The sequence below is a fragment of the Arvicanthis niloticus genome, chromosome 1 (genome assembly GCF_011762505.2).
Source record: "Arvicanthis niloticus isolate mArvNil1 chromosome 1, mArvNil1.pat.X, whole genome shotgun sequence".
Taxonomy (NCBI): Eukaryota; Metazoa; Chordata; class Mammalia; order Rodentia; family Muridae; genus Arvicanthis; species Arvicanthis niloticus.
In genome coordinates this window covers 115,740,964-115,999,937 of record NC_047658.1, presented here as the reverse complement: position 1 = coordinate 115,999,937, position 258,974 = coordinate 115,740,964, and the positions used below count along the sequence as shown (strand labels likewise).

The following is a 258,974-nucleotide window of genomic DNA, read 5'->3' as shown; positions in this document are numbered from 1 at the left end:
GATTTTCCATTGGTATAGCCTAAAAATCCTTTCCAATTGATTTGCAGAAAATAAATATTGAAGAAAATATACAAGTGTGTTATACATACATGCACACAAGAGCACATTGTTAATTATATACGTATAGTGATAACACTTTCAGTATTCTTTTTGTTCTGAACTTCTTTTTCTAAGGAATGTATTTTAAGTTATAAATGCCTGCTTACTATCTCAGAAGCAATTACCTCCTGACACGGAAGACTAGCAGAGTTCTAATTTCCATTTTCATAACAGAGAAGGCTTCAACAGCAGTTCTATTATAAAGGGCTTAATAATTATTAGTATAATTTTAGGTATTCTTATAGAATCATCATTAAGAACTTAAAAAAATCATCTGTTTGTCTTTATAGCATCACTACAAGACAGCACATCACTGATTTGCAGAAAATCTGCCAAATAGGGTGGGTTAATGCCAGGGGATTATATATTAATTTAACCTAATGACAGGAAAGGCAAATTAATAGCAGAAACTAAATCCTGAAAATGTTGCCCTTTTACCTAGCCTGCAGAGTACCTCAATCTACAGTCCATGGTGAAACAATCTCAGGAAGATCACTTGTTGTGTTTTATAAAAAAATAAGAAGGCAGGGATATGTATGGTAGGGGCCCAGTATGGTGTGGGAGAAGAGGGTGAAGTAGAGGAGTAGAATAGAGGCCAGCCATAAACATGTGGACAGAGAGGAGGGAGGAAAATGGAGAGAGAGTGGAAAGGGGGGGAAGGAACAAGAGCAAGAGAAGAGAAGAGAGTAAGGAGGGGGCAAGCAGCCACTTTTATAGTGAGTCAGGCACATCTGGCTGTGGGGTGGAGCCTAGATGAGATGACAACATCACCTGTTAGCCTTCATCCTTTCCTAGATGGTCCTGACAGGCTCCCGTACCATTGACTTCAATTCCATGGCTACTTTCGTCCACGGTTTGAGTGCCTGAGTGAGGCAGCACATGATGAGAAAGAGAAAGGCGTGCTGAAGAGAAGCTGACCATTTCATGGCAGCTAAAAAGACAGGCATGGGGAAATAGACAAAGAGACAGAGATACAGAGATGCAGAGAAATAAAGAATGACAAAGAAAGACAGAGAGAGAGAGAAGCAGAGAGAGATACATGGCAAAGGAAGGGGGTACAAGACAAGGAAAAGAAAAGAGGAAGAGAAGTAAGATAAATTCACAAATAAAACACCCTGAAAATCATGCCTGTGAGTCTCCTGCCTCCATGAAGGAGCCCCCTGTAAGTTATAAGTTCTTGTGAAATAATACTAACCTTTTCAACTGATGAGACTGTGGGAGACATTCTAGAGCTAAGCAAAAGCAGGAGGGTAGACGAGGTTACAACACAGCTTCTCTCAGAGTTCATGGGGGAAATAACTGGTGGAATAGAATAACTGATTACACCAGATTTGTGAAATGCCTTAAAAACTAGTTTAATTTTATATAAAGATTAAAAATAATACTGTAGACCCCTACTAAGTGCTGCACTGAAAAATGTATAATAATGTAAAAGCTAAAAGTGAGAAGCATGGATTTTACTGATGGTTTCAGAGGATTCCAGGTATGGCTGAAACATAGGGTTTCCATTGCTGTGAACAGACATCATGATTAAAGCAACTCATATAAAGGACATTTAATTGGGACTGGCTTACAGGTTCAGAGGCTTAGTCTATTATCAACAAGGCTGGAACATGGCAGCATCCAGGCAGATAGGGGGCTGGAGGAGCCAGAAGTTCTACATCTTGATCCAAAGGCAGACTACAGAAAACTGACTCCCACATGGCTGGGAGGAGGGTCTCAAAGTCCACTCCCACAGTGACACACCTACTCAAACAAGGCCACACCTCCTAATAATGCTGCTTCCTGGGCCAAGCACATACAAACCACCACAGGCTGCTTTGTCTATTGCCTTATCCTGTGGTGGAGCAGAACACCACGATGGACAGCCTGTGCTGTGGATAAGTTGCTGGTGTCATGATGGCAATAAAACAAAAAAGAGGAAGAGACCAGGTTACCAGGAATTTCTCAACCTCGATTTCACAACTGCCCAATTTCCATCACCTCCCAGTAGTGCCACCTGCTGGGGACTCCAAAGTATAACAATCTGCTCCTTTAGCCAATCTTACATGAACTAATCACCATGGCCCCTAAATTTTCCCCCATTTCTCTAAAGCTCAATTCTAAAGACCTCTCTGAAATACAGTGAAAAACTCTAGATGAATTCCTCTGTGCAACTAATAAAATAAAGTCAATGTAATAATTTTCCTGCAAGTGACATAATTTCATTTTTTCACAGCTGTTAAAATATCCATTGTGTATTTACACACCACATTTTCTTTTTTTCTAGGTTTATTTGATTTATGTGTGAGTGTTTTTCCTGCATGTATTTATGTGCACTTCATGTGTGTCTGGTGTCTTTGGAGGTCAGAAGAGGGCATCAGAGCCTCTGTAACTGGAGTTAATGGATGGTTGTAAACCACCATGTGGGTGCTGGAAACCAAGCCTAGATCCCTGGAGAATCAACAAGTGCTCAAACACTGATCCACCTCTTCAGTGCCACATGTGCTTTATACATTCAGCTGTCAACTGGTACCTAGGTTGGTCGTATTTGGGGATTGTGCATATGGTCACCATATGGGATATATAAGTTTTTTTCTCTGGGATGCTGACATAGATTCCTTCAGGTGTATACCCAATAGTTAGATCCTATAGTAGCTAAAGGTTCTTTTTTGGTTTGTTTTTGAAGAATCTCTATACTAATATCCATACTGGCTGTACAAGCTTACAATCAAACCACCAGATTATAATGGCTCCACATTACTGCCAGTGCTAACATTTGTTTTCTTCATGAGAGACTGCAGAACTGTAAGACAGTGAAGAGAGTCTAAACAACTTGAGAGGAGTGGATATCATTTGTTTTCTTTATGATAGACTGCAGAACTATAATACAGTGACGAGAATCTAAATCACTTGAAAAGGGTAGATTAACAAGATAGTAAGCTCTTCAACAAACTCTGAAACTCTTAAACTTTATTAAATTCTTTTTTTGAATCAGACATTGTAGCACACGCCTTTAATCTCAGTGCTTGAGAGGGAGGTGGATCTCTGTGAGTTTCAGGCCAGCCTAGCCTACATAGAGTTCCTGGACAGATTACACAGTGAAACTTTGTCTCAAAACAACCAAAGAAAAATTAAAAATTATTGTCAAAAGAATTTTTAATCTCCATAAACAATGGTTTTCCCAGCAAAGTCTCTGAAGGCAAGAAATTGCTTCTGTAAGAAGATATGTTAATTACAGAACTATTCACCACTTACGTATGTGGTGATAGTTTATGTGTTTAGATGAGGTGTTTATTGCATCATTAAACAAGCAGGCTTTTCAAAATCCACTTGAAATTTAAAAGTAGAATTATTTTAGGGCACAGAAGAAAGACACAAGCATGAATGAAATCTAAAATTGGACACTGATGTATAGCATTTCATCAGCTTAGGCTGCCTTGGGGAAAGCATTGCTTTTTATTCAATACTAAATACGCCCACAACCTCATCGTGTACTTTAGCTTTTCCAGAAAGTGGTAGTAACCCAATCCTGATACTATTCTGGGGTCAAGTCTAGACATCTATCCAGACACAGGTACACAGAACACAAAGTAGGCAGGACCAGGATTAGCACTGCAGAGGTTGGTATGGACCCTGCAAAAGGATGATGTGCAGATCTGTGAAGTGTTCCATATTAGAAAATGAAAGTCCTCACAGCATTTTACAGAAAGAATGAGTACTGAAACACCTCAGAGAGAAGAACCAAGTCATATATGAAAGGAAGCCATTCAGAATAAGGGCTAATTTATCAATGGAAAATTTGAAAGCCAAAGGAGCTTTTAACAATGTATTTCAAGTTCTGAAAGACCACAACAGCCTACCCAGACTACTATAACCAGCAAAATGTCTTTTTTTTATTGGATATTATATTTACATTTCAGATTTTATCCCCTTACTCCCATTCCCCCACCACCCAGGAACCTCCTATCCCATCCCCCCTCCTCATGCTTCTATGAGGATGTGCCCCCACCTACCTCCCCACTCCCACCTCCTCACCCTTGAATTCCTCCCCACTTGGTGTTCAACTTTCATGGGACCAAGGATCTCCTCTCCCACCTATGCCCGACAAGGCCATCCTCCCCTACATGTACAAATGGAGTCATGGATCCCTCCCTATGTGTTCCCAGGCTGGTGGTTTAGACCCTGGGGAGCTCTGGTTGGTTGGTATTGTTGCTCTCCTCATGGGGCCACAAACCCTTTCTGCTCTTTCAGTCTTCTCTCTATCTTCTCCATTGGGAAACCCTTGATCAGATCAGTGGTTAGCTGTGAGCGTCGGTCTCTGAATGTGTCAGCCTTTGGCAGACCTCTAAGGAGACAGCTATATCAGGCTTTTGTCAGCATGCACTTCCTGCCATCCACATCAGTGTCTACCTAATGTCTTTTTAAAGTTTAAGGAGAAAGAAAATTGTTTTCATGATAAAAAACAGGCTAAAGGAATATGTGACCACCAAGGTAGACCTTTAGGTGATACTAAAACAATACTTTGTTCTGAAAAGAATGAACGGCATACTGCCTCATCTAATTTTATGTAAACTTGATATAAATTTGAAGCATTTGGAAATAAAAAACCTCAATGGAGAAAATGTCCCCACTAGACTGGCCTATGAACAAGCCAGTAAGCAGTACTCCTCCATGAACACTGCTTCAAGTTCCTGCCTCCAGGTTTCTGCATTGAGTTTCTGCCAACTCTATTTGATAAGGATTGTGATGTGGAAATATAAGTGAAATGAATCCTTTACTCACCATGGTGGCATTCAGAGGGTGGCACTATTAGGAGGCATGGCCTTGTTGGAGTAGGTGTGGCCTTATTGGAAAAAGTGTGTCGCTGTAGGTGCAGGCTTTGAAGTCTCCTACATTCAACTTCCAATAGTGTGGAATTATAGTCTCCTCCTTGCTGACTGCCTACAGAAGAGAATCTTCTCCTGGATGCCTTCAGATTAAGATGTAGAACTCACAAGTCCTGTTCCAGCACCATGTCCACCTAGATGCTGCCATGTTCCCCACACACACACCCATCCCCATGACAATAATGGACTAAACCTCTGAAACTGTAAACCAGCCTCAATTAAATACTGTCCTTTATAAGAGTTGCCTTTATCATGGTGTCTCTTCACAGCAATGGAAACCCTAACTAAGATACTCTCCAATATGCTTTTGGTCATAACATGTTATCAAAGCAATAGAAAGATAACTAAAATGGAAATTGGCACCAGGTTGTGGGGTATCACTGTGACAGACCTGACCATCTGTTTTGAGGGAAGTTATGGTAATATTTGAACCTTTGGCTGGGAAAGTCATTGAGAGTTTAATGAATAATTATAAGAATTTAGATGATAATGCTGAGATCCATGCAGACAATGGAGGTCTTACTTGTGAAGTTTGAGAGGGAAGTTTTGAAAATGCCTTAAAGACTCTATCTAACTGGGCCAATGATATTTTGGATTAAGAACCACTCTTAATGAAACCTCTGTTTTGCTGGAACAATCAATGCTGGTCAATGGAGCTAAAGAATTAGTTGTAATTAAAAAGGCAGGATCATTGAGAGGAAATCCTAGGAAATGTTTCCTCAGAGTCAGCACACAGAAGCTGTAGTCCAGAAGGGACCAAAGATCTACTTTGTGCTGCCACCTGAACTTGGGAATATATAAGAGTTTCCTGAGGGTTACTGGCTTTGAAGGTATAGAGGGGTCATGTAGAGCATCTAAGGCTTGGCACCATGAGAGTTAGGAGAGAACATTAGTGAATGTGTACCCTCAGTTGAAGCAGAAGTCCTAAGAATAAAGAGGTCATAAAGAGAACTTGAAGCATGACCCACATGACAGTGTCTGAGACCCTGAAGAAAACCCAGTAGAGGCAATGGGTGAAGGTATAGCCCAGTTGCAGTAGAGACCACAACATTTTAAAGATAGAAGAACCATTAAAAGACTGTCAAGAACAGCAGCAGCTGTAAAGTGAAGCAGGTCTAAGCCTCCTCATGTGTTGTGAACAGCAGAGCTGGAGAAATGGAGCACTTTGGAGCCCAGAGGATCACAAAACAGTAACTGAGCTTTCTACACTGTTAAAGTTTGGCTTTACTTTGTTAATGACTAACTGCGCCCCTGACTATTAATTCCTTCATGGAATAAGGAAGTATTTAACTTAGTTTGATTTTACAATTTTTCTACACATGTAAGAGGGATATCTCATGGGGCCATGTATACTGCACTCAAAACTCACCTGCTCTTTCTTTATTACCACAGACCTAGTTCTCAGGGTTGCCCCTAGTGCTTCAATGGAATGCCAGGGGCAGCTTGTCCTACCACCATTCCTCTTGTCGATTCCGCACACCATCTCTCCCTGATATCTCATTCTGCCATCCTCCAACACCAGCAAGCATTTTTTACTGCTTCAGTGAACATACCAGGCAAACAGGCCAGTTAAACAGAAAACACTCAGCCATTGTACTCTCTGAAAATACAGAGAGAAAAGAGAAATCAAGGAAAACTCCACCCAGCCAATACAAACCCAGAAATCAGTACCTAGATCTATAATCACCCCCAAATCCAAATGCATGGATGCCAGCATACCCAAATCCAAATGCATGGATGCCAGCATAAGAACACAATCAATAACAGTTGAGGCAATATGTCACTACCAGAAACCAACTATCCTACCACAGCAGGGCCTGAATAGACTAACATAGCTGAAGCACAAGAAAAATATCTTAAAGCCAACTATCTGAAGATGAAGGTTTTTTTCCTTAAAGAGAAAATGAATACATTGCTTACTGAAATCCAGGAAAACACAAACAAACAAACAATTGAAGGAAATGCATAAATCCCTCAAAGAGATCAAGGAAAACATAAATAATTGGAGGAAATCAGTAAACCCCTTAAAGAAAGCCAAGAAAAAACAAACAATTGAAAAAAATGGTTGAAGAACTGAAAAATGGAAACCAAAGAAATAAAGAGAACACAAACTGAGGGAATCCTGGGAATGAAATATTTAGGAATAAAAACAAGAACTACAGAGAGGAGCTTCCCCAACAGAATACAAGAAATGGAATACAGAATCTCAAACACTGAAGATACACTGAAGAAATTAATACATTGGTCAAAGAAAATGTTAAATCTTAAAAATTCCTCACACAAAACATCCAAGAAATCTAGGATACTATCAAAAGCCCAAATCTATAACTAATAAAAAGAGAGGAAGGAGAAGAAACCCAGCTCAAAGGCCAAAAAATATTTTCAATAAAATCATAGAAGGAAATGTTTCTAACCTAAAGAAGATGCCTGAAATTACTTCTTTGTTCTAGCTTAATGTCAGATTCCTACCTAAAGCCCATTTCCTTGTCCTTGGCCAATGTTAGATTGTGCCAAGCAGCCACAAAATCTCTCCAAATCTCCCCCTTTTTTATTTCATAAACAAGACTGAGCCTGCCTTAGGTCGTTCTGACAAGAATGCCTTTCTTACCCATCATGGAATATGCATTATCAAAAGCAATGCACTTATGTCTTAGGTTGGTAAGGCTCTGTGCAGAATCTTACCTGTCCTTGGCTTGCCAGCCTGTTAAATTAATAACTCTGTCTGGGGAGAGGGGGAGCCACTTTCAGTTTCAAGCCATGTACTTTGGCTGCCAACATGTTGATGTTGTTAAAGACAAGCTTTAACATGATGGGCAGGAATAAGAGTATTCCCAGGACAAAAAGGGCTAGCATGATCAAGCTATATATGCCATTCTTGAAGCATGACCAAAATGGAAATACTGACTCCAGGCCATGGATAATTTTGTCAGCAGTATCTGCAGCATCAAAGCCCAGAAGAGCAGCATTCTTTAAATTCATAATCTCACTATGCAAAGTTAAAACATTCAGAGAGATCTTTAAACTTTTTCCTAATTATAATGAATACCATTGTAAATTTTAGAAGTAACACAAATCTATTGGTATTTGGCATGATACTCGAGATGGCTCCTTACTCATAAACTCTGAACCTCCTTCCAATAATTTGATTAAGATAAAGAGCATTAATCCATTGTTCCAAACACCTATATAAATATGTAGTATTTATATATGTGAATATCCTCTTGTATACTCAACACATTAGTAACTTTTTTTGCTAGATGATTAACAAAAGTAGTTGTTTTAACTTCTTGTGTCAAAGCAATTGCAAAAGCAGTGATTCTAGCAATTAATGTAATTAAAGCTGTTAAGCCAGGAATAATCAAGCCCACTACCCTCTTGCTTTTGCTTAAAGCCTGACTCACTTCTTCCAGTACTTGCAAGCTTTTTTCAGAACACCAAGCTCCTGTAATACTAAGGGCAATAAAACAAAAACTGGTTGATAGATCCCTGTAACAGACATGCTAGGTTTCAACACATTAACACAATTAGAAAGTGTACAATCAATATAACTTACATTAAATACTGAAAAAGAAACAAAAGTAATTTTAACATAACAATTAAAAGAGCCTTAACACATGCACTAACACTTGTTTGAAATCCAGATCCTGTTCCATCTTTATCTCCTGCTAACATAACATCATAGGGAACTGCAGCTAACTTCCAAGTATGTCTCTGAAAATGTTACTCCCAATATTGGGTTGATTTCTAGACCAGTATATGACTGAGTTTGAATAACTGGTCACATTTAAGAAAAATATCAGTCATTATAACTTCTCTTTTGGATTCTCTGTCCCACAAGGTCTAAACTTGAGGCAAGGCAGCTTGTTCCATCTGGGATATAGGCAAGCATAGGTGGGTCAGGAACATATGTCCAATACAGCTTCCCAGTCGCCATTGTCAGGGCACTCAGCAAGCTCACAGGTCAGCATCATTCTTTGTCCTAGCATCAGCATGTCTCACCAATCACTCTAGCAGCCACTAGCTCCTTCAGTATCCTGCATAAAAAACACAAACATGCCCTCTTCCCCATATTAAATACCTGATCGGGATCCTGCCATAGGCCAGTAAGTGGATCCTTACTAGAACAAAAATGTAATTTCAGGCAGGAATCTAAATCTTAGTCTAGAACAAAGAAGTAGGCTTCAGGCATGAAAATGACTTTGGGCTAGGACAGGGAAGTAGTCTCAGATATTTTGGTCATCGTGATAAGCCCTTAGAAACAGTGATCATGAGAGTGATCACAGAGCTTTGTTTATTGCCTTGCTTGTTCTTTGACTATTTGTTTATTGTCTTGCTTGTTCCTTGACTATTTGCATCTATTGTAGTGCTAGTTCCTTAACCTAGAACTGACCTAAATACTTGCATGTAATTAAAATGGTATAAAAGCTAATTGGGAAAAAAAGAAAAAAGAAAATAAAAGAAGGAGATGCATAAAAAGGCACAAGAATCATAAAGACCACCAAATAGATTGGACACGAGAAGAAAATTCCTTTACCACATAATCAAAACACTTAATAAACAGAAGAAAGAATCTAAAAGCTTCAAGGGCAAAGGGCCAAGTAACAGAAAAAGGCAGATCTGTTAGAATTACACTTGACTTATCAATAAAGACACCAAAAGCCAGAAGGAACACAGATGCCAACCCAGAGTACCATGCCTAGAAAAACTTTCAATTATCATAGATGGAGAAAATAAGATATTACAACTCAAATCTAAAATGTACACATCTATAAATGCATTCCTACACAAAGAGCTAGAAGAAAAAAATCCAGTCAAAGATGATTAACTACACCCTTGAAAACATGGAAAATAAATAATTTCACATCAGCAAAACCAAAAAAAAAAAAAAGAAGTGTACATTACATACATACACACACCCACATCATCACCACCACCACCACTAGCACCAACAAAAGCAAAATAATAAGAATTAACAACTATTGTTCATTTATATCTCTCACTATTGATGGCCCTCAAGTCTGTTAGCACCTGCTAACAGAATGGGTACAAAAACAGTTCCCATTCTTTTGCTGCATATAAGAAACACACTTCAACTCAAAAACAGATATTACCTCAGAGTAAAGAGTTGGAAAAAGATTTTTCAAGCAAATGAACCCAAGAAGCAAGCTGGTGTAGCCATTCTAATTCCCAACAAAATAGACTTTCAACCAAAATTAATCAAAAGAGATGGGGTGTGACACTTCATACTCATCAAAAGAAAAATCTACCAAGATGCCATCTTAATTCCTAATATCTATGCCCCAAAGACAAGGTCACCCATATTTTTAAAGCTTAAATCACACATAGAATCCCATACAATAATAGTGGGAAACTTAAATACTCCAATCTCACCAATAGACAAGTCATTCAAACAAAAACTAAACAGAGAAATATACTGGAGCTAACAGACATTATAACTCAGATGGATTTATCAAATATCTATAGAACATCTTATGCAAACACAAAGCAATATGCCTTCTTCTCAGCACCTCACAGAACTTTCCCCAAAATTGAACACATACTTGGTCACAAAGCAAATCTCAAGGGATACAAGAAAATTGACATAATTCCCTGTATTTTATCAGACTACCAAGGATTAAAACTGGATTTCAACAACAGAAATCGAAAGCCTACAGACTCATGGAAACTGAATGATGCTCTACTGGATGACCGCTGGGTCAAGAGAAATAAAAAAATTTAAAACTTCCTAGAATTCAATGAAAATCAATGTACAACCAACATACCCAAACTTATGGGACATAATAAAAAGTGGTACTAAAATGAAAATTCATAGCACTAAGTACCTTCACAAAAAGATTAGAGAGATCTTATACTAGCAATTTAATAGCACAACTGAAAACTCTAGAAAAAAAAGAAGGAAACACAGCCAAGAGGAGTAGACAGCAGAAAATAATCAAAGTCAAGGCTGAAATCAATAGAATAGAAACAAAGAGAACAATACAAAGAATTAATAAAACAAAGAATTGGTTCTTAAAGAAAATCAACAAGAGAGACAAACACATATCCAACTAACTAAAAGGCAGAGATAAAATATCAAAATTAACAAAATCAGAAAGGAAAGGGGGACATAAAACAGATATTGAGGAAATCCAAAGAATCATTAGGTCATACTTCAAAAACATGTGCTCTACAAAACTGGAAAACCTAAAAGAAATGGAAAATATTCTTGATAGATATTCTCCTTGCCAAAGTTAAATTAAGATCAAATAAATCATTTAAATATAACCCCTAAGGAAATATAAACAGTCATTAAAATTCTCCCAACTAAAAAGCCCAAGGTCAGACAGTTTTACCAAGAATCCTACCAGACTTTCTAAATGCCAATATTTCTCAAGTTATTCCACAAAATAGAAACAGAAGGAACATTGCCAAGTTTATTTTATAAACCCTGATACCCAAACCACACAAAGATTCAACAAAGAAGGATAATTGCAAAAAGACTCAATAAAATACTCACAAACTGAATTCAAGAACACACCATAAAGATCATCTACCATGATCATGTATTCTTTATCCCAGATATGCAGGGATCCATCATATAAACAAGCTGAAAGGGAAAAAACTACATGATTATCTCATTAGATGCAAAAAAAAAAAAAAATTCTTTGACAAAATCCAATACCCCTTCATAATAAAAGTCTTGAAGAGATCAGGAATACAAGAGACAAGGGGCATACCTAAACATAACAAGGGCAATTAACAGCAAGCCAATCGCCAACATCAAATTAAATGAAGAGAAACTAAAATCCAAAGAAGAACATATGTATCCAATACAGTACGTGAAGTTTGAGCTAGAGCAAAAGACAACTAAAGGAGGTCAAGGGGATACAAATTGAAAAGGAAGAAAGCAAAGTGCTACTATTTGCCAATAGTATGATAGTCTACATAAGCAACACCAGAAATTCTACTAGGGAATTCCTATAGCTAATAAACACTTTCAGCAAAGTGACTGGATGTAAAATTAACTCAAAAAAAATCAAAGGATAAACAGGCTGAGAAAGAAATCAGGAAAATAACACTCTTCCCAACAGCCACAAATAACATAAAATATCTTCATGTAACTCTAACCAAGCAAGTGAAAGACTTGTATGACAAGAACTTCAAGTGTTTAAACCAAAAAATGAAGAAGATATCAGAAAATAGAAAGATCTCCCATGCTCATAGATTACCAAAAGCAATCTACAGATTCAACACAATCCCCACAAAATCTCCAATATAATTCTTTATAGATCTTGAAAGAACAATACTCAACTTCACATAAAAAAAAAACAAAACAAAAAAAAAAAAAAACAAAGATAGTTAAAACAATCCTGTCCTTTAATAAAAGTTATTGATTTCAAGTTCTACTACAGAGCTATATAGTAATAAAAACTGCATGGCATTGGCATAAAAATAGACAAGTTGATTAATGGAATTGAATTAAATACCTAAACATAAATCCACACACCTACGGACACTTATTTTTTTATAAAGAAGCCAGAAATACAGGATGGGAAAGAGAAAGCATCTTCAACCAATGGTTGAACTAGCTGGATGTCAGCATGTAGAAGACTGTAAATAGATCCATATCTATCACCCTACACAAAACTCAAATCCAAGTGGATCAAAGATTTCAACATAAAACCAGGTATACTGAACCTGAAAGAAGAGAAGATAGGAAATAGCCTTGAATGCATTGGCACAGGAGACAACTCCATTAACAGAACACTAATAGCACAGACACTAAGATCAACAACTGATAAATGGGACCTCATCAATCTAAAAGCTTCTGTAAGGCAAAAGACAACATCAATGTGACAAAATGGTAGCCTTCAGAATGGGAAAAGATTTCCACCAACTCTATATCTGGCAGAGGGCTAATTTCCAAAATATATAAAGTACTCAAAAAACTAGACATCAACCAAATAATTCAATTTTAAAATTGGGTATAGATCCAAACAGAATTCTCAACAGAGGAATCTCTAATGGCCAAGAAGCACTTGAAGCAATGTTCAACATCTAGTCATCAGGGAAATGCAAATCAAAAAGACTCTGAGATTCCACCTCACACCTGTCGTCATAATGTCTAAAATCAAAACACTAGTGAGCCCCCGTGCTGACAGTGAAGAGGAACACTCTTTAATTGCTGGTGGGAGTGCAAACTTGCTCAACTAGTATGAAGATCAATATGACAGTTTCTCAGAAAATTGGGATTTGATCTACCTCAAGACCCAGCTATCTGATCCTGGGCATATACTCAAAGGAAGCTTCACCCTACACAAAGACACTTGCTCAACTCTGCTCACAGCAGCTTTATTCCTAAAAATAATCTAGATATCCCTCAACTGAACAATAGATAAAGAAAATTTGGTACATTTACACAATAGAATATTATTCAGCTGTTTAAAAACAGTTATATTATGAAATTTGCAAGCAAATTGGTGGAACTAGAAAAAAATCATCCTGAGTGAATTAATCCAGACACAGAAAGACATACATAGTATGTAAAGTAAAGAATAATTATGCTATAATTCACAGACCCCGAGAGGCTAAGTCACAAGTAAGGTTCAAGCAGGGGAATGCATGGATCTCTCTGAGAAGAAGAAATAGAACAGTTATTGCATGTGGACTGGGGGTAGATGGGTACAGGTACAAATGTGATTAGGTGGGGAGAGGATAGAAGGTAGGAGTCCTGGGACAGACTGGGACTTAGGGGAACATTTCAGGAGTAAGATAGAAACCTGGTGCAGATGGGAAACTCCCAGAAATCTATTAAGATGGCCCTAACTAAGACTCCTAGTAATGGGGGATACAGAACTGGCCAGAACTGTCCATCTCCTATAATCAGACAAGTCTTCCAGTGGAGAGTTTAGGATACCTACCCAGGCACAAAACCTTCAACCTACAATCTCTTGCCTCCAGCTGACATAAAGATGACATAGCAATTGTGGGAGTGGCCAACCAATAACTGGTCCAGCTTGAGACGCATGCCATAAGATAGACTCTACCCCTGACACTGCCTAGAGGACCAGAAACCAAAAGTGGGATGGCCCAGAGACTTAGGATAGAACCAAATAGGACTGGCAAAAAAAGTCAATAAAATTATGCCTAATGATATTCTATTATACTCATAGATTAGTGCCTAGCCTAATTGTTATCAGAGAGGCTTCACCCAGCAACTGATGGAAACAGATGCAGAGACCCACAGCCAACATTAGGCAGAACTCAGGGAACCCTGCTGAAGACAGGAAGAATTATAAGAGCCAACAGGGTCAAGGACACCAAAAAGAAAAAAAGCACACAGAGAATCAACAAACCCTGACTCATACGGGCTCACTGAGACTGGACTGACAATCAGGGAGCCTGCATGGGCCCAACCTAGGCCCTCTGTACATATGTCATAGTTGTGTAGCTTGGTGTTTCTGTGGGACTCCTAGCAGAGGGAGCAGGTGCTGTTCTGAGACCTTGGCCGGCTTTGGGAGCCCTTGTCCTCCTACTGGGTTGCCTCATATAACTCTAATAGTAGGGGTGGTGCCTAGTCTTACTATAGTTTGATATGCTGTGTTTGGTTGATACCCATGGGAGGCCTACTCTTTTCTATTTTTTTTTCCCATGAGACTCACTGAGACTCACTCAGGGAGACCGGGGCGGGATTCGAACTCGGAAACCCCTGGCACGTCTGCCACCAGAGGGCGGGCACTAAAGCCATGTGCCACCGCACGCTTACTTACTCTTTTCTAAAGAGTAGCGATGGAAGAGTGGATACGGGGAAGGGGCAGAGGGGAGTTGGTAGGGGGATGCTGGGAGGAGAGCTGGAAAACATGCTGTCTGGATGTTTAAAAAATTTTTAAGAGAAAAGATGCAGCTTCAGTGGGGAGACACACCCACAGACCTGCCCTCTACTACATGGCAAGGGTAGGCGGTTGACACACGGAGCTCCTCCAGATGTCACTCATGCACAGGAAGAAGCAAGACACGCAGAGACCCTCCTACCTCCATAACACACACACAAGCAGGCTATAAACACCTAGAGGCCTGGTGCTTGCCACTTGCTGACACTCCATGCCATGCAGCACTAAGAGAAAGAGGTTGCCCAGAGGCCTGCCAGCCATATGACCCTCTGCAATAGAACCCACTACAATGTACAAGTTATGTGGTAGACAGATGGGAGAGAAAAGAAGTGGACTGGTTTGGCCATTAAGAAGACAGATGGAACTGGAGACTCAAAGGTGGAAAAGAACAACCTGTGGTGAATAACCAGTCCAGCCGAGGCCATGGTGAAGTAACAGCCTGTGATGTCACTGAGGGCCCTGTTGGGGTTCATGGCTATTATGCAGTGACAGGGATCAGTACTGCTGTCTGAGGCTCATATAACCACTAGAGACCATGAGGACATCCCTGGTCTGGGCAGCAGCCAGGGACCACATAGATGTGCATGGCTGTGCAGAACTGGCTCTGGTGCTCTAGAGAGGTGGCCCCACCTCTTACCTGTGGCAGCATTCAGGAGAGCAGACCCTGCTTCTCCACCAGGCAGCATTGTGGAGCTGCCTTGATGGGAGGGACTCAGGTGGGCCAGCCCTGAGGGCATGAGCATTGGAGAGCTTGACCCCACCACTTGACTGCCATGAGTTTGACCTGGCACAGGGGTGATGGCCTCCACCCCCTCACCCTTGCCACCTGAGGTAGTCGGGGCAGCAGACCCTGGTGTCAAAAGAGTGGGAAAGTTATCACTACCCCTCACTGGCTATAGCTGTTGGAAGAACAGCTGAACCTCTCCTGGGCAATACAGTGGAGCTGGTCCTGATGATGAGGCAGCCCCAAGGGTGTGAGAGCAGGAGAGCTGGCCCAGCCCCTTGTAGGCTGCAGCACTTGAACCCCATGCCTCACCTGGACAACAACAGTGGAGCTGGCGCTGGAGATGCGGGTGCAGGTGAGCCAGCACTGGGGGAATGAGAGCAGGAGAGCTGACACTGTCCCCTGCTGATGGTGGCATTAGGTGCCCTAGCTGGAGCAGCGCTGGAGAACTTGCCCTGATAGTTCAGATAAGGGAGATCTAGCAGGATGACCAGTTCAACTACCATCCGGGGCCCAGATCCACAGTTTTGAGTTGGCCCACCCTAAAATCTGCATCATCTGTGAACCTCTGGGGTGCATGAAAGAGCTGGTCCTATAGGTGCAAAGCTGCAGGGTCTCCATGATACAGGGCAACTACAGGATTACCAGGAGGTGTCCCAGTGAGAATCCAATAATGATGGTACCACAGAAGCCAGAGACCTTGAACCAGACTAATGGGCTCGTTGCAATCAACATTTGCAAGTGAAGACGTGTGGACAGAGGGTATACTGTGGGACACACTATGACACACCAGTTTCCATGATGAGATGTTTTCTATGGGTTTGTTTGTTTCTGTGTTTTTTATTTGGGGGCAGGGAAGGTTGTAAGGGCAGAGAGCAGATACAAGACAGGGGTGCATAATGTGAAACTCAGAGAATCAACAGAAAAGCTTTTTTAAATCATTTAATATTCTATCTATGTCCAGAGGGATCACTCTACGATGTTGCTGGAAATAAAGTTGCAGGTTCTGGTTGGCCATCTGTTTAGTCTTCAGAATGGTGCTTGCTTGGCTACTTCGCATTTGTTGGCCTTACTTCTCTCCCATCCTTCCATACTTCCTATCCTGTTAGGCAAACCTGCAGGTCTCCCGCTTCCCTTTGTTCCCTTCCTTACGCATACCTGTCTTTCTTTCTTCCCCTTTCCCCCTCAGTGGGGATTAAATCAGTCTCTCTATGCAACCCAGGCAGGACTGGAATTCTCCTTCCTCAGCCTACCAAGTGCTATGTCTAATTCTGTTCTTTCTCTATTCCTCTTTTTTCTCTTCCTTTTAAATCTTTTTCTCTTCTTTGCAATTTTTTTAAAGTCTAGAGACTTTAAATTCACACTGGGTTTTAAGGTAGAAGTAAAAATAAAAATCAGTCTACTAATTTGGCGATCAATACACTGTGTATTCTCTCTGTTGCAGTTTGCATAGAAATATTCCCTATAGATTCATCCCTTTGATTGTGACAGCTGGTGGCCAACTTCCTGCCATGTTTAACCATAAGCCAGAATAAGTCCTTCTGGTATTTTCTTATCTTGGGCTTGGCCACACAATGAAAAAAATAAAGCTAATATACTCAAAAAAGAAAGACTTTTTTAAATAAAGAGCATAATTTAAAATGACACGCAGAGTGTTAAGACAATATTTTTTTAAACTACATTTAAAAAATGCCATTAACAAGTAAAAGATTTGGGGTATTAAGTAGTGTTGTATGTTAATTTTTACATAGAGTAAGATAATTTTTTAATATTTACTGACACATGTGATGTCATTTCCATCTCCAAATACACACACACACTTGCGTACACAAGTGTGCACACACACAGAAGCACACACACACACACAGCCAGCCTCTTGATTTCTGCCCTGCTGTCATTCATCCTGGTTTGCCTCAAGTAGACCAGATTTGTGCCTGTGACCTGGGCTTAATTATACCAGTTTCCTCCCTTACTTCTGAAAGTGCTTGCCTTCAGATTATACGGATTACCCTGACAAGGCTTTCCCCCTACACCCACACCCACCCCCCACCCCTGCAACACATTTAGGAGTGAGGGCTTGCACTTCCTCACCCAGGGTCAACAGGCCATGAAAAGGAAATTATCCAAGTGAAAAAAGACAATGTTTGACTCTGGGCTCAAAAAAAAAAAAAATTCAGGTATTACAAAAATGTCTCATTTATCTAGTCATCCATGCTAATGAAGAAAGTTTGGGGTAACAAAGAACATTGGTAATAGAAGTACCTGGTCATCCAAAACAGACCCACCCTCTCTGCCATTAAGGACATGAAGATGCTCATTTATACAGTGAATTTGAAACCAAAACGTGTACGTGAACACACACACGCATGCAAATGCACAAGCATGTGCAAGCACATGCATCCCTGCCCAAGTGGGCAAGAAGAGGGCATTGATTGGATTCCCTTGGAGTTAAAGGCAGTACTAGTGAGTCACCCAACAGAGTTGCTAGGGACCGTAGTGTGATCCTCTGAAAAGGCAGCAAGCACTCTTAACCACTGAGCTAGCTCTGGGCCCTTGATGCCTCTTTTAAAGACTTACTAGGACTCATGCTTTATTTTATCATCATTTGCAGTCTTATTCAAGGAATAAATCAAAACCTAAGTAGAATCAAATCACTGTTCTTTGTAAATTTTATACAATATTTTGCTGTTATCATGTCTGTGAGATTCAATAAAAGAAACTATTCACTGTCTACTGCTGATTCAAGTTCATGTCATGACTATTACTGAAAATGGTGTCATGTACAGAATTAAAATATGACCCATACATGACAATATACTTAGGTATTACTTCTGTAAACTGATTAACTGGGGAACTAGACACTATTCCCAGCAGGAATTCTGCTCGTTTGAAGCATTTGGCTTACATAGTCTCTGCACATGGTCATGCCTGAGCCAACTTCTACAGCCTAGAGAACTACTAAAGGTGACAGCTGATTACATGGTTTTCAAAGTCTCCAGATCCTAGGGGGACGTTGTAGCAAATGTACCTGTGTGAGGTGGCAGACCACACAGTTACAGACATGAGAAGATGAGCTGGCTATCCTGGGGTAGACATGGACAAAGACCAAGAAAAGTAGTATGCCAAAGCTGGCTCTTCTTATCACCACTCAACACCAGTGTTAAGGAAGAGAAAATTCTCTGAAATAGGTACATTTGCTTGAAATTTGAAATGACTGAATTTGCCTGCCTTACATCAGGCAGAATTGAGACTCTGAATGAAAATGAAATTATGGGTTTTCCTTTTTTCTAAGTTATCTTTTCCACATCCCAGTCATTTTTTATAAATGAATTTTTAATAAATGAATTCCCCAAAACTAACACCACCTAGAGAATGGTAGGCATATGTTGGGCCTTGGACGAGGTAACTCCATTTAACCTGTTACCTTCAGTCACGTAGGACAGGTAGAGGGTGTGACTAACAAGTCTTCACCTCCAGAGATTTAAATATTAATGAATTATCAAAAGGCCAGGGGCATAGCTAATTAAGTTATTCCCTCCCCTTTCTCCCTTCCTTATAAGATTGGTCTCCCCTGGCTTTTGGGGGGTGGGGGAAGCACGTACTACTTGCATCTATTCGCCATGCCATGAACAATAAAAGCTTTGGAAAACCGGACTCCACGTGTCCATGGTCTCTCCACCTGATTCCCAGCTTTTGGAACCCTGGAACCTTGCCGATGCAGCTGCCGGCCCACCCACCGACAGCTGCGTGAATGTGGGATCCTCCTCTGGCGGCGTGGGAAGCCCACCCGGGACCCTGATGCCGGACCGCCTTGGGACCCTGCCGCCGGACTCCCTCCCCCTGCCCGCAAGATTCTTCCCCACAGGCATAGTGGGCTGTGTTGTATGCTCCCCACCCCTCACACCTACAACACTGAAAAGTTAATTCTTCCATCTACTAAAGTCAGATGATCAAGAGTTCTCAACTGAGTCTTCTCTGGGAGAGTGACTTCGTCTTCTTTAGTATTCTACACCAACAAACTAAACATGAAGGGTATGAGGGACTGGTCCTCTGTTGGGAGCCGCAGTGCCAAGATGGCACGGACATCCTGTCCTCCCACTTGTAAACAACTGACTGCGCAGGTGCAAAAGGCAAAAGGCGTGCCAAAGTCACTGCCCATCCCAGGGCGTAATATGGGGTGATGAGTGAACAGCCAATCAGAAGTGAACACGCCACTCTAGGGTATATATAGCAGTGCCATTCCCGGGCTTGGGGTCTTTTCCGCTTTTGCTGTTACAAGAAGTAAAGCCTCATCTGTAGTGATACCCGATTACTGCCTCCGTGTCCTTATTCGCGGGCGAAGGGGACACAGAAGAGGTGCGCGCAACAACTGGAGCCGAAACCCTGGAATTTCAAGGCACCGCGGAAGAGCCCCCAAGTTTTGGGGCGGGTTAAAAAACTACAGGATACGAGGTACACCTTTGGAAGGTATGCTTGGGGTAGAAACCTTCGTTGCGGGTGGATATTCACCCATTGCCACCGCAGCAATAGCTAGCTTCTTGATTGTGTTGCTTTCAGCTATTAGGGCAAGTCAAGAGGTTTCAAGACAGGTCAGCTCCAGGCTATCAGAACCAGAGTATGTTAGTGTTAGCCGGCATCAGGCCAAGGAGCCTGGAGGTCAGGCCAAGGAGCCTGGAGGTCAGGCCAAAGAGCCTGGAGAGATAGAGTACTCAAAAGGAACAAGGGCTACTGCAGAGTCCATTAAGCTTGAGGACCCTCCACCGGATGGTGGAGAGAGAACGGAGGTCAAAAGGACCCCCCTGTACTTCATTAAGGAGCCTGACTCCATAGAACTGGGCAGCTCCGAGGAGGAGAGCATAGAGGAGGAAGTAGCAGCTTGTGCAAAGGATAGCCATTCTGAGATAAGACTAAGAAAGATCTTAAGTCACTCAGCCCAGCCCCACCGACCTCAGCCAGGTGCCAGAGGCTCGCTCGGGCTCGAGGGTCCCCTGCCGTGCTTCTCGCCTTGGGCTGTGGGAACAGAGTCCCTGCGATGGGGCCTGGGTCAGACCGGTTGCAGAGGCGTCTGCGCTCTGCTACGTGTGGTGGCTTGCAGCCAGGCAGAGCAAGGGAGCGTGCCACGAAAGGCAGACAGAGGAGGGAGGCAGTCTGCCCTGGGAAGCTGCCTTCCAGCGGCGGGCACACAGGGAGTGTCCCGAGAGCTCAGAGCAAGCAATGCCAGTGATGGAACAGATGATCTTTGAGGATGTCATGGCTGGGTGCCGTGCAGCCATTGTCCCTCATAAGAACAAGAGGCTACAAGATTGGCTAAGTGCCTGCTGTGGCCCAGGGAGGGAGGCTGTTTTTGCTTATTCCACAGGTGAAAACAATTCAATTTGGGTCCCTACGAGGCTGGTGCAGATTGTGAAGAATGAAGCTAGGTTGCAAGATTACGGTTCTGAGTTGGTGATAAGTATACCACTGTGGGCCATAGTCAGATCTTAAACTGTTCTCTTGCCAGTATATTCAAATGCTGAAGTACTGCCTAGTTCAAAGCTATTGAGAGTTACTTGGTTGCCCTGGCCTCAGGCGGATCTGCCAAAAGCCTGGGTTATAAATGCTACAAGTTTTCCATTAGATTTTACACTTTGTTTTGTGGCAGCAAACTTTATAACATAAAGGTAATTCACTTGGTGTTGATTTGAGAGAAAATAATTGCTTACATCGTTAATGATTGGTTTTTTGATTTGCCTATGTTTATAGAGAAAAGATACAACATGTGTCTTTTAAGGTTTACAGTTTAAATTTAAGGTTCAAAGCTAAAGCCAAAATGCACAATTCAGGCTTAGCCAAGCCTCAGAGAACAGGCCTGAGGGAGGTTACATTTACATTTGAATTAGGACTGAGCTGCAGAAGCTCAGGTGTTAAAAGCTCCTTTTGTTCTGGGTCTTTAGACCAGGCCCTAGAAATGTGCTTAAGGGAATTTGTCTTTTGTTCTCATTGTTTCTTGTGAGAAGAGGGGTAAACCTAAGACCCAAAGATTTTACAACAGTCTGTGGGCTAAAGATTATGATTGTGCTGCAGAAATTAAAATTATGCCTGCTTCCCTCCATGAGTATAGCTGTGCCTGCTGATAGAATATGGTTCAGGTTGTTTTAATTCCTCTGTATTTGGAATTGTTGAGGATGAGATGCTTTGGATTCCTCTAATATATATGTAACAATTATTGGAGAATAAGGTTGGCTTTTATCCGATATATTCATTAGACTAAAGAAGATTGGTTATTAAATTAATCCAAAATAAAGTTCAAATTTAAGATTTATACAGCCTAACTTGTCTATTCCAGCTGCCATTTTAATAAATGCTTATAGAATTTTATAGATATAAAAGATGTTTTTTACCATCCCTTTACATTTCTGGTAAAGGAGAAAGGTTTACAGATAGTAAATTTATTCATAATTTTTAAGAGCCCATGAAGTGATATTTGTTAAAAAATAATTGCTTCAGAAAATGGTTAATTGTTTTACATTTTATATATATACAAATATTGTTGTTGCTTTAATACAAAAAATTAAGAGGTTAAATCTTTTAGTAGGTATTATTCATTGTGTGATACTTTATTAGTGGATTTCTCTAAAGAAAATTTTTCTGCAAGCCATTGCTTCAATATAACGAGCCTTAAAAAAAAAATTTTTAGAGTACTTGTTACTCCAAAAAAGGATTCAAAGACAGTGTCTTTCAATATTTGAGACCTCAATTATATTCTAATCAGTTGGAGCTAGAGAAATGGCTCAGCCATTAAAGGTTAGATTTTTAAAAAATAAAGGCTGAACTCCCAGCAACCACATGGTAGCTCACAACCATTTGTGGTGGGGATCTAACGCCATCTTCTGGTTTGTGAGTGTACATGCAAAAAAAAAAATGGTTTACTTTTAATCTTGATTTGTTCTTAGTGATTTTTAAAGGTTGTTAAGAGATATTATTTGGCTAAAACCTCATTTTAAGCTTAACATAGGAGGATTTAAAACCTCTGTTTAATATTTTCAAAGGGATGCAAGTCCTAAATTAAATCATATGTGTATTTTCTTGAGTTTGTCTTGCTTCAACACAATTAAATTATGTGTTGTAGCCAGTGTTTTAAATGTTAAAAAGGGGTATATCTGCCTTTCTCTTGTTAAATATGTTTCATAAAGTGCAGAATGTTTCGGCTACAAGATTTAATATCTCTAGCCATTTAAATAACCGGTGTTGGTGTGTGTAGACCCTTCATTTTTCTTTATGTTATCCAACTTTCAGAATAATTCTGATATCTTGGATTGTAAAAATTTTACATGCTTTTTAGCACAATGCTGGAATGGATCACTAGACCTAGCCTTGGTTGTGCATGTGCCTACCTTTGTGCCCATCCCAGTACATCATTATGGAGACTTAAAAGAGACTTTGGTCAATCAGAGAGTTGATTTGCTCCAAGCCCATGTGGAGCAGCTCACAGATGTGGTTCAAATAAGCTGCCTGTCAGCAACCCCACATCCGGGTATTACACCTTTGAGATTTGTGAATGATACATTTATTCAAAGCCATAATCTTTCTGCTTATTTAAAAGAGAATTGGACTGGGAAGTTGGACCAGATGCAGTAACAATTGCAGATCTGGATCTTGAGCCTTGATGGAGTGCAGATGGACCCTGTTTCCCCTGGCGATTTTACCTCTTGAATTTCTTCTGCCTTTTCCTTCTTTCTTTCTTTCTTTCTTAAATGGGTGGGAATAGGCCTGCTTGGTGCAGCCCTATGTTGTGGATTAGTGTTCATGATGGTTGGTCTGTAAGCTCAGAGCCCAACAAAAACGTGACAAGGTCGCTATCGCCCAAGCACTAGTAGTCTTGGAGCAAGCATCTCCCCCTGAAATTTGGCTATCTAGGCCAAGAAAGTAGCTGATGACTGAGACCCTCAGTCGATGCACCCCAAGGGTTCAGCCCATTGCACTGGGTCGATGAGAGGTCTAAGTCCAGCCAGCCCTTGCCTGAATAACTGGTACCTGAATATTTAGAGGTGTTTGCGAGTGGGTACTCGACAGGGAATGTTCCACGAGTGTGGATAGATTTCCCGAAAGTATGCCTGATTGCACAAAGGTTTGATGCCAAGAAACCTCCCCTGGTGGCGCCCCAGGGTAGAGGCTCCCTTTCCCCGACAAAAGGCATCGAGATGGGTATGGGAAGTAAACCCATTACAATATCTCATTTTGCACAGGGGATCAGGCCTCTGCTTTCCCTCACTGAGTTGGTGCCACGCTTGATAGGCAATAGGCTGTTCCATCTTAAATATATAGATAGGGGGAGATGTTGGGAGCCACAGTGCCAAGATGGCACGGACATCCTGTCCTCCCACTTGTAAACAACTGACTGCGCAGGTGCAAAAGGCAAAAGGCGTGCCAAAGTCACTGCCCATCCCAGGGCGTAATATGGGGTGATGAGTGAACAGCCAATCAGAAGTGAACACGCCACTCTAGGGTATATATAGCAGTGCCATTCCCGGGCTTGGGGTCTTTTCCGCTTTTGCTGTTACAAGAAGTAAAGCCTCATCTGTAGTGATACCCGATTACTGCCTCCGTGTCCTTATTCGCGGGCGAAGGGGACACAGAAGAGGTGCGTGCAACAGTCCTCTTACCACTTCCTGGCAACACTCAGTTCAAGAGCTCCCAATGGGGTAGCTCATGCCTTTTCTGTGACTGCTTTTACCATTCAGTGTCTCCCTCTGCCAATCCTGCTTCCTCCCCTAACCCCCAGTAAACTTTCTGCCACAAACTTTAGTTTCAGTGTCTATTTCTCAAGGATCCCAGCCTACAATGGTAGGTGCTCCATGCTGCTAGGATGGAGCAGAACTACAGAGCCCATAAACCCAGCATACACACTTCTTATGGAATAACCAGAGCGGTGACATCTGTTTCTGAGTACTACCCATGGGTCTCATTAACCATGACACTTCCCTGGTGCTAATCTGGACAGAGTAACAGCTTGGCACATCACAGCCTATTTTCAGCCCACCAGATAAGTGTAAGGCCAAGATCTCAACTCAAGGTGCTGGGGCCATGCTCTCACCACACACCTAGGCCCCTCCTGCTCTACAACAACCACTAACATAGCATGTCACTTTTAAAGATGATGCCATGATGCCCTAATTCCAGATACACTGTCACACAGGATTTGGCAGTCATGTAAGCCAGTAAATTCCTCATATTGATTAATCTAGTTTGTTGAGTCTTCTGGGCAACTCAGAGTCCTAACACAAGTCCACTTGTGATTTCTTCCCATATCTAAAGATTGACAGGTCAATAATGCCATGTATGTTTTTTTACCACATAATTCTCATTTTTAACACATGAGTATACATGTGTGTGTTCCATATAAGGGAGGGTTGTGCACACATGTGTATGCATGTGTATATGAGGACCACAGGACAACCTCAGATGTTATCTTCAGAGATCATCAACCTCCCTTGAAGCAGGGTCTCTCATTGACTGAGAGCTTACTAATATGTCTAGACGAGCTGGCCAGTGAGCTTCAGGGATACCCCTGTTGCCACTCCCCAGCACTGGGATTACACACACACTAACACCACACTCAGAATTTTTTACCTAGGTTCCTGGGGTTAAACTCAAGTCCTCATACTCACAAGGCAAGTACTTTGTAGACTGAGCAATCCTCCAGCTCGTGTTTCTATGCACTTCTTAATAGCATGCATCTGCTGGGCTCCCATTATGTGGTGTCTGGGTATACAGTCTTCATGTACAAGCCTTAATGAGCTTTCTCAGCCCACATCTCCTAAACCCAGCCCTGTAAATAGTAGTTCTGTATGCCTCAGATAACTGCTCCATCAATTAATTACCTATAAACACTTGCTAACTTACCTTTTTCTTATTTCCGTGAAGTGCCAGGGCTCTGGGGCAGGAGGAGGGCGGTTTCTCAGCTGCCTTGGACACTAACCCATAGAAGTGTAGAGTAGAACCTGAGTGTTGATATTTGAGAGAGGCATAGAGACACTGCTTCTTGTATTCCCCTGAACTGAAATTATACCAGGTCCTGGGCATACTACAGTGAGGCCAAACTGGGTTCCCTGAAATACCAAAGCTGTCCTCATAGTATGTTGACTCTGCCATAGCTAAGGGGTTAGTGTTCTCTCTACTGCATCACTCCTGAGGCTGACCATCCCTCCCAGTGCCCCCTGGCTCCTCGCTGCACTGAAATCTCATTTTCATAAAGAATATGCACCTTGTTACTCTGGCTCTTGTGAACTGATACTGAGTGGACATCACTTCTCAGTGTCTGGGATGAAATACCCAGCAGAATCCACTTATAAGAAGGAAATTTGGGAGATCGTTATTTCAGAGGACTCAGTTGTTGGTTGCTTAACTCCATTATTTTAGGGCCTGTGGGGAGGCAGAACATCAAAATGGGAACACCTAGCAGGGGTACCTGCTCACCTCACAGCAGCCAGAAAACAAAAGGACAGAGAGGTACCAGGTCCCAACATCTCTTTCATTTCTAGACTTCTTTAATGAGGTACCACCATCTCCAGCCAGAGACTGGGAACCATGGACCTTTAGAGGAGGCATTTCCCCAAACCACAGCAACATCTACACCTTACAGAGACCACAAAGACCATCCCAAATGGGGCGTGAATATGTTTAGAGCGTATATCCTACTGTTTCTTACTACTCACCTAATAGTCAGTATCAGATATTAAGATCATGTGAGTTGACTCTGCCCCTGAAACTGAGTGTCACAGATAGCACAGCCATTTGCCAGTACCAAATTTCCTCCCAACTGATGCATCTTTGATCTTTAATACCTTTGTCTATTTATCTCTGGGTTTATTATAAATCAGACCTTTGCTTTAACTTCCTTATTTCATCAAGTAGAGACATAACTACAACCAGTTTTCCCAGGGAAAGCATTGGACAAAGCTGGTGGAGTGGGCCAGTATGTCTAAGGGGGCCACTATGTCTATGTAGAAATAATAGAGGTGAACACACAACCATGGGACACGGGGAGAACATGCTGCAGTACCTGGATCAGCAGGAACACTTGGCTAATGTCACTCTCATTGTTGCTTTCTTCCCGTCGACTGTTGGAAGATACTGTCATCAAAGGCTTCTGGCCTGGAAGATGCCTGTAGCTACTTCATGAATCAGTGGCTAGCTCCTCTTTTCCCTTGAGCAACTCAACAATACTGTGCCTGCTACTAAAGAAAAGCATAGCAGCCATTGCTCAAGGCCAGGGTCTCTCATCTTTGAGACAGAGTTTCTCTGACCTTTTGCTGATGGATTTAGAAAAAGACAGGGTAGCTGGTTTTCATCAAGGCAAAAGACAAGAAACCTCTGACTTTTCTTCCAAAGGTTTCTCTTATGAAACAGAACTGGAAATAGCAAAAATTAACCACCTATAACACACTTCCCACATCATTATAAATTCAGATGCTTTAATTTTGAAGTTGAACTTTAGCCATCATTCCAAAAGTAAATAGAAAATGAATCATTTGTAAAGCATGGTGACACACATCTGTAACCCCAGTAATATGAAGATTGAGAAAGGACGGTTGAGACTTGTTGGAGGCCAGCCTGCCTGTAGAACAAGCACCTGCTTTAAAAACATGAATTAGGGGCTGAAGAGTTTGGTTTCAGGTGGTAAAATACCTACTAGACAAGCATGAGTTTGAATCCCCTAGCACCTATGTAAAAATGCCAGGCAGGGTCACACACAGCTATGACTTTAGTGCATGGAACAGAGACAAGTGGATCCCAGGAGGTAGCTGACCAGCAAGTCTAGCCAGTCAGTCAAGGACCAGGTTCAGTGAGAGACCTTGCCTTAAAGATAACATGGAAAATGACTGAGGAAAACACTCAGAGTTGACTCCTGGCCTCCACATGCGTATTCACATAATGAGGGTGTATTCACACTCATACATAGACATTACACACAAACACATACATACACAAAAAAATTTAACAGGAATTCATCTTTTCATATTTCTTCTAAAAAGCTGAATCATTGATAAAATAAAACTATTTTTGAAGCATAATACAAAACCTACCATAAACAAACAAACAAAACCATCTAGGCAGTTTGTTCGTGTTGAGGATCTTTCCCAGCTAGAAGCCTTTAAAGAGACCCCCTAGAACAGAACCTTCAGTGGCTTTCATTCCCCTAGAGTCCAAATGATGGAAGCTTGTTCTGCTAACATAACGAAGTGTTTTCATGGTAATGGTATGAGGGCTGAGACAGTCTCTGGCCACTAAGATGCCCTGAGTTCAGTCCTGGCTCCCCTGACTCTTGTCCATGGGTGGACAAGATTCCAGAATCATCTTTCCCTTAAAAAGAAAAAAAAATGCTTTCTTTTTGGCCACTTCACTCTCAAAAAAAAAAAAAAAAAAAAAAAAAAATTCCAGTGCAAAGTCTTGGGGCAGGGGCATGTTAAAAGCACCCACCTCCACTGCCAAGACTAATGCCCTATGTTTAATCCCTAGAAACCACATGGCAGAAGGAGAGTCGACTCCCACAAGAAATTCTCTGACTTCCACATGTACTATGGCACATATAAGTCCACACACATACACATATATACAGAGGACACCAAGAGACCACTTCTAGACTAGCATGGAACCTCTGTGCTCTTCCTGCTTCCTAGAAGCTGTTTGTTCTAGAACTCTCTCCTGTGAGCATAGCAGCCATTATCGGCGTAATCAAAATAGCCTTGGCTACACCTCCAGGCAACCTTAAGATCCAGCTTGTTGATGTAAGGGGAAGAAGGTCATCAGACCTCACCAGAGATCTCAACTGCTCCCTCCTGCAAGTACAGCTCAAGCACATACACCCTGACAGCTATATATAATTTGGTCCCAGCTGCATGCAATATGGTATGACCTTTCAAGAGGCACTGGAAAATATGAAGTGTGAAAAGTGAACTGCAGGAGGGGCTCCATCTCTGCAGTTGTGGGGAAGCAGTCACCTATGCTGAGGTGAGATGTTCTGGTGATACCGCTGCTTCATGGTGACCCATGCTCCTGTAAGTGGCCTCTCGTCCATGCTCTGTAAGGAAGCCCTATAAAGAAATCCCAGTAGGACTGTGGTAGCACTTTACTTTGATCTCTCACTGTGTCCCTCTCTAGGTGGTTTGTACATCTCCCTAGGAACATTTTATGTAAACAGCATTTCTCCTACCTGCCCCCTCCACCCGGTGCCTATAACTTTCTTGGTGTCTATAAACTATGGATCCTGACTCCTCCCTTTATTCTCCAAGCACAGTGATAACAAAGCTTTACAATATCAAAGAGTGGTTATGAGAGAAATAAACTGACAGGAGGAGACAGCTTGTCTGTTGCGGTAAATCTCTTGCCCATAGGGAGTCCATAGAATAATGACACAAGTCAATAAGTATCAAATGAATGCTGCATGCCTAGATTGGGCAGATTTACCATTAAACTACACTATTTCCCCAGCTATGAGAGCTCTTAACAACTTGCGGTTTCCTAGGTCAAGGCCTTCTTCATCTTCTCTCTCTCTCTCTCTCTCTCTCTCTCTCTCTCTCTCTCTCTCTCTCTCTCTCTCTCGACCAACTGCCAACTCCCTCGCTTCTCCCTCTCCTCCTCTTCTCCTCTTTTCCTGCCTCTGGCTCCTCCCACTCCTCTTCTACTGCCCAATCACTGGCTGTAGCCTTTATTTAACAAATTTGATTGGACAGAAGGTTTACAAGATTCACTCCTCCTTCGCTGCCCCTCCCAGGAGTGGAGTTACCATGACAACAAGAGGCTAGGGCTATCCACCACACTTGTCTCTATTCCTGGTTTCACAAAGGGTCCTCTCTGACCCTTTCTTCTACAGTCTTCTCCTCTAGCAATTGGCACACCTGAGACTAAATAAAGGGCTGAGTGAGTGATGGTGTTTGCTGTGCCAGCATGAGGACCTGGGTTCAAATCCCCAGCACCCATGTAAAAAGTTGGGTATGGCCTTACACACATGTAATTCCATCCTTGGATGTCAGGAGTGGAGACAGGAGACTTGCTGAGGCTAGCTGACTGCCAACCTAGCTCCAAGTCCAGCAAAAGATTCTTAAGGCAAAGTGATAAAGTAGGACACTCAAAGTCCTGCTCTGGCCTCAGTGTTCACAGAGGTAGACACACACACACACTTCCCTACCCTCCTGCTGTCAACAGAGGACACATGCCCACTCAGAGTGGTGACATGACAGGACTCATTCAAAGCAGACATTTCAGTTTCTAGTCTGTGATGCAGAAACTGCTACAAGTTTTTTGTTTTGTAAGGGGGGCCTTGAAAGTCTTACCTCCTCATCTTGAAGGTGTGAGGTATGGATTCCAGAGCTCATGGCCTCACAGACAGCTTGGAAATAGAAGGGACCACTGTCCAGAAAGTGGTCTATGGCCCATATGTCTTCATCCTCCTAACTGACTCAGAATGTCAATGGCCTGGCAGCTGGGCCTCCTAAACCACTGCTTATAGGCTGACAAATATGCAAGTAGCCAGCACATAGAATGTAACACGCTCTCAAAAATGTTTTTTCCAGTGGATAAGAGAGCACAATTGCTGATATACTTTACCCATGGAGTTCATACCAGAAAGCCAGAGCAGTGAGCAAGAGGTGAGTGAATTCACTGTTAAGAGTCACTAAAGTACTGTGAGAGAACCGTTTGCTAATCAAAGAAATCCCTCTTGGCTTGTTAGACATCAAATGGCCCAAGAGTTTTGAATCATTAAGGAGTCCACTAAAACATGACAGTGTTCAGATAAAGCTAAAGTAAGTGTGCTCGTAGAAGCCTTGTGTTTAGACTCTGCCTCAAAGGAAGCCTCAACACAGACAATACTTTGAGTTAAGGGACTAAAAGAATTAACTGGGAGCCCAGCTGATCTTCCAGATGTAAGGGAGGCAGGGAAAGGGAACGAGGTGTGCTGGCTTCATGGCAGTTGTGATGAGCAGAAATGCAGGTTTGCCTGACTGCAAGCATCCAGGATGGCTATGCACAGAACACACTGGATGTTAGGGAAGGACATAGGACATTCTAACAAAGAAATACACCAGGCCTGGGCATCCAAGAAGCTAAATGGGGCATCAAGTTTGGGTTGCTGAGAAAGGGTTGTAGGACAAAAACCAAGGTGGTCCATTGTGTCTGCTTCCTCCCAACAGGAAGAAAGCCCCTGAGCAGGCAGCCTAAAAGAGCTCCAAAACACCTCAAGGGTTGCATCGTGCTCATGCATGCCTTCCACTTCCTCCATATTTTCCAGCATTTCCAGAGCTGTGGGAGAAACCATCTCTATTTTGGGTGACTTCAGGTCTCCACGGAGTAAAATCCATGGGAATAATTTAAAATCTTCCATCAAAATCATTCCTTTTATTCACACAGTTGACTTTTATGGTTTAAATATCCATCTGAAATCAGTCAGAATGGAAATTTCAAACTTTTCTGGCAATTTTAAAGTATAAGTTATTTTTTAATAGTCTCGTCGGTTATGTTTTAAATCAAACAAAATGTTTTGGGTTGGGTTGGTTTTTGTGGTTTTTAGTGTTTTGGGGGGAGGGGCAGGGTTTCTCTGTGTATGTAGCCTTGGCTTTCCTGGAACTTGTTGCTCTATAGTTCAGGCTGGCCTCAAACTCAGAGATCTGCCTGCCTCTGCCTCCCAAGGGCTGGGATTGGGGGTGCATACCACCACTACCCAGCCTAAATCCAAAAATGTTAAACAGTCAAGAATGAAGTTGATACAAGTGATGGTCAGGGTCAATTGTCAACTTAAAATCTAGAATCACCTAGGAAACGGGTCTCTGAACATGGCTGGATGTTCTTAGCTAGATTCACTGAGGTGGGAAAACCCGCCCCAATGGCTTCATTCTGGCTTCATTCTGACAGCACTATTTCATGGTCAGGCCCTGGGCTAAATGAAGAAAGGGGAACTGAGCAGCAAGTGTGCACTCATCCACTGCTCCTTTCTTTTGGCTGCAGACATAATGTGCGGTTCAGTTCCTGCCACATGGCTCCCTCACCCTGATGGACCATAACCCTGAACCGAATTAATTAAATAAATCCTTTCTCCTTTGAGTTGGTTTCATCTGAGTATTTTTTCATAGCAACAAGAGCAGACCCTAAAACAGAAATCGGTTGGTTCCAAGAAGTGGGGTCACTGCTATGATGACCCTCCCCATGTGGCTCTTCCTCCTTTGGGACTGTTCTGTGCCTGGGATGTGGAAGAGTTTGGAACCTGGGGTTAGAAAGTGGAGCTTAGTGTGCAATTCTGGTGGGATCATAGAAAAGAATGCTGAGAGGAGTGTTCTGGTCCTGGGGTTTCAGAGGGAAACAAGGACTGAGCTGGGGACCATTTGTGTGTTATTTGGAACATGACCATGTCCTGAGAATCTGAGTGAAGCTGAATCGAAAGATTACGGAGAGGTTTGTCTGGCAGAGGGCATGTAGGGAATGTGTCCGGGAGCACGTCCAGGATGACGCCGAGTCCAACTGTGACTGTTAAAGAGATAATGTATAATATAAAATTGTTCAACTTCTTTAATTTTTTTTTTTTTTTTTTTTTTTTTTTTTTTTTTTTTTTTGTCTAAACAGGGTTTTTCTGTGTTGCCCTGGCTGTCCTGGAACTCACTTTGTAGACAAAGCTGGCCTCAGATTCAGAGCTCTGCCTGCCTCTGCCTCCTGAGTGCTGAAATTAAAGGTGTGTGCCACTGCTGCCACCACCACCTAATTTTTTTTCATCTTTAAGCATGTATATGTACGTGTGTCGGCGTGTGGGTATGTGTACATGAGTGCTATGCCCACAGAGGCCAGAGAATAACATTAGAGTTACAGGCTGTTGTGAGTCACAAACATGGGTCCTGGGAATCAAACTTATGTCCTCTAAAGAGTAGCAAGTACATGTAACCACTGAGCCACCTCTCCAGCCACCAGATCAAGGTATAGCTGTCCCTAAATGGTGAGCAGCAGCTTTCCTTGATATCCTCTTCACCCCTCCTCCCCCTGAGCACACAGTGGGTCTGAAAAGGCAGGACTGAGATAAATGAAAGAAGGTAGAGATAGCTGAGAACAATAGGAGGAGTTCCTGGGGAGAGTTCTTCACTCCTGGAAATGTTCTGAGGAGCTTTCCAGAATGTTTCTGATGGTTTCCCAGCTCTACAAAGTAAAGCTGGCCTAAGAGACAAGCAAAGGATTAAGATTAAATAAATACCTGAAATGGTTCCCACAGTGCCTGACACATACAAGATTCATAGCGGGTATCAGGTCCTCCCATGCTGATCCATGTGTAAGGATCCATGTCCGCTAGAGTGCACGGATGCTAAAGAAAGTAACAAAACACATTTGGGTTTTCCAGAAACTCACAATCTTTTTTAACAGGGCCACTGAGGGAGAAAGGCGAGGAGGAAGAAAGGCGGTCTTTGCTCCGCAGCTGCCAGTAGCTCTTTCTCCGCTCGGAATTCGCAGCACCTTCAAGCAGTTATGGATTTGGGTCTTATGCTATCTACTACTGCTGAGAGGACAGCTCCTGCAGCCTTCGCTCCCTCCACCAGGGCGTGCTCCACCTGCAAAGCACAGTGGTTCATGATATAGTGGGTACCGACCGCAGGCTGGCACTCTTCCTTGCTTCTACCCCTCTCTTCCCTTTCAGGATCCACCCTGACTGGAGTATGTTCCTAAGGAAGCAGCCCACCTGTACTATATCCTACATCTCTAAAGCCTCAGCAACAGGGCATCTGAAGACAGGCATCCAAAGCAGGACAGTCTCCCTTTCCCCAACCATGAAGCCTCTGGCCTTTTTCTTTCCCGGAAGCCATTCAGCATAGGGTCTGCCTCCCAACTACTATATACGAGGCAAAGGATCCCTCCGTGGGATAGGCTGCAGCCATTTAACTAAAAGGGATTCTGAGAGCCAAGGAGTGGAACTCACTCGGGCACAACTGCACATAAATCAATATTCACACTTAGCTCATGTCTTGGAACGCATCAGCAAGTGCTCATGGAGATTGGGAGATCTTTCATACTGGAGCCCACCAAGCTTCTAACACAAACCCTCGTAAGAACAGAGTGCAGGCAAGCAGACAGTACAAAGTAGAGAGGAAGAGGATGTGGAAAACAAGGTGGATAAAGGGACTGAGGGGGCAGGGCTTGCTGCTGAGAGGTGAATAATAGGGAAACTGAGGCCCACTCTGCAGATAAGGTAAAAATCACAGGAGAGCAGAAAATGTAAAAATACAAAACCCCCTTTAAAAGCTGGTGTGTGTGTGTGTGTGTGTGTGTGTGTGTGTGTGTGTGTTTTATTGGATATTTTATTTATTTACATTTCAAATGTTATCCCCTTTCCCAGCTTCCCCTCCAGAAATCTCCTATCCCATCCTTACTCCCCTGCTTGCATGAGGGTGCCCCCCCACTCACCCACCCATTCCTGCCTCCCCACCCTGGCATTCCCCTACAATGGGGCATCGAGCCTTCCCAGGACCAAGGGCCTCTCTTCCCATTGATGCTACATATTTGGCTGGAGCCGTGGGTCCATCCATGTGTACTCTTTGGATGGTGGTTTAGTCTCTGGGAGCTCTGAGGGGTCTGGTTGGTTGATATTATTGTTCTTCCTATGAGGTTACAAACCCCTTCAGTTTCTTCAATCCTTTCTCTAACTCCTTCACTGGGGACCCCATACTCAGTCCAGTGGTTGGCTGTAAGCATCTGCCTCTGTATTTGTATTCTGGCAGAGCCTCTCAGGAGATAGCTGTATCAGGCTCCTGTCAGCATGCAATTCTTGGTATTCACAATAGTGTCTGCCTTTGGTGACTGTATATGGGATGGATCCCCAGGTAGGACAGTCTCTGGATGGTCTTTCCTTCATTCTCTGCTCCACACTTTGCATTTGTATTTGCTCCTGTGAGTATTTTGTCCTCCCTTCTAAGAAGGACTGAAGCATTCACACTTTGGTCTTCCTTCTTCTTGAGCTTCATGTGGTCTGTGAATTGTATCTTGGGTATTCCGAGCTTTTGGGCTAATACCCACTTATCAGTGAGTGCATACCATGTGTATTCTTTTGTGATTGAGTTACCTCACTCAGGATGGTATCTTCTAGTTCCATCCATTTGCCTAAGAATTTGTTGAATTCATTGTTTTTAATAGCTGAGTGTAAATGTACCACATTTTCAGTATCCATTCCTCTGTTGAAGGACATCTGGATTGTTTTCAGCTCTGGCTATTATAAATAAGGCTGCTATAAACATAATGAAGCATGTGTCTTTGTTATAGGTTGGAGCATCTTTTGGATATATGCCCAAGAATCGTGGATATTAGACCTTTATTGGATGTAGGGTTAGTAAAGATATTTACCCAAACTGTTGGTTGCCATTTTGTCCTATTGACAGTGTACTTTGCCATACAGAAGATTTGCAATTTTATGAGGTCCCATTTGTTGAATGTTAATCTTAGAGCATAAGCTAAGTGTTCTGTTTCAATGATCTGTCCATTGATAGGAGTGGGGTGTTGAATTCTCCCACTATTGTTGTGTGAGGTGCAATGTGTGCTTTGAGCTTTAGTAAAGTTTCTTTTATGAATGTGGGTCCCCTTACATTTGAAGCATAGATGTTCAGAATTGAGAGTTCATCTTGGTAGATTTTTCCTTTAATGAGTATGAAGTGTCCTTCCTTGTTTTTTTTTTTTTGTTTTTTGGTTTTTGGTTTTTTTTTTTTTTTTGATAACTTTTGGTTGAAAGTCTATTTGATTCAATATTAGAATGGCTTCTCCAGCTTGTTTCTTTGGACCATTTGCTTGGAAAATTGTTTTCTAGACCTTTACTCTGAGGTAGTGTCTGTCTTTGTCACTGAGGTTCGTTTCCTGTATGCAGCAAAATGCTGAGTCCTGTTTACATATCCAGTCTGTTAGTCTATGTCTTTATTGGGGAATTGAGTCCATTGATGTTAAGAGATATTAAGGAAAAGTGATTGTTGCTTCCTGTTATTTTAGTTGTTAGAGGTAGAATTATGTTTGTGTGGCTATCTTCTTTTGGGTTTGTTGAAAGAAGATAACTTTCTTGCTTTTTCTAGAGTGTAGTTTCCCTACTTCTGTTGGAGTTTTCCATCTATTATCTTTTGTAGGGCTGAATTTGTGGAAAGATATTGTGTAATTTGGTTTTGTCATGGAATATCTTGGTTTCTCCATCTATGGTAATTGAGAGTTTTGCTGGGTATAGTAGCCTGGGCTGACATTAGTGTTCTCTTAGGGTCTGTATGATATCTTCCCAGGATCTTTTAGAGTCTCTGGTGAGAAGTCTGGTGTAATTCTTATAGGTCTGCCTTTATATGTTACTTGACCTTTTTCCCTTACTGCTTTTAACATTGTTTCTTTGTTTTGTGAATTTGATATTTTGACTATCATGTGATGGGAGGAATTTCTTTTCTGGTCCAGTCTATTTGGAGTTCTGTGGCCTTCCTGTATATCCATGGGCATCTCTTTCTTTAGGTTAGGAAATTTTCTTCTATAATTTTGTTGAAGATATTTACTGGCCCTTTAAGTTGGGAATATTTACTCTCTTCTATACCTATTATCCTTAGGTGTTGTAGTAATTATTTAATAAAGGCTGCTGGTAGACAAGCTGACTATCTAAGCTGCAGCTTCTCTGCCTAGCTCAGCCACGTGGCCAGAGGCCACATGTACACTACAGCTAAAAAATGGCCAGCTAGAAACACCAGCCCTGCCACCCATGAGATGCCAGTGTGGGAGATGGCTCTGCCAATCTTCCACGCTGTCTCTGCAAGGTTGGGCACTGCCCAGACTATCCCGCCAACCATATGGGCTCAGTACAGATGAGGCTCTAATGCTTAGATTATCCAAAGGCTTATATATTTAGTAATGATCAGTAACAAGATAGATACTCTTACAATCAGAGGTGTAACCCAATACCCAACCAAGATATACCAACTACCTTTGACTGGTGGAGACACGTGAACATCCACCTCCATGTTCTCCTCTCTCCTCCTCTGTCTCTCCCCTAGCTCCTCCTCTTCCTTCTCCTCTTCCTCTCTTTACTCCTCCCACCTTAGCTCCTCCTACACTTAGGTTTGGTATTCCCATTGTGTCCTGGATTTCCTGGATGTTTTGGGTTAAGAGCTTTTTGCATTTTGTATTTTTTTTTTTTTTTGAATGTTGTGTCAATGTTTTCTATGGAATTTTCTGCACCTGAGATTCCTATGTCTTGTATTCTGTTGGTGATGCTTGCATCTATGACTCCTGATCTCTTTTCTAGGTTTTCTATCTCCGGGGCTGTCTGTCTCCCTTTGAGATTTCTTTATTGTTTTATTTCCATTTTTAGATCCTGGATGGTTTTGTTCAGTTCCTTCACCTGTTTAGTTGTGTTTTCTTATAATTCTTTAAGGGATTTTTGTGTTTCCTCTTTAAGGGCTTCTACTTGTTTACCTGTGTTCTCCTGTATTTCTTTAAGGGAGTTATTTATGTCCTTCTTAAAGTCCTATATCATCATCATGAGATATGATTTTATATCCGAATCTTGCTTTTCCAGTGTGTTGGGGTATCCCAGACTTGCAGTGGTGGGAGAACTGGGTTCTGATGTTACCAAGTAACCTTGGTTTCTGTTGCTTAGGATCTTGTGCTTGCCTCTTGCCATCTGATTATCTCTGGTGTTAGTCTTGCTGTCTCTGACTGGAGCTTGTCCCTCCTGTAGGCCTGTGAGCCTGTGATCTTAGGTGTGTCAGCACTCTTGGGGAAACCAGCTCTCTCTTGAGCAGGATTTGGGTATGGAGGGCTGTGGGACACCCTTAGCTCCAGGGCACAGTTGGAGAATGAAAGGATCCCATCCCCAGCTGCTCCACTGTTCCTGTGCCCTGTGCACTCCTGGTGGGTCCCTCTTCAGACAGTTATTGGAGCAAAAGTGGTGATCTCACTTCTAGGCTTAGGAGTAAGAGCACTTATGGGAGACCAGCACTCTCCTAGTAAGATTCGGGTGTGGCTATTACATATATTTACATTATATATGTATATATATATATGTATATATAGAATGTAAATATATGTAATATATGTAACATATGTATATGTGTAATATATATACATATATAATGTAAATATATGTAATATATGTAACATATGTATATATGTAATATATATACATATATATAATGTAAATATATGTAATATATGTAACATATGTATATATGTAATATATATACATATATAATGTAAATATATGTAATATATGTAACATATGTATATATGTAATATATATATACATATATATAATGTAAATATATGTAATATATGTAACATACGTATATATGTTATATATATATATATATATGTGTGTGTGTGTGTGTAATAGCCACACCCGAATCTATGGCAAATGGTACATCTATGCTCAACACATAGTGCACAGCCACCAGTTGTCCCAACAGAGGATTGGTGGACAGGAATGCCAGCTCAGTGACCCAATTAATAATGGCTTAAAGAAAGACTGAAAACCTAGATACTGCTACATAAACTTTCTATAGTCTCCAAATTTAGCAGAGTCAGAAACTAATTTACATTTTAAATAATATATAGCACCAATTGTAGAGAATAATCTCTTGTTTACTGTTTGGATACAGCACCTGTCAATAAAATGCTGATTGACCTATAATCTTAGGCAGGAAATAGAAGGTGGGACCATTGGTAGGGAGATTGAATTCTGGGACAGAGCCAGGATGGGAGGATTCATCTGGGAACATGGAGGAGGTCAGAAGCATGGGAGGTGAACAGAGGCAACCAGCCATGTGGCAGAAGGTAAATTAGAATAAATGAGATATTAAGTTGTGATCTAACCAGGGAACAGCCAAAGCTTATGCCCTAGGTATCTGTAAATACAATTGAGGCTCAGAGTTGTTATACTGGGAGCCTGGGGCCTGGGACAAAAAGCTCTTTACACCCATGATGGCCCACCAGTTACAGCTTTCTCAGCTCTGACAACCAAGTGTCTACCCTGATCTATAACCATTTTGTAAAGCGAGGAGGCACTTCAAAAGAAAGCAACTGAAGGAGGCCATCCCTGGTTGTAAGCTAAGATGCCAGTGGGTGATATTCCTGATGGTGTAATGTTTCTTAACATGATTAGCATAGCACAACAAACAGAATCATGAACTGGTGTCTGCCAAGCTTTGTCTAGCCATCTTTGATAAGCTTGGCAGACAGTGAGGAGCCACTGAGGGCACTCGGGGACATACCTGCTGGCTCCTGGGCACACCATATCGGAGGTCATTGACAAAGTGCTCACAGTTCCCCTCAATCAGGCTGTACTGAACTATCTTGTTTATCATGTTTTTTGTGCGCTGGATGATCTTGTCCACAGGCAGAGGCAGGTATGTCCCATCCAGCTTGTTGTTGATCTTCCAGGAGCAACCGTGCAGCACATCCTCCAGCCGGCTGTACTTCACCACAGCTCGGTTGCTAAAGATGGAAGTGATGCTGCCCACCTCAAATTCACCTGGGGAATAAGAACAAATGTTGGAAATGCTCAAGGAATAAAAGGGCAGGATATGCTGGCTCTGCCTACAATCTCTGAAAAGCCACTTTCTGAGAGAGTCTTGATCACACATCAATTTAGAGTATGTTAGAGGAGAGGGTGTTGTGTTAAATGTGCCATGGAGAACCATGAGATACTTTTCTTGGGAGTGGAAATAGGGAATGCACGTGTGGGTGTACATGTATGCGTGGAGGCCAGAAGTCAATGTCAAAATAATATTCCTTAATCACTTTCTCCATTGTATTTATTGAGACCTGATCTCTCACTGAGTCAACAGGTCACCTATTTATTGGCTAGACGGGCTGGCCAGTGAGCTCTGGGGATCACTTATCTCTGGCATACACAGATTTTTTTTTTTACATGAGTGCAGGGGATCTGAATTCAGAACCTCATGTTTGTGCAAGAAGCACATTACCAACTACAGCACCACTGTGCCCACTCTACCCTGTGCCAAGATATCTTTTGCCCTGAGTTACATGCTCTGTTCACCTCCAGAAGAATCTCTTATTAGTAACTGGCCCTGGACTAGACCACATTGACCTGATCCTGTCTTAGAAGCTGAGTCTTGTTTTTTAAGCAGATGTCGCTAATCTCCAATGTCTGTGGGTCATCCCCTTGTAAGGCTCGGTCTTGTACATAAAAATGGTTTCATAACATGCCTCCCTCTCGGCCACTGCCAGGGAACTAGTATTGGAACTCTGATGCTAACTTCTATCACCATCCACTCAAGAAACCCTTGCTGTTTGTGACTAATCATATATGGGGGTTTTTCATTAAGGCTTGCCACCAAGGAGGGGTTCTGCAGCTTCAGGAGAAAGAAACATTTGAAAGCTGCCATATTGTCTCACACTCAGTGTTTAGAAGACATAGAAGCTCCAAGAGGGTTGGGAACCTGTCTGAGGACACATGGGTGGTCACTAAAAACCAGCTATGAGGGATGATTTCCAATATTCTCATCAAAAGGAAATGATAAGGCTGGGGGAAGCTCAGTGGATAGAGCATTTGCCCAATAAGCATAAAGATAAAAGTTCTCAGTGCTCAGAAAGCAGAGGCAGGTGGATCCTGGAGTTCAAGGCCAGTTTGATCTATAGAGCGAGTTCTAGAGTTCCAGGACAGCCTGAGCTACTCAGAGAAAACCTATCTAAAAACAAAACCAAAAAAAGTCAGGCAAGAAAGGTAGCCACTCATAATTCCAATACTTGGGAGACAGAGATGGGGACCCAAGGACTAGATTTTGACAAGCTAGATTAGACAGAATTGGTGAGCTGTAAGGTTCAAAGAGAGTGATCAAGAAAGATGTCAACTTCAAGCCTCCACACCTGTGAGTGCATGAAAACATGCATACACACCAAGACCATTGCATGTACTTACACATGCAAAGAAAAAAATTAGAGGACATGGATGTACTAATAATTTGTATGTGGTCATTACATACCGCAAAGCTGTCACACTGTATCCCACAAATATCTAACATTATATCAATTAAGGACAGAACTTTTTATTATTTCTTTTTCATCAGGAGCCAACTAGATGGTTGCACACAGTGCATGTTTCTAAGCTGCTCAAGAGCAAAAAAAAAAAAAAAAAAAAAAAGTCTCTTATTCTATTCCTATGTGTTCCAAGAAAATCTACTGTTTTTACAAAATCTAATTAGCTGCACTAGCAGCCCAACTTTGCAGTAGCCACAGGAAGAGTGTGATTATGGATCATGAATGTGCCCATCATGAATGGGCACAGAGATGGCACAGTTGAAATTTAGAGACAAGATGATAAGGAGGGGATCACCGCTAACCATCTCTTTAATTATACAGGTGAGGTTTGTAGAGACAACTTTGGAGTTTTGGTTTCTTTTAAAAAAAAAAAAAACAGAAATATTATAAGAATATGTTTTCATGTGAGATATGAGACCTCTCTAGATTGTCCACAGCCGCTGACTATGACTTGCCTTGTTCTCTAGCAGGGCCATGATTTTGCCAGCTGCAGATAGTTTCTGTGAGTATGTGATGTTCGGAATTCTGGGGACTTTTAAGAGGGCATGTAAATGCTGGGCCCCTGAGTGTAGGGGGTGGTTCTGATGTTTTGATCAAGAATCTCCATGTGAACACTTAAGGTCCTGTTCCCCAATTGGTACTTGATCGATCGATAAAGATGCTAATGGCCAATGATCTGGGCAGAATAGGTGGGACTTCCAGTTTTTCCCACAGGCAGGATAGCAGACACAGGAGAGGAGAAAAAGGTTTGCTATGCTTCAGAGAGAGAAGGAGCCACCAGACATATGAGATCTAGAGTGGAGTGGCCATTGGCCGCTTCCCTAACTGGGCCTGAGGTAGCAGGCAGGATATTATAAACATAATTAAGCTGAAGGTAGATTTAGGGTGTTGAGCTAGAACTAAAGGTAACTGAGCAATTGGGCTGAGGGAAAAGTTAGAGGTGTTGAGCTGGAAGTGAAGAGAAGGACAGGCTAGCCAAGAGAAGCTTAGAAGAGCCTGGCCATTCAGCTAAAGCATATCAAAAATGAACTAGTGAGTGTGTGTGTGTGTGTGTGTGTGTGTGTGTGTGTGTGTGTGTCTGTGTGTGTCTGTGTGTGTCTGTGTGTTTCATTCTCAGATCTGAGGGAACCTGAGAAGGGCTATTGGTTCCCTGCTCATGGTTCTACATGAGCTTAAAGCAGGGTAGCAAAAACTACATGATACACCCAAGAGGCAGAGTGGGTTGTTGGTTAGTTGTTGTTAGTTGTTGTTGGTTGTTTTGGGGAGTGGTTTGTTAACTAGTTGTGCACAAAGAAGAAACAACAAGAAGAAGAAATTGAATATCCTGACAGCAAAGATCAAACTTGCCTGAAGGAACTCGATGCCCCTTATCAGCAGGAAATAGTCTAACAACAATGTCACCCCTTTCTGATTCCTGACTTATTCAAGGATCTCTTTCCATCCCTCTCTTCTCTATTCTTTTTTCTCTCTTATCTAATGTTAGAGGACTGAAAGGATAGAAAAATGGTGGAGAGGGGTGGAAGAAAGAAGAACCCACAAAGTAGCAAAAAATAGCTATAAGTGCCCAGACATGGGGTTAGGCAAAATGAAAAAATTGATTTAAAATACCATAGAGGAAATGGCAGGGGATGAAGGAGTGGATATTTGTTTTCAAGAGGCTAGAAAAAATTTATTGTAGCTGCTACTGCTGGAATATCCCCTGGTTTCCTCCCAGTTGGGGTTTTCTGGTTTTTCTTTTTCTTCTTCCTATATTCTGTTTCAAAAAAGGTACAGAGAATGGCTGTGCAATTGGAAGAATCACAGGTGGAAATGTAGGGGTCTGAGAAGCAAAATATATATATATATATATATATATGGTTGAAATGGGAAAACAAAAGAGTTCACTCTGCTCTCTCATTTCCAAAAAGGTTACAGAGTTGACTGTGCCACTGGAGAAATTCGAGTGAAAGTGGAAGCACTGGGGAAGCAGAAGTGTCTGAAGAGGGAAAACAAGACTGAGTAAGAGAACAGGAGTTCCCCACAGGAGGGTAGAGGGAAATAAAACTGTAACTGAGGGCGGTCAGGTCAGAAAAAAGGCTGAAACAGTGGGATGATGTTTCAAAACAAAGAGTTAATATCAAACCAACCATGCTGCCAGAGTGGGAGGAGGGGTGGCCCTGGGTTACTGAGTCACTATCTGCTTTCCCAGTGATCATACAGCACATGCCTGCTAACAGTGTGGAACAGGTTATGATGAAATAGGATGGCATCCTACAGAAATAACAGATCTAGAGCATTTTAAAGAGGCCTTTTATATGATTTTATATGGGATGCACCCACCTTATATGAAACAAACTCTAGATAACTGGGCTACTCAAAATAGAATTATTCCTCAAGATTTGAAAGGATTGTTGACAGCTGTACTACAGGCCTGTCCACAGTGATTAACATGTTGGAGGGAAGAAACTGAATATTGAACAGCGAAATAGAGCGAGGGGAATGAACTTAGTCAAAGACCAGTTAGTTGCTAGGCAAAGCGTGGTACTCTGATATACAAGAACAGATTCGATCTGATGATGCTACTGTAGAACAATGTCCCTTAGTGGCTTTAAAAGCTCAGGACAAAGTTGAGGAGGCTGGGCAAAGGTCTACCTCATTTACAAAGATTATGCAAGGCTCCTGAGAAACCATCATTTTTACATCATTTTTACAAAGATTAGTCTTAGCTGTAAACAAAACTGTATCAAATCCTGATGAGAGACAGATATTGATAGAGACCTCAGAGTATAAACATATTAATACTGAATATAAAATGTTATTAGACCATTAAAGGCACAAGCAGTGCCAATGGGTGAGTGGATAAGGGATACAACCAGGATCAGTTCTAACATGTACCATGTAATCTCATAGGTCAAGCTATAGCTACAGATCTCTGATATCAAAATGTCTGGCGCTTCAATTACAGGAAACATGGTCATTTGCAAGGAGATTGTGACAAAGCCACCAAAAATCTCAGATCTCAAAATATTTCTTCTTTTCATTGTGGGAAATATGGCCATTGCAACAAAATTGTGAACAAGGCATCTCTAGGGGCAATGTTTTTTCTAAATATAAACCAGAAAGAAGGCCTGGGCTTCCAACTGTATGCAGACAATGTGGAAAAGGTTGTTGTTGGACCAATGAATGTAGGTCCAAAAAAGATATCCAAGGCAATTTCTTGCCACTAGGAAATGAAATGGGGGCCTAGCTCGAGGCCTCTTGTGGGCCAAGGACTAACATGCAGACCAAAAAAATCTCCACTCAGCATTGAAGATTTAATGCTGCTGTAGACTTGGCTATAGGTAAACATTATCCCCAAAAACTCAATGTTATAAAATAACTACTGGAGTTTGTACCCTTTTCCCTTCCAGGGAAGTAAAAATGATCTTAGGAAGAAGTAGTTTGACTTTCCAAGAATTTATTGTATATCCAAGAATTATAGATGAGAATTTCAAATAAGAAATTAAAATTATGGCCTAAATAAAAAAGAGAGATGCAGTTTAATACAGGTGATAGGATTGCTCATTTGCTACTGTTCCCCTACATCAAAGGCAAGACCACTCCAGTAGCATGAACAGAAGGGTTTAGGAGTACTGAAAAACATGTGTTCTGGAAAACAGTAGTTAGTGATCAGAGGCCAAAATTAAAATTGCAAGCAAATGGTATTGAAATAGGAGGTTTGGTTGATACGGGAGTGATGTGACTATCATTTCACAAAGATCTTGGAATTCAGAATAGCCACATCAAAAGGTTTATGCCCAGTTTCTAGGACTTGGAAAGTTATCTCAGATAAAACAAAGTGTATGGTGGGTTAAATGTGTGGGATCAGAAGGTCAGATGGCAAAGTTAAGACCTTATGTGGCTGACATCATAAATTTATAGGAAAGGGATCTTATACAATAGTAGGGTACTCAGGTTAATATTCCTGCAATCCTGAACATAGCCCATGATGAAAGAAGGAGTAAAATGGTAGATACTCCTAGGGAAGGTGTTGATATATGTCACCAAAAACAACTCCAGACTGGGACAGCTGTCCAAATACAAGACTGCCTTTGACCCAGATCTTGAGGCTGAGACACAGGTTTTTGATCTGGATCTTGAGGTAGGATGACACACACTTTGATCCAGATCAACACAGACCTTTAATCCAGGACTTGATGTATAGTGGCCATGCTTATAAAGATCTGTAATGAAAAGGAATTAAAGAAAAGCTTAGGTCCAGGCATAGTGGTACATGCTTTTAATCCCAAGACTCAGAGGCATGCATATCTCTTGAGTTCAAAGTCAGTCTGCAGAGCAAGTTCCAAGACAAGACAGAGGCATGCATATCTCTTGAGTTTAAAGTCAGTCTGCAGAGCAAGTTCCAAGATAACCAAGCTTAGACAGTGAATTAAATCAATGAAAACAGAAAGCTGGTTAAGATGTAATGGAACAAGGGGACCAGGTTCCAGCCCCAGCAAGAAGCAGAACTTGGCAGCTCTGGCTTTAGAGTCCAGAATAGAAAGGATTACAGGATAATTGATGATGCTGGTTAGCTGGCACTAATCTTGGAACTCTAAGCCAGCCTCAATTAAATGTTTGCTGTATAAAAAAATTAAAAAGAAGAAAGGAGAAAAACAAAAATAAAAGAAGAATGCCACCTAAAGATTAGCTTCTGACTACAAACAGCTCAGGGAGTCAAATTGCTGAGTTCATAGGAGACTGACTTGAGACAAACATTTGCAGATCAACTAAGGATCAGCAAGGTAACCTTTGCCATCAGGAAATATTCGGGGGAGGGGGAGGCTCCTGAAGGCCTGGATATCAAATCCAATCCAATCATTCCCTGTCAGAGAAACTCAACCATAGAGCAATAAAAGATTTAATGTCTGTTGTCAAAAACAACAGTGCTGTAGTTGTAATCGAAGAAAGAACAGCTTCAGTAGATAAAATAAAAAATTCAGGAGAGACCAAAAACAAATATTTTGTCAAACTGCTATAAATAGTCACATTTATACAAATAAATGACATTGAAATTGAATGTTAATAGACACAGGAGCAGATGTAACAGGCAGTGGCAGCTTGATCCACTTGCAAACAGTCATGGATACACTAGCAGTTCAGATGCAGAGAGTTTCTCCAAGTGTATGATGTTGGCAATTCTGGGGACCCTTGAAAGGGTATATAAAAGCTGGAGCCCCAAGAGGGGCTATTGCTGCTGTTGTTATTGTGGTTGTTCTGGTTTGTTGCAGTTTTGTAGGGTGGGCCTGAGATTAAATACCTTTTTGCTGGAAGGGGTGTTTGGAAAAGGAAGCTTATCGGCTATGCTCTCCAGGCCTCATTAGCATGGAGATCTCTGTCTTGAGCCTATGTGACCACAGGTCACATCTTTTTCCTATTATCTTGGTCTGAGATGCTAGGGATGCCTCATCTATATGTGGAAGGCTTGGGGCGTTGCCCTTATGTGACTGATGGCCACAAATCTATGGAAGGCTGTGGCTAGTGACAGGGACCTGGTACCTGGGAGCAGGCAAAGCTCCTACATCCCTTCAGGGTCTCCGGGGCTTCAAAGCTCTCACGGTCCACTGCCCCACAGTTTGTCAATTGGTCATGCACAAAAGATGAGAAGTAATTGGATGGTGGAGATCAAACTTGCCCCAAGTAACTCGATACCCTAATCAGCAGGAAATAGCCTAACAACACCTCCTTTCCCCTCTAGCCTTCTTTCTCTCCTACCTAGTGTTGGGGTTTGGAAGGGTGAAATAGGGATGGAGAAGGGTGTAACAAAAGGAATCTTTAAAGTAGCCAAAAGTCCAGCTACAAGTCCATTACAGCCTGGAATGTCTTTACCTTCTTTACTACCTAAGGGATAGCCTATAAGAGTAATTAGTTTAAAAATAAGCAAAGTTATTTTTTAAAATTTATATTATTAAAAAGTAGTACAAAGATGTTTGATGGTTGATAATACTGGGTAGAGGAGTGGACCTATTGTGATGGCTTTCTGAATTCTGGGACGGGAAGGTCTGGAGTCTTATAGAGATGAACTGGGGAAATAGATAGTTCAGCTGTGGGGTTCTCAGCTCTGGTGTGCTCAGGAGGATGAAACTGTAGCTCAGGACAGAGTGATTGAAATGTGGATTCCTAACTTTGAAGAGCAGAGGTGGTGAGTCACCAAGCCAGAAAGCAACGAAGAAGTAAAGGTGACAAAGAGGTGGAGGCAGCAGCCTTTGACCTCTTTCAGCTAGGGAAGTGGGTGGGAACATGCGGGACTTTATGGACCTGTTACTGTCCCTCTGTTCCTTCAGCCTTTAACCAACCCTTGTCACTTGAAAGAATGTGACCTTTGAAGTCAGACTGCGGCCTTGGCCATGCCTTATAGCCCTTCAGAGTTCTGACTTCATTTGGTAAATGCTGGTAGCTGATAGAAGATCAGTACAGTGTGTGGTGTACCATGGGAATTTCTCAAGACTTGCTATTCACCACTCACCCTCTCCAACCAACTAGACCAGATTCAACAATTCTGTGAGCCTGAGGCTGTGCATGCAATGGCACGTGCTTGACTAAGGCTAGAATACTGACAACTTGAAACGGAACGCCAGTGAGGCAACCACTGACACACTGCCACGGCACACAGCATCGCTGCAAGAGAACAGGCAGGAGACATGGAAGAACCACATAGCCAGAGGAAAGAATGTGAATTTGAAGCAATGCTAAATTTTCTCCAACACATTTCAGGACAGTGACAAGAAAATTATGAGCCAACTCAAGAAGTAGGAATGAACTCATGTCTCCTGTCTGTTATTCCAGCAGGAAGCTGAGGCAGGAGGAGGATTGCTGTGAATCAAGCTATGCAATGAGGCCTAGTTACAATGAGGCCTTGTCAAAAACAAAGCACCAGGAGCAAATAGCACCTTTGAAGGCTGCTCAGTGCTGATCCAGAAGTCACTCTGTAAAATATCCTTCAGACTCCCCCATTTCTCATTCTGAAGGTATGGGATACCCCAATATTTCTGTGTGGACAGAAATAGACTCTTGAAATTGCATTGAACCCCAGACCTTTCAAAACACCCATAGCCGTGGGACAGCAGAGAGGAGAGGAGACTCCATTGCTTTTTCATCCAGTTGTCATGTTACCTCAATAAGTTTCTTCCCAACAAAAAAAAAGTAATACAAAATATACTAGTATTAACTGTATATACTAGTATTAACTGTATTACATATTCTATTATCACATATATATAAATATATAATATATATTATATACACATATGTGTATATGTGTGTATATATGATATACATATATGCATATATAATATGTACTATTCTATATTATAGTTTAATATATTATATAATATATAATGGTGTACAGTACATATATTATATGTAACATATAATATATGTAGTATTAATAATATTATATATTAATATATGTGATATATATTAATGCATAGTAATATATTTATATTATTATTAACATGTACATTGTATTGTATATTATATTTTATATATTACATATACAAAATTATATTTTTGTATCTTATGTGTTTCTTGTTATATTATATTGATTATATTATTTATATTTATTAATATTTATGTACATATTTGTAAAATATGTACATAAAAATATAAAATATACAAAAAAGTATCATTAAAATTAATTTAAAATAACCCCATACACGTCAGTTCCAAAATCAGAGATATATACGATCGTTACAGTATTAGATTTTCCTTAATCTCTTAATATAACTACTCTTAATATTCAGAAAGAGTTGCTTTGCATATAGAAACTGCTGAATTTATTCCTGATAATTCAAAATTAGCCTTGTTATTCATGCAACTGTAACAAGCAACCTGAAATAGAAACTATCCATGATATATTCCATCTCATTCAGGCTTTCAAGGTCCATCAGCACAAGGAAATAAAGAAATTTATTTTATGGTCATAATTTATTATGACCAAGTATTAATAGGAAATGTGTTAGAATCCTCAAATTTTCATAAAAAGCATCATTTTATAGTAAAAGTTTAAAAAAATATTTCTATCACCTGGCAAGTCAAGGAAATTATAAGAAAATGTCCTACTTGTTCTTTGTATATAACCAAACTCCATTACCAGCCAGAAGTAACCATAGGGGTACCAAAAGAAATGAAATCTGGCAGATGGATGTTTTGTTTTGCAAAATTTGGAAAACTAAAGTTTTTATACCATACAATCGATACATATTCAGAGTTTCAATGGGCAATTGCTTTGAGCTCTGAGAAAACTGATTCTGTAATTTCACATTTATTGTAAGTAGTGGCTATTATGCAGATACCTGTACAAATTAAGACTGGCATTGTCTCTGCATATGTCTCCAGTAAGATAAAGCAGTTCTTTGCATATTATAATATACAGCAAAATTATGGGTACACAACAAAATTCTACAGGACAAAAGTTGATCTAATTTCACATTTAAAGAAATGCTTATTAAACAAAAAGGAGGAATAAAGACCCCAGGAACAGACTAACTAGTACTCTGTTAACTTTAAATTTTCTGAGCATTAATGAGAGCAGAGCAACAGCAGCCAAGAGACACTGGGTTATTAAAAACAACCAAAAGAAACAAAAACAAAAAACCTGTGGAATTAAATCAAGCTATATACTATACGGATGTATTAACATCAGAATGGAAACCTGCAAAAGGTTTGAATTGGGGAACATGAATTTGTTTATATCTTTATAGGAAATGAAAAGCTGTGCCTACCATCAAGACCTACAAAGAGCAGAATACAGCAGAAGAGGTGTCCTGCAAACCTTGGACACTGGCCTGAAAGTGCTTACTTCATTGAAAACGTCTGTGTTTATAATTTTCCACTACAACCAGCATAGTTAAAAGCTTAAAACAGAAGGGAGGAAATGTAGTGACAATTTTGGAGTTTGGGTTTCTTTTAAAAAACACAGAACTATTATAAGAATTTGTTTTCATTTTAATTCCACAGCAGCTGGCTATGATTTGCCTCGTGCTCTAGCTGGGGTATGATTTTGCCAGCTGCAGACAGCTTCTGGGATTGTGTGATGTTTGGAATTCTGGGAACTTTTTAGAGGGTATATAAATTCTAGGGCCCCGAGAGGAGTGGTGGATTGTTGGTGGGTTGTTGGTGGGTTGTTGGTGGGTTGTTGGTGGGTTGTTGGTGGGTTGTTGGCGGGTTGTTGGCGGGTTGTTGGTTGTTGATGATCATTATTAATTGTTGTTGGTTGTTAAGTAGCCATTCCCAAAGAAGATATTAGATATCAATATTAGATATTAGAAGAAGAAATTAGATATCCTGACGGTGAAGATAAAACTTGCCCCCAAGGAACTCCACGTCCCTAATCAGCAGGAAAGTAGTCTAATGATAAGTCTCCCCACTTTTTATTACATGCATGTAATCAAAAATGGTATAAAAGCATAAAGGAAGAGGGGGTATAGGATGAGGGTTCTAGGGAGGGGAAATGGAGAAAGGGGATGACATCTGTACTATAAATAAATAAAATATCCAATAAAAAAAGTCTCCCCACTTTTGATCTCTGACTTTATTCAAGGATATCTTTCCTCTCTCCTTTCTTCTCTCTTATCTAGTGTTAGGGGGTTGAAATGGTAGAAAGGGGGTGAGAACGTTGAAAGAAGAACCCACAAAGTAGCAAAAGATAACTACAGGGGCAATTCTGAACACAGGATGCATGAAAGAGGCTGAGCTAAATGGATGAATAGCTAGATAGACAGACAGAGAGACAGACAGATGACAGACAGAGGATATATATACTTTGGTCATATATCCTTCTCCTCCCTCAGATCCTCCCAGATCCTCCTATCACCATTTTGATTAGGCTCCTAAATGGAAAATTGGAGACAGGAAGTATATAGGGCTGAGAAGAAAAGAGAGGGTAAAGAATCCCTTCTCTGCAGGAAGGTCTTAGCAAGGTCGGAGATGGAGCCCAAGAGAAAGCCTGCAGGAATCAAAGCTGCAAATCAAAGACCTTGGCAGTACCTTTCTGTGATTCCATTTTGAGCCAGCAAGAACTGCCCAGGACACAAACTTCAAAAGGCACCAGATCACCTCTCCCCCATCTCCCCACCCTACTCTTGGGTCCAGTCTCCTGAGATGGCCACTAGGAGCAATGACTCTAGACCACATTCAGTTTTAAATTGTTTCACAACCCTCTATGAGCTCCCTCTACTTTCACCATCTGGTCCCTCAGCAAATCTCCACTTCACTTTAATAAGTTCCAAGTCCAGCTGAGACTATAGGGAATGAAATAAAGACCAGGAAAACACTTAGGGCAATTGTTCTTAAACTCTGGGTCATGACCCCTTCGGGGGTTCAAATGACCTTTTCACAGGGGTTACCTAAGATCATCACAACAGTAGCAAAATTATGAAGTAGCAACAAAAATAATTTTGTAGTCGAGGTCACTACAACCTGAGGAACTGTATGAAAGGATTGCAGCATTAGGCAGGTTGAGAACCACTGACTTAGGATAAGGCAGCCTAGAGCACACTGGGATATCTGGAAAACAACGGCTTTCAGTTTGGGCAGGAAGGTGACAAATATCATAAAGAAGTGGGGAGTATAATGTGGGAACAGCATGAACCAGGTGGAGTGAGCAATGGTCCTGGGTGTCTTCGGGTGATGAAGGATCTGAATGGTTGGCATCAGACACAGAGGTTGAAAGGGATTTTAGGAACACTCTAAACTCCTGTCATTCCTAAAGTGCTGGACACCTGGTACTTTCTAACAAACAAATAAAGGTCCAGGAATGTCTTCTTGCTAAAGAATGGTGGCTGAGGATAGCAATGGTTGACCATCCTTCTGTTTACTCTGCTAATTTCTAGTCACTATTTCAGTAGCGTATCCATCCACTCTTACTTGGGGGAGCCAGGTGGACGACGCAGTCATCTTCCACATAGATGGCCCAGTGTTCATAGCCAATTCGAAAAATCTCAATCAGGTCTCCAGGTCTGGGTTTTGGATTGCCCTGTGATGGGAAGAAAAAAAAAGACAGATAAACTGCACATGTCTAAGATATGTAGAACCCCTCTCTGTGGCCCATCACTTGACAAAAAGAAATCCCACCTGAGCCGTCTTCACCAGAATACCACAGGATGTCCCCCACCCTATCACAATATTGGGGTGTCAGTGCTAGTGATCAGTGTGCTGACTCTCAGCTCTGAATGTGTCAACACATTCTCTGTACTCAAAAGCCCTACCATTCACCCAGCAGTAAGAGATGCACCAGAATCCCTGGGAACCTCTGAAATGTATGTGCCAGCCTTGCACACATCACCCAGTGCACCTGAGATGTTTGGCCTTCTCAAGGTTCTCTTTAGCAATCTCTCAGTACATATTCCTGGCTGGCTAGTTGGGCTGTTGCCCAGCCCAGTCAGCACTGCAACCTTGGGCCTTGCTTCTGTGCCACTGAAATGATCGTTGCCTTCAGAAACATCCCTGGGAATAGAACCATGCTCCAAATAATGCCCTCTGATGTCAACAGACCCTCTAGACCCTCTATGTATGTCAACCATACACCTGGGGCACTTTGAAGCGCAACAGATGTCCACAGTTCTTTCAGGGAGCCTGCAATCCAGAGTCCATCTTGTTGAACTTAAATATTTCTCAGTGTAGGAGCTAGAGAGATGGCTCAGCAGTTAAGAGCACTTACTGCTCTTTTAAAGGACCCAGGTTCTGTTCAGAGAATCAGGTTCATCAGGTTCTGTTCACAGAACCAGGTTCTGTTCACAGCATCCACATAGTAGCCCACAAGTGTCTATAACTCCAGTATACTTTTCTGGCATCCCTGGGTCTAAAGCACTTACAAGGGCACCAGGCACACACATGAAACAGACATAAATGCAGACAAACAATCATATACATAAATAAAAATAAAATTTTTAAAAAATACTTTGTTCACAGGGTTAGAGAGATGGGTCAGAGGTTAAAAGCACTTGGCTCTTACAGTAGACCCAGGTTCAATTCCCAGAATCCACACAGAGACTTGTAACTATCCATAACTTCAGCTCCAGAGTGTCCAATGCCCTTTTCTGACCTCCTTGAGTACAGGCACATGCATGGCACACATACAAGTGAGCAGACAAAACAACCATACTCATAAAAATAAAATAAATCATTTCTCAATTAAAAAGAAATACTCCACAGTGTTTTGCATGTTTCCAGTCAGATTTTCAGACCCTGTAATGCGCTATCCAGGCAGTCCCTCCGAGCTTTATCTTGATTTTGTCGGGAGAGAATATTTTAAGACCTACATATCTGTTCTGCAAACGCTGCTCACTGGAGAAATGCCTTTTTCTAGGCACAAGGCATACAGTCTATACCACAATGCTCCACTGAAGAAACCAGAGCTGAGGGATACGAAGAGCTTTACAAGGTTCCTTACTAACAAGTCCCAGACAGAACCAGTTAATTCCCAACAAAACCAGCTCTCCTTTTCTGCCTGAAGAAGAAATGCAGTGGCAAGTAACTGGCCACTAGAGGGCAGCCAAAACCAGGCTTCACATCCAGAAAGCAGAGTCCTATTGTAAAATTAAAAATGGATTTCAATGACTCCATTAAATCCCTTCCCTCAGAGCTAAGAAAACCCTATGAAGGAGGGGGAGGAAAGAGTGTAAGAGCCAGCAGGAGAACAACTGAGCAAAGGCCATTCGAACTCACAGAGACGACAGCAGCAAGCACAGGAACAACACAGGTCTGCACCACACCCTCTGCATATATACTGTGGTTTCCAGTTCAGTGTGTTCCTGGAACTATCGAGTGTGTGAAAGAGTAGTCTCTGATTCTTGTGCCTTCTTCTGGGCTCTGTTGGCTTGTCTAGTGCAAAGTTAGATTTGACAGGGTAGGGGTTTTGTTTTATCTTATTATATTTTAATTTGTTATGTTTTGTTGTTATCTATTAGAAGCTTGTTCCTTTATAATGAAATACAAAAACAGAGTGGATCCAGATGGGAGGAGACAGAAGGGGAGAAGGAACTGGAAGGTGAGGTGAGGGAAACCATAATCAGGATATATTGTAAGAAAAAAAATTGATAAAAGAAAAAAACTTTTTAAAAGAAAATGTTTAAAAATATCGATTTCATGATCCATGACACACACCCCCAGTACAATTACAGAGATGTTGGTTACCTCCAAATTATGTGTGCCTTTACCTCACCCTTAGGATTACATGCCATACAGGTCATCGTGGCTCATAGGCATCAAGCTGGAGAGAACTGTTGGTGGTTTACTTCATTTAAAAGCTTGCACAGTGCCCTGTGGTACCATGAAAAGTAATCCTTTTCAGGGAGGAGGCTTTCAGACCAGATCTTGAATGAAAAACTACAAAGGTGACTTTCCTAACCCAGCTAATAACTAATCACATTTTAATACAATTACACCCACAGACAAGTGTTCTCATTCATCGTCAAGGAGATGTGGCTCTTCAACAGGAGACCATTACAGAAGCTGTCACTGATCAGAGTGTAGCACTGTAGAGATGCATCTACAGCAGACAGAACTACATCAGATACATCTACAGTACAAGTCCTGCACCTAGTGCTCAGACTCATAATCTCACCAACATAGCTGCTGAAACATAACCTGAACAAGGAGGCCCCATAGGCAAATTAATGTGCAAAAAGAAAAGCCCAGGAGACTTCAACCCAGGCAAAGAACTACATGTAAGTAAGGAATGCTGAGACAGGAGGAAATAGTCTTCCCCAAGGAAAAGTACCATAATTCCTTATCCAATCCCAAATAGTCAGCCTTGAAAACATATGCCTACAAGTAACATTACACAGACTAGGCAGGTTTTATTTATATGTTTAGGAATGACTATATATGCATCTATATAACAACACTAAAGAAAATGAGGCCATGAATTTGAATGAGAGCAGGAGGGGGCATATGGGAGGTCTTAGAGGGAGGAAAGAGAAGGGGAAGTGATGTAATCTCTTATAATCTCAAAAACTAAAAAAAAAAAATTATACACACACACACACACACAAGGATTTGATTTTCCTGGGCTGTGGGACCAGAGAGACAGGCAGATATAGCCCTTCCCTAAAGCACAAGATGAAATATTATATGAGGGAAGTGAGAGCTGAGGGCTGTGAGAACAGCATATAAGACATGGTCCAGAGTGTGGGGAAGCCCAGAGTGCTGGAAAGACTCTGGGCCAAGAGCAGAGGGGTCACTTTGAAAAAAGAGTGAGTGGTAAATTAATAAGATTTTCTTTATGAGCTGTGCGTGACGGCACAGGCCTTTAATCACAGCACTCAGGAGACAGAACTCTGAGTTCAAGGCCATCCTGGTCTACAAAGCAAGTCCAGAATAACCAGGACTTTTAGACAGAGAAACCCAGTCTCAGAAATCGAGAAAGAGAGGAGAGAGAGAGAGAGAGAGAGAGAGAGAGAGAGAGAGAGAGAGAGAGAGAAGAGAGAAGAGAGGGGAGAGAGAAAGGAAAGAGAGGGGAGAGAAAGAAAAAGGAGGGAGAGAGACAGGAAAGAGAGAGGGGAGAGGAGAGGAGGAGAGAGAGATTCTCTTTGTGACTCAACATTGTCAGGATTATTTTCAGCCAAATGCCTTTACATTGATAAATGGAGAAGGGATTGGACAGCAGTGTTTCCTTTACACTTGTGTGTTTATGTGTACCCGCTTGACTGTATGTGTACCATGTGCGTGCAGTGCCTGCAACGGCCAAAGGGGGAGCTGAAACAGGCAGTTCTCGTGGAACTGGAACAGGCAGTTATGAGACACCTAGTGTGAATTCTAGGAACTGAACCTGGATCCTCTGTGAGAGTAACAAGTGCTCTTAACCACTGAGCCATCTTTCCAGCCCCAACAACAATATTTTTAAATATCTATAAGGACGTCTACATTTCTGATATTTTTATGTTTGTCTTTTAAAAATCAACACAAGTTCAAAACTTTCAATACTGATGCAGGTGAAGATTTGAATTGCTTTTAATTCTATATAGGTTGTTGATTTGTAGATTTTCTGTTTTTCCCTTTGCACACACATAAGAGAATTTATTGGATGTAATGTACTTGAGTGGACATATATAAACCAAGCTGAGGTCATTTCTGTTGTTCTATACATGTGACATACAGAAGCATTTTGGCCTACTTTCATTGATACTGCAGCCTAAAAGCCATTAATAATCTAAGTCTTGACATTGGACAGGAAGGGGAAAGAAAAGGAGGAGGAAGATAAGGAAGAGGTAGGAGATCGTGGGGAGATAGAAGGCTGTTGGGGAGGGAAGGGAAGAGTAGAGAGCAATAAAAGCAGGGAGGAAAGAGGCCACCATTGTCGTCAGGGGATGAAGAATGAGTACATGTATGCAGACAGACACAGAAAGTCTATGTATTGACCTCTGCTATTTCTGGCCCTGACCAGTGTGGGGAGGCTGATGACAGTGGTAGGTTTTACTGAGTCTGTCTGTAGGGCTTCACCAAGTAAGCTACTATGTCACCTCTGAACCAACCACGAACTCTATGTCGCTGAACCCAAGCACAGCCCTGAGGACCTGAGAGCCCTGCCCTGTGATACCCCCCTCCCTCCAGACTGTTGAGCCACTAATGTCAAGAGATGTTCTCTCTAGGAACCTTCTTCCCTACCGGCAAAAACATCATTATTTCTGGGACAGCCTAGCTGTTTCATTCCCACTGGTGGCACAACAAACACAGTGGCCACAAGCAATAAGGATCCTGGTTGACCTGTCCTGGAACAGATGCCTGGATGGCACCAGAACAGTGTACACTGACCAAGTCTACACCAGAAGATGAGCTAACATAATCCCACTTCAAGTACCAAGGATGCTGAACAAGCTGTGTGGCCCAGGAAATGGAGTCAAGAAGGAGAAGAAAACACCTGAGAACTTTAAGGCATTGTCTTGAATTGTTGGAGAGATAGCTTAATGGCTAAGAGCATTCCCCAGTCTCCCAGTGGACCCAGGTCCAGTTCCCAGCATTCACATGGCAGCTCACATGGTAACTCCAGTTCAGGGTATCCAATGCCTTCTTCTGGCCTCCACGGGCACTACATGCATGTGGTGCACATATACATGCAGATAAAACCCCTATGCTCATTAAACAAATAGCTTTCTTGAGTTTGGGGGAGTTTTGAGTTTTAATTTGCAACTTTTTCACTAGACAGTTTAGTAGAGTGGAAAGTAAAGTCTACTAAAGTGCAGTTATTCACACTAAGTTCGAGGGTCCTCTCCTTAAGCTCTCTCATTCCCCACATTTTTGTGAACAGCAGGAACTTATATCTACCCTCCCAAGTGGCCTCCACTCCAGCCAACACTCCAGTGTTCAATTTCTGAGTACTTTACCCTGACTCTTTGTCTGATTCCATCCCACTCTAAAATACACTGTTATTTCAAACCCCTTCAGGCATCTGCTGCTTATTTCCTTGGCATAGGCTGACAACTCAGCTCTGGGATTTCTCCCAGAAACAAGTGGGCATAGAGCAAGGAAGTGGGAAGAAAGTTTTGTTCTCGCCTTGGGCAGGTGGCAGGTGGCAAGAACGAGGGTATGGTAAGAGTGTCACTTTCAACTCTAGGACGACAAACCCAAGCTGCTAGGTCCATTAATAAAGCACATTAACTCTTTAGCTGGTATGTGACCAGACATCAGAGTAGTCATGGGGAGCTGGGAGGGAGAGATCATTACTTAGGAATGTGAGAAGAAGCTTCCAAAAGAGAAACAGAGATGGGGGAGGGAGGGGAGGTGCATCTGTGCTAAAGATTCTACAAGGCAGATGAGGAAATTTCATGGTTACAGGGAGTTAAAATGCAAACCAGAGCCAAATTATCTTGGGATGTTTTTAGTCCCTTTGGAAACCCAGCCCGTGTCTGACCTAAAGTCCTTGTAGCTATCAAAACCTTACAGTGTACTCTTCACAGAACTAGCTTCTACCCATCCAAATGCTGAGACTGTTGTCAGACAGCCTCTGAAGCCTCTCCTATTCCAAAGCCTGATGCTGCCTCTCCCCCATGTGGTGAAGTTCTCTCTCTCTCCTCCTAATAAAGGTTTTGAGGAGGGGCAGGATGACCTCATGTCATTTTTCTCTTTTCTTTTCAGTTCTAGCAATTTTAAAATGTGTCTAACTTAAAGGCGTGCTAAATGTGCCTCAGGAATTTAAGTGTGTGCTGAATGTGCTTCAGGAAAAGCTACTTGAAAACCAAAGAACCAATATCTCATGTCGGTGCAGAGATTTATTAGACACAGATAGAGTGGAATACAATGCAGTGAGCAATGACCAAGAAACTAACACACTTATCCTATCAGCTCCTGGGAGACGCACCTCGGCTGCTTGACTTTTCTGTGTGCCCTCGATCTCTGAATTTGATGTTGGAATCAGCTCTGTCCGCTTCTTGCTGAGTGTGAGCTCCAAATTAATTTCAGGCTTCTCTCTATAAAATGATTTTGTAATCACATTGTAAACATCACTCATTCCACGGCTATTGTTAAGTCTGTGTGACCGATCAGATCTGTGCTTGTAAGACACTTTTCAGTTTTGTCATTGAAAGAGACATCACTCTCACACATGCAAACTTGATGCCATGAAGACATTCGACTTCACCCAGTACAACTGCTTCCCCCTGGTTTGCTCCAGTTGCTTAAAACTGAGTGTAGCACAAGGTGTGTACATTTTGCACTGCAACTTATTCCCAAATAAATGCTATTATTCATTCTCCCTCCCCCCTCTGGTCAGAGCTTTCTGATTATTTTCTAATCTGCACATTATTCTTTTCAAATCTCTACCAGTGATACTCACATGCTGATTTTAAAAGGAGAGAAGACAGTGCATAATAGACTATAATAAAACACAAAAAGGCTCAAACCTCTTCTCCTTGCCCCAACCTCATGTCCAGGCACAAGCCTCCTAAATTTTTCATTGGTTTGTACTCCTACAAACCTCATTCAACTTTCATGAGTCTAGAGAGTGGTCTTGTGGGTAAAACCAAGCTATGCCAACGGCCATCCGGTCTGCAGCCTACTTCAACCTTACCCAGCTGGTGCTACTCACTGGTTTATTGTTGGAAGATTAAAACAGAAACCACCTGGAGGAGGCAGGTTAGGGGCATGGGGACGGTGTTCTGCAGAACTAGCATCTAAGTCATCTTCAAAAAGGCTTCTGGCACCCAAAGCTCCAGTCCTCATAGTAAGACTCTTACCCCTGCCGCAAGCTTCGGGCCTGTTCTACTCCGAGGTCTTGCATGAGTTGCTTCGGCAAGAACTGGACCAACAGCGCTTGAGAACTCGCTGAGTCTAATTCAGGAGGGAAGGGGTGTGATTTAATACACAACTGCCTTCTATGAGGGAAGGAATGAGCTCCGTGAAAGACCAACTAGAGCCAAAAGTGGACCACATGTTCTGATTTAGAATAAAATCTAAAGCCAGGTGTGGTGGTGAGTGCCTCTAATACCACCACTCTGAAGGCAGAGAGGCAGATGCATGTCTGTGAGTTCCAAGCCAACCTGATCTACATATTAGAGCTTTGGGCCAGCCAGGGCTACATAGCAAAATCCTGCCTCAAATAAATAAATAAATAAACAAACGTGTGTGTGTGTGTGTGTGTGTGTGTGTGTGTGTGTGTGTGTGTGTTTTAAATAAGAATTAGAACTGTGTCGGTTCCTGCTTTGCCCTCCATAAAATTTGTATGAGGGCTGTCTAGATGCAAGCAACTGCCAAGCCATTCCTGGAAGGGGCCAATCACTAGGAACCACCCCAAAAGACTTATAGGGAGAGACCCCACTCCTGGGGCAGACCTGAGTGGGGTACAGTTGACTGTCCAGTTGTAGATTCGGTGTCACTTGACTCGGTACTTGTGGTCCTCGAGATCTGCTTGGGGCGTGGCCATGGGACCCTAGAAAGGCGGATCCCGTACTCCCCGCTGGCTGTTGGGCTCAGGCCCATCCCGCTGTGGCCAGCGGGGACAATGCGCCTACAGAGAGGCGCGGACCCGGGTCCGCGGAGCCCCGGGATCATAGGCGCTGGGGCCAGCGGGGCTAGGACTGGAAGTGAGCAAGGTGGGGCGCCGCCTCAAAGGAGCGCGCGTCAAACGGCGGCGAGAGCGCGTGGGTCGGGTCGCGTGGAATGAGGGCGCGCGGGGAAGCGGGTAAGGTGTGGGCCGCTGCTCCTGTGCCGTAAGCATATGCGTGGACACTGTCGCGAAGGAAGGCGCCCCAGCAACTCGGCGGAAAGGCAGGCGCTTCACGCAGGAGTTAGGGCATTCATGAGTCACGCTAACAAAAACGTGGTCTCAAAGTCTCAAAGGCACCACCTGAGGCCGCTGGAGACATCCAGAGTTACTAACCAGACACACTGAGGGCTTTGAGACCGGACTATAAAGGTTGGGGAACACACTTGAGTTTCTCCACACAGTCTGCGCTAGCATGAGATACAAAAGCTAAATATGGGAGCTGGAGCGATGGATGGTGAGGGTTAGGAGCACCTGTTGCTCTTGCAGAGAACCCCGTTAGGCTTCCAGCGCTCACCTGGCAACTCAAAGGCCAATAACCCCAGTTCCAGAGAATCTGACTCCCTCTTCTGGCGTGCACTAGCATTAGGCATGCACATGGTTCACAGACATATGTGCACAACACATGTACACATCAAATAAATCTTTTTAAAATTAAAGTTAAATAAATATATAATGTCTATACAAAGGTGGACCCTCAGAACACACCCAGTACTCAAGCTCCACCTACATCCCCTGCTTTCCCTCCCTCTTCGCTCTCTACCTTGCGGTCCAAGTCTAAGGTGTCCTTTGTCTTTTGCTGAATTCCTGGGCTCGAACGATCCTCTTTTTCAGCCTCAGGACTACAAACATAAAGTGAGTGACTCTACCCACCCAGACTTGTCCTCTACACAGTCATGTGATATTTTCATACATGTGTTTGATGTGCTTTGGTCAAATTAATTATTCAAGTCTCCTTCCCTCACTATCACCTCAATTTCTCTCTACATCTTTCACAATCCCCCTCAGACATTCATGACCTTACTATTATTATTCCTAAAGTCCACGCACGAGAACATGCATGTTACTTGTCTTTCTGAGTCTGGCTTAATCTGATCCCCCATTTCGTTTCTGCAAACTCATTCTTTGTGGTTGAATAAAATATTTTCCTTATCCACTGATTTCGTCTTGCCTCTTAACTATTTTTTTCCAAACCCCTTTTGCATACCTAATACCTTGTTTTGTTTTCATGCTTGAAACTTTATTTCTAAAATGATGTCTGGCCTGGATATCTGTGTTCTTTCAAAATTCATAAAGTGAAATCCTAACCCTAAGTAGATAAACTAGGTGAAAGGCTTTGACCTCAAGGGCAAACGCCTCATGAATGGCACCTGTGTCTTTCTAAAGAAGTTCCCTACAGAGCTAGAACCCCACCACCACCGTAGGTATCTAGGCATCGCCATCTATGACCCTGAAAACAGCTCTCATCAGACACTGAATCTGCTGGCACAGGTCCTGAACATCCCAGCCTGGAGAACTTTGAGACATTTTTGTTGTCTACACGGTTCTTTGTTATAGCATGCTATAATGGCTTGAATGAATGCTCCATTGGGGTCAGATATGTGAACACTTAGCCCCTGGTTCATGGCTCTGCTTAGGGAGTGTTGGGCCTTGGATGAGGTAACTCCACCGAGGCTGGGGCCCAAAACGAAAATTTCTCACCGAGAGAGCTCTGCGCCTGCCGTGCTAAAATCAAGCTGATTTCACTCCCTGCCCAAGTGCAAGCCCGCTGAGTCCGCTTGGCACAGCGTGAGCGCCCTGCTTAGCCTCTGCTCCTCTGCAGTAGACCCAGTCTCCCTGAGACACCCACCCCTGACAAAGGACGGTGCAGACCAATGACAGAGATCCACACTCGTGCACCCACGCACGGGCCTATATTGTTTCCCACAGGTGGTGGACAACGTGCGCAGATCCAGCTCCACAAGCGCCCCCCCCCCCGTGTCTGCAAAAACCGTAACATCTCTCTGTCCACCCTACCCCCTCTTTCTCTCTCTCTGATTCTTAGCTATAGCCTAACCCCTGCCTAATACAAAAAGACTAGGTCTCTCTCCCCATGTGTTCTCCAGCTCAAGGGCAAGATGGCGGCGGCTTCTTAGCCCCCCACTCTTCCCATCCCCCCAGCTCCACAGAGGGGGCTCCTTCACAGCTAATAGCTGTCCTTCAAGCCACAACACCTGCTGTAACCCTCTTTCTAAGACTCTTTCCCTTGGCTGAGAGACTCCTTCTCGAGGCTGAGACCATCCTCTTTCTCTCTCAAGATCGCCAGCTCCAAACTCTAGTCCCTAGCACCCTGCCAGGTAGCGTCTTTCCCTGCTCCCCAGTCATATGCCACAGGCTACAGCTATTTGGTTTAGCCTGCTTGCCTAAAGCAACAGGGTGAGACCCTGCTTGCTACCCAGCCCTGTGTTCCTTAGCCAGCTATGCTTCCCCTCACCCTCAGTCATTTGCAGCTGACTAAAGCTACTTAGCTCAGCCAGCTTGCCTGAAGCAGCGGATCTAAAATCCTGCCTGCACCCCTTGCCCCCGTGCTGCCTGCCAATTTCTCTCAAAGCTTCCTGGCTCCAATCAAACTTCCATGTGTCTTTCCCATAGACACAGACTCTCACTCTTTCTGACTCTTAACTCTCCTATCAAACCCCAATGCTTCTTGCTTGCCTTAAACTTTTCTTCAAAGTTGGCCTTCCCTCTTCTTTTCTACATTTAAAATTTACCAGTTAAGAAAAAGAAAAGGGGGAATACAGAACCTCTGCCAGAGCACCCAGAAGCCACATGGCAGAGCAAGGCCCCTCCCCACACTGCTTCTAAGCCCGCCATTACTGCTCCTTCTCCCCAACAGGAGGACCTGCAACAACAAACATTCCTGTTTTTCAACCAAAATTTTTAAACATTTCTTTTTCTCCCTAACAGGAACACCTAAAACAACGCTTGTGCTTTTTAACCAAAATTTTGTTATTTTTTGTTTTAATGCTTCCTTTTCTCTCTAATACTCATGATATATGTCCAACATTATTTTTTCAACCTTTATAATTTCTTCAAGGTTCAAAAGCCATTTAATTTACTTCCACAGGTTAAGTCAACATGCTGATCACCATTTCTTGAGTCTTAATTAACAACTAATTTTTTTTACAGACAAACTGTTGTTGCCAATCCCAGATACAAAATTAACATTGTTTTTCCCCCTCAGCCATCCAAGATACCTTCCAAGACTAAAATTTCCTCAAACACCTTTGCCTTTCCAGGATCTTAATGACAGACCATAATGTGCTTGTTCCCAAACAATTTAATGCTCAATACCCAGCCTTTACAGACATCTCCCTGCCAGAGATACTGCTTCCCTGCTGTGATTATCCTACAGGTATACCCACAGATCCAACAGAGTCCACACCATCTTCTGGAACCTGCCTGAGATGCCAAGCTGCTTTCTCCCAGCCACCTCATCTGACTGCAGACTCCAGAGACACACTGAAATCCAGAGACAGTGCTACCTCCTGGAACCTGCCAAGCTGCCTTCTTCCAGCCACCTCATCTGACTGAAGACCCCAGAGCATATGAGATCCAGAGACCCACACCAGATTCCAGAGATACACGCCAGAACCCAGAGACACTCACTACAGAAGACAGATCCAGACCTTCCAGCTGCAGATGAACTCTTCCAGCTGCAGATGAACTCTTTTGCCAAAGTCACATAGCTAAAGTTACATGTTAGTGAGGAAAACATAATGTCTATTTCGATTAATCAGATGTCATTACCCTCAAGCTGTACAGCCTGTGTTTAATTGTTTCAATGATCCCCTGCCTTCCAAACCCTACCCTCAATTCCCATTACCCTTGACTTGATTATGCTACTACACCCTCTGGCCTACGTAGTGTTTTCTTTTGACTACCTCATCCAAAATTTTCACTAAAAAAGAGTGAGATTTGGGCCATAAAGAGATGGTTTGGTCTCCCAGGTAGAGCGCTGGGTTTGAGATAGCCGGGGACCCAACAAGACATTGCCTGTCAGGGACGACAATTATCTCCCCATGCTCCCGGATTCCAGACTACTCCACACGGTCCACATCTCTCATTAACCTGCACCTTACAGACTACAGGTGATGCAGAGTCGCCCCTCTTTTTATGAAAGAAAAGAGAGTGGGATGTTGGGCCTTGGATGAGGTAACTCCATTTAACCTGCGCCCATCAATCACATAGGACACAGGTAGAGGTCTCCACCTCCAGAGATTTAAATATTAATGAGTTATCTAAAGGCCAGGGGTGTAGCTAATTAAGTTATTCCCTCCCCTTTCCCCCCTCTATAAAAGTCGGGCTCCCCTGGCTTTTGGCGGGGAGCGCTCATCATCTACACCCACTCACCATGCCATGAACACTAAAAGCTTTGGAAAACCGGACTCCATGTGTCGCCTGGTCTGGATGCCAGAGTCCCAGCCTTTGAAACCTCGAACCGCAGCCGCAGCCGCCACTGCCAGCCCGCGGTGGCTAAGTGAATGTGGGACCCCTCCACTGGTGGTGTGGGAAGCTGTCCCGGGACCCTGATGTCAGACCACCGTGGGACCCCACCGCCAGACCTCCCTCCCCCTCCCCCCGTGAGGTTTTTTTTTTTTTTTTTTTCCCCACAAGGGAGTGTGATAGCTGGTCTTGTTTGCCAACTTGACTGTATCGGAAATCACCTAAAACCCAAGTGGCTGGCTCACCTGTGAGGGATTTACTTTTATTTGAGGTTCCACCCTAACTCTGGAACAGACATTCTGGTAACACACACACACACACACACACACACACACTACAAAACATAGAAAAAGGAAACTTCTGCTTTTGGCCTACTTACCCTTACTCTCACTGGCAAGTTCATCTATTCTGCAGCTGCAGCATCCCTTTGATAATATTAGAACCTGATTCTTCAAGATTCCAACATAGACTAAAGACCAGCAGCTCTTCAGGGCTCCTTCCAGACTCCAGCACCAGATCAGGACTGCAGAAGTATTTACTCTGGAGGATTAACCAACTACTAGAGTCTTGGCCTTTCCTTCATGAGACAGCCATTATAAATACCCATGGTATTTATCCATTCATTCAATCAGTTCTGTTCCTTTAGAGAACCCTGACTAATATAGGGAGATTTAGGATGTGTGGCCTTGCTGATGGTGGTGAGCTTTGAGGGAAAAAAGCATTGTGCAACTTCCAGTGAGTGTTCTGCTTTGTGGGCAGGTTGGGGTACAAGCTCTCAGTTTCCAGCTCCTGCCTCCACACTTGCTGCTGGCTTCTATACTGTCTCAGCATCGTGAACTCTTATCTGTCTAGAACATAAGGCCAAATAAGACGTGACTTCTATAAGTTGACATGGCATTGGTTTTTGTCACAGCAACAGAAAAAAAGCAACTAATACACTTAGCAAATGCACTGAGACAAATGCCACTATCATTTTCTTCCAGCATTTTCTATGACATGCTCATATGTAGGAAGCAAGGAGGTCCTTGTGCCATCAGATAAATACTAGGTGACCTTTGATATTAGACACACATTAGGATTGTTCCTTCAAAGGAAGAGATTTATAACCTGTTATCCACCGTGGTTAATAGCACGGCGACATTTGCAATGGATGCTGGGACCACATCAGATCCTCCCCCAGACCCTTACCCAATGAGGTTGTTTTTCTCAATCAAGCTACAGAATGCATCAAGGTATCACATGTACCTTACAAAGACTTTCGATGTGGTCATATCCAATTTTAATTAGCTTATTTTGTATTTTATTGTGCATGCAGGATTGAGTTCATTATCGCCAGGAAAGTTTTGCCAAAACTTTAAATTTGCCTTTTATTTAAATTTGCCTAAAATAAACTACTCAGAGTCAGACTCGTAAAGTTTGACCAACACCAGGTACTTAGTAGTGTTGAACCAAACTGCCTTGTTGCTTCCTAAGGATCATTACTCTGCTGGCTGTGGTGGTTACAAAGACTCATATACACCCTAATATTACTGTAGAGACTGTAAACTGTGTTTTCATTCCATAATTTATTGATCCAGTGATAAAGACACTGGGTGGATAGGTTTGATTGTATGCTTTTCTTCCCTTGATTAAAGCAATGGGAAAGGAATCTGAATTGTGTCTTGATATGATCATACATGAGAGCCCATGAGACTTAATACCAAGGGGTATATATAATGTTCAGCTTTAATATAAAAACTAGGACCTTTGTTAACCGACAATATCAATTTCATTTCTACCGACAATATGTTAGAGATCTTATTGATTTATGTTTTCATGGGTGGTTAATACTTTCACAGTTTATGTTTCTAGATAAAGGGCTATAAAATATTTTGTTAAGGTATTTTACTAAGGGGCTGGAGAGGTGGCTCAGCTATTAAGAGTACCTCCTGCTCTTAGAAGGGACCCAGATCTGATTCCCAGCACCCACACTGGGCATCTCACAAGTGCCAATATAGCAGTTCCAGGGACTCTGGTGATCTCCTCTGTCCTTTGTAGGCATCTGCACTCACGCAGCATACACAGTATACACTACACATAAGTAAAAATAATAAGTAAATGGATACCACAAGAACAGCGGGATGGAATGTAGATGGTAATACTCTTGCTCATTCATGAAAAACACAAGACATGGATGGCCTTGTTCGTCCCTGGAAAGGGAAAGAATGTCCTTATATGATGAGAGAAATTACTATTCATATTGAGAAAAGTGAACCTGGACTACCCAATTCCCACACACATAAAAACAATTCCAGCTAAGCTAAATGGTGGTTGTTTTGTCCATTTGTCCATTTGTCCTGACTAGTTTTTCTCCTAATGTTCACACCCACTAATTATTCCATCGAGGTTCCAGATGTTGTGAATGACTCCCAGGTGAAGAAGGGTCCCTTCTTGTTCTGGGGAATGGATTCTTGGGTGGTTTGAGACCCTCCCAGCAGAGACAACTGTATGAGGACAAGGCTGGCTGCCAACCCAGAACAGAGGCTCCAGGACAAGCCAAACCAGACAACACTTTGATCTTAAACTTCCAGAACAGAGACAAAATGGAGTTCTGTTGTTTACACCCCAAACCTAGTCTGTTGTGGCAACCCCAGTAAATGAGTAGTACATCCTCCTCCCTCCTGATTCCCAGCAGGACTGAGTGTGGAGTGGGGGAAGGGCACCACTGGCCTTGGGGACCCAGACCTGTCTACACTATATCCTGGCTCAACTGGTCTCTCCACCTGCCCTAGCTCCTCCCCACTGTGGGTAACATTTCTCCTGAACACACCCAGGACTGGATTTCCCATAGAAACATCTTCAGCTCCCCTGCTCCACCTACCCAGCAGCAGCTGAACAAACTCCTTGGCTTGACACCCAACCTGCTTTCAGTTATGACCCAAGTCAGGCTTCCTCCAATATTTATGCTCACTGGAATTGCCTGCAAGGCCATTTCCTGGACTTCACTGCCAAAGAGCTTTCTTCAGTAAGCCCCGGGGTGGAGACCCCACAATTCACCTTTCTGGCAAACTTCTAGGTGGGGAGATCAGGTGAGGTAGTCCTGCCACATCCCTCAGCCAGGCCCCTCACGTGCTCTCTCATCTCAGGAACGACTGTACCAACACCCTGTGTAGTTGACATTCCTGGTCCTGCCCAGGAATTCCCTGCTGCCAAGACTGATCCATCCCATGGGTAGATCAGGAAATCTCCCAACTTAGACAAAAGTTGAGAAGTTATGCCATTTTGACAGGGGAACTTTGTACTGGAGTCTGAGCCAGGCCTAGAGGCCTCTTGTAAAACACAGCAATATGAGCCCAGACTCAAACGCAAGGCCCTTCCGTGGTCACCCTTTTGACACACAGGTGAACAAAAGAAGGCTCAGGGAGACGTGACTTATGGAAGGACACAGCACATAAGAGCAGAGGCTGCGTTCCCTAGCCCGTGCTGCTCTGTCTGAGCCCAAGGGAACCCTCCTCTCCCTGACCTTTACTCACGCCACTTTCTTGTGACCCCAGCTGGTCCCTGGCATTTACAGCTAATGCTGAAATGGTCTCAAGAGACTGTACAACTTCGGGGGGTGGGGGGGGATGGGGAATGAGGGGAAAGAGACCAGGGAATGAAGGCAGGAGGAGCCAGGAACTGGGGGCGGGGCCTCTCCGGGAACCTGCACACGTGTACCAGCAGCAGCAGCAGCAGCAGCCCCTTCCCTTCCTACTATCTGAAGGCCCAGGTGAGCCCCAAGAAACAAAAGCCCTCGCTGAAACGAGCCGGCCCCAGGCTTCCCTTTGAAATGGCCAAGTGCTTCAGACACAGATGGGCTGGTTAGCAGGTCTGTGAGTGAGTGCCAGCTGCCCGCCCCTGGACGCCGGAGTTTCTGCTAGCAGGCCCAGTCCAGCATACTGCTGCTGTGCACCAGCAGAGCGGGAATTGATGTGGGTCTTAGAGGCGGGCCAGTGCCCTTCCCAGGTCGGCTTCCAGAAGCATTAGGACTCCATAGGGAACAAGTAAGACTAACAGCTTGGACAGCTGTTGCAGAGGCTGAAGACCCTAGCTGGGAAAGGCGAGTCAATTCAGAAGGGAATCCCGGTGCTGGAATCCGGATCAGAGGCCGAGTTGGAGTTGCCCCTCCCCCATGTCAATTGACGAACACCTGGACCCAATTCCTGACAGCTTCATCCTGCAGCCGCCGGTCTTCCACCCGGTGAGTAAGCTTAACAATAAATAAATAAATAAATAAATAAATAAATAAATAAAAGACTAATCCGATAAATTCCATCTTGCAAGTCGGGCTTCCAGGGTCCATGCCTATTCAATTCGCCTCTTCTGGATGGGTGGCCAGAAGAATGGAGGTAGATTGCTGTGAGGAACACTGATGACTAAGGGCCCTTCTCCAAACCTGAGGGAAGGCTGGGAAACCCTCCCAGTCAGGGATCGTGTGGATTCCTCTCTCCCTCCCCCTGTCCAGTGCCCAGGAGACTTTCTGAAGCCCAGCCCTGCTCTACAGAAGGCCAAACTCCCAGCAGGCACTACCACTAATGAGCACTAATTATTACTTTCCCCTGCTTGGTCCTCTCCTCCTTAGAGGCCTCCATCAGCTCAGTTAATTAACACATTCTGCCAAGAGCCTGGAAACTGGAAGCCATAGGGCTGCCTGCCAAGCTGCCATGCCGTGTAGAGATCCTGGCCTCTGGCACCTCCCAGGTGCCTGAGTAATGGGACTGAAGCACCTGAAACCTCCTGGGTCACCACAGCCTGTTGCCTCACAAGCTAAGAACCACCACCTGGAGTGCTCCTTGGAGTGGTCTGGGCTCTCTGATTGCCACTGGGAGTTGACAAGCAACATGTAAAGGCTGACCCTATGACACTGCCCCAGTTTCACCTGCCGCTTGTCTACATGCCTTCTGTGGAGCTCCCACTGTGCCCAGTCTGCTGAAGGAAAAGATAAAGCTTCAGTTATCTTACAACAGTAGTCTTAACGGAAAAACAGCCAGCCAGCTCGTTTATACACAGGGCCAAGGGCCAAGCCAGCATTGTGAGCTAAGGCTCTGAGAACTCAGAAGAGGGAAAGCAAAGGTGTCAGGATGGAGGAACTGGAAAAAGTGGAAGGGAGCAGACAGAGCAAAAGTAGAGTTGAAAGTGTGAGCACAGTGTGAGCATACTTTAGGAAGGCCAGCCAACCTCTGTGTGAGGAAAGATGGACCCTAAGAGATGGTCCTGGGCCCCTAGTCACTGTTAGGTATCTCTGAAGAGAGTCCACATCAGGGTCAGCTTCTCCATTCTTTTTCCTCTTAGCTCCTAAAGTCCTAAACCAGTCCTCAGCAGCTTCTTCCCCAGGTGGCATCCTGTGGGGCAACAAACCTCAGTGGGGGACACAGCAACCTGTTGTGCCCCAGCTCGTTGGTGCTCTGACAGGTCAGTGGAACTGGATTGCGATTCCTGGGCCATATGGCTTTGGCATGTCTGCCCAATAAAGGAGAGCTTTGGAAAGAACTGTGCTGCCTCGGCTCATTGGAGTAACAACTTGATGGGATGTAGGATTGCCATGGAAACAAGTCTCTGGGCAAGTCTGTGAAGTATTATCTAGATCCCACTAATCAAGGTAATGAGAGTCACCCTAAACGTGGAGTGGCCCCACTCCATGAGCTGAATCCTGGTCTGAATAAAAGGCAGGCATTGGGCTCAGCACCAGGTCTCATTGCAACCTGCTTCCTGACTAGCTACGATGTGATGTGACCAGTTGCCTCAAGCTCCTGCTGCCATGCCTTCTGCATGGTGGACTGGACCCTGGAACCGTGAGGCAGAACAAACAAACCCTCCCTTCCTTCAGTTACCTTTGTCAAGTATCTTGTTACAGGAAAAAAAAAAAAAAAAAAAAAAAAAAAAAAAAAAAAAAACCTCATCCAGGAATACTGGAGAGAAAACTGGTTCTACCCTACAAGGACATTTTCTCTTGAGGGTGCATTAGTTACTTTTTCTTATTGCTGCAGAAAAAAAAAATTGCTTAGCAAAAACAACTTAAGAAACATTTTGGCTCACAGCCATAGAAAATATGTCCACCATGGCAGGAAAGATGGTAAGAGGTGACCACTCTCACAGCTCCACAGTCAAGAATCAAGGGCCTGCCAGAGGTGATGGCACACACTTTTAATCACAGCCCAGAGGCAGACAGAGGCAGTCAGGTCTCTGAGTTCGAGGCCAGTCTGGTCTACAGAGTGAGTTCCAGGATAGCCTTGGCTACAACGAGACACCCTGTCTCTTTAATGGGGTGAGGAGGGGACATGAATGCTTTCATGTCATCTTTTTTATTCAGTCTGGGATCCAGCCTATAAAAAGGTACTGCCTGCCCCTATTTAGGATGGGTGTTCAGCTTCAAGTAACCTTCTCTAGAAAATCCTTCATAGATGTTCCCCAAAATGTGTTTCCATGATATTTATAAATTTCATCAAGCCAACAGTCAAGATCAACTTGTGGGGGGGGGGGGGCTGTTTTGCTGGTCTTTCCTCTCTACCCACACTCAGCCCTGCCCATAAGTCCCTGACCCCACATCCAATTGGCATACCCGACTTCTCTTCCTTGTTCAGGTGATTCCTTATGGCACAACAATCTTTGGTGGCCTGTATGCAGGCAAGATGGTCATGCTGCAGGGTGTGGTCCCTCTACATGCACAGAGGTAAGTGGGGACTGTCTAGGACTCTCAGTAGAGCCCAAATTTAGGGGCATCAATCTGGAGTTCCTCTCTACCCTCAGGATTTCCGTGGGCACTCAAAACCTCACAACACCCCTACCAGGTTTCAGGTGGACTTCCAGTGTGGGTGCTGCCTGCATCCCCGGCCAGATATTGCCTTCCACTTCAACCCTCGCTTCTACACTGTCAAGCCCCACGTCATCTGCAACACCCTCCAAGGTGGACTCTGGCAAAAAGAGGTCCGGTGGCCAGGTGTCGCCCTGCAGAGAGGGGCTGGCTTCCTCGTTCTCTTTCTCTTCGATAATGAAGAGGTGAAGGTGAGTGGAAAGGTAGTCAGGCAGTCTGGAGCTGGCACCCTACTCGACGCCTCCTTGTCCAATTTTCCACGGCACTGTGGTAAACGGCCCTGTGGAGAGGGGGTAGGGCTGCTCTGGGCCTGTGTAGCAATCAGAAAATGCAGAATTCCATTGATCTAGTAGGGAGAGGGATCCCATGCGTGGTCAGGGCAAGCACTTAGAAGTCCCATGCTTGGTAGCAGGCGCTATGCTAAACCCTATTTGTGAATATGCTCATTAAATCTTCCACACAAGGCCTGAGGTGGATATTGTCACAATTCCCTTAAAGCCAGGGCAGCAGGAGACAGGGAGCGAGAACTTAATGTCCAGGCCTTGACCTCCGATATGATCCTAACAGGAAGATAATGAGACCTGCAGATGGCTCTGCAGGACAAGGCAACTGGTGGAAAGAAGCCCTAATGGACAAAAATTATCCCCAACTTCCTAAGCCTTGATTTCCTTGCTATAGATAGGAGGGGAAGGATGCTGGTGATGGTGGTGGTGATGATGATGGTGATGATGATGGTGATGATGATGGTGATGGTGGTGATGGTGATGGTGATGATGGTGGTGGTGATGATGGGGATGATGGGGGTGGGGATGATGGGGATGATGATGATGGGGATGATGGGGATGATGGTGATGGGGATGATGGTGATGGTGGTGATGATGATGATGGGGATGATGGTGGTGGTGCTGCTGATGATGGTGATGATGATAGGGATGATGATTATAGTGATAATGGTGTCGGCGGTGGTGTCAGTGGTAGTGGCAATGACAATGGCAACAAATCAGACTGGCTAAGAAGAGCTTTGTCATAGGTAAAGTGGACATGGACAGTGCTCTGGTCCCAGGGTCAGCTCTGCCACCTATCAGCTCCACAACATTGGGAAGATTACATAAGTTTATCTGTACAATGCACCTGCCTTACAAAGTTTGGGAAAAAAATAAGTAAGATCCTGGGAGGCATGCGTGCTGGTGCCTGGGATGATTGTGCACACAGGGTATAGCGCACTGCTCTTCAGCTGTGGTGTTTGCTTCCAGGTGAGTGTAAATGGACAGCACTTTCTTCACTACCGCTACCGGCTCCCACTGTCACGGGTGGATACGCTGGCTATATCCGGTGACATCTTGGTAAAGGCTGTTGGATTCCTGAACATCAATGTAAGTTCCCTTTGAGCCAAGACCAGGTCAACAGTGGCCCTGACAGCCCCTGGTCTGCACAGGTATGGGGCTCACTCACTCACCCTAGATTGAGAGATGTAGGAAGGTCCTATACGCCTGGAATAGCCAAGAGAAAGAAATGCAAAAACATGTCAGAAATGAGTGGGATGAGGAAAAGAAGTCGACCTCAGTAAGGAAGCCAGGAGCCATGGACAGGAGTCTTTCCTGGTGGCAGAGTCTGCTTGGCACTGAGGGGCAAAGGACTTGGCACATCAACGCCTATGCAAGCTGCAGTTTATAGATAAATTGTATCAACCTAATTAACTTATTCAAAATACAGCTAAGTATGTGGCTCAGTGGTAGTGCGTTGCCCTGGCAAACACAAGCTCCCCAGTACTGCAAATACAGTCCTGGATTGACTCAGTAAACCTGAGCTGGGGTCAAGAGTGGGATTGTTCAACATGGCAGCTTTAAAAGGTTGTATGGGAAGCAGTCACGGGCTTGCAGCAGTCCCAAAGCTGGCAGCTCCCTTTCTTTTTTTCTTTTTTCTTTATCTTTATGTTACATGTATGAGTGGTTTTGCCTGTGTGTGTATATATGTACACCATGTGCGTGTCTGGTGCCCATGGAAGCCAGAGGAAGGCATCCAGTTCACTGAAACCGTGGGTGCTAAGAACCAAACCTAGGTCCTTTAGAGGAGCAACCACTGAAACATTTCTCCAGCTCTTTTTTTTTTCTTTCTTTCTTAACAGCCATTTGTGGAGGGTAGCCAAGAGTATCCAGTTGGATATGTGAGTTTCTTTCTTTGATTTTTTAAAATTACATTTATTGTTTATTTATTTATTTATTTATTTTATGTGTGTAAATGCATAGTGTGTCTGTGTGTGCACAGTGGGGGAAGCGTGCATGTGTGGAGGTCAGAGAACAATCTGCAGGAGTTTCCTTCAACTGTGTGAGTCTAGGGTTGGAACTCAGTCATCAAGTTTGATGGCTCCTTAGCCCAGATATCTGAATCTCTTAGGAGCAAGGCTGGACAACCACACATAGAATCCAGCTGGCCCTTTCTCCTCCCTGCACATGATTGCACAAGGCTCAGCTGACCCCCTCCCTCACTGCTGCAGTTGCCAGGAATATGCCTTGGCTCCCTTAAGCCGCATGAGGAGCCTGGATTTGCCTCTCTCCTCCTACCTCCAAGGCATGCTTGGGAAGACGGGTGGAGGTGACTGACTGCCTGGAAGGACCCATGACTCCCCTTGGGAGATCACTTCTGCTGAGCTTTGGGTCCTCAGATCAACCCTGCAGGATGGCTATGGTTGATGCCACAGGACAAAATGGGAAGATGAGACCCACGCCCTTGCTGGAGGTGTAGGATGACAGCTCCACTGTCCTTCCAGCTCCTCCCTACTACCCTGAGATAAGGGATATCTCAGGACTCAAAGGATCTCCCACTGGGAGCTCAAATCACTCACTGTTGGGAGAGGCACAAGCTCCTTGTGTTCCCCAGTTGCTGGCAAAGTAGGAAGACCTTTCCTTTGCCCAGGCAAACACCAACAGCCTCCCCTGCCTCTTTCTCTCCTTCAGCCCTTCCTGCTGTATAGCCCCAGGCTGGTAAGTGACCCTCGATCCAGGTCTCTCCTGAAGGTGAAGTTCTATCTCACTTCTGTTTCCCTTCCTTTGTGGAAAACTGCAGCAGTGTGGGGAAGAAGCAGCTCCTGGGTGAACTCCAGTTTCACCTCACCCTCTTCACTGCCACTCCATGACTGGCCCAGTAACAAGCATCGGGCTAGGGAAACCATGCAGCCCCAGATCTCCAACTGCTCATAGGTGGCAGGATGACAAACCACTGTGTACCTGCTACATACAGTTCAGAGCACACCTGTGAAACAAGGCCTAAGGAACCGTGAACAGCCTGGAGGGGCCTGAAGACACTCTCGGCAGGCCTACAGCCGGTGCTTAATACACGGGCAGAGCTGAGTCTCCTGGCTGCAAGCCTACAGAGAACTCACCTACCCTGGTGTCCCTGGGTCCCTGGGGATATCCTGCTCGTGAGGGACCCTGACACCCTGATAGTCACCATCTCAGTCCTTTCCCATTTCTGTCAGGAGGTACCCTGCTCACGAGCTCTTCCTCGGGGTCTCTGGCCTGGGCAAGTCATTGTAGTTCGAGGACTGGTCTTGAAAGAGCCAAAAGAGTAAGTATTTAATTAGAAGGGGCAACCCACCATTTATCCCCCCTCTTACAGCAGAGCAAAGAGAAGTAGTTGGCCCAGGTTGCAGAGGTTATGAATAGGGTTGGGGTCGGGCACAGCAGCCCCTGTTGCAGAGCTGCTTTCCTGTCAGGTAAATTAGTTTCACATCACAAGTCCCAGAAAAGAGCTTTTGCAGCTGAGACCCAAGAAGGTGATCATGGCCTCCTACCTGTCACAATGCCAGGCTCAGTAAACAGCCAAGCTACCTAGAAAGGAGATGTTTGGGCGTGAGCATCTGGCTTCTCCTCTAGTGGTCACTCAGAACAAGACCTGCAGCTTAAATCTGCTTACACTAGATGCTCCAGTGTTCCCTAATGTCACATTCACCAGGTAACTGAAAAGACGTGGATGCTGTGTTCTGCAACAATACCGTCTAAGCAGAGCGTCGTCTTCATGTTCATTTACTGCACACTTCACCTGTTCTTTCGTTTCATTCTAGCAGCCCCATGAGATGAGAACAGCACTCATCCTCCCTAATTTACAGTCGAGGAAGCACACAGAGATTCTGTGACTTGCCCCAGGCCATGGGACTAGAAAGCGACAGAGCACAAGCCCCTGCAGCCTGACCCTCACCACTAGCTCTTTGCAAAAGCCACAGTCTGACACATAACAATAAATGTTAACTGCTGCTATGGTCACAGCCATTCCCATTTCCAGGGGAATAAACTGAGGCTTAGGGTAGGCAATTATTCCACCTGCATAGTCTTGTAGTCAGGGATTCAAGTATGGTAGTCATGTGCTGTCTAGACCTCTATACTGTTAGATAAGCCTAAGTGTTCTGCCCAGAGCCTGCCAAACTTAACTCTTAGAAGTTAGCCAGTCTTCCAGTGGCTCTCCTGCCTTGACCCTTCCCCTTCAGAGATACAATGGCCTGAAGGTGACAGAGGCTGATCCACCTCTCTGCCTGCTTCCTGTAGTTTCACCCTGAGCCTGAGGGATGGGGCCACCCATGTTCCTGTGACACTCAGGGCTTCCTTCACAGACAGAACACTGGCCTGGGTCTCCTCCTGGGGACGAAAGAAGCTGATCTCAGCCCCCTTCCTCTTCCACCCCCAGCGATTCTTCGAGGTAGGTCTGAGCCGAGTAGTCACAACTCTCCTTGAGCCCATTTCCTTGATGATCTGGGAGACTATGGGCTGGATCCTGGGAACAGTGAGCAGGAATACTCCGGGGCTAGGAAGTCAGACCCAGCTCTGCAGAGATAATGTTCCAATATTGGCCTTCAGTCCTCTCTGCTCACACCAGAGATCGTGTGCCCAGAGACGCAGGCATAATGAATGTGGGGGAGGCATTGTCTTTATATGCTCCCCTAAGTTTCTAAAGGCCAGGAGTGATGTACACCATTACTGCGTACACCTATAATCTAGCCCTTGGAAAACAGAGGCAGAAGGATCAGGAGTTCAAGGCTAGTCTCAGCTATATAGGAAGCTTGAGGCCAGCCTGAGCTACATGAGACCCAGTCTTAAACTCTCTTCATGGCTCTAGTATGTAGCTATGGTTGAGAATATTTCCAAGTGGAAAACAGTGTCGCAGATGGTGACCTTTAACTCCTAGACCCATCTGTTTTTGATAATCGTGTCCCCTCAGGGAAGGAGGGACCCTACAGTAGTACACCAGGAAAGGTCTGTCTGGAAGCCAATCAAGCTATTCTTACCAGGTGCTGCTTCTGTGCCAAGAGGGAAGGCTGAAGCTGGCACTCAATGGGCAGGGGCTGGGGACCACCAGCCTGGACCAGAAATCCCTGGAGCAGCTTCGGGAGCTCAGGATCAGTGGAAGTGTCCATCTCTACTGTGTCCACTGCTAAGAAAGGCTCCAAGGACACCCCAGCCAGAGAAGAGAAAAGGCGGCTGCAACCAGGGCCCCACAGTTATAGCCCCACTCTGCTGTTCTCACAGGAGAAATTACCCTGGCATCACTGTGTCAGGCCTAGTTCACATCTGCGTCACAAGCCTGAATCTAAAAGGACACACACACACACACTTATTGCATTTTAATCTATCAATTCTGAAAATAAGGGCCAAGGTTAATTTCTCTCTTCACCCGTCTTCCACATGCAAATTCTATCTTGGTCTTCATTCCAAATATTCCATGGGGACCTGGGCTGAAACTCTATCCAGGCCCAGCCACTGAGAAGGCAAATAGAGTGTGAACAAGATGAGCCCCAAATCTGTGATCAACACACACCATCTGCACTCACCTTTTTATCTACACTCCTTTTATCTACAGTCACTCACTAGTTTGTGAAGCCTTTGCCCAAAGTGAGCAAATATCACAGCTGCTCTCATGGCTTTGGCCAAAAGGAACCAGCCACATCCCAGAAAAACACACTGATGATGGGGCGACATTTTGGTCACCCAACCATGTAAACACCAATAATCTCTCATAAGATTATAATATAGTCTGAGTGGGCCAGAGATTATTCAGTCTATGTTTCTATAATACACCCTGCAATGTCCACACAATGGCAAAATAGCCAAATAATGCATTTCTCAGAACTTGTCCTTGTCATGAAGTGATACATGACTATCCAGCAGAGCTGGTAGACCAGGAAAAAACTGAATCTGTAGAGTGTTTGACTGGGACTATTCCTGGAAATAAAGTCTGGGCTCTCCTTTGAATGGTCTGAAGACTCTGTCTCTTGGGAATGCCTCTGTAACCCCATCTACCTGCCCAGTGCTGTGGCAGGTCATGGGTGGACAATGCTGATGAAGGATATGCTGTGTTATACTCTAAGCAGAGAGCCATTTCCTTCCCTTGTCCATTTGCCAAGATTGATTATGCACCTTTCATGAAGGGAAAAATCCTCAAATATCCAAGAGGAAAGCTTTTACTGCAAATATATGTCTTTATTGTAATCCAGGGAAACTAGAAGTCAGAAAAAAAAGATGGCTGAGAGGCAACCCCTAGACACCAAGACCCAGGATTCTAGGAAGAATCTGGATCAAAGAAGAGATGTCAGGTTGGTGGGTTGAGGTTACTTATTTAACCTTCCAATGAAATAAACTATATTGGGAGAACTCTAATAATCTTAAAACTTTTGGAGTAAAATTTACTTGGTGTTGATGAATCTTAATAAAAATTGTACATTTTATCCACTGATATTATGTATTTTGTATTATGTTCACAAATTAAATTGGCTTGTCATTTTACTTATATGCTAGTGGCTTTTCTGTTGTTGTGATAACTACTGTGACCGGGGCAGCTTTGAGAAGGCAAGGCTTATCTAGGCTATAGTTCCAGAGGTGAGCCTCATGCAAGGGGATAGAAAGCAAGACAAGAGCTCACATCTTCAGCTGTGCAAGGGGAAGCAGGGAGAGCAAAGTCAAGTGGCAGGAGCCTTTACATTCTCAAAGCTGTTCCCCAGTGACACACTTCCTCCAACAAGGTCACATCTCCTAAGCCTCCCCAAACAGCACCACCCACAGGGGACCAAGTACTCAAACATCTGAACTATGGGTGACAGTCTCGTTCAAGCCACCAAATCATGCACAAGTTAGACTTTTCATGGCTTTCACAATTTACCATAATTTTGTTTGTTTGTTTGTTTGTTTGTTTTTTAAGACATGGTTTTTCTGTGTAGCCTGTCTGTTTCTGTAGTATCCTGTTTCCTGGTTTTCTGGAACTCACTCTGTAGAGAGGCTGGCCTCAAACTCACGGAGATCTGCCTGGCCCTACTTCCGAAGTGCTGGGATTAAAGGTGTGCACCACAGTGCCCAGCATCGCTGTGACAAGGTAAACACTTTAAGGAGAGAAGAATTTGTGTGCTCACAGTTTTAGAGCTTCACAAACATCATGGTAGCGAGCACGTGGAACAGCTGTTCACATCATGACAGCCAGGAAGCTTGGGTACAGGGTACCCACACAAGTGCGCTCTCTCTCTCTCTCTCTCTCTCTCTCTCTCTCTCTCTCTCTCTTTCTCTCCTGTTTTTTTTGGGTTTTTTTCCTTCTGTAGCTTTCAGTCGATCAGATGGTAGTGCCTACATTCAGGTCAGGTCCTCCCCATTTAGTAAATCTTCATAGACACATAGGGAAGCATGCTTTAGTCATCTTCCAGATATATCCTGACAAAGCATGGAGGAAGCAGAAAGTGAAATGCTCAAAAGTTGGCACAAAAGCACAGCAGCTGAAAGATACTACTTTGCCTTCCAGATGGAGGCATTAAATCATCTGAAATGTTCCATGATTCCATCTACAGTACACGTACACAGACAGCTCCTTCTATAAATGCCTTCGGGCATACCTAACTCCAGAGTTTATCTTTAGAAGGCATTCACAGAAAACTGCATTTTCTGTGGAAAAGTTTGTTTTTGCTGCTGGACTGGTCTTTTCAGAGTCAGGCTCCCCCTGTGTCTGGTACAGCAGAGGTACTTGGGACTTGCACGTGGTAATGAGCTATGAGTTACTCAGACTCAGCTAAGGGAGGAACCCTGCTAACCCTGCTAGCTAGAGTTCTACACCTGCTCAGCTCTGAAATCCTGTTTGTCCCCTATTCAGGAGGCAGAGTCAGATGAATCTCTGTTGAATCTCTGTGTGTTTGAAGCCAGCCTGGTCTACATAGTCAGTTTCCAGAACAATAATGGTGAGAGAGAGAGAGAGAGAGAGAGAGAGAGAGAGAGAGAGAGAGAGAGAGAGACTATAATCTAGGGTTGAAGAGGTGGCTCGGTGGTCAAGAGGCTTCTGCTCTTGCAGAGGATTCTAGCTCAGTCCCCAGCATCCACATCAGGCAGCTCACAGCCACCTACAAATCCAGCCCCAGAGGATCTAATGCCTCTGGCCTCCATGAACAAATGCACAAATATGCACATAACCATGACAGATGCACACACATATACATAATATAAAAATAATTCTTTAGGAAATAAAATGCAGTGCAACTTTAGCAATCTGGACTCTGAAATTCCTCTTCTATCAATGTACAAGTCCTTATTCCAAGGAAAAACAGGCTGGGGGGTGCAGCTCAACACCCCAACAGCTGTACTAGGGCTGGAGATAAAAATCTGGATTCACCTTATGACAGACTTTGTAATCTATCTAAAAAAAAAAAAAAAACAAAACAAAAAAAAAAAAACACCTTGTTATTGATTCTTTGTGAACTTCACATCATGCACCACAATCCCACTCATCTCCCCGTCACTTCATATCCACCCTCCACCCTTGTAACCCTCCAAAGAAGAAAACAAAAATATAAAAAATAAGGCATCTTGCTATAAAAGCTGCAGTGTGCCACAGTCACACAATAGACCCTTCTGTCCACACATCTATATTTGCAAATGTTTATTGCAATGAGTCATTGGTCTGCTTTGAAGCCTCTGGCTTCTGTTACACTATCAATACTGGATCCTTACATGGACTCCTCTCAGATAACCTGTTGTTGCCCTGTGACATGGATATCCTGCAGCTTTGGATCTGCAGAACAAGCCCTTTCATCCCCTCCAGCAGTTCATAGGTGGGGTAGATGTTGGGGTGAGCCAACTCAGAGCCTTAGATCTGGCTGAGTAGAAGCTAAGTTAGTCAGCCACCCACTCTTCTGCACCCACACCACCAGGGCAAGCTTACCAGCGCTGTCCCAGCAAGCTCACCCAATCCAATGATGCAGCTGACAAGGGGCTGGTCTCCCACTCTCAGGCCCTAGGAGCCAGCTCACCCTTGCCCATGCTACCAGGGAGAGCCCACTGTGCTGCCCAGGTAAATGCAAGACCCACTCTCCTTAGTGCTGCAGCCAAGGGCAAGGAGTGGGGCCAGCTCTCCTGCTCTCATGACCTTAGGACCAGCTAGCTCTCCTGCCTGCATCAGGTGATGCAGGTGAGTGAGGGGAAGGCATCTCTCCCACACCCACACCACCTCATGTCAAATGTAAATTCTCTTTTGATAATGCTTCTGTAATCCCGAAGACATGCCCAGAGCTGTGCCAGTCACTAAATGAAAGACACTGATAAAGGATTCACTAAGCTTCAACACAAGGCAATGTGAGGAACCTGCAGTCTCAGGCAAAGAGACACAATTTCATGTCCTAACTGTGTGATGTTTCAAAGCATAGAAAAGTCTGATAATGTTTTTGTAGGCCTAGTACTGATTGCTAAATGGTGAGTTTCTTTCTTAAAAATTGCAAAGGGTGAGATGGAGAGATGTCTCAACAGTTAAAATCATGCAACACTTTCCCAGAGGACGTAGATTCACTTCCCAGCACCCACATCTGGCAGCTCACAACCATCTATTACTCCAATTCCAGAGACTCTGATGACCTCTAACCTCAGCAGACACCCACACACAAGCAGTGCATATAAAGTCTGTCACACACAAACATATAAATAATAAGTTAGTCCTTTTTTTAATTGCAAAGGAGCTTCAATGAGATGATATCTAAAAAACCAGTGAGTACCAAAATCAAAACACTCACGTGGTGTGCAACAGTGAGCAACTGGTGTGTTTTACCACTGTTGCTTGTGATGGTGGAAATCGTTTATATGACAACAAAAGAGGAAATATGTAGAGAGATTTTGATTTGTGTAATTGAGCAGCTAAAAAAAATAAGTAATTTTATAAATCTGTACGCACAGAACGTTTTTCACCCTCTCTGTCTACTTTGTTCTTTAGACAGCCCCAGCTGGCCTCTTTCCTTGGGACTTGTCAGACCCTATGTACCCCTGCTGCCTGATGCACAATGTGCAGCAATTTAGATGGCCCCCTGAGAACTTCCCAGGTGCCTGCAGAGGAAGATTACACACACACACACACACACACACACACACACAGGGGTTGGGGCGGGGGGGTGAGAGAGGCAGACAGCTGCCATTATGCTAACAGAGGTGGAGACTAGAAAGCAAATCTTCATCTCTGGTCACAGACATTTTTCTAACTAGCAACACTGAATTCTAGAGATGAATTTTCCTAGGAAACATTAAGGTCTTGATAATCTGCATTGGAGCTTAGAAATGACCTCTCCTTGTAAAATGAAGACTACCCACGGGGATTAGCTAAAATATTAGAAAACCTTCCACCCCTGAGGGAGCAGATTGTATGGGAGTGGGGGGGGCTGTTTCTTTACTGATGTACTTGAATGAGACTCCTATTTGAGAGGCTCAAGGGGGACACTGAGATGGACTGTTGGGAATCCAAAGTTTATTTGAAGAATTATTCATGCCATGGACAGCCTATCAGATTTGCAGACAGAGTCCTGAGAAGGGTGCCTGCCAGAGCCTGTAAGACTGGGGAAAAGGGCAGGCTGCTGGCTACCCACAGCCGGAGCAGCAGTCTGGTCTGGATTCTAACAGAGACCAGCCTCTGGGTTGGATTTCATGTTGCATGGTACTATCATGTGAACAATAGGATCCTGCCTTGAGCAAACTTTTTGTAAAGCATCTGAAATTACTGAAGATTATGTCTTCATTCTGCATCCAGAACATAGTGCCACATTCTTGTGCCCCAGTGGCGATCACTTATTTATGGGGTCTCTGCGTGTGTCTGAAGTCACTCTGAAATGGACTTCCACCACTACCTACAGGCAGCTCAGCTGGACTCACTCAAAAGTGCCAACAACTGTTATTATGACCAAGCAGAAACTCAAGCGCTCTGACTGTGATCACCCAGATGGCAGAGGTCGAATTCAATTCTGTAATCCCAGGGCCAGGCTGTCTTCCCACTACCAACCCTGAGCAGATCTGAGAGGCAGGAGATAGTCTGGCCATGTGAAAGGCAGGTTTGGTTTTGTCTCCTCACTCATCATACCTTCTGGGGACATGAGCATTTGAGGCTTAAAAAAAAAAAAGCCAGGCCTTGCATATGCTTGTCCTGGGTTTGCTCCCGCAGCCACAAAAACAAATAAAATTTTAAAAACTTGGATTGTAACATTTTATTTTATAAATTGCAGTGTTATGTTGATATGGTGGTTAGTCTTGATTTGATGGATGGAATATAGCATCACCATGGAAACAAATGCTCTGGGCATGTGCATGAGGGATTATCTAGATTAGGTTAACTGAAGTGAGAAAAACAACCCTAAATGTAGCAGGCACCATTCCTATACAAGGTCCCAGACTGAATTAGAATGAGAAAATGAGCTAAAGCAGGGAGACCTCTCACTCTAGCATCTCACTATGGACAGAATAGGACCAGTCTCCTCCTGCTCCTGTTCAGCAACTTTTGTCCCAATACCAAGACAAATAACTAACAAAGTTAGAAATCCAACTCTTAGAAATTGTCCTCTCACCTCCACAGGAGCCCCAAGGTGTTACCACAAACACACACACACACACACACACACACACACACACACACACACACACATAAATAAATGTAAAAATAAATAATTAAATGGATATAGAAAGTAGTCTTGTGCATCTGATTGAAAACAAGCTTTATTGAGTCAGGGATGTCGCACTATTGGTAGAATGCTTGCATAGTATGCTTGAAGCCCTGTGTCCAGCCCCTAGACCCCCCAAAACAAAGCATAATGGCATGCACCTATAATACCAGTGTTTGAGAGGTAGAGGTAGGAGGCTCAGAAAAGGTCACCTTCAGCTACATAATGAATTAGAGGCCAACCTGGACTACATGAAAGTCTATCCAAAACAAAAAACCTTTGACCCACATAGGAGCTATTCCAAAAAGAAACTCAATTCCACCCCCTTTAAAATGCTGTGTACAGGGAATAGATGGCTCGGGGATTAGAAGCACTTACTGCTCTTGCAGTTCTTGTTCCCTAGAACCCATGTGTGCTGGGAGAGATGTCACAACCACCTGTGACTACAGTTCTCAGGCTTCTGACAATCTCTGGGTATGTAGCCGTGACACACAAGTGCAAGTCAAAGGACAACTTTTGGGAGTCCATGTTCTCCTCCCATCGTGTAGGCTCCAGTTGTGCATCAAAAATTTTCCTAGGGAGATGCTATATACATATCTACTCATCCCAGATAGGAAGCCCACAACAGACCAAAATACAGATACCACTGAAGCCCAACTTGGTAAACCAATTACAGGAATATGGGGGAAAGGTGAGAAGCAGAAATGACCTAGTGACAGCTGTATCACCAAGGCCCACCCCAGTATGGATGATAGTTCACAAAAGCTGGAAGCCTGGAGCTCACTCCACAGCCTGCAAGCAGCTCACCAGGTTGGAGAGTGTCCTTTCCAAGTGACTCAGTTTGTCTAAACCTCTTCCAGGCAGCTCAGCTGATTTCTGCTTCTTCCAGGCAGCTGATCTGATCTCAGAGTCTTCTTTTTAGCTTTGCTTGACAGAATCCTCTTTGAACCTTAGCTTGTTTGAGAGTGACTCTCAGCAGTTTTACTGCTTACTTTGGGAAGGAGGGGTCTAGTGAATCTGATCAGTTTCAGGGACTTCCTGAAGCTATTTTAAATAGTTAACCTCCCTGCTTAAAAAGCTCCCCTGCAGGATGGAGTGTTCCAGTTTCAAAGGAGACTGTTATGCAACAATCCCAGGGACTGAATTCAAGTCAGCGGGCTTGGTAGCAGGTGCCTTTAACTTTTAAACGATGTCACCAATACAAGACAGATAGGATAACCTAGCATTCTATAAGAGTATTCAGCTCTGAGCTGAGACACTGTCAAATACTGCTAGGAATGTTGTTGTTAATTATAAGCTGCTATTGTAAGCACCATTCATGTGTATTTTTCTTTCAGATAAGCTGACTTTTGTCAGACATATTTTACCCTTTAGTTGGCAAATGTCAGATACTTCCCTGTATCAGCAACTTTGGGTGGCATGTTGTCAACCAAGCAACACCTCTCTGGGTGACTAATCACCACAATATGGCAGCCCAGAAATATGGTGTCTTGAAGAAACTATACTCCCCTGGAGGTACAGCTGCCACTGCAGAAGGCCTTGCTCCAAGGATCTCCCAGAAATCTTGTGATTGGTCCTTATGCAGGGCCAGTGATTGGGACTAGGTACCATTAAGTGATAGGTGGGAATTTTGAAGCATCCACAAATGTGCCTTGCCCCTTTTCTGGCTACAAAAATAGTTTGTTTTTCTGTCTTTTCAGGGTAGTTGGAAAGCCTTTTTTCCTTCAGTAATAAGTCTCCCAAGTAGGCTTTTTGTCTACTTGTGGTCTTTAACACAGGAAATGAAAGCTGAGCTGGCAACAAAAACAAGCAGAACACTGGGGCTTTCCAGTGACACCAACAGCCAACACAGTGTAGAGGCAGCTGAAGAACTCTGTGAGTCACCAGACACCAGGAGGCTGATCTTAGGGCCCTGATGCCTAAAGTTCTGAGATCTGACGGGGGGGGGGGGGGGGGGGGGGGGGGGGGGGGGGGGGGCGGTGCCAGGAGAGAAGAATTTGAAGAGTTCCAGTGAAGATAAAAACTTCAAAATGCCAGAGACAGCTGGTCAGGGTGGTGCACACCTTTAATCCCAACATTTGAGAGGCAGAGGAGGGCAGATCTCTGTGAGTTCAAAGCCAGCCAGGGCTATATAGTGAGACTCTGTCTCAAAAAAAAAAAAGAAAAAAAAAAAAAAAAAAAAAAAAGAAAAAAAAAAGGCAGCTGCAGATGGTAGAAGTGTTGAAAGGGCAAGAGACAACAGAGACGCTGAAGCTATTGTGACAGATGAGTGATTCTGATGAGTCATTTGTGGAAGCTGAGCCTTTGGGATTTTTTTCTAATTGCTAGAAAGCTCAGTGGAGTCATCATAGATAAACAAGCCGTAAGTCCTGACACTCAGAAGCTGTAACACTAGCTGCTGACTGTGGCCCACTGAGCCCACAGCAGTGACTGTCTAGCAGTGACCCTCTACCAAGAACAGCAAGTCCCTGCTCTGGAAGCTTGCAATCATAAGCGTCTGATTCTCAGAGATTAGAACTGTCTACCTCTGGGCTTGGAAACTCAGCCTGTGAGCCTCTGAATCTCAGGGTCCCAACATTAAGAGTTGGATCTTGCCTCTCTGTGATTTCTATCAGGAAAGAACAAGGAACCACCCCCACCTCACCTCACCCCTGCCGGCCATTTGTAACACCAAGACACCAGGTGTCTTATTCAGTGTTCTATTCCTGTGAAGACACCGTGTCTATGGCAACTCTTATAAAGGAAAACATTTAACTGGGGCTGGCTTACAGTTCGAAAGTTTAGTCCATTGTTCTCATGCTGGAAGCATGGCAGCATGCAGGCAGACATGGTGCTGGAGAGGTAGCTGAGAGTTCTACATCTTGATCCGTAGGCAGCAGGGAGAGAACAACACTGGGCTTGGTTGAGCTTTTGAACCTTCAAAGCCCACCTCCAGTGACACACTTCCCCCAACAAGGCCACGCCTCCCAATCCCTCTCAAGTAGTGCCACTCCCTGATAACCAAGCACTAAAATATAAGAGCCTAGCCAAGTGGTGGTGGCGAAGGCCTTTAATCCTAGCACTCAGGGAGTAGAAGCAGGCAGATCTCTGTGAGTTCAAAGCCAGCCTGGTCTACAGAGCAAGTTCCAGGACAGCCAGGGCTATACAAAGAAATCGTCTGAACCCATGAGGGCCATTCTTATTCAAACCACTACACCAGTGTATCATCAATTTTGTTATAAATGTGCCTACATACGTAGTTAGAATGTGTGTCTCACAGTTATGCTGCATGTCTATTGGAACTGCTTCTTGACAACTTTTTTGTTTTTTACATCTTTATGATGCATTATCAGGTCTTAGAAGATACACAGTATTTTTTTTTTTTTTTTTTTTTTTAGTTTTTATACGTGTGTGGGTGCTTTGCCTGCATGTATATGCAGTGCTCATGGAGGATAGAAAAGAGTGTCGGATCCTCTGGTCCTGAAGTTACAGATGGTTGTGAGCAGCCATGTGTGTCTGGGAACCAAACTCAGGCTCCCTGGGAAAGCAACCAGTGCTCTTAACCACTTAGCCATCTCTCCAGCCTCAAAAATATGATTTTTGTAAGAAGGAACCAAAATGAGGCCATTTTAAATAAAACTTTCATTTTGAATAGGGGTCAAATAAAGTTTAAGTTCCCAAAACCTCCCTGGGTAACTGTCAATCAGTTTGGCAGAGAAAGATGTACATAGATAACTAGCATCCTAGTAGACACATTCAGACATGAATGTTAAATAAGTTGCCCTGCCATAGTTGAATAACCCAACCAATGGGAACAGGATACATGTACCATAAAGACATCTTTTAAGGAAATACCCTGTCCCTAAATCCTGATTGGAGGGAAAATGTGACTGTAACTTGGCACAGATGTTTGTGGTTTTCAAGCTTTAACGCTCTGTAACTTTCTGACTTGAGGTCGCAGGTCAGCTTCCAAGTCTGTTCTGTGGCCCTGATCAATCAGTAGCAGCTTGATTACAATAAATCTTTGTCATTTGCATTGACCTAGTGTTTGAGTTGTGATGGATCTAAGCAGATCCCATATCATTTTGATCTCCCACTACAATGGTAAATTGTCAATTTAGTGACCAAGAATTCATAGTCTACTTTGAGACTATTAAATGCAAATGAACTTAGGATTAGTATATACTTAATTGAGTTGAAACTTTAATCAGGACTATTTTATTCTCTCTGTGCAGCAATCATTTTGTACAATCATGTAGTACACACAATCTCTGTGTAGTAAATCATTTTTGCCTTAAAGTCTGTTTTTTAATTCTTTATTGTGTTTACTTATGTATTGCATGCAGACATATGGTCCATAAGTGAAGGAGACAACTTTTGGGAGTTGGCTTGCTCCTTCCACCATGTACATCCCATGGATCAAACGTGGGTCAACAGAATTGGCAGCAAGCCCCTCTCCTTTCTGAGCCCTCTCTATGGCCCTGGATTGCTTTTCCTCATTTGACAGTGAAGTTTTTGTTTAGTTCCCTTGTGCTTGTTTTTTCTTGTTCTTTTCCTTGTCCAACCCATTATTAATTTAGGTAATAAATTATTATTATCTAAATATTATGAATGTTGTGTGTCCCCTTCACCTTATGCCACACTGGGGGGTGGGAGCATCAAGATACCTGCCGTTTGAACTTGGGTCTGGGTCCCTTGGGTGTGGGGAGCTTGAGCACTGACATGAAACCCTAAGGAACCTGTGCCAAAGAAAACTATTCTCTCAGTGCTGGAACTCAGAAAGCACAAGTGAATTCTGTGAAAGATATGTATAAGTCAGAAGAAAGCTGTCACAGAGCAAGATGTCAAACCTGACCAGGGCTCCAATGAATGAGATGTATGCCATGGAGAGCCAGCCAGTAAGCAGCACCTTTCATGGCTTCTGCTTCGGTTCCTGCCTGAGTTCCTCTTTCAGCTTCTCTCAATGGACTGTGACCAGGGATGTTTCCTTCCCCAAGTTGTTTCAGGTCTTTATCATAACAATAGAAACCTAACTAGAACAGACCTGAAATGCAGAAGGAAATCAGAAGGCTTTAGGAAGACCACCCAAGTGTATCCTGAATTTCTCTGTGGAAAGGGATTATACCAGGGATTGAACCTAAAACCTCATGTACTCCAGGAAAACACTCTATCACTGAGCTAAAGGCCCAACCCTAGAGGATTTGTCTTTCACAATCCACTGACTATCCATAAACGCCAGCTCCTGAATCTCAAAGTGCCATGTTGGATCAAGTTCTAGGCCAAGATCCCTGGCTATCTGAGGTCTCCATTTCTGTATAGCCAGGCTGTATCCTTTGGCATACCACAGTATCTGACACACAACAATGCACTTCACTTGAGATAACAGTGCAGAACTCTGTTTTCTGCAATACAAAGGGTAACATAGCAAAGAAAAAGACCAACCAGAAAAAGGTGTTACTCAAAACAGAGCCCCAAGCTTCCCTCCAGAGACTCCACACCAGGTAGCTACTGCAGCATCATCCTCCATGAAAATTCCCTTCTTGTGGTTTATTGTATGTTGCGAAAATAAACCTAATTATAAAGCAGTAGAATCTATAAATCAAACTCCAAACCCGCTAGCAAAAGAAGGGCCCTAAAGCTGGATAGTCATTCAGCTCATTGCTTCTGTTTCTTGTTTCTTGAGAGCATGACTCCAACGAGGCCCAAGGCCGCCAAGCCCACTCCAGCAAAGCCTACCGCCTTGACGGCATCTCTGACCTGCAACAGAGAAGGGGTTGAGTCAGGTTCTGTGTCAAAGTGTGGGAACAGGCTGTTCATTGAACAGGGTCACTCTGCTCATGGCACCTCACATGCCCTTTTCGCTTCCAGTGGCCAAACTGGAGAGCCAACAAATACTGGCAGGGTCAATGGGAAGGAGAGGGCTGGGTGAGAAAAGGAATGGACAGAACCAGCTGGCCTGGAATTGACATGGACTCAAAATGGTAACCTGGATGCAGCCCCGGACTATTTAAAGCCTACAAATCTTTGTAAGGCATCTATGGAAAGAACAGAGGGATGACAGCAGGATGGTCAAGATGGCCAGCCAATGGGCAAGTGAAAAGTCAGGAAGGAATTGCAATTGAGAACTCAAAAAAATAAATAAATAACCTCTGACCTCCACAGAAGCAAGGGCCTCACTTTACACCATGTTTCCAGTGTCTGGCCTGCCAGGCTTGGAGGTGTTCCCTTTAAAGAGCTGGGTTTTACTGTTATTTTTCTGTTTGTTTGTTTTTCTCTTTTGGAGTCAAGATCTTGCTATGTAGCACCTTGAACTCAAGGCCTCCTACCTTGACCTCCTGAGTGCCAGGGTTAAAGTCATGACACCACACCCAGCTCTTTCTCTGTATGGACTCTGGTGTCCACCAAGAGACCGACAGAGCCAAAGCATAGTTGCCCCTATTCCACTGCTCTCTTTATTTTTATTTTTAAAGAAAAGGTTGTGTGTATCCCAGACTGGCCTCAAACTTGAGCTCACTCTGTAGCCAAGTGTCTTAGTTACAGCTTCTACTGCTGTGATAAAACACTGTGACCAAAAGCAACTTGTAGAGGAAAGGGTTTGTTTTATCTTACACTTCCAGGTAATGCTCCATCACTGAGGGACGACAAGGCAGGAACCTATGCAGAGGCCGTGGAGGAACATTGCTCACAGGCTTGCTTCTCATGGCTTGCTCTGCCTGCTTCCTTAACACCTGGGACCGCCAGCCCAGGAGTATTAATGCCTATCGTGAAACGGGCCCTCCTGTACCAATTATCAATCAAGAAACCACACCAGAGGCTTGCTCACGGACCGATCTGACGGGGACATTTTCTCAGTAAAGGTTCTCTCATTCCAAAATTATTCTAATTTCTGTCAAGTTGATATAAAACTAATCAGCACAATAAAGATGGCCTTAAACTCCTGGTCCTCCTGCTTCCACCCGCCATGCGTTGGGGTTACAGGTGAGGTGTGAGCCATTGAACCTCTCTTCATTCATTCATTCATTCATTCATTCATTCATGTATTATTTATTTTACCTCCCAACCACCATTTCCCCTCCCTCATCTCCTCCTACTTCTTCTCTCCACCCTCCTGTGCTCAACACACTCCTCTTCCCTTTCTCTTCAGAAAAGAGGAGGCCACCCATGAATATCAATCAGCCCTACCATAGCAAGTTGCAGTAAGACTCGGCTCATCCTCTCCTATTGAGACTAGATTAGGCAGCTCCTGCTCCCACTGTTAGGAGCCCCATATGAAGACCAAGCAACTCAACTGTAACATACGCGTAGATGGCCTTGGTCAGGCACATGCAGGTTCCCTGGTTGCGGTTCAGTCTCTGTGAGCTCCTATGGACCCAGGTTAGTTAATTCTGTGGGTTTTCTTGTGGTGTCCTTGACCCCTCTGGCTCCCATAATCCTTCTTCCCCTCTTCCACAAGATTCCCTGAGGTCTAATTTGGCTGTGAGTCTCTGCACCTGTTTCCATCAGTCTATTCTTAAATAAATCCCACTAGTAACGGTAGGTGATGTAATGCAGATGTGAGACAATCTGACTTGTGCTCCTATGGAGTACAGAAAACGAAACATTGCAAAAGAGGGGGTGCAGGAAAAAAGCTAAACATTTGTCAAATTCCACTCCCTCCTAAAACCCAACTGAAATAAAAGACAGCATTTGTTTGGGCTGAGAGATAGTTATGGGTGAACAATGACCTACCATGGGGAAGACGCTGAGTTCACTACCCAGCACCACAGAGATTTCTCTTTTTAATTAGAGGTCTTACTTTTTTTTGTTGTGAGCCTAGTTCTTATGGCTGAGCCATCTCTCCAGACCTTGGGACATTTGTTTTAAACATAATTCAGTGAGGACAAAGAAGCTGAGAAGTAACTCTAGTTAGAGAAAGAAAGCTCTCCCAGCAGAGGCGTGAATGTTCTCTGAACAGAATAAAACAGACGCTCTCAGGATCTCCACGTCTAGACATGCATGTTGTATCATGTTGTATCATAACCATAACAGGGCACTGAGCGACTATGAGCATCCTAAGTGTGAGCCTCCAAGACCCCTCTGCTGTTCCCAGAATGTCACCCTCCACTCAAGCCTGGAAGACTTTTCTGGAGAATCTGATCATGTCAAGTAGAAACAACAGAAGATATGGGTACTGGTGACTCTCAAACAGCCCATTGGGTTCATCTCACAATGACACTCAACATTAATAAACCCCTTTCCCTTACCCCATTCATTGGCTCCTTACCTAATGTCTATCTTCTGTATCTCCTGTCTTCCCTCATTGTTAACACAGTTCGGATGGATGTTTGAATGGTACTATCAGACAGAGAGGTCTGACTGTGGGCTGGCCTCAAGTCATGGTGTTATGGGGTTACCTTGCTAAGTATCTAGAGCTGGGGAGGTGGAACAGTGAGTAAGTGCTTGCCTTATAAACACAAAAACCTGAGTTCAATCCCCCAAAATCCCATAAAAAGCCAAGAATGGAGGCATGCATCTGTAATCCAAGTGCTGGGAGATGAGAAAACCGGTTTCCTGGGGCTGCTGGTCAGTCTGCTCAGCCTAGTGGACAAATTCCAAGCCAGCAAGAGATCCTGTCTTTGTTTGATTGTTTGTTCATTTAAAAAATAGGGACAGTGCCTACAGAATGACACTAGAAGTTGACCTTTTGCCTCTACATACACCCAGACACACAGGAATACACACACAGACACACACACACTCATACAGAAACCCCATTTCTATCCAGTGTTTGCTGAGTCAGGAGGGGAAAAAAATCGGGTAATAGAGGAGGAACAACATGACCCTTATTCTTTTCTGAAAGCCATGATGTAAGAACAAATGCTGATACCACTGGTTCAGACAAAAGACGCTTTGTCAGGGCACACAACAATAACCCCACTGTTTGTGGTCACACTTTGTACACAAAGAGAGTGATTAGGATTGAATATAGTATCTAGTTACTCCTGGTGGTGCTAAGAAAATGGTACAGTCAGATCATACATACATATATACATATATACATATATACATACATACATACATACATACATACATACAACTTTTTAATATGTACTTAAGAACGTGTTATGATAGCTTGGTGACAGGTTATATAAGTTCTGCCTGCTGGTTAGAATTCCCTACTCTTATCAGGGAAAAATAACACTTGTTCAAAACTGCCTGAAGGGGAAAGGCATCAGAGTAGACCAACATCATGCTGCAGGTTCTATTTCTGTTTGCTAAAAGAATGCTTTCACCGACAAAAGTTATTGTTATTCACATAGTCTGTGGGTCTTGTTTTGTTGTTGTGGTTGTTGTTGTTGATGATATTGTTGTTTTACTGTTCTCTCCCAAATGTTTGAACCTGATTTTTTCCAAAAATCACTTTGTTCCAGTCATTTCTATCCCTATAAACTCACCTAACTAAGTTCCCTTTAGTGATTAAGGAGCTCTGAGGCCACTAACAGAGGGCCACATAAGCAGGAATTATAATGCTGTTTATTGTTGCATTGTGCTATGTGTAGATAACATGTCACACATAAAAAACCTTTTTAAAGGCAACATTTCTCTTTTTTTTTTTTTTTTTTTGTGGGTTTTCGAGACAGGGTTTCTCTGTGTAGCCCTGGCTGTCCTGGAACTCACTCTGTAGACCAGGCTGGCCTCAAACTCAGAAATCTGCCTGCCTCTGCCTCCCAAGTGCTGGGATTAAAGGCCTGCGCCACCACTGCCGGCAAAGGCAACATTTCTTAATGAGCTGTTATTATGATTGATTTCAGGCTAAGAAATGCCTAAGGCACTCTCGAGGCACACCTCTGGGTGTGGCTAAGGCACTCTCGAGGCACACCTCTGGGTGTGGCTAAGGCACTCTCGAGGCACTCACACCTCTGGGTGTGGCTGGAGGCTTGTCAAGGGAGAGTTGACAGGGGAGATTAAAAGTGAACAGCACCATTGCATTTTCTATCGTTCGTTCGTTTGTTTGTTCAAGACAAGGTTTCTCTGTGTAGCCCTGGCTATCCTGGAACTCTCTGTAGACCAGCTTAAACTATCTCCAGGGTGCTGGAACTAAAAGTGTGCCACCAGCGTTAATGCAGTCACACAGGAACCAGGAACTAATGACATTCATCTCATACCCTGCCTGCTTCCTTCCTCAGAGTGGCTGTTCTACACTCACTAAAGCCAGACTGTGGCTCAGACCCTTGGGCGTGCTCAGCAAACACCGGCAATATGGCCTTCCTCACCTGCTTAGCTAGAGATGTGCTTGCTGCTCCTCTATGTCCACTGCCCTTGACAAGGACATATTCCATAGCTGATGCGCTGTATTCAACTAATGAAGGAAAGAAACCAGATGCTGCCCACCAGAAGACCTAATGCCTCACAGTAGGGAGGAGTGACCGAACAACAGTCAATGCAAGCAGTGTAAAATGAAGTTGAGACTGTCCCTGTCAGCAAATGTCTCCCCATCTAAGTCACAGTGGCCCAGAGAGGCCAGCACCCAAAGCCCTGGATGAACCAAGGAAGAAGAGCAAGCTTTGGAAGCCTGTCTCTGCTACTGTAATCTATCAGCTTCATTTTCTGAGTCAGCCCTGTGAGAATCCTAAGAATACTCTTCTCAAGTGCCCAGCCCTATAGAGACTTGGTGCGTCAGGGTGAAGGGATACCTAGGGAGGGTCCCACCCTCTCAGAAAAGAAGGGGAGGGGTTTAAGGGAGGAACTCTGTGAGGGGGAGTGGGAGAGCAGCAAATGGGAAGTATAAATAAATAAATAAGAATACTTCTCTCTAGTTCACATGAAATCCTCCAAGATCAGTTCTCATAGGAACTATACCAAGTGGCGGGGGGGGGGGGGGGGGGGGGGGGGGGGGGGGGGGGGGGGAGGGGAGGGACCTGACTAAATACATCCTTAAAGATTACATAGCTGGTAAATGTGGTGGATAGCCCTAGCCTCTTGTTGTCATGGTAACTCCACTCCTGGGAGGGGCTGCGAAGGAGGAGTGAATCTTGTAAACCTTCTGTCCAATCAAATTTGTTAAATAAAGGCTACAGCCAGTGATTGGGCAGTAGAAGAGGAGTGGGAGGAGCCAGAGGCAGGAAAAGGAGAAGACCAGGAGAGCCAAGAAGAAGGAAGAAGGCGGCGCGGAGTTGGCAGTTGGCCGAAGCTAGAGGGCAGTTGGTGGAGAGAGAGAAGACGAAGAAGACCTTGACCTAGGAAACCGCAAGTTGTTAAGAGCTCTCATAGCCGGGGAATAGTGTAGTTTAATGGTAAATCTGCCCAATCTAGGCATGCAGCATTCATTTGATACTTATTGACTTGTGTATCAAGTCTGGACTCCCTATGGGCAAAAGATTTACTGCAACAAATTGGCGCCCAACGTGTTATTTAGAACTCAACTAACTTGAGACAAAAAAAAAAAAAACAAAAGAAAAGTTACAAAGTACCAAAACTTCCCCAACGGCCAAGGTCAGGAGCAGCACTCAGCTTACAGCTGGGCTTGCTCACTGCCCTGTGAAAACTGAAAGAAGGGTCTTCCGAAAATTCAACAGTGAAACAAAAGTTATTGTAGCCAGACCAGTAGGTCACTTAAATTAAAAAATTAAATTAAAAAAAGGTGAATAGACACAGATAAATAGATGTAAAAGGTTTTAAGGTTGCGAGGAGTAAATTGCAGGCTGCTCTGAGTCAAGAGAGCCAAACAGATAAATAGAAAGGTTAGAGTAACGAATTGTAATGAGGGACTGCTGATCCTAGAAAACAGCTGCCTGCGAGGTAGTTTTCAGGTAGAAACAGTGAATTGAGGGCTCCAAACCAGATAATTTTTTAATATAAAAAAAACCCATATTTTGATAAAGATGACAAAAACAATGGATATCTTTTGGGCTTTATATGATGATATTTCAAATGGTTTGACAGAAATCAACTTAGGGAACACTTTATTATTTATCAGTATTGCTATATTTATTTTTTTGATACACTATGTCTTCTCAAAAGACAAAGCTCTAGATAAAAAATTCTTTGCTTTGGAAAAGAGATTACAAGAAACAATAGAACTTTTGGTACAGGATAGAGATGAAATTTGGAAACAAATAGAAAATAATGAGGAATGGAAGCAGGGCTTAGAACAGAAGTTACAGGAACAAAAAGATGAGAATGAAAGTGGGAGACAGGAGATTAAAAGGATAATTGAACAGAAGATAGAGCAGTTAATAGATCAGATGGAGAAACAGATAAAAAATAATGAATTGAAGACACAAGAAATTCTAGATCAGAATAAGAGACAGAAAGATGAAAATGAAACTGGGAGACAGGAGCTAGAAAAGATGATCAAACAGAGCATGCAACAGCTCACAGATCAGATGGATAAACAGACAGAAAATAATAAGGAATGGAAGCAGGGCTTAGAACAGAAGTTACAGGAACAAAAAGATGAGAATGAAAGTGGGAGACAGGAGATTAAAAGGATAATTGAACAGAAGATAGAGCAATTAATAGATCAGATGGAGAAACAGATAAAAAATAATGAATTGAAGACAAGAAATTCTAGATCAGAATAAGAGACAGAAAGATGAAAATGAAACTGGGAGACAAGAGCTAGAAAAGATGATCGAACAGAGCATGCAACAGCTCACAGATCAGATGGAAAAACAGATAGAAAATAATGAGGAATGGAAACAATTACAATATAAAAAAACATATGAAGCAGGTATACAAACCTTAAGGGAGGAATTTAAATTTTCAGCTGAGGAAAATACTGAGGTTAAGACAGAAGTAAATAGAGAAAGTCAACCGAGAGTTATTAGAAAACACACCTTGGTCTATCCGGTTACGGTACAACAAAGACCTCCAAATGTTGTTTACCCACAGGGTTATGAGGAATTTGAATGGCAACCTGTGGATGTGTTAGATCTGAGAAAATTTAAGGAGAGTGTCAATAATTTTGGTATGCACTCACCATTTGTTAAACAAATTCTGACTTCTTGGGCTATTAAAAATAGAATAATCCCCCAAGACTGGAAAGATATGGCAAGAGCTATATTAGAACCTGCCGCAAATTTACAATGGGTTGCATGGTGGAGAGATGAGGCGAGGGAGATAGCACGACAAAATAGAGCCAGAGGAAGAGAGATTTCCATAGACCAACTGCTTGGTGAAGGTCGTTTTGCTGAAATAGAGGTGCAGGCTGTATATGATGAAGAAACTCTGGCATTGTGTAGATTGTCAGCCTTAAATGCCTGGGACAAAGTTGCAGAATCCGGGAAGAGACTTGAACCATTTACTCAAGTCATACAAGGGCCAAAAGAAACCTTCCCTGACTTTTTACAAAGGCTAACCTCAGCTGTCGAAAGGAGTATATCAGATTCAGTAGCAAGAAAGGCAATAATTGAGTCTTTAGCCTTTGAAAATGCAACTGCTGAGTGCAAGGAAGTAATCAGACCACTGAGGGCAAGGTCAGCATCAATAGATGAATGGATTAGATACACAGCTGATGTTGGATCTCACTCAGCTGATATGTCAGTAATAGGAAAAACTGCAACTAGAAACCTAGAGATGACCCAAGATTTCAAATGTTTTAATTGTGGTAAATGGGGTCATCTCAGAAATTACTACAGAACAAATCAAAATAATAGGAAATGGGGGCCTAGGCCTTCTGGAATATGTCAAAGATGTGGCAAAGGCCGACATCTGACCAGGGAATGTAGAGCAACAACAGACAGATGGGGCAATACCCTGCCAAAAAACTTCCAGGGGGGCCTCTTGCAGGCCCCAATGCCAGACAAAAAGAGTTCTCTTTCCCAGGAAAATTAAATGTCACTGCTTCAAAAACAGATGTTCTGAGACCAGTTATGACTGAGGAGAAGGGCACACAAACTGGAGAGATACATGACCTCAAGGACATGCTGGACACGAAGGAGCGGATGGTCAATGTTCTCCAGAAGAAGATAGAAAATCTTCAGGAACAACTAAGAGATAAAGAGAAGCAGATGAGCAGCTTGAAAGAGCAAGTCAAGTCTCTGCAGGTGGACACGACTAACATGGACACAGCTCTGACAATGCTGAAGGAGGCTCTTGCAGACAAAGAGCAGACAATTGAATGTTTAAAGGAGCAGCGGGACAGAGATGAGCGAGAGAAGCAAGAGGAGATTGAAACCTACAAAAAAGATCTTAAAGACTTGAAAGAAAAAGTCAGCCTATTGCAAGGAGACCTCTCAGAGAAGGAGACTTCTCTCTTGGATCTCAAAGAGCTTGCTTCTTCCCTGGTTTCCTCAGGACTAAAAAAGGACTCACGGCTCAAGACCTTAGAAATTGCTCTTGAGCAGAAAAAGGAAGAGTGCCTAAAAATGGAGAGATCTAATCAAACTTTAAAAGAGATGCTTAATAGGCAAAAGGAATCAATAAGAACCCCCAAAGATGGATTATATATTGCTTTATTAAACTTAAATTTTTTGAATATTAATGAACAAAACACCATAGTCGCTGAGAAACATTGGATGGTGGATAAAACTACTGAACTAAATCAACCTGTTTATATTAAGGATATTATGACGTCAGAATGGAAAGTGGGAAATGTATTACGCTGGGGGAGAGGTTATGTTTATGTTTCCACAGGAAAAGAAAAGCTGTGGGTTCCTTCCAAAATGATAAAGATCAGAAATGACAAAGGGAGACCCCCTGAAGCACTAGTCGACAAAGAAGAAAAGGGAGACTAACTCAACCAACCAAATGGGTGATGTATATATGGACTTAACTGGCTGGGACTAAAATGTCAATGCAAAGCCAAGAACATTTAATTGGCTAATAATTTCTCATGACTTAATACATGCCATCCTTTATGAGGGCATGTATTTAAGTTATATATAGTTTGATTAAGTAATCAAACTAACCTGAAGAGGGCAGTGGCCTTTCTTTATTGATCTTCATTGACAAAGCTGTGTGCCCTACATGTTCCACGTGAATGTTTTTATAAAACTACCTGTTGCTTTTAAGTTTTATATGTTACAGGATGAAAGAAGAGAAACTCAGCCCTAGCATGATTTATACTCGAGGATTCTGAGTCTCTAGGACCTCCTATTCCAGCTTCGTGCTTGATTCTACTGCAACTGCATCGAAGCCGCTTCTTTTAAGGACTTGCTTCCAGAACTTTTCCAGAACATCTAGCTTGCCTGTCCAACCTTTCTGACTGTAACAGTTATGGTGTCAGCTTTGCTATGAACTTTCTCAGTACATAGTGACTTCAAGGCAAATGATGCCAGCTAGCTCTCCTTTGACTAAGCCAATTTTCCTGTTTCCCTTTGGGCCCCCAGATGGGAATTCTTCACCCCAATTCAGCTGGAAGCAGACAAAAGGAGATCATCGCCCCAGTTCCTTAGGTTGGGGTGGATGGTTCTGGTTACTTTGTAAATTATACATGTGTTGTAATTTAAGGAATACTTTACAAATGTAGCTTCAGACAGGAAGGGAATTAGAGAGCTAAATCTCAGAAATTAAGTGGGATTAATATTTTACTCTTATATAGGCATTGTGCCTGTATAACTCATACAGAAATACAAGGCTTAGACCCAGTTAAAAAAAAAAAAAAAGGTATATCTTACATTGGTAAGAAATCTTTATAATAATTACAAGGTTGAAATTATAATCTCTTACATTGATATGGAATTTATATTAATATATTACTCTCATGTAGGCATTGTACCTATATATCTTATTTAGAAATACAAGGCTTAGACCCAGTCCTTTTAAAAAAAAAAAAAAATTAGTGGAAAGGAATTAACAGACAACTGTTCAGATTGCCTTACATAGTTGATTTTCAAAAACATCAGAAATCCATAGAATTGACATTACAAACATTCTGATATAAACATTTATTTTATTGGAGACCTATCTGATCCTGACAGCTTCCCAGTCTTGGATTCTAAGAAGAAATTGAGCATCTTTGGAGTTACACCAGTTGTGGTATGACAGCCACTAGGCAAGAATTGCCTCTTTTAATCTACAGACAAAATAGTGTGCAAAAAAGAAACACACTTGCAGAATAGTCGACCGATTATATCTGCCAAGACAGAGTAATCAACCCTTAGTAATTCTGCATTACTAGGTCTGTTAGATGATTCCTGGGCCAGAAGGCTGAAGACCAGATGCTCCAACATTTTGAAATAAGGAACTGTCTAGATGTTCAGTGGTCTATTTAAATTGGCTGAGTTTTAGAAGCCACACTTTGTGCTTCCCATATCTTTAATTAACTAGTCATCCTGGATTTCTGATGGGGTTGAAGATTTATAATCTCACAGCCAACCCAGGCTATTTACTTTGAGAAGATGATTTTCAGATGCTATTCATTTTGAAGACAGGACATAAGCCAGGTTCAGAACTAAGTTTTTTAATTGAGAGAGATGGCAAAGGTTCTATTTAGTTAACAAAAATGATGGACTGGGTGTTAGGTTTATCTTGTACTTTAACAAACACAACATGGTAAAATAGCTAGTGTTCAATTAATATGTGAAAAAAAAAATTTTTTATTATTGGACAAAAAGGGGGAAATGTGGTGGATAGCCCTAGCCTCTTGTTGTCATGGTAACTCCACTCCTGGGAGGGGCTGCGAAGGAGGAGTGAATCTTGTAAACCTTCTGTCCAATCAAATTTGTTAAATAAAGGCTACAGCCAGTGATTGGGCAGTAGAAGAGGAGTGGGAGGAGCCAGAGGCAGGAAAAGGAGAAGACCAGGAGAGCCAAGAAAAAAAGAGAAGAAGGAGGGCGGCGCGGAGTTGGCAGTTGGCCGAAGCTAGAGGGCAGTTGGTGGAGAGAGAGAAGACGAAGAAGACCTTGACCTAGGAAACCGCAAGTTGTTAAGAGCTCTCATAGCCGGGGAATAGTGTAGTTTAATGGTAAATCTGCCCAATCTAGGCATGCAGCATTCATTTGATACTTATTGACTTGTGTATCAAGTCTGGACTCCCTATGGGCAAAAGATTTACTGCAACAGGTAAAGACAGGGCCCAAAGGGCTGGTTAGCTCAGTGGTAGAGCACCTACCTATAAAAGGCAAGACCCTGAGTTTAATCCCTAGCACTGAAAAATAAGGGAGCCAAGGAGAAAGAGAAAGGATTTCAAAACACTGATGTGAATAACTACACATCTTAACCTCTCTCCCGTGCCAAGTCGAGCAAGTGTGGTAGCACTTGCCTGGGATCCCAGCACTGGGAAAGCTAAAGCAAGAAGGCTAAGGATTTAAGGCCAGACCAGCCTGAGCTACCCAGAGACCCTGTCTCAGAAAAGAAAGTGGGAAAACGGCAGGACCACCTCTAGGATGAGGACAGTGCTACCTGTAGCCTACTGAGGGAGGTGGGATAAATGAACCTGCACATCAAACCTCCTCACTGCCTCTCACCAACACAGCTACATCTGACTGCTAGAAAAACACAGCACAAGCCTGAAGGCTCAAAAGGATTTGTTGGCTGACATGAATGGCCATAGCCAGACAGCTTGAGTTCTACAAGTTTATGATTCCTCATCTACAAAGTGGGGTTCACAGAGCTTGCCTCCAAGGCTCTAGGATCATCTTCACAGGGGTGGAATGATCATGACCTGAGCTGGGTTCAATCCCTAGCACTGAAAAAGAAGTCTGACCTGCTGTCTCACCTGCCTCACCCCTGCCCGCCTCTGAGCGTGTCACTCTTAGAGACAGGAAGCATATACTTAGGCTATTACCACCTGTTTGTAATTCTGTCTCCAGTCACACTCAGGTCCAGCCACTGGCAGTTGGGAAAATGACCTGGCACCTAAGGTCAGGTACAGGGGACTGAGGACGCACCTGATCACTCCGAGGGACTCCGTAACGAAGTTCATTCACAAAGTGCTCACAGTTCTCACTGGTCAGCCTGTAGAGCACCTCCTGCCCCACCAGTTTCTCAGCTCGCTGGATGATCTTGTTTAGAGGCAGTGGGGTGTATTCCTTGTCATGTTTGTTATTGACCTGGTACTTGTCCTTCCCTGCCACATCGCACAGCAGTTCTTTCTTCACTATGGCCTTGTCGGTCAAAGCAGACATGATGCTGGCTGCCCCAGCTCCTGCGATTTCACCTGTGGAGCCACAAAGAACAGAGGAGTTGATCCTGGGAAAGGCCACAGGGATTCAGTGCTAGCCCACAGCTGGGCATCCAGGCTTAACACCATCCACAAGGGATGAGCAAGATAGAAACAGGTGAGATATGCACAGTGTGGCTTTGGGAAAGGTTTGTATGGTCCTTGACTCCTTTATCAAGATGGAGACTAGTAAAGTGCCATGATTTACTGTGATGTTTTAGTGGTAGTCATGGTGGCGAGGGTAGTGTTCAGTTGAGGGATGAGACAGGGCCTCACTCTGTAATCCAGGATGATCTCATCTGGAAATTACTATGTAGTCCATCCTGATGTCAAACTCCCAACAGTCCTGCCTCTGAAGTCCATACACTGGGATGATGGGCACACACTACCACCCCTGGCTCCTGGGATGTCAAGCATGCACCCCCATCTCTGGCTACTGGGTGACAGGGATACACTACTACCCCTGGCTACCAAGATGATGGATGGGCATGCACCACCACCGCAAGCTATTGGAGTGTTTCTTTAACCAGAAGAAGCTAGTCTTCTGTAGAGTAGCTACTTCTTAACTCTGCAAATATGTGCAAGGAGCTCTCTCATCTTTCTCAAGTAAGAGTATATAACTATTGATTCCATCTGGGTAATTCCTTGATCTCACCAGGCTGATGACCTTGAAAGAGAGGCTGGTCTTCCTTCCAGGAAAAAAAAAGAGGCCAACACTCTTCAGCTGTTCCCCCTAGAGATGATGCTAAGGAGACCCAGGGGATGCAGTGGCAGCCCTGGCCAAAATCCACAGGTAAGAAGAGGCAACAATGAAGTGACTAGAAGAAAAGGAACTTGGGTTCTCTAGAGCTAGGCTAGGGCAATGAGGGTCAGCTGACTATCACAGAGCCAGGGCATCCTAACCCGACCACCCATACCACAGGGAATGAGCATATGCTGGGTATGATGACTGGAAAGGAGCTATGGACCCAAGATGTAGACCCAGGAACCCAGGGAGTATCACCAGGTTGGTTCCCTGCCAGGAGCAGCAACAGCACCCCAGTAACCAGGACAGGACAAATCTTTAAATATAACACTGGCACAGCAACAAGCAATAGTAGGAAGGAAACGAGCAGAGGCCATGTGACCCCTCTTCTGTGAAGTTCTAGAATAGGCTGAACTCTTCCAGAACATAAAATGTTTGAAACCAGCATGGTGGTATTCTCCCTTGATCCCAGAACTCATGAGACGGGCAGACAGTTCTTTGTGAGTTCAAGGCCACCCTGCTTGACATAAGTGATGGACCAGCCTGATTCCATTATAAGATTAAAAGCCATCTTGTTATAAAGCCAAATTTAATTTCATTCCTGTTTTCTATAAAACTTGGATTTGACCAGGTGTTGACCTATTTTTTGGAATTCAACATGTTCTACACCCTATACACTGACCTCCACCATGATATGATAGGATGTTCTGCCACATAATGTTAAAATGTTCAACCAAGTTCCTATGTAACCAAAATGCTTCTGGAAATCTCTCAACCCTTGAAATCCCCCCAGCATTGTAGTTTGTGGCTACATAAACCCCACCTTCTCCTGTGTTCCATGATATGTTGATATTTTCTCCCCACTTTATGGAAATAGCCCTACCTGACAGAAAATAAGGCTTGCTTTATTTGACCAAAGAATTTTGGGTAATGGTCTTTACTCTCAACCGGTGGGATTAACATAAGGAGTTCTAGACCATCTAGAATGATATAGTGATACCCAGTGTTTTGTTCTGTTTTGTTTTAAGACAGGATCCATGCAGCCCTGCCTGTCCTGGGACACTCTATGTAGACTAGGCCTTGAACTCACAGCACAGAGATCTGCCTGCCTCTGCCTCCCCTCCTGAGTACTGGTATTAGAGGAGTGCACCTCTACACCCACACAGCCATGAGACCCTGCCTTAAAATTATAAAAAAAAAAAAAAATGAAAACAGCTATGTATGGCTATCTACCACAGGCCTGACATAAGACTCAGCCTATTGACAGTCACTCATGGATTGGGGAGGAACTCACAAGTTTCTACCCCTTCCTCCTGAACTATTGTCTACTGATGAATTCTAGGGGCAAGACAATCACTGTCTTCCATTGTGTACCTACTAACGATCCCACCAGGTTCCATCAGATGGTCCCAAACCCATGATGACACAGAGGACCCTGGTTAACTCAGAGAGAGAGAAGAGAGAGAGGAGAGAGAGAGAGAGAGAGAGAGAGAGAGAGAGAGAGAGAGAGAGAGGAGAGAGAGAACATAGATATTATAAATATTGTGTTACAATTCTGAGGGAGAAGGCTTCCCGAATGAAAGTGTTACAGCTTTGTTACAGCTTTGCTCTGGCAAGGGGAAGATTTCTCCAATGCAAGTGTTATAGCTCTACTGGGAAAGGTATCCTGGCAATTGGGAACCAAGAATACCATAAAGTCACACTGCACAGCAAATATCACACAAGAGATTTGTTGGAAAGGGAAAGCCCAGAAGGGTAGCTGCCTCTGTTCAGGCTAGAAGTAGCAGGGAACTGAGGAAAAGGCAGGCTTTATACAGGGTTTGGGGGTAGGGCAGAGCTTTCCAAGGTAGCCTGGGATTGCTGGAATTTTTATGACATAATCGTGGGGTAAATTTAGGGATTGGTGGGATTGGTGGGATTGTGTGGTCTCTGGAGCAAACTCAGGGGTTTTATTCTAAGGGACTGATGGGATTCTGTGGCCTGATCTTGAGTCTAGCTCAGGGACTGGTGGGACTCTGTTTCTTAGCCCTGGTCTTGGCCTTGGAGCAATTCTTTCCTTTGGTCCTGGTCTCAGGGTCAAGTCAGGGTCATGTTGTTTTTCCTTGGCCCTTTTACCCTACATTCTCCCCTTTTTGTATATTATTAATAACCAGTTAGGGGTCAGGAAAGGGGGTAGTGTTATTATTAGACTGGAGGCACTGAGGTCCTTGGAGCAAGTTTGATCTTTGCTGTCTGGGTATAACTGGGTGCTGCAGGCCTCTGGCTCTATAGCTAGTACTCCTGTAGTAGCAACTGATTAAGTCTGATCAGAAATCTTTTGGACCTGTTGTTGAAGAAATCTAGACAAGAAATTTATGAGGCAGGGTGCAATTAGTAGGATTAAGAAAAAGGAGGAAAGAGAGGTTAAAGAGAGTATCCAGTTCCGTACTAGACAGTCAGTGATCCACTGGCCAAAGGCATGGAGCTGTTTCTTCCATTTTTAGAGATCTGTCTGGAGTTGTCAGATCTCCTCGTCTGCTATACCCAATTGGTTGACACTGAAGCAACATTTCTTCCTGAAGAAGAGACAAAGGCCACCTCTGTCTGCTGTTAGTAAATACAACCCTTGTTGATTTTGTAACACTCCAGTAGCCAGTGGCCCTGTAGAGTAAGGATGGTTTGAACCACTTATTGAAGCTCCTGGATGATCTACGAGGAAAACCAATGGTAAATAGCTAGGGAAGGCGTCAGTCCCACTGCTTCAGTGGTGACATCAGAAGTTATGCCCAGGACTGCTAGAAAGGGTATGACCTGAAATGCATGTTTGTCATGTGACTATAATCCCTAAGATGAGAATTGGCAAGGGATTTTTTTTTTAACCAAGATCCACCTCTAGTTTGGAAAAAGGAACACCAGGGCCTTCATCCTAGACCAGTGGTAAACCTGAGTGCATTGTGAATGTTTGAGCATAGGGGATGGGCGGTAATACTAAGGATTAAGATTCTGTTGCAGTCTGCAGAATCCAGTATACCCACAAAACATGTTTCCAAGGAATTAAAGCAGTCTCTGATACTGAAGAAGGAAATGTGAGGGAGATAAGAGGTGGTGTGATATTTGGCTTAGAGCAATCGATGTGCAATGGAGTGAGAGAATTTAATAAGACAATGGGCAAGGCCACAAATGCTGTCTTGAGTTTGACCCAGAAGGGACACACAACCAACATTCTCTAAAGCAGTCAGGAAGAACATTAGTCAATAACTGATACACAGAGGCATCTGAAGTAAGAGATGTTATGACAGGGAGGTGGGATCAATATCATCTACTTCTGTTATGTCTATACCTAGGGGTCGAGAAAGTGGGATGTGAGCCCTCTGTATTTTGATCATGCCTGTTGGGTAGCTGTGGTAAATACTATTGTAAAGTTTACCAATAACCCCATCTCTCATCTGAGGTGCCATGGGTCCCTAATTAGGATAAAAAAAACCCGCATTCTATATAAGTGGTAGAACACCCTCCTGAATAGCTATCATGACTCCTACAGAACCATTAAGATGGGCTAGAGAGATGGCTCAGCAGCTAAGAGCACTGACTGCTCTTCCAGCGGTCCTGAGTTCAATTCCCAGCAACCACATGGTGGCTCATAACCATCTGTAATGGGATACGATGCCCTCTTCTGATGTGTCTGAAGATAGCAATAGTGTAATCACATATAATAAATAAATCTTTAAAAAAAAAAAAAAGAACCATTAAGATTCTGACCAACATCAACAATGATCTCTAGTTTGATCATAGAGAAAGCAATAATAGGGGACAGGTGTTTTAAAAGTCTATTTAGGTGCTACAGAATAAGTATCTCCTTTTGGCAACTAGCTGGTGAGCTGTCCCACCATGAGAACAGTCTGATTCAAGCATTAAGTATAGTTTTCCTAAACCTTTGAAATCTAAGTTAACAGTATCGTCTAGGGGGAAAGAAATTGGAAAGTTTTTTATCATCTTAAATCCATTTCTTCTGCCTTTAGAACTTTCTGGATCTTTCACATCCTCCACCTAACCATTTACCAAAGACATGAGTAGTTGTTACTGAGAGCAGTCACTGTAAAGCAAACTCCTTTAAATCCTTTTGTTTTGCTTTGCTCTTTTCTCTCTCTCTCTCTCTCTCTCTCTCTCTCTCTCTCTCTCTCTCTCTCTCTCTCTCTGTGTCAAAGTCAGGTGGCCCACATGACAAGAAAGAGATTTTGGCCTATACTCTGTGATGCACCTGGGAGGCCAGCAAGAGAAAAAGCATGTCAGATTGTGTGATTGGAGGAGAAAGGGAATGGCCAGCAAACCTGGGGTCAAGTGAATGTGAAGTTCTGGAGTATGATGGAGTGTCTCTGTATTTTCAATTGTTATATGCTAAATGCTGGCAGGATATTGGTATTGTCATTTTGATGACTCATCATCAGCCTTGTATTTGTAAATATTTGTCGTTCCACACCTGTTCAGATACTTGAAGGTCAGACAGCCCTCTATGCCTAGAAACAATCTAGAATTGTATTAGAGATTATCTTACTGCTGATTGGTTATAACAAAGATCTGACAGCCAATCACTGGGCAGGAAGTGGAGGGTGAAACTTCCAGGGAGAGAGAATGAAGCAAGGGAAGAGAGAAGAAGCAGGAGACTCAAGAGCAGACACTGAAGGAGCAGTCATGGACCACAGCAGAGCAGAGAAAGGTATAGAGCTACCCACATGGTGTGTCATAGGCTAGTCAGGTTAAGTTTAGATTAGCCAGGAGACTGCCCAAGCAAAGGCCTAAGCTTTAAACCATATTAGAAGCTTGTGTCGTTATTTATACCACTGACAAGTCTCACTATAGGGGAGTGCAAAAGAAATAGAGGTTCCCACTTTGGCTAGGAGGACCCTTCCCAGAAAAGGGATGGGACAGGTTGGTACCACTAGGAAGGAATGAGCAAGGCAAGGGGTTTGGTGATTCTGGTAAGGCTGCCCCCCTACCCTGACAGTAGGGGAACAAGAAGGGGATGTGAGTTCCTAAAACTCCTTCAGGACTAAGTAGGTGGTTCTGGTGTCCAGAAAAGGAGATAGATAACCCTGGTACTGTAATGTCTACCTGAGGCTCCCTGTTAGAGATGGCAGTGGTCAGAACAAGGGAGCCCAGAACCCCTTCAGTTGTCCATAGCCAGACCTAGGAAATCTGCTGAATGATTTGGACTTGATGTCTTCATGCTATGAGGAACATAGGGGCAGTAAAAACTACATTGTCCTTCTTGATGTCACCTTGGACATGGCCTGGGTGGTTTACAAGGGTTTGGACGGGCCTGGGGCCCAGTGATTCTCCTGACCACATTTGAAACAGGAACCTAGAGGTTCTCAGGCTTTGGGAGGCCAGGGAGCCTGTCCTCAGGCCTGGGAGTCCACTACTGTAGTCAGTCAAAAGGCCTTTGCTAGCATTCGGTATTTTTATTTCCAGGACGTTTCATCTCTCCCATTGTAGACCTTCAAGGCCACCAATGAGACTGTTGCCTGTGGATCAGGGATCCTTTCTCTAGGACATTTAAGTTTGGCCCTAATATCAAGGAAACTCTGGAAAAAGAAGTAGGTCATAAGGAGTCGTTTTCCATCTGGGGTCTTGGAATACAGATTGGTATATTGTAAGGCAGTCTAGGAATTGAGATAGGTGTTCGCGTTTGTCCTGGATAACCTCTTGGATTTTTTAATACCTTACCACTTTAAGGCAGCTTTGCACAGACTGGCCAGGAGGTGAGTTATAAGTGGGTCTCTAGTTAGAATGTTCCCCTGAGTATTGTAGTTCTATTCAAGATGCCAGTCAGGGACCACCTCAGCCACAATTGGATGGGCAGCATTAGTTTGGTAGATTTCATCTGCATGTGCCCTACTTGGTCTCAGACTCATCTGCACTCCTCACAGAGACGGTTGCTGGTGAGAACTCTGTAAATGTCATGGAAGGTGAGACTGTAAGATTAGGTGATACATTGGAACTCTTTAATGAAAGCGGAGGGATTCATGATGGGAGACCCCAACCTCTCTTCTATCTGAGAGAGATCACTTAGTAAGAAAGGGGCATGTACCCTGACCATGCCATCCACCCCAGCAACCTCCTGTAAAGGGAGAACTGGGGTCAGGTTAGGCCATGTAGGGGGAGTAGAAGGGAGTCCTGTAGTGGAGGAGAAATGAGTTCTGGGTTGACTAAGGGCTGGCTGCTAATGAGCTGAAAGTAAGTAAGTGAGTGCCAGGGAGATTTGATTAGGATGGGCTGTGGCTAAAAATGTCCCAGAGTGGGGGAATGGGGTCAGGTGAAAAGGGCCAGCTGTAGCCCTAAAGACCTCTGGGTCTAGGGTACCTTCACATCCAAGAGTACCAAAGAGGTGCTAATCACTTCCGTGTACTCAGAAAAACATCTGCAGTGACCAACAAGGAAACTTACCTAATTGCTGCTGGTGGGTGGGATGCTGAGTGATTGGTGAGCTGGAAGGTGAGTCTGTTGTGTGTTGACTGGAGATGAGGGATAGGGGCCCAGTACTGCTCAGACCCCAGTGGGAAGCACAAACACCAGGAGAGCCTATCCAAGTTAGGGCACAAAATGTAAGTGTTACAGCTCTGAGGGAAAGGCTTCTATAATGGAAGTGTTACAGCTCTGAGGGAAAGGCTTCTATAATGGAGGTGTTACAGCTCTGAGGGAAAGGCTTCTATAATGGAAGTGATACAGCTCTGCTCAGGCAGGGAGGTTTCCCCAGCAAAGGTGTTACATCTCTGCTGGGAAAGATATTCTGGCAACTGGGAACCAAGGAATACTAGGAAGTTACACAGCCTAACAAACTTCACATAAGAAATTTGTTGGGAGGGAAAAACTCAGGCTAGAAGCAGCAAGGAATTAAGGAGAAGGCAGGCTTTGCACAGGGTTTCTTGTGGAGAGTACTTTTCTAGAGTGAAGATTTCCAGGATTTTAAGTTCTGAGCTCTGGCTTTTTACTCTGTGGGGCAGAGCTTGGCTATCTGCATCTAGAGGGGCTGGATCCAGCCATTAGACTGTTCTGTGTAGAGCCTAGAAGATGAAGGTACTTAGGGGCAGGAACTGGATAGTCACACACCTTGAGGGGCTTACACACTGGGCTCTAGAAGATGAAGGTCCTTAGGGGCAGGGTCTGGATGCTCACACACCTTGAGGGGCTTACTCACTGGTCTCTAAGGAACAAAAATCTCAGAAAGCATCATGACACATCAGACAGCCTTCACATAAACTTAGAAACAAATGGTTGATCAAGAAGCATGGAGAACACAGGGGCACCATGTTGCCCACAGCTCTCTCCACATCCTTTCCCAGTTCCTAGGCCCATCACAGTGAAGACTCATGTTCTTACTTGGGGGAGCCAGGTGGATCACATATCCATCACCAACATAGATGGCCCAGTGTCTGTACATAGGGCGGAAAATCTCAATCAGGTCTCCAGGCTTGGGTTCTGGCTGCAAAACCAAGAACAGAACTATTACCATGGCATGAAACCTTGAGATTAGGGCAGGCTGGGTTGAGAATGTGCAGCTAGAAGTCTCTCCCACCCCCATCAGCTCCAGTAGGCAGATCCATGTGGATGCAGGCTCTGCAAGTCTGATGCTGGGTCACCTCACAAAGTCATGATCTAGACCTTCAGGGAACTTGCCATCACTCCATCCCCAACTTGACCCCAACCCCTGCATGTGATATGACTAAAAACTGCAAAACGAGGGCTGAAGTGACATCTCAGCTGTTAAGAGTGCTTACTGCTCTTGCAGAGGATCTAGGTTAGGTTCCCAGCACCCACACAGTCACTCACAACCATCTGTAACTCCAATTCCAGTGCATCCAATACCCTCTCCTAACCTCCACAGGTAGTACATAGAGGTGGTACACATACATACATACATGAAAAACACTAATGCATATAAAATAAATCTAAAAAAGAAAGCTATAAAATGCTTGATACTGTAAACCTTGTCAAAAATGCACAGCTCAGGCCACTGGCTCTAGCAGGGGACCCACTACTACTGTACCAATAAATGGACACGTTGTCAAACTTCCTTCCAAATATTTGTGTTTATGCACATAGATAGAAGCTTGTTCTGCAGTGTGCAAAAGTTGATGGAGAGACTCCTAAGTTGACAAAGTGCTGAGAATAAGTAGCTGTGAGTGCCCAACCCTAACAGGACATCTGTATCACCACTAGCCCGCCCACCCAAGGCTCAGGGAATGTGACAAAAGAGCCAGAGAATGGAGAAGAGGGCTGTGAGATGTCTTCTGGACACAACATGGCCACAGCACTCAGGAGCACTGCAGCTATGGTCACCTGTATAAGACTTAGCAGAACAAGCTGACGAAATCAGTCAGCACTCCAGCAGGCACCACCAACTAGATTTAGTGGGTTACGAAAGACGGAAGAGGCACAGAGAAGGAACATGAACGTAGGAAGGGGTCATGTGGAGGGAATGTCCGGGAAGTGGGAGGTGGACAGGATCAAGGCACATTGGTATGAAGTTTTAAGGATGTTTTAAAAACCGCAAACCTAAGAGGTCTCTTCCCCCGACCCCGCTTGGGAATAGCTATGTTTATTATTAATGCACCACTGATAGACATAAGACCCAACAGCCCCCTGCCCCAACAAGGATGTTGAGAAAACATTAACAAGAACATCTGCTAGATGTGCCAGGGAATTAGAAGTCCTGTGACTTCTGTCCTGTCTCTGCTGTCTTTGGTACCCAGAAGAGAGTGTGAGGCTCTTCAAGGCTTCCAAAGCTTCGGGGAGTCCAGGGCCATTTTGGGAGAAGTCCTTGGGGTACTGCTTTGTAGAGCCCGATGAGTATGGTGTACCTTTCCCAACTCTTTTGCCAGATGTACATTAAACTCACTCCTAAGCCAGACTCGGAGCTTCTAACAATCTTTTGTGTGTGTGTGTGGTTTTTTGAGACAGGGTTTCTCTGTGTAGCCCTGGCTATCCTGAAACTCACTCTGTAGACCAGGCTGGCCTCGAACTCAGAAATCTGCCTGCCTCTGCCTCCCAAGTGCTGGGATTAAAGGCATGCGACACCACTGCCCAGAAAGCATTTATTTATTTTATTTGTATGAGTACACTGTAGCTGTCTTCAGACACATCAGAAGAGGGCAGCAGATCCCATTACAGATGGTCGTGAGCCACCATGTAGTTGCTGGGAATTGAACTCAGGACCTCTGGAAGGGTAGTCAGTGCCCTTAACCAATGAGCCATCTCTCCAGTGCTTCTGACAATTTGAGACGGAAAAGTATGTTCCCTTGACTCCAGCTCAGATGTGTGGGCCTCGGACAACTGCTGGAGCTCCATCTCACCCCTTCAATACAGGAACCAAATCCTAATGTCTTCTTTGGTCATTGTGAGTTGACACAGCCAAGGCCTCCAGAGTTTCCTTGTTAGGGTTGGGGTCTGTCTCAAAGTGCTGTATTAGCTCCAGGAACTGCTCAAGGGTGAACGCAGAGTTGCTATTCGTGGAAGGCAGACTCAGAGTTGTCTCATCTCAGCTTTTCTGTCATGGCTGAAGCTCACTTGAGTTCCTTTCTTCAGTTTCTAAGAGGTCTCTTGGTTAGCTTTGTTTATTTAGTGCTCTTGCTACAGATATTACTTACGGAATTCTTGCTCAAGGAGCTGAGGCAGGATGATCAAGAATTCCAGGCTAGGGGTAATGAAATGGCGGTACACGCCTTTAATCCCAGCATTCTGGAGGCAGAAGCAGGTGGATCTCTGAGTTTGAGTCTAGCCTGGGCTACAGAGGCAGTTCTGAGCCAGGAAACATACACAGAGAAACCCTATTCCAAAAAAAGAAAGGAAGGAAGGAAGGAAGGAAAAGAAAGAGAAAGAGAAAGGGAAAGAAAGGAAAAATAACTCAGCAGTTAAGAACACCAACTGCTCTTCCAGAGGATCCAGGTTCAATTTCCAACACCACAGCTTACAACTGTGTAACCCCAGTCCAGGGAGACCTAATGCCCTTTTCTGACCTCCCTCAAGCAGTAGGCAGCCATATGATACACAGATAAACATACAGTCAAAATACCCATACACAGAAGTAAATAATTTTTAAATGACTCCTATACTCGCCTGACCAAATAATAAGACTATCTTGAACCTCCTTCCTCGCCCCACCCATCTGCCAAAAAAAAAAAAACCTTATTACAATGACAAAAAGTCATATAAATATAACAGTCCTGCCTGCAAAATATTTAGTTACTTACAAAATAATAAGTAAAAGGTCATACCCCCAAAGCTCCATGCTGTTATTTTTATATGACATTCCTAAGTTAGCATAAACACGGGACTAAAAACTGATCAGCAACTCTGGGGACTGCTGTAAGGAGAGGCACTACAAGGAAGGAACATGGGGGGTATTAAGGTCATTAAACTGCTGTTCTTTATTTTGTCTGACTTTTAGTTTCTTCTTTATATACCATGTAATGTGATCACATTCCCCAGCCCCACCAAAGTCTCTTGCCCTGCCTTTTCCGATGACCCCTTCCCTCCTAGCTAGTCATTCCTGTCTTCATGACTTCATTTTGTGCAGGTCTCACGCAGCTGCTCTGTGTTTAGGATGTAGTGACCGTGGCATGTTTAAAAGACAGTGCTTCACAGACCTCCTCTGTCCTCCGGCTTTTACAGTCTTTCCACCCATCTTCCTCAATGTTCCCTGGTCTTGGGAGTGAGTGATGTCGATGTCCCATTTTGGACTGAGCACCCAATCGTCCCTTATCCTCAGCACTTTGACCAGCTATGAATTTTGCTTTGTTGACACCCAATGACTTAAGACTATGAAAATTCTGTGATCTTGACTGGGCAATAGTTCACTTGTATGCATTTATCAAAATAGAGCTGTATACTTTAAAAGGTAAATTATATATTAAGTATGGGATTTTTGTTTTGTTCTGTCTCTGAGACAGGGTCTCACTTAGTCCAGGAGCTTGCTATGTAGCTGAGGACAACCTTGTATTGATTTCCTATCCCCATCACCCAAGCATTAGAATTTCCAGGGTGCATAATTTCAGCCTGCCCTCTTTGTGTCATTTTAACTGAAATTATATCCTTCCCATATTATTACCTGGTTAAAGTATGCATTAATTATTAAAAATAATAATTACCTGAGTGTAGAGCTACACACCTTTAATCCCAGAACTCAGCAAAGGCAAGTGGATCTCTGTGAGTTCAAGTACAGCATGGTTGGGCTTCAGGTCATCCAGGACTATATAATGAGACCCATGCTACAATCCATAGACCCAACAAAGCTAAGTAACAAGGAAGGCCCAAGGAAGGATGTTTAAAACTCACTCAGAAGCAGAAATAAAATAGATATTGGAGGTAAATGGAGGAAGAGAACTAGGAAGGAGGGAAGTGGTGGGGGAAGAAGGGTGGGAATCAGGTGTGGAGAGGCAAGCTGGGGAGGGAAGGCTGGGAGAGAGAAGAGGAATCTGTGGTGGATCATCTCTAAGATGAGCTGGAGACCTGGGAGGGAAAAGGCTCCCAGAAATCTATGGGATGACCCTAGCTGAGACTTCTAGCATCTGGGGATATGGAGACTGAAGTAGCCCCCTCCTTCCAGAGAAGGGAGGACGGCATAAACCCACCCACAAAACCTTCAACCCAAAATTTGTCCTGCCTACAAGACGTGCGGGGGGGGGGGGGGGAAGTGGAGCAGAGATTGAGGGAATATTCCACCAATGGCTGCCCAGCTTGAGACCTGTTGACTACAACTGTAGTCATGTTGTAGTCAGTAGTTCCAGTGGTACTCAAAAAGTGAAAGAAAGTTCATCTACTTTTTAGGAGTTATTACTTTAACTGACACTGAAGACTGTTATTAATAAGCCAAAAAGTCATGGTTGAATTATGTATAGTCTGTTGTCTCAGTGTCCTGAAACTCCAGTGCACTGCCTGTGCTTCCTCTTACTTCACCTAGGGCCACCTAGTTAGCCAAAAACATTGTACCACCCCACTGCACCTCACTGCTTGCCTTTAAACTTTTGAACCTGGTTTTTTATATTAAAAAGCCTGCCCTGTGTGCAGATTGGTGCCACATTTAGGCTCTGGGTAATTTTTTTATGGTCCTGATTGATCAGTCTTGGGGTGTGAGTTCACTAAACTATTCTTGCTTAACTGAGATTGATGTTCATATGGTTTGTATGGCGATTCCTGAACCTCAACAAGACCCCACCCCATGTGAGAAAGCCAACCCCTGACACTATTAATGATAACTCTACTACACTTGCAGACAGGAACCTAACATAACTGTCTTCTGAGAGACTTCATCCAGCAGCTGGTGGAAACATATACAGAGGCCCACAGCCAAACATTAAGCAGAGCTCTGGGAATCTGGTGGAAGAATTGAGGGAGCTGGGGCAGGGTGGGGGGATGGTCAGGGACAACACAAGAATACCTACAGAGTCAACTAGCCTGGGACCATAGGGCTCACAAAGACTAAACCACCAACAAAACAGCATGCACAGGCTAGACCCCTGCACATTTGTAGCAGATGTGCAGTTTGATCTTCATGTGGGTCCCCTAACCAGTGGAGCAGGGGTGGTCTCTGACTCTGTTGCTTGCCTTTGGATCCCCTTCCCCTAGCTAGGCTGTTTGTCTGGCCTCTAGGAGAGGATGTGCTTAGTCCAACAATGTTCCAGGCAGGATAGTACCCATGGGGGGCTCCCCTTCTCTAAAGAAAAGAGGAGGAGAAAATGAGCAGAGGAGTATATGAGGGTGGGGCTGGAAGGAGAGGAGGGGGGCTGCAATCAAGGTATAAAATGAATAGATAGATAGATAGATAGATAGATAGATAGATAGATAGATAGATAGACAGACAGATAGACAGAGCAAAACACAAAAAGAAATAGTAAAACTAAGAAACTAGAGAAATGGTGCAGTGGTTAAAGGTACCTTCTGCTCTTGCGGATAACCCAATTTTTGTTCCCAGCACCCACATCAGACAGTTCACAGTTGCCTGTAACTACAGTTTCAGGGAGCTGAGTGTTCTTGACTCTATAGCCTCTAATCTGCAAGTTAACAGGTGTTGCATACTTGGTAAATAATTGTTCTCTTTCTGAAACAACAGAATTGAAGAGCTGCAACAGAGACTCTGTAGCCTGCAAATCCTAAAGTGTTGGGACTGAGAGATATCTCAGTAAGTAAAGTGTTTGCTTTGCTTGTCATCCATTTTATCCCCAGCGTCCACATGAAAGAGTCGGATGTGGTGATGTGTATTAGCATTTTGTCTAAGCTCTACCCCACAGTTACCTGGCAACAGCCAGATGTGCCTGACTAACTATAAAAGGGGCTGCTTGTCCTCTCTGCTCTCTCTTGCTCTTGCCTTCTTGCTCTCACTCTGTCCTCTCACCCCTTCCCCACTCTCTCCCCATTCCCCTCCCCCTTTCTCTCCACATACTCATGGCTGGCTTCTACTCCTCTATTCCTCTACTCTTTCTCTTTCTCTGCCTTTCTCTGTCTCTACTACCCTCTTAACTCCCCTTCCCAAGCCCTAAATAAACTCTTTTCTATACTATACCAACATGTGGCTGGTCCCTCAGGGGGAAGGGATGCCTCAACATGGGCCCACAGAGGCACCCCCTTCCCCTATACCTTACCACACATCCACCAAACATATTCCTCCTCTCTTTATCTTTTATAAAACACAACATTTGGTGCCAAGATTCAGATTTAGAAACTCCGCAGGTTTGCATCCCCCACCCCTGCTACCACATGGAGAGCCAATGCTCACAAGCCCAACTGGTAAGTCTCCTCCCCCACTGGTCAGAGTAAATATCCCCATGGCCCCAGGGGAGAGTTCTTGAGATCGAGCTATCCCTGTGCTGCCCTTGAGAATGGAGACATTCAGTCTTTTCACTGACCCTCGTTCTAAGACTTTTTCCCTTGGGTGAGATTTTCCTCTCTCCTCTGAGATGGTTCCTTTCTTGATGCTGTGAAATTCCAGGCCTAGGTGAACTGCTCTCTGTCACTCAGGGAACCAGCCCAGAGCTTATCCCCCAGACCACTATGTGATGACCTAGTGGTCTGGCCTGGCCAGAAGTCTCTCTGGTTATTAATAGTATCCTCAGGACACTGGTAGGGGTAGTTAATAACTACTCTCACTCAATGGGTCGGTCTTCATTGCCTTGTCTCTACTTACTGAGATATCCCAGTCTAATTCACAGTAAACAGCAAGCAATATCTCTACATGGCCGCTAAACTGGCATTTTAAAACAACTCTTTCAATAGCAATCCATCTTCAGAAACCTAACAACTTACTCCCTTCCCCCCTACCCAAGGTCTCAGAAGATATAGACACAGCTACAAGAGACTGCCCAGATTATGGTATGAGAAACACTGTGGACAAGACTGGATAACCTAAGAGTCAGGTGATTCATATTGCCTAAGTCAAGGTGAGTCATTTCTCATTTCAGGCGTTATCTATTCCACAGAGGAAAGGTTCTTCATCTTCTGGGCTTGAAAGCCAGATTGACTCCACCCAAGTTGCCATGGAGACCACAGGGACCTGAGAACTGTTTGGACTATAGATGAACTCTGTCATTTTTAATTAATACATGACTCCTAGATTATAATTTATTCTTCCTCAGATTTCTGACTACATTGACAGCTAAGGTAATTGTAGCTTGACAACTAGAAAGCAGACCTAGCTCCTGACCCTAAGGTCATCCACCACTGTATTTACTCATTAACAAATTTGTTCACTAGCTAAGACTGCAGATTTCTTACAGACTTCATGATAGACGATACACAAGTTCAGAGGTAGGGTTTCACAGATGTAACCTGTTACTTCCTTACCCTAACTCAGTTTCCACTGACTAAATGCTTCATGTTTCTTCTATGCCACTCTTCTTGCTATGCCACTGTCCTAATGTTAAACATCCCACTATGCAAGCCAACTGTATGATCACAATTCAAATATTAAGTTTTCTTTGATTGTCTTTTAACTAAACTTAAAACTGTTCCTCGTTGTGTGTATTCAGTCTCCTAGACAGGAGGAAAAAGCCCTTCTTGTTTCTTCTGCTCCATGAAAAGCTCATCTTAAAGCCTGTCTATGTTGTTAACTCATGTTATCTCTTTTGTAAACTTATAAGCTACAGGAAACCCACTCAGATGGACCTCTCATGGACCAAACAGTCCAGATAAGTACATCCGCTAATCAATAGCCTAGAGTTCCCACGTTCCAGAGGGTGGGATTTCTCTGGGTTTCCTGCTGTCAATTTTTTTTGACACCAAAAAAACAATATCAAAAGTTATTATGAAGTTATAAATGTACATCTAAGAAAAAAATTTTCTCCCAAGTGTATTTAACTTTATTCTCTACCTATAAAATGTGTGTGTGTGTGTGTGTGTGTGTGTGTGTGTGTGTGTGTGTGTGTTTCAGTATCTTGTCAAGTCCAGGCACTTACTACATCAAGACAGCTCCAGAGAAGCAACCTCCAATCTTCTCTCACAGAAACAGACACTTCTACTGGATCTGTTCCTTCTGATTTATTCACAGATGGTTCCACAGACCATGGACAGCAAGGAAACAGCCAACTCTCCTAAAACTGGACCAACATTCCCATACCCATTTTTCTAGGTTTCCTAGAGACACATCGCCCTAAAGTCAGCAGGAAGTAACTAAAAATTACAACGACACTATTCCTGCTTCACCATCACCTCTTTCTAATTTTTTTTTAATTAAGCCAAAACAGGGGAATGTTAGCATTTTGTCTAAGCTTTGCCCCACAGTTACCTGGTAACATCCAGGTGTGCCTGACACACTATAAAAGGGACTGTTTGCCCGCTCTGCTCTCTCTTGCTCTTGCCTTCTTGCTCCTGCTCTGTCCTCTTGCCCCTTCCCCCCTCTCCCCATTCTCTTCCCTCTCTCTCCATGTGTTCATGGTCGGCCTCTACTCCTCTACTCTTCTACTCTTTCTCTCTCTCTGCCTTTCTCTGTCTCTACCACCCTCTTAACTCCCCTTCCCATGCCCTGAATAAACTCTATTCTATACTATACCAACATGTGGCTGGTCCCTCAGGGGAATATGCCTCAGCACAGGCCCAAGGAGGCACTCCCTTTCCCCATACCTTACCACACATCCACCAAACATATTCCTCCTCTCCTTATCTTTTTTATAAAACACAAAAATGTGTGCTTACAGTACCAGCTCTGGGAGAAGAGAAGGAGACAGGGAAATCTTGGGTCTGCTGTCTATGCAATAAAGCATAATTGACAGCCCCACTCTAGGCCAGAGAGATGCTGTCTCAAAAAAAAAAGAAAAAAAAAAGAAACTTTTTTTTGACACCAAAGAAACAATATCCAAAGTTATTATGAAGTTCTGTGGAGTTTTTAAAGGCACAAACCACAATTGTCTCAACTCTAGGAATTTCTTTTGCTGCATGAATTTTTATCATGGTGTTGTTGTTGTTGTTGTTGCTGCTGCTGCTGCTGCTGCTGCTGTTTGGGTTTGTTTGCTTGCTTGCTTGCTTGCTTGCTTGAGCAAGCAGCAGTTAAGCAAGATACAGAAGCAGAATGAGTTATCTAGTTAATATTTGCGAATCAGGTGTCTCTGAGATCAGTTTTCTCTTAGATTGCTGTCAAGATTCAGCTGCTGATGGGTCATGGTCTAGACATCCTGTGGTTAACAATCCTTAGGTTAAGCACAAGGTTTTGCTAACCTCTAGGTTTTTCTTTTTGCACACAGTAACTTAGTTTGAAACACAGTTTCAAATGAAGCTAGTTTTCAAACATTATGTTATCTTCTGGCCTGGGAACTGTACACACAAACACACAGACATACACAAACAATAATTTAAAAAAATAAATAAAGGGGCTGAAAAGGTGGCTCAGCAATGAAGAATGCATACAGCCATTGCAGGTGACCCAAGTTGGTCCCAAGCATCCACACCAGGCAGCTTACATCACATGCACACACAATTAAAAATAAAATAAAACTTTAAAAAAAAAAATCTAAAGTGTTTGTTATCTAGCCTTGTACAGAAAAAATAATTGCCAATTTGATGGACCAGCCTCACTCCATCTTAAAAGCCATTTTGCTACAAAGTGAAAATAAGTTCATTTCTTTCTGGAATTGGACATGCTCCCCATCCTATGGAGTTTGACTCACACCTCAGACATAGCCTGATGCGATAAAATGGCCCGGTGGTGGTGGTATATGTATATATCTTTTATTCCCAGCACTTAAGAGGCAGAAGCAGGGCTGGTGAGATGGCTCAGTGGTTAAGAGCACTGACTGCTCTTCCAGAGGTCATGAGTTCAAATCCCAGCAACCACATGGTGGCTCACAACCATCCATAATGAGATCTGATGCCCTCATATGGGTGTCTGAAGACAGCTACAGTGTACTTACACAAAATAAAAATAAATAAATTCAAAAAAAAAAAAAAGGCAGAAGCAGGAGGATCTCTTCGAATTTGAGGCCAGCCTGATCTACAGTTCCAGGACAGCCAGGGCTACTTAGAAAAACTCTGTCTAAAAAAGAATTCTGCAAGCTGATCTATCAAATAATCTAACCTGCTGTCTGCTTCTGTAAAATTTGCTTGCCACACCCTTATGTCACCAAATTCCTTTGAAAATCTCCAGTTTACACTTTTTACCTATAAAAGAGGCTTGAAAAGTTAACACACACCTCTACCTCAAACCCCGAGAGTCAGTCCTGTGCATAGTCAGTAAATATCCCTTTATTGGCTTTAATTTGGGTGTAGGTTTTTATTCTCACTTGGTGAGATCAACATTCTTGGAGGCCCCAGTGAGATTAGGACCCCAAACCCAATCCAGAGAGCCCTCTCTCTAGTCCTCTAGGACTGCTTCCCCTTGGGGTGCATACTCTGAAGAAGTTCCAAGCCCAGGGATGTGCTTTCAGTTCCACAAACTACCAAGGTGAGGGGCCAAGACAAAATGAAATCAGCAAGCACTTGTCTGAGGAGGCCTCCATTGGTAAGTCATAGGAAAGCATTCCCTTTCTATGACGTCTGGTCCTGGTTCTGGTGGGATCCATCTGGAGACAGCAAGGTGCCTAACAAGGTGCACGCGGAACTCCTGTTCACTGCACAAGCAAGACATTGTTTCGCCTGTCTAGGTTTTTGCCACCTGGTTCTTAGTCTCCTGTATCTTGTTCTGCAGTTTGCTTGTCTTTTCTGTTTCTTTATATAAGTCTCCCATGATCTGAACTTGGAGCAACTGGACAGACAGACATAACGTAACAAGACTAATAAACCTGACTCTCCTTTAGTTGTTTTTTAAGGAACTTTGACAAACTTTATCCTCCCATCATTAAGCAGGATTATGAATATCCTATCACCAGTATGAATATGGCCTCCAATTCTCCTGTGAGCTGGAGTGGCTTATATTCAGGGTTAAATGGCTCCCAAAGGGCCTTTTACTAAGGGATTCCAAGAGCTTCTGTAATACAGAATAATGCTCCTGTATCCACCAGGAAGTTTACAGGTTGGCCTCCAATTGAGAAGGTTACCATAGGCTCCCAGAGGCCTAATTTGAAGGAATCATGGCCCCCCTCCCTATTCTTCCAGAGTCAGGATGGGAATTGGCTGAGGGATGACCTGCTTCCACTGGGGGCAGTCGTGTTTCCAGTGTCTCAATTTCTTGAAGTAAGCACATTGGTCTGATGGTAGGGCTTTTTCTTTTCTGCATAGGTGGCTTGTCCAGGGCTGAGAGTGCCAGGAGTGCTGCTGCAGGGCCCTATTTATTTATTTTTATCAGCAAGTCTTCCTTGCCATCTCTCTTGACAAACACTTTTTGGGATGTTTATAATTATTCTGACCTACTTTCCGGAAAATCTGTCCATCTTTTGGATTTTCTTACACACAACAGTGGTCACCTGAGTTACAAAGGCCACATTAGTTACCTTGAGGTTTGCTAGGTCCTCTGGATCTATAGGGGTATATGGTATAGGAGTATGTAAGTGTGCCTCCAGGAGGAGCTCAAGAAATGCTGAAGGCAATTCATCTGAGCCATTTTACATCAGCTGCTTTGTACAGATTAGTAGGTCTGTGAGCTGCCCACCTGAGGCCTCCAGTTGAGCCTGGTGGTAGCCACAGAGTAATCTCCTACCTCCTTCTGCCCCATAGTCCCAATATGGTCTCCTGGGCAAAGTCTTGTCAATTGCTGCCATTCTCTGGTCATTGTCAAGAGTGTCTAATCCAGGCAGCACCATTGTTGCTTCTGCTAGGATTTTTTTTTCCTCTCTTCCATTGTGAAGAGAGTGCAAAGCATTTGTGGGCAGTCACCTCAGGTTGGGAGACAGTTAAAGAAAACAGAATCAATCAGGGAAATCTGAGAACTAGGGTCTGTGCCGAAAGTGGGATTCTAGTTCCCAGTTGTAGAGATCTGCTGTAGTGAATAGAACGGACATACAGGTGTTGTCTTTCAGGGCAGAGGAAGGACAGGGGCTGGAGTCCTTCTGTTCCAGGGATCAAATGGAAACAGAAGCTGCAGGTTGACCTGGGAAGGGACAGGTTGAATCTGGAGTTGTTTCTGCTTTGGGGATAGGAGTGGAAACAGAAGCTGCAGGCTGGCAGAAGGAGGAAACTGAAGTCCCAGGTTAGCTGGAGGAGGAAACCGAATCTGGCCATCCATTGTGACTGCCCTGATGGCTATGGAGAGGAGAAAGGACTGAAGCTGGCTCCACTGGGGAACTGAGGCAGGAGTAGTTGAATGGGGTAGGTAGGAGAGGTTAAGGGGAGGGAGAGGCAAGAGGCGGCAACGGGCTCGGAAGAAGTGGGCATAGTGCAGGGTACAGAGAAGTGTATGGGAGAAGGAGAAGGCCCTCCTGAGAGTCTTATAGGACAGAATTTTTGGAGGGTTTTTGTCCCTAGCCCAGGGTCTCTGGGTAGTCTTCTTTGCTATGACCAGGGTGTGGCCACCTTGCTCATTGTGGACCATACAAACCATCCATGGGAGCAGATTGAACATTACTTCTGTCCAGGGTAGAATATACCCAATCTGGTTCTGGTGGCTGGGAATACCAAGGCTGTATTGGTCATGACTGCCCCCAGTGGAAGCAGGTCATCCCTCAGCCAATTCCCATCCTGACTCTGGAAGAATAGGGAGGGGGGCCATGATTCCTTCAAATTAGGCCTCTGGGAGCCTATGGTAACCTTCTCAATTGGAGGCCAACCTGTAAACTTCCTGGTGGATACAGGAGCATTATTCTGTATTACAGAAGCTCTTGGAACCCCTTAGTAAAAGAACAGTGGAAGGACAGGGGCTACAGGGGAGGACAGGGGCTACAGGGGAGGACGGAGGCTAGAGGGGAGGACAGGGGCTACAGGGGAGGACGGAGGCTAGAGGGGAGAACAGGGGCTACAGGGGAGGATGGGGGCTACAGGGAAAGTTAAAAATATAATTGTACTACAAAACAGATTATGGCTTTTATTCTTGCTTGATGAGATCAACAAATATCTGTTATAAAAGGACCACAGTGATCCCAGGAACCCAACTGAATGCTGTTGCATTCTTCACAGGAAACATGGATTGGATCAGCAGAGAGACCACTCAGATGCATGAACAGGGTTGTCTTTTCCAGAATGGGGCTCAGGAAACCCCGAGCCATCACAGTACCATACGCAGCACAGACAAGAACAGTGACAAAGCTGATACTATGTGCCCACAGGGTTTCAGAACAATGCACTTTTATTTCCCACAAAACAGGATTGCAAAGCAGCCATTTTCCTTAGCAAGCAAGTTGAGGAATTTCTGGCCTCTGAAATTCATTTTGAAAAACAACTCCAATTACCTTATTGGTAGAACCAGATTAAACATATCCTATATATACATGTACATCAGATCTTTGAAGAGAGCAATGTGAAATTTATGTGAGTAGGCACAGAAACAAACAAACAAAAAAATACTTTAATAAAAGCAAACTGAAGCCAGAAGTGGTGAATATTTAATACCAGCACACAGGAGACAGAAACAGGTGGATCTCTATGAGTTTGAGGCCAGCCTGGTCTATAAAGTGAGTTCCAGGACAGCTAGAGCTTTGCTTTTAAAAAATCACGTTGAGGTGGGTGGTGGTGGTACACACTTTTCATCCCAGCATTCTGGGAGGTAAAGGCAGATGTATCTCTGTGTGCTCAAAGCCAGCCTGGTCTGCAAAGTAAGTCCAGGACAGCCAGAGTTACACAGAGAAACACACTGCCAAAAAAAAAAAAAAAAAAAAAAAAAAAAAAAAAAAGAGGGGGGTGGAGAAAGAGGTGGGTAAGGAGAAAAGAAAGCTGAAGAGTGGCAGTAGGGCATGCAGCTCAGTTGGTAGGGCACCTGTCTAACATGTACAAAGCCATAGATAGGTTCAGTCCTCTGCACTGCATAAATCAAGTGCGGTGGTACATGCCTGTAATCCCAGCATCTAAGAGATGAAGGCAGGAGGAGCAGAAGTCCAGGTCATACTCAATACCTTGGAGGCCATCTTGGGCTTCATGAGACCCAATCTCAAAAAATGTCCCTCTCACCAAAAAAGTAAGTTGAGACATGATGAAGCTAGGGGTGTAATTCAGTGGTAGGCACTTGCTTAGCATACCTAAGGTCCTGGGTTTGAGTGCCAGAATCACTGTCCCCTCTTAAAAGACATTCTTATTCTATTTCTGCTTAATGTACACTTTTATACACTTGTAATAAAATGCATTATACTTTATGCATGATCTGAGGGAAGTGCACCAAACTATGGGTTAATCCATACAGTGACTGATAGAGATGTGGGAACTCTTATGTTTTATTATTTGATTCTTTAAAAAAAAATTTACTATAAATTACTTTGAAAATAAATTTTTTAAAGATTTGTGTATGTGAGACCACATATGTATTATGTATCTGTGTCTGTGTGAGTGTTCATGTGTGTCTCTATGAATGTTCCTGTGTATCTTCATGTATGTTCATATGTCTGTGTCTATGTGTGCTCAGGTATGTATGTGTTCGTGTATGTTTCTGTGTCTCCGTGTTATGTGTTCATGTGTGCATGTTCATATGCATGTCTGTATGTCTATGTGTGTGGTTATTCATGTGTGTGGGTGTGGGGGGGAGCTTGGGGGTTGGGTGTGAGTATGTGTGTGTTCATGTGTGTATGGAGCCCAGAGGTCAACATCAGCTATCTTCCTCACCTTATCTTCTGAGCAGGGCCTCTCATTGGCCCTGGAGCTCCCTGGCTCAGCTGGCTGGCAGGCCCAGGGCCTCCAGGGCTTCTGCTCTCCCCACCTCCCCAGGGCTGGGGCTGCAGGCACGTGCCATAGGAACTGCTTTTTATGTGGGTCCTGGGGATCCGAACTCAGGCCTTCAGCTTGCACAGCAAGAGCTTTGTTGACGGTGCCATCTCCCCAATCCCATTATTTAAAAAAAAAAAAAAAAAAAAAAAAATTGTAAGTGAGAAGAAAATGATCACATATTGAATATTCATGTTTTTAAGCTGAAAAAATGTAGATACCATCTGATACCAACCCCTCATAAAACTCTCAATTAGGAGTATTCATTTTTTTTATTTATTTTCTAGCTTTTAAAATTACCTAAATAGCTGGCCAGTGGTAGCACACACCTCCCACCACTTGGGAGGCAGAGATAGGTGGATCTCTGAGTTCAAGGCCAGCCTCGTCTATAGAGCTAGTTCTAGGACAGTCAGACATACACTAAGAAACCCTACTCAAAAATATTTAAATAAATACATATCTATGTTTTGACTTTGGTTTTGTTTGAATGAGAGGAGGATAAATGATATTCAGTTTAAAATTGGAGGAGGGGAGAAACCACCTTGAGACTTGACATTCTGGAAAAATGACTTAATGGCTAAAACACTTGCCATGCAAACCTGATGACCTGAGTTCAATCCCCATTATAGAAGGAAAGAACCAACTCCCAAAGGGTGTTTGACTTCTACTCGTGCACCATAGCACACAGGCTCAGAGAGAGGTGGGAGATGGAGGATAAAATAAAGGTAACATTTTACTTTTTTTTTTAAAGAAAGCTGGTGTAGTGGCTTAGAGCACAGGAGAGAAGACCATGGTGGTTTGAAAGATCAAAGCTGTCACCACAGGAGAAGAAGAAGTCAGGTTATCACCTGTAGACAGCAGAAAGTCTGATTGGTTTGAACTATTTAGAAAAGTAAAAGGTGGAAAAGTCTCCAGGATATCTGCAAATCATGTTTAAATTGTCAGGAGGGATTGTTTTAGTCAACAGTTCATTTATTTTTTTTTATTCGCATGTCTATTTATCTTCCTCCACTCAATCAACCTTGCCAGCTTTTTATTCAATAATGGCCTTTTAAATGTGCAAGTGCCCCAGCTCCTGAGTGCTAGATTACAGGCGTGAACTACTATGCCTGGCTACTGACGGCTCTGTTTAACTCAAGCTGGATGTCATTTTCAGAAACAGCACAGTGGTTATACTTAGGGTTCTGTGTTCAAACCAAGGCTCAACTACTTACCACAGAGCCCTGGACAAGTTTACCCAATTTGTCCCTAGGCCTCACTCTCTTCCATCATAAAATGAGGACATTTTAGAGAGAGAGAGAGAGAACCTGAATCAGAGGTTTATTCTGAAGATTAAATAAGTCAAACCTATAAAACACTGGGTGGAGGAGGAAATAGCTCAATAGATAAAGTGTTTGCCACACAAGCACAAAGGTCTGAATTTGATCTCAAGAATCCAGTTTTTAAAAAAAAAAGCCAGAGTGTTGTGGTGTAGAGTGGTCTGGTGTGGTGGCAACACATGCCTTTGATCCTATCACTCTAAGAGTCAGTAGATCTCTGTGAGTTCCAGGCCAGCCAGAGCTACACAGAAAAGCAAAGCAAACCAGAATGAGTAAAAGCACCTGCTATGCAAATGAACCAAGTTCACCTGAGTCTAGAGTCTATGCAAAAAGCCAGAAGAGGTAGCATATACATCTAAAGCCAATACTCTTGTATCAAGAAGCAGGCAGAAAGGGAGAACGTGCCAGAAGCCCATAGGCCAGCTGCCTGGAGTAGTACCTGGAGTACTCTGCAAATGGTGGAAACAAGAGAGAGGTTGCCTCAACAAGGTAGCAGGTGGGAAGTAACTCCTAAAAGCAGTTCTCTGACCTCCATTCATGCATTACAGCACATGGCCATCCAGGAATGTGTAACTGGGGTTTTCCAGACAAGCAAAAATCACAGTCCCCTCCTGCCTTCAAAAAATATATATATAGGGAATGAAGATGCCTCAGTAGTTAAGAGCACTGGCTGCTCTTAGGAGGACATGGGTTCGACTCCCAGCGCCCACATGGCAACTCACAACCATTTGTAACTCAAGTCTGAGGGAATCTGAAGCTCTCTTCTGGTTCTGTATGCACTACCCGCACATATTACAGAGACATATATTCAGTTAGGACACCCACACAAATAAAATAAAAATGAAAGAAGGACAGCACCCAAACTGTGCTCTTGCCTCCCGATCTCCTGATGCACACTGCATGAATGAGCATATGCGCACAGTTTTACAAGCATGACCCGCACAGAGGAAATGTCTAGGAATCAGCTACTTTGCCATCACCATGCCTGGGTGCTCTTAGTTTGCTTCATGCAGAAACAGCAAGGACACTGTGATACTTATGAAACCCAGCCTGGGAGAATTCTCTTCCCTGTTCCTGTAAACCACATGCCCCAGTAAGTATAAAAAAATTCCTGAGCAGGCCTTTCACTTTTGATACTGAGAAAAAGGTCTGGAAACTTGTCAAAAACAACAGAAGTCTGGGTCTTGCCAAGAACGGATCATCAGTGAGAACTTGAAGAGTTTCCATGCCAAGGTTTCGAGAAAAGAAAATTCAGGGGCTCCCCCAAAACACACCAGGCACCAGTGGAAACCCGGGGAAACTTCTGGAATGGATCTCTGGGAAGTTTCTGTTTAATCAGGACTGTTAATACCTATCCAAGTAGGGTTTCTGTAAGAAATAATTGTGGTAATGGCTGAGCACTGTAAAACCACTTAAACCTATAAAGAAAAATGACAGTCTCTGCTGTAGGCTGGGTGGGTACAGGGGAGGGGTGCAAAGGACAAAGAAGAGTCTGACAGCTCTGACTTCCCAGCCTCTGGGCCAGAAGAAAAGTAGATGAGACCTGGCCTGACACATTAGCCTTCCTTACGCCCCTGCCCAGGCTGCCTAGTCAGTCAGAGAGGGCTATCGACAACTTCAGCATGCACCTGTCTCAGAAGCACTAATGCCCCAAACACCCCAGAGAAAGAAGGAAAACTTGCCTGCCTTCCTAGGCTCACCAACACCAAACCTCAGGCCTATTCTCCACCAGGGTAAACCTGCTCTTTTGTGCATTCAGAACAGCCCACCAACTCACACCACCACCAAGCCTTCCTGGGGCATTCACAAGTTACCTGGAATCCTTATAATAGCATCTTTTTATAAATGAGAAAAAATGAGTTCCAAGGTGGGCGTGAACTTACCCAAGGCCTCAGAGGTGGTCCAGCAGCCATGGCAGTATTCTACCACAGATCTAAGTATTCTACCCTGGATCTAAGTATCCAATGGTAAAACAGACAATGGAGTATGAAACTGTGATTTATGTAGGGTTCACAGAGAAAGCCTGTCAGTCTCTCACACTGCAAAGGCCCAGCTTCAGCTTTAGTACAGGCTCTCTTCTAAACTGAAACCAGCTTCAAGGTCTAGTAATAGATAAGGTAAGTAGAAGAGAAAGACCTCAAGGGCCTCCTCCCTCACACCCTGCAGAGCAAGCTGCTCTTGTTTCTATGTGCACAGCCCAGCTGTTTCTGTTTGGGTTTTGGATTTGACTTAGTTTCTGTTCCTTGGTGGTAGCTTATTCCGTTTTGTCCTTGCTGATAGTGCTGGTGGTAGTGGACTTCACTCTTTTTTTTTTTTTTTTTTTTTTTTTTTTTTTTTTTTTTTGAGATGGGGGTCTTGTTATAGCCCAACCTAGCCTCCAACTCTGAATGCCACCTCCCCAGTGGAAGAATTACAAGGGTATATTTGACCATGCCTAGCTCTACAGCTCTCATAGACAAAATGACTGTAATAAATAAATGAAAGTGACCAATTTCCACGCCTCCCTGACATCTAGACTGGCGCAGCATGCTGATGGGCCAGGAGTGGAGCTACTCCACCAGCATCCAGCCTGGCACTTACAGGGTCTCATCAGAGGCTGACGGCCTGGGGAGAGGGACACTGCCTACTCCTCCAGCCCCTCTCAGCTTTAGGAGTGAGGATACAGCCTGCAGGACCAGAAGCATCTTCTGCTTGAGAAGCAGCCTCTTCTCTCTCCTTTCTTTGCACCCTAATTAGCTCCACAGAGAGTCCCAGATGTCAAACTCAGATCAAAAAGCAGTAAGGCCTGGCTTGGTGGCATATGCCTTTAATACCTGCGCTCAGGAGGCAGAGGCATGAGGATCTCTTTGAGTTTGAGACCAGCTCCGTCTACATAGTAGATTCGGAGGTAGCCAGGACTACATAGATATGCTGTCTTAGAAAGAAGGAAAGAAAGAAAGAAACAAACAAACAAACAAACAAACAATAACAACGAAAAAGAAAGCAGCCTCTGGAGTCTGGACTCAGGATTAAAAGATACACTGACCTTTCAGAATGTAGGTTTTACTTTTAGTTCTCATTTCCAGGAAACACACCCAAAGTTCAGCATTCAGTGGGTAGAGATAAAAGGAGCTTTCATCCAAACCTCCTATCCAATTAGAAAGTTGAGGGCAAGGAGAGGTCTGGGTGGAACTTTTCCTGCAGCCTCCACCCCCAAGTCCTGCCCAGCTGGCCACTCGGGCCTCCTCCCACAGCTCTGCATTTTTAGTTTGGGTTAGGGTTTTGTTTTTTAATTTTTTTCCTTTTCTACTTTATGTGTATGGGTGTTTTAACTGCATATGTCTGTGGATCACGTGTGTACAGCATCCTTGGATGCCAGAAGAGGTGTCAGATCACCTGGGATGGGAGTTACAGCCATTGTTAGCTGTGCTAACATGTGAGTGCTGGGAATTGAATCCACGTCCTCTGGGAAAGCATCCAGTGCCCTTACCACTGAACCATCTCTTCAACACAGTTTCCTTTTCTTTTTTTCCCCTTCATTCATTCATTCATTCATTTTGAGTTTTGTGAGACAAGGTGTCTCTGCAAAGCCTTGGTTGTCCTGGAACTCATTTGGTAGACCAGGCTAGCCTCAAACTCAGAGATCCACTTGCCTCTGCCTCCCTACTGCTAGGATTAAAGGTGTGTGCCACCATGCCCACCATCATTCATGGCCCTGTAGATGAGATGACTATACATAGTGAGCTGAGTGCAGGAGAAAGAGTGATGAGTCTCCTCAGCCTGAGAAGACAGGATTCATCAGTGAGATTTAATAACTTCTATATAAGCCTGCAATTGGTGCATATTCCTTTCTTACTCTTTTAATTAAAAAAAAAAAAAAAAAAAGTGGGGACAGTGAGATGGTGTATCAGGTAAAAGAGATTGCTGCCAAGCCTGATAACCTGAGTTCAAATCCCAGGACCCAAATAGCAAAGAAGAGAACTAATTCCTGAAAACTGCTCTCTGACCACCACATGCTTGCCATGGCATATGCATGCCCCCAAACACACACACAAACACACACACACACACACACACACACACACACAAATAATGCTTTTTAAATTGTCTACTACAAGAAAATTAAATCAAAGAACACAGTTACACAGTCAAAACACACAACTGAGACACATATGTATTTTTATGAGTCAGTTCTTCATGGCTCAGCAGAGCTCAAGCTTTATATGCAATGTATAGTGCTAACTTCTGTGGTCTTGGGTTTTCCTGGGTTCAAACAGAAAACAAAACAGCCTGGCCTCACAGTACCAGAAACAAAATGCAGCGTGGAGTAACTCTCAGCTGTTATGAGAACTATTAGGTTTTAAGTGGTGTTTTCACTTGGGAACAGAATAATTTGAACTTGATTATAATCCCACCACAGGTACGCAGCTGGAGCACAGTCCCAAGAGGGTTATCTGCAAAAACCTACTACCTGAACCAAGTCAACAGAGTCCTGTTAAAGAGAAGAAGATATTTGCTGGTTCTGATCTCAGGACATCATGAGTTAACAAAGAGGCCAGGCTGGGATGTGGCTCAGTCGGTAGAGTGCTTGCCCAGCAGGAGGGCTTCACAAAACTGGGTACGGACCTCAGACCTTTAATTTAGCACTCAAGAGGTGGAGGCAGAAAAACCAGAAGTAAAAAACTGTCCTCACTAAATAGTAAGTTTGAGGCCAGCCTGGGATACCTGAAGCATTGTCTCAAAAACAAAAACGAAACAAAAATCAGAAAGAAAAGAGAAAGGGGATGGATGGAGGAAAGGAAGGAAAAGCCAGAGCCGAGTATTTGCTGGCAGCAGGAATCGCCACGAGTCAGCTGACAAGACAAAAATCTAGCAGATTCGACTCCAGACATTCGACCCAGGAACCTGCCCTGAGTCCTGGTTTGATAGGAAGACCCAACCCCCAACTTCCTCCCCGCCCCCCACCCCCCCTTCTGCCTTCTATTGAGCCTGTTTCGAGCAGGGTGACTTCCAACCTGTCCACTTCAACAAGTGCTGACGCTCAACAGGTGGCAGCTAACCCACAGCTCCCACCGGATCCCCCAAGGGTTGAAAGTGTAGCTCCCTCACTGCAAAGCTTCTCTCTTCAAAACACCAAGTCAGACCCCGAGAATACAAGAGTCACCATTAAGACACTACCCCCATCCCTGACCCACCGTTGGCTTCTCGCCCCGTACTTACTATGGGTGCTAGCATTTTCCAGGATGTGTAAGGCTCAACTTCAGCTTAGCAGCGGCGTGGATGCCTAAGGCACAGAGGGAGCAGAGCTCATTATCTCTAACAAGAAGCAGGGTCCCCAAGTCTCCAGGAGCAGGGCCCTCCAGAAACTCCCACCAAACTCCTCTGACTTTCTCGCTCTCTTCCGCTCTGCCCTGCGCTTGTCCTTGAATATTCAAATCCCTGACAGTAGGGCAGAAGCGGCTCACGGGGTCCCTGGGCTCCAGCAGGGTTCCTGACCAGGCTTTCGCGCGCCCTTGTCTCCTTTTCGCCTTGCACGGCGGATGCCGGGCGGGTGGCAGCTACTCGCCTGACTTGTTTACTCCCGCCGAACTGCTGTCCGCCTCCCAGATAGCTTTCAGGGACCCACAGAGGCACCCGGGCTTCTCACCTTTGCTTAGGTCCCAAAAAGAAGCTCTCCAACCTCCTCGCGCTCCGGGTAGCCAAGTGGAGGCCAGCGCAATGGGGACCGGCTTAATGGCCGCAGAGTCCAGGCCGCGCCGGTCACCCCGCCCCTCCTCCTGTAACTGGCTAATGAGAGCATTGCCAAGGGCCTGCCACTACTCCGTTGTCACTTACATGCCTCCCTCCCGCTGCGTTCCTGGCCTCTCTGTCCCTCTACACCAGATTCCCCGGCCCTTGACAGACTCTGTCAGTTTGTAACATGTAAGAACTCCTCATGTCGCATTACAGTTTATCTTTTGTACATGAATAATATCAAAGGGCTATTTCAGGCACATGCCTGAAATCCTAGCATTTGAGAAGTTGAAGCAGGAGGATTGCCATGAGTTAAAAGTTGGCCTAAGCTACGGTTTGAAAGCTTGTCTCAACAACAACAACAACAACAACAACAACAACAACAATAATAATAATAGCCAGGTGCTATTTATGCCTTTGTTTCCTGCACTCAGGAGGCAGAGGCAGGCCCGTCTCTGTGAGACTAGCTCTACATAGTGGGTTCCAAGGGTGCCAGAGCTATGTAGAGAGACCTTGCCTCAAAAATTCAAAATATAATAATAAAAATAAGAACAACAACAGTTGAGGAGATGACTCAGGGGTTAAGAGCACTTGCTACTCTTGCAAAGTAAGATTGGTTTCCAGTACCCACAAGGTGGCTCACAACCATGAGTAACTCAGTTCCAGGGGATCTGATAACTTCTTTTGACATTGTTACGCATGAGGCATATACCTGGTACATGTGCATACATGTTGACAAAACACACATATTTGTCATTGTGGGATATTCACCAGGGAAGACTGCTCAGACAGGGATTTAAGCCAATAGAAAATCTTTATTAGCCTGGCTGTCAACTGCAGTGGGCGTTCAGGATCCCAGTGTAGCCCTTAGCTTTTCTCAGGGTGAGCTTTTGAACACAAAAACTGTGTTCTGGATTTGCATACTTCAGTTAACAAGAACAGTTAGCCAAAAGCAGGCTGACAGATGCCAAAAAGTAGGTTAGTACACCTGGCCTCTGCTTTAGCTCTGGCAGGTAGTGTTGTCTGCATGCTGAGTTTTACAGCCTGAATGATACTTCGTCATGGAGTCAGTTGTGCTAAAGTCTGGGGCCCTGTTACACTCATAAAATAAATCTCAAAACATTTTTATAATTGAAGGAGTTAAAAAAATACACTCCCTGGCATTTTGATTAAGGAACATGAAATATGTAACCTCTTTTGGTTTTCTTTCCAATATTCAGAAAATACCTTATTAGTTTCTGTAATCAAATCCATGAGCATAAAAGCTGTAGGTGTTAAAAATGGTGTATTTCCATAGCACAAATGAAAAGAAAAAGTAGCATTTTGGGCCAACATGGCTACTGTTCATTTCTGTACAGTGCTCTTTTCTGTTTCTTAAAAGCAGGAGATGAGGCTCTGCATGGTGACACGTGCCTTTAAACCCAGCACTCAGGAGTTAGAGGCAGGAAGATCTCTGTGACTTCAAGGTCACCCAGGGCTACATAGTAAGACCCTGTCTCAAAAACAAAACAAACAAACAAATCAGGCATGGAAATTCCCATCCAACGGCTTCTCTCGATACAACAGAGAGAAAATCACCCGGTACCTCCACCAAAGGACAGGTGTAACTCGCCTTTTCAGATTTCTCACTTAAGGCAAGCACTTCTGCAAAGCTCAGCTATCCTTTGTCCACATTGTATATGTAACTGACTCTCCTCTCTAGCCACTTCTTGGGGTCCTTGTGCCCTCTTCCTCACATTCCCTATTTCTTTCTGATCCTGGGAGTGACTCTTGGGGCCTCATGGACACTAGCAATTGAAACTGGGTCACAGGTCCATAAGTCTTCATTTCTCCATGCAAACCCCTAGGACACACAAAACTTGCATTAGAGAAGTTTGTATGCTTCTCCTCCTGTTCATCTATTTCAAGTCTATTTAATTCTGAAAGCCAACCAGGATCAGATCAGTACAGCTGGATTTTTGTTTCTCCCTAAGAATCTATGTGAAATTTTAAAGCCAGCCAAAGGGACAGGTTTGGTGGCATACAACTGTAGTCTGAGGCAGAAGATCACTTGAGCCTGGAAGTTCTAGACCAGCTTGGTCAACTCAGTACACATGGGAGTGGTGGGGAGAGCTAGGAATTATAGAGCAGAAAGGACTGAACTATTGGCCCTTAAGCCATAATACATCCCCAATATATATCCCCAGTGGCACACAGTTAGCATTTTATGAGTGAATGAATGACCGAACACAGTCCTTTGTTCTGTGCTGGGCTCTGACTCCACAGAAATAAAATGAATTTTCCTTCCTTTCTTTCTTTAAAACAAAACAAAACAGGTTCAGCTTTTTATTGGACATGTTAGCAAAAGAGGTTTAGTCAAAAAGACCGAAGCCCATGTCATCCTCAGATTCTTCCTTCTTTGCTTCTCTTTCTTCTCCTCAGCTGGGGCAGCCGCAGTAGATGGGGCAAGAACACCTGCTGGTGTGGCTCTAACTACTGGATCCGGGCCCACCGGGCCCACCGGCTCCTATATTGCAAATAAGGCTCCCAGTGTTGAGATTGGCCAAGGCCTTTACAGACAAGCCAGGCCAAGACGGGCCAACACTGACGCCAGCTGCTTTAATGAGGGCATTCATCCTACTCCCTGTGGCCAGTACCTTGTAGTCATGCAGGATGAGGGCAGAGTAGGTGCAGGCAAGATGGAGATCGAGATCGTGTCTAGGACTGCAGCATGGGGCTAGTCACCTGATGAAATAAGGACCTCACCAGAACATGGTCTTAGCTTCCTGAGAAGGACCAAGCACCTCGGCAGCAGGTGGGGAAAAGCTAAACTGAGTTCTAAATCATATCTATATTTCCTGCATTCCCTACCAAAACTGAGCCTTGGAAGTGAGGCTGCTTAGGCTGAACCCTAACCTTGCCCTTGCTACTTTAAAACTCTACAGTGTAGGCCAGAGGCACTTGGGTGGCAGAAGCAAATGGATCTCTGTGAGTTCAAGGCCAGCCTGGTCAACAGAGTGAGTTCCAGGACAGCCAGGGATCAGAGAAACTCTGTCTTAAAAAAGCAAGAGAAAAAAAAAAGTCTACAGTGTGTAGCTCCCTCTGACCCTCATTCTGTTCATCTGTAAAATGGGTTACTCATGCTATTAGACAATGTACAAGAATACATTTCCCAAAGGAAGAGCTCATTAACCTGTTGAGCACTGTCTGCCACATGGTGAATTGCTGGTCAGGATGTGTTAGGTGTTAGTAACCTGAGAGGCGCGTGATCCATCCATCTCATAGGACACTCACCTGCTTCTTGATAAGGAGAATCAGCATTAATAAATGCCATTGTCTCCTGTGCTCTGTCACTCAACCAATCCACTACTGAGCCAGTGACTGTAAGGACAGCTAAACTCAGGATGGGGTAAGATGGCTCAGCAGGTAAAAACATTTGCCATCAACCTCAACCTGAGTTACATCCCCAGGACCCACATGGTGTGGGAGAACTGCCTCCTGCAAGCTGTCCTCCACCCTGCACACCTGCACAAATGCATATTCTCTCTCTCTCTCTCTCTCTCTCTCTCTCTCTCTCTCTCTCTCTCTCTCTCTCTCTATCTCTCTCTCAATAAAAATAAATAAAACAAATCAAAGATAGAGGCTATTTTGTGCAGTAGTGATCCTGAGGGTAAAATCAGGGTTAGGCAAGTGCTCTAACACTGAAGCTATCTGTATCCTCACCCCAAAAAGATTTTGGGGAGCTCATATTTGCTTCTGCTTCTCATCATCCTCTGCTTCAGAAGGGTCCAGATGTTACACACACACACACACACCCATCATTTCTAATACCATGCCAGATACAAACAAAACAAATTGTATGGGAACAGTCTTGTCTAGTCAGAGAGCTTCAAATTTTTACCTCTCATGCCATTCTGTGATATTCAGTAAGAAACTGCTATTTGATGCCAGAATTATCACTAGACTGCCCTTACCATGTCAAAGACTGGGCAGCTAACACAGGAGAGCTCTGTTTGGTTCATAGCTCTGGAAACTGTTCAACATCTGGTAAGGTACTTGGGCTGCACCATAACATGGCAGTAGCATTGAATAACAACACAGGGCCAAGATGCTATACCTCTTTATTATTCCTCTTTATTATTTTATTTCTTGTTACTTATTCACTTTACATCCAGCTCACTGGGCTCCCTTCTCCATCACCCCCTCCCACAGCCCTTCCCCCATCCCCTCCTCTCCTTCTTCTCTGAGTGGGTATGGGCCCCTCTGGATATCCCCCCCACCCTGGTACTTCAAATCTCTGCAAGGCTATGTGCCTCTTCTCCCACTGAGGCCAGACAAGGCAAGAAGAAAACATCCAACAGACAAGCAACAGCTTTTGGGATGGCCCCCTCTCCAGTTGTTCAGGGCCCACATGAAGAACAAGTTGCACATCTGCTACATATGTGTAGGAGTCCTAGGTCCAGCCCGAGTATGCTCTTCGGTTGGTGGGCCAGACTCTGAGAGCCCCAGGGATCCAGGTTAGTTGACTCTGTTGGTCTTCCTGTGGAGTTCCTATCCCCTTCAGGGCCTGCAATCCTTCCTCCTATGAGTCACCAAGCTCCATCTACTGTTTGGCTGTGGGTGTCTGTATCTGTCTGAGTCAGCTGCTGGGTGGAGCCTCACAGAGGACAGCTTGCTCTTGTCTGTAAGCGTAACAGAGTATCATTAATAGTGTTAAGTATTGGTGCTTGCTTGTTCACGGGATGGCCTGTTATTGGTTGGCCATCCCCTCAGTCTCTGTTCCATCCCCTGTGCCTGGATTTCTTGTAGGCAGGATAAATTTTGGGCTGAAAGTTTTGTGGGTGGGTTGGTGTCTCTATCGCTCCTCTGGGATTCCTGCCTGACTACAGGAGGTGATCTCTTCAGGTTCCATATCTCCAGTGTTGTGAGTAACAGCAAAGGTTACCCCCATTGATTCTTGGACACCTTCCTTATCTCAGTAGACAGAGCTTTCTTGATGGAGCCTCTCCTTCCACTACCCATTAATCATGAAGGAATTGATCCATTAGTCTGGGTTGTGCTCAGCCACCTCCCAACATTCCTACCTTTTAAATGCAGTCAGCATCTAGCACTAGGGATTCCCTTTCCAGCACCTGAGCTCTAGGGAGCATTTAAACCATAGCACCTGGCAAGGCAGACAAGTTCCAACCTGTACCTTGACCGAAGTTTCCAGGCCTTTCTGCAAACCCATTCAGCTTCTGACAAGTTGGAGAGCAATACAACTTTTTAAGTATTTGCTGTCTTTTCATTCTGCCTTCTGAGGAAATGGTACCAGCTTTGAGCAAGATTCACAGAGCCCATGAGGAATCTGAACAGATAGAGAAGAGGCCACTGTAGAATCGGAGAAGGGGTAGAGCTAGAAGACTCTATTTATGATGTCTTCTATACACAAGGACCAGAAAGCAGAGACTCCTGGATGACATGAGGGGCTGTGTTGCTTCACAGACAGTCTCCAAGGGAAGGATCCTTTAGCCAACTGAATACAGAGTTTTTACATGTGAGGTAATGCTTGGTGAATTCCAATTCTAAGTTTGCTAGGCTTTTACGAAAGACAACGGTGAAGTGTTTTTTCCAGATTCCCTCCCTCTGAAACCCCCAAAGTATTGCTGAGGAGACCAAAGAACAAATTCCTAGTGAGATGCCCTGAAGCACAGCCCCATCTATACATAAATGTGCAGCATAAATGTCCCTCAGAAGAGCATTGCAGAACATTTCCCCTAGTCAGTGGACCAGGCTGAAGTGTCTCAATCTCATGTTTACTAAATGGCTATTCTAGGGAACGAGGGAGTGAAATGAGTTCTTATACTGGACTGGCAACTAGTCTTTCCTTTGATGACCCTAGTAGGAGCAGCCTGCAGGTTATCTATCATCTGTGACCTGGGTCTGACTCCCCTAAGCCTTAGCCTCTGGGCTAGTGTTGACTGCAGAGAGCATGACTCAAGCCATACCAACTGAAAGCCTTCTCTGGAATGGAGATAAACATGTTTTTAATAGACAGGAGTTTTAAATTTTTTTTTAAATGTCCTCTGGTGACATTTAGTATGATGACATAAGACTAGAGACATTTGTGAGAGCCTCCCTAAAGGAATATGGGAAAACTGTCACAGATACTGTGACACATAACAGAACAGATACTGTGTTCCACATAAAAGCCCTAAAGAGGTTTTTCTCCAGTGCTTAGTGTCAGTTTTGCACTTAAACACCCATTCAAGTGGACTTGTCTTACGTCAGCTACCAGATAAGCTGAAGCAAGCATCAGCACTGAAGGGAAGCCACAATTTGGTCCACACTCCTTACTCTGGACCTATTACTAGTAAAGGCAGCAACAACAATCCCCAAGTGTTAGACCTTTGTTTACTCCCCACTCCTGTGAAGGCATAACATTATTGTGTACTGTGTGAAGATTATCCTTGTATTATTCAAATGCTGATTTCTCTGCACCCATATCTGGTTGCAATCTAGACATAACATTGTAATGTTCATCCTAAGTGTCTCCTGCCTGAATGTTGTATAAACATTGCTTTCTATTTATTCTCTGTCTTGACAATAAAAGCTGATCAGCCAATGGCTCAGCAGAAGAGAGAATAGGGCTGGACTTCTGATCCCAGCCAGGGGAAGAGGGAGGGGGAAGAGGGAGAGGGAGAGGGAGAGGGAGGAGGAGAGAGGAAGAGGGAGAGGGAGAGTTGGGGAACAGAGGAGAGAAGAGTGGGGGAGGGATAGGGATAACCTCATCAGGAGGCTTGTACCTGAGTCTCAGATCATGATCCAGTTAAGAGCTGGCAGCCACCAATGAAAACCTGAGGTACTTCCCATGCAGGTCACTCAGTCCAGCAAGAAAAGCCTGCACCTGTGCAGAGGCTTGGCGTGTGAACAAAAACAACTCAGGCTGAAAAACATCGGCCCAGCTCAGGGTGACACGTGGACCAGGACAGGTGGCAAAACCCATGCCAGCCTAAGGATAGATCTTAAAGCACAGAAGTCAGGGCTTTTCCAGTTAGCTGCTGGACTGGCTCAAGGTAGGCAGAGCCAGTAGCCAATATGAAGAGATAAATGAATTTGCAAATTGCTCTTTCTATCTCTATGAAGAAATGATTTGGAATTTTGATGGGGATTGCATTGAATCTGTAGATTGCTTTGGCCAAGATGGCCATTTTTACTAAGTTAATCCTGCCAATCCAGGAGCATGGGAGATCTTTCCATCTTCTGAGATCCTCAATTTCTTTCTTCAGAGACTTGAAGTTCTTATCATACAGATCTTTTACTTGCTTGGTTAGATTCACACCAAGGTATTTTATATTTGTGACTATTGTGAAGGGTGTCATTTCCCTAATTTTTTTTCTCAGCCTGTTTATCCTTTGAGTAGAGGAAGGCTACTGATTTGTTTGAGTTGAATTTATATCCAGCTACTTTGCTGAAGTTATCAGGTTTAGTTCTCTGATGGAAGTTTTAGGGTCACTTAAGTATACTATCATATCATCTGCAAATAGTGAAATTTTGGCTTATTCTTTTCCTATTTGTATTCCGACTTCCTTTTGTTGTCTAATTGCTCTGGCTAGGACTTTCAGTACTATATTGAATAGGTAGGGAGAGAATGGGCAGCCTTGTCCAGTGCCTGATTTTAGTGGGATTGCTTCAAGTTTCTCTCCATTTAGTTTGATGTTGGCTACTGGCTTGCTGTATATTGCTTTCACTATATTTAGGTATGGGCCTTGAATTCCTGATCTTTCCAAGACTTTTACCATGAAGGTTGTTGGATTTTTGTCAAATGCTTTCTCAGCATCTAGTGAGATGATCATGTGGTTTTTGTTTGTTTGTTTATACAGTGGATTACATTGATGGATTTCCAAATATTGAACCATCCCTGCATTCCTGGGATAAACCCTACTTGATCATGATGGGTGATTGTTTTGATGTGTTCTTGGATTCAGTTTGTGAGAGTTTTCTTGAGTATTTTTGCATCGATACTCATAAGGGAGATTGGTCTGAAGTTCTTTCCTTGTTGGGTCTTTGTGAGGTTTAGGTATGAATGTGTTCATAGAACCAATTGGGTAGTATTCCTTCTGTTTCTATTTTGTGGAACAGTTTATAGAGAATTGGTACTAGGTCTTCTTTGAAGGTCTGATATAATTCTGCATTAAAACCATCTGGCCCTGAACTTTTTTTTTGGTGGGGACACTTTTATTGACTGCTTCTATTTCTTTAGGGGTTATGGGACTGTTTAGATGGTTTATCTGATCCTGATTTCACTTTGGTACCTTGTATCTGTCTAGAAAATTGTTTATTTCATCCAGATTTTCCAGTTTTGTTGAATACAGGCTTTTGTAGCAGGATGATTGTTTTGGCTTTTTTTTTTTTTATTATTTCCTCAGTTTCTGTTATGTCTCCCTTTTCAGTTCTGATTTTATTAATTTGGATACTGTCTCTGTGCCCTCTGGTTAGTCTGGCTAAAGGTTTATCTATCTTGTTGATTTTCTCAAAGAACCAGGTCCGTGTTTTGTTGATTCTTTGTATAGTGTTTTTTGTTTCTACTTGGTTGACTTCAGCCCAGAGTTTCTTTCCTGCCTTCTACTCTTCTTGGGTGTATTTGCTTCTTTTTGTTCTAGAGCTTTCAGGTGTGCTGTCAAGCTGCTAATGTATGTTCTCTCCAGTTTCTTTTTGTAGGCACACAGAGCTATGAGTTTTCCTCTTAGCACTGCTTTGTGTTCCATACATTTTGGTATGATGTGCCTTCATTTTCATTAAATTCTAAAAAAAGTCTTTTTTTTTCTTTACTTCTTCCTTCTTCATTGAGTAGAATGTTGTTCAGTTTCCACATATATGTGAGCTTTCCATTGTTTCTGTTATTGAAGACCAGCCTTGGTCTGTGGTGATCTGATAGGCTGCATGGGATTATTTCAATCTTCTTGTATCTGTTGAGGCGTTTTGTGACCAATTATATGGTCTGTTTTAGAGAAGGTACCCTGAGGTGCTGAGAAAAAGGTATATTCTTTTGTTTTAGGATGAAATGTTCTATAGGTATCTGTTAAATCCATTTGGTTCATAACTTCTGTTAGTTTCACTGTGTTTCTGTTTAGTTTCTGTTTCCATGATCTGTCCATTGATGAGAGTGGGGTGTTGAAGTCTCCCACTATTATTGTGTGAGGTGCAATGTGTGCTTTGAGCATTAGTAAAGTGTCTTTTATGAATGTGGATGCCCTGCATTTGGAGCATAGATATTCAGAATTGAGAGTTCATCTTGGTAGATTTTTCCTTTGAGTATGAAGTGTCTTTCCTTATCTTTTTTGATAACTTTTGGTTGACAGTCTATTTGAGCAAGGGGTTTTTAAAGGATTTTTTGCACAAGCAAACAGTATAACAAAAGCTAAGATAAGCAGTTAGCTGGTGAACAGTGCAGAAGTAGGCAGTTTAACAGAAGCTAACTTAGTTGGGGTATCTTGACCTATGGTTCCTAGAATAGAGTTGGGTTATTTTCCACAGACTCTCCAGCAAGATCAAAATCCAGCTAAGCCTACAAAATAGCCTCAGCAATAGTATAAAATGGAGAAACCTCTGTACTGTCTTTTCCTGTTACGAGTACTTTTCTATTTGTTTCCATTTCCAGCACATGAACTGGATGTGGCACAACTTAGTCCTATAATCCCAGATAAGACAGGTAGAAGCAGAATCAAGTGTATTATCAGATAAATAGTGTGAGGACAATCTGAGCAACTGTTGCCTTCATCAACCTATGAAGATCTAAGACCTGGGATTTGAGGACTTTAAAAAATGAGGACTATAATATAAAGCTGCAGACAACTTTACTTCAGTTTCAGTGCATTTTATACACAAATGTAACAAAGAAGCAATGATCCAAAGATGGTTGAGTTCAGAAAAAAATGTAAATAAACACCAGTAAGTACATACTAAATATTAACAGAGCAGCCCTTTCCCAGAACAGACCATTTTAAAAACTTTTCTCAAGACAGAACAATTCTAACACAATTGCCTGGTGAGTACTATAGATTATATCTGGGATAGCACAAAAACAAGGCAGAAGGCCATATCCAGACCCAGGCAGCACTCCTTTCACCAAATTGGGTTCTACAGCTATCTTCCAACATCCAAAAAGACACATGTCTTATAAGTTGATTGCAAATTTTTGACGTAGGAGGCACACAATCACATTTGTAAACAATCAAGGGAACAAAATTCACTTGAGGTAAAAGGCTCTCTGCCTATTTTACTGGAGACTCTTTCAGTTCCCCAAGGCATTGTCCATCATGCACCATGACCATGTTCTGACAGAGAGAGAGAGAGAGAGAGAGAGAGAGAGAGAGAGAGAGAGAGAGAGAGAGATCCCAATATATTGGCAAAGTCTCCAATCCCAATGCTCTTAAGCCATAGCTTGTGATTGCTATGAATTCAAAGCCAACCTGAACTCCATCCTGAGGCCAGCCAATAATGAGTGACATAGCTACATAGTGGGGAAAAAAAAAAAAAAAAAAAAGCAAACACCCACAAACTTTTCCCAGGATGGAGAAACTCAGCGCCACTTCTCCATTGCCTCCTGGGTTCCCTGTGGAGAGGAAATATTTCAGCACAGCTCTCCTATCCTCCCTACTGTGTGAGACTACAATTGAAAGATACCACAACTCTCCTGACTACTCACTGCTTTCAAGCCATTGGACAACAGCCTTACCAGATCACTGCTAACCAGGCTCAATGTCACTGTGGAAGGCTAAGTGAACTACCTTGCCACTGTCCCATCTCTGACCAGGTCACCAACTCCCCTGGCCAATCTCCACTCTGTTCTATAGGTCCTTCCACAAGAAAGAACAGTAACAACAAACACAGGTGATATGGTGTTGTGATCTTTAATCCATTAAATATACAACCCAAAAGTGAAATAGAAACAGTATCATTGATTCCCGTTGTGCTTTAAAAAAAAAAAAAAAAAATTATAGTTTTAAAGCCATTCAAAGGCAATGACCTAGTAGAAAGTATAACAAACCATTTTTAAAATAAAATTGAGAACAACTGTGTATGTTCAAGATTTAACTCTTATAAGGCTTACATTCATTTTGATCTCCTGAACTACAAAGTTTGGGCATCAATATGACCTTCCCTTTGTCAGAACATTAAACTTCAGTTCTGGCATATAAAATTCTTTCCCATAAGAAAACTTTCTGGTTCCTGCTGTGGGGTACATAGGCAACAACCTTCATAGTTATGATCCCATCCTTTTTGTTCATTAGGTATTAATATGTTAGGGTTTTCTGTGTGTATAAGATTCGGGGATTCGCAGAGACAAGTTGATCTCTGTGAGCTTAAGGCCAGCCTGGTCTACACAGTGAGTTCCAGAACAGACAGGGTTACACACTGAGACTTTCTCAAAACAACAACAACAAAAGATTTATGGATTCAAGCCACAGTGCCCAATTGGGCTTTTTCAGAGTGCAAGAGAGGACACTATCAAAATTTACAAAAAAAAAAAAAAAAAAAAAAAAGTCCCAATTACCTGTTAGTATGAGGGCAAGTGTTAAGAGAAGGCACTATGACAGCTTTAAAAAGCTTGGACAACCATCTGAATTAGGATACCCTGATGCTTCTAAACACAGTAAAGTCTTGGGGGAGCAGACCTGGCAGCAGACCTCAGGTAAAGCTGCTGGAAGTGCTGAATGGCACTTCCTGTCTAGGTACTCCCATTCCATGGACCAGTTCATTCTCCATCATTCATCCCCACCCCCACCCATCCATCACCTATTAATGTTTATAAATGATGATCCCAGGGCTACAGTACAAAACCATTTCAGCAATCCCTAGCTACAAAGCAGAATCTCATTTTCTTTTAATCATCCTATACATTAATCTAAAACATGAAAAGGTAGATGAGAGCCAGTGTCCAAGATGGAGCTACAGTACAACCCTGATGGAAACAACTGTAGCCACTACAACAAGCCACATGAGACAGGAATACTTTGCATTTTGCTAAGTGAGACCTGCTTATGGCCTCACTCCTGACAAAAACCACACTGGCTCCACTTGCTAGGTAGCAAAATACAGATATGTTGGCCACCTGATTAAAAAAAAATCAAATTATACTCAATTACATTGCAAAAAACCTACACAAACAAAATAGGTCTTTTTGATACTTCCATGGCACTTTTTGGGGAATGGGGATTTTTTTTCCTTTTGTTTGGGCTCATATTAACCTACTGAATTTTTGTCTCATTCGCATATCCCAGGTACCAACCACTGTGTATGACCTACTAAAGAAACTATAAGGAAAATATAGTGCTTGTCTGTCTTAATGAGAGGAAGTAAATCAAGCATAACCATTCAAAGGTCTGACCCAGTATACAGCAGGTATCAAACATAAACCTCTGTCTGGAGCTGCACAGAAAAAGAAAAAGAGAAGAGGGTAGAGGGGGGAAAGAAGGAGACAGATTTTTGGTATTCTTCAAAAGGAATGCTCAAAATTTAACAGCAAGTAATAAACCATGAGAGACTTAGTGAAAGAAAATTGTGATTTTATCCATTTGATGATAAGAGGCACACTAAAGTATTAAACCTGGTAGATAGAGAAAATATCTGGCACACAGCCCTGTGAGTGTATCCCCAGCACCCCAAAACAAAAACAAGAACATCTTGGCAACAACTAGCTTTTCCTAAAGTGAGTTATGTTTAATGTTTTGAAATCTCCATTATGATCATATAAATGTGCTACACTTAGTGACAGGAGTGCATACCAAAATAGTGCTTGCACAGGGACACTGGTCGGATTCCTCCACCATGTCCCTGAGCCACAAAGAAAAGGCATTAACAACCTCTTTCAATCAGTTATGAATCTCCTAAGAACTATTTCCAGCCAGTCATAAAAAGGCATTTTGTGTTGAAAATTGTGACAGAAAATCAACAATTTAAAGTTAGAAAACAGGCCAAAGCTGGGCACTGGTGGCGCACACCTTTAATCCCAGCACTTGGGAGGCAGAGGCAGGCGGATTTCTAAGTTCGAGGCCAGCCTGGTCTACAGAGTGAGTTCCAGGACAGCCAGGGCTACACAGAGAAACCCTGTCTCGAAAAAACAAAACAAAACAAAAGAAAAAAAAAAGAAAAAAAAAAGAAAAAGAAAGAAAGAAAGAAAACAGGCCAAAAAGAACTCCTAATAACCCTCAAAGAAATCTTTATAAACATGTCCAGGAGCAGAGTAAGTTAACTAATGGAACACTCACTTAACACACACACACAGATGTAATACTGAAGCAATGGCAAAGTTTCCCTGCATCATCTTTCTCACCATTAAGAGTAGAACCAGAGGTGGGCATAGGGACACACATCTACAAGCTCGGCACTTGAGGGGTCTAAGGCAGCAGAACCTCAAATTCAAAGCCAGTCTAAACTACAAAGTAAGTTAAAGGCCAACCTAGACTATATAACAAAACCCTGTCCCCAAAACCCTCTCTGACTTTATCTCAGTATCAGGAGTACATAACTCAATACAAGCTTTCAGATAGGGGGCATCACCTGAAAACTCTGCACTAGCCAGGAGTGAGCTTCCAGACCCTTACAGTCAGCATGAGCAGTGAATAATTTTAAAACAAGTTGTAATTGTTCCCAAATGTTATAACAAAAGGAAAAATAACTAACATTTTCAGGATAAGTGGTATGAAAGCATGTAAAATGCTTAATATTAATTCAGGATTTGTTAAATGTTTGACTAGAAAACTGTTAATAAAAGAAAGTTGTGATAAAATTAAGTGCATGTTCTACTTCCCATTCATACTCCACATACATAAAATTTACACTAGGCTTTGCCAAAACCCTGTATCTCCTTCCAGAAACAAAATTCAAATTATCTCAAAATTTAAGGCTTCTATACCTTCAGGCATATTTTAAGAAGGTTTAAGTCCACAATAATTCACTACTACAAGTCAAGGAAAAAAGCAATAGATAAAACTTGATCACATAATCATGGTAAATGTAAAAAAATAAATTTTAGAGTCTGAGCAACTGCCCTTCCTATGCCAATTATTTTAGAACTGTTAGTCTAACCAAAAGAAGAATTAAGAGGGAATTTGTTTGTTTTCTGGTTTTTCAAGACAGTTTCTCTATGTAGCCCTGGCCATCCTGGAATTTATTCAGTAGACCAGGCTAGCCTCAAACTCACAGAGATGAACTACTTGCCTCTGCTTCTCAAGTGCTGGGACTAAAGGTGTATGCTAATGACACCTGGCTAAAGAAGTATATTAAATAGTTTGGCTAGACTGAGTACACATCCTTCTTCAATGGAGGGGGAAAGGAAAGTTTACTAAATAAAACCAACAGATTAGCTTTGACATTATGAACATCAGATAGTATATAGAACAAAATGCAGTTTGGAGGCAGGTACAATGGTACACAGAGGCACAAGTATCTCTATGAGTTCAAGGCTAGCCTGGTCTATGCTAGGGCAACACCATGAGACAGACAGACAGACAGACAGACAGACAGACAGACACAGACACAGACACACACACACACAGACACACACACACACAGACACACACACACACAGAGACACACCAGACAGACAGACACACACACAGAGACACACCAGACAGACAGACACACACACAGAGACACACCAGACAGACAGACACACAGTTTAGGGAAAGACTTTAGATCAAATAATTTGGTATTACTAGACAAAATGGAAGTGAACATTAATGAAAAGGAATAGCATTTGGTAATGCCTTTTCTCTGTTGAAAATGACTATTTTTGTGACTGACATAAATGTACAGTGAATCTCACCAAGACACAAATTCAAGGTGACTTATCAGAGGTTGCATGGTTCATTCAAACTACAATTTTACCATGAAATATCTAGCTCATTCCTTTTATTATGAACCACTGACTTTTTAAGGATAGTTTGTCTCTTTTCTAGAAAGAAACTATAGAAATTAAAAAAAAAAAAAAAAAAAGCAAGTTCAACAAAACAGCCAGCCTACTCAGTATAAGGCCTTACAATTTGAAACAGAGTATTATGTGATTTAACTTCTTTCATGCTGCATAGCAAAGAGAATTCATATAAATAAGTCTCTTGAAGCAAGGATGGTACCACAAGTCTGTATTCAACTACTCAAGAAGTTAGGGAAGAGAGGAGGACGATGGGAAGGAAGCTCACAGCCACCTGGAACAGAGTAATTTCAAGACCTGAGTCTGCATAGTCAAGCAGGCTGGGGCACAGCTGCAGAGTAGAGCAATTGCTTAGCACATTCAGGCAATAGGTTCAATCACCAGTACTAGGGGAAATTTTTTAAAAAATAATAAACATCATTTCAGTTTCATTCTGAGCCTTTTTCAAGTTGTGTAAACTTTTTAAAAGACAAATCTTCAAAGGTACAAAAGAACGAAAATCGAAAATCCAAAAGAGAACTTGATCTAAAACCACACATTTCATGAGGTTGTCCTCCATTCCTTAGCCTTCATGGCTGCAGAGGGATGTACTGGTCTTAAAAGGCACTATGTGGTACATCAAAGGCTTAAAAGCTGTAATTCTATTTTCCTTTTAGGCCCCACCCCCACCCCTTAAAGTGCAAAAAGCAGAGAATAGAGAAAAGAGTAGCCTTGCGTCTGTAACAGCAGGAAAAAGAGGTGCTTCCATGACAAGTGGAATTGGAAACCATAGCAGAGGTCAGTTCATTTATTACAGTGGTGTCTCAGATCTTCTAGGATGGTCTCAGATCTGCCATTCCTCTGGATATGGACCCGTGATGGCATTGACAGAAATCCAGAAGCTGACTGGGCTCTTGTTGGATCTTCCCATTAAGATGCTATTGAGATTTTTTATCAGCAGGTGGTCTCCCAATGACAGCATCCCTTACTGCAGCCTGAGTAGAATTACCAATATGAGAAGAAGCCTGCAAAAGTCCATTTAGTCAATATATTAGTTAATAAATTACAATATGGCATGAAAAAACTAAGTCCTGGGAGATAGCATCCAAATATCTTTCCTCATAAGCAGCATGCTGAAAAGGCAGAGGGACTGAGACAACTGTGGTGAGATGAAACCATGATGCCAGCTGACTCCTAAGTGTCACCTGAGCATCTGTTCCTCTGCTGAAGAGGTGGAGGCTTCCCTGTTCATACTGTTGACCTAACTATGTCACACACACACACACACACAAAAATAGTCCTAAAAACATACAAAATGACCAGTTGTCGTGGTACAGACCTACAGTCTCAGCATTCAGGAGGCTAAGGCAGAAAGATTATGAATGTCCAGGCCAACCTAGACTACAAAAAGACCTTGTCTCAAAAAATAAAGCATAAAAGCTGGAGCTCATCCAGGTGTAGCAGATACTCTGTACCTACACCTACAGCATTTGTAGCACTGAAAAGCTACTTAGAGACAGCAGAATCACGAGTTCCAGAGTTCAAGTTCATCCTATATATGAAGTCTGAATCCAGCCTGGGCAACATGAGACTATCACGAACAAACAAAAAAGGGCTAGTAAGATGGCTCATTGGGGCCAAGCTCATGCCTTTAATCCCAGCACTTGGGAGGCAGAGGCAGGCGGATTTCTGAGTTTGAGGCCAGCCTGGTCTACAGAGTGAGTTCCAGGACAGAAATACACAGAGAAACCCTGTCTAGAAAAAAAAAAAAAAAAAAAAAAAGATGGCTCATTGGGTAAACACTGCTGCTCAACTCTAATGATATAAGTTCAATCCACAGAACCCACCTAAAGGAAAAAAAAAAACTTTGACTTCCATATCCTGTGATCTGGGTCCCATACATCCACATTCACGTATCATATACAATCCAACACACACAATAGTAACAAATGTAAATAAACTTTAAAAATAAAAAAACCCTACAGATCATGACAATCTCAAAACACATTTGCTGTTTGAAGACATAAATGAAGGTATGTATGAAAATGCCATAAACAAACCTATTATTTTGTATGTTAACCAAAGAAATAATTAAAAAATATATACATAAAAATTTGATAAATAAATGAAGGCAATGCCATACATTTTCTATCCCCCAAAAATTTAAAATGCAATAGTGTTAAGTTCCTATTTTATCAATGAATCAAATTCATCAGAGCATGAGAGAATCATACAGGAACTGGATCTGAAGAACACATAATTAGAGCTGCCCCAGGCCCATAATCATCTATAACTCCAGTTCCAGGGGATCCACCTCTTCTAGCTTCTGCAGGCACTCTACACAAATTGTGTACAGACATACATGCAAAGTACTTGTACACATGAAAAATAAAACTGACCCAAGAAAAGGACCATAGATCAAAGACTCCCTTTTGCGTCAAAGGGCCATTTTCAGGCATTAAAACAAGACATCAGGATTAAATATCAATATACTAAAATAATAATAATAATAAAACATTAAGCCCATCAGAAAGTGAGCTTACTCTCTTTTTCACTATGAATTTCCTCCAAATGTTACTACAGAAGCACAATCAGCACAGACCCTCAGGCTCAGCGAGCACCACTCACCTGCTCTAACACATATGCTGCCCCGGAGTCAATCGCTCCACCCAGCTCGCGATACTGCCCAGAATATCTGATGTACCCCCAGGTAAGGAGTGCTATTAACAGCAGTCCAACCATACAGTTGAACAGCTGGGCCACAACCTCCAGCCCAATGAAGCCGGTGATGCCCGAGGCTATGTACAAGGCTGCTATGCCTGTGAACAGAACTGCAGGGGTTCGGAAGGTACTGAAGACATTCTTGCTGCCATTGTGCTTGCAGAAGTTCTCATACAGTTCTTTGATTTCCTCCTCCAGCTCCTGCTGGTAACGGAAGCTGAAATCCTTCCCACCCATCTTTTTGGTCTTCTTAAAGTGGTCCAGAGCAAGTTGTTTGGATTCTTGGTGCTTCTCTTCTAAAATGTCTGGAGACAAATAAGGTTTCTCTCCCCCACAAATCTAAAAATGACAAAAACACATGCTGAAAATTCTTGTACATGCCAAATAAAATAAGAAAAAAGACACAGTAAAGATTAGAATGCTCTTAAGAGTTTACAAAAAGGCTTAGAAATTAATTTCAGAAAATATTCAAGGGAAACTAAGGCTATAACCTATACATTAGAGAATTTGCCTGGTACGCACAGAGCCCTCCATTTAATCTCAGTACCATTTAAGTCAGTACAGTGGGACAGATCTGTAATCCCACCCTCTACAAGTAGTTACAGAAGGATCAGAAAACTCAACATCATCCTCAGCAACATGAACAGTCTGAGGCCCATCTAAGCTCCATGAGATTGTGCTTAAATGAGAAGTCAGAAAAGACAAATCTCCAAGGCCAAGTCAGACATATTAGTATATACCTATAATCCCAGCACTTAGGAAGCAGAGGCAAGAGATTCATACAAGTTTAACATAGAACATAACAACTTTCAGGTTAACCACAGCTTCATAGCAAGCCTTTGTATAAAAATATAAAAATTAATTAAAAGCTTGGTTGGAAATGGTTAATAACCAGACACTGAGAGGCTGGAGAGATGGCTTAGTAGTTAAGAACACTTGCTACTCTTGCAGGACCACAGTTCAGTTCCCAGCATCCCCATCATGAAGCTCAAAAAACCTTCTGTAACTAGGGCTCCCAGAGATCAAATGTCTGACTATGATATACTCAGGTACCTACAGGTACAGAGATATATACATAAATAAATAATAAACCTTAAAAGAAGAGAGAGATGTGGCAGCACACATTTGTAATCTAGGACTCAGGAGACTGAGACAAAAGAATTGCTATGAATTTGAGGCCAACTTGGACTATATATCACAACCCTGAGAAAAATAAAAATAACCAGAAGATCCCAATTACACAGACTCTGTTTCAAAAGAAAAGAAAAATTAAACTTAAAAAGTAATAATTAGAACATCCCATTTACTAGGGTGACCTGAAAGACAGACAGCTTTCTGTCTCATCATCTTAAGATGCAACAGCTCAGGAGGGCTTCCAGCTTCTCTAGACAAGCAGGTTGCATCTCTAACACATACATTAGGCCTGGAACACACAACTACCTGGAACTTTAGCTTCAGAGGACCCCATGCCCTCTTCTGGCCTCCATGAACACCACGTCTATGTGGCATACATATACAAAGATTAATAACTGAAAACAAACTTTTAAGGCACATTCCTGTGCTACAGCACTAGTGAGGTATAGGCAGTGCAGTCGGACACCCTCCACTAACACAGTGATTCTCAGGCCAGCCTATTACATAAAACCCTGTCTCAAATAAACAAAAAGGATATGTTGAAGAGAATCAAGTTTGGGCCTTTGAAGTCAGTGGCCATGCTCAGGAAATGACACTTTGGAACAAGGTGTTACTCACATACCTCTTCCATGTTGTTGTAATAAATATCTTTGGCAGAGGCTGCAGCTGCCAAATTGTTGGCTTCAGCAGTGGCCTTTTAAGAAAGAAAAGTGTGAAATACTTCTTGTAACATTTTCCAAGAAACAAAGCAAAAATATCTCTTTTCCTATTCCCATCTTTCCTTATTATCCTTGTTATTTTTTTATATTTCCATATAATTCAACTCATAAAATACATACTTTCACCAATTTTTGTGCCAAAACATTTATTCTGACACTTAAGAATCTTTAGCATAAACCAAACCTCTAAAGCTCAAGAAACTATAATTTCCTTTACTTCAGTTTTAGACTTAACAGGTCCATACTTTGAACTTGAGACAAAGCTCAGTGGCAGAGAGCTTACCTAACCTACAAGGTGTGAGGCACCTACCAGGGTTCAATCCCAGTGCCTCAACAACAACAACAACAAAAAAAAAAAAAAAAAAAAAAGAGGAGGGGAGAGGAGGAAGGAAGGAGGAAGAAGAGGAGGGAAGTAGAAGGTGGAAGAGAAAGAGAATAGGAAAAAGGTAGAAGGCAGAGGAGAGGAAGAGAAAGAAAAGGAGGAAGAGGAGGAGGAAAACTTTCATTATACTATAAGGTCCAACAATTTTGTGAAAAATATTTTGCTACTAAAGAGATCAGTATTTGGCAAGAAATACCCACATATTCAGCATATGAAAGTGAAAAGCTATTTTAAACAAATGAGCAGAGAATCCTTTTCAGCTGGATCTAAAAAAGCAGTGGTTCCCAGTGTGTCATGCAAGGAGAGCAGCCCCAACTATACTGACTGTTCTATAGAGAACAGACAAAGCAGAGGGTACATACACGTGCTGTAAAATGTGCTTTTAATAGTCAAGGTAAGGCTACTAAGGAAAAGGAGAGCGGCCTTGCTCACTTCTTCAGGATTCAGTTGTATCATATTTGGGTCAATTCCAGCACTGACTATTCTTCCAGAGGTTCTGAATTCAATTCCCAACAACTATATGGTGCCTCACAAGTATCTATAATTTGATATGATGCCCTCTTCTGGTGTGTCTGAAGATAGCTACAGTATACTCATATACATAATAAATTAATAAATCTTTAAAAAAAAATACCAAAGACTTTATTACCTGAAGCATGGACTTTGGGTGAGGCAGATCTTCTCCTTGGTAAATTTTAATATATGCCTTAAAACATAAACATAGAAACAATCACAAAAATATAACTCTAAAATATTTTGCTCATATTTTTAAATAGTGAGACCACACAAATGCATTTTCCTAAAATTCTAAATCAACAACCAAGAATTAGCAGAAGCACGACACACCTCTGAGTGCATGTTAGCATTTTTAGTTATCTATAAATATTCTCAAGCAGCACAAGTCTACCAAGGCCAGGATTCCACTCAGGCCCCCATGCACAATGGTCTCACCACGACCTGTGGGTAGAGACCATCCACCTGGAGATAGTTGCGTCCCATTTATGTGCGTCTCCTACTCACAGCAACCTCCTAACCACCTCCTGTCCACATCATCTTCCTTGAAGACACAGTAATGACTACTCTAAGAGAGGGCAAAGAACATCATTTGGTTCTTGTGCCAATACTGCCACCCAGTGGCCCACTTCTATAAGGACCACTAAGGTCATAAAATGCCTCTGACCATCTCCCCCAGAAAATTACTTATATTAAATCAATTTTACAAAAAGCAAATTAGAACTAAAATTCATATTTACCTTAAAATATTCCAGCAGTCCCCGGCAGGTGACTTTTGAACCATTGATCTCCTTCTCCATTAATTTAGATGGATTTAGTACATATGGTATTAGAGCCTCTAACTGCTCTTTGAATTCACTAGCAATATCTATATACAGGATCATAAAGAAAGACACAAGAAGCCAAAATGAGCACGACACCCTCTTACAGAAGAGGGTTAAGACTATGCTTGCTGTCTTCTGGCTGTGCCAGGCTGCTGACAGACTGCTATCCTAATGCACTTACATTTGTGACCTTCCTTCCTGTCATATTTGAGTCCTTTCCAGTTCAGAGCAGAATATACAGAATATCCTTATCTTGGTTTCAATTCTGGGATTTTGGTTTATACTCTTGCTTTTTAAGAAATTACATGGTTTGGTTTGGCTTGGCTTTACGGACAGAATCCTAACTACTTACCCAGGGCTGGCCTCAAATTTGCAATCCTCTTGTTTTTGCCTCCCAAGTCAGTATTACTTTTTAAAGAATTAAAGAATGTGTTCAAAAACAAAATAACCTCTTCACTTGCCCCATGCCTTTGCTGCACCCATACACTACCCCTTAAAATAAACAGGAAGCCACTATTCATTCATGTGCCTTATTTTTGCTAAGATTTTGTCTTAAAAGAGAAAGCTCTTCCTGGCACTGTGACTCACACCCATAATTCCTGCAGGAGGACTTGACAGAGGATCAAGGAGCTCAAGGTCAGCCTGGGCTACATAGTGAATTTGAGACTAACCTGGGGTGCATTCATTCTGTCTCAAAAAACATGATAATAATACTTGGAAGTAGAAGCATTTGCACCTTCTGTTATTTGCTTCAAAGTATCTTCTCAGTGGCTCCCAGGCCACCTCAAGATATAAAGACCATTATATCAGGAAACTGATGTACTCTTTGCAGTTTGCACAAGGTTCTCAAAGCAGAAATCAGGGGACTCATCAAGTAGAGGCACCCTTTCCTCAAAGTACAAATAAACAAATCCAACTATGAAGATGCAGGAGAACTGAATTATCAGAAATAAGATTTATACAAATTTTCTAATGTCTTTATGAGTTTCAACCTGCCAAATGAAAATAAAATTTTGCCAATATCAAGATAGAAAAGCTCTTCAGCACTCCACAAACCTAATTATAATATAAAAAATGAACCTATTAAGTTTTAAGAAATAAAAAGGTAGGACAAATTATTAATCTCATACTTGAAGTTGGAGATGGCTCAGCAGTTAAGAGCACTGGCTGCTCTTCCAAAAGAGAGGTGTTAGATTCTCAGAACCTACATGGTGACTCACAATGGTCTGTAACTCTAGTTCCAGAGGCTCTAACCCCCTCTTTTAGCCTCTGCAGGCACTACACTCATACAGTGCATAGACGTATGTGCAAACAAAACACCCATATACATAAAATAAAAAGTAAGTTAAAATCTAAAAAACTGTATCTTAAATCTTTTTATACTGAATCTTTTATACTGAAAAAAGTACAAAGTGGTAGACATACTATACTGTTCTACAGTATGCTTATGTACGTTAAACTATAGAACCTTACAGAAAACAGAATTTCATTGAATACCTGTTAATCCTTTGAGAATTTTAAAAAATGTGTGCATTTGTGCATGTGTGCAAACATATGTATATGTGCCACAGAGTGTATGGAAGTCAGAAGACAACTTGTGGTAGTCACTCTATTTCTACTATGTGAGTCTAAGGAACTGACCTCTGGCCATTAGGCTTGGTGGCAACTGCCTTTATTCACTAAGCCACTGGCTTTTCAAAACAGGGTTTCTCTGTGCAGCTCTGGCTGTCTTAGAATTTCCATTGTAGACCAGGCTGTCCTCTAACTCACAGAAATCTGCCTGTCTCTGCCTGAGATTTACAGATCTCAGACTACTCATGTCTCTACTAAGGTTATTCCAAAATAACAGCTTTTAGATCATAAAAGAAACGTCTCATGACAAACAAGCCCAGTTTCTCACGATATAAAAGAAGACTAAGCCCTGGTGTTTGGTTACAGAAACATTTAAATAGCTGCTTTAGCGATCTCCCTGCTCCCATGAAAATTTCTCTATGCTGATGACACAGCATCCTGCTTCTGAGGAAACGAAGCCTCAAAAAGCAATTGATCCTCTACCTGCAAAGAAAACAGCAGCTCAGCTTCTATGACACCGAAACTAAGTTTATGTTTGACCAGAGATTGAACTGCACTCATCAGGCCTGACAGCAGGAACCTTTACCTGCTAAGCTATCCCCACAACAGTTCTACTTACCAGTGTATCACAATAAAGTTAATCACATGTGGTGCCTATGGTGACACACACCTACAATACCAGGACTTGGGAGGCTAAGGCCATCCCAGGCTACCTAAAAAGTTAGAGGCCAGGTGAGCTCTATGTATCAAGACCCTGTCTCCAAAATTATTAAAAACCTGTGTGGCTCACAAGCTACTCCTAGTCAAATATTTACAAGTTATCTACTTTCTTCAACTTAGAATTTATTCTTCACTAAAACTCAATAAAGTCATGTCTGGAGGCACATGCTGAAAATCCCAGCACTTGAGAGGCTGAGGCAGAAGGACTGAGTTCAAGGTCAGTATGGGCTATTATAATGAGTTATAGGCCATTCTAGGACACAGCAAGACACTGGCTCCAAAAAGAAGCACGCACAGTATGCCTCAGTGGGTAAAATAGGCTTGGCTATGCAACTCTACCGACCTGGATCCCACTAAAGTGTGAGAGAATCACCTCCACAAACCTGTCCTCTGATCTCGACTAACAAGTAGTAGCATGCCCATAAACAATAAAATAAATAAATAAATAAATAAATAAAACCTTCAACCTTAAAAGCTTCTCTAAAATTATAAAAATATCCATCCATAAATCTAAAAGTAGTGTCACGTATCACTTAACAACAGGGATTGTCTAAGAACTGTGTCATCAGGTAAGTTCCTCACTGTGCTAACACTGTCTAGTACATAAGTACAATCTACACAGGGCAGACTATGACACATATTATACACATTTATATTATATAATTTCTATATATGTTACATATAATACATGTATGTATAATAAAATATATGTAATATAATGTAATATATAATACCAAATATATATCCTGAACACAATTTTTACTCATTTATTTGGCCAGTTCCTTGGGATAAACTCCTAAAAACAGAACACTAGATTTAAGAACAAAGCACTTAAAATTGATACTACCAAATTACTATGCATAAAAACTGTAACATAGTCAGGTGGTAGTGGCACATGCCTTTAATCCCAGCATTCCGGAGGCAGAGTATGTGGATCTCTATGAGTCTGACACCTGCCTGATCTACAGAATGAGTTCCAGGACACCCAAGGTTCCACAGGGAAATGCTGTCTTGAAAAACCAAAACCAAAAGCCAAAGTCAAAGCAAAGCAAAACAAAAAACAACAAACTGATAACATACTAATATATTTATATTTTTCTGATTGTTATAATGGTTTACATACTTTCAATAATTTGGGTTTTGGAGTGTGGAGATTAGGTTCTAAGTCTGGGTTTGAACTGGAGTTTGATGTTTATTTTTTGTTTTTTCCTCAGTGCTGAAGATCACACTTAGAACGTTGTATATGTTAGGGAAGCCTCTATGATCGGGCTACATATCCCTGGTCCTTTTAGACTTGCCTTTTCATATTAAAAAAAAAAAAAAGCATGACTTAAACCCTATAATTGTATTTTATAGTTCTATCTTGGTCATGGTGGTGTATATTTTAATCTTGCCATTCCAGAAACAGAGGCAGGCATCTCTATGAGTTCATAGCTAGTCTGATCTACATAGTGAATTCCAGAGGCCAGCTAAGACAGTAAGGCTCTGTCTAAAAAATAATTAATTAAAAAATATATATTGTTCTATCTTGAATGAGGGAAGCAAATGCTTCCTAATTATGATACTGGAGGAAATTGCTTACCCTAAATTTCCTCCCTGTCTTATAAACATAAACAACATACTTATCATTTAGTTACTAAACCATCAGCAAACTGTATAGATCCTGGAGTAAAAATACTGCTGCCTCCCTAAACATACATTCAACTTAACCTCAGAATGTGACCTTACTTGGAAGGTGCCCCAACAAATCTAATACACTAAACAGGAGGTTTTATAATCACTGAGGAAGTCTTAAATCCAGAATGATGGGCTGGTAGGAAGAAGAATATATAAGGAAGACACCCATGTGACAACACAAAAACAGCCAATGAATGCCAAGGATTGCCATCACTTCCCGGGGACCAGGAGAGAGGCATGGCATAGGCTCTCCTCAGAGTTTTAGGAGGAAACCACCACTACTTCAAACTTCTGGCCTCCTGAACTATAAAAGAATAAATCTCTATTGTCTTAAGCTGCTCAGCTTGTAGTGACTCACTAAAGGCAACCACAGAAATGCAAACATGCTGCCAGGCAGTGGTGGCTCACGCCTTTAGTTCCAGCACTTGGGAGGCAGAGGCAGGCGGATTTCTGAGTTCAAAGCCAGCCTGGTCTACAGAGTGAGTTCCAGGACAGCCAGGACTACACAGAGAAACCCTGTCTCGAAAAAACAACAACAAAAAAAAAAAAAAAAAAAAAAAAAAAAGAAGAAAGAAAGAAATGCAAACATGCATCCCAGTAACCTACAGCTTTAGGTCACAGTTACACGATCTTTAAAATCTGCCTGCTTTCTAAATAAAAATGCTAAAATGAACTGAGTTTCAAAACAGAAGGCTTTGAAATATCAAAATGCCTTAAGATAGAAAATACCGACATTTTTCTATGCTTATACCTGGTAACCTGAGCTCCCCATGAGACAAAAGCATGACATGAAAAGTCACTGACCCATCCCCCTAAGCTCACCTATTGAAAATACCGAAGCTGGGAGTAGTAGAACCTGTCTGTAATCCCAGCACTTAGAAAGTTAAAACAAGAGAACTCCAAATTCAAAGCCATCCTGGTCTACATATCAACTCCAGGTAAGCAAGGGCTAAACAGCAAAACCTTAACTCAAAACAAGCAAAAATCCAACAGTTTAGATTTGGTAAAACTACAGTTAAAATAAAGTGTCATAACTCTGAGAGAACATTACCAGCCAGGCACAGTGGTGAATAAATACCTTAATCCCAGCAGTCAGGAAGTAGAGGCAGGAAGATAAGTTCAAAGTTACCCTTGGCTACCAAGTGAGTTTGAGGCCAGCCTGGGCTACAGAGATCCTACCCCTCCAAAAAAAAAAAAAAAGAAAGAAAAGAAAAGAAAAAAAAAGTAATACATATCATCTCACACACACACACACACACACACACACACACACACACATGAATGCACTTAACTTTCGTAACTTTTTCTCCCTACTTAACTCTAAAAAATTCTCTCCCAATTTTTTAGGTAACAGGTTCTAGCTCCACTGTTCACCTAAGCAGATATTTCTACCAAACCCAGTCCCTGCTCTTGAATCTCTCAATCACTGAGTAACAAGATCTCATAGTTTCACCTTTATGAAAGCTGCCATCACTTAACACATCACTCAAGTGTCAAACAGATGGTAACAGTTACATCTTTAAAATTCAGTGTTTCGAAGCACTTAGATCAACTGGTCTGTAAATCTTAAAAAAATTTATTAATGGTGGTGGGGAAGTAGAGTAAGTAGCTCAGCAATTAAGATCAATGCTCTTCCAGAAAATTCCAGTTTCATTTCCAGCACCTACATGATGGCTCAAAAATACCTCTAACTCCAATTCTAGAGGATCAAGACACCCTCTTTCTGGCCTCTGCACACATATGGCACACAGACATACAAGCTGACAAAACACCATACACATTAAATAAAAAAATAAATCTTTGAAGAAAAAAAGAGGGGAAATGGCTCAACAGTTAGGCATACTTGTTGCCCTTGCAGAAGACCCAGGTTAAGTTCTCAGCATCTACATGAGTCTCACAACAATAAATAACTCCTATTCCAAGGGATCCAGCACACTCTTCTGAGCTCTGCAGCCACGAGACACACACATGCTATATATTCATACAAGCAAACAAGACACTCATACACATAGACTAAACCTTAAAAAATGCTAAGTTTCCATTTTAGTTTATGTGTGTGGCAGCATGTACACAAGTACATTATGTTCATGCCAGTACCCAGGAAGGCCAGAAGAGGGCATCATATTCTCTGAAACTACAGTTACAAATAGTTATGAACCATTTAGTGTGGGTGCTGGGAACAGAACCCAAGAGCACTCTTAACTATTGAGTTCTCTCTGTAGTCTCATGTCTGTACATAATGATTTAGACAAATATATTTACTCTTCTTAAATCAACTAAATCAAATAGAATGAAAATTATATATTTCATATTTACTGAGGCTATTCTTAACAGGCAAGTTGCTCTGGTAACTCGACATGTACATACTCTCTAAAGAGTTCCTCCACACAACAATGAACTTCTATTTCCATGGTGTAGACTTTAAGGCACCAGTACCCGGATGTGCACCTCTGCCACACTGCTTTTAGCTGGGCACTTTGAGTGAGCTGATTAACTGTCCTCATTTTTGCCAGCTTCCTGATATAGAGATAAATGAAATGATGTAACTTCATGGAATTACTGTGAGCTTAGTATTAAAGCGTTTTGCACAACACTGGAAACCCAACTGGACTGCAAAGCTGACAGCTACTATTATCAGTCTATAAACAACTGCTTAACAAGTATAAACTGTGGGCCAGCCATCAGGTGACTCGGCCTCCAGGAATAAGGAACAAAAATAAGATAATGGTACCCAAGCATCCCAACTCTGATTCTCTAACCTACCAACAACCCAGCACTCCTGACGTTAGCCTATGACCTAGCATCAGATTTTGGTAAAAGCACAAAGGAGTTGAAACAGTACTTGGCTCTGTATCATGGTACTTTTCCTGAGGAAGATATTTGGACTTGAAAAATAATGAATGTTTTAGGTTTGTCTTCCTTCATTTAGCACTTTGATCTCTTATAAAGCAGAAACTACATTTCTTAGAAAGAGCCCTTGTGTTTATAAAAAGATAAAGAGAGGAGGGGATATTTTCTATGGGTGTGTGGTGAGGTATGGGGGAAGGCGATGTCTCAGCAGGTCCATGCTGAGGCATCACTTCCCCCTGAGGGACCAGCCACAGGATGGTATAGTATAGAATAGAGTTTATTCAGGGCATGGGGTGGGGAGTCAAGAGGGTAGTAGAGGCAGAGAAAGGCAGAGAGAGAGTAGAAAAGTAGAGGAGTAGAGGCTGGCCATGAGCATGTGGAGAGAGAGGGGGGAAGGGAATGGGGAGAGGGAACAGAGTGGGAGCAAGAAGGAAAGAGAGCAAGAGAGAAACAAGAGGGCAAGAGAGAGAGAGGAGAGAGCAAGCAGCACCTTTTATAGTGGGTCAGGCCTACCTGGCTGTCGCCAGGTAACTGTGGGGGTGGAGCTTAGACAGAATGCTAACAGCCCTGAAGAACGTTACTTCATTTTCAGTTAATGAAACAGGCAGAATACTTCTTATGGTCATAGTAAAGGCAGGAGGGAAATCTGAACTATACTAATACTATTCTCCTTGAGACCACATTCATTCTCATAAGCCTCCATTCGATTCATAACTGAATTTTACTGCTCATTATAGAATTTCAAAGATCAAATCACATGTGCAATAGCAATGACTATAACACACCTTTCAATTTTCCATCAAACTCAGGGCTTGTGGCCACCTGGAGCCCTGGATGTGGTAAGAGAAAACAGGTGACATCGGAGAAACATGAGTGAATATGATTTCGAACGTTCTGAATTTCTTCATGTTGATGTTCCTTCACCTGCCAAGGAAAATCAAGTTTATAGGCCAAAAACAATTTGGTATTCTTCACTGGCATACATTAGCATAAAGACAAAGGAAAGAAGACTTAAAGAATGATGGATCAGAGCGACCAATGGGAAGAGCCAGAGCCCCAGGAAGTAGAAAGTGTACAAGGCTCCCATAGCTAACAGAGTAGAAACTGAAGACTTGGTTTTCAAAGGTATTGTGCAACACGTAAGAAGAACAGAAAGCCTGTTGGCCAGAAGGAGGATCCACTAAGCTAGCAATGACTGACAAAGGTCTCCTGTGCTTTGGTTTTAGGGAACAGGCTAGGCTTGTTTAAATATATGCCAAAGTAAATAATACTGAGTAATAACAGAACTATAGTTCTAAACATGATATTCTAAAGGCACACATAGAATCTGATTCAAAATAACTGGAAACTATAATTATAAAAGCCTTTTGCTCAGAGGTCCTCTCCATATGCCTATATATTATATACCCTGGTTCTTCAATTTTACCATGAAAAAACTTATACTAGGGCCAGAAAGATAGCCATCTTCCTCCAAGCAGGTAAAGGTATTTGCCAACAAGTCTGTCAACCTGAGTGTAATCCCAGAGACCCACATGGTAAAGAAAAAGAACTAACTTCCATAAGGTGTCATCTGACGTTCACATGAGTACTGAAGTACTATCCTCTCTTTCTCTATCACACACACACAAATAAATATATGTAATTTTAAAATTTTTAAACAAAAAATTATACTGGTTTATACTAATATTTACAAAAAATTTAACAGAGTATCATTTTCAATTATATGCTTTAAAGACAATATTCAAAAGCAAATGGGAAAGTTACTACCTTTAGAAAACCATTCAGATTTCCTACTTACCTGTAAACGCTTATCCAAAAATGCCATTCCTCCTTGCAGTCCATAGTTATATTCATAAGGGAAACTCCAATCTCGAATTAAAAACATGAGTGTCTATTGTGACAGAGCAGAACAGAATTACAACACTGTATAAGTGCATATTCAAGATTACTGTAATATTTTCTGCTAATCTTTTCAAAGGGGTCAAGGGCATGTTGAAGGGAACCAGCCTGAGCAATATAGCAAGACTGTCTCAAAACAAAACAAAAAACAAAACAAAAAAAAACCCTGTAGCTTATAGGTTAGAATAAAAATCAGTAGATCTGGGTTGTGAGCTGTAACTGCTGAACTGTAAACTAAACACAGATATAAATGGCATTCACAGTGCTTTACCTGGAAAGGTTTTTGGAAAATTTCATCCATTGCCAGACGGCCATATTCTGTGAAGAGCTTTAAGAAAGAAAAGTTAATGGCTTGTAGAGCAACATTATTTAAAATATTTTTAGGTTATTCTTTTGCAAAATATTTGTGAGCTAATGAGATGGTTTAGAGGTTAAGAGCATTTGTTCTTCCAAAGGACCAGGGTTTAATTCCTAGCACCCACAAAGAGGTTCACAAATTCCAGTTCCAAGGGATCCAACACCAGGCACATTTATACATTCAGGTGAAATATTCATGTACATAAAATAAATCTAAAAAAAATTAAAATATTTATTTGGCTGGGTGTGGTAATCTTTAATCACCATGAGCATTTTTTAGTCACTAGGAGTAGTCAGACCATTATGCAGGGACATTCCCATTTGGTGCATTCTGTTATCTCCAACAGCAAAAGTCCTGGCACCATCGTAAGTAGCTACCCAATTCAAATGACTGAATGAATTCACTAAGATTAGGATTCCCATATACACTTGCCCGCTTCTTCATGAAGCCACACTAAGTACAATAAAGTTTAATATCAAATTCACAGGATAAGTAGGACATGAAATAATATGGCAGTACAAAGAACTTGTCACAAATACCACAGAAGAAAAGAAACAGATGTCAAGTATCTAGTTCTGACTTTTTCTACCCTGTTAACAAAATGAGAAAAAACAGAGGCACAAGAAGTAAAATATTTTCTCAATAGAATCCTTAAACAACTGAGAAATGAAAAGTGGAGTTCCTCCCAAGAGGGGTGAGGAAGTGAAACTACCAACTAAAGAAATGTTTGGAAGTCTGCCCCTAGGTCTCTACCCTCTACCAGAGAAAGGAATACAAGAGTAGTATGTATGTATAGTCTTAATAACAATAAAAAATCTAGCCTTGAGGCTAAGAAAATCATTCCGTAGGTAAAAGCCTTTAGGAATGTAAACCTAAGAACCCAACCGAAATTCAATCCCCAAAAGCCTGGGCTGGCCCAGTACTCACAGAAACCCTGTCTCAAAAAACCAAATAAACAAAATTATGAGGATACACACCTACAGCTGTTTGTTTTTATTTCTTTTATTTTTATGTTTATGTTTGCGCTGTGTTGCTGATGTTTGTGTAATATGTATGTTGTATGTAAATGTACATGTTAATATATATATATATATATACACACACACACACACATGTGTATGTGAAATCAGAGGTTACTGTCAGATTTCTTCTACACCTTTCAACCTTAGTTTATGAGACAGTATCTTACTGACCCTAAGCTAACCAGTTTGCTAGACTACTGGCCATTGAGCTCCAGATAACATATTTCTACCTTTCCATCACTGGGGTTAGCAGACCACCATGCTAAAACTCACTATGTAGACCAGCCTGGCTTCAAACTTACAAAGATCCACCTGCCTCTACCTCTTGAGTGCTGTGATAAAAGGCATGCACTACTTCACCTGGTTGTTCATTTCACGTGAGTGCTGGAGATTCAAACTCAGGTCTTCATGCTTACACAGCAGGTACTTCAATGACCAAGGCTCTCTTCCCAGCACCCACCCAGCCACCGCCTTTTCATTCTATCCCTCCTCCTCTCTGGTCTCCTTCCTGTACTCAGACACACCTCCTTCATGTCTAGATTCCACATAGGATAGAAAACACATGATACTTTATCATTTACCCACTATTCCCATTACCATTTCTTATTACCTGTAGCTGCTGAAGATCATCTTCCTGAATATTCTGGGACAAATTGTAAATCTAGAAAACAAAATCAAGATTGATAACACTCTGGCTTAGTTCAAACAAGTCACAAATAAACTTAGAACACTGGATGGAGCTTTGTATAATTGAAAATTTGCAATATATATACATATATACATATATATATGTATATATCCTCCATGAAGGCATATATATGCCTCATATGTGTGTGTATATGTATATATATATATGTACATACACACATATATAAATATACACATATATACATAAACATATGTATATATAAACATACATTCTTCTATAATACACAGAGAGAGCAGTATAATCTGTCTTTTGGAAAAAATTAAAACATAAGGCTAAAATCACAAAATTCCTTCTTTATAGTTTAAAAGGTTTGAGATTTTCTTGAAATATTTTGTATATAATTATATGAGTAGAAAAAATAATTATTTTTGTTCTAAGAGCTTAAGTTATGCACATAGTTTGTGCTGGGTAAATGTTACTGACAACTTGACACAACCCTTAAGTCATCTGGGAAATCAGAAACCTCAACTGAATAATTCTTCAATTAGATTGTCCTATGCCTGTAACTGAAAAAAATTTTCTTTAAGATTTATTTTATTTATGTGTATGGGTAGGTACATGAGCACAGGTATGTGCACCACATGCAGGCTTGGTGCCATGGATCCCCTGGAACTGTAGTTACAGACAGATGTGAGCTGTTGTGCAGGTGCCAGGAATTAATCCCAGGTCCTCTAGAGGAGCACCCAGTGCTCTTAACCACTGAGCCAGAGAGAGTTTCCTGACTGATGACTGATATGGGAGGGTCTAGCCCACTGTAAGTGGCACCATTCCTAGGCAGGTAGGCCTGAAATAAATAACTATATATAAATTATATATAATATACATAAATATAAACTATATATATAGTTCTTTGTACTGTCATATTTCATGTCCTCCTTATCCTGTGAATCTGGTATTAAGCTTTATTTTATTATACTGAGTGTGGCTTCACGAAAAAGCAGGCAAGTGTATGTAGAAATCCTAATCTTGTGTGTGTGTGTGCGTGTTTGTGTGTAAATTATATATAGTAGCTAAGCATGAGCAGGAAAAAGTCCACTCCTCTATGGTTCCTGTCTCCAGATCTCCAAATTCCTACCTTGAGTTCCTGCCCTGATTTCCCTCCATAAAGGACCGTGACCTGGAAGTGTAAGCCAAATTAAACCTTTTCTTCTCCAAGTTGGTTTTAATCAGTGTAGTTTATCACAACCACAGAAAAGCAAACTGAAACACAGTTTAAAAAGAATACTCATAGGCAGGTGGTAGTGGTACATGCCTTTAATCCCAGGACTCAGAAGGCAGAAGTAGGCAGATGTCTGTGAATTCAAGGCCAGCCTGATCTACAAAGTAAACTCCAGGACAGCTAGGACTAACCCTATCTTGAAAATCCAAATTAAGTAAAATAAATAAATAAATAAATAAATAAATAAATAAAACCACATAGGCTAAATTCCCTGAAGGGAGAGGAGGAGGAAATGGGGAAGGGGGAAAGGAGGAAAGAGGAGAAGGGCAAAGAGGAAATTGGACAAAGGAAAGGAACAGAGGGGATCTTACCTGAACAGAACTAGTCATAGTGCTTAGAGCAAAAATGGTAGCACAATCTTTCACAGTTGACTGGCTATCAAAGGCCCCCTGGGTATCCATCAGAACAACTGCAACCTAAAAAAAAAGAGAGAGAGAGAGAGAGAGAGAGAGAGAGAAAGAGAAGGAAAGAAAGGGAAGAAAAACAAATGGTTAAAATGAAAAAAAAGGAGAATACAAAGAGTAAATTAAAAGTACACTGTAACCATTTGGGCTTTTCTATGCCCACCCCAGTTCCCAAATAATGTCACAAAGACTTGTTTATTTATGAATTAATGCCTAGGCCTTAAGGTAGGCTTGTTCCCCAACCAGCTCATAACTCAATTAACTCATTTATACTATTCTATGTCTGCCATGTAGCTGGCTATCTCTCCTCAGTTTCATACATCTGACTTCCTCTAAGTCTGGGTGGTAAATCCTTCCCAGAATTCTTCATGTCAGATGTCCCACCTTCTATTCTATCCTGCCTTGCTATAGGCTATTCATCTCTTTATTGACAGGTGGTACTTTTATACAATGCACAAGAGTTTATCCCTATAGTTCACAGTAATCCTGTAGTCCCAGCACTTGAGAAGCTAAGGCAAGAGACAGCTATATGTTCAAGATCAGCCTGCATTACATAAGGAATAGTCCAGCATAGGCTACAGAATGAGACCCTGTCTCAAAAAATCAAAAAGAAAAATTGAAAGTAACATATGCATGAGCCACCCAACACTGCTTGTCAGCTCTATCAGAAAAAGCAATTTGGTGTCAGCTCTATCAGAAAAAGCCAACAGTCCAGCCTACTTAGTAAACTCCAGGCCAGTGAGACAATGTCTCAAAAGAGATAACATTCCTAAGGATGACACCAAAGGCTAAGGCTCTCCTCTGACCTCACACTTCTACACAAACACATAAACACATAGGCACCAACACAAAAATATACACAGACACACATACATGCACTCCCTCCACCCCAAGAAGTCTCAAAACAGGGAATGGAGGCTATTCAGAGGTATATACAAGCCATCAAATGAGTTAATACACATAAAAAGAACAAATAAGTCATGCATATTGGACTTGGAAGGCTAAGGTATCAAATTGGAGACCAGCTTTGGTTTAAAAATATAATCTTACTCAAAAGAAAAAGGAAAGAAAGAAAAATAAAATAACAGTATCAAGTGCTAGAAACTAGAACCTCCTGCATTGCCAATATGCATGCAGGTTGGTAGAGCTATCTTTAGAATGTGTTAGGCATCTTGTTGGTATTTTTTAAAGATAGTCACAAGGGCTGCTGAGATGGCTTGGTAGTTAAGAGAATTTGATTCCTAGCATCCACACATAGGGCTCACAACCATCCCTAGCCCCAGTTCAGATTTAATGCCCTGCTCTGGCCTCTGTAGGACTGCATGCATGCAATGCACAGATATAATGCAGGCCTAACACCCAAACACAGGAAAAAAGTTAGTTTAAGAAATAAAGTTAGGCCGGGCGGTGGTGGTGCACGCCTTTAATCCCAGCACTTGGGAGGCAGAGGCAGGCGGATTTCTGAGTTCGAGGCCAGCCTGGACTACAGAGTGAGTTCCAGGACAGCCAGGGCTACACAGAGAAACCCTGTCTCAAAAAAACAAAATAAATAAATAAATAAATAAATAAATAAATAAAGTTAGTCAGAGTTGCCATGTGATACAGAAGCACATTTAGCATTTTCCCCAAGAAGTTCTGTTGTTGAAGACTTGTTCCTCAGCTGCTGAGTCTAAATACTGTGAGGGTATTCATCTCATCAATGGTGACCCACTGATGAGTTCATACTGAATGAGGAAGTAGGTGGCTCAAGACATAACTCTAAGGCATATGCTTGCCTTGACCTCTCCTGTCTCCAGCTTCCAGTCAACTTCAAAGTGAGCTAATTTGGTCCACCCCAAGCTTCCCACCATGACAGTCAACCCTGCATAATCACGCTTTCTGTCATGTACAGGTTGGCCTCTAGACCTTAGGAATAAACAGCTAAGGACTGAAATTTCGGGAGCTGTGACTGAAATAAATCTTTCCTCCTTTAAGTTGTATATCTCAGGTATCTGTCGCAGACATGAAAGTAAAAATATGGATATATACAAAAGAGCTTCCATCTTAGAAAAGCTTGTACATAGGTGTTTATGGCAGGTAGTATTTTTAAATAATTTTTAGATGTGTTTCATTATTTTGTGTAAATGAGTGTGTAGTTATGATCTGGCTACTTTGTGGGTTCTTCTCTCTTCCACCCTTCTCCATTCTTTCTCTTCTACCCTTTCAACCTCTTAACCCTAAGTAAGAGAGAAAAAGGGCAGAGTGGAAAGGAAAGAGATCCCTGAATAAAGTCTGGGGTAGGAAAGGGGACTACGCTATCACTCGACTACTTCCTGCTGATTATGGACATAGAGTTCCTTGGGGCAAGCGTGATCTTCACTGTCAGGATATCTAATTTTTTGTTGTTGTTTCTTCTTTGGGCATAACTACTTAACAAACCTCGAACAACAATATTTACATACCCTCGGAAAAGTCCTCAGAATTCCAAATATCACAACCGCAGAAACTATCTGCAGCTGGCAAAATTAAGCTTCTGCTAGAGCATGAGGCAAACCAGAGCCAAAGCAGCCCCATATCCCCACACCTGGTATCAAAAGGAAACCATATTCCCATAATATTTCTGGTTTTCAAAGAACCAAAACTCCAAAATTATCACAACATGAGTATTTTGTGTATATGAGTGTTTCAAAGGCCCCAGGTCCCCTGAAAGAACAGCAATAAATGCTCTTGAGCCATTGACCTAATTCTCCAGCTCTAGGTTTTTGTTTTGAAGGAAGAGGTTAGTTTAGATAGGATGTCAAGCTAGCCTGAAACTCATGTCTCAGCTTCCCAAGTACTAAGATTACAGGCATGTACAGGCAGCATTATTTCTAACACATTAAAGATATACGCAGTCCAGATACTCACAACTGATGTAATAAAAAGAAAAGTATAGTATTCTTATACAATGGAATATTGTTCAGTCATGGAAGGGAGTAAAGAACTAATGAATGCTATAAGAGAATTAGGCTGAATGGAGGAGGCCAGACCCAAAAAACACGTATCATTTCACTTATCTAATATAAAGCTCCATGGGGAGATGTAATTGAGAGGTAGAACATTTGCCTAGCCTACACTCGGCACTAGATTCAATCCCCAACAGCAAAAAAAACAAGAAGGCAGGGAAAGGGAGAAGATGACAGGAAGGAAGAGAGAAAAAGGACGGTGAAGTGCAAGCATACTTGGGTCTCCAACCAGGCTGCACCTCCTGACAGCCAGGTCAATAGTAAACTAGTAGAGACAAGGAGCTGGAAGAAGATGTAAATGGGAAGTGACTGCTGACAATACTAGAAGCCTCTTTTGAGGAAATGAAATGTTTTAGAGTCAGATGGTAATGATACCTGTTCAGCTTTATGTTTATACTAAAAACCACTGAATCAGACACTTCTATAGGATAAATCCTGAATCATCAGCATGATACCCAATTGAACAAAAGCACACAATCACATGTGTCTCCTATCTAGAAAAATGAGACTAAAGAGGAAACAACAGGACTTACTGGAAGCTTTCTGAAGAACAGAAGCTACATGTGTACTCAACATTGATAGAAATGGTCTTGTCACAGACTAACACAGTAAATTTCCAAACCACTTTTTGTTGTCATCTTTGAAACAGGGTCCCACACTTTATAGCTCATGCCAGCCTCAAATGTGTGTCAATCTTCCTGCCTCCATCTCTTGAATGTTGGGATTACAGGCACAAGTCACCATGCCACTCTTTTATGTACATTTTAAGAAGCCCAGATGGCCTCTAAGTTGTAACCTAAGATGTATGAACAGTAAACACAGCTCTAACAGTTGCTCTCTTTTGTTTTACAACACTGTTGTTTAACGTCAGAGTGGTTTGATCATTAAAGTAATTCAAAGATGGAAGAAAGGTTTGAGTGAGTAGTCAGTTTTACAAAGCAAACATTTTTATTATAAAATATATACTGACACCTCCCTGCATCAAGCTTTCTACTTAGTAAAGGATCTAAATAAGTACACTGTAAGATCTACTGTCAAAGTAACTCAACAGGAAAAAAAAAGCAATTACTTTAGGATATAGGAGTTATCATGAACTTAAAAGAATCTAATTTATTTTTTGATTGGATTACCAAAGCATATATTAAAGTTCTCATCTAGAACCAAGCAAGATAATGTGCACCTATGTATGGGGATGAGGAAGTCAAGCTTATGAAGGAAAAAGTGGGATGGAGAGCGAGGCACCACAGGCTCCAAGACTCCTCTAAGAATCCTGATCTGCCACACATGGCATAGATCTAAGATTGCTCCCAGAACACCAGTGAGACAGCAAAGAAGAACTAAGGCCAGAGCATAGCTACTTCCCGTCTTCATGTAAGTCCTAACAGGTGAGGATACTACCCCCAACTCCTTCAGAGTAACCTCATCAGGCATGGCTTTCACTGGAGGACAGTGACATAAACAAGGATTAGGGGCTTGGGATTGGCTCAAACACTATATATATAAGCTTATATGCTGGGCAATAAACTCAGACCTGCACCCTATGCTAGTCTCCAGAGTCAGATTTCCCAGAATTCGTCACGTGACTCCATCACCTCTCCCCACATCTATGATCCCAGAACACAGGCAGCTGAAGGAGAGTTCTCAGGATTCAAGGTCAGCCTAGGGTACCTACTAAGTTCCAAACCAGCCTGGCAAACTTAACCCCCCCCCCAAAAAAAAAAAAATCCTATCTCAAGAAAACAAAATAAATACAAGTTTTCATCTGGTTATTCTGTTACAATATCTATCTAAGTCTTTTCTTTTTCTTTCTCTTTCTTTCTTTTAACATCCTTACCTTTTTCCCACATGGCTTCTTCACAGTGAAAACTTCACTCCACATCTGAATTCCAGTAGTTTCTGGGTCAGAGCCTCCTCGCCATGAAAATCCTGTCAGTGGTTCTTCTGGGTCACCCAACCAATTTGAATGACCACCTTCCTTCTACAGGAGAAATAAGTTCTGTTACATCTTTGGTTTCACTTTCAGAGACACTGGGAATAAAATACAGGGCCTCAAACATGCTAGGCAAATATGTAACCACTATACTACATACCCCAACTCCTCACCAAATCTTATGTAATTTTATACATCAAGGATAATTCGTGAGCTTATTTTTCTCTCTTCCTACTTTGAAGTTAACTAAATCTTCCTTACCTGAGAATATAAGTATCGCAGCATAAAGTCCAGAATGAAAGATTTGCCTTTTCGAAAAGCACCAGCAACTGATACTACCACCACATCAAGATCTCGGATATGGTCTTGGAGGAGGATGCTGGCCAAGGCTCTCTCTTCTAGCTCAAAGGAATGTTGCTCTTTATGAACCAAAACAACCTGCACTGGACCAGGTTTTCCATTCTCCATGGCATCACCTATGCTCATTTAGAGACCAGAAAAAAAAAATTAAGTTTTACACACACACTATGAAAAGAACAAAAGCTTTCATAAGACACATAACATATACAATAACCGTAAAAGAAGGAGGATATGGGAGTACTACTAGAACTTCATCAACACTAAGAATATTTGTTAATTAAAAGATGCCAGGGGCCTGCAAGATGGCTCATTGGGTAAAGGTGCCTGCTGCCAAACCACACAACCTAAGTTCAATCTCGAGGACCCACATTCTGAAAAGAGAGAACCAATGCCCAAAGTGTTCTCTGATCCCCACACAGAATATATGTGCTGACGTGCTAGAATACACACACACACACACACACACACACACACACACACAGAGAGAGAGAGAGAGAGAGAGAGAGAGAGAGAGAGAGAGATAATAATTGTTTTTTAAAAATTAAAAGGTCCCAGTAAGAGCAGAAACTGCAGAGACTTAAAACTTGTTAGCATGCTGAGAATATAGGGCTATTTAATGCTCATTCAGCCTCCCCTACCAAGATTTACAGATCATCATGGAAGACAAGGTCGAAAGAATGTTAAGAGCTAGAGGAAAGAGCAAAGTCACATGGAACTGTCTTCTCAGAAAATGGTATCCCCACTACTGCACTCTTCATCTCATTGTAGTTATGGTTACCAGTACAACAACTAGACAAGACTGGATCTGTCGATACCCTGTCATAGGAGAAAAAGCCCATGAAGGGATACCCCCACTGAAGACCAACAGATAGATAATGGTAGCTGAGGGGAGGTGCTCATGAGAACAAACCTCTCCTTGAGTTATATCTATAGCCAATTAATGATGACTGGGAGACAGAGAGACATTTTCTTCAGTGATAAGGAGTCTCACATTCCTATAAACATGCTTTACCCAGGACTATGTAAATAACCCTAATAAAGCTCAAGCAATCAAAAATAATAATAAAAGCAGTAAAGGAGAAGAGGAACTATGTGGAAAGAAAAAAGGAATCAATGGGAAAGGGAGGGGAGCAGGAGAGAGTAATGAGATGAACCCAATGAAAGTACATTATACACGGGGCTAGTGAGATGTACCATCAGGTAAAAGCACTTGTCCTGCCAGCCTGAATGATGACCAAAGTTCAAGCTCCAGAACTCACATAAAAAGCCAGATGCAGTAGAATTAATTCCAGCACTTCTACAGAGACAGAACTACTGGGGAGCTCAAGGGCCAGCTAGCCTAGACTATGCAATATAGCAGCAGAAACTAGAACTACCTGGCCAAAAATGAAAGCAGGAACTTGTTGAGGTTTGGTCTTTTGCTATGTATTGTAACGCTAAATACTAGTCCCCAAGGCCTGGATGCCTGCCCCCAAGGATGCCTTAGACCCAAGTGATGCTATGTGACCTTGCCCCCCAAGTTAGCCCTGATTAGTAAATAAAGATGGCTACAGCCTATAGCTGGGAAGAATTGAGATAGGCAGGGCTTAGGGAGGCCCAGGCTTGGAGTCTGAGGAGAACCACAAGAAGAGAGGAGAGAAGGAAGATGCCTTAGGAGAGTCATAAAAGCATGGCCATGAGGGCTCGCCAATTGAAGTTTAGAGCAGCCTAGATGGAGCATAGTGAATTTTAATTTGGGGTTATTAATGGGGAAAAAGATTCTAATAGCTTAGAGGGTAGATATCTGCCCAGCTATAGTGCTAATTAAGGCTTATTATAACAATAAAAGCTGTGTGTCTTTTATCCAGGAACTAAATGATCAAAGGTGAGGTAGAAGCCCCCGATTGAGATGAAATAATTTCTACAACAGGAACTCATTCTCTTAATAGAAAGAACAGATTTTGAAAATTGACCTGTGGTTTGTGCTGTGTCCTATGTCCATGTGGTCCACATGTAATGTATTAACATATATCCATTACACATAATAATTGGTTTCCTGATGGCATTTTCATATATATGTATATATGTATGTATGTGTGTGTGTGTGTGTGTGTATATATGTATATATATATATATATATATATATATATATATATATATATATATATATATTAATAAAAAAAAATTTGAGACGTCTCGCTGTGTAGCCCTAGCAGGATGTAAAGTGAAGAAGTAAAAATAATAAAATTTAATTTAAAAAAGATTCCTTAATTAAAACCTTAGGAGTTAGATGGTTTATCTAAGCATGGTGTGCTTACTTGTCTAGAGAACTTAGGATATATAGTACTAAACAGAGAGAAAAAACAAATCTTGCCCTCATAGTGGACATTGGAAAAAAAATAAAATATGAAAACTTAAGAGTCCTGTTCTTTATCAGCATGCCCTTTCCCTTTTCCACCTAGCAGTCACTATCTCTGAGTATTCCTTTAACTATATCACTACGTCATCCCTTGGGGCTGAACGCTTATACTTTTTTACATATTAAGTACTTATCATAGCTAGGCAGTGGTAGTGCATGCTTTTAATCCCAGCACTCAGGAAGGAAAGGTAATCAGATCTCTGAGTTCGAGGCCAGCCTGGTCTACAAAACGAGTTCCAGAATAGCCAGAACTGTCCTGAGAAATCCTGTCTCAAAAAACTAAAATACAAATACTAAATACACCATGAAGACAGACACATTAAAAGCTATCAAAACTACAAGGTATAGGGATGCAGCTCAGTGGCAGAGGCCTGCCTATGCATAAAGCCCTGTGCTCTACCCCTAGCAACACAAAAGTACAAAATAAAACAGGTTATGGACTGATAGCTCAAAGCTAAGTTTCCATCCTGTAAGTACTTTCACTATTGCCCATACTATCCTGACTGTTCTCATCCTGCTTATAAAATTCATTCTCACTGGTGTTTCTACAGGGAGAAAGCTAGGGCTCAAGTCTTACTTTGTCCTGTCTTAACTCCACAATTTCAAGTAGATGACCTATGCAACTACTTATTCCAAGGCCTGAAATGCTTCTTGCTCTTTATCTAGACTTCAATATTCAACTATCCTGGCCTGGATTACCCACTCCATCCTCTGAGTAGTACTTAGTTTTAATTTTCATCCTATTGTGTGTGTGTGTGTGTGTGTGTGTGTGTGTGTGTGTGTGTCTGTCTGTCTGTCTGTCTGTCTGTCTCTCTCTCTCTCTCTCTCTCTCTCTCTCTCTCTCTCTCTCTGTGTGTGTGTGTGTGTGTGTGTGTGTGTGTATGCTTGTACTGGTGTCTAGTTACATATATAGACATAAGAGGAAAATTTCTACCATGTAGGTCTCAGAGGTTAAACACAGGATGACAGGCTTAGCAGCAAGCATTTGTACCTGGAAGCTATCTAACCTGTCCTCTTAAATAGTATGATAAAATGAATAAAAAAAAAAATAGGCTCTAGCATCAGGACAAGGCCTGAATTTTGGCTTTCTCTACTCTAAAACATAAGTTCTATGAGGGCAGGATTTTTTTGTCTTTTGTTCAATGCTATGTCCTCCAAGTTCCCAGAACAATGCCCACAAACAGGAGACAACAAAAACTGATGTAACCAACACATCACGTCTCAATGACTTTGACTCAATGTAACTCTAGAAAACATAACCACTTCAGCCTCCATTTTTTTAATATTTATTTATTTATTGTATATGAGTAGATTGTAGCTGTCTTCAGACACACCAGAAGAGGGCATCGGATCCCATTATGGATGGTTGTGAGCCACCATGTGGTTGCTGGGAATTGAATTCAGGACTTCCAGAAGAGCAGTCAGTGTTCATAACCACTGGCCCATCCCTCCAGTCCCAGCCTCCATTTATAAACCTTATACCCAGCTGCAAGAAGAGGGAAGAGTAAGAACAACAGTTGATTCCAACCCAAACTATGCTATGCTACATTATCTGTTCAAGTCTAGGATGGCCTAAACACTGAGAAGCTGTCTCAAAAAAAAAAAAATCTAAAGGCTAAAGCATAGCATCTCATATAAATCATAAATTCGGAGTTCAATACATAGTTTCCCTTCCCATATTCCTATTTCCAATGAGATGTGTACATACTATTACTCCACTCATTACAGTATTATCTGACTATAATTAAGAGAAATCAGGTCGAGAATAGTCACACATGCCTACAATCCCTCACTCAAAAGGCAGAGTCAAGAGAATCAAGCTTTTTAGGCCAGCTTCAGAAACATAGGGAAACAAAAGATACTCTGGACTACATGAGACTCTATCCCCCTCCCAAACAAACAAACAAACAACCCTCACAAATAAATTTAGCAACCACACTAGAATCTATAACCTGGTAATCCTAGAACTAGGGAGGACTGAAAGTTCAAGGCAAACCTAGGCTACACAGAGACCGTGTCTCTCCCTCCTCTCTTGCTCCTCTCTTGCAGGAGGTGGAGGGGTTGGGGAGTGGCAACTTAAAAACCTCTATTCAGGACAAATCTTAGCATGCCCTTTGGCATCTCCCTGCAGAAGTTCTTTTCTTTCTTCACCCTCAGTGGCTGATTTACATCAATGCTCTTCTGTAATCTCCTGTAGTTCTTACTATCTCACTGAGCTTTTTGGGAGAAACAGAGGGTCTCAAAATCAAAATGTAGCCAAGGTTGGCCTTGAACTCCAGATCAGGAGTTCCTCTACTTCCCAAGTGCTAAGGTTACAGGCATGACCACTATGGCCAGCTTCAATGGTTCTTTATCATTTTAACTCTATGCTCATTATTTACCATTTTCCTTTCTTTTTATACCCTGTATTTTGATGCTCTAACTCCCCTCCTAACTTCTATTTAACTTCTGAAGTGACATGTTCAAAGGCCTAAGTCACTAAATGTTCCACTCATTCTAGCACAAGGGATATGTGCAAACACACTGACCTGAAGGAGACAAATCCTTATTCCAGTTCCACCACTCAGCCTGTGTGATCTGACTGGTTCATCTCCAGTCTCCTTTCAAAACTCCTCAGTGGTAATATTTTACAAGTCTACCCTTAGTATTTCAAAATGGCTCCTCTCAATTACTCCATCTCTCCCAAGTCCTCTGCATTTTCTCAGCCTTATCTCCCTACATGCAATCTATTACTAACTCTTATCATCATTTCTCTCTTCTACATCTGAAGTTACTGCCTTAGCAACAGTTATTTGGGGGCATTTTTATCTGAGCTTTTTGTTTTTAGACAGGGTCTTGCCCAGGATCACCTCAAATTCTCAATCTTCTTGCTGCAGCCTCCAGAGTGCTGGCACTGCAGTGCTGGGATTAAAGGCAAAGGTCCTCTCTGTAATGAGGCAGTGTGAGGGAAGAAAAGCCTCATAGCAATATTAGAGTTCTGACCCTGGTTCTGCACTGGAAAAAAAAAAAAAAAAAAAAAAAAAAAAAAAAAAAACCCACTTCAGTTCAACATCTCCATTTGTACTACAAAGTCAGGCAGAAACGACTTGTTTAGCTCTAAAATCTAACTGCTACTTTTTTGGTTTTCTGTTGTGTTTTTGGTTTGTGTTGTTTTCAGAGACAGGGTTACACACTGTAGTTCAGGCTAGCCTGACTTATCTTTTACTCTTTGGCATAATACATCTAATCCACACTAACCAAAAGGTTTAATAGGCCAATTCAAACAATCACTCTAGTAAAGTACATTCCATATAGTTTCCACACTAAAATGACTCACACTGAATGAAAAATGAAGTTAAAAGACTTAACAGGTAAATTAGAAATTTTTCTAGACATTACAGCACTGATTCCTACATTACAGGCTTTAAAAACAAAGTCAGGAATGATGGTGTTCAACTTTATCCCCAGCACTTAGAAAGCAGAAGGGCAGGATTTCTGAGACCAGCCTGGTCTACACAGCAAGTTCCAGGCCAGACAAGGTTACATAGTAAGATCCTGTCTCAAAATGAGTAAAGGAAGCTGGGAAGCCTGGGAATATAGCTCAATATTGTAGCACATGCTTAGGATAAACTAGGCCCTAGATTTAATACCAAACCAACAAAAACAATCTGGCACGGGATCCTTTGATCCCAGGTTAATCTCTGTGAGTTCAAGGCCAGAGGTACACAACAAAAGAAACCTTGTCTCCCCTGCCAAAGGGGAAAGAAAAAAAAAGTTTGGCATAGGTTAAAAAGCACAGCATACGGTGGCTACTAATCGTGGTTAGCCTTTTCAATCTTATAAAAGAATACATAAAACCTATTTTATTTCAAGTTCAACTACAAGAACATTATTAGGAGGACTAAGGGTGTAGCTCAGTGGTAGACTACTTGTCTAACCTGCACAGGGCTCTGGATTTGATCTCAAGCACCACAAATACACAGATACAACCAGTAAGGTTTTTGGTCTATCTGACTGAGATAGAATATCCTGGAGCCTAGAGTGTCCTTGAATTTGCTAGAATAACCGTGAATTTCTGATCCCCCTTGATTCACTTCCTGAACACTGGACTGGGATCACTGGCCCAGTTTCATGGGGGTTCTGGAATATAAATCATGGCTCAGTGCATGCTACACAAGTATTCTACCAACTGTGGTACATGCCCGGCCCCATAATGAGTAAGTTTAAGTGATTCTCAAACATTTAAGAATGCCATCTGAATAGTGATGTATTCAATGAAAATGGCTAACTGAAAGCAGTTATCATTGCTACTTCAAAAAATTAATTTAATGAATTAAACAGTATAGGATCAAGTTTGGCAATTTTGGCAATACTGACAACTAGTGGCCAGAAAACCCTGTGTGGAGAGAGGGATCCTGTGGATTACTTGATATCTAGCAGCATTCCTAGTCTGTACTACTACATACTAGTGGTATCAGTTTTACCCATAAGGTTGACATCCAAAAGCACCTACAGACATTTTAAAAACACAGAGATGTAAAAATCATCTTCTGTTAAGTACCACTGAGGAGCTGGAAAGATGGCTCAGTATTTAAGACAGTTGTTGCTCCTGTAGGACCTGGGATTTGTAGGACCCACAGAACAGCTCACAACTGTCCATAACTCCATTTCCAAGGTATGTGATGCCTTCTTCTGACCTCTGCAGGCACCAGGCATGCACATGGTACAGACACATACATGCAGGCAAAACACTCATACATATAAAATAACTTAAAAAAAAAACTTAACGGAAAAAAAATTTAAAAAGAACTACTGTGCTAGAACCATCCTCAGTACTCAAACTCTCTGTGCAGAGGATGAGTAAAAGCACAGGAACCAAAGTTACGCAAACATTTTACTGAGTAGACTATATGACTCATGATGGAGTTATGACCTGAGGTTTCCAGTCCCCTTCTGAAATAACATATTCTCTACGGGACAAGAGCAACACACCCAAAAAGAGGCATACCACTCCCATGCCTTGCGTTTGCTGGCAGTCCTTAAAGTTCCTGATTCACAAAGCCAGAGAAAACATCTCAGACAAGAGCAGTATGCTAAGAAGCCCTCTCCCTACTCCACGACAGCAGCATGCTGTCCTTTCCAGCTTCTATGCTACACTTTACCTTGAGGCAGTAAATGTGCCAGTAGATACACAGAAAAGCTTATTCCCATTAAGCTACTCAAACCCAACCAACCAGAACATTGGGGAAAATGTATATTCTAATTAAAGCATTTAGGAGGAAAGTTTTTTCCAATTCATTTACTATAGACAATCTTTGTGCTTTAGCACAATACGCAAAATGAAACTATTTTACCTGCTGACAGAAACATCTAATATGTTTTAGGTTTTTAACAATAAAGTATGACTTGTATTTAGGACTCAGAAACTGGGCAGCCAGGAGGCCTCAGCAAGTGGAGGTGCTGTCTCGAAAGTTTGCTGACCTGAATTCTATCACTGGAACCCAAAAGCAAAGACATGAATATACTAAGCTGTTCTCTGACCTCCACACACAGGCCATGCAGAATTACCCCATACACATCCATTACAAACACACACACAGTAATAATTATGATAATAATTTTCAAACTAAAAAAGATTCAGAAACTACAAAGACAGGACTGAATCTAAAACTTAAATCACAAGTTAGTTGAGAGGGTATATACCGGCAGTCACAGCTATCCAAGATGGGGATCACTTAAATCCAGAGTTCAAAGACAGCCTAGGCAACACAGAAAGTCGTTCATCTTAAAACGAAAATAAAAACTATTCAGCCTTTTATAAGCTAGAGAAAAAAAAAAAATCTGGTTTTTTTTTTTTTTTTTTTTTTTTTTTTTTTTTTTTTTTTTTTTTTTTTGGCAAGGGGGGGGTGCTGTTCAAGGCAGTGTTTGTCTTGGAACTTGCTCTGTAGACCAGACTGGCCTCAGAGATATGCCTGTCTGTGCCTCCCAAGTGCTGGGATTAAATGTGTGTGCCACCACCACATGGCTATGATTTTTTTTTTCATGCACATATGCATATATGTGTGTAGTCTCCCAAATTTATGAGCAGCACATGCATGCAGGAGCCCAAAGAGGCCAGAAAGTCACTTGCAGCAGAAGGTACAGACTGAGCTGTGGTGCTGGGAACCAAATGTATCCTCTACAACAGCAGTAAACCTGCTAACCTACTGAGCCATCATCTCTTCAGTCCCAGGAGGTGGGGGTGGAACACAAATTTCTTTTTGAATTTTTGTCATTGTTGTTGTTTTTGTTTTTTTCAAAACAGGGTTTCTCTGGGTAGTGCTGTCTGGCCTGGAACTGGCTCTGCAGACAACACTGGTCTTGAACTCAGAGATTTGCCTGCTTCTGCCTACAGTGGTTACACTTGCCTCTTTCCAAAACACAGGAATATAACTAATCTGGGGGTTTTAATTAGTCAAATTACAGTTAAATAAACCTTTCTTGTTTTATTTCTTAGTTTCTTCTTGTTTCTTAGTCTGGTTTGGTTTCTTTATTGTTGTTTTGGTTTACCTTTTGTTTTTTGAGACAGGGTCTCATACTGCAGCTCAAGCTGTCCTGGAGCTCACTATGTAGTCTAGCCTGGCCTCAAATCCATGGCAATTTTGTCTCACCTCCTAAATACTGGGATTACAAATGTGAGCCACCACATCAAGCTTAAAGGAAGGCTTTTGTAGAGGTAAGGTGCTTAAAAACAAGAATATTTTAATTGGCAATATTTACTCAGCTTAGATTTACCATTTCAAGGTAACCATGCCCTTACTCCAATCCTTTGCTTACTTTATAATATACTTCTAGCTGTTCTAGCAAAAGAAATTCAAATAAAAACTTTTTTTAATTTGTAAAAAGCAACAAAATTTCAACAGAAATACTAATAGCCAACAAATGCCTATTTTCTATCAAATAAATTATTCAAATGTATACAACTACCATTAGAAAAATCTGATTATAAATATGCAAAATGGGGATTTTCCTTTTCACTGTTTCCTCGTCCCTGAAAAAATAAAATCGAGCTCTTTAAGTTGTGCTTATAATAGTGGGTATCTAGAAACTGGGAAGAGGGAGTCAGATCTCCATGAGTTCAAGATCAGCCTCATCTACAAAAAAAAGTTCCAGGTCAACAATGGCTACACTGTGAGGTCTAGTTTTTCCAAGACAGGGTCTCTCTGTACAGCCCTGGCTGTCCTACTACTCACCACGTGGTCCAGGCTCACCTTGAACTCAGATCCACCTGCCTCTGCCTCCCAAGTGCTGGGATTGAAGACATACACCACCACACTCCTCAAGACCCAACAAGTTTAACTCAAGCATATACAGGCTTTAAGTCCCTAGGTAATACATAACCACTGTTCTAAAACAACTGAGGTTTGTCTTAAACTACGTTATCTCCCCGACCCTTACTATTTTCCCTAAGCATTTAATATGGCCCTAGAGTCTGACAGACAGCCCAGGAAAATGTTTTAAAATTCAAATTTTAAAATGCCATTGTTAAAAAATAAATAAATAAATAAAAAATAAAAATAAAATAAAATAAAATGCCATTGTTTTACTTTAACACTTCTCAACATGAAACACAAGGAACTTTTAGCAGCATCTGGTGCAATGAGTGCACGTCTGCAATCACATCACTTCAAAGGTAGAAGCAGATCAGAAGTTTAAGGTCAGCCTCAACTGGAAGCCAGCCTAGGCCACAGAAGAGTCCTGTCTCAAAGGGAAAAAACAAAAAAACAAACAACAACAACAACAAAAAACGGCCAAATTAACAGGCATGCGAATCATTATGGCTAAAATTTTATTTTATTTTATTTTATTTTATTTGTTTTTTGGTTTTTTTCAAGACAGGGTTTCTCTGTGTAGTCCTGGCTATCCTGGAACTCACTCTGTAAACCAGGCTGGCCTCGAACTCGGAAATCCGTCTGCCTCTGCCTCCCAAGTGCTAGGATTAAAGGTGTGCGCCACCACCGCCCGGCATGGCTAAAATTTTATACTACATTTGTTTATTTTGGTTGTTAAGCTTGGATGGTAAAAAAAAAAAAAAATGTTTTCATCTGCTGAGCCACTGGGCTGGCCCATCATAAGTAAATTCTATATCAGTTTTCAAACAGGTTCATATCCATCTAAGCTGTTCACAGGACAGGCAGGGGTGAACCTTATATTTCTCTTTCATATGATTCTCTATTATTCATTTTAGGGTTTTTGTTTGGTTTACTGGAACAAAACCTCCAACTAGAAATCCTCCTGCTTCAGCCTCCAGAGTGCTAAATCATAGGTATATGGCCATGAGGCTCCACTCTTAGTGATTATAACTTTTATTTATAAACCAATTTTTTTTCTTTTTTCTTTCTTTTTATTTTTTGGGGGTAGGAATTTGAGAAAGGGTCTCATGTAAACCAGGCTACTAAACTATGATCCTGACTGCCTCCACCCCTCAAGGGCTATGACTATTAAAGGCAGGCATCATCATGCCCACTCAAAAGCAAATTTGTTTAAACACCATTGTAAGGAGCTCTAGGAACTATGGTTGAGCTCTGTAAAAGCACAAAACTGAGTTCAAGCCCTAGTACCACAAAACAAACCAGTCTTTGGTTTTTTTTTTAAATTGGGTATTATATTTACATTTCAGATTTTATCCCCTTAAAAACAAACCAGTCTTAATTACTAAACACTATAATTATTCTGGTCTGGCATACAATCGCACCTCCCTCTTCTTTGTTTTTTGGGGTTTTTGTTTGCTTTTTAATTGTTTGTTTGGTTTTTGGGGGGAGGGTGACTGTCTGGTTTTGTTATTTGGATGGTTTATTTTGTTCCCCCCAACCCCAGACATGATTTTTCTGTGTAGCCTTGGCTGTCCTGGAATTTACTCTGTAGACCAAACTGTCTTTGAACTCGAGATCTGCCTGACTCTTCCTCCCAAGTGCTGGGATTAAAGGCGTGCATCTACCTCGAACTGTTTTTCTTATGGTTATAACTATTCCAAAAGACAGTAAACCATTGCAAATAAAACAATATGGTACTGGCCTAATATGCTTCACTATGTGAAAATTTTTTTAACTATACATTCCCTCGCTCATGTTAAAGCTGCACAGGAATTTCTAGAATACAAGCTGGCTACCATAAAAAGCAAAACAGCCTCATTTGACAGTCCAGTTTGTATGTAAACTGAATACTGACACTGATTACAAGTTTATACGCAGATTTTACGTAACTCCACTTCTCCAAAACAAAATTGAGAACCACGCCGTTGTAGTCTGTTAGTTTTTTTTTTCTTCACCTTTCACAAAACATTCCACTTCATACTCAAATTTGAAGACTGGGATTCGGAAAAAAAAAAAAAATTCTTCAAACACTACTGTTGACTTTTTTCCTTTAGATTTCGCAATTGAAACTTGCAATCATTTCAGGGCCATACCCATTAAACAAGCACAGTGCCAGGTAAAATGACAGGCGAAATCACATCCATGAATTTAATGGTGGTACTGTCTGGCTTTCATTTAGTACTTTTACTACCTCAGTTTGTCTCCGGAAAAGCCAAAGGAACCAAACCTATTTTAAATTTAAAAAAAAAAAAAAAAAAAAAATCTTGCAAAACAAAACCAAATTTAGGCCAGTTCTTTTATCTCCTAACATGGAGATACGCGCGTGTGGAAAATGAACTTTCCTAATACTTGTCAGTAACTCAAGGTCTTTCCGATTAAAATAAAACGTTTCAACTCCAAGGCTGCACCGCAACATTCCAGCACTTTAAGGCTCAACAATAAAGCCTTTCCGCCGATCGCGGCCCGTTAAGACAGCTAGTCTCGCTTCCCGACCCGGAGCGCGCCGCCGCCCGGCACGCCCTGCCCAGTACAGGGCGGAGCTCGACCGGCCAGACCACCAGGCCGCAGGAGGCCGCGGGGACTGAGAACCTTCGCAGCTCCAGGAGCCCCGGCCCTGAATTCGGAGCCGAGGCACCCGGCGGTGCGGCCTCCCATCGCCACACCAAAAAAGGCGGCGGCAGGGGCGGCTTGTCACCTCGGAGCCGAAGCACTGGAAGGCGGCGTGGGTCCGGGGGAAATTGGACGCCTCACCTGCTCCTCTCGATGCCACCGCTGCAGTTCGCTGAGGGGACAACATGGAGCCTCCTCCTTCAGCAGAAGTAGCAGAGGCACAGAAGCCAGGAGCGGGCTGAGGCTGCCCTGAAGGAGGGAAGCAGGCGGAGCGCGCGGAGAAAGCCTACCGCTTATAAGACAGCCCTACCGACGGCGCAGGGCGTGACGAGGGCGGGAAAGCGCACGCGGCCGAGTCCCGCCACCGTTCGGTGCGCGTGCGCCGGAGCGCGGATCTTGCCGCGGGTACCTGTGAATGCGTACTGGAATCTCGGGTCCATCGGGAATTGTAGTTCGGAGTTCTCTGGGCCCGGCCCCGCGGTCCCGAGTCTTCGCCCTCATCCGGGGCGTAGACGAAACGAAGAAAGGGACTGGGCCGAGCCGGTCTTCCTACGGCTGAACTACAACTCCCATTAGGCCTTGCAAAGGGAGAAAATGAGGAGGGCTCTCGGAGATCCTGCCCGGCGCTTAACCTGGAGACCAGGGCCGGGCTTTGGCCACCCGGTTCCCGCCGGGAGCCCCCCACCCGGCCCGTGGGTTGGGCTCTGGTGTTCCTCGCTGGCCAGGACTACAGGTGGTGGTCTGAAAGAATGACGTGATGACGTAAACGCTTTGATGACTTTGACTTCACAAGGACAGACCATCGTGACTTCATTATCATCGTCAACACTCTAGTCTCTGATATGACCAAGTCTTACTAAAAGCTAAAGTAAGACCTTACTAAATCAGTCTCCGGGTGGCACGCTGGTAATCTCAGTACTAGAGACCAGGGGAGGAGGATCAGGTGTTCGATACCTTCCTGAACTACATAGTGAGTCTGTCTCAAAAATAATAATAATAATAATAATTTTTTTTTTTTTTGCGCGCGACCTCTGCTAGAGTTTCTCTAGTCTAAGCCATGACCCACCTCTTGTGAATTTTGGCTTATAGGACCTTGTTTCAAAGTTACTTTACAAAAGGAAGTTGTTGGGAAATGCTTTTATTCATACTTAACATATTGTGAAAATACAATTTGCCACAACTAAATACTGTTTTCTAACATCCTACAGATGAGGTACCTAGCGTCACTCCAGTGACTACAATTTGTCCTCACCATTGCTTCATTCATTCGGCAAATGTTTACTTTCTTCCTTCAGCCTAGCCAGAACTTCCCTCTATCTCTAGACCCTGCCAAACCTTTCGGCTATCTTTACTTCCTGAACAATTAAGCCAGAAGTTATGAGGTAAAAATTATTCTTAGCCTACCTAAAGAAATCCTGTTTACACTTCTTTAGCCCCTTTTTGAACCCCATTAACCCCTAACTCTCAACACTATTAGGAAACTCTCTTCCAGCTTTTAGATTTAAGCATAGATTAGATCTTCTAGGCTATTGTGTAGTTGTTTCTTCTAAGATGGGCATGACCTTGCTGTCTTGAATCAGCCACAGGAGCCTCATGGGACCAGGCCTACTAATATCCTCTCATGAGGGAAAGGTGCATATTCAGGAGCAAGTTGACCAGAAGAAGGACTCTTCCATTATTGAAGCTGCCCATAAGTGGCCCAAGGAGCTCCTCGGTGGTGCAGGTTCTTTGTGAATCATCCATGCTGCAGGTGAGACTTTTAACTTGTGTAGTTACCCATAAACTGCCCAAGGGACTTCCTGGTGATGTAACTGCCTTTGAGTCACCCATGTACCTATAAGTGGCCTCAATAAATTCAATGGTTCACCAAGCTGAAATCTTTCTTTGGTCTGTCAGTACCCTTCCCCCAAGAATGACTAGGCCTTTCTATCTCCCAAGAAAAAGTAACACAGCATAGGTTCATCAAGAACCTTGAATTAAACATCAGGGGAAGAGATTAATTCAGAAGACATGACCGACAGGACATGACACAAATCCATTTTGTTACATGCTCAAATAGGAGAGCCAAAGGTTAATGACTTTGTCACAATTGCAAACATTATTGTGTAAGAATTTAAAATCACCCACACACCCTAGCATTCTCCAGTCCCCTTTCCTAAAATATATTTTTCTTTTTTTAATTTTTTATTCTACATTACATCTAACTGCAGTTTCTCCTCCCGTCCCTACCTCTCTATCCCCTCCTCTTTCCCCCAGATCCAGCCCCCTCCACCTCCCCTCAGAAAAGAACAGGCTTCCCAGTTCTTCAATCAATCAAACAAGGCATAAGAAGTGACAGTAAGCCCAGGCATATATCATCACATCAAGGCTGGAACTTGGAAGCCCAGTAGGAGGAAAAGGGTCCCACAAGCAGGCAAAAGAGTCAGTGACAGCCCCAGCTGCCCCACGAACACCAAGCTACGCAGCCAGAACATATATGTAGAGGACCTGAATCAGACCCTACAGGCTCCCTGATCTCTACAAGCCCCAATGAGTCCTGCAGTTGACTCTGGGTTCTGTGGTGTCCCTGACCCCTTGGGTTCCTCTGATCCTACCTCCCTCTCTTCCACAGGATTCCCAGAGCTCCACTTAATGTTTGGCTATGGGACCCTGCCTCTGCTCCCCATCAGTTGCTGGATGAAGTGTCTCTGTTCTCTCTGATGATTATTTTAGGTTCTGGTCCAGAACACTCTGCAAGCAGAACAAACTATAGGTAGAAGGTTTTGTGTCTGGGTTGGTGTCCCAGTCACTCCACTTGAGGCCTGGACTAATTACAGAAGATAGCCAATTCAACTTCCGTGTCCCCTATTACTAGGAGTCTTTGCTAGGATTATTCTCATAAATTCTGGGGGGTTCCATTGCACCAGGCTTCTATCTCACCCCCAAAATGTCCCCAATTTGGAGGCATTTTAAATTCCACTTTGGGAATTAAACCCTAGGATACATGAGTGATTTTAAATTCCAGTTATTTCTTCCTTCCCACCACCTCTCCTGTTCCCAACCCCACCTGTACCCTGTATTTTTCTTTTTAACTGTGTGTGTGTGTGTGTGTGGTGAGCATGTGTGACTATTCCACGGTTCACATGTAGAGAAGTCAGGAGACTTTTCAGAAGTCAATTCTCCCCTACATTTTTAAGATTTATTTTTAATTATTACAAATCTGTGAGTATGTGCACATAAGGGTAAGTTGTCTATTGAGGCCAGAGGCATTGGATCTCTTGGAACTGGAGGTTTGGGTATTTGTGAGCCACCTAGCATGGATGCTGGGAACCAAACTTAGGTCCTCTGCAAGAGCAGCAAGCTCTCTTAACTGTTGAGCTATTTTCCTAACCCCTCCACTTTGTTTTTGAGGTAGGATCTCTTATTTCTGGTACTCGATGCATACAAAAGCTTCCAGAAGATTGTCCTATCTCTACCTCCCATCTTGCTGCAGGAATACTGAGAAAGCCCCACTATATCTATATCTATATCTATATCTATATCTATATCTATATCTATATCTATATCGTACCTTTTTAATAACATATATAGATAGTTTTTTTAAATGTGAGTTGTAGAGGTCAAGCTTGGGTTGCCAGGTACACAGAGCAAGTGCTTTTAGCTGCAGAGTCATCTTGCTGGCTCCTGCATTTCTCCCAGTATATTCTTACCATCAGATTTGAGTGTTACATTTCTTTCTTTCTTATTTTAACTTTTTATTATTTATTTGTTTATTTATTGGTTTTTTTTAAACAAAGTTTCCCTAAGCTGTCTTGGGAGACCACCATCAAACATGCTTTTCCTTGGCAGAAGTTGTTTTCTAAGTTGTGAGCAATCCTAAACTCTACCAATAATTTGTACCACGTTGTTTCAGAAGTCAAAATCTTTTTCCAAGTGTGAGAAAGGCCAATATACTTGTATTGGCTTCAGTGGTGTCATATTTGCACAGATCTAATGCTAACACTTAGTGTTCACTTCCTGACAAGATATATTTCAGTGCATTTTTATTAGAAGCTCTTAAAAATCAAACAGGGTATTGTGTCCTATGGCAAAAACTAGGTATGTGATATTAAAAGAAGAAGAAAGTTCTCAAGTGGTTAGTGTAACATACACCCTCCTCATTCATTAATACAACCTGTTTAATTTCTACTTACTACCTGTTTAAGGCACTGCTGCTATAGCTATTTTGTTCAAAACAAAAAAGTTCTCCATTTGGAATTTACATTATAACAGGAAGAAAAAATGAAATGTTGCTGACCTAGTGGTGCATACCTATGATGCCTGCACTCACTTGGGAGGCAGAGGCAGTTGGATCCCTGTGAGTTCAAGGCCAGCCTTGTCTACACATTGAGTTCCAGGACAGTGAACACTATATAGAGAGACCTTGTCTCAAAGAAAAATACAAAACAGCCAAAGTTCAAAATACCAATTCTCATTGTAGCCTGCCTTCAGTCTTCTCACTTAGGACTGAGGCACATAACATGACTTGTGGTTCTTTTGTAGAAGAGGGTGACAGGTTACATGTAGACACTTTTGAGTGGTTAAGGCCATTGCATCTGGGATCAGACTAACTGGCATTAAATTTTGGCATTAATGCTTACTAGCTGTGTGAACACACATAAGTTAATCAATCTCTCTGAATCTGTTTCAATTACAAACTAATTCTATTGCCAACTGAGTTTTGGGTTAAATGTGTTTGTCCCTGATGACTGTTCTATGTTTAGTCTGAAACTGGTGATTATATTCATTCTGGAAAAGCAAAGCAAAGTCATAATACTTAAGGTACTTATATATGTTATGAAGCATAAAAATAGCAAAATTGTTGTCCAGAATGACATCCACTCTGACTCAGCTCCCAAAGCTTTCCCAAAGCAGGATATTGGTTATGTTTCAGACACAGTGAGGGGCAATGATGCTGCATAAGACACATTCCTATGTCCTACAGACTCAGTCTTATGAGGTAAACAGCTAAGTGTCATTCTCTATTGATGAGACATGTGACAGCATTTGGCCTCTCACCACCTCCTTATAGGACTAATGGCTAAACAACTCCAAAATGATAGACTACTACCTATCTTGAAATTAAAAAAAAAAAAAAAACAAAAAACACCTAAGCCGGGCAGTGGTGGCACACGCCTTTAATTCCAGCACTTGGGAGGCAGAGGCAGGTGGATTTCTGAGTTCGAGGCCAGCCTGGTCTACAGAGTTCCAGGACAGCCAGGGCTATACAGAGAAACCCTGTCTTGAAAAAAACAAAAACCACCTAGATTGGCATAAAGCTCAATGTTAAAACACTTGCCTACCATGCTCAAAGCCCTAGTTCGGATCTCATTTTGGAACACAAAAATAAATATCTATTCTGGGATCAAGTTATTAGCTTAGTGGTAGAACACATGCTTACCACAGGCAGACCCTGGGTTTGATTCCCACAGAGAGAGACAGAGAGAGAGCAGGGAGGTGGCTCAGCTGGCAAAAGCACTTGCTTTGAAAGACTAATGACCTGAGTCAAATGAAACAAAGGGACCCACATAAAAAAAAATTGCGTGCAGCAGCTCATGTCTTATAATTCCAGCACTGCTACAGGATGATGGAAGGCAGACATAGGAGATCACAGAACAGCCATCTGGGAGTAGCAAAGTGTCAGGAATATTAAGCATGATCACACCTCAAAACAAAATGGAAAGTAAGAACAGACTCCCAAAAATTATCTACACAGGTGAACCATGGCCTTCATATGCCCACACTGTCATATATGCACACCATAAACACACACAAAATACATAATACAGAATTATAAATAATTATAAAAAGAAACAAGAGGCAGCACTCAGAAGGAAGGCATAGAAGGATTATGGAAGGAAGGTTACAGGTCAGCCTAGCCAACTTAGCAAGTTCCAGGCCAATCAGAGCTGGCCTGTCTCCAACAATAATGACATGAACAATAAATGTTGAGTAGTACAATTCAGCATGGTAATGTAGTCAAAGTTTAAGACTTTATTGTTTCGTTATTAGTAGTTCAACAAACAGTATAGCCATCAAACATTTTTTTAAAATCTAGAGAAAATTCTAGAAGAGTGCAGTGTGCACGACAGTACATGTAGCACAATATCCACTGTGCTAAAGAGAAGGATGTGTGCCAAGTGTGGTGGTACATGCCTTTAATTTCAGCGAGGAAGCTGAAGAATTATCTCTGAATTAGAAGCCTGCCTGGTCTACAGAGTGAGTTCCAGGACAGCCAGGGTTATATAAAGAGACCTTGTCTCATACATCAACAAAGGTTGGGTGTGCAAGGCTTAAGAGATGGCTCAGTGGTTAAGACCACTTACAGCTCTTCTAGAGGTCCCAAGCTTGGTTCCCAGAACCGCTCGTGTTACTCCAGCCCCACAGGATACAATGCCTCTGGCCCCTGAGTGCCACTGTACTCACATGTACATACTCCTCCCCCAACATATGTATAATTTAAAATAATAAATACTTCTGTAAACTGGGCATAGTGGTACATACTTTTAATCCCAGCACTTGGAAGGCAGAGGCAGGTGGATCCCTGAGTTCAAGGCCAGCCTGGTCTTACATATTGAATTCCAGGACAGCTAGAGACCTGTCCTGAAAAAGCAAACAAAAAGAAAAGAGAAAATGTTTTAAAAGGTAGATGTAAGTAAAGATTAGCCATACCTATCGTTGCTTAAGCTAGATTTTAACCATGGTTACCTTCTGTGTGTAGCAATGTGGAGGAGGAGGTTAGTGATGAAAGAAACTTTACAATACAGTCATATACTACATAATAACATTTTGGTCAACGACAACAGAAAAACTCTTCTCCCTTAGTGATGTGGGCATTGTAGTAGGTATCCTCTCACTCACGTATAGCTAAGAATGCCTGGCCCTGGCAGGCAGCATGCTGCTGACCCATGTACTTACTATATTTTAACATATTTCAGTTTCCAGCTTCTTATAAAATGAAAGCAGTCCACGTGTGACACTGAAAGCAGCTTTGCATAGGTTGTGTTCATTGAATCATTTGATTGCATCAGAAACCACATAGACCATTCCATGGAAATTTCTGAAAACATACTCTCTAATGTTCCCACAAGAATGGAATTTCCTAATGCCATTCTCACAACACAACCTCATTATCAAACAGCTTGTGAGCATACGTATTTTTTTCAGTTCTAGGTAGGATTTGGAGAGAAGGTTTCTCTTTGTAGCCTTGGCTGTCGTGGAATCCACTATGTAAACCAGATTTTGGCCCCTTGAGTGCTGGGATTAAAGGTACACACTACTACCCTGATCCATAGTTTTACATATACATGTGAATGTATGTATATATATTAAAGACAGGTAGATGTTTATAACCTAGCCTAGTAGCACAGACCTGTAATTCCTGATTTTCAACAGGCTGAGGCAGGAGGATAGAGAATTTGAGGCCAGCTTGAGCAACATAGTAAGACTCTGTTTCAACACACACAGAGATGCAAAAATTGAAATTAATAAGAGCTCTGGAGGTGTATGACTTTTATCCCAGCACTCGGAGGCAGAGGCAGGTAGATATCCAAGTTTGAAGCCAGCCTGGTCTACAGAGTGAATTGCAGAACAGCCAGGACTACCAAAGAAACCCTGTCTCAAAAAAACCAATACCAAAACCAAAACCAAACCAAACAAAAAAGGGCTGTGGTAATGGCTTAGTGGTAGAGGACCTGTCTAACATGTAAGGGGCCCTGGGTTCAATTCCTAGTACCAAAAAGAAACAAAACAAACTAGTGTGGGATGTGGAGAAAGGGGAACTTGTATGCACTTGGTATAGGTGCAGCTTGGTACAGACATATGAAAAAACAATATGAAGTACTTCAAAATACTCTAAGCAAAGCTACAATATGATCCTGTAACCCCCACACAGGATATATATCTGATGAAAAGAAAATTGTTACATCTCAGATGCCCATTTTGTGTTTGGTTCTGTTTGAGACAGGGTCTCAGTATATTGTTCAGGCTGGCCTCAAATTCTCCATCCTCCTATCTCAGCTTCTTGAGTATGTCATGACTTCTGGCTTTCCATGTTCTTTCAGCATTATGCATAATAGCTAGGATACAAATTCAGCCACCATGTCAATCAATGAATGAATGATAGATAAGGAAAATGTGTTATATATGCACAATATACTTCTGGAATGAAAGAATGAAATCTTGTGATTTGCATCAACAACTGGTAGTCGTTATGTTGAGTAAAATCAGTGTCACAGAAAAGACAAATAACACACAGTCACCTTTTAAACTTTTTTTTATTGGGCTATAGGAATGGCTCAGTGGTTAAGAGCATATTCTGTTCTTGCAGAGGACCTACATTGAATTCTCAGCACACACAGGGCAGCTCAAAACCACCTGCTACTCCATTTTCAGAGGATTCAACGTCCTCCTCGGGCCTCTGCAGGCTGCTGCAGCCATGTGATATTATGCATGAACTCACAAAAGGGCATACGTACATATGAAAACAAACATATTTTTTAGTCTCTGACCTAGGCGTGGTGTGGGCCTGTAATTCTACTACTTGGGAGTTAAAGAGGGGCAGGAGGATGGAGCACTGAAGCCCAGCTTGAGCTCCATAGCAAGGCCCTATCAGAGCTGAGACGTGGCTCAATGGTATATCGTTTGCCCAGCATGCATGAAGCCCTGGGTTCAGTGCCCACTATAGCAATAATAAGAATAATCTTAAGGCCAGATGTGATAGCATTTGCCTTTAATCCCAACACTTAGGAGGGCAGACACAGATAGACCTCTTTGAACTCAAAGCCAGCCTCATGTACATAGGAAGTCCAGGCCAGCCAGAGCTGCACACTAAGCCATTTCTTCTGAGGCATTCCCCACCCCGGAATTTTTTGCTGAATTCCTGTTAGTCCTAAAATAAGTCCTCAAGCCCCCTTGCCCTCTTTCTACTTCAACTGCCAGAATGCTGGGATTACAGGCATATGCCACCACACCTGCTATCTTAGGATATCCAGTACAATTGACCCCTTGTCAACTTGACACACAAATCACTGTAAGTCACAACCTTTCTTTTCTTCCCCAAGATCACACATTAATATAAACATCACAGTATGAAACATTTTACAAACTTAAAAAGTCCCACAGCCTTACAAATTCACACTTTAAATTTTCAGTCTTAAGAAAAAAATACCCAGCCCTTTTAAAATACAAACTCTCTGTAAAACTCTAAAATCTCTTTTTTAAAAAGTTTAAAGTCTCTCAACTGTGGGCTCCTGTAACATCAAAAATAAGCACTTTCATATTCCAAGAGGAAAGACCTAGGGCATATGATCCAGTCTGTCCTAAGAAGACCCCACTACAGAGGTACAACTTAGTTTGGTAGGGTTCCTATCGCTGTATCAAAACACTATGACAAAAAAAAAAAAAAAAAAAAAAAACAAAAAAAAAAACAAAAAAAAAAAACAAGTTGGGAAGGGAAAGGTTTATTCTACTTACACACTTCTGAAGGAAGTCAGAACTGGAACTCAAACAGGGCAGGAACTTGGAGGCAGGAGGTGATGCAGAGGCCACAGAGAGTGCTGCTTACTGGCTTGCTCTCTTAGATTGTTCAGCCTGCTTTCTTATAGAATCCAGGACTACCAGCCCAGGGATGCCCCCAACCCACAATGGGCTGGACCCTCTCTCATTGAAAATGTCCTAGAGGCTTGCTTACAGCCTGATCTTATGGAGGCATTTTCTTAATCAAGGTTCCCTACACTCAGATGATTTTAGCTGAATCAAGGTAATAAAGAACTATCCAGCATGCCTGGCTATAACATAGACTTTAAGTAAGTAATTGGATTCCTGATCACACTGGCATAGTTCCCTTTGCCATCTTTCTCTGGCACTCAACAGCATCGGGGACAGCTTGCTGCACTATCAACTGATGCCTGCCCTTGAGTGACAGAGTAAGATATTTTCCAGAGTCATTTTGGGAAATATCCTGAGCCGTTTTCAGAACATTGCAACAATCAGGATGCTGAGCTTTATTCGACCTTTAAAAACTGTCTAGGAGAGATGAGGTCTGCAGCTTGTTCCCCATCTGCAGCAGCCTGCTTGCCTAGTGCCCCTCCATGAGTTAGCATCTTTACAGAATTTGCTGAATCTGCAATTGCACTTTGGGTCATCGATTGCTGCTTAGCAACATCAAATCCCACAGCTTTGATTATCATCATTATTATGTACCTCTAAATTTTTTTGAACAGATGTAGGGAGGCTTTGAATTTAGCAAGTCCAGAAGAAAAGTAGATGAACAAAATTTGACATAAATTAATGTCCAGTTTCAAATATCTTTTTTTAGGGACTCATCTTAGGACATGAATAAAATTCAGTATTATTAGTATCTGCGCCTCATTTTTAATACTTCATTTTATGCCCACTCCACTCCCCCAGCCCCCAGTCACAACCAAGATGTTATCTCCTGGTTTTCCTTTCCTCGGCAGCTTTTTTTGTTTGTTTTCCAAAGTATATCTTTTGTAGCTCAGAACCTACTCAGAGGAAAGGCAACCTGAAGGCTCTTTGGGAAGAAAAACAATTTAAAAATATGAAGCTGATTCTGTGACTGCATTGCAATGTGATTGGAATGAGTAATAGTTTCTCATTCTGCTTAGCATCTTTCTCCACCTATCAAACATGGGACTGTACCATGTCTGCCTCGGTGAGGCGATATTACGACACGACCATATAATTCAAAAAGAACATTACAGAGGGAGGGTCTCTAAATATTGTACAAGGCTTTTACTTTCTTTAGAGTCACGCATCAGACAAAGACATCAATTAGAATTTATGATAAAAAATTATTTGCAATTTATGAAGGTACAAAGAAACACATAATCTGCCAGCTAGAAAACATTCACATAAAGAAACAAGTGGGAGGTGGGGAGCCTGGGCACGATTAATCTAGCAAGGGCTGCAGTGGCGGGCGGGTTCTAGTACTTAGCCACGCCCCTTACGTCAGGCTTTCCCCCCTCCCTCCCCCACCTCCTCCTGCCCACCCCCAGAGGCCTGCCCCACCCGCGGGCCCAGTCACACTGCGTCCTTTCCTGCGGGAGCGCAGAGGGACAGTTCTTGCGCCTGCGCATTGCATCGCTGCGCGCCTCCGAGCCGCCGCCCGCGCGTCCTCAGGCTCTTTGTGCGCATGCGCGCTCGTACACCTTCTCTCCCTGCGGAGCACGGCTGAGTCAGTCAGTCTGTCGGAGTCAGTCTTCCGAACAGGCTACGCCGGGTTCTTCGGAGAGCCAGCTGCTGGATTATTCTGTGTCCCCTCCCACTCTCCCGCCCCACGTCTCTCTTCACCCTTCTCCCGCCCTTGCTCGTGCAGCCATGGCGGAATCGTCGGCGGCCACTCAGTCCCCGTCAGTCTCCTCGTCGTCCTCCGGGGCCGAGCCGTCAGCCCTCGGCGGCGGCGGCGGGAGCCCTGGAGCCTGCCCCGCCCTGGGGGCGAAGAGCTGCGGCTCCTCGTGTGCGGGTGAGGCGCGCGGGGGGCTCGGACCCTGGGGAGCGCGAGCGACTGGGTCTCCGGGAAGGGGCGAGCGACCTACCCCGGCCGCGGGCAGCTTCAGCTTCTTGGCGGGCATTTGAGGAACAGGCAAAGGGGGAGGGGAGCGAAGGACCGAGCCGCGGTGAGGAAATAACGGGGTGTGAAGAAAACAGGTTGGGGGCGGGGTGGTGAACCAGAGTGGGCGTTGACGCTGACCCCCTGCAAGGGAGGGCACAGCAGTGGGCTGAAAATGGAGAAAGGCTAGGTGCACGGAAGGGATCGAGTTCTGGAGGCCCGAGAGCCCTAGGGTGGGACGGGGGTGGGGGTGACTTAGAGAAGGATTAGTGAGCTGCAGAGGATTGTGACAGGTGGGTCGTAGGAGAAATGAAGTCGTTAGGATTTTGAGAGGGGTGGTGGTGAAAGAGGTGGCGTTGCAGGTTTGCAGACGGGTTGGCACAATCTAATGGGTGATAGCCTTCCAAAAAATTTTTTTGTTGTTCTCCAGAAGGATCAGGAAGTTCTATTTACTGTTTTTGACTAAACTGAAAGCCAGATTTTTTTTTTCCCTTAAACTCTGAGGCAGATGAGGCGTGATGAGAATAGCACGGGAAGATTTGGGAGGGAGCTGCTGATAGTTCAAGATGGATCCTTGGCTGCATCTGCAACACAGCCGGCTCTTAACCGGTGGTGCATCGTGGGGGTGGGGACACGCAATCAGTTGCTATATTCTAGAAGATAATAAATACAGTCATGCCAAGCCATCACCATGTTTTGATTTCTTGTTTTCGATGGCCTATTCTCAATAGCAATATAACAAAAGGGAACGTTTGCTGCAGGGAAAGGAAGATTCAGACAAAGCCTGGGCTGGCTGAACCCCCTTCTCCCTTGTGTATGAAAAGACTAGGAGGGCCTCCTTTAGTTTCTTTTGTATACATGTCTACCTACTGGTGGGAGCTGACTGGCAAGCTCCCCGTCAGATCAGAGAGATCTGCAGTGCAGATCCCTTCTGGAGGAAAAATATGCACCACTGGCAGGTGGTGGTTCTTAAAGGGACTGAGTCTTTGGCGGCGAAGAATTCGGTTTGTCAAAGGAAGGATCTTAAGAGGTTTAGAAAATGCTTTGTTGACTCCAGCGCACTCTTGAATTGTGTACATAATATTCCTGATCTTAGCATCAAATATTTTCTCTTATGTTTCCTAATACTGAACCTTCCACCTGTCTGAGAGCTTTGGTGCCCTGCAGAATTCTCCAGTGTAGTAATGGCCATTTGGATAAATGGTCTGAAAGGAAGCTTTCTACAGATAAAAGGAATGAGGCAGCATATTTGGAACCTTGGTTCTGTTTAAACCACCAGCATTTTTCTTCCAAATTTTTGTATTCTGGGCTAACTTCCAGATGAACGGTGGCTTTTCTATAACTTAGCGACTTGGTCCCTTGGCTTTAATCACTGCTACTGTTTGGTTGGCCTAGTCCTATTTTCAAAATTTCTGATAAAATTCTAGGTTTCAGAAGTTGGCCTTTTGTACTGAAGGTCGAATGTTAAGTATTGAGGAATCAGTCTAACTAGCACCCAGGGAATTAAAATTTTAGCTATGATTGTAATCAAGTGGTGAAAAAAAAATTGAATACAAAATAGCCCAGGCTAGCCTTGAATGCAAGATAATTCTGCCTCAGCCTTCAAGGGAACTACAGGTACATGCCACCACACCTATCAAGAATCAACATTTTTATTCTTTTAATGCACTGTCATAGAGGGATTGGCCTCCTTGGTGCACCAGAGGGAATGCTGCCACCCAGTGAATTTTATATTAGCAGTACTGATATATTAACGTGTAGTATTTTTGTTTAGCTTGTGTTTCTGATATTTGCTCATGTCACATGCCGCATTGTCAGTTTTATATTTGCCATTTCCCTGTGTTATTTTAATACAGAGTCTCCTGGAATTTATTACGTATCCCAGCAGGCTTTGAATTTTTTCTATCTCATCATCTCAAATCCTGGGATAATAGGTGTGAGCCACTACCTTGCTTAGGTTTTGTTGTTGTTTTTTAACATACCTCTGTCTTGTTTGTTTTTTTGTTTTGGTTTTTTTTTTTTTGAGACCAAAACAAAAAGAGGTAGCCCTGTATAGCCCTGGCTGTCCTGAAACTGGCCCTGTAGACCTGGCTAGCCTGGAACTCAGAGATCCACCTGTCTGTGCCTTCTGAGTGCTGAGATTAAAGGCATGTGCGACCACCGCTGCCACCTTTTAAAATACTCCCTTTATGGTAGTGGGAAAGATGCTAAAATAGGCGTTTGTCCAACAGAGAAATTTAAATAGTATTGACTAGATGTGTTTGCCTGTGCTTCCCTAACAGTATAAGTCACCTAGTAGGACCCATTTTTCTTAATGTTTTTGTAGAATTGCTTCTGTGACATCAACTGTAGACATTTTATCACTATTGACTCTTAGTGAGGGTTTTGTTTTTGTTTTCCTTGTCTTATAGTGCTATAGATGGAACCTAGGGCCATGTTGCTGCTAGGTAAACCTCTGAGACACATCTCTAGCCTACTATTGAACTTAAAACATTGTCTATCTGTAATTACAGAAGTACTCAATACATTTCTGTTGAATGAGTCATCAGATTTACAAGCTGGAAAGGAATACCTGAAATATGCACTAAATGAATGTCCTATCATAAACTACTGCCCATTGTTAATTAACAGATACCAGCAAATACTAATAGTTCAGTACCCCAGTGGGTTCTTGTTGGGTCAAGTGACTACTTGAATATAAAAGTCTGTCTTATGGGGCTGGCAAGATGGCCTGGTGGATAGAACACTTGCAGTTAAGCCTAACAACCTGAGTTAGAACCCTTGGACCCACATGATAAAAGGAGAAAATTTATTCCCACAGTTGTTTTGACTCCCATAATAAGCACAACCCTCTGCGTCCCACTTATGTTTTAAAAAAAAAAATATCCTATGACTATGTCTTGGTGAAATTCATTTATATTCTAACCTAAAAAATTATTTTAAAAACTAGGCAATGTTGATGGACACCTTTAATCCCAGTACTGGGGAGGCAGAGGCAGGTGGATCTCTTGAGGCCAGCCTGGTTACAGAGTTAAGTTTCAGGACATCCAGGGCTACATAGGGAAGCCGTGTCTCAAACAAACAAACAAATCATTTTAAAAAGGGCTCGGTGTGGTAGCATGTATCTTCAACCTCAGCACTCAGGATGCAGAAGCAGATGGATCTCTAAGGTAAGAGGCCAGCCTGGTCTATATAGAAAGTTTCAGACCAGTCAAGGCTTCATAATGAGACACTGTCTCCAGAAAGCAACAACAGAAATCAAAGTGTCTTTATAAAGGTGTTCCAGTGAACCTGAATGTGTGCCTGTCATCAGCTCTGCATTTCTGACACTGAGGCAGGAGGCTCACCAGCTCTCACAGTACTGAGAAACCCCATCTCAGAAACAAAGGGACTGCAGTGAAGTCACCATTTTATTGTAGCCCCTTCTTTCATGCTTCTCTCTCTCAGAAGAGATGCTTCAAGGTTTGGCAAGATGAAAATAAGATGTAGTTTATTATTCTAAAATTTAACTTGTTTTAAATGATTCCTAAAAATTCTGCTGTGATTGTCAGGTCCTGATTACATGGAAATGCTAACCAGCAGATCATATGAGGTGTGGTTGTAGAAAAAAACATGCAAATACTGCTGTCAGTCTTTCTTTGTGCTCTTTACTATGTATAATTTTGACTGACCTGTCCAGTAAGTTTAGAAATAGTGATTTCAGAGACAGACATTTGAGGTTGAGGTTAAAAAAAAAAAAAAAGACAGAAATATGTAATGTTCTTTATGGAGTGAGAATTGCCCAATACCTATACCTATTTTGTTTTGTCTGAATTTATTTTATTTTATGTTTATGGTTGTTTTACTTGGAAAAAAATATGTGTGTGTATATAAGTACATATATGTGTGTGTATATATATATGTATGTATATGTGTATATGTATGTATGTGTACCAGATGTATGTCTAGTGTCCTTACAGGTCACACATCAGGTTGCTGATGGTTAGGGACGGGACTCACAGACAATTATGAATCACCATGTAAGTGCCAGGACTAGAACTCAGTTCTCTGGGAAGACATCCAGTGCTCTTAATTGATGTCCTATTGCTCTAGCAGTATATTTGAATTTTAAATGGTTTTAATATTTATAACATTGAAATTTCACAATTTGCTAAAGACTAACGACTTTTATGAAAATCATGTCAAAATATAGCTACATTTCATTTCATGATACTTGCTCAAACAATAGCATGGGCATCTAAAAAATATTTTGCTGTAACTATTTCTTTTGTCTTTCTCTAAACTTAGTTCTGTGTTCTATTCATGGCATTTCATACTTTGTTCTAACAGCCAGTCAGACATTAACTATGTGGTTTGGATTTACCCTATTAACTCTTAAATTATAAGGATTCTAACCACCTATTTATATTAATGTCAATATCATTCATTCCTGATTATCCATGGTCGCATCATACATTTACCAACAAACATGAGTGCCAAAAATGACCTGATTTCAGTTCTGGCTTATCCCTTTTTAATTAATTTATTAAATTTTATTTGTTTAAGACAGGGGGACTTCACTGTTTACCCTAGGCTGGCCTGGAACCCACTATGTAGATCAGACCAGCCTCGAACTTGAAGAGATCCCAGCCTCTGGAGTGCTGGGATTAAAGGCATGTGCCTTTTGGGTCTCTCTCTCTCTCTCTCTCTCTCTCTCTCTCTCTCTCTCTCTCTCTTCAGTAGTTATTTTATGTGCATTGCAGTTTTGCCTGTGTGTATGTCTGTAGAGGGTGTTTGATCCCCAGAAACTGGAATTGCAGATAGTTGTGAGCTGTCATGTTTGTTCTGGGAATTGAACCTAGGCCCTCTGAAAGAGCCATCAGTGTTCTTAACCATTGAGCCATACCTCCAACCCTTAAATTTCTGTTCTTGTACAAATTCTGTGCCTTAGTTTCCACTTCCTAAAAGTGATAATAATAGCTGGTATGAAAACTAAGCCCACAGAAAGCACATACTTTACCTATAGTGAATGTTAGCAAGTAATAGTGATTAATGTGAAAGGATGAAGTACACCTCAGCTGTGTGAACTAGATGCTTTTGCTTGTGTCCTTGAAAGTAAACTACTTCAAACTAATTCAAAAAATTTATTAGCAATACCCAATACTTGATGCGTCTGACCGTTACAAATTATCTGCACATAGAATAGTAATTGAATTACAAGTGGAAAATCCTAATCTTTCTTAACAATAAAAGAAAATTCGTGTTGTTATTTCCACTAGTACTGAGATATAAATGCAGGGCCTGGCCTATACTACACATGCAGTCCACCAACGAGCTATGTATTCCCAGCCACTTTTGTAAATACATATTTAAAATTGTTTAATTATGTATATGTGTGTAGGTATGTGTATATACAGGTGTAGGTTCCTACAGAAGCCAGAGGTGTCAGATTCCCCCTGGAACTAGAATTACAGGTGGTTATAGGCCATCCAGTGTGAGTGGTGGGAACTGAACCCCAGTCCTCTGCAAAAGTTGTATCCTCTTAACTGCTGAGCCATCTCACCAGACATCTATCCATTTAAAAAAAAAAGTTTTAAAAACTCTAGGCTTAGTGGTGCTTATTGTTAATCCCAGCACTTAGTAGATAGAAACAGGCAATTTTCTGTGAGTTCAAGGTTAACCTGACCTACATTTCAGGTTCCAGTCTTCCAAACCCTATCTCAAACAAAAAAAGCAAGGTGGGTGCAACTTGTTTGCTAGGTGGCTTGACATAACATTAGTATGTTTTAAGTATTTTTTTACCCTTCTGGCCATAGTAAGTATAATTATGATACATGTAAAATGCTTGCCACCGCAGATGTGTTTAAGAGATAGCAAGAACTGTCGTGTCAGAATAGTCTAGAAACACCTACTGATTTGATTTGTTTTAGTTTTTTTTTTTTTTTTTCAAGACAGTGTTTTCTATGTAGCCCTGGCCGTCCTAGAACTTGCTCCTTAGACTAGTCTGGCCCTAGAACTCAGATTCACCTGCCTCTGCTGCCCAAGTGCTGGAATTAAAGGCATGAGCCACCACTGCTCAGTGACTTGATTTTATTTATGGATGCACCTTAACCCTAACTTGAAGTCAGCAGATGATTATTTACATAGTTTGGGGTAAGAATCCTAGTGTTTTTATTTTGCTGCTGTTGTGTTTATTTTGTTGTGTTTTTATTCTTTGCATTGCTTTTGTGATGAACCCTTTTTGCCTTTTAGTATTTTAGAGGTGGTCTGAAAATAGTAGCAGGAATAATGTTGTTTTATTAAATTCATCGGTGAGGAAATTGTTCCTCATAATATGCCAGTTACTTTACTCAGGTGAGTGTTGCAAGCGCTTGTAAAGTGAAGTTTAGTAATGAATGGATTAGTGACGTGTCATTAAAGGAAAAAGGAAATTAAGTTGATCAGTTTTGTTTGAGCCAAGCATTGTTTCTCTTGAAAGACACTTCTCTTTAAAATAGTGATAGTCCTAGAATTGAGCATTTCCTAATTCTTGGCAAAATTACATTGTCTCCAAATAAGTTTTATGTTGGTGACTATGTGTGCAGTAATCGTGTGTACCAAGTGTGTTTTGTCTTCAGTTTTAGAGTTAATGATGAATTAATTTAGCCTTCTAAACCTTACAGACCTTAAAAAAACATAAAGGATAGAGTGTTTGCCTGTCATGTGCCAAGCTGTGGGTTCAATCCCCAGTACTGTAAGTAAAAAAAAAAATTTTAAAAATTTAAAAAACAAACAAACAAAAAAAAAAACCAAAAAACCTTTCTGGCTAGTGGAGGAGGCACACATCTTTAATCCTAGTACTTGGAGGCAAAGGTTGGTGGTCTGTGAGTACAATATTGAGACCTTGTTTGAAGAAAACAAAGAATGTTGCCTTACTTTTATTCTATAACAATTATTGAATATAATTCTACACTTGTTTCAATTATGGCTTATTGTAGATGTTTTGTAAGACATGAACATGCTAACTCTGCTTAAGTTATAACACTGTTGCTTCTGATTGCATTATGGAAGTCTTTTTACTGTGTATCTGTGACTTATGGAAGCCTTATGGCTCTCCTATTGCAGCTCTGCTGCTGCTGCTGCTGCTGCTGCTGCTGCTACTACTACTACTGTTATTGTCTCACTATGTACTCCTGGCTGTTCTGAACTCTATGTAGACCAGGCTAGCCTCAAATTCATAGGTAATCCACCTGCCTCTACCTCCCAAGTGCAGGGATTAAAGACAAGTGCTACTACACCTAGCTCAGAGAGAATTTCTTTAATTGCTATGTAAAATTTTCACTCAAGGAAGGTTAATCATTAGCATGTGGACCTCTTAATGGTAGTTTTTTTGTTGGTGGTTTTTGTTTTTATTTATGCTTTTAATTTCAAAGAATATTCTTACCTCTTCTGAAGTCAACTGACTTACTACTTCCTGTAAAAACATCTTCACAACATAATCAGGAGGGCTACATGTGGCCTCTTGGCATTCATCATTAGCAGCTTGCCTTCAGGATATGGAAGGGTATTCTGGAAAACTTTTTTTTTTTTCATTTTTTTTTTATTGGATATTTTATTTACACTTCAGATGCCATCCCCTTTCCCCATTCCCCGCCCCACCTTAGGAACCCCCTATCCCATGCCCCCTTTTCCTTTTTGCATTTATACACTTTTTAAAAAAATGTTAATCAAAGGCTTTTTGTTTTGTTTTGTTTTTTGTTTTTGTTTTTCGAGACAGCGTTTCTCTGTGTAGCCCTGGCTGTCCTGGAACTCACTCTGTAGACCAGGCTGGCCTCGAACTCAGAAATCTGCCTGCCTCTGCCTCCCAAGTGCTGGGAATCAAAGGCTTTATAAGTTTGGTAATGCTCAATCAGAGGTGTAACCCACTACCCAACCTAGATATATCAACTATCTTTGACTGGTGGAGATGCGTGAACATCTGCCTCCCTGTCTCCCCACTCTTTCTCTCTCTCATAACCTAGCTTCTCCTCTCCTTCTCCTCCTCTCCTTACTCCTTCTCTTCCTCTCGGTACTCCTCCCACCTTAGCTTCTGGAAAACTTCTTAAGCAAAATTAATACATAACCTTTTTGTTCTGTTATGGTAACCTGTTTCAACAGTGGGCATTGGTTTGGTTCACATTTAAGGTAGAAATGATGATGGTCTTTGTCCAACTGGAAATTGAATCTTAGAACTCAGTGAGTACTGAGCAAGGATGCTGCCACTGAGCAGCACATTTCCACCTCTCTTCGTACATCTTATTTTTAGTCAAGGTCTCACCAAGTTGCCCAGGCTGTTCTTGAACTCACTTGTGGCAGAGGCTGTTCTCAAACCTTCACTCCTTGAAGCAGCTGGGATTACAGGTGTGTGCCAACCCGGGTTGGCTAATAATTTTGATACATTAATATTGCCCACTACTGGTTTAAGTCATGCCCACATATAATAATTCAACAGCTGAGCATATTAAGGCTCTTTGTAAGGGACTTTGGGAGATAGGAAGACAGATACAATATAGGCTATTCCTTTTGGGGGGCTATAGTCAATAGAAGAAAGACTTGTATTGTTTATCTGTGAGTTAGGAACACACCCTAGGTGGAGACACAGGCTGAGAGAAATTAAGCCATGCCACAAAGTTATCAATAGTCAAGTTGGTAGGCTAGAATCAAGGAATTTAAGGCTCAGATCTCTTTCACATAAACATTACTGCCTCTGTGGTTAGGATTTGAAGCAGCTTGTGCTAAAAATAGTCCAGTCCCCCAACCAAGCAAACAAACAAAAAATACAATAGTCAGTGTTGGCTATAGATTAAATAAATAAAAAGGTCAACCTGCTAGTTTAGGGCTGGCAAATGGATCAGTAGAAGTGCTTGCCACAAAGCCTGATGATTTGAGTTCCATATCTGGGATTCACGTAGTAGAAGGAAGGAACTGACTTAGGTGCCTGGCACACACAAACCCCCACACCCACACTGGGCACCAATATGTTGTAGAAATTAACCCTGACCCGGGGTTTCTACCCTGCTTTACATCATTTAGTTCCCAGATACAAATAACATACAACCTTTATATTTACAATAAGCCTTAAACAGCACAACAATTGAGCAGATACCTACCCTCTACATTATTAGAATCTACTTTCCTATTGATAATCCCAAATTATAATTTACTACTTACTATTACTTCATCTGGGCTGCTCTTAACTCCAATTGGCCAGCCCTAGGACTATGTTCTCTTGACTCCTAACCCATAACAACTTCTTCCTTTTCCTGCACCTTCCTTTTCTTTTCTTTCTTTTCTTTTTTTTTTCCTCCTCCAAACCCAAGCCTGGATTAGATGATAGGTAGGGAAACCTAAACCCTACCTATGTCTCTTCTACCCAGCTATTGGCATCTTTATATCTTTATTTACCAATCAGAAATAACTTGGGGCCATGATCTACATGTGGACTCTCTTATCTCTGGGACAACCAGGTCTTGGGGGGCCTGCACTTAGCATGACAATAGATAATAAAAGACCAAACTTCAACAATATAAATAAGTAAAAGTAAAATACACACACACACACACATACACACATACATTGAGGGAGTTGTATTTTGTTTTTGTTTTCCTAAAACTCTTTGAAGACTAGGCTGGCCTCAAGTTTACAGAATTCCAACTTTCTCTGCCTCCTGAATGTTGAGATTAAAAGAATGCTTACCACACCTGACAAGTAATACAGTGTTTAAGAAAAACCTGGACTGGTAAGATGGCTTAACACAGTGGTTCTCAACCATCCTAATGCTGTGACCCTTTAAAACAGTCCTCAAGTTGTGGTGACCCCTGACTCTAAAATTATTTTCATTGCTACTTCATAACTGTAACTCTGCTACTGTTACAAATTATGATGTAAATACCTGTGTTTTCAGATTGTCTGAGATGACCCTTATGAAAGAATCATTGTAACTCCAGAGTGTTCTCAACCTATAGGTTGAGAACCACTGGTTTATCAGGTAAAAGTACTTAATACCATACCCAGTATCTTAGTTGGGTCCCCAGAACCCATATGGTGGAAACAACTGACTCCTGCAACCAGGAGTCCTATGTCTAACCTCCTCCACACTTACATGTTCACGATTTGGATTGAGAGCAAACCTGTCCTGGAAAAACTTAGCAAACAGCCTAAGTTAGGCTTTCGTTACCACTGCAAGTCTTACTAGTAACTATTCCTTCGAAGGTTAAGATGACCCTTCATCTCTGTGGTATTCTTGCACTAAACCCATCATTTCAGTCTAACTAGAAGAAAAAAATGTCAGACCGAAATGGGAAGACATTCTGTAAAAATATATTGATTGGTATTCCTCAAAATTGTCAAGATCACCTTGACTCCTAATCCAATGGCAGCTTTTCCTTCCTCCTGCACCTTTTCCCCCCTGTGGTCCTCCCTCTGAACCCAAGCCTGGGAAACTTCAGTAGTCAATTTTAGCTATATAGATAAGTAAATAAAAAGGCCAACATGCTAGTTTACCTGGGGAGATGACTCAATTGGGTATGAGAACAGGGACTAGAATTCAGATCCCAGTATTCAAGTAAAAGCTGAGTTTAATGCATATTTTTGTAACCCCAGCATCTGGGGGAAGCAGCTTTGTAGACACAGAGATCCTGGGGTTCATTGGCTGGCCAGCCTAACCAAAGTAGCAAGCTCCAGGTTCAGTGAAGAGGAAAAATAGTGGAAAACAGAGGAAGATACCTGATGTCTGCTTCTGGCCCCCACAGCCTTGCCTATGGGCAGGTATACCTCAAACTTGCATACTTACACATACCAACACCATACATACACACTGGCTCATTCAAGATCATAAAGCCAGAAAAGTCTGAGAAGCTATTATCTTCTGCAAGTTAAAGGAGTGATAACAGCAATATGTGATGATATCCTGCATGTCTTTGAGACTGGTAAAAAGGACATTGGATCTGGGGATGTAGCTCAGTTGGTAAAATGCTTTGGCTAGGATGCACAAAACCCTGTCTGTGTTCAGTCCACAGCACCATATAAGCCACGGTTGTGACACATGCCTGTAATCCCAGCACTTGAGAGGCTTTGTCAGGAGGATTACCAGTTTGAATCTAGCCTTAACATACTGATTTCCAAACTACACCAAGTCCCAGGCTAACCTGAGATACACAGTGAGATCCTGTTCTAAACCCTGAAAGAGACAGAATATAAATGAATAAGGAACAAATGCTATAAGCTATCCCTTGTGTTCATTAATGGCATTGAGTCCTTCGGGTTTTTTTTTTTTTTTTTCCTTTTTCTTTTTCTCCTTCTCTTTCTAAACAAGGTCACACTGTGTTATCCTGGTTGGCCTCAAACTTTACAGTGATCTTCCTGTTTCTGCTTTCCAAGGGCCAGCCTTATAGGTGTGTACCATTACCACTTCTTCCATTATCTTTATTATTTCTCTAGTTTCTAGCATCCAGTCAGAAGATTCCAAGTTGTCTCCATTCTGTCTTGCTAAAGTAGTGACTGTTTTGTTTGGTACTGGAATTACAGGTGTGTACTATTGTGTCTGACTTTATGCAGGAGATTCCAATTTAGTAGAGATCTGAGTTCTTTTTAAAATGTGTGAAAATAGGGTATAGTACACATAGTTGGGATCCCAACACTCTGAGAAGATGCATAGTGAGACCCTGTCTCCAAACACACACCACCAAAAAAACCCATATGTGACAGTATCTTACCCTTCAGTGATTCCTCTATATACAAGGTATGTCATTTAGATATTTAAAGGCATTTGGAATCTGTTCAGTTCCTTCCAGAAGAATGCTTGCCTCAACTCCCTCTGGCCCTGGTTCACCTACCTAATACTGTAAAGTCTCTTCTGGAGTGATCTTTATTTACCCTAGTGACTGTGTGTCTGCTGCATTCCAACAACTCACAGGAGTTCAATGTCTCTAACTGCATTAGACTAGCTACTGTATTAGGTTTGACTGGCTCTTACAGAAAGCTATTCCATTAGTATTTAGAGGATTAAGGTTGCCATTCTCAAGTTCACTTACCTGTAGGGTAGATTTGAATAGGAATATAATGTGGTTTTATAAGTTAGAAACCTCTTGCAATATTGTTGCAAACTACTGGTTATCTTTGTTCTCTATCAGAACAGATGCTATGCATACAAATTGGCAGGGTGGAATTTTCCATTGGGTGGGGGTTATAATAGAAATGAACAAGTGGACAACTGCCAGGCTCATAGGCTTTTTTTTTTTTTGGCATTGTGCTTACTTAAAGCTTAAAGGATATTCTCCCCCCTTCCCCCCAAGCAGGTTTATCACATTTATTTTATTTTTGGTTTTGCCTATTCCAGGCTATCTTTAAACCCACAATCTCCTACCTCAGCCTTGAGTTCTGGGATTATAGGTGTGTTCCAACACATTTGTCTGTTTGTTTAGATTTAAACTGATCAGTTGAAAATTTTAATGTTAACAGTAATTACATATATAAATGGACCCATTTGGAAACATTGAACAAGACATGGTAAACGTTTTTCTCTGGGAGAGTACATTTATTCTTGCAGAGTTGGTTCCTAGCACCCTACATTAGGTGACTCACAACTGCTAGGGAATCTAATGCCCTCTTCTAGACTCTGCAGGCACCTGAATTCATATGTACATGTCCATATATAGATATACATAATTTAAAATAACAATAAGTTATTTAAAAAGAGAGAATGGGTCTTATGTCTAAGAATGTTTGTGATGATTCATCTTAAAGCAACTTTAAAGTGAATTTCAAACTTCTGGTCTTGAATTAATGAGTAACTATCTGATCTCCACCAAATTCTCACTTGCTTTTAATGCACTCTATATTTGTTATAAAATAATTTTTCTAAATTAATACTTACAGGTACTGCTATGGCTTAGTTATTTATTTAAAGCAGTCTTCTGTTTTTAAGTATAACTTGAATATTTGTGAAAACATTTTTATAATTCAAAGAAAAAAGAATTCATGTATAATGTTTTATATTATGGTGGGAGTGTTGTGTATATGTCTGTATTTATATGGGTGTGTGCATGTCACAGAGTGCATATGGAGATCAGAGGACAACAGTTATCTAGTATTATGTGAGCTCTGATATTAAATTTGGTGTCAGACACCTTTACTGAGAGAGAGCCATTTTGCTATCTCAGAAGACTTTTTTTTGTTTTGTTTTTTTGTTTTTGAGACAAGGTTTCTCTATGTACTCTTGGCTGTCCTGGAACTTGCTTTGTAAGACCATGCTGGCCTCAAACTCACAGAGATCCACTTCTTCTGCCTCCGGTGGCTGAGATTAAAGGTTTGTGCCACCACCACCCAGCAAGATTCCTATTTTTAATATATTTCAATTTTTGCTGAAAAGATCATGTTTTCTTAAGTACAAAAAGCAAAATCTTCCCTGTATCCCAGACAACTCCTTCCTTTTTTTTTTTTTTTTTTTTTTTAATGGGGTCTCATGTAATTCCATCGGACTGGAACTCTATATAGATCAGGCTAACCTGAACTCACAAAGATCTGCCTGCCTTGCCTCTGCCTCTTGAGCACTGGGATTCAAAAGTGTGTGCCACCATTCATGGTTCTCTGTGTGAGGGAGACATAGAGACAGATGTGCCAGAATGTCATGTATCCCAGGCTGTACTGAACAGATCCTCCTGCATTTAATTCCCAAGTGCTGGGGTTCCAGACCTTCATACAGGTTTTACCTCAGATTTTTAATCCCTCTGTTAGTCCCTTTTGTTGTACTGAACATGTGGGAGCACAGTGAATGCACTTTTATATTTAATATGCTGGCTATATCAGTATATGTAGCTTCACCTGGTTTTTTGGCAGGAGGAAATGGGGCAAAATTGTGTTGCCTGTCCTGGTCTCTGTGAACTTAGATGATCTTCCACCTTAGGGTCCTGTGCTCCTGGGCTGCAGAGAGGCGTCACCGGCTAAAGCTTGTACTTTATTCTTTTCCAGTCAGCAACTTAATTGTTTAGATGTTGGGTTTTTTTTAATGTAATACATACTCTTTTTTTTGTTTTTTTGTTTTTGTTTTTTTGTTTTTTTTTTTTGATTTATTTATTTCGTTTACATGAGTATACTGTAGCTATCTTCAGACACACCAGAAGAGGGCATCAGATCCCATTATAGATGGTTATGAACCACCACGTGGTTGCTGGGAATTGAACTCAGGACTTCTGGAAGAGCAAGTAGCCAGTGCTCTTAACTGCTGAGCCATCTCTCCAGCCCCCTAGATGTTGTTTTTTAACTAGTCATTTATTGGTAGACATTTACATTATTTCTACTACTTAAAACAAGTGCCCTTACTGAATGTCCTTACACACGTGTCCTTGTACACATATGTACTTTGTAGGATGGATTCCTGGAAGCATTAACTACTTAGTTAGAGTATGTTTATGGAGCAGATAACATAACATCTCTTTAGATGTTATATATATGTTACTTTTTTTATATGTTGACAGATTGAAGGAGTGTGATTTTCTTTGTTTTTTGGTTTTTTTCGAGACAGGGTTTCTCTGTATAGTCTTGACTGTCCTGGAACTCACTCTGTAGACCAGGCTTGCCTCAAACTCAGAAATCTGCCTACCTTTGCCTCCCAAGTGCTGGGATTAAAGGCGTGCGCCACCACTGCCTGGCAGGAGTGTGATTTTCAAAGCTGAAAGATTTCTCATTTAGCCCTATTTGACCAGTGAATTATGATTTTTTTTTAAGGTATTGAGAGTCAGGTTTTGCCAATTAAATATTTTTAAGTGCTATGCTCCTAGATGTAGAGTACTTAGAAACCTCTTTGCCAGAGGGCAGCAGGAGTATCTATTCTTGAGGTTGTGGCTGTTGTGAAATGGTAGAGCTTCCTCTTTCTTCAAGGTGATAATGTTTGTCTATAGAGATTGACCTGGTGAACTTGTAGAAGTGCATCCTGGGAGTGAAATGAGGTGTCACTGGCAGGTGAGTGAAAAGAGTCAGTAGAATAAAGCCTGAATCTTCCCTTGGCTAGTAAGCCCAATAAAAATGATACTGTTTGACCCTCCAGAAAAAGAAAGTTAAGATGAAGATTCCTGTGTGGGCTTGTCAAATTTTCATTCTGTATATTTTCTTTCAGATTCCTTTGTTTCTTCCTCTTCCTCTCAGCCTGTATCTATATTTTCGACCTCACAAGGCAAGTCCATAACTTTTTTTTGCACATTAATAAAAAGAAAAATGTTAAGAAAGAGGCTGTAACTGAGGATGAGGTGGAACTCTTTTATTGCCCCCACATTTCTTAAAATGGATTACTAGCCCATCCTTTCTCTACTTAAGAGTTGCCAGTAGGTCCCTGTGAAGATTATACTTGAATGAAGCTAAGTGAACCATTTATACCAAAGTTTAAATGTAGTGTTGACTATTACTTAAAAATTAAAAACTTGGCCAGTGAGATATCTCCGCAGGTTAAGGTGCCTTCCACCTAGCCTACTAAGCTGAGTTCAATCCTCAGAACCATGTAGTAGAAGGAGAGAATGAATCAGCTCCCATAGGTTATCCTCTGATCTCCATCCATGAAGTCTCTCACACACACAGTTTAAAGTGTATTGGGAATGATAGTGCAACAATTAAGAGCTCCTTTTGCTTTTATAGAGGCCCTAAGTTTAATTACCAGCACTTATGTTAGATAACTTACTGTATTTCTAGCTTCATGGATCAGTTAGGCCTCTACAAGCACTGAACTCTACATGTATATACTCCCCCACATGCAATTAAAAATAAAATAAATCTTAAAAATATTAAAAGTTTGCATGTAGGGTTTGGAATTTTTCAGTCTCAGCATACACTTACCCTATTATTTTGAATTTATTTGGAAACAGAATGAAAGTATTCTTCCGGTGACCTACAAAATAACAGCCTGGCTACAAGGTTTATAAATCTGTCTGAAATTTATCCCAACAGCTAGGCTGTTTTCAGATGCTTAGCAATATTGAATAAGTCAGTTGACTTATAGTAATTAAGGCTCCTTATCCTAGAGATTAAGCAGTGACTTAAAAAAAAAAAAATCCAAGTGTGGTTTTCATACCTATAATCCTAGCACTCTGAACAGAAGCAGGAGGATCACCTGTGAATTCCAAGCCAGCAAGGATTACACAGCAAGAACCACCTAGTCACAAAACAAACAAACACAAAAATTGTCAACCAATGGGAAAGATATCTTAAGTTAGTATAGTAGCTCCTGCGAAAACTTTGAAAGCATGATGTATCCTTTGTTGATTATAATGTGCTAGTAAGATGCACTCCATTTGTACTGTGGTATTATACCTAAGTACAGGTCAATGGGAAACTTACTTTTTAAAGATAAAATGATTAGATTGTTACAGCTTAATACTAGAACACTTGCCTTCCATGCACAAATCTTTGGGTTTAGCCCCAGCATCACCTAAGCATTGGGGGATCATGTATAATTAAAGTCACTAGATAGATATCAAAAGTTCTATGAAAAATATTCCTTGCTCTAATTGGGACTTTCTGCAATTTGGATGCTGGTTCATAAGGAAGACTTTGACCTTATAATAATAAAAACACAGTGCTGGGGGTGTAGTTCAAGTTGGAGCACTTACCTAGTATACATGAGGCCCTGAGTTAGATATCCAACAATGCAAAAATTAAAAGTTAAGGTCTGAAGAGTGATGGCTCAGTGGTTAAGAGTACTAGCTGTTCTTGCAGAGGAACAGGGTTCAGTTCCCAGCACCCATGTGACAGCTTATAACTATAAATCCGGTTTGAGGGGATCCAATGACAGTTTTTGTCCCCTTAGGCATAAAGTACACTTAGGCATGTAAAACACTCATGCCCATAATATAAATAGAAATCTTTTTTAAAATTTTAAAAAGGATGAAAACCTTATGAAATGGTTTCATTCCAGCTGATAACTTAGCATCCCTAACTCCTCTATAATATCCTTAAATTATATGATTTTAAGATAATAAAAGACTAGAATCATAATTCTGCTGTTTTATGAGCCAAGTGTTTACTTTCAAAGACAGAAGTTTTATGAACTCACAAGTAATTCACATATATAAAAGTAGTTATATTGTTCTGATATTTAAAATAGCTATTTTTAAGCTATTTCCTACTCATTAGTTGATAATTTAAACAAATAAATATTGAATTTATTCTACTCTGGAAGAAAAATACCATATTTTAATTAAAACAAATAATTTTTTCTTTAGTTGTAAATATTTCAGATTTTGAAAGATACGTTCTACATTTGAGTCACTTTTCACACAGAAAGGGAATAGTTGATATCCTAGATATTGAGTAATGTAACTCAAGGCAATTTCTAATAAGCAGTGTTAGGAATACAATGTCATACTGAAATAGCTATCTTAGCCCCTGCTTGCAAACAGCACACATGCACCTCAGTAGAAAGGAGATAAGTAAAAGGGATCAAAACCTCTCTTTTAAGTAGCTTCAGTGTTGTAGTACATTCTAGTCTTCATAAGAACATGTTGATCATGCTTACATTTTGCTTACCAAAGCATTTTATTTTGACTTGTGCAGATTCAGAACAGTCTTATGTAAAGGCAGTTAATAGTGCTGTGTCCCTGACAGTGTCTCAGCCCCGTCTCTTCAGTAGCATTTTCCTTGCAAGCAGCAACAACAAAAAGGATTTAGAAGTCAGTTTAGGGGAGGTCTGCTAGTCTGGAAGTCAGCGTGTTCACTGTGTGAAGAAACCACTTGGCAGGTGATTAGTCATACTTTAGGGTGGCCAATATTGGAATTTTCTAGACTGCCTTTCAAAGTAAGTATATTTGGTTATATTCAGTTAACAATTAAAACCCTGGAACTAGAAGCAGTCAGATCTCACAGAATCCTTTTTGAATGTTGCCACTAGCAGGACACTTGAATCTCTATTACTAATCCAACTAATCTCTTCTGTATCCCTTAACCCTTTAGTCTTGTGGCAAACATGCTCCTTTTTTATCTGTCCAAACCCATTTCACACAGTACATAGCAGTCATTAAGGAGGACATTTTTAGATTTAAAAATGATTTGTGGGCTGAGACTATAACTCAGTAGTTGAGGTTTTACCTTATCATGCAGAAGGACCTGGTTCAGTCCTCAGTACAACACCAAAAATTATTTTATATTTTTAATGCTGAAATATAGATTATTTACCATTATCAGGTTTCAGGGAGGTACATGTGGATGGATGGATGGATGGATGGATGGAAGGAAGGAGAAGGGAAGGAGGGAGGGAGGGAGAAAGGAAGGGGGGAAATAAAGAAAGAAAGAGAAAAAGAAGAAAAGAAGGGAGGGAGAGAGGACTCATTAATTTGGATTGAGTAAAAGTCATGTTTTTCCAAAATAAATTATATTTATTAACTTATTTCTATAACAGATATGTTATATAAGCTAGGAAGTCAACCTTTTTAATAAATACATTTATAGTTAATATACCAGAATCCTTAGTTAACTTGTGCTTGGGAGTAGGCCCTTGCAGTCTTCTACCTCTGGGCTCCTTTTTCCATCAACTTCAGGCACTTCCAAAGTGTTTCAGAATTGAGTGACTTTTGATGGTGTCTTCTGATATAAGACACATAAAGACATTGGAAAATCATACTGTATGTAGGTAATTTTTAAGGACCCTTTACCATGCTAGTATTTAATGCAAATCATTAACTCTCACAGCCAGTGGTGGAGGAAAGGCACTAGCTCAGTAGAGCAACTTGGCTTTAGAATGGTGAGGTACCTGGCTCAGTGTCACACAGACCAAAGACTACAAAGTCCTTGCTTATATCTAACTGCTGCACCTGTGATACAGATGATCAAAAAAGTAGCTGCATTTAGGATTTAGAAACTTTTTAAAGGATGTAATGTTGAAGTTGTTATTAAATCCATGAGAGCAAAGCGGTAGAACTTTGACCATATTTCTATTTTTATAGTGATATAATGTGCTATTATTGGGAAAAGAAGCCTTCCATTAAACACAAAATCAAATTGAAATTTGGTTTCAGCTTTAAAGAGAGCGGAGCCCGGAAAATACTTTTATTTTCTTTAGAAAACTTTTTTTTTTTTAAGTTGATGGAAAGACAGACAGACTTTATCCACCATTGGGGATTAGAAGTGGACCTACATCAGGGGCATTCGTGCTCAGTCTGACTGATGCAATGGGTGTCTGGAATAGGAAGTTGCAACATTGAACTTTAGGGCAAAGCATTGAGAAAAACATTTTGCCAGTTACAGCCTTTTTTCTTAAAAAAAAAAATTTTTTTTTAAAGCAAAACATTTTTCTTTGTACAAAAGAGACTTTGTTTAGGACCTTGCTTGGCTGCAAAGTTGTCTCCTGGCTAACTTCCTATTTGGATGCTGTGGCTGAAAGTTGCTGGTACTGTTGTGCACGGTAATATGTCTTGCCGCCTTGTTCTGTGAACATAAGAAAATTCAAGTGTAGAAAATCCTACACCTGAATATTCCAAGCTCCCTTTGTGTTGATATACATACTGTTCATGTGAAAGAATGGCTTAGTGGCTTCTACAGGCTGGCACCCCTTTGCTGATGTGTGTAGTCCTCCATGTTGAGAGTGTCCCTTTAGTTAAAACAATAGAATTTGTAAGTAAAAGGGGAATTAACTAAGTGGTAAGCATAATGTTAGTCTAAGCTATTCATTCTTTGTAGGAAGAACTCTTTAACAGTAGAGCTAATATGCTTCTTGGATCTAGATCACATGTTTACAGTGATTATGGTAGGAATATTTACATAAACAGTAAACTTTCATTCTTTCTAAGAGATGGCTTGAGTGGGAAAATGTAGAGAAGATATTTTTAAAAGTAGGGTAAGCTATAAGGGATTTTACAATTCAAATATATTCATTTGATATATATGTTGAATTCACCTGAATTTTTTTAATTGTGTCACTTTTTAATTTTCATCATATAAAATATTCTAGTTCTTGAAAATCTTCCTCAGTCAATTCCCATGCCAGATTTCTAGTCAAGTAGTTCTTTGCCTTATTCCACACAAACTTAGTATTACTGTATTTTTAAAAATAGGCTTAAAATTGACCTGGTTTTATTTTTATTATAATTTATTACTTGTTTGTTTAAATTATTTTTATTTTATGTAATTGGTGCTTTACCTGTATGTATATCTAAATGAGGGCTTTGGGTCCCAAGGAACAGGAGTTACAGACAGTTATGAGCTGCCATGTAGGTGCTGAATTGAGCCCCGGTCCTCTAGAAGAGCAGCCAGTGCTCTTAACTGATGAGCCGTCTCTCCAGCTCATGGTTTGGTTTAGTTTTGTGTGTGATTGTGGGAGTGGAACCCAGAGCCCCAACCCAGCCCTATGGGAGTAAAGTAAACAAAGATCCACCCCTGCTCCTCACTGTACTCCTGGACATGTGATGGACAGTGAAGAGAGCAGCCACTACCTGTGACTTACAGAACTAGAGCTCTGAAATGCAGCTGTGATCCTCTGTCTTCTAACATGAACTAGATGTGTCAGGGAAACTAGAGGTCAGACCCTTGAGCTCTATTCTTGGAGATTCTGAGTTAATGAGTAAAAGATATAGCTCCATAAATACAAGATGGTACACACTTTAATGCCAGGACTTTACGGGGGGTGGGGGGGAAGTATTGCAGAGACAGGTGAATATTTGTTCAAGATCAGCCTCATCTACATAGTGATTTTCAGGCCAGCCAGGTCTATGTAGAGTGAAAGACCCTGTCTCAAAAGAGGTTTAAAAAAAATTTTTTTAAGCTCCTATAGCTGAGCAGTGGTGGTATATGCCTTAATCCCAGCCTGGTCTACAGAGTGAGTTCCAGGGCTACATAGAAAAACCTTAAAATGAATGTGTAATGGATCCTAGTGTTGGAAAAAAAACTTAATTTAGAAGCTACTTGCAATGATGTTTAAATATATTTTATTTTATTTTATTTTATTTTATTTTATTTTATTTTATTTTATTTGAGACAGTCTTACTTTGTTACCCTAACTTGCTTGGAATTCACAGTAGACCAGGCTGGCCTTGAATTCAGAGATCTGTCTAACTTTGCTTATCTAGTACTGGGATTAAAGGTGCCTGCCACCATTCCCAACTCTTCCTATTTTTAATGTGTGTGGATGTTTGCTTGTATGTATACCTGATGCCCATAGAAGACAGAAAAGGACATTGGATCAATCTCCTGAAATTGGAATTTTAGATGGGTACCATGTGGGTGCTAGGAACTGAACCCAGGTCCTCTGCCAAACAAATTGCTCTTGACCACAGAGCCATCTTTCTAGCCCCCTTTTAAAAGTTTTTTGTTGTTGCTGGTTGTGGTGGTGGTGGTAATGTTTTGTGGTTTTGTTGTTGTTTGTTTGTTCATTTGTTTGTTTTGAGACAAGGTATCATATAACACAAGCTGGCCTCAAATTCCTAATCTTACTGCTCCCAAATGCTTGCTTGCTGATCTTAAACCTCCCAAGTGTGGGATTACAGATAGTTGCACCATACCCTACTCATGAGGTTTAAGTGTCTGTGAAACATAGCAAGGTATATGTTTGTTTGTGTTTATTTTGTTTTTTGAGACAGGGTAACTGTAGCCCTGGCTGTTCTGGAGCTCTCAGAGATCTGCCTGTCTCTGCCTCCTGGGTGCTGTGGTCAAATGCATGAGACACCATGGGCTGGGTGTTTGAAAAGAAAAGCTAGTAGACATTTTCTTATTCATACAATAGCCCAAACCTGTTTGATCAGCAAGTCATGTAGTGTATAGCATTTTAGTAAATAACAACTTCTATGTTCTCTAGAGTTTTCTACTGTTTCTAAGGTGCTGATTTGTAAAACACTAATGGCTATTAAATGCCATGCTGTCTACTAATTGGAGAGTTCTTGTTTAGAGCTGTTGTAAAAGGCTTGTTATTTCTGCCTAATGTTTTCACATTATAAACCTTTTACTTCCAGCCTAATTTTTTTCATTGTGTTAGTACATATCTACTCTGCCCAAGTTTGTTAGGATTACAGTTAGCCAGAATTTCTTTTCATTTTCCAAAATTCTAATGAAGATCATTAAAATTAAGACACAGATGAGGATGTTAACTTCTTTGGCTACATGAGGGAAAGTCTGACAGTAATGAGAGCAAGCATCCTATATCTCACGATCACCAAAGAATGAACAAGGCAATGTTCTGTTTACTCTCAAAACTTCACAAAGCGCTGTCCACCACAGATAGTTATTAAATCATTATTAGGGAGCATGGGTGTGTGTGTGTTTGTGCACATGTATCAGGCTTTTGGTTTTTCAAGACAGGGCTTTCCTTATGTAACTGGCTGTCCTGGAACTCTGTAGACCAGGCTGGTTTTGAACTCAGAGATCTACATCCCAAGTGCTGGGATTAAAGGCTTATCAGAGGCTTTAGTAAGGAGCTGGGGCTGTAGTTCAGTTGATTGATAGGAAGCCCTTGGGAGGTAGAGGCAAGAGAATCAGGAGTTCAGGAATATTCTGAGCTACATAATAAGTTTGAGGCCAGCCTGGAACACAGAAGACGTTGCATCAAAAAAGAAAAAGTATATATTTAATAAAATATTTTCAGTCTAACAGATAGTCATGATGCTCATAAGAAAATTCACTAGCATTCTGACAGCAAGACTTCTAGCCTAACCTTATAGTTTTGCCTTAGATTGTTCTATACCCAGTTCAAAACCACTGGAGTGCTCAGAGTTCAGAGGAAATAGAAGAAAAACAGAGCATAGGAAACTGGCAAGTTCACGTTCTTCCAAAGCACACATGTTCTCACTGTTTTTCTAGTAATTACATATTTTGTGATCATCGTTTCTTCCTATTGTGTTTTTTTTCTTTTCATGGAATATAACCAGTACCATTATTTTATTTGTTTATTGATTTTGTGTATTTTGGTCTTTCTTCCCTGTTAGCTTCATAAAGAACAGGGTTTTTCTGTTTAATTTACTGCATTAAATCCAGTTTCTGAAATGGTGTCTGGCATGTGATGGACATAATTTACTTCACTGGCACTCTTATCTGCAAGTCTTCTGAATCATCTGAAATTCCATGTCTATAAAATGGTAGGCTATGCTCTCTTTGTGAGATCAGTTTTCCTTGCCTCAGAGTTCCATTTCTGTTGGGAAAGTTTCAGAATTTTAACCCAGGTACTGGGGTTCATTTACCTTAAACCTTTTTTATGCTGAGGATCTCAGATATGTAGTGATGGGTATACATGACTTTCTGACATCTGTAGCGTCATTTTTTTTTTCCTGTCAGTTTTATAACCAGACCTACTTCTACAGCCACCCACCCCCATTTATGAAGGTGTTCTTGTTGCCTAGCTTACAGCTTTACTGTTCTAAAGCTCAGATTCTGTGATATAAAATTTTAGTGATGTGCTAGAATAAAACAACTCTCATTTTTCTTTTTGGAGACAGGGTCTCTGTACATAGCCCTGGCTGTCCTGGAACTCACTATGTAAACCATGCTAGCCTCTGACTGACAGAGATCTTTCTGCCTCTGCTACCCCCAACCCCACTCAGTGTACTAAAGGCATGCACCACTACTCCTGGCTAATAAGGCAACAACTCTTTGTATATGGCATTTGGAAACATCCTATAATAGTATGATTTTGTTTATTGTACTAAAATAGCTGACTATTTTAATTTTTAATGATTTGCATGATGTCATAAATATCCTTTTATCTGCTATAACTAGAAGAAAAGAGAGCCTAGGCTATGTTGTAGAGACAATCACAAAGGAATTCTTTTTTCATGTCTTCCTAATTACTCATTCACGCTCAAGGCATTGCTGTCCTGAGCCTCACCTCACCCGAGTTGTACCTTTGATTCATTTAATTTTAGGGTCTGCTCTGTTCCAGCTCCAGAGATGTAGCAGTGTGTGAAAAAGTCAGTGCCTTCTCTCTCATGTGTGGGAAAGACAGTGCCGTCTTGGGACGGTTATTTTCATCCTTCCTTAGATTAGAAAATAATATCATAGTAAATGGTTGGTTGCTGTGAAATTACTAACCAGTAAGACTTAGTACATCACTCCTGTTTTTAAAATAACTCTAATGTTTTAACCCAAAGAAACCAACTCATACTATTCAGTATTTTTAAAAAGGAAGAAAGCTTTATTTTAGATTATGTGTTCAGAATATTTATTGGGTTGGGAAACAAAGAACAGGGTACTGGTCACCCCATTTCTTGTTTATTTTGTCTGAGCCCCTAGACTAGGCATGGGGTGATGCCATCCACATTCAGTTAACCTCTTTGAAGTATCGTCATAGACAGTTCCTGAAGTGACAATGAAGAGGAACTTCCACAAGTCCACCCTTGTCAACTGACACCCAGATGTCTCACTATAACACTGTACACCTGGCCAATTGCAAAGTTGTGTCCATCTCCATAATCCCCATAGCCTTAACAGGTCCAACACTGTTCAGAAATCAAGTCCTGAGCCGCCTCTGAACTCAAGGAGACCCTTACTGTGATGCACTGTGTGATTGGATTAAAATAGCCAGTTGATGGTAGGCTGAGCTTTTCAAAAAAACACTCTAGAACATCAAGAATTTGCACTCCTTTGTTGAATGATAGAATGGAATGTTTTTAGTCTGATTTTCAGACTCAAGAAAGATCTGCCTTTCTAAATCAAGAACAACTTGAGTCAAGCTGCTTATTCTATTGTCTCAGATTGTGAGGACTATAACAGGGGATCTATAGAGCCAGTATGTTCTGAATTGCTCAGCTTACAAAGCAAGCTGTTTGTATAGATTATGTTGCTCCTATAGAATAACTAGCCCCCCTCCAAAAGAAAAGAAAAACTTCCCAAATATCCCAGTACCATCACCCCTTTATTATGCAGGGGGTGGGGAGAGTAAACTAAAAAATAGTTGTCCTGAAAAATAGTTTGTCATTTGCAATTTGTAGCATGATACTGGCTTTTGTTTTATTGTTGGCAGTTTTTTGCATGTTTTGTAGGACAGCCATCTTTGGTTTGTTTGCTATGTACTTATGTGTGTATGTATCTGTTTATAACATTGTGTGTGTGTGTGTGTGTGTGTGTGTGTGTGTGTGTGTGTGTGTATTGTGTGATTTTAAAAGTAAAAAGCATGCTGCTTGGCCTGACTAGCTAATGTGTGTACTTGCACCTGGTAAATGATTTTTTTCCTTTCAAATTCTGACCATAGCAGGATTGAGCTCTCTTTGCTCTGATGAGCCACCTTCAAAAATTATGGCTTCCTCCTTTTTTTCATCTTCTGAAATACATAACCCTGACCCTACAACACCGCTTGGAGAAAAAAGTGAAACATTAGGCAGCGAGCTTGTTCTAGCTAAAGAAGGAAAAGACCCCTTGGTTCTTCTAGATAAGAAAAAGCTGAACTCACCTCAGGGGACCAACAAGGACAGAGTAGATGCTCCGGTTTCTCTTGCAGCTGGCATTCCTTGCAGCCACCCTTCTCTTCCAAACAGTTTCCCAAAGCAACCTGCTTTTGGTCCAGCAGAAGAGTGGGTAGTTAAAGACCAAGAACCCAAGAACCCAAACAAGGTTCCAAGTGCAGAGGACAGAAGTGCACTGGAACTTGGGCAGTCTAAGACAGAACACATTTGTACATATTCCTTGTCTCCATCTGAACTTTCAGTAGCCAGTGTAGAAAAAGATTCTCCTGAGTCACCATTTGAAGTAATTATTGACAAAGCAACATTTGACAGAGAATTTAAAGATTTGTATAAGGAAAGCACAAATGATTTGGGTGGCTGGGCAGCTCATGGTGATAGAGAATCCCCTGCAGACTTGTTGGAAATGAGTGACAAAGTGTTTCCACTGAGAAATAAAGAGGCAGGGCGTTACCCATCATCTGCACTACTCAGTAGACAGTTCTCACACACTGCAGCAGCACTGGAAGAGGTGTCTAGATGTGTGAACGATATGCATAACTTTACTAATGAAATACTGACTTGGGACTTAGATCCCCAAGCAAAACAACAGGCCCATAAATCATCTTGCACCACAGAAAGTACAAGACTAGACAGGAGTGAACATCGCTCAGAAATTCCAGTTGTAAATCTTAAAACAAACCCTCAACAGAAAATATCTGTATGTTCTTTTAATGGGAACACTCCCATTACCAAACCCACAGATGTCTGGACAGAAGCATTTACAGAAGGAAAACCTGTAAGAGACTACCTCAGTTCCACAAAAGACGATGGTGGCAAAGGTGTGCCAGGCAGTTCTCGGCCTTATTCAGAGCTGCCTGGCTCTGTGCCTGAGAAATGGGTCTTAGGCTCTGGAGCAGAAACAGTGGAAGTGACTTTGCCTGACCCGAGGGGTGCCTGGCCTAACTCTGTGCTGGGGGAAGTCACAGAGGTTGACAGTTCTGGGGAATCTGATGACACAGTAATAGAGGACATCACAGAAAATCCCTCAGTTAAGAACAACAAATTTTTGCCAGAAAAACCTGAGTCCCTTCCAAGTGCTGCTGCAAAAACAAGTGAAAGGGAAATCAAAGAGACTCCCAGTCATGAAACTGTGAGGAGTGAAATGTGTGAAAACTCTGAGCAGCAGCAGGCCCAACCAGAAACTCCTACTCAGAGGAGTTTGGAAGGTGAGGTGTCTTCACAAGTACCTGATACCCTGAATGAAGTCACACCTGAAAAGCTTGCTATGACTAACAACCCCAAAGTTTGCTCAGCAGCACCTCCAAGTGTTCTTAGTGAGACAGGATGCTCACTAACTGTGCCAGCTTCTGCCAAGTTGGAATCTTTGCTTGGAAAATATGCTGAAGATACAGATGGTTCCTCCTCAGAGAACTTGATGGCTGCCCTTACAGGAGCCAAGGAGAAGGGGATATTGGATAAAGAAGCAGTGTTAGAGAAGATAGCAGACTTTAAAAACACTTTGCCTGTGGAACTCTTGCATAAAAGTGAGCTAAGTGGTTCTGAAACCAGAAATACTAAAAGTAAATACAATGAAAACAGCAGAGAAACAAATGGAAGCGCCCCCATGGTATCTCCTGACTTAGAGCAAGAGCAGCTCACCATCAGAGCCATTAAAGAATTAGGGGAAAGGCAAGCTGAGAATGTGCAGGATGAAGCAGTGTCTCCTGGAGGAAAACTCAAGCAAGCCTTTGCTCCACAGTCTGGGCCACAGAGTTCATCTGACATCCTAGAACACACAGATGTCAAAACTGGATCTGATCTTGGGATTCCCAAAAAGCCTATTATCGTCAAAGACACTAGAATAGATTCTATTTCCAGCCTTACCAAGACTGAAATGGTTAACAAGCATGTTCTAGCAAGACTTCTCAGTGATTTCCCAGGTAACCATTTATGACAGAAATTCTGCATGTGGCTAATGCTGCTATGATTATCAGACTACCACTTTTTCATTCTGCTTTATGCCCTATAAGAAAGGCAGATTGCCCACATACTGAGTGATCACTTAACTTGGTTTCTCTATATCTGTATTTCCTAGAGCCACAAACTTTGGGAACTAACCTCCTGAGTTCTGTTCTGTTTCAAGGTCCTTCTTTCTTCCTAAGTGGCCTGACTGTGATTATTGCCTTTAAGAACATCACCACATTCATATTTATTTACCAGTTTGTGATTTTGCTGCTGTTTGTTTTGAGACAAGGTTACCCCAAGCTGGCCTGGAACTCACTATGTAGCCCAGGCTATTGTTGAGCTCATAGTACTCTGCTTCAGCCTCTCAAGTGCTGAGATTACAGGCCCAGTCTGTATTCTTACTTCTTTTCAAAATTCAGTTTTTTAAATCTCCATAATAGTGAACATTGATAGGCACTTGGATTTTGTTTTAAAATATGGGACTTGTGAATTTTAATTAGTTATCAAAGGTAAAAGAATTCCTGCAGGGAAACTCAGTAAATGTAACTTTTAATTAATTTGCTGTATTCCACAGAGGGTTTATGCTTTGAAAGTAGGTGACCATTATTAGAGTGCTTTTTTTTTTTTTTTTTTTTTTTTAGTAATACTTAAGAGAAATTCATTCATTCTTGTACTTCAGACCTACTGAACAGTCTTCAGACAGGAGGACATTTAACAGTACCAGAAGATCTTCTTGGGTTGTTTGTTTGTTTGTTTGTTTGTTTTTTATTTGAAATTATCTCTTTCCTAGCAGATGGCTTTCAGTAAAATGGTTTTAAATGCTGTTTATCTTGTGACGTGTATTGGCTACTTTTTATTGCTGTGAGAGACACCATGACCAAGGCAACTTATGAAAGAAAGCATTCAAAAAGGGCTTTCTTGGGCTGGGCGGTGGTGGCGCACACCTTTAATCCCAGCACTTGGGAGGCAGAGGCAGGTGGACTTCTGAGTTCGAGGCCAGCCTGGTCTACAGAGTGAGTTCCAGGACAGCCAGGGCTACACAGAGAAACCCTGTCTCGAAAAAAAACAAAAAAAAAAAAGGGGGGGTGGGGCTTTCTTAGCATGATGGTCATGGCATATGCATTTAATTCCAGCACTCGGAAGGCACAGGCAGGTGGATCTCTGAGCCTGGTCTACAGAGGGAGTTCTAGAACAGCTAGGGCTACACAAAGAAAGCTTGCCTCAAAAAACAGGTGGGGTGGGGGTTGGGGACTTGCCTATAGTTTCAGAGAGTATGACTTCATGATGATCACGGTGGGGATCATAGCGGCAGGCAGGCATAGCTCTGGAGCACTAACTGTGAGCTTACATTTAATGCACAATTAGGAAACAGCCAACTGGCATGGACTTTTGAAACTTCAAAGCCCACTTCAAAGTGACACTCCTTCCCCAACAGTACCTATTAGTCCTTACCAAAACAGTTCCACCAACCAGGGACCAACCAGGTTCAAGCATATGAACCTATGCAGGCTGTTCTCATTCAAACCACCACAGTTTGAGGGGTAGGGAAAGATACTTAAAACTCTACATACAGCCAGGACTGAAGTAGATTACTACTCCAGTGATACATCAGTACCTTTTGAATTCCTGGGTTGCAGTGGTTCTCATTGCAACCATTTTGAGTGATGAAGCATATAGAAATTAGGTCATAAAGCCTCCTGTCTAATTTTGCCATTTTCAGACTTCAGTGTGACCTTAGACAACAAGCCTAACTGGTTCATCATCTTCCTTTAGTAAAGGGATGATGGTAGTTATTTTACCATGTTTTATAGTGTTGTTATAAGTAAAGAACTTTGTAAGTAGTAATTATTAGTAATTCCCAACTGAACTATCTCATCTAGAAAGAAATGAAAAGAGCTGTGGAAGTTAAGGATATTTCTCATTGACCAAATTCTGTTACTGGTAAATATTTTTAGATGGTAGTTAAGGCAGATTGACATATAGTTAAATATTGATTAAAGATGGTGTAATCAAAGTCCCACAGCAGACTAGAGAAGAGCTTTTTGAAGATAAAATGATCACAGGCTTCCTAGTCTACAAAATACACACACTGCCTGGTTAAAACTCAGCTATCACCTAATAGGGTAAGTCCAAAGACAACCTTGGAACTGTGTCAGAGGTCTTGAGACAACTCTCAGGCTGAGTGATTGGTTAGGACTCAGTGGGTTCAGAAACTGATAACACTGTTGATTGCAGCAAAGGGTCACACAGAGGAAGATACCAGGCAAGCTTTCAGCTGTCAACACACTCAATGCAGGGAAATATCAAATTCTTCCACAACTATGATGACAAAACACAGAGTTGTCATCCAAAATTGCTTGTTGAGTCCTTGGTATCCAGGATAACAAGCAGTATCCTTATAACTGCTACATGACTACTCAGACTCCAGCATCACCAAGCCAAAATAGACATTTGCCATAAATCATATTACTGGGCTATACTTAATCTGATCATTATGAAATAGCATAGCCCTGAGGTCTCAGGCACGTAAAATGTAATTAATATATATATAATAAATCATGAAATAACCCAAGGGAAATATTTTATATTTCTCTCTTTTGCCTCCACCTCCAGAGTGCTGGGATATGCCACCATGTCCAGCTTTAACCCAGATTAAATAATAGAAGACTAAAAACCAAGGGGCTGGAGAAGTGGCTTAGCAATTAAGAGCCCTAGTTGTTCTTTCAGAGGATGCTCACTTCTGGCCTCTGTGGGCATTCCATATATGCAGTACAAACTATCTTTAATATATTATAAAGGTGTTTCTTAGATGTGAAATAAAGAGAATTTGTTATAGATGACCTGAGCTACAAGAAATGCTAAAGGAAGTTTTCCAGCTTAAATAAAAATGACATTAATCCCATCAAGCACTAAACACAGTAGGATCAAGAATTCAAGGTAAAGACTGTCAGGCTGGCAAGATGGCTCAGTGGGTAAAGGAAACTTGCTGCCAAGCCTGACACCTTGAGTTCAGTTCCCCAAAAACCTACTAGATAGGAGAGAACCAATTTCCACAAGTTGTTCTCTGACTTTTATGCATGACAGTGAGCTCAGCCTGGGCTACATAATGAAAACCTATTTTTAAAAAGGGGGGGGGGGGGCAGTGGACTTAAAGAGATGGCTCATAAACTAAGAACACCTGCTGCTCCTACAGAAAATCTGAGTTTGATTCCCAGTACCCATGTCAGGCAGATCATAACAGCCTGTAAATCCAGCTCCACAGGTAACGTGCACTCACATGGAGCACACACAACACACACAGAAAATACACTTCAAAGTAACTCTTTGTTACTTTGTGTGAAAGGAATCCATCCTACATAATTTATCAAACAATCACCAGCACTGGTTAATGAATGTAACAAAAATCTAAGAAGACATACTGGCTAATGTTCAAAACATAAGTAAAAATGTCTAATGTGCATGAGGTCCTAGGTTTGATCCCCAGAACTACAGTAAAATAAGTACTCAAAGACTGGAGATGAGTCAGCAGTCACCTATGATTGCAGCTCCCCAGGAGCTCCAGTGCTCTTTTCTACTGCCATGGAGAAATGCAATACCTAAATAAAATACCTAAAAGTCAATTTATTGTTGTACACTAATAGCAAATAATTTTTAAAAACTATGAAGTGGGTTGGGGAGTTGCAAGTCGGATAAGGTGGTATATACATAAAATCCTAATAACATTTGAGAAGCTAAAAGAGGAAGATCTTGAGTTGAGAGTAGCCTAGGCTATAGAGAACCTGCAGCCCTGTCTCCTGCCCCCTGCGTCCCCTCTCCCCGCAGTACATAATACAATTTCATTTAAACATCACAATTAACAAAAAGAGGGGGCTGGAGAATACTCCAGCTCGGTGTCTTAGAGTACTATCTGGATTTGGAAGACTGGCAATTATTACCATGTCAGTGCTGTCCAGAATGTGGATTCAATACAATGTAGTCAAAGTACTAGGATTTTTCTGCCAGAGAAAATTGAATGTCCAAATGGAATTCTTCTGTGGAAATACAAAGAACCTAGCAAACCCAAAGCAGTCTTGGAAAAGAACAAAATTAAAAGACCTAGAATATTCACTTCAAGATATTATGAAACCCTAGTAATAAAGACAGCAGTGATGTCAAAAGTCAAGTAGACTACAAGGAATAATATTACTACTAGTTCAGTTATTTAAAGAATGTATTGATTATCCTGTAGACCAGAAATCCAGGTGTGGGTCTGCTGATCTTCAGTGTAAGGTCTCGCCATGATGAAGTAAGGTCTGATTCTAAAATTGTCGTGTGTGTGTTCTAGAATTGTAACCTCATTTCAAGCTCAGGAGCTTGTTATCAACTTCTTTGCTTGCTGACAGAATTTAGGTAATGGAGGTTGTGGAATTAGATCCCCACTTGTGGTGGTGGGGAGTGGTAAGAGATGGTGGCAGGTGGCTGGAGAGGTGGTTTAGTGCTTAAGACCAAGACCGTGCATTGTTCTTGCAAAGACCCAAGTTTAGCCCCAGCACCTACACTGGGTGACTTACAACCACCTGTAACTCTGGCTTCATCTGCCACTTGGAGCTAGCCTGGTCTACATAGTAAGATCCTGTCTCAAAAAACAAACTGAAAACTTTTATGTGTGTGTCTGTGTATGGTATGTACACATGAGTGCAGGTAGCTCATGAAAGTCCAGAGGGATTCAGAACCCTGAAGCTAGAGTTACAGGCTTGTGAGCCACTGGATGTTGTAAATGTTGGGTTTAGTTCTTCCTCCCGTTCCCATGAAATAAGACTCAGATTCAAAATATATTTACAAATACCTTGGCCATATAGCTAGGCTCTTCTCTGACAAGAATTATAACCTAAATAACCCAATTATTTTAACCTACATTCTGTCATGAGGCTGTATTCAGGTATCTGTCCTCAGGTACTATGTAGCCATCTCCTCACGTCTTCGAAAGTGGATCTCCCTGGCTCTATCCCAGAATCCTTTCTCCAGATGTTCCACCTTCTATTTCCTGCCTAAGCCATAGGCCATCAGATTTATTATTGATGGGTACCTCATCCATACACACATATGATATCTTTACAGGATGTAGGTGCTGGAAACTGAACTAGTCCTCTGTAAGGTCAGTACTCCTAATGGCTAAGCCATTTCTCTCACCCAAAATCATAACTCTTACTAGCTGTCAGCTGTGAAGTGGAGAGTAGTGGTCATGTTTACCTTCTGGAGCTGTCCTCAGGTTCTAGCCTCTAGTACTCTCACATGGTAGCTTACTGCACTTAACTAGCCTCTCCTAATCACAGGTTCTACTCGTAATTGAGAACAGGCAGGACATGCTATACAGGACACATAAACCAAGTGGCAAGTCTTAGGCAATGTCTTAAGATGTTGCCCACCAGTTTTTTTTTTCTTTCTTTTTTTTTGGTTTTTCGAGACAGGGTTTCTCTGTGTAGCCCTGGCTGTCCTGGAACTCACTTTGTAGACCAGGCTGGCCTCGAACTCAGAAATCCACCTGCCTCTGCCTCCCAAGTGCTGGGACTAAAGGCGTGCGCCACCACTGCCCGGCTGCCCACCAGTTCTAACATCACATGGTATACAAAGTTAATTGAAAATCAGTATTAGTAAACATAAAAACTTTTTTCAAAAAAACCTTACAAAGCCAACAAACCTTACAAAGTGGTGGCTAACGTTAGATAAGAGTACTTGGGTTCATCCAGGCTGAGTAATGAGACTGTTGGAATGGAAGAGAAGAAAAAAGTATCTGCATGGTATGGGGCTAGGCAAAGGGTGCTTAGGTCACTGGATGCACTAATCTTAAAATTATTTAATTAGACTTTATCAAAACTAATTTTAATTTTTGCATAATTTTTGGGGTCCACACTAGCCCCACGTTGGGGCGGCCAAAAAACGTCGCAGCCCAGGCAAAATGTTGAGGCCTGGGTCGACCCACGTTTGGGCAGCCACTGTATCCCGGTCCAAGCTGCCGCTTCGGTCTGAGGGTCGGTGTTCAGCAAGAGCGAGGGTGAGGGCAGACTCGAAGAATGGAGACCAGACAGGGTGTGATTCAATCCCGTTTATTCTTCAGTCTCTCTTCCTCTAAGTGTCTCCTTCTCTGTCTCCTCTGTCTGCTGTGTCTGATTCTGTCTGGAGCCAAGTGTCTTCTACCTAATGTCTGATGTGTCTGATTCTCTGATCTCAATCTGATTCTGATCTGGTCTGTCTCTGCCTTTTATATGTCTTACTTCTAAGCCACGCCTCTAAGTTACACCTTTAATCATGCCCTTAGGTCTTGTCTCTAACTCTGATCTCTATACTTCTAAATCATACTCTTAAGTCACACACCTTTAATCTCACACACCTTTAATTTCACACACCTTTAATCTCAAGGTATCTAAACCAAGATTATCGGAGTGTGCTCAGCTGTTGTAAGCTATTGTAATCCAAGTCTCATGTCAGGGTATATGGCTCAAGATGGCTGCAAAGCTGATAGCCGCTTTCTGCTAAAAGTCGGCCCCCCAACACATAATGAAAGACATCATTAATAAGTCACTGCCTTAAGAAAGTTCTTGCCACAGTGTATCTATTGGACTACCAGAAATTAAACTGAACAGACTAATTATACTTCCCTGTTATGGGTAGTTTCTGGCTGTCCCACTTTATGCTCCCGGCTGGCCGCAAGCACACACCTGCCCAGAAGCTATTCCAGATCCACAGATGGAAGACACACACACATTAGCTCATTTTTAAACTGCTTTATTGGGTCTGTGGCTGGCCTCTTCAAAGCCTTTCACGTTTAGCCTGCCCTTACCTTTACTCCTAGCTCAATATCTCTAAATCTGCCCTCAACTTAGTTGCCCAGTTGGTCTTGCTGCCCAAGACACTTTCAGGCTGCCTTTCTTAGGCCTCTTTCCTTTTCCACCTACATTTTGGAAGATCACACACACACACACACACACACACACACACACACACACTACAGCTCTGAGTCTATTCCATCTCTCTCCCCCAAGTATCTCTCAATTCTCCTTCTCTCTCCCAGCCTATGGGAATCTGGAAGTCCCACCTCTTTCTTTCCACTCAGCCATTGGCCACTGGCATCTTTATTGATAGATCAAAAACAATTGTGGACAAGGACCTTCAACATCAGTAATCACAGATTCCCAATTAAATCAAAGCATCAGAACCACTCCTCTATACTTCCCAAAAGAATTTTACACAAATGACTGTAATACAATGTAAGTCTGTCCAGTACTGAATCTCACACAGTTTTAATAGTTACCACTATCCATGCATTTTAATGGTTCAGCCTAAATAACAGTTCCCAGTGAATAAGGAAAGCTAGGCAGATTCTTGAAAAACAATTTGTCCCATGACCTAGCAACTCCACTATAGAGGAGTAAAAACAAATACATATTTTTGTGGCACTTTTACTAATAATGTCCTGAAGCTGAAAACAATAAGGGAATAAACATTCCTTGACATAGCTATGTTTGTGTATAGATCACAGGACAACTTAACGGGAATCAGTTTTCTTCTACCTTGTGGATCCTAGGGAATCAAGTGATCTTATCTGCTAAGCCATCTCTCCAGTTGGACATAGCTGGGTTGGATTTGTTTGGTTTGTTTTTGTTTTGGTGCTTGCATCAATATAAATCTCAGAAATTATGCTCAATGAGAAAAGCAGCATAAAATAATTTGTACTGTGTCAGTTACATCTACGTGACTGTAGAACATCTGTGTGATTGTAGAACAAAATAACTGGGACAGACAGCGGCGAGACAGCAGTGGTTGCTTTTGAGTTGTGACTTTTGGGTTAGTCAGCTTTCTACTACTGTAGCAGATGCCTGAAATAACTTGAAAAAGGATTGCCGGGCTCAGAGTTGGCTTTGTTGCTCTGAGGCCACGGCATCACCCATTGTAGGGCAAATGTGCTGAAGCAAAACTGTCAGCCTCATGGCCAAACACAAAGAAGAAACTCACAAGTCCCTCAACACCCCATGACCTAAGACAACCACCTCCTTCCCAAAACTGCCTCTCTGTACCTGAATGGGCCTTTGGGAATAGGTGTGGGGGAATCAAGATACAAACTCTATAATGAAAAGGGTGCACTAGGGAACCTTCAGGAGTGTAGTCTTTTCTACACTTTGATTGAAATTGAACAGATATACCCAGTAACTGTATTATATAGTTTATTGTAAATTTTACATCTAAAGAAAAATATGAAAAGAATACTCAATTTTAGTCCTGGTTCTCAATCTAAAGTAGATGTCCTAATAACCATTGTTTATTTTGACATGTTTAAAAACTGGAGTAAACAGAAGGGTACATCAGTGGATAACATTAATGTACTTGTACTTTTTGGGGGAAGAAGTGGATCAAGGCAGGGAGGGTTTCTTTTTGTAGCCTCAGCTGTCCCAGAACTCACTCTGTAGACAGGCTAGCCTTGAACTCACAGAGAACTCTGCCTCTGGAGTGCTGGAATTAAAGGTATGTATGTGCCACCCTATGCTACAAATGGAAAACCCCACTCCAAACAAATCAACCAGGAGCCTGACTTTCCCCCACCTAAATTTTATTAGATGTATTGAATATTAGCAGATTAAAACAAAAGACTTATGCAAATAAAATAAACCTTGTGTCCATCTTGAATTGCTCTTTAAAATTAAAATTAAAGTTGGGGTTTTGTCGATTTCATTCCTTCCTTTTTCAGAATAATCATTTTCTACCCTTAAGAATGTTTTTGTGGCACATGCCTTTAATCCTCCAACTGGGAAGGCAGAGGCAGACAGATCTCTGAGTACCAGGACAGCCAGGGCTACACAAAGAACCGTGCTTGGGAGAGCAGGTTAAATTCTGTTGACCCTTAGGAACTTCTGAGCTTAAAATCAAACCGAATTCTTTGCCTAACTTTGGTAATGAAGCAAATACATTGATAAAGAAGTCAGCAAAGGGTCACTGATGCTCCTGACTGAATTTGCAGAACTGGCAGCTTCCTTTTGAGAATGCCATTAGGCTCCCTCTTTTGATATATTATGGGTACTGCAGCTGGCGTCCTTAAATCTCGCTAGCAAGTTGAAAACCTTTGTTTTCAATAATAAAAATAAATTGCCTCGGACCAGGCCTGGGCTCCCGGAGTTGCTCCCTAGAGCCACCGCGCCGGAGTTGCGCCCTAGAGCTACCGCACTGTGCTCCTGGTGCTCGCGCGGCGCGCCTTTAGGCCACTGCAATAACGGCCACCTTGGCGGGGCTCTCCAGAGCGGACAGATGCGGCTTCTGGTGCCTGGGCAGCATGCGATGGGTAACTGCTGCTGGACACAGTGCTTTGGGCTGCTCCGCAAGGAAGGGGGCCTGATGCAGACAGGAAGAATCAGTGCCGGATCCAAGTGTTTTAGAGCGTGCCCACGAGGTGAGCACTTAAACACAAAGTTTATGCCACCTACTCATAAGTGATGGCCTGAGAGTCAGCCACAAGCATACACAAAGCAGCCATAGGCCACCTACTGTGTAGGAGAGGCATTATGAGTGGATTGCTGCAAAACGGATCTTGGTCATAAAATCGAGTTAATTTTATAAGAAAGGAATAGGAAGAAGCAGCTGGGTGCTGCCCAGCGCATAGCAGCCAGGGCAGCAAAGTAGAGAAAGCACTTGAAGCAGAAAAGGTACAGCTGTGTCATGATGTTCTGCTAGCCGGGAGACTCAAAGTTATTGGCCAGAAGACGAGTATCTTGCCAAATACACAGTACTGACATAAAGTACCAAAAGCAGCTGTTATTTAACGACCAAAACTAAGTCAGCTTATAATATGATAGCCCATCTTTAGATGGGACCAGAAGATGGGGTGAATGAATAGGATGCTTCTCATGAGGCAGCCTTCCAAAACAGGAAGACATTCCCTAGGCAGCAGTTAAAACACTGAGCCAGGTAGACTCTGATGATTCCTGTGAGCAAGAGGGGGAAGGAGTTTGTAGGGCTGAAATGAATGACAGTGATGATTCTGAGTGCTGCAGGCCTGTGAGTCCTGTCTTAAAACTGTTCTAGTATCAGTCTAAAACAGATCAACAGATTGGACAGAGTGAAACTTTGTGCCCAGCTTAGCAGTTCTGACCTAGTGTTAAAAATGGACTAGAATGCATTTAGTGATAACTGCTGAGCCTTTTAAAGGGAAGCAGGTACCACATTGTAAATTGGTGTTTTATAAGAAGGGAGTGAGGATGATGGTGGCTTCAGAATGAGTGCAGATTTCACCATCTGCCTTCTGCTTTTCAAGACCAATTGAAGGACATGTTATCCTTTATATTTATTTTAACCTTTTATAGTATTTTTACCCTTGTTACGTTTTGCATTTTAAACCTTGGCTAATTTTACTTTGACTGTCTGACCAAACCTGGTTTACTCTGTAACTGAGAATCTTGTAAAAAGTGTTTTTGCTAATTCTCAGCAGCTATAAAGAGGGCTGAGTGAGGATGATCAGATATATTTGGGATACTGTTATTCCCACTTTCCAGCTTCATTTATTTTGATGACTTCTTTGAATTCTGTTGTCTGATACTAAGCACCGTTAACTTGAGAAGAACCTAAGAAATATAGGCTATGGTTTCTTTCCACATCGATCACAAATACATATCCTAATGTGATGTTGACACATTCTGAACAGAACAGAAATACCATAAAAAACAAGCTACTCTATGTAATATCACATATTCTAGTGATTTTATTAATAATGTAGTTATATATTTAGATATTTTATGTTTATATGCCACTATATTGACTTTATATTGGTTTCTTGAGTTTTTCCCCCTATTTTAAATTCTGTATTTCCAATAAATGATCTTTGAAAGATTTTACACAGAACATGTAAATGTGGATGATTGAAGAAAACATAACATAAATGGTGTAATACAGGTATTTAAAAGTAAAAATTCTTTTTGGTATGAAAGGTTTCATTGGTTCTATCACTCTTTGATTTAATGGCATAAAACTAGTATATCAGTATATATAATTTGTGGCAAGCAGCTTTTCCCTAGTTTATGAAGCAACATACGAGGTGGGGGAATACTACTAAGATGGCTCAAAAGGAAAGGCACCTGCTGCCAAGCCTGACCTGAGTTCATGTCCAGAACCTATATAATTTAAGGAAAACACTGTTACTATGTCAGACTGGAGCTCCAAACACTCAGCAGAGATCACAATGAGCAAGGCAAGAATTTTCAGTAATGGCCAGGTCATTGGGATCAGAAGGAAAGCAAGTGAACCCCAGCTACAGTGGGAGACTCTTATATAGGTCTTTCATGACCTTTGTAAGCAAGCAAAGCTTAATGGAAATGGAACTTCTGGTACTTTCTGGACTAGCATTTAGCAAAAACATATTGTTACATTTTTAACATCATTATGGGCTACCAGTTTAAGAAAGCCTTGGTTTTCAAGTCAGGTTGACCTGGGTCTCAGGAGTTATTTGTGGCCTATTGGTTTGAAAGACAGTCTGCACAATAGGAACATAAATCTCATTTTACCTGAGAAATACAAATACCAAGACTTTAGAAACAAGTCAGGAAGCTGAACAGTAGGGAAAATAGAGGCCTTGTTATTATTTAACCCATATTAAAATCAAAGCCAGTAGTGAAGGCAGAAATGGGGAGGTATCAGCTCTCTAATAAGTATGAACCCTTGAAAGTGTTTGGTAGCACACACACAGGCACACTCACCCATACATGCAGCACACACACCACACACATGTGTGCACACACACACATTAAATAAATAAATAAATGTTAAACTTTTAAAAAAAAACCACGAATATAAAATGCTCCCTTGTTGCTCCCTGGATTTGGCTGAGGATTGAGTATGGGTTTCTATAAGCACATTACTTGGGCTTTCCTTAGTATGTTTTTTCTTTTTTGTCTTACAGCAGCAACAGGACAATTGTCCTGAAAGGGGAAGTTGAGATAGAAAGAGGAACTCAGAGCTCCTGCTGTACTGAAGTAACATGCATAGTACTTGAATTACAGTGAGATCTAGGTTTTGTCATAAAAGTTGTATATTGCACACGAGATAAATGTTTTGTTTTGGCACAAGCTACTGTAGTAGTTTGTCTTACTTAGCCTTTTATTTTTATTTGTATCTGCTATGTGTGTATATAAGTCCCTGTAGAGGCCAGAAGAAGGCATCAGATCCTCTGGAGCTGGAGATACAGGCAGTTAGTTGTAAACTGAGAATCAAACTCTGGTTCCTCAGAAGAATAGCAGTCACTCTTAACCACTGAGCCATCTCCCAGCCCCATTGGCTTTTTGTTTATAATGAATTTTCTGAAGGAATGGTAATTGCTCAAGGCATTAAATAGCCCATTTTTTTGCATGTAAGCATCTTTTTAAAAGCTTAAACAATTTTTAATTATGGCCACTGTATTAGGAGTCTCTAGAAAAACAACTTATAGAATGGAAAAATATATGCGTGTACATACACATGTATATGGGATTCATTAGAATGGTTTATCTGTTGTAGTCTATCTAGTCTAACAATAACAGTCTACCAACAGAAGGTTCAAGAATCCAGTAGTCGTTCAGACCATGAGTCTGGATATCTTAGCCAGTCTTCAATATTCATCAGAATCTCAAAAAAGTGGCTCTAATGTCAGTAAAGGAATAGTCTTGCCAGTGAGACCAAGCAGGCAAAGAACAAAAGCTTCCTTCTCTGTGCCCTTTATATATAGGCTGCCAGCAGAAGGTGTGGCCCATATTAAAGGTAGGTCTTCCCATCTCAAAAGATCTGGAACTCAGGAGGCAGAAGCAGGTAGAGTACAAAGAAATGTATCTCTGTGAGTACAAAGCCAGCTTGGTCTAGATTGAGTTCAGCCAGAGTGACACAGAGAAAACCTGTCTAGACAAAGAAGACAAAACAAACAAACAAAAGATCTGGATTAAAAGTTGGTTTTCTCATTTCAAGTGAAAAAAAAAAAATCCCTCAAGGTGTACCCAGCCACTTGGGTTTTAGTTAATTCCAGATGTAGTCAAGTTGACAGCCAAGAATAGCTATCACAGCCACATTATAAAAGACTTTGGAAGGAGGGAAGAATGGCTTGTAATTCACCATCAACATAAAAATTCTTAGTAAGTACAGAGGCTTTGCACCAGAAGCCTAGAAAAATAACTAATGAGACTAGAGAGATGGCTCTGTGGTTAAGAACACTGGCTACTTTTCCAAAGGTCAGAGGTTCAATTCCCAGCACCCCCATAGACACTAAAAACCATACAGTTCCATGAGATCCAGTGTCCTCTTCTGGCCTCCATGAAAAATGCATACACAGAATATATGGAAACAGATTACACATGAAATAAAAATAATAAAATCTTTAAATATAATTCTTTTGGTTTGGTTTGGTTTTCAAGACAAGGTTTCTCTGTGTAGCCCTGGAACTCACTCTGTAGACCAGGCTGGTCATGAACTTAAGAGATCTACTCAAGAGATCTGCCTGCATCTGTCTCGAAAGTGCTGGAATTAACAATGTATGCCACCACACCTGGCTTTAAATATATTTTTTAAAGAAATTTAGTTGAAAGCTCTTTTCTATCCCCCAATCTTAAGTATATATCCTGTTAGCAACAATGCAAAAAAGACAAGTCTTTATTGCTCTATAACAAGCTTTTGTTATCTGCTCCATTGTAACTGTGTGCTGAGACCAGCAGTGAATGAGTAATGACAGCATTAGGCTCTGTCTGCCTGCTCAGCAGTGCCCTGGTGCTTCCACACTCACCCAGACAGTCCTGCACATCCCTGTGAGATCGTTACAATGTCTTACAATGGGAATCCAACATACACAAGTTCTGCATCCTGTCCCAATCACCCCGCTGTCAGTGGCAAAGGTTGCAGACCCAAACTTCAGAATTTGTTTGTACAGTATTGGCTAAAAGAGTAGGCAAATGGTGAATTCTTTTGTGACATTTTACACCTGTATATAATATTTTTATCAGATTCATACTCTATCAGCCCCTCTTGTCCCCCTTTCCATTTATTGAAAGAGATATCTTTAGTGACATGGATTTTGTCATCACATCTATTCAAGAAGCTGAGTTAACCGGGTGGTCAGAAGCCCAAGGCCAACCTCAAGATTAAAAAGTGAAAAAAGTGGGAAGGGGAACATGGCTCTCCTAGCACCACATATTCCAGGCAATTTGATGTGCACATCTAATCTCATCTGGCTCAGGAAGTGGAGATAACCTTGAACTACTGGCTCCCCTACCTCCAGCCCTCAGTCTGGGATGGCAGCTGTACACCACCACACCTAGCTTATTTGCTGTTTTAAAAGCTGTACTGGCAGTGGGGACAGATGAATCCTCTACTCCCCGAAAGAAGAATTATGGAAACAAAACTAGTGTGGCTTCTTGCTAGTTTGAACACCCATTCTTATGGCTTCACATTAAACTTTGACAGCTGCCCTGTTTGTCACATTTTTTCTCCTAACTCTACCAGAGAATCAGAGAGGTAAAAATTTCCAAATGCTTTGCTAGTCCCCTGTTTTGGTGTTCTGTACTGAATATGCTTGGCAAATTTCCATGTTGAGGAGCAGTGTCAGGAAATGAAGGGAAGTTGTAGTCACACTGGCTCTGGGTTATGAGATTGGCCTGTTACAAATTTGAAGAGCCTGTTATAAATAAGGTGGTTCTAGAAGAAACTAAGCTGTAAGGTCACACAAAGTGATGGGATAGAGTGTAGGGCAGGAAGTAACTGCATGCCAAAGCCCGAATGAAGCAAAGGAACAAGCTGTGAGGTTTGAGGTGTAGGACAATATTATTGCCCTTTATCTGCCCTTGGCCCCAAATTCTACTGGTTGAGCCTAGGGCCCTTTTGTACTGTTATGCAGTTTATATTCTACATGCCTCTAGGGGGCACTAGTCACATGTGAATTGTACATCTGGCTATCTTGTGTAACAACTTTCCAGCAGGTGGCAGTAAAATCCATGAGGACACAGTAGCCCTTTTTCAACTTGTACAAAAAGTGTTTGCCTATAAATATAAATGTATGTGTACACATGTGTGTGCCTGGTGCCCATGGAGGCCAAAAGAGGTCTGTAACTTCCCTGGAACTGGAGTTACAGACAGCTGTGAGCCAATCTGTGGATACTGGGAACTAAACTCAGGTCTTCTGGAACTGCTGAGCCATCTCTCCAGCCCCCTGTTGTTTGCACAGGTAGTTTTTAAGAATATAGATTAGTTATTTTGTAGAATATTTTTGTAGTTGAATTTGTCTAGGTGTTTTCTCTTTTTAAAAAGGTACATGTGCCGGGCAGTGTTGGCGCAGGCCTTTAATCCCAGCACTTGGGAGGCAGAGGCAGGCGGATTTCTGAGTTCGAGGCCAGCCTGGTCTACAGAGTGAGTTCCAGGACAGCCAGGGCTACACAGAGAAACCCTGTCTCGAAAAAACCAACCCTCCCCCCCCCCCCCAAAAAAAAAAAACAGTAAGATATGTGTCTCAGGCCTACAATCCCAGCTTGTAGGAGATCAGGAGTTCAAGATTGGGCTACAAAAAATAACCAATAATAACAAAACCAAAAATAAAGAGGTGCCAGGATACTAGGTAGCTAGATGGCTCAGTCAGCAAAACACAACACAGCCAGGGTGGTCCTGGGTTCTCTAACTTGTATTCCCTCTCTCTTGACAGTGCACGATCTGATTTTCTGGCGAGATGTGAAGAAGACAGGGTTTGTCTTTGGCACTACACTGGTCATGCTGCTCTCTCTGGCAGCTTTCAGTGTTATCAGTGTGGTCTCTTACCTCATCCTGGCTCTTCTCTCTGTCACCATCAGCTTCAGAGTCTACAAGTCTGTCATTCAAGCTGTGCAGAAGTCAGAAGAAGGACATCCATTCAAGTAAGTTTGCTGACATTGTACATGTCTGAAGTTCTAACCTGTCTCTTAAACCTGATAGATGGCAGAAGCAGTCCCTAAATACCTTGCAATCACCCTAAGAAGTAATTAGGTTAGTGTCTGAGAACTTTTAACTAACTAGAGGCTAACACTTAAGGCTAAAGAGAGCTATAAATCCAGAGCAGTATACAGAATAGCTTGCCCAAGGCAACCCTCAGTCAGCTGCCATGTCCATGTCTCAGCCCTATATAACAGCTAGAAACAGCTTTGAACTCCCAAGTTCTAGAACCAGGAGTTTATTCTGTTTATTCCAAGTTTTATTTCTGATTTTCTTTAGCTCTAGCACAGTTTCCCTGAGTCTGGGAGCAGTTATTTTTAACCTTTAAAATATCATTTATGTATATGGCTGTTTTGGCTGTATGTATGTCTGTGCAACATATGTGTGTGGTGCTCTTGCAGGCCAGAAGAGTACATCTAGTCCCCTGGAACTAGAGTACAGGTTATGAACTGCCCTGTGGTTGCTGGGAATTGAACTCAGACCTTCTGGAAGAACAACCAGTGCTCTTAACTACTGAGCTATCTCTTCAACCCTAATCTGGAGGCAAATTTTAATGCCTTTCTGGTTGTGCTGTGACTTTAACAAATGCTTCCTCTGGCTGGAGAAATGGCTCAGTGGTTAAGAGCACCGGCTGCTCTTCCAGAGGTCCTGAGTTCAATTCTTAGCAACCGAATGGTGGCTCACAACCATCTGTAATGGGGTCTGATGCCCTCTTCTGGTGTGTCTGAAGACAGCTACAGTATATTCATATGAATAAAATCTTTTTTTAAAAAATGCTGCCTCATGTTTGTGCTGTTGAAATTCTTTGCACATAAAATTTGTATTTGAGCCTTACCTTTTAAAAATCCTTTGTCTCAGAGAAAGAACCCCTGCTGTGACCTCTAGAATAGCCACTAGCTCCCTTCTAGGGCTTGTACTTTCTGTTGATAAGAAATATTAAGTCAAATGTGCCCTTAATTATATTGTAAATTAATCTTAACCAGTAGTTGTTGACTAAGTACATTTTACAGGCTCAGATATCTTAATAATGGTCCCTCTTCTGTGTCATTTCTATGAATTTATGAAATGTTTTAATCATTTTAATCATATTAATATGAATTTAATCATATTAATCCTAACATCTAGGGAGTTTTGTTTTGTTTTGTTGGGACAAGGTCTCAGTGTGTCTCCACAGCTGGCCTATAACTCACTATGTTGATAAGGCTGGCCTCAAACTCAGAGACCCACCTGCCTCTGTTTCCATACCTGGAAACATCTCATGTTTAAACCCTTTATATTTGAAGGTACTTTCTTAGTAAACATGAAGACAAACAAATGCCTCTTACTCTTCTGCTCTTCCAAGAGTTTGAACTCCTCAGGATGTCTTCAAACCTGATAAGCAGTAGACACACAACTAGCTCCTGTGTGAATGAACAGGTTATAAGCACAGGGTTACCCCTCAGAACAAGAATGCCAGGCATGGTAACCCATGCCAAAATCTCAGCGTTTGGGAGGCCAAGGCAAGCAGAGCTCTGTTCAGGCGAGCCTTATCTATACAGTAAGTTCTAGGGGCTGTATCGTTGAGACCCTTTGCCTGCCTGTACTCCTCCTTCCCCCCCCCTTTTTTTTTTATCTCAGCCTCTGAAAACACAGTGTGTTGTGTAGTTTGCAGCCCTAACATACGCATAATCTCTACCCTCCTCAGTCTTTCCTTTGCTTTTCTAAACTATACCCTCTGCCCCCCAACTTGGGGATTGAGCCCAGGACTTTACACATACAAGGCAAGTGCTCTACTGTTGAGATATAGCCCCAGCCCTTTTTCTTGTAGTTTTTGTTTTGATGATGGCTGTTTGACACAAGGTGTCTCTACGTAGCTTTGGGTGTTCTAGAACTTGTTCTAGAACAAGATGCTCAGCAGGTTAAGGTATTTACACTAAGCTTGACTATCTGCGTTCAGTTGCTAGGACCCACATGGTGGAAGAAAAGAACCAACTGCCACAAACTGTCCTCTGACCTTTACATGTGCACCATGGTTTGCACCCACTGTTTTAGACAATGTCCTATTGCTGAGAAGAGACAACATGACCACAGCAACTTTTATAAAGGAAAACATTTAATTGGGGCTAACTTAAGGTTCAGAGGTTTAGTTCATTACAGTCCAGAGTTTAGTACAGTTTAGTCCATTACTATTATTATGGCAGGAAGCATGGCAGGGTACATGCGGACATGGTGCTGGAGCTAAGAGTTCTACATCTGGATCAGTAGGCAACAGGAAGAGACAGTATGAACCACTGGGCCTGGCTTGAGCTCCTGAAACCTCAGAGCATACCCCTAGTGACACATTTCCTACAAGTCCACATTTCCTAGTAGTACCACTCCCTTTGAGCCTGTGGGGTCATTCATTCAAATCACTACACATGTGCATTAAAAATAAAATAGTGTATTTGAAAAGTTAGAATAGTGCTCTGGGGAAAAGGAGATAGGCAGGTCCCCAGGGCTTAATACCCAGCCAGATTAGCCTGCTTGGTGAATTTCAGGTCAATAGGAAGATAGATAGATAGATAGATAGATAGATAGATAGATAGATAGATAGATAGGTAGGTAGGTAGGTAGGTAGGTAGGTAGGTAGGTAGGTAGGTAGGTAGGTAGGTAGGTAGGTAGATAGATAGATAGATAGATAGATAGATAGATAGATAGATAGATAGGAAGGAAGGAAACTTTTTAGTTAGATAGATAGATAGATAGATAAGATAAGATTAGACAAAGCCAGAACAAGAGAAATGATACCCACGATTATTCTCTGATCTCCACATACAAATGCACACAAACACATACAAATGAATATTTGGTTTTTACCTGTTTGTTTTATAATGCTGAAGATTGAACCAGGATCTCGTGCATGCTAGGCAAGTCCTCAGCTATCTGATCTACATTCCCACAGAGTGTATTTTGATATATCCACACCAGATAGTTCTTCATTGTACATGAAAGCCTTACAATTCATAGATAACTGACATACTAGCTTTTATTGAGTAAAGGGGACAGCTGTGTCCCCTACAGATATCTAGAATGCTGATTTCACACTAAAATACCACTGTGCTGTTGAAGAATTTCCCATGTGTGTCACATGTGTGACTGTTTTTTTCTTCCTCGGAAGGGCCTACCTGGATGTGGACATTACACTGTCCTCAGAAGCATTCCACAACTACATGAATGCTGCAATGGTGCATGTCAACAAGGCCCTCAAACTCATTATTCGTCTCTTTCTGGTAGAAGACTTGGTTGACTCCTTGAAGGTTAGTTGCTGGGCTTTAATTTAGAGGTAAAATAGGGCATATAGGGTTTTATCAGAAAAAAGAAAGCCTGTAAAAATGAAGATATCAACAGAGAAAGCTGCCAAGATGGTGAGTGTTCTGACTGTAAGTGACCATGGGGGTCTGTGTCATAAAACCTGCACTGATGCAGACCTAGTTAGCTTGAACTCGGGTGTCTTTACTCTTATTTAACCCTCTGACGTTGGCCTTCACAGCTGGCTGTCTTCATGTGGCTGATGACCTACGTTGGTGCTGTTTTTAATGGAATTACCCTTCTGATTCTCGGTAAGGTGACAAGGAAAGTGTGTCCATGTGCTTATTTCTTTAAAGACTTGTAATGTTAACTGTAAATGCTGAGCCAGATGATACAGACCTATAATCAAAGGTGTTCAAGAAGCTGAGGCAGGAGAATCAAACCTTCCAGGTCAGCCTAGGTAACGTAATAAGACCCTGTCTCAAAAGAAAAATTAAAAAAAAAAAACAAAAAGGCCAGGGCAGCCAGGCATGATGGTGCACAGCTATAATGCCAGCACTAGGTAGACAGAAACAGGAAGTTAAGGAATCCGGCATCATGTTAAGCTTCATAATGAGTTCTGGGCCCACTGAGGACATATAAGACCATCAATAAAACAAAAAACAAACAACAACCACAAAAACATAGTCCATGAGTAGAGTACTTGCCTAAAGAGGATGTACACAGCATGACCACTGACTCCACATGGCCAGCCTGTGATAGCTGTAGAGATCATGCTAGGTATTAGAGTAACCGAGGCTTGTGGCTGAGAGTTTATTAAATGGTTTCACAAAGGATTTCAAAGCAACTGTGAATGAAGAGCACTGTTTAAATTTGGTTTAATATGGGGACCTTGCTTTTTGAAACCACTTTTGTAGTTTAGAAGTTGATACCTGTCGTACAAAGAAAATAGCCTGTTATGGGTTTTCAACCCTACTCTTATCTGCTCTCTCCTAGCTATCCTCAATTTCGAAAGCTCTTATTTTTTCTCTTTTTGATTGTTTCTCTGTACTTCATGAAGAAATGTCTGTGCTGCTTGAGTCTCACATTTGCACTTGCCGTGTTTTTATTCTGTCTTACAGCCGAGCTGCTTGTTTTCAGCGTCCCAATTGTCTATGAGAAGTATAAGGTAGGCATTTGTCTGGAGCAGATATGCTGAGTAATGTGTGACTGGCCTCAGTTCATTTTAAGGAAAGTAAGAAACTGATAGCAAGAGAGACTGGAGTCCTAGATAGATGTTCTGCGTCATAGAGATGAATTATCCATTCCAAAAAAGGAAGGTAAAATAGATGCTTTATATTAAAGCTAAGCTTCTAAAAACTAAGCTGCACTTTGAAGGAAATGTTAGTGTGAGCAGATGTTTCCATTGTGGACCAAGTATATTAGCTATCCATCTGAAGACCTTTTTGGGAGAGCTAGGGAGATAGCTCAGTTGGTAAAATGCTTGTCACACAAGCATGAGAACCTGAGTTCTTATCTCAGGCACCCACATAAAAACCCACATACTAGGTGTTAAATGTACACCTGCAATCTGAGCCCTGGGGAGGATCTCTGGGGCTTGTCGGCCAGCCATTCTAACCAAATCAGTGAGCTGTAGGTTCAGTGAGGAACTGAACTGTTACAAAAAATAAAGTCGATAGCTGGGGATGTAGGGTAGTTGGTAAAGTACTTGCCTAGTATGTATAAGGCCCTGGGTTTTGAGCCCTAACACCACATACATTGTATATAGTGGTGCATACCTGTAGTATGTCGGAGGTGAGTCAGAAAGATCAGACACTCATGGTTCATCTTTATCTACATAGTAAATTAGAGACCAGCTTAGGTTACATGAGACCTTATCTTTAAATTAATTAAATTAAAAGGTAGAGAGCAATTGAAGAGAAACCTTATATCAAAATTTTGCCTCCATAGACACGTGCACACTCATACACATATGCACTAATATGCACATACATATAAACAAAAATATTTTTGGCTTTTTATTATTAAATGAAGTAATAATGCCCAGGAGTGAAAACACATCACAACTACAGAATACAGATTAAATCTGCAGTTTCTGACACTTAGAAAGTACTTCAGTGTTGCTACAGAAAACACATAAGTTCTACTTCTACAAATATGTGTAATTTTTATTTTGAAGTGTTGTTGAAATCTGAAAACAGAAGTTTGTAACTTCTGAAAAACTAGACATCATTTTTATTTTCAAGAATAGTGAATAGTGGGATTTTTTTAATGGTTGCACTAAATAGGAGAATAGTGCCTTTTTGGGGAAGTGAGAATATTACCAAAATATATATTGTATGAAACATTTTGAAATTAAAAATTCTTAGCCCCTTTATTGCCCAGCTGAGCCTTCTTTCCTTCCTTTCTTTCTTAAAGACGCAGATTGACCATTATGTTGGGATTGCCCGGGATCAGACCAAGTCAATTGTTGAAAAGTAAGTGTACTCAGAGACCAAGTTCACTATTTCCCATTTGGACCTTCCTCCCCCTTATTGTTTAGTCTCTTATATGAATGTTATTGTCAAAAGTAACTAATTTTCACCCTTAGTTTTGTTGTACTTATGTTAAGAAGCATCTATGGGTTTTGTGGTGGTGGTTTGGTTTGTTGGATTATTCATTTGGTTTAGAGACAGGGTCTTGCTATGCAGCCCAGCTCTCAAGATAGATAGAAATGATTAATGTGAATACTTTAGCTGTAAAATATTTTTGGTTATTTAACCCTATTTTATTTTCATATGTATCCAAGTTAAGGCACTCGTTCCTGTCTTTTCTAGTAAATAATACAAAGCTTAGATTCAGGCATTGTAGTTGAGCACTTGTAATCCCAGTACTTGAGAGGCAGAAGAAGATAGAGTTAAAGGTCCAGCCTGATTTCCAAGATAGCCAGAGCTATGTAGTGAGAGCCTATCTTAAAAAACAAACAAAAATCCCTGGTTTTCTTTTGTTTTTTTGTTTGTTTGTTTGTTTTGTTTTTTGTTTGTTTGTTTGTTTTGAGACAGGGTTCCTCTGTATAGCCCTGGCTGTCCTGGAACTCACTCTGTAGACCAGGCTGGCCTCAAACTCAGAAATCCACCTGCCTCTGCCTCCCAAGTGCTGGGATTAAAGGCGTGCGCCACCACTGCCTGACCCCTGTTTTTCTTTTTAAAGTGCTATAAGAGATCATGAAATCTTTTTAATGACTTTTTAAAGATTTTTTTAAGATTTATGAATGTAATTAATGTATATGAGTATGCTGTTTTCATGTACAGCAGAAGAGAGCATGGGATCCCATTACAGATGGTTGTGAGCCACCATTTGGTTGCTGGGAATTGAACCCAGGACCTCTGGACCTCTGGACCTCTTAACCACTTAACCATCTCTCCAGCCCCAAGATACCATGAATTCTTTATCTGATACTGTGAATCAAGGAACTACTTTTATTTTGAATGTTCACAGCAAGATGAACCCATCACTGAATTAGCATGATCTTTTTTCTGTTTTCTTTAGCTGTTCTTTAAGAAGTGCTACAGCTGTTCACTTTGTGCCTTCCACACCCCAGATTATAGTGTCTTTTCACATTATCAAGAGGAAGCTGAATGGGTTAGGAATGTAGTTTAGTGATAAAACATTTGCTTAGCATACATGGCCCCAGATTTCCATCAAGAGAGCAAAAAGAAGAAACTGAATGTAAGCCAGGCAGGTGGGTGTTGATGCCAGAATCCTCACCTGACTTGTTTGCTTTATTGTATGCTCACACTAACTCCAGGTTGCAGGCATACATAGATATCTGGTGCTGTTCACCAGGTCTGCTTTGTTGTTGAAAGTGTTAGTTGATGTGTATAACCCTCTGTGAGATGTCACATCTATGGAGAGAGAGCAGCTTTGACATCACTGAAGGTTCAAATGACCACTTTACCAGAGGAAAAAGCAGCTCTGATGTCCTCTTGGCAGACCTTTGTAGTTCAGAGAACCATGAACCAACCAGCCATATCCTTTTCACACATCTAGTCTTGCTAACTTGTCATTTCTTTTTGACACTCCTTTTCTTGTACTTCACAAAGCGAAAGAAATAGACTTTTTGATTCTTCCTGGATCCCAGTGAAGGGCCCAGGGATCACTGTAGTGAAACAGACTCAGGCCCTGCAGTAAGGGCAGTGTGCTTGGACCCCCTCAGGCTTGTTCCAGACATCTGAGCTCTACCTGATTCTAACCATTCCTGGGGAATAGACCTAGAAGAAATGTATATTAAAAACAAATATTTTCAGTTTTCTTTTTCTTTCCTCAATAGGATCCAAGCAAAGCTTCCTGGAATCGCCAAAAAAAAGGCAGAATAAGCACATGGAAGCCAGAATTGCAACAGTTACTAAAACTCCATTTAATAGTTATAACATCGTCACTTGTACTATGAAGGAACTTGCTCAGTGTCAGCTAGAGTTTGGTTCCAAGTCGTTTGTTCTTTTTAATTTGGTGTTCTCTCCCCTCCTCTCCCTTTACCCTCAGTACCAAGCACAAGATGTGTTAGACTGAAAAAAGAACTGATCTCTTAGAACCCTAAAGAATAAAGATTGAATCAGATTAATAGAGTTAATCAGACCATAGTGGTTGTGGAGCTTTACATGTACCATAAGAGGGGAAGAAGAAAAGAGAAATGTCTCTAGGGTCCTCTATCCAGTGTCAAGGACTCATACAGCTCCCATTTATAATTTTGCCCTTATTTTTAAGTTAGGGAATAATGATTAACTTATGAATAAATAGTCTGGGGCAAGAGTGGGATTTCTTCCATTGGTTTGTATGGCCTTCTAGTCCCCCCTTCCTGCCTCACACACAAGCAGCTACTCTTACTGCCCCTCTTCTTCCTTAATGAAAGAACTGTCTGCTTTGAGTAACTTACAGGTGATAGAGGTGATTCCCTAGTCCCAGAATGCTACCTGAGAAATACAGGGGGTTGAGGGGGACAGTGGATGGAACAGTCAGCAGGAGGGCAGCAGCCACCCTCTCTGCTGCTCTTCCTAGGAAAGGAAGGGCTCTGTCAGCTGGGAGGGCAGTGTACAAGCCATTGGTCTGGGATACCAGTGTAAGTGTTGGTTTGAGAAATCATTCCAGAATGTGCTTTTCCCTCTTTTCCCTGCCCACCTTACCTCAAGTTTAATAAATATGGTTGTACTTTTCTTATTATGAAATAAATGTCTGTAACTGCTGTACACTGCTATAAACCTGTTAAGAAAAATAATCTGCATGTGGGCTCCCAGCCATTGAGTTATTGTAATCCTATCTCAGTCTGTGGGGAATGAGGTACAGAACATGAAAAGCCTTCCTTCTGTTTCTTCCCTGCTGTTGCCACCCGCGCTTTGCAGTGCTTTTGCCTGAGGACCAAAGCCCCACTGACTGCAAGTCATGTATCTGTTGTAGTCAGAGGCCTTGGCTGATAAGAGGAGGTACATTTCTAAAAGCATGACATGCAGCTGCTTTGAGTCAGTACAGTTCTGAAAGGATCTCCATTTTCAGACATACTGATGAAATCGTTTCTACCATGATCCATAGTGCTCATTTAGAGAGTGTTTTCCAGAACTTTTAGGTTGTTGGTGGCCAAGTAAGACCAGGTGATACTGATAAGACAACAGAACTTACAATGGCATCAGTGGAGGTGTTTGGGGATCTTGATTTCTACCTGAGACCTTGCACCTCTCCTTCAGCATGGAAACCTAGTCAGCTTGAAAGCATCCAAGAGTCCTTCAGTTCTCAGCCTGTTCTACTGTGAGGAAGCAGGAGCTGGGGACTTCAAGGTATTTGATGGTCACAAAGTTCTGTGACTGTAAAAGCAGGAATGGATCCTCTTTCCAATCCTTTTGGGAAATGACTTACAGATTTCGATAGATAGAATGCCTTACTCTGTTTTAAGTTTCTTTACCCCTGTACATTTTGAATCCTTGGTTTTCCACTGTAGACAACACTCTATCACCATCCTCTGCCCTCCACGGAAGTGAATGCACCGATGGTCTTTGGAGTCTCCTAACAAGGGACCCCATTCTGCACTGGAAGCCTCCACACCTTGCTCTTTTCTTTGTTGCTGCCGCTGTGTTAAGATAATTGGAAAGATTTCTGTGTCACATGAGAATTGTTCTTTTTTTTTTTTTTTAAGAAAAACGTAGAGATGAAAAATTACTAATGAAATTGTGTACGTGTCTGTGCGTGCAACATAAAAATACAGTAGTACCAAGGAGCTCTTTTGGTCCCTGTAAAACTGCAAATTGATGTATTAATTATAAATAAAATACACAGTGACTGTCTCATCAGTCTGCAACTTTATTCTTTGTACACAGTTTGGGTGAAGTGAGAGCAAAGGCTTTCACTCACTCCCACCCTCATTCCAGGAACTTTGAAGAAGAACTCCTAAGATTGCAAGGATTCCCATGGCACCGAGCACAAGCTGCACTGCATTTGGTTTTTAAAATGAAGTTAGGGACCCTGTAAAGGATGACCTTAGAAGTGGCTGGGGTGAAAGGCTCTGGTTCAGCTTCTCACCTGCCTGGGAATGGGAAGATTCTCCACTTGCCACAAGAAGCAGCCTGTAAACCACATGCAGCTGAAAGCTAAAACTGAGCTGGTCATTGCATGTCTGGTCTGACATCAGAACTCCTCTGATTTGCTCTGCCCCCAAACTAAGTTGACTGTGACTCAGGGCTGGGCTTCTTGATTTTATTCAACATACCTCTGGGGGCGGGGGGGGGGTCTACTTTATGACTGATGCAAACAACTTCACAAATACACATACAAATGTTTGAATAGTGTCACTAAGTAACATGGCATATAAATATGTATCCAGAGTAACATATACATATGGGCCATAATAGCAAGCATAATCATTAACAAAACAATGAAGGAACTTCACCTGTTCATGTCAGAATCCGAGGGAGGAGACTCACCAGCCCCTAGAGACCATAGGTCATCATGGCAGAATCACTGCAGAGGTACTTGACAACCACCTTGAGAGTTGCAACTGTATGAGAAAGGCCTATCAAAATGTATTGTGGGTCCCACCCTTTTTTAGTAATCAGATGGGCCAAGAATGTGTCTGTAGCAAGTGTCTAAGATGATGCTACCCTGGAGACTACCAAAATCATCTGCCCCAGCTAACCTGAACTTCTGCAGTGAGCTCTGGCAACGACAATCGGCAGCTCCGATTTATGTAGAGGTGGGAGAGAATAATCATCCTCAGCTTAAAAACATGCATGATGGAAAGCAAAAAAGGGTAAGTGCACAGCCTGGCACTATCCATAATCTCTGTTTTTAAGATTTTAATACTGTCTCCAAAATCCCGGCTAGTCAAAACTGGAATTTCACTGAGCCAGCAGCCGTTCCAGAATACCTGATGGCCTCAAACCAAGCACAGATAAGCAGCCTAATTCTGCTGGGAAAACCTCAGCGGCAGGGGAAGTGGGCCCCACCTGGAGTTCTGACTGGCATGTCTGCACTGCTGAAAACAGTCTGCATCCTCATTCCCAGGAAGTGCAGTACTTTGCTGTCCTCAGGAATCACAAGTGCTGTGGGCCTGCAGTGCCCAACACACACTTTGACAGGCCTTATAAGTAACTAAATCTTGGTAACTTGTCAGACTGGAAGCAGTGCGATCTAGTGCAAAGCTCACTAAACTGGGAGTTGAGATTTGAAAGGGATCAGTTTGTAAGCTCCAGGGTCCCTTCCCACTGACAAGCTTGAATTATAAAAAATGCTATAAAATCCGTGGTATAAAATCCATCTCTATCTAGGGAACTGGGCCTGAGGCACTTGAACCTTGAGCTCTGGCTCTGGAGGGTGAGAAGGGATTTCTTTTATTGTTTTCTCACCACAAGGGCTGCACTGGCCCCAGAACCCAGGTCCCACGCCTTGACCACCACACCCTGACTTTAAAAGGAGGGCACAGTGCCTGCAGTGGCTTCCCTTTGTGAAGAGCAGACACTGGACCTGGAGACAAAAGGCCAGGGGAACATGGAGATATCTAGAATACTCCCAATCCCCTCACCACACTCCCATCTGTCCTTCCTCCACCACCTCACAGCTTATCTCTGATACACGCATAATAAATAAGACATTTGCACGTAGGGGTGATTGGGCCAGTTCCCCTCTCCCCTTCATATAAAAAGCATTAAATACAGTTTCAAAATAAAATACAAAGAGCAAAAAAGGGCCTGACCTTCGGACCACCTGTTCTCCACGGGAGAATGAAATCTACATATCCCTCTCGGACCTGCCTGGGAGATTGAGGGGCCCTTTTGGCACCACGGGGCCTGGCGCTGTTTCGGGTAAGAGCAAGGGAGGCCCGAGGCCCGGCCCCAAGCCCTGGGAGCTGAGAACCAGTAGCGTGTCCACCGAGAACAATTCACGTTCAGAGGGGGCAGTAATAGAGGCCAACCGCTCCAGCGCCCGGAGGTGAACCGGTACTGGCACTGGACCAAGAATGCTCCCGCTGTTTTCACCATGTGGGTAACAGACGCCCTCTGAGCAGGAGGGCCTAAAGAAAAAGTGCTAATCCCTTTATGCCCCGGGTCCCGACGGCGTGGCAGTGGCCCAGGATGGGTGCGCTGTCCCCTAGGCCAGCCGGGGAAGCTGGCGCAGCAGACTGGGCCCCACCATTCCGCCCGCGCCCCGCCCACTTCTCAGCCCCAGTCCATCGCCTGGGCCTCTGAGAGGCAAGACTACCTATTGGACCCCACAGCCTGGGAGCCGAAAGCCGCGCCCGCTGGCGTGAGGCCGCATAGAACTGGGCCACTGGCCAGGGCGCGCGGCCAGCCCGTCCTTCCTGACTTCTCTGCGCCCTGCCTTCAACCTTAATACTGACTGACTGCGCCCCCACCCCGGCCTGGCAGCACTGCGCCCTCGGGGACGGCCGAGAGTGCTCGCTGCAAACACTGCGGAGGCGCTTTGGCGTTTCTGGAAGCACAGCACAAAGAGCGCCGGGACCCCTGGGCAAGTGCGCGCCAGAGGCGCAAATACTAAGGCTGACACAGCGGAGTGTCACCGGAGGACTGCAGCGACGCCATCCCATCCCCATCCGCGGCCCGGCCTAGCCTGGCCAGCGGAGAGGTGAGGGTCCCAGGGCCTGACATCAAGGTCTCTCAGCCCAAGGGCCAGGCCAGCGCAGATGACTGCTACGCGCGACACACCGCGCCAGGCTTGAGATCCGCGCCACTATCTCGTGGCGCCGGGGCAGGTGCCCCGAAGCCCTCGTGGCCGTAGCAACGCAGCGCGGCCTCCTCGTAGGCCTCCAAAATGGTCTGGCGCTCCTCCGGGGTGAAGTCCATGGAGAACGGATGCACCTGCAGAATGTGTCGCTTGATGGTGCTCACCTTGAGCGTGGCCAGCGCGCCCCCGCACACCATACACACCAGCCCGCGTCGGCTGCCGTCGTAGTCCATCAAGTACTCGCCCCGCCAGCGCGGCTGGTAGTTGCGCCGCTGCTCCCGACTACGAGGAGGTGGCGGCGGCGGAGGTGGCGGTGGCGGCAGTGGCAGCGGTGGGAAGGCCAGCCCCCCGGATTCCTGGCTGTCGTCTTCGTCCTCCTCTTCCTCGGCGGGTCGCTCCGACGGAGCTCCAGGGGACAGCGGCGCGTCGCCTGGAGAAGAACAAAGGGCTGCCTTGGAGCGAGTGGCAAGAATCAGGCCCGGTCCTGCTCTCCACTACTCCTCCGGCCCCATCCTCCCGTCTCTCTACAGCCTTCCATTCTCACCACCCTTCCCTCCGAGCCGAGCCCTGCCCTCTCCCATCCAGTTACTCTGGCCCTCCACAGGCTCACCCCACCACTCCTCCTCTGGCTCCGCCTCCTCTGCCCCTCCCCCCTCCTCAGAGGCTGAGGCTGTGCTGGGGGCGGCAGGGCCGCTGGGCGACTCCGGCCTGGGCAGCCCCAGGGCCAGCAGGTGTGCGGCCTTTTCGCTCCACTCCTGGGCGATGAGGGCTTTGACTGGCCCGCTGAGGCTGTTGGAGCCGGGGTGGCGCTGGCGGATGTGTCGCTTGATGGTGCTCATCTTGAGCGAGGCCAGCGCGCCCCCGCACACCATGCACACCAGGCCGCGCCGGCAGCCGTCCAGCTCCATGAGGTACTCCAGCCGCCAGCGCTCCTGGTAGTGGCGGCGATGGTCTCGGCCTCTCCGAGGCCGGCCCGGGATGCCCGCCCTCTCGCCCTCGCCCTCGCCCTCCTCGGCCTCCTCCTCCTCCTCCTCCGCCGCCGCCGCCGGCCCGGGCCTCTCAGGCACCCAGCCAGCCTCTTCCTTTACGTCTGGGGGGCTGAGATCCTGAGAGGAGGGGGCTCCAGAAGCGGGGGCGGAGTCCCGGCTCTTTCTGGTCAGGTCCTGGGGGACGAGGTCATCGTCTGTTGGGGAAGGGGTGAAGGAGAAGGGCTCTCAGCCTTCTGGATGGGTTGTCCTTACCCACACAAGAGGGTTCCATCCTTACTCCTCACCCCAGCCCCAAGCTAGCCGGCCCCAGCCAGAGAGAGATGGGTGGGAAGTTGAATGTTTGTGTGTGAAGGGAAAATAGGCCTGCAGCCCTCAACCAAAACTCCCTGCCTCCCCATTTTGTTTTCAGCTCCCATGCTGCCGCCCTAACATTGAAGGGATCTCAGCCCTGGGACAGCCTCGCACCTGGTGAGGGCTGGGTGAGCTCAGACAGAGCCTCAGGCTGGTCACCCCAGGCCTGCAGCAGGGCACTGCGCTGGGGGCCACTGAGCCCTAGGGAGCTGGGGTGCACCTCCAGCACGTGAGCACGGATGTCGTCCAAGTGTAGGCTGGGCAGTGCCCGGCCGCAGGCCATGCACACCAGCCGATTCCCCCGTGGGTCGTAGTCCATGAGACACTCAGCCCGGAACCAGTTCTGCAGTGACTCCTTCAGCCTCCGCTCCAGGCGCCGGGCCCCCAGCCCCCTGCTGCCCCCAGCCCTTCGGGAGGCTGCGAGGCGCCGGCGCCGAGGTGCCACTGGGCCCCCTCGGACCCCTCGCCGCTGGCGCCGGCAGCCCCCACCAGCTGGGGCTTTGCCTGAAAGGGTTGGAGGGAAGCAACTGAGTCTCTGGCCCTCTGGGGAGTCCTCCACCACAGCCAGGTGCTCCACACACAACCTCTTTCTCACTCACCTCTGACTCAGGCCCCATGCCTGTCTTTTCCTTTCCTCTTACATCTTTTTCTGTTCTGTTTTTATTAGACAGAAACTCATACAGCCTAGGCTGGGTACAAAGGCCCTATCTAGCCAACGCTTATCGAACGAATGATGCTCCTGCCTCCACTTTCCTGATACTAGGATGACAGGCATATGCCACCACACCCACTCTCTTTATCTTAACCCCTCTCCCTAATCCTGTTCCATCACTCAAGTCCCACCCAGCCTCCCTAAACCCAGATTTCAGACCCGCCCCTGGGCTTCACTGGGCCAGCACTACACCCCACTTCTCTCACCAACTACCCTTCCTCAACCCGACCCTCACACCCCTACAACTACTCTTGCTCCTTCTACTACAGTGTCTAGGCCTACCCCCACTCTCAACAGTAAGGACAGTGAACAGACTCCACCCAAAGAAGAGCAGAGATTTGCTAAAAAACAAAACACAAACAAACAAACAACAGAAAAGCAGCCCCCTCCCTGAGCCCCATTCCACACAAGCCCCTGCCTCTCCATAGTCTGTATTACCTGAGCCCTTGGGTGGGCAAGCTTGAAGGTTGGCCCCCTCCTCCTCCTCTTCATCTTCTTCCTCCTCCTCAGCCCCCTGGGCCCCCAGGCTCTCGGCCTCACCACAGGCCCCCAGCCCCAGATGGGCGTCCCAGCTGCTACTGATGACCTCCTTCTCCCTGGGGCTCCAGTGGAGGGAGTAGGGGTGTTTCTGGCGGATGTGCCTCTTGATGGTGCTGAGCTTGAGGGTGGCCAGGGAGCTGCCACACACCATACACACCATGCCGTGCCGGGAGGGGATGAAGTCCATCAGGTACTCCAGCCGCCAGTGGTCGTGGTAATAGCGCCGGTGGTCCCTGCCAGGGATTCGACTCTTTCCAGGCCTCGAGGCCCGAGCCTCACAATGATCTGAGTATTTCCTGCCTGAAGATGCTGGTCCCCTGGCCCTGGAGGACGGTAGGGGGTTACTCCCCCAGGACCCCAAGGCACCCCCTTCCAGCTGAAGAGCTTGTCCTGAAGAAGGGAAAAGGGAGACAGGTTCTCAATCTCAGATTTCCAGAGAAAGGACCTAGGGCTTTGATTTGGAAGCAGAAGGGGTGGGGAAGTTTGGAGAGAAAGAGGAGGCTAGAGTAATGGGAAGGAGACGGGGGTAAGGGAGTGAGAGCACCCACACAGAGAGCAGGCACCCAGCACGGAGAACAAAGGGATGTGGACACTGGGCTAGCTTGCTGAAGACTTTAAAACCAAGGTGAAGGCCAAGGAGGATGCCGGCCTACAGAGGTCTAAGGAGGGATGTAGCCAGAAACTCAGCAGGCTGGGCAGTTACAGGCAGAATGGAGCAAGCGTAGGGAGAGGGGAGCTACAGGAGGTATTTGTCTGCACCCAGATCTGTGCACACCACCACCCACCTACCTGAGGCCCCTCCAGGAGGCCCCAACAAGTCATCTCCCTTTTCCAATATGCCTCAAATATGCCATCTTGTAAATAGCAGTTTAGGGATGAGGTGTGAACTGTCAGGTTTTCCACTGGAGGGACACCTAAGACACAGCTGTCAACACCTCCAGGGAAAGGAGTTTCTCAGACTTGGACTTCCCCAGAGTCTGGGAGGCACAATGACACTGAAAAGGGGAGGTAGGCAGGCCAACAGAGTGACTGCTGACGTTCTTCAGACTGGGGAGCAGCCACCACCCAGCACACCCATTCAGTCTTTCTAGGCATTATCTCATTTGTGCTGGTAGGGATGAGCTTACTGCACAGCCATCCCAAAGGTGTGCACTTCTGGGGCCTTGCCAACCCATTAGTGTTCCTTCACTTTGTCAAAAAGACACCCAGAGCCCTCCTTGCAGTGCTAGCTGATCATTTTTTTATTTAGAAAATGGTCTCCTGGCCACAAAGACTAAACAAGCAGATTCTGATCATTCTCTCAGTACAGAATCCCAGAGTCAGACAAACAAATGACAGGATCAGAGCGGGCTCTTGTCCCCATATAGAGTTGGGTTTTGTTGTTATTTTGAGTGGGTTGGGTTTTTTTGTTTTTTGTTTGTTTGTTTGTTTGTTTGTTTGTTTTGTCTCTGTGTTTGTTTGGCTTCCATTACTTTTTTAGGTAGAGGTATAGAAAAAAATATTAGATTCAAGATCTGGCTTCACTGGTGCCTTGCCCAGTGACCTTTGGTAGGTCACGTCCGCTCTCTGGGCCCCTGCGCCTTTGTCTGCAAACGCACTGACTAAATAGCTAGCATCCTACTAAGCATCCTTCCAGTGCAGGAGCCCTGTGTTAAGTCTAAGGCAGACTGGCCCTTTAAGAGCAGAAAGAAAAAAGAAAGAAAGAAAAAGGAGGAGCTGAGATTAAAAAAAAAAAAAAAAAAAAAAAAAAAAGGGGTGGGGGGTTACAGGAAGGGGAGCTCAGAAAGTAGAGAACAGTCAGGACGGAACCTCCGCTGATCTAAAGGCAATGAGCCTTGCAGTCGGGTGACAAAAAAGCAGTTGGTTTTAAGGGCCAACTAGGACCGGCGAGTCTTGGTACAGCTGACAAACTGGGGCCAAAATCAATTCTGAAACGCGACAACGCACGGGCAGGAGGGGGCATCCACTTTCGTGTGCGAACCCATCCCTTACTTAAGACCTTCCCGATGTGGGGGATGACAGACGGGGGACCCCAGGACGCAGGCTGCGCTTTGTTTCTCGTAGCGTAACCGTGAAGGGAAGGCACGTAAGCCCAAGCAGAAAGGGACGGCATATCCGAGATCAGCGGAATCCCAAGCTACGCTACTCTGGGGAAAGCCTAAGAAAGGGACAGAGGGACTGGGTAGCCTTTAAAAGAAAGACCAATTAGGAGTATGAAGAGAAAGGGCGGGAGCCACAAGTTCCAATGCCTCGACTCCCACGTCGCTGGCCCCCCAAAAACGAGCGCCGCGGGGCCCTTTAAGAAGCAGGGATCCGCCCCAGCCCGGCGGGCAGACCCCGCCACGGGCGGGGAGCGCCCCGCGGGCCTTGTAGCTGCTCTCTACGCCCACCAGGTGGCGCCCCGAGCCGCCCTGGGCTCGTCCCCCGCTTTGTTCGGCGGCCGAGAGGGGCCCGGAGCCGCAGCCCTCCCCTCCCCCACGCCGGGGCCCCCCACCCCGGGCCGTCGGCCCCAGATCTTACCGCCGTCGTCCTCCTTGGGCTCCGTGCCGCCGCTCGCCGCCGTGGGCGGCAGCCGTCGACCCCGTGCCGAGGCCACTGCGGGCCCGGGGCCGCCCCTGCCGCCGCCGCTCCGGCTCCGGTGGTCCCCGCCGGGCTCCATGCGCTGCGCTGCGGAGCGGGGGCCCCGAGGCGGCGGGGCACGGAGCCGCGGAGCCAGCGGCGGCGCACGCGGGGCGCTCGGTGCGCGGGGCCCCCGGGCGCGGGAGGCATTCACGGGCGGCCGGCCGCACGGACGGCTGGCTGCTCGCTCGGCAGCGCGGGCTGGACCGGGGTGGGGATTCCTGTCTGGGGCCCCTGGGGCTCCTTTAAGGGCTCCTGGGTAAATTTAAAGGGGCCGCGCGCAATTTCCTCTTGCCAGCTCGCGGGGGGCTGGTGCGGGGAAGGCGGGAGGTGGCAAGTCCGCAGCGGGCGTTGGTTACGGACGCGGAGAGCACGGACCTAAGCGCCCTCGCGGGCCCGCCCTGCCGCGTCTGCAGCTGCAGCTCCGGCTCGTAAAGAGTCGCCGAGGTGACCAGGGGTGGCCGCGTCCAGTCGGCTGCGACGCGCTTCAGCCACCGCCCCCTCGGGGCATCTCCGAGCGCGGCTCTCCGCAGCCCGCTAGCAGGGGACCGCCCGGTGCGGCTGCACGGTTCCCCTCTCCGGGGTGCCTCGTTCTCCCTCACGAGCTGGGCGCGGGCCCCGAGCGGACGCGCCTGGCAGGGGCCCCAGATGGCCGCGGCCCCGCGGAGAGGGTGGAGCCGTGGGGGCTGCCGCGCCCCCTCCCGCGGGAGCCTGGGGCTAGCGCTGGCAGCTCTGGCTTCTACCGGGGAGGGGCGGCGGGGCGAGGTTTCCCCGGAGCCGGCCAGAGTGCAGAGTGAGGACGGTGGCAGCGAAAGCGCGAGCCGGGGAGATGGGCGCGCAGAGGAGTGTAAGAGAGCTAGGCACGCTGCGCCTGGCCAGCCGGCGTTGCGAAACAGAGGTGGCCCCGAGCTGGAAGCCAGAACGAGAGGGAGACTGCGGCGGTGATTCAGGATCCTGCCCCGGCAGGCCTATAGGTACCGGGTGAGGCACTCCGCTCAGCCCCGGGGCTCCTGCACAGGACGAAGGGGCAAAGAATGCTGGCCCGGATCTGGGTGATGGGCATCTGGAGACGCGCGTCCCTAGGCTGGCAACCCCTGGGGCGAATTCTGGCTTCTGCCGAGGGACACCTTCAGGTCCCTGGCTCCCGGTAAGCCTGGAGAAGGAACCTCGAGAGGTTGTAGGGTCTAGGCAGCCTGGAGTCCTCCCGGGACCAGCTGGAGAAGCAGGTGCTCGCTTAGCCTTTGGTTGGTCGCCCACAACAAAGCAGGGGCCTGGAGATCCAAATTACTGGATGCGGAAGACTGTGAGGGTCTAGAAGTGGGTTTTATTCTCTCCCTGTTGGGAAGTCACACCACAGTCAGTCAAAGAAGTCACCATTCATGGACTCATTCCCACACTTAACACCTACTATGTGCTATAAGAACTGACACTCTGGACATGCAGCGGTGAATAAAATTGCTACTACTGCGGGTAACTTAGACATCCTCAGCCTATAAAAAGGAAACAGTTTCAGCCCCTTGAGAGTAAGGAAACTATTAAATCACCCGACCCACAGGAAATCATTCCCCTAAGTGTACACACCAAGAGGACAAGAACTAAAATTTCTGAAGTGCCATAAGGGCACTGTCATTAATGGAAATCACCCTCCCAACCCCCATGTCGTCTCCTGTCTCCGGAATGACTTGGGAGATTTCACCTTGGGGAAATATAAGTCCTTTTCCGTAGCTCTGCTCTCCCACGGTTGGGTGCCCTTAATTTCAGCCCCTTGGACTGAGCAGGGCCACATGCTCATGGGATGAATGCCGGATGCACCATGAAGTGGAAGGTTGCTAGGCCCAGGAACACACACACACACACACACACACACACACACACACACGGCAGGGAATTGGCCTTTACATGTTCCTGTGTAAAACCTAAAAAGATGCCAGTGGGTCATGGCACAAGCGTCTAACCCTGCACTGACAGACAGGTCTTTGTAGGCAAGCCTGGTCTACATAGCAAGGAAGGAAGGGCTGGATGTGGTGACAGGAAGCTATGACTCCAGCACTGGAAACTGAGGCAGGATGATTAGATGTTAGCTCTAGATTCTATCCCAAGAACCTTTACTAAAGGAATAAAACACTCCAAAGCAATCTAGTGACCTAAGCAAAAGAAGTCTGTTTTCCTAAGGCTTCATGCTTTATCTAGTTTAGTTTCCAGGTATAAGGAGTCCCTAGTGCAGGGCCAGCCCTGCAAAACACTTTGAAATCTGTCCTTTCTGATAGTATTTATAAAAGGAAATTTTGTTACCAAAAGAAAGCCATCACAGCCACCTGGAGCTATTTTTAAGTTGCCAGTCCTCACCTATACCCATCTCTGGAAGGGCCTCAAGGCTCCACAAGCATTTACCATCCATAGTTCAGTCCTCACAGCCAACCACAAACATGGAGCTACTAAGATGAGAAGCAGAGTCTCTAAGACACACACTGGTCCAAGCCAGGCACATGACTTCAATCCCAGCACTCAGGAGGCAGAGGCAGGTGGATCTCTAAAATTGGAGGCCAGCCTGGTCTACAGAGCAAGTTCTCTGTAGCCAGAGACAGAAAAACTCTGTCTCGAAAAACCGGGGGGGGGGGGTGGATTTCTAATGGACACAGTGGTAGATAGACATGTAACTTTAATTTTTTTAAACCTACGTTTCATGATGGTTCTTAAAAGCTTTAACCTCCTTGTAGGCCACCACCCACTAGAGGTAGTGGGGGGGGCGGGGGAAGGATACAGGGGAAGTGAACCTACCTATTAAGAAAGATTCTTTGGAGTAACTCTCCTGTGTTGTCTGGAAATCGGCACTTTAGTTCACAGGTCAGCAGCAGCAGCTCGAGTCACTCGAAAACACTTTAGCAGTCCAGTTAGAGTTGGGATCAGCAGAGGTGGCACTATCTAGCAGAGACAGCCAGGCTTTAGCCTCAGCAGGAGTCGGCAGGATGGACCAGGCCGATAGGAGCACCAGCTCTCTTAGTGAAGATCAGCAAGGAAGAGGTTAGACCAACAAGCATTGTATAGCTAGCTCTATAAGTAAGCTTCTCAGCCATAGCCATGGTCCATCAAGTCTTTGTTTTTTTTTTTTTGTTTTTGTTTTTTTTGTTTTGTTTTTTTGTTTGTTTGTTTGTTTTGTTTTGTTTTTTTTGGTTTTTCGAGACAAGGTTTCTCTGTGTAGCCCTGGCTGTCCTGGAACTCACTCTGTAGACCAGGCTGGCCTCGAACTCAGAAATCCACCTGCCTCTGCCTCCCAAGTGCTGGGATTAAAGGCGTGCGCCACCACTGCCCGGCTGTTTGTTTGTTTTTGTTTTTGTTTTTGTTTTTTTGGTCATCAAGTCTTATTACAGCCCTCTAGACATCATCTGTCCTCCACCAGTCTTGTCTCTGTGTGTGAGTCTGTCTCAGCTGACATTACTCTGTCAGTCAGCCTAAGTCCGAGGAAGCAACAAGAAACTGTAGCAGACCACCAGAAGTGTTTTGGTGTGTTTCTCCCTGTGAAGTTTGGGCAAATGGAGCTCAACTACGAACTATAAAGTGGACCAATACATGCCTGTCATTAGCAAAGCATCCTTCATCATGTGTTCTTTCACGTGTTCGCTTTAGCAGAACATCTTTTCTCCTGTGTCTCCTTCAGGAGTCTGCCTTAGCGTCTCACCTGTGTCCACTTCAGGAAAACACTCCTTCATGGGTTTGCCGCAGCAAAAGACCATCTAACACCACTTAATCCCTTAAGTTTCCACTTCACAGGCAGAAGACGGAGGAGCAGAATTGTTTGAGACCAGAATGATAAGGTTTTCATAGTGAGTTCCAAGCTACCCAGAGCTATGTATATATCCTGTTGCAAAAATAAAGCCATATGTGGTGGTGCATGGGTAGTGTCAACTGGTGAGAGCAAAGTCAAGAGGGTCTCAAGGGGAGGAGCTTGAGGAGAAGGGAAGGAAGGTGGAGAAGGAGGAAAGGAAAAAGAAGGAGGGAGAGCCAAGAAAGGACAAGGAAAATTTCAAATAGTACAGTTTTATAAGGGAAGGAAAAACATTGATCTTTTTTATATATAAAAAAAAGTGCTTTTGTGTGTATGGATCTTTCTTTCACCTACTTGTTTGTTCAAGTACTATGTGTATGTCTGGTGCCAGAAAAGGCCAGAAGATGGCATTGGATCCTCTGAACTGGAATTATACTTGTAAACCACTACCATGTGGGTGCTAGCAATTGAACCTGGGTCCTCTGGAAAAGCAGCCAATGGTCTTACTCAGTGAGCTATCTCTCCAACCCTTCTTTAACTCTTTAAAATTCTTTCTTTTCCTTCTGATTATTAAAAATAATTATTTTGTGAGCCCCTGAAAGCATGGTGACTTCTCAG

At 42.7% G+C, this 258,974-nt stretch overlaps 6 protein-coding genes, 2 long non-coding RNA genes and 1 pseudogene across 20 annotated transcripts; 4 read left to right on the top strand and 5 right to left on the bottom strand.

The window, feature by feature from the left end:
- The first annotated feature begins 19,779 nt into the window (after positions 1 to 19,779).
- Positions 19,780 to 33,041, top strand: LOC143435171 (uncharacterized). Of its 2 annotated transcripts, none has more exons than XR_013105233.1 (3): positions 19,780 to 20,048; positions 30,134 to 30,208; positions 32,958 to 33,041. It is a non-coding gene; the product is annotated as an uncharacterized LOC143435171 (long non-coding RNA). The 2 variants fall into 2 exon arrangements; XR_013105230.1 differs by lacking the exon at positions 32,958 to 33,041 and adding an exon at positions 30,752 to 31,925.
- On the bottom strand, positions 32,913 to 59,686 carry Plaat5 (phospholipase A and acyltransferase 5). The gene is made up of 6 exons (XM_034498892.2): positions 59,375 to 59,686; positions 58,781 to 58,874; positions 57,907 to 58,015; positions 51,477 to 51,585; positions 38,804 to 39,063; positions 32,913 to 33,142 (listed from the first exon to the last, which is right to left on the bottom strand). The coding sequence occupies exons 1-6, from the start codon at positions 59,592 to 59,594 to the stop codon at positions 33,050 to 33,052; spliced, it is 885 nt and encodes a 294-aa protein (XP_034354783.1). The 5' UTR covers positions 59,595 to 59,686; the 3' UTR covers positions 32,913 to 33,049.
- Positions 38,324 to 50,119, top strand: LOC143435169 (uncharacterized). The gene is made up of 5 exons (XR_013105228.1): positions 38,324 to 38,366; positions 41,060 to 41,094; positions 42,500 to 42,590; positions 47,397 to 47,578; positions 49,313 to 50,119. It is a non-coding gene; the product is annotated as an uncharacterized LOC143435169 (long non-coding RNA).
- Positions 59,687 to 67,700: 8,014 nt separating the features above from the next.
- On the top strand, positions 67,701 to 77,670 carry Lgals12 (galectin 12). Of its 7 annotated transcripts, none has more exons than XM_076916487.1 (10): positions 67,701 to 67,819; positions 68,116 to 68,290; positions 70,671 to 70,759; positions 70,878 to 71,091; positions 72,154 to 72,273; positions 73,026 to 73,064; positions 73,855 to 73,881; positions 74,376 to 74,464; positions 75,504 to 75,589; positions 76,179 to 77,670. In XM_076916487.1, exons 2-10 carry the CDS (start codon positions 68,222 to 68,224, stop codon positions 76,649 to 76,651), a joined length of 1,206 nt encoding a protein of 401 aa, XP_076772602.1. In that variant the 5' UTR covers positions 67,701 to 67,819; positions 68,116 to 68,221; the 3' UTR covers positions 76,652 to 77,670. The 7 variants fall into 7 exon arrangements, with proteins under 7 accessions (XP_076772602.1, XP_076772606.1, XP_076772617.1 ...); XM_076916491.1 differs by lacking the exon at positions 67,701 to 67,819 and adding an exon at positions 67,826 to 68,021; XM_076916502.1 differs by lacking the exon at positions 67,701 to 67,819 and adding an exon at positions 69,382 to 69,688 and having other exon boundaries at positions 67,826 to 68,290.
- A 9,429-nt stretch (positions 77,671 to 87,099) lies between these two features.
- LOC117706069 (phospholipase A and acyltransferase 3) lies at positions 87,100 to 130,947 on the bottom strand. Its single transcript, XM_034498909.2, has 5 exons — positions 130,808 to 130,947; positions 130,381 to 130,444; positions 108,986 to 109,088; positions 100,613 to 100,881; positions 87,100 to 88,556 (listed from the first exon to the last, which is right to left on the bottom strand). Exons 2-5 carry the CDS (start codon positions 130,393 to 130,395, stop codon positions 88,455 to 88,457), a joined length of 489 nt encoding a protein of 162 aa, XP_034354800.1. The 5' UTR covers positions 130,396 to 130,444; positions 130,808 to 130,947; the 3' UTR covers positions 87,100 to 88,454.
- Positions 130,948 to 133,244: 2,297 nt separating this feature from the next.
- LOC117721744 (large ribosomal subunit protein P1 pseudogene) lies at positions 133,245 to 134,206 on the bottom strand (annotated as a pseudogene).
- Positions 134,207 to 145,982: 11,776 nt separating this feature from the next.
- Positions 145,983 to 182,830, bottom strand: Atl3 (atlastin GTPase 3). Of its 3 annotated transcripts, none has more exons than XM_076916476.1 (13): positions 182,511 to 182,830; positions 169,664 to 169,878; positions 169,307 to 169,450; positions 164,396 to 164,500; positions 162,767 to 162,817; positions 161,048 to 161,104; positions 160,676 to 160,768; positions 159,663 to 159,801; positions 151,975 to 152,102; positions 151,371 to 151,427; positions 150,243 to 150,314; positions 148,394 to 148,825; positions 145,983 to 146,790 (listed from the first exon to the last, which is right to left on the bottom strand). In XM_076916476.1, exons 1-13 carry the CDS (start codon positions 182,539 to 182,541, stop codon positions 146,704 to 146,706), a joined length of 1,611 nt encoding a protein of 536 aa, XP_076772591.1. In that variant the 5' UTR covers positions 182,542 to 182,830; the 3' UTR covers positions 145,983 to 146,703. The 3 variants fall into 3 exon arrangements, with proteins under 3 accessions (XP_076772591.1, XP_076772596.1, XP_034358514.1); XM_076916481.1 differs by having other exon boundaries at positions 182,525 to 182,824; XM_034502623.2 differs by having other exon boundaries at positions 146,542 to 146,790; positions 182,243 to 182,518.
- A 10,333-nt stretch (positions 182,831 to 193,163) lies between these two features.
- On the top strand, positions 193,164 to 246,489 carry Rtn3 (reticulon 3). 4 transcript variants are annotated; one of them, XM_076916453.1, is made up of 9 exons: positions 193,164 to 193,604; positions 208,801 to 208,857; positions 219,787 to 220,965; positions 236,652 to 236,859; positions 240,051 to 240,189; positions 240,423 to 240,492; positions 241,303 to 241,349; positions 242,600 to 242,658; positions 244,491 to 246,489. In XM_076916453.1, exons 1-9 carry the CDS (start codon positions 193,460 to 193,462, stop codon positions 244,534 to 244,536), a joined length of 1,950 nt encoding a protein of 649 aa, XP_076772568.1. In that variant the 5' UTR covers positions 193,164 to 193,459; the 3' UTR covers positions 244,537 to 246,489. The 4 variants fall into 4 exon arrangements, with proteins under 4 accessions (XP_076772568.1, XP_076772563.1, XP_034358492.1 ...); XM_076916448.1 differs by having other exon boundaries at positions 218,839 to 220,965; XM_034502601.2 differs by lacking the exon at positions 219,787 to 220,965.
- Zfta (zinc finger translocation associated) lies at positions 246,318 to 254,657 on the bottom strand. The gene is made up of 5 exons (XM_034502611.2): positions 254,495 to 254,657; positions 251,873 to 252,364; positions 250,837 to 251,226; positions 249,993 to 250,565; positions 246,318 to 249,812 (listed from the first exon to the last, which is right to left on the bottom strand). Exons 1-5 carry the CDS (start codon positions 254,631 to 254,633, stop codon positions 249,349 to 249,351), a joined length of 2,058 nt encoding a protein of 685 aa, XP_034358502.1. The 5' UTR covers positions 254,634 to 254,657; the 3' UTR covers positions 246,318 to 249,348.
- Positions 254,658 to 258,974: the final 4,317 nt, after the last annotated feature.

Bases quoted from the DNA above. Each gene is read 5' to 3' on its own strand.
- Lgals12 (XM_076916487.1), top strand. From the start codon at position 68,222: ATGTCAATTGACGAACACCTGGACCCAATTCCTGACAGCTTCATCCTG. The intron at 70,760-70,877 runs GTAAGTGGGGAC...CACCCCTACCAG, and splicing joins GTCCCTCTACATGCACAGAG to GTTTCAGGTGGACTTCCAGT. The intron at 73,882-74,375 runs GTAAGTGACCCT...CATTTCTGTCAG, and splicing joins TGCTGTATAGCCCCAGGCTG to GAGGTACCCTGCTCACGAGC.
- Atl3 (XM_034502623.2), bottom strand. From the start codon at position 182,288: ATGTTGTCCCCTCAGCGAACTGCAGCGGTGGCATCGAGAGGAGCAG. The intron at 159,802-160,675 runs GTAAGTAGGAAA...TTTCCTTGGCAG, and splicing joins TTTTGGATAAGCGTTTACAG to GTGAAGGAACATCAACATGA. The intron at 146,791-148,393 runs GTGAGTGGTGCT...GGACTTTTGCAG, and splicing joins CAGCATATGTGTTAGAGCAG to GCTTCTTCTCATATTGGTAA.
- Rtn3 (XM_076916448.1), top strand. From the start codon at position 193,460: ATGGCGGAATCGTCGGCGGCCACTCAGTCCCCGTCAGTCTCCTCGTCG. The intron at 208,858-218,838 runs GCAAGTCCATAA...TGACCATAGCAG, and splicing joins TATATTTTCGACCTCACAAG to GATTGAGCTCTCTTTGCTCT. The intron at 241,350-242,599 runs GTAGGCATTTGT...TCTTTCTTAAAG, and splicing joins TTGTCTATGAGAAGTATAAG to ACGCAGATTGACCATTATGT.
- Plaat5 (XM_034498892.2), bottom strand. From the start codon at position 59,594: ATGATCCCGGGGCTCCGCGGACCCGGGTCCGCGCCTCTCTGTAGGCGC. The intron at 39,064-51,476 runs GTAAGAGTGGAT...CTTATTCCCCAG, and splicing joins CGTCCACCTGGCTCCCCCAA to GTGAATTTGAGGTGGGCAGC. The intron at 33,143-38,803 runs GTATGTCCCCGA...TGTGCTTTGCAG, and splicing joins GTGTGCCCAGGAGCCAGCAG to GTGGAGCACGCCCTGGTGGA.
- Zfta (XM_034502611.2), bottom strand. From the start codon at position 254,633: ATGGAGCCCGGCGGGGACCACCGGAGCCGGAGCGGCGGCGGCAGGGGC. The intron at 252,365-254,494 runs GTAAGATCTGGG...TCCCTTCTTCAG, and splicing joins GCCCAAGGAGGACGACGGCG to GACAAGCTCTTCAGCTGGAA. The intron at 250,566-250,836 runs GTGCGAGGCTGT...CTTCCCCAACAG, and splicing joins GCTCACCCAGCCCTCACCAG to ACGATGACCTCGTCCCCCAG.
- LOC117706069 (XM_034498909.2), bottom strand. The intron at 100,882-108,985 runs GTAAGAACATGA...GTGGCTCCACAG, and splicing joins GATCCACCTGGCTCCCCCAA to GTGAAATCGCAGGAGCTGGG. The intron at 88,557-100,612 runs GTGCGTCCTCAG...TCTCTGTTGCAG, and splicing joins GAGTCCCTCGGAGTGATCAG to GTCAGAGATGCCGTCAAGGC.